The 280,703-nt window shown below is 36.1% G+C and overlaps 7 protein-coding genes and 1 pseudogene across 7 annotated transcripts; 5 read left to right on the top strand and 3 right to left on the bottom strand.

Annotated features, from left to right (window-relative positions):
- Positions 1-3,352: 3,352 nt before the first annotated feature.
- On the top strand, positions 3,353-23,774 carry LOC146733972 (von Willebrand factor D and EGF domain-containing protein-like; annotated as a pseudogene).
- Positions 23,775-29,227: 5,453 nt separating this feature from the next.
- On the top strand, positions 29,228-32,208 carry LOC144346260 (von Willebrand factor D and EGF domain-containing protein-like). Its single transcript, XM_085508303.1, has 6 exons — positions 29,228-29,325; positions 29,453-29,713; positions 29,811-29,925; positions 30,040-30,205; positions 30,287-30,407; positions 32,119-32,208. The coding sequence occupies exons 1-5, from the start codon at positions 29,239-29,241 to the stop codon at positions 30,402-30,404; spliced, it is 747 nt and encodes a 248-aa protein (XP_085364429.1). The 5' UTR covers positions 29,228-29,238; the 3' UTR covers positions 30,405-30,407; positions 32,119-32,208.
- Positions 32,209-58,475: 26,267 nt separating this feature from the next.
- LOC144346257 (von Willebrand factor D and EGF domain-containing protein-like) lies at positions 58,476-67,220 on the top strand. Its single transcript, XM_085508448.1, has 10 exons — positions 58,476-58,827; positions 60,553-60,918; positions 61,177-61,239; positions 61,872-62,164; positions 62,251-62,337; positions 62,738-63,046; positions 65,361-65,434; positions 65,691-65,769; positions 66,381-66,581; positions 67,002-67,220. Exons 1-10 carry the CDS (start codon positions 58,476-58,478, stop codon positions 67,218-67,220), a joined length of 2,043 nt encoding a protein of 680 aa, XP_085364574.1.
- A 15,165-nt stretch (positions 67,221-82,385) lies between these two features.
- Positions 82,386-94,240, top strand: LOC100371050 (kelch-like protein 9). The gene is made up of 2 exons (XM_085490481.1): positions 82,386-82,485; positions 90,774-94,240. Exon 2 carries the CDS (start codon positions 90,805-90,807, stop codon positions 92,773-92,775), a length of 1,971 nt encoding a protein of 656 aa, XP_085346607.1. The 5' UTR covers positions 82,386-82,485; positions 90,774-90,804; the 3' UTR covers positions 92,776-94,240.
- Positions 94,241-94,512: 272 nt separating this feature from the next.
- Positions 94,513-147,995, bottom strand: LOC100370895 (neuralized-like protein 4). The gene is made up of 28 exons (XM_085490480.1): positions 147,825-147,995; positions 144,995-145,343; positions 137,627-137,853; positions 136,651-136,762; positions 133,397-133,459; positions 132,428-132,516; positions 131,942-132,182; positions 129,631-129,727; positions 125,686-125,834; positions 125,173-125,291; positions 124,129-124,291; positions 123,416-123,700; positions 122,975-123,053; positions 121,939-122,108; positions 120,800-120,937; positions 120,078-120,217; positions 118,927-119,142; positions 118,438-118,536; positions 118,200-118,325; positions 117,416-117,589; positions 116,651-116,809; positions 115,590-115,769; positions 114,543-114,621; positions 105,008-105,115; positions 101,952-102,096; positions 101,198-101,313; positions 100,261-100,408; positions 94,513-99,729 (listed from the first exon to the last, which is right to left on the bottom strand). Exons 1-28 carry the CDS (start codon positions 147,993-147,995, stop codon positions 99,525-99,527), a joined length of 4,347 nt encoding a protein of 1,448 aa, XP_085346606.1. The 3' UTR covers positions 94,513-99,524.
- Positions 147,996-154,167: 6,172 nt separating this feature from the next.
- On the bottom strand, positions 154,168-170,556 carry LOC100370646 (inhibitor of growth protein 4-like). Its single transcript, XM_002732235.4, has 8 exons — positions 170,472-170,556; positions 168,108-168,179; positions 167,280-167,446; positions 165,246-165,369; positions 158,596-158,716; positions 157,060-157,210; positions 155,512-155,573; positions 154,168-154,219 (listed from the first exon to the last, which is right to left on the bottom strand). The coding sequence occupies exons 1-8, from the start codon at positions 170,506-170,508 to the stop codon at positions 154,180-154,182; spliced, it is 774 nt and encodes a 257-aa protein (XP_002732281.1). The 5' UTR covers positions 170,509-170,556; the 3' UTR covers positions 154,168-154,179.
- A 5,681-nt stretch (positions 170,557-176,237) lies between these two features.
- Positions 176,238-201,337, bottom strand: LOC102802941 (uncharacterized). Its single transcript, XM_006821911.3, has 10 exons — positions 201,223-201,337; positions 198,833-199,175; positions 198,080-198,233; positions 197,530-197,651; positions 197,000-197,173; positions 196,079-196,167; positions 191,791-192,013; positions 190,890-191,012; positions 180,522-180,684; positions 176,238-180,133 (listed from the first exon to the last, which is right to left on the bottom strand). The coding sequence occupies exons 1-10, from the start codon at positions 201,328-201,330 to the stop codon at positions 179,938-179,940; spliced, it is 1,695 nt and encodes a 564-aa protein (XP_006821974.1). The 5' UTR covers positions 201,331-201,337; the 3' UTR covers positions 176,238-179,937.
- A 200-nt stretch (positions 201,338-201,537) lies between these two features.
- On the top strand, positions 201,538-252,198 carry LOC100368435 (DNA-directed RNA polymerase, mitochondrial-like). The gene is made up of 29 exons (XM_085490479.1): positions 201,538-201,714; positions 202,253-202,345; positions 203,087-203,128; positions 203,310-203,992; positions 204,739-204,846; positions 211,367-211,467; positions 212,629-212,869; positions 213,954-214,121; positions 214,685-214,766; positions 215,372-215,568; positions 216,176-216,295; positions 218,478-218,516; positions 218,739-218,815; positions 218,903-218,969; positions 219,433-219,568; positions 226,015-226,148; positions 226,709-226,812; positions 227,437-227,554; positions 228,224-228,420; positions 228,934-229,012; positions 229,299-229,421; positions 229,846-229,968; positions 230,955-231,032; positions 237,173-237,361; positions 246,079-246,251; positions 247,349-247,447; positions 249,519-249,591; positions 250,965-251,056; positions 251,244-252,198. Exons 1-29 carry the CDS (start codon positions 201,567-201,569, stop codon positions 251,335-251,337), a joined length of 3,978 nt encoding a protein of 1,325 aa, XP_085346605.1. The 5' UTR covers positions 201,538-201,566; the 3' UTR covers positions 251,338-252,198.
- Positions 252,199-280,703: the final 28,505 nt, after the last annotated feature.

Here is a 280,703-nt window from a genome sequence, read left to right as displayed (position 1 = left end):
ATGAATAAATTACCGTTTGTTTTTATTCTACTCAAGATTTCTGTCGTTTTAATAAGTTCATCGAATAATCGATATGTACAGTTATTGGTATACTAGATGAGAATCTTCTGTGAAAAAATTTAACTGTTCCATTGATCCTGTGTCTGTCAGACGTCTATTAAAGTATTGCGCGTAGTGCCAAAATGAGAGGCTCGAAAACGGCAAATTTGCATAAAAGTAATTTCTTGTCTTTCTACTCGACTGGAAACCTATTTGAAACGATAATTTTTTTCATGGTAATTTGCTTGGATAATACTCGTATCTTTGACGTCCCGATCGACGAAAATAATCTTACAGCGACGGATATTTTTAGGGAAAAGTTTTGGAAACAACTCGGTAAAATGGCGTCACCTGTTTACTGAGCAAACATGGGAGGACAACAATTTAATCTTATCACAAAAATAAACGCAAAGTGTAATGAATACGTGGGATTAGGTCATAAGCAATTTTAGTCTTGTTAGCGTGATAAAAGAAATCCTAACAGAGCTCGATCCGGAAGGTCTATCTAGCCCTCGGTCCTGTCGCGTACGGTTGGTCGCGTCCGTTGAAAGTAAAAACAGTTGTTGTTGCCGCAGCACCACCCACGTAAGCTGTCTAAACTACGAATATATTACACAAAATGATTTGAACTCAGAAAAGACGTCGATTCGTGTAATATAATTTTCTTGGACGGCATTGCTGCTTCAAAACACAGTCCTTCAACAAAGAGTGTGGTCCAAAGCGTCATCGTGTCACTGATCAGCCCGGATCGTAGTCAGAATATGGTTGTAATATGAACAAGCATTAGATAATTTTCGGTCGAACTGTACCTCTGCATTCATGCGTGTTTTTGTTTTGTTTTTGTCGGACCAGGTTTTCTCTTCTTACGGGGAACTTGTTACGACATAAACGTGCTAGCACCGGCGGCAGCCATGTTGTTGATGTTATGACTGATTGGAGCATGCGCAGAACTTTCAACGAGTAGGAGGCAGTGATTTGCATAATCGTCTGTCAATCTATTTTAATTAGCCTCGTCGTTAAGCCCGTAGAAAAACAATGACACGCGTAGCTGTTTATCGTCGCATTATTATTAATATTTAGCACTTTTCTAAGTACAAAATTAACTATTTTGTTTTACTAGTGTGAAGACAACCTTGCAACATTTGAAAATATGCAAACAAAAAATGTCCAAAAATATGCCACAAACCAGGATCTCATCCTTAAGTAAACTTTATAGTTGTTATTCGTGTGCTAATTAGGGTTATTCATTAAACTATAAGGTTTTCTAATTTGAATATCTGTATAACTTTGAAGGTTAACTAGATTGCATACGAACAATAAGTGTTACAGAAATGAATGAACGTTTAAAACAATGGTGCACGAGACCATGTGTGGTATAAGAGTAATTATAACACAGTTTTTGTTGTGGTTGTTTTTGTTGTTGTTACAGATTGTAAACCGGCCACACCTTTATTTGCCAAGGATATTATTTTGTATTTACCAAGGGTAACTGTACATAACTGTAAACCGCTAAATCAGACCTTGTACCTTGGTTTCGGCTGCAGCTTTAGTCAAGGTGAAACTTCTCGAGTTAATAAGAAAATAGTTCTTCCTCAATTTCAAAAAAAAAGTTGGTCAAGGAGTTGGTTCGAGCTCATAGCGGAACCACAGCAGGTGGATCCTCTAAAGAACTAAGCTATTTAGTTTTCTGAAAGAAGTTTCAAGTTAAAAAGGTTATCTCAATGTCAAATGATATACTTTGAGCAAAATGACAAAGCGTAAAATAAATGTTTCGTATTTCTGTAACTTAAAATGTTATGCTCAGTGAAATGACAATTCAATTGATTGCTGAATATTTAAATGTTATCGTATTTTCGTGGTATAGATAAAAACACTCGCTCGAAAGTGTTACAAGTTAAAGCGCGCAATCTCATCGTACAGCCAGGGCATGAACAAGAGTGAAATACATATGTGAACAATGGAAACAAAATTAAAAAATACTACAACAGTTGAATTTGATTGACATGTGCCAACTACGCGGTTGACCTGTTAGATAATGCGTGCATCGTTCATATATGTGCACGTCCACTTGTCAGTTCATATCTGTACGTTTGCAATCGTTTGGACATTATTGGACACAAATAATGATGCGTGTACTGTAGCTCTTTCCAATCGACCAGCATGCTCCATTGTAGAAATATATGCACACACGAAATCTACGGTTTTTGATTCTGATTAAAATATTTTTGTTCTCATAAAATTGTGCTATGACATGTCACAAATGGTATAGTATGACTTACACATTTGTTCCGAAACGACGTTTACTTAGACAGGCAGATCAACAAGAAAACATAGACTATTTAAACCACTGAGATGAAAATAATAACCACGTTGTATATTGAGCTATCTTGAACGATCTGAATTGTTGATGGAACACACTTGATACCTTCAAATGTACATTAACTTTTTGCTACAAAATAAAAAAAAAAGTTTTTCCAGTGCTTCACCAACTGTGACTTCTAACGTATGTCACCATTATATATTACAAAGACAATGCCATTAGTAGAAGTATACACGCGTTCAGTAAATAACGATACTTGCTTTCTATTAAGACAAGGGAATGTGTGTATTCGATTAACACACATTGTACTGACACTACAATCATATGGGTATCCAAAAAAATTCTTTGTTATATAAAACCCTCATGGCATTAAGTGTAGGACACCATAATTACGGACACCATGATTGACAGCAATAACAATTAGAACAGTACGTTTTAAATAAAATTGCTAACTTCAGTGTTACAGTTCAAACATTTTCGCAGCAACAGATTAGCACGAACACAAAACAAACGTCTCTGGTGATCATTGTCAAAATCGGCTTTAAGATGAAGCGTAATTTTTGTCACCCTAATATAATTAAATAACTCAACAAATTCTAATTCGTGACTGCATAGATAGACTGGTGTTATATTACTCAGTTTATGGCGGCTAGGATCATACATACATTTTGTTTTGTTAGTGCTATAAATAATATCATGATCATTAGCATATAGCTTACATGTATATGAAAGTTTGCGTAGGCCTTTGATAGAGGGGCCAATGAGGCTTATGTCGTTTGCATAGCTTAAATTATTAACAGTTTTGGTACCAACCTGACAACCACATACAAGCTTATACAATTCACAACCTAAGTCATATACATAAAGGTTTAACAGAGCCGAGGACATAATTGACGAACTCCATTGGTAACCTCAAAGAACCGCGACAGGCTGTTTTCCCATTTAACACAGTATTGTTGGTGTTGGTGCTAGTTCACTAACACACCTTTAACAATGCAACGAATAATCATTTTTATATGGTATATTGCAGCTACAGATCCATGTGCTGACTATGTAGCCATAGACGAACCACAAAGAAGTACTGCATATGCTGCAGGACCAAACGACCCACTTATTTGCAATGACAACATCCCTTACCCAAGCACCGTATGGTATAGGTTTATTAGTGGAGCTGGTGGCGAATTAACAACGCGAAATGACTTACCAGAAGGCAGTTGTGGAACACACACACCGTTGTATATGATTGGTGACCACCCAGGACCGAACGAGACGGTAACACGTGACGTTTGCGGTGAATTGTGCTTCTACCAACTTTCTATCGATGTGAGAAACTGTGATGGATTTTATGTATATCGATTAGAACAAGTTGAACATTGTGATCTTGGATATTGCGCTGGTAATGTGTGTTTTTATCTGTCAAGAGTATCATTATGTATATGAATTATTGATCCTTATTGATAGAAGGATACTAATTGACTGTTCATGTTCAGTCAAGTAAGTGACATATTCGTACATGAGGTACCCATCATGATATTCAAGATGTAGAGTATTTAATTATATCTTCAGTGAGATATATTGATATGTTTTGCAAGGCAAACAACCCGTGCGAAAGAACCTATTTATTGCAGTGGTAAGATATCTTCAGATGTGATAACAATTCCTCGAATGGTATAATAACACTAATTTGAACTAATATCCACTGAATGTATATTTTACATCAATGATATCTGCGCATTTCTGTTAACCTTTGGCGGCCGTAAACGCACAAACGCGTCTGACGCATTTGGACATCATGGAGTTAGGTAAATGGTGAGCAAAATATTCCCAAAAAAACATAAAAGGGTCTGCACTTAAATGAGATATATAGAAAAATCATCTGATATTTAATATTTATATTTAAGCGTCAGTGATCACTGTAATATTCGGTAGGACAATTTATATACCGATATTGTGAAAAAAATATAAACATTAAATTTGTATATACAAATGTATTAATGAAAAATAAATTCTCAATTTTGAATGGTCAAGATTCAACCTGTTTGAAAAACAGATTCGTATGCGTTGTTTCTCTGTATAATGTATAGTTCTCTTACGAATACAATTCAAAAACATGTGCCAAAATTAAATTTAGCAGTGTCAACTTTAAGGTTAATGTTTACTTAATTGTTTATGTATAATTGAAGCAGAATACTATTTAACATTGTCTCAGGCTGACTTAATCTTGTGTTTGTAGGAACTGAACTGAGATGCCCCGAAGGAAATCATTCGCTAACTGGTTTCACGCCCGGATGTACTGGTAATAATATATGTTAATTTATTTGTATTTGTAATAATATAGGTCATTGTGTATATTTGTATTTTCAATATACTGCAGTTTATAATATAGTATGAAGTATCATTCAATATACACTAATTTCAAGGAATGACACTTTAGAATCGTTGAGTACCTGGCAAGAATTATAATGAATGAATGAATGTTTTATATGAATGAATGGTTACCTGTGATGGATTTCATTTAAAAATATTGTACATGTATTTATAGACAGTTATCCAAAATTTCTGGACGAACCTTCAATCCAATCAAGAATTGATGATGTATATTACCCAGAACTGGGTGAAACTCTGAAGACCCCCGTTATAGACTGTGACGTCAAAGTAACAGATGACGAAAACAACGAAGCATGGTTTGCGGTGACGTGGTTTGTAGACGATAGCGTTGTGAAAACTGAAAATATTCATGAAATTCATGAAGGCCTAGGGCTTTATAGGGCTACCCTGATTGAGTTTATCGACCCAAAAGAGAAAACAGATGGATTGTACTCCCTCGGTCAAACAGTAAGTATATATATATAGTTTTTGTATCGCGTGCAATTAGTGTATGTAGGAGATTTGAAAAAAATAATGTACCAATAATGCACTCAACTACTCTCCTCGACTGTCCCCAAGGCCGATAGATGAGCCCTTCAAAAATATGGCTGACCCACCTATTCACACCTCCTATCAACTCGATTTATTTCAGTTACTGCCTCAACATCCCCCTTCCTCATTTCCGCCTCATCTCACTTTTTTATCTACTTCAGATCCAATGTATGGTTGAATCGTATTTTGAAGGCAGTGATATCACCAGTCCTCCTCGCTATAGTGAAAAGTTCTTTGCAGGCATTCAGGTTAGTGAAATATACACATAAAGTCAGTATTGACACATCGTTAGAGGTAAACCTATAAGTTAAGGCACATGTTCTTACATCATTACGTTTGTGATGATTTGAATACATCAGGTGAAATAACATATAAATGACACACAAATGTGTATTCGTTTAACCTCATCAGAGTATTCATTTTCTTCAGTACATAAAGTCACTGCTTTTACTTATTGCCCGACACTTTCATTTATGTAGGTCGAACCTCAGGTTCTTTATGCAAATGAAGGTGGTGATATCAAATCAATACACTTCTACTCGACTATACCGATAGAATGTGGAAAAGACACCTCTAGATGTCTGTTCATCGGTCTTAAGTCTGAGAGAGGATTGAATATAAATGACTGTGAGGTGTATATTAATGATGTGTCTAAGACTGGCGAGCTCGATGTCATTGTGAATGCTGACTTTGTTGACAATGGTGATCGTACCTATGTTATTGATTTCGATGTCAATAAGGATACTTATTTGAGATACTTTCGCTCACATAATCCTTCTCAAGTGATTGTAAGTAAACAACTAGCACGTCCTTCAGATTGAGATAACTTGTAATTTGTGGATATGATAAACACTTTAAAAGTGTGAACACATTATACATGTCTGCCATAATGTGTTATTTTGACCACATTTCTGTGTCGGCAACAACATTTTACCTTAATTCTCAGATGAGGACGTTTTCGATTGAAATGGAGTGTGTCCCAGTGGTTGTGGATGTTGTGGGGTTAGTTAGTTAGTTAGTTAGTGCAGTATTTATGAATAGGTAGAGCCAAGAGCTGAATTATCACATTATTTTTAAAAATTGGTTTCATTCTCATTCTTATCAGTTATTCATGTAATTTCACAGATACAGGCAAAAGATACCACATCAAGGTCGTGCCGATCTACCGGGGATCCTCATTATTTGTCATTTTATAACAGGTAAATGTTCTGTAAAGTTTAACCAAGTGTGTTAAACACGCATACACCTGAGCCTTGATCGCAATTATTGAACTGAGTAAGCATGTATTAGAAACACAGCGGGAAAGTCTTGCTTTACTGATATAAGATGTGTTATTCAGAGTCGAGTAAATTGCACGATGGCACAAGTCCGCGCACGTTTTAATCTGGTCAAAACTGGGGTTTTCGGACTTATACAACGAAATAATGATAAAGATTCAACAATTGGTTTTATTGCCACAGCACAGCGCCGAAGTCAAGTTAATTTACATAAATACAAATAATGTATTGTACGTTTGGCATTTGTGCGTGAATAAGGTAATGCATAAAACCTTTATAATATAACCTTTATAATACTGTTTTTCCTTCGGACAACGCACTCAATATTCCAATAGCTCAGTAGTTAGAGAAGCGTCAGACAGGTGCTACGTCTGGAGTTGACGATGAGACAGAGTTCGTCATCAACTATTGTAAAAGGTTGGCCAAGGAAATGGTTGACTGAATGTAGACAGTCTGAGTGTGGGTTTATTTAGTTAAATCAAGAACCATTCGTTGACCATTGGGTGAGAGAGTCGACAGATCTTAGTCTTTTACTATCTCATTTAAGATGAACCACCTTTGAAGATCAAATCAAACATTATTTTGACAATTGGGATACATAAGTAATTTTCATTGTGTATTTATTGAATTGTGTGAAAAAATTGTGTACTGTGTTTGAATAATAGTAAACAGCAGGCAATGTCTGGCGTTAACACAGGACGCCAAAGCGCGTAAACTGCGGATTCCGAGCTATTACAAAATCTTTGTAATCATACTGTCAACACAGTTCTCTACCACCTTGTAAATATTCACTTACTATGTGTTCTGGTTGTGGCATGATATATTAACAAAGTTTTACACATATAACATATTGTTTCGCATATTTTGTTACGTATTTCTGTTTAGGTACTTTAATCTATATCAAACCGGGGATTACGTAATGGTGGAAGAGAAACAAGGCCAAGAGCTGCACAGATTTGCGGTAAGTTGTTAAATAATTGAAGCTGAGATAAGTTAAGCTTATCGAATTATAGGTTTTTGTGCGGTTAGATGTTCTTTAAACGTTTACCACATTTGTTTACTGATTTTAAATATTTAAATGTATAAAATATTTATATATAAATACGATTCACCACAATTTAAACTTGGTACATACTTTAGATGCTCTACGACAATACCTGTGCAGTTTCTGGTTAAAATTTGTGCATATTACTTATTTAATTTGCATAATATGGTATTTTTTGGCTTTCCAACTAGTATCGCAGATACTTATCATTGCATTTATATGAAACGTGGTACACATAGATGCTCTAGAACAATGATATTGTGACTTGACTATTTGATTTTGACTTTTTGAGCTAGACAAATCATCTTTGTTGTAAAATTGTGGTTACTTATTCATTGGTTTTTATGTGTAGTCCTGCTTTTCAAGTAGTTACTTTGTCATCTATAAAGAGTTTACTTGTAGTACATTATCTCACTTCTCCAGTGACAAATATGTTAGTCATGGTACTAGTTCCTAATTGAAAAAATAGAGCTATATTTGTCTGTATGTGTACTTAAGTCAGTAGGTTATGGTATATTGACAAATATATATATATATATGTTTGGTCTAACTTGATTTAACTTAATTGATTTGAATCAATATACGATGTAGGTTCACACCAGTCTCCAGAGGTGTATTTACCCAACGAGTGGCGTGACGTGTAACTGTGCTGTTGCTGTTCGTGAAGGAAATGATGTTGTTATTGTGTACAGCTGCAATGGGAATAGATTGCGATACTTCTATGCCCCTGACTCTGAATTATGTAATCCGGCATTTAAAGTGGTTGTATCAGCGGGTGGACTTACGCATACGGTGAGTTACTGTATCAGAAATGTTACAATATTACTCTATAATTTACTTTCCCTTTTCGTAAGTTAACTAACTACCTCCTTTCTTTTACAGAGCGTCTATTAAAAACAAGTGTGTGTCTATGGGGGAAGATATGGTTCAATTTATATGGATATAATTGTACCATACCTTACCCCCCTTTACTAAACCTAAGCTTCGCAGACATTTCCATGTCCAGTCACGGGATATTTAACTTTTATTTAATTAAACTTATTTAAAACGTAATTCTAAGTTGAATTGCATTGTAAGTAAGTTTAATTGAACTTCAATTAAAACGCAACCCTATATAGGAACGCGTTGTAATCGAGTTCTTATCGCAACTATATTAAAAGTTAATTCAGCCATATTAAAAGTTAATTCAGTTATATTAAAAGTTAATCCAATGTGTGTCGTTACAACGACGGTAAGACGTGTATGTGTGTGTGGGTGTGTTTGTATAGAAGTAGAAGTGGAGCCAGTGGTCCGGATACACACCAACAAGTTGGAACCTTTTGTACAAGTGGAGTCTCACACATGGGGAGTCACAATGATTCATAATTTATATTAATATTTAATCGAATTTAAGTCAAGTTTGCGAATCTTAGGTTTAGTAAAATGGGAAGGTATGGTTAAATTTATATTAAAATTAATATAATTGTACCATACCTTCCCCCGTTACTAAGCGTCGCAAAGATGTCAATGTTCAGTCAACTTCAACTTTTATTTAATTAGACTCCGATTAAAACGCAACCCTATAGAGGAAATCATTTTAATCGAGTTCACATCGCAACTATATTAAAACTTAATCCAATGTGTGGCGTTACAACTATGGTACGACCTGTATATATATATATATATATATATATATATATATATATATATATATATATGTGTGTGTGTGTGTGTGTGTGTGTGTGTTTGGAGAAGCAGTATGTTGTATTGATTACAAAGCAATAGTTTGGATTCAACTATTATGGGGTGAGAAATTAGCTGGGTGTAATTATTTAACACTATTCAGTTGTTTGGTATTTATTTGGAAACTTGTTTGGTTATTATTTGGTCATTATTCAGTTATTTGATCTTTTTGGATTTTATTTTGTGTCTATTCCATTATTTTGTTATTACTACTATTGTTTTATTATTTTAACTTTATTTCTTAATTATTTCATTATTGTGTAATTGCTACAATATTGTTTTGTCATTGTTTAATTATGTTACAATTGTTTCATTAATTAGGCATTAATTTCATTCTACTTTGCGTCTTAGTTTATAATCTTGACATTAATCGTCATAAGATTCAGTTATTTTCACGTCCAAATGTTTTGATCGCATGCGATTCGTTTGACTTGACAATTACCTAACATTCGAGTACATGACCTACATTAGCTGACCTCGATATAGATATAGTATTCAATCCATGATCCCGGGCTGTTCCGGGGTCTAGTCGCATTTATACCCGTACTTGTGATCAACCACTTCGAAAAACAACCACCCACAAGTGCTTCAGGGGATAATCATTTATTCCAAGCGGTGAATACTACAAACAGAAAATGACAATTTGTCAACAACAAAAGTAGCGTACAATGTACTATGACGAAATCACGTGTGAAAAGGATATTTCGAAAAATACATCAAAGATTCACAATTATCACTCAGAATCTCTTAAAACATAAACACTAAAAGATAAAACAGTTACAATGAAATTAACCTACTTCGTTGGGTCTATAATGTTCTCTCACAATCGTATTGAACGCCGAAAACCCGAAAAGTCAATCGCCGGTAATAATCCATAATAATCTCCAAGACGTCAATAAAGACGAAAGTACCATAGAGGGCGTCAACACGTAGCTCTATCTACGGGGGGGATACGAGCGGCACACTCCCCGCCTAAAAATATGTCATGAAATATATTTTTACATGAAATAATAGCTACTCAAAATTGTCTCTGTTACACTTTTCGATGAGAATAAGTTCTACAACGGGCCTCTGATAGATTCGGGTTGTGTCATCCCTGTGAACCATCACATCCACTTTACGCACTTGGTTGTCTTCACTTTTCTATGCCTTGATGACACGTGCAAGAGGCCAGTCATTTCGGGACTGATCTTTCTCACGGAGTAAGACAATATCTCCTTCATTGATAATGGGCTTGATCACATTCCACTCTTGTCGAGCTTGACGATGCTGGAGGAACTCTCTTTTCCATCGTACCCAGAACTGGTCGGCCAAGTACTGGACCCGACGCCATCGATTTCTGCTGTAAAGGTCTTGCTGGCCGAACTCACCTGGAGGTGGAGGTACTGGGCCTGTTTTCATAGTCACAATCATGTTTGGAGTCAACGCCACTGGATCTTTACTGTCTGAGGGTACAGTTGTGACAGGTCTACTGTTGACAATGGCAGAAACTTCAGCCATCAGTGTAGTTAGCAGGTCATGACTAAATTGCGGCTTACCTAGCTGCACATACATAGAGTTCAAAATTTGTCTTATGGTGCCGATCTGTCGCTACCAGATCCCGCCGAACTGAGAAGCATGAGGTGGGTTGAAGATCCACTCGCATGCCTGTTCCACCAAGAATTTTTGAATGTGACCATGGTTAAGTTCTTTCTTCGCAGTCTGGAGTTCATTTTTGGCACCCACGAAATTGGTACCGTTGTCGCACCTCAGCTCCCCTTATAGCGATAAATCTACGAAGCGCATTAATAAAGGCCGAGGTGTCCATAGAATCAATGACTTCTATATGAATAGCGGTGGTATATAAGCAAACAAATACGACTCCCCATCGCTTGGCTCCTACCACTCCACTCCTGGTTTTCCGCATAGCCACGTTCCAGGGTTCAAAAACATCTATGCCGACATTGGTGAATGGTGGAGTTGCTTCTAGCCTGTCTGTTGGCAAGTCGGCCATTATTTGTGTCAGGGGTTTTGCCCTTAATCTCTTGCACACTGTACATTGATTTATGACATTTCTTACCATGTTGTGTAGACCGGGCACCCAATACCCTTTGGATCTGACGGCACCCATTGTAAACTGACGTCCTTTGTGCTGTACTTGTTGATGAACATGCTCTACTATGAGTCTGGATACATGACTGTCCTTGGGTGACAGTATGGGATGTCGTTCACTGAAATCGAAGTTTGCTTGGCCAATTCTGCCACCAACACAAATGAGTCCATCTCTGTCTATAAATGGACTTAGTTCGTCAAAGTTCTGTTATTTGAGGAAGATAATATGCTGTACTCTTCTGTAAAATGTTCTTTCTGAAGGATACTCAGAATGACGTTTTCTGCTTGAATCAAAATGTCTGAGGTTACCTGATAGGGTGTGTGTTCTTTTCTCCACGCATGCCTCTCTTGTTAGCTATTGCTAAGTTTATAAGACTCGCTACGGCTCTCCTGAGTGAACTCCATTTGGAAAACCTACTAAATCTCTCAGAGCCCAAATGATCTTGTTCGTTTTGCATATCTTTTGCATATATGTGATTGTGACACTGAAAACTTTCTCTGGTACACTGGTTCGTGTTGTATGATGTCACATTGTAGCTTGCTGCCGTGCGAAGAACAGAAGCACGAATTGTGCCTCTAGTTGTTTCTAAACATAACTCACCCGATACAGTCTATCCTAAATCTGTGCGTTGAGCCCAAGGAGCACCAACAGGGCCATTTCTGTTCTCTCCCACCTTTAATATTTCAGGACAATTTCTGTCAACTAGGAGCTCTATACCTATATCTTCTCTAATATCTGGAACTTATTAGTGATCGGTTTGAGGTGATCAAATGTCCTGCATACATCAGGCCTTGGTATTTCACCTTTGTCGCTGGGAAGGTCATTGTTCTCTAGTACTACAGGGAGTGGGTATCTTTTCTGTTCATCACAGGATTCAATGATGATGTCAACACCACACCGTCCCTTCCTGTTCTCTCCTTTTGTGCTGCATGTGGAAAGTTCGTATTCTAGGTCAAGGCCGTGGATTCCCAATGAATTGAAGAGACTAGTAGTTCCAATACAAGCGTTAGACTGGTCGTCAAGGACCGCATATTTTTCTATGAATTCAGTCGGCCGACCCTTTCAGTACACTTTTGTTAAGATTATCTTGCTGCAGGAACCTTGGTACACCTGGTAGTAACTTCTTGATTTCTATCTGTTTTATTGGTCTTTGTGGCTTTTCTGCAGGTGATGAATGGAGACAGGTTATGTGTCTCTTGCTCTGGCAAGTTGTGCATATTATCTCAGCAGTACAGTCTTTGGCAAAATGTGTTTGTGTGCACTGGAAGCACAAACCCTTTTTTCTACATAGTTCTAGCCGTTCTCCTATTGGTTTTCTCATGTACTCTTTACACTCAGTCAGGTCATGGCCAGGAGACTCGTGGTAGGCACACTGTTTGGTATCACCTTTTGTGTTTGTGGAGAAAACCCGGGTTCTGTGCTGTTGACTTGCTTTACCTTTATCTGGTCTGATATGTGTATTATTAAAGCGGGGAACATCAGGATAGCTCTGTGTTTTTGCTACGGTTATAAGAAATTCTGTGAAGTATTGAAATGTTGGAAATTTCTTGTTGATCTGCTTGTAAGTCGCCACTCTCTCCCTCCATCTGTTCAGTACATATGATGGCAACTTCTCAACTACTGGATTCATTCCATGTGGAGTATCAAGTATAATCAAATGAGGTAGGTCCTTCATGCGTGCAATTCAACTGCGTCAACGCACAAGTCTGCAAGTTCAAGAAGTCGCTGGTTGTCATCAGCTTTGATTTTGCTGAATGTACTTAACTGTTTTCTGATGATTGAGGAAATGATGGCTGGGTTGCCAAATCTTGACTCCAGTTCTTCCCAGGCTATCTTTGTATGCTCTTTCTACGTTTTCTACGTTTCTCAGTCGATATCTGTCTACCAGTGTTTTTGTTACACCTGTGGTGTACTTGCCCAGAAAGGACAATTTCTCTGCAGTTGACACGCAAGCTGACTGCACCAGGGAGTCAAACGCTCTCTTCCACTGGCTTTGTGTTGCAGTCTGTCATCCCAAACTGTCTCTCAGGTGCTGTCATTTGTTTGTCGACTGGTTGCTCAGAAGTTTGTTCAGCTAGTAGTGTGGATGGGTGAATCGATATTCCATTCGACAGCGGGTTAGTAGTATGAGTTTCTTGCAGTTGTGAACTGTCAACATTGTTTGTTTTCGGATGTTTCTGTGAATTTTTAGCCAAAAATGTTTCCACATGATCATTTGATGACTGTTTTGGGTTTGTGGGGAACAGTCCATTCTCTTCGCCTACAGCCTGTTGTAAAACGGTTGTTGTTGCATGAGCAGCTGCAGGCTTTTTGTCGGCCTCAAGGACTCTAATTTTTGCTTTGCACTCCACTAACTCCGTTAATGCTTTCGCTATGGTTCTTTCAAATTCTGCTTCTTTCTTTGATGCCTCAGCCTTCGCCAAAGCATGTGTTTTCGCTACACTAAGTCTGGACGACGTCTTGGATACGTTTGAGCTTGAAACTGATTGTCCATATTTTGATGATTTTGTAGTGTGTATGCTATTTCTGGAAGATGAGCTCGAGACTGAGGGTTCGTATGGCTCTTTGTGATATGCAGTTTTTCTCATTTGTACTATCTTTGCTTCATTAATCTCTGTGTCAATGATTCGCTTGTTTCGAAGAAATATTTGTTTCATGTATTCTGCATCATCGTGAGAATCACCCCATTTGTTTTTCTCATACAGAGCTTCTAACTCCTCCCATGTCAAGGCATACTGCTGACTGAGCCACTCAATTTCTGAAATTATTTCACTGGGGTCTGTGACTTCGATACGTGATAACTTTTGCTTTGTTTGCTGCCATATGCCCTGTAGAATGTTCTCTGTTTCTATTATTTTGTTAGTAAGAGCTTTGGCTGAGAGTGTTCTCTGCCGTTGAGGGCGCTGTGTGATATCACGTTCAAATTTCTCATCTTCCTTATCTTCTAAAGGTTCAGATTTCGCATTACTCGCATTACCATATTTTAGCGATTTTCTATTTCACTTACGTGCTGTAGTCTTGATAATCAGTGCGGATATATGCATTCAACAACACTGCTGTTCACAGGTTTGATTTCTCTCCGTAGTGTAGACTAATTTTCACTGCAGATACAGACTTCGAATATTCACTGTTCCGGTGTCTAGTCGCATTTATACCCGTACATGTGATCAACCACTTCGAAAAACAACCACCCACAAGTGCTTCAGGGTATAATCATTTATTCCAAGCGGTGGATACTACAAACAGAAAATGACAATTTCTCAACAACAAAAGTAGCGTACAATGTACTATGACGAAATCACGTGTGAAAAGGATAGTTCGAAAAATACATCAAAGATTCACAATTATCACTCAGAATCTCTTAAAACATAAACACTAAAAGATAAAACAGTTACAATGAAATTAACCTACTTCGTTGGGTCTATAATGTTCTCTCACAAGCGTATTGAACGCCGAAAACCCGAAAAGTCAATCGCCGGTGTGGTCAACTAATACTCAACAGCCCATAATAATCTCCAAGACGTCAATAAAGACGAACGTACCATAGAGGGCGTCAACACGTAGCTCTATCTACGGGGGGGGATACGAGCGGCACACGGGCCGCCTCCCATAAAGCATTGCACAAGATGGCAAATGTTACTAGAGGGTCCGGGGCATGCTCCCCCTTAAAAATGTTTAAATCTAGACCCTCTGAAACTCTATTTCCTGCATTTTGAGGGGCAAATTTTTCTTTCACTTTGGTTTCAGCTTGATTTTGGAGGAGCGACGCCCCCCCCCCCTCAACATTTTTTTCGAGGGCCCCCTCTTCCACCCGTGCCGCCGCCACTGTTTTTGACAAACATATTCCTGTTATAGGCCTGAATTTTTACGTTCCTCCGTCAAATTCCTCATATATTGCTAGCCGACGGCTTGACAAAATGCTTACATTGCAGCTTACCGCACATAAGTTGAGGAAATCCAACTCTGTAGTTTACTAGAAATTTGCCATTTGGTAGATGGGGAATGCATGTCATCGGTTGCACCGGCATGGCCTAAGTCACTGTGAAATTTCGCTTGGTGTACAACTTTCTCGCTAGATGAAACACTGGTTATAAAAATGGGATGTTCAGTATATCATTACGCGATGTATTTACGTAATTTCCAGAAATATAAATATCAGTAGATAACACAGTAGACTGAGCTTGCGTGACCAGCAAACGAGAACTCAAGCCCAACTGCGTGATCAACGTTGTAAGGAGATGGCTTCCTAAGCCAGATAAAGTTCAATACGCGGGTCATGAATGGGAGTCAATTTATATCGTTTTCTAACGAAACCAAACCAAACGGCCCTTTTCAGGACTACCACATTACATAGTTGTATTATATTCACACAGCAGAAATAAACTGTCCCACATACTCGCCACGACTGATAAATTACTTTGATTTCCGTGTCCCAAAATCCTATGAACGAAATAAAAGAAAACGCCAATGCACACATGTCAGTGTTATAACTAAGAGCTAAAACTATATAGAATACTATAGTCTGAGCTGAGGTTTAGGAGTATTTTAGAGTCAATTAAAGAGTGGTAGTCGTAGCGCCACGCATGCTCAGGATATATGGGTCCCATATCAACAAAGATGGCGATTTTGACTGTTGCGCAGGTCAACGAGTACAAACTGGGACGTTACCAAACTTTAATGTTTAATGTTTATCAACACAAATGTCGCACATGCGCAGCGCGACGTCTGCCGCCTTTTAACTAATTTCGGGCTCAAATATAAAACCGATAAAAATGCACCGTTCACGCATTACTGTGTTTGACTAGACTGGCATACTTGGGACTCCTTTCAGTTTTGTCAAAAGAAAACAGTAACATGTATCCGCGAACAAAATCCTGATATTGACTGTATCACTGCTCTAGTTGTCTCTTATCTGATGGGCGTGAACGCCCCAAGCGAAGTTCAAAGTTACGCGGGAACGCGATCTTGTTATCACGTTGATACATTGTAACACAATCCCGCTATGATTGCCGGCAGCAGTTGCCTCTCGTTGTTCCTCAGCCGAGCCAACAAAAACAAAAACGAAAACAAAACATTACTGGCAATGGTAAAAACACAGCGAATATGTGAATCGAACCTATACATTACCGCACGATTAAAAATGTAGTACGACCCGGTGCCCTTTTCAAGCCGTAAGGTCACGGAAGATAGTAGAAGGTCAAGTCCGTGAACGGAACGGATGTGTTTCGTTTCACCTCGGCGGTCGCTTTGGGGATTCAAGCTTATCGACTTTCCAATCGTATTACAAGGAAAATCACTACAAATATTACTTGAATATACATGCAATCTCAGACAATTATTACAATTATCTTAGTTGTCTGAGATAGAAAGCAAGGCAGCCGAGAATGGACAGCAGCCGACCGTTCAGAGACCAAGTTTAGAGTTACAGTAGAATAAAATACAGCCGAGAAAATAATATATATTTACGCAACGTGGTTTATTTTTGTGAGTAAACGTATCGAACATTTCAGCATAGACCAATCAGCATAGACCAATCACTCTAGAAGAACTGTTGGTTCGGCGGCGCGAAATTTGGCATGGAGGGGGGGGGGTTCTTTCCAAACACCCGCGCGATACCGCCGCCACTGAACTGTGTATATATCCGAATTGAATTCGGATTCCAACGTGTTGCCTCATCACCAGAAACGAAATGTTTATTTCTCTTTTCACAGCTTAGATCATTACATATAAGCGTAGACGTCGAGTATTTGCGTATAAGGATGACAGGCCTCAGTTGGTGGAACGGCCTTCATTCCGAAATTCCCGCTATCTTTTACAAAGCCTACATTGCCATCTTGTGCAATGTTTTATGGGAGGCAGTCCGGGATCAAGAATATATATAGGGGTCAACTAATCAGGTCACGTAATGGAATGTTGTGGTATCAAGACATATGGACGTTAAAATAAGCCAATCTTATGACAACTGAATGTCAAGACAATGAGCTAAGACGAAATATAGATTCAAAAAATGTCTAAGTTATGAATCAATTGTAACCAAGATTTAGGGGAGGCGCGCCAGCCCCCCCCCCCTTCAGCCCGCAAAAAAATTTGACAAATCAATTGACAAACCCAGCCCACCGAAGGTCTACTACGGCCTCGTCAATAGTAGCGCGCGTCCTTACCGAATTTCTGGATCTGCCAGTGGTAACATAATATAACAATGACAAAATGGTATTGTACTAATTACACAATAATGAAATAATTAGAAAATATCCTTAACCTATGGCGATATAAGTGTGGATTCATTTAATGGGCTCGTGAATTTAAAGTTTATGGAGGTGTTCCTTGTGTATATTTTCGTATGTTTGGTAAAATGTGAACTGTTGTTTTTTAACAAGATGATTTATTACATACATAGGTACACACTCCTAGTGGTCAAAAAGTTGAGATACAAAGTTCCAATTATATTGCTTCATTTGGACACTATCACAACATCTATATCACTGTGAATGGTGTAATGGAAAATCGTCTACAAGGACTATGTAACCCACAGGGATGTAGTATAGATAACACAATTATTGACCGAAATTGTCACAGGTGAGTGGCATTACATTGATGCATATACTGTTGCCACAAATGTCACTTTTCTTACAATACATCCTAGAATACACACTGTCAAAGCAGATGCGATCATCAGAATATTAACATGCGTGATAGAAAAGGCATTACACAAGCATAAAAATAACGTTGATAAATAAATGCATCCAGATGTTAATATCCCAACAACAACATGTATCAAGAAATGTATGCAATATAATAAGTTCATTAATATTAGAAGCAGTGATCATCAAGATATGCCTTAGAATAATCATGCATTACAATTCCCTTACCTCTAAACTGAATGAAACAACACTCATAACTTGCACCCATAGGGCTTTGAGTTTAACCGCAGCATCATTTCCGCGATATACCTTTTTCCAGCCAGTAAATGACATTTAGTGTTGAAATTAAAATAGAATATTAAAATAATTCATTGATATTAATTGGTGAGTGACGTCACTATTTACTAATGAAAAGGATCTTTTAAAAGAATTAAACAGCAAGTTATAAAACTAAACGTTGAGATTTGTGTTCTTGACGAATTGACAACTTTAAGACCTTATATAAATTTCTAGATTTAGATTTAGTTGATTTCAACCAAAATCCTATCAGGTCAGGTCTAGATTTATTCCTATAAACCCATGTATATGTAAATAAGATTAGGGACAACGTCAAAAGATCGATGTCGGATGTCGGAAAAAAACTTAATTCATTTAGGTTATTTTTCAACCCCCCCCCCCCCATTTGACGCACATATTTACACTCGGACTAAACCATTTTCTTGTCTTGAATGTTTTTTTTTTTCACTTTCTGTTATTTTTTTCCATGATTGGATAGAAAAAAATGAACTACAGATACTCCAAGATTTTTTTGACTTCATTAAAAAATAAAATCGTTTTTGTAGAATGAAAACCTTTTGAGGTCAACCCCCCCCCACACACACACACACACACACACACACCCCAAACTAAAGCAAATAAGTTTTGTATCCGACATCGATCTTTTGACGTCGTCCCTTAGCAGTTATTGTTATAGTTAATATTATATACATTCATTTCATAATTGCATCTCAAAACTAAGTAACGGGAAAATAATTACTACAGTAGTCCCACCCTACAGAATTTGTAATGATTTACCTCTAACTAAAATAAGCGATCTCATGATTTAAATAGCCACACTATCTTAGTAGAGTGTCTTCCTCAAAACATGTTTTGATAATGTTTTATATAGTCGAAAATAGACTATTTGCCTAAATTTTTGAACAGAAGATATCATGACAAAATGAATGAATCAGACAAAACACCAGCCAAAACAATTGAGTTGGCAGATTTTGCCGCGTCTTTGTCACCATGAAATCCAAAATAACTTGTACATGCCGGTCGATATTATGGACAATGCCTCAGTAGTCGTGACAATAATACAAACCAGTAGTATATTCATTGGCGAACCATTTGAATATACAGCGAAAATCCATTAGCATTCTCTTTCATAAAAGATTTTGCTCAGTTGTGTATTCCCTTGTCATGATTCATTCACTGATGCTAATCTTATTTTTTAGATTAAACTTAGGCGAGAGTCTGTTCTACAATACCACGAATCATGATCCCAACTATTCATTTGCATATCCTAAATGCAAATGCCTGGAGGACTCCACAGCAGACAGTGAAGTGTCTATTCAATGTGGGGCTGATATAATTGATGGCACTCAACCAAACACTTGCAACCGCGACGATAACAAGCGTAGCGTTGATTCGTCATACAACGATTACGAAATATTTGACCCTGCACAATTTGAATTACCTACCGAGGAGAGCGATTTGCCACCAGTTGTGATTTCGTGGCCAACACCAAGTGGAATAACTGAGGAAGAGGCACGTCAGAGATGTTTGGGGCCATTTATGAGTCAAATATTGCAAAATATTGCGAGGAAATCGAGGAAATAAATGATTCTATTGAGCAATCTCTTGAAGACTGTGTCATAGATGTTCAGGTAACATATAATTATAATGATAATTTATTGATTATTTTTACAATATTAGCAGATCTAAAAATGTGAAAAGATATTCTAAGGGTAAACAAAATCACACACAAAAAGGCACTTATAGACATTTGTTTATTTATATTTAGATGTGATGCATTTTTTTCTAGAAAAATAACATTTTGTCCGTTAGTTTAAAATTGGGATGATGAAAGTCTCTGTGTGTTTGAAAAGAGTTGTAAATGTAGGTATGGCATAATCCAAATTGAAGTGTAACTAATTTTAGAGCTAAGGTATGTATCTACTTACATAATGATAACAATAATATTCACGTGATTTTGCTTGATTTTCCACAGTTAATGATTTGTTTGTTTTTTTGGTTTCGAATGATTCAACTTGAAATTTATAGTGTTCACTCGAATCAAATAATTTCCCAATAACTGCATGTAATGATTGTTCATGAATGGCACTGCTCAACAGAAAGCAATCTGACTCTTGACCTTAAACTCATATCTACATTATCAGGTCATACACTAACCCGCTTCTGCAGTTTTAATCATTTATTATGTTATCATCGTATAGTTAACGGATTCCTTTGACACTGTGGAGACTGCACGCTCATCAATGGAGAATGTTTGTCTTGTGACTGTCAACAGAAACATGTCTTTATGGGAAGAGAATGGGGGAGAGTTGGCACCCCCAAAATCAGTGATAAAAGCTATATGTCCGAGTCATTGCAGTGGAAATGGGAATTGCACAATGGAAGGAAAGTGCATCTGTAAGCATGGGTTCACATCTCCTGACTGCAGTATTGAATCAGGAAAGACTCCAGACATGTTTGGTTTTATTGGTAGCAGTATTTGCGATGTGGCGGGGATAATCGATAGCGATAACTTAACGTGCCATGTACAAGAAATGGAGGTAATAATTGATATTGCTGCTATTCCCTCATCTTTATAATATGAATTTACTATAAGTCGGAATAAGTGCCTATTTATGCCACCTTACAAAGTTATATAGCGACCATAAATATAAATTTTATTGTCAGTTTAAGGACGAAAAATGGAAAGAATTTGGGGAAAGTTTCAAGACACCCGGTGAATTCGCCGGTATACATACCATGTTTTGTTACCTGCCTGTATCACGAATACGCAGACAAGTGGTGTCACCAACTGATGAAGGGATCTCCATACATGCAATGAGAATATCCATTAGCAATGATGGAATAGTTGAAAGCAATGCTAACATATTCGTAACATATGATTCTCTTTGCCTGAATTGTTCTACATCTGGAGACTGTCAACAAAAGGTAAATATCACATCAATTATCACTGTGTCCTGTGTTTGTAATATTTATACTTCATGTTTACAAAATTAACATTATGCATATTTGTCTAATTACACAGGATAATACATGTTTGATCAGTGGTAAATGCTATAGCGCTGGTGAGAAAAGTGCCTTTGATGAATGTCTTGAATGTCAACCGATCAACTCTGGCGAAGATTGGACCAATGCTTTGGGTATTTGTCACGTTCTGCTTCTTGGAATTATGATACAAATGACAAATTATTTTGTGCATTCGCCTGTAAAAAATCCTTGTTCACTTTAACTGACATTGCTTTCGTTATTTTCAGATAGGTCGTGTGACACTTCTACTGGAGTCACCAGCACTACAGATATGGTGACATTACATCAAGTCAGATACAATACCAACAAAATGTGGCTATTGTTTCTTGGCCTTGGTTTAGGGCTGTTTATTGCAATTGTCGTCACATTGATTGTTGGTGTCATGATCAAAAAGTAAGTTTCTCATTGGAAATAATGACGATAGGTAATTGTCGCATGAGAACATGTCTAATGTGTTGCACAATTATTTTCAAGGCTCCTCGCAAAGAAAAAGAAGAAAAAGGCTACAGAATTATATCAATTGAATGAAACTCGTGATGATGACATAAAATCTGATGACAATATCGTGAAAGATGATGGCAAATACATATAACAGGTAATGTTTGATATATGTAAATAGAACCCTTATGTGATAAAAAACGTGTCTAGTAGTTCTTGTCCACTGCACCAGGATCTTCTATTTTGGCACCCTCTTTTAATGCAGTTGAATAGCAGCTGTTTATAACCAGGCTGACGATTCAGAGATCATTCATCTGTCAGTGTATATACATAGGTTGCACTAACCTCAGCCTGGCTCTCGAGTAACCAGGAGAGTTGCATGCAATTCACCATGCCTACCAACTTGTGTTAAATCACTGATCCCAAAATCTGAACAAAGCTTATGAATGGAGACCCATATCAGAGCTCCAGGAGATGGCAACCAATTGAGGCGGCGACATGAAATTCTGCATGGGGGGCGAAATGTGCTCACCCACCCACGCTGAAGGCGCGACCTTACAAGGGTGTCTGGAGCACGCTCCCCCTTAACAATTTTGAAATTTAAACCCTCTGAAACGCTATTTCCTGCATTTTGAGGAACAAATTTTGCTGACACAAAGGCTTTTTAGCTCAATTTTAGAGGGACAACGCCCCCCCCCCCGGTGCCGCCGCCACAGAATGTATCAATGTAGCTCCACAAATGTAACCTGCTCCTCAATAGCATTTTTAACCTCTCCAAATGCCTTAAGTATGACTTTTACCACAACCAAGCGAAGGCTCTATGTAAAGTGCATTGCAAGCTCATGCATAGAAACGCTGACAGCCACCATTTTGAGATCCAGCCTGAGGATGTCTACATGCCCTGACGCCATGACTTATATGAAACATCAGGCTGTCGATATAAGCACTTCCTGTGCAACAAAATAAATGAAAAATGTGGGGCAAGATGAAGATTTAGTTTCCTGTGTGTCCCTTCACTGTATATATTTACCTCAAAAAAGTCCCAAAATGTAAATAATCCTAAATACTGGTGAGGAAAACATCAGTAAATTGAATCAATCATGAGCATTATTAAAATATCCTCTGGGCAAAACATCCAATAAATAGCACAGACTTGTCAGCATTTGTGAGCAAGTGTCCGAACCAGTACACCCCGACAAACGAGATAAGATCAGTTACAATCTGACTGCCATGAAAATTAAGGTCAAGGACACCAACACCTCGGGCAGCTTTTGCTCTGCCAAACAGTGTGAGAGAGAGAGACCAGAAACAGTAGAGGAGAGCTGTTTTGCTTCTCTACTCAGGGCCACTGGATACACAATAAAAGAACCCCCCTCAAAACTATAGGAACACTTGGGAGAGTTGTAATACTTTTAAGGTCGTCACACAGAGTTCTTCAGATGTTCGAAATCCTCACAGACAGAAAACTCAATATGCTTGTTGTAATGATGGTTGACCTTCCATTAAAGTTGTACAGTGCTTATCATCAATCAAGCAAATCTTAGTACACTATAATTACACTGTCATTGTAATTAAAGAGGTTCAATCAGCTTATGGCTAGTTCGTTGTTTTAGAGACATCTGGATATGATGTAGTTACCATTCACCTGTGATATAAATAGGGTTCCTGGTGATGTGGTCAATAACCTTGAAATTGTTCTACTACCATATGTAGGGGCTTTTAAAATAGTGTATATACAACACCGAGTTTCATGTGGCACCCCATAATTCGATATAAGTGTTCATCATAAATAATTACAAAACTAATAAATGTACATCATGATGGTCTGATCTTATTAAATGACAATAGTTTTATATCTTTTATACAGGTATCTAGCCTTGAGTATGGTAATCAAGTCTATCATTTCATTGTCATGTTACCATATAATGTGTATGCAACATCATATATTTACAAGAACATATGGTTGTGATGATCAACTTTATTGTTACATCAGAGAAGACAGATTTCTTTCAACTTCAATATGAATCGTGAGAAATGACAGCGACTGAATTTAATGTTGGCAGCAGTATTGTCGTACGCTACATTGTTTTGAATGAACTACTCAGTACCCAGAAACACCTATAATATTTTATATTCAGGATCATATAAATACAAATGTGTTTTTTGCCAATTATTATATTGTGTTAGAAAGCTTATAATATTCAAGAATTACAAGACGGCAATCAAGATAACCAATCAAATTCCCTGTGCCCATTATGAAAAATAGATCAAGGAATTTAGCAGTATTGTCAATCGCGGAAGCAGTATAGTTACATTGTCTTGAGTGACTATTAGTAACCAGAAACACCTATAATGTTTTATCATATGTATTCAGGATTATATAAATACAAATGTGGTAATCATTGTTGAATGTGAGTTATTTTTTTTTTTTGGGGGGGGGGGGTATTTGCTAGTTATTACATTAAACAATGAAGCTTACTGTATTCAAGAACTTTGATTACAAAGTGGCAATCAAGACCCAATTAAATTGCATTTGCCCATTATGGTAAATATTATTACAAAGTGTTTTCTACAATTGTCATTGGTTGGAATCCAGGTCAAATTACATTTTTTTAATTTTATAGATGTGTTTAGGTCAATAACCGGTTTTAAAAGATCCTAGTGGTCAATCTTGCATTTGGTTTGTTGAAAACTCCCTCCAGAGATTTGTGATCTGTGGCAACAATAAACTAAGACTCAAATAAGTATAGACGAAAACGTTCACAGCTTCATATTATGGCGAGGGCCTCCTATTTATTTTGGATATACTGCTCCAAGGATACTGTGAGGCCATGGATTGCATATTCTATAACGTTACCTTGTCCATTAGCCGTTATCTGACCCTTGGGATTGGCATTCACTATTAATGCAGTCTTGATTTAAGTAGATCATTATTCTATGACTCAACATTCTACTCTTCAGCATCCCTTGTCCCTCTATCAATGACTGCATCATTCCCACAGTAGTGCCCTGCTGGTGTATGGTGTTACATTCAGCAACTTGAAGTTTGTTATGCCTACCACGAAACCTAATGTGCAATGTAACAGCTCGATTCTGAGTATCGTATCAATCTCTATGTTTACTACAAGATTGTTCCGCCTGATTGCAAGATTAAAAACTGCTAATGCTAGTCACTGGTCAACTGGTATACATTCATACAGCTTTCTGGACAGCAAGGTCCTAAATGCATCTATTAGAAAATCCCCTTTTTCCACACCTATATAACAAATAGTGTACTCGTGTACAGCAAGAAGAGGTTTACTGTTCACTTCTGGGGGGTCACACTAGTCCTCTGCTTTCTCAGTAAAACCATTGTCACGAGGTGTTTCAATCACATAACATAATGGTTATGTATTGTTAAAAGGACACAATTGTTATTATGCGCTCTATGCACAAGATGTTATTATGTATATATTAATTTATTGTCATAGTATAAATTGATAACAGCCCAGAGGTAGGTTTTATAGCCCAGTAGACGCATTTGACACTACACGAACAAAAAGTACGTATTGTTATGTGTCCTCGATGTCACTCTTGGACAAAACATGGAGTATCCGTGTGGTGAATGAACAGGTGTAGCTGGCCAATTAACGATTGACACAATTAGCTGTGTGACGTCATGGGATTTGAAAACAGTGTGGTACTGGCTTGTTGCTGCTCTATGCTTTGCCCGACCCAGAAGCTAGCGAGCAGTACTACCATATTCGAACCTGGCGTTTAACATCAGTCTGAAGTCCAACTTGGAAGGAGGCCCTGGCACTGCGGATGAGAAGTTAGAGTTTGACGCTTCAACTTGTTAACTTGCCGGCTTCTTAAAATTCAATTTCGTAACGCCCACCCCTTACCAATATGATAGTAGTGTTGGTGTGTGGTGAGGGTCGCGTTTAGTGCTGAAACTTTGCAGGGGCGGGCGATATACTGCTGGGGAGAACTATGTGTACCTATTAAACTGTGGTTTCACGTAATTCCTGTGTGGCGTCGTATGTGTAAGATTGGCTGGTGTGCATTATTGCTTCTTATTATATTTGCATATAATTATACTGAACTATACTTGAGCCCATCAGTCAAAATTATCCCTGTGTTACATGAATTGTGTAATTTTATATTGGTTAAGAACCCGCACATGAGGTGGTAAAAATATTGCCCCTGACCCATGACCTCGTAAAATTTGGTGTCAGAAGTGGGAAAGTGTAGGACTACATACATTATTATTGTATGCATTTTGAACCAGTGTGTAACATCAGTCACGTTCATATTTTCCCTGTGCTAATATTCGTTCCAGTAAACCAAAGTCAAAAATGGCTAAAGTGCCTGCATAAGGCAAGCATAAAATCCGGCAGTTGCCGATTTACAAATTCAAGGGAAACAAATTGGTTTTACCTGGGAAAAGTTGGAGGATTGGGTGGCTGCTGAATATACCTTGATACTTGAAGAAGAAAGAACTGAACGAGCGGAAAAGAATATGAGAGAACAAAACTTGTAAAGAAAATAATTGAACATCGTCTACAAGGACTATGTAACCCACAGGGATGTAGTATAGATAACACAATTATTGACCGAAATTGTCACAGGTGAGTGGCATTACATTGATGCATATACTGTTGCCACAAATGTCACTTTTCTTACAATACATCCTAGAATACACACTGTCAAAGCAGATGCGATCATCAGAATATTAACATGCGTGATAGAAAAGGCATTACACAAGCATAAAAATAACGTTGATAAATAAATGCATCCAGATGTTAATATCCCAACAACAACATGTATCAAGAAATGTATGCAATATAATAAGTTCATTAATATTAGAAGCAGTGATCATCAAGATATGCCTTAGAATAATCATGCATTACAATTCCCTTACCTCTAAACTGAATGAAACAACACTCATAACTTGCACCCATAGGGCTTTGAGTTTAACCGCAGCATCATTTCCGCGATATACCTTTTTCCAGCCAGTAAATGACATTTAGTGTTGAAATTAAAATAGAATATTAAAATAATTCATTGATATTAATTGGTGAGTGACGTCACTATTTACTAATGAAAAGGATCTTTTAAAAGAATTAAACAGCAAGTTATAAAACTAAACGTTGAGATTTGTGTTCTTGACGAATTGACAACTTTAAGACCTTATATAAATTTCTAGATTTAGATTTAGTTGATTTCAACCAAAATCCTATCAGGTCAGGTCTAGATTTATTCCTATAAACCCATGTATATGTAAATAAGATTAGGGACAACGTCAAAAGATCGATGTCGGATGTCGGAAAAAAACTTAATTCATTTAGGTTATTTTTCAACCCCCCCCCCCATTTGACGCACATATTTACACTCGGACTAAACCATTTTCTTGTCTTGAATGTTTTTTTTTTTCACTTTCTGTTATTTTTTTCCATGATTGGATAGAAAAAAATGAACTACAGATACTCCAAGATTTTTTTGACTTCATTAAAAAATAAAATCGTTTTTGTAGAATGAAAACCTTTTGAGGTCAACCCCCCCCCACACACACACACACACACACACACCCCAAACTAAAGCAAATAAGTTTTGTATCCGACATCGATCTTTTGACGTCGTCCCTTAGCAGTTATTGTTATAGTTAATATTATATACATTCATTTCATAATTGCATCTCAAAACTAAGTAACGGGAAAATAATTACTACAGTAGTCCCACCCTACAGAATTTGTAATGATTTACCTCTAACTAAAATAAGCGATCTCATGATTTAAATAGCCACACTATCTTAGTAGAGTGTCTTCCTCAAAACATGTTTTGATAATGTTTTATATAGTCGAAAATAGACTATTTGCCTAAATTTTTGAACAGAAGATATCATGACAAAATGAATGAATCAGACAAAACACCAGCCAAAACAATTGAGTTGGCAGATTTTGCCGCGTCTTTGTCACCATGAAATCCAAAATAACTTGTACATGCCGGTCGATATTATGGACAATGCCTCAGTAGTCGTGACAATAATACAAACCAGTAGTATATTCATTGGCGAACCATTTGAATATACAGCGAAAATCCATTAGCATTCTCTTTCATAAAAGATTTTGCTCAGTTGTGTATTCCCTTGTCATGATTCATTCACTGATGCTAATCTTATTTTTTAGATTAAACTTAGGCGAGAGTCTGTTCTACAATACCACGAATCATGATCCCAACTATTCATTTGCATATCCTAAATGCAAATGCCTGGAGGACTCCACAGCAGACAGTGAAGTGTCTATTCAATGTGGGGCTGATATAATTGATGGCACTCAACCAAACACTTGCAACCGCGACGATAACAAGCGTAGCGTTGATTCGTCATACAACGATTACGAAATATTTGACCCTGCACAATTTGAATTACCTACCGAGGAGAGCGATTTGCCACCAGTTGTGATTTCGTGGCCAACACCAAGTGGAATAACTGAGGAAGAGGCACGTCAGAGATGTTTGGGGCCATTTATGAGTCAAATATTGCAAAATATTGCGAGGAAATCGAGGAAATAAATGATTCTATTGAGCAATCTCTTGAAGACTGTGTCATAGATGTTCAGGTAACATATAATTATAATGATAATTTATTGATTATTTTTACAATATTAGCAGATCTAAAAATGTGAAAAGATATTCTAAGGGTAAACAAAATCACACACAAAAAGGCACTTATAGACATTTGTTTATTTATATTTAGATGTGATGCATTTTTTTCTAGAAAAATAACATTTTGTCCGTTAGTTTAAAATTGGGATGATGAAAGTCTCTGTGTGTTTGAAAAGAGTTGTAAATGTAGGTATGGCATAATCCAAATTGAAGTGTAACTAATTTTAGAGCTAAGGTATGTATCTACTTACATAATGATAACAATAATATTCACGTGATTTTGCTTGATTTTCCACAGTTAATGATTTGTTTGTTTTTTTGGTTTCGAATGATTCAACTTGAAATTTATAGTGTTCACTCGAATCAAATAATTTCCCAATAACTGCATGTAATGATTGTTCATGAATGGCACTGCTCAACAGAAAGCAATCTGACTCTTGACCTTAAACTCATATCTACATTATCAGGTCATACACTAACCCGCTTCTGCAGTTTTAATCATTTATTATGTTATCATCGTATAGTTAACGGATTCCTTTGACACTGTGGAGACTGCACGCTCATCAATGGAGAATGTTTGTCTTGTGACTGTCAACAGAAACATGTCTTTATGGGAAGAGAATGGGGGAGAGTTGGCACCCCCAAAATCAGTGATAAAAGCTATATGTCCGAGTCATTGCAGTGGAAATGGGAATTGCACAATGGAAGGAAAGTGCATCTGTAAGCATGGGTTCACATCTCCTGACTGCAGTATTGAATCAGGAAAGACTCCAGACATGTTTGGTTTTATTGGTAGCAGTATTTGCGATGTGGCGGGGATAATCGATAGCGATAACTTAACGTGCCATGTACAAGAAATGGAGGTAATAATTGATATTGCTGCTATTCCCTCATCTTTATAATATGAATTTACTATAAGTCGGAATAAGTGCCTATTTATGCCACCTTACAAAGTTATATAGCGACCATAAATATAAATTTTATTGTCAGTTTAAGGACGAAAAATGGAAAGAATTTGGGGAAAGTTTCAAGACACCCGGTGAATTCGCCGGTATACATACCATGTTTTGTTACCTGCCTGTATCACGAATACGCAGACAAGTGGTGTCACCAACTGATGAAGGGATCTCCATACATGCAATGAGAATATCCATTAGCAATGATGGAATAGTTGAAAGCAATGCTAACATATTCGTAACATATGATTCTCTTTGCCTGAATTGTTCTACATCTGGAGACTGTCAACAAAAGGTAAATATCACATCAATTATCACTGTGTCCTGTGTTTGTAATATTTATACTTCATGTTTACAAAATTAACATTATGCATATTTGTCTAATTACACAGGATAATACATGTTTGATCAGTGGTAAATGCTATAGCGCTGGTGAGAAAAGTGCCTTTGATGAATGTCTTGAATGTCAACCGATCAACTCTGGCGAAGATTGGACCAATGCTTTGGGTATTTGTCACGTTCTGCTTCTTGGAATTATGATACAAATGACAAATTATTTTGTGCATTCGCCTGTAAAAAATCCTTGTTCACTTTAACTGACATTGCTTTCGTTATTTTCAGATAGGTCGTGTGACACTTCTACTGGAGTCACCAGCACTACAGATATGGTGACATTACATCAAGTCAGATACAATACCAACAAAATGTGGCTATTGTTTCTTGGCCTTGGTTTAGGGCTGTTTATTGCAATTGTCGTCACATTGATTGTTGGTGTCATGATCAAAAAGTAAGTTTCTCATTGGAAATAATGACGATAGGTAATTGTCGCATGAGAACATGTCTAATGTGTTGCACAATTATTTTCAAGGCTCCTCGCAAAGAAAAAGAAGAAAAAGGCTACAGAATTATATCAATTGAATGAAACTCGTGATGATGACATAAAATCTGATGACAATATCGTGAAAGATGATGGCAAATACATATAACAGGTAATGTTTGATATATGTAAATAGAACCCTTATGTGATAAAAAACGTGTCTAGTAGTTCTTGTCCACTGCACCAGGATCTTCTATTTTGGCACCCTCTTTTAATGCAGTTGAATAGCAGCTGTTTATAACCAGGCTGACGATTCAGAGATCATTCATCTGTCAGTGTATATACATAGGTTGCACTAACCTCAGCCTGGCTCTCGAGTAACCAGGAGAGTTGCATGCAATTCACCATGCCTACCAACTTGTGTTAAATCACTGATCCCAAAATCTGAACAAAGCTTATGAATGGAGACCCATATCAGAGCTCCAGGAGATGGCAACCAATTGAGGCGGCGACATGAAATTCTGCATGGGGGGCGAAATGTGCTCACCCACCCACGCTGAAGGCGCGACCTTACAAGGGTGTCTGGAGCACGCTCCCCCTTAACAATTTTGAAATTTAAACCCTCTGAAACGCTATTTCCTGCATTTTGAGGAACAAATTTTGCTGACACAAAGGCTTTTTAGCTCAATTTTAGAGGGACAACGCCCCCCCCCCCCGGTGCCGCCGCCACAGAATGTATCAATGTAGCTCCACAAATGTAACCTGCTCCTCAATAGCATTTTTAACCTCTCCAAATGCCTTAAGTATGACTTTTACCACAACCAAGCGAAGGCTCTATGTAAAGTGCATTGCAAGCTCATGCATAGAAACGCTGACAGCCACCATTTTGAGATCCAGCCTGAGGATGTCTACATGCCCTGACGCCATGACTTATATGAAACATCAGGCTGTCGATATAAGCACTTCCTGTGCAACAAAATAAATGAAAAATGTGGGGCAAGATGAAGATTTAGTTTCCTGTGTGTCCCTTCACTGTATATATTTACCTCAAAAAAGTCCCAAAATGTAAATAATCCTAAATACTGGTGAGGAAAACATCAGTAAATTGAATCAATCATGAGCATTATTAAAATATCCTCTGGGCAAAACATCCAATAAATAGCACAGACTTGTCAGCATTTGTGAGCAAGTGTCCGAACCAGTACACCCCGACAAACGAGATAAGATCAGTTACAATCTGACTGCCATGAAAATTAAGGTCAAGGACACCAACACCTCGGGCAGCTTTTGCTCTGCCAAACAGTGTGAGAGAGAGAGACCAGAAACAGTAGAGGAGAGCTGTTTTGCTTCTCTACTCAGGGCCACTGGATACACAATAAAAGAACCCCCCTCAAAACTATAGGAACACTTGGGAGAGTTGTAATACTTTTAAGGTCGTCACACAGAGTTCTTCAGATGTTCGAAATCCTCACAGACAGAAAACTCAATATGCTTGTTGTAATGATGGTTGACCTTCCATTAAAGTTGTACAGTGCTTATCATCAATCAAGCAAATCTTAGTACACTATAATTACACTGTCATTGTAATTAAAGAGGTTCAATCAGCTTATGGCTAGTTCGTTGTTTTAGAGACATCTGGATATGATGTAGTTACCATTCACCTGTGATATAAATAGGGTTCCTGGTGATGTGGTCAATAACCTTGAAATTGTTCTACTACCATATGTAGGGGCTTTTAAAATAGTGTATATACAACACCGAGTTTCATGTGGCACCCCATAATTCGATATAAGTGTTCATCATAAATAATTACAAAACTAATAAATGTACATCATGATGGTCTGATCTTATTAAATGACAATAGTTTTATATCTTTTATACAGGTATCTAGCCTTGAGTATGGTAATCAAGTCTATCATTTCATTGTCATGTTACCATATAATGTGTATGCAACATCATATATTTACAAGAACATATGGTTGTGATGATCAACTTTATTGTTACATCAGAGAAGACAGATTTCTTTCAACTTCAATATGAATCGTGAGAAATGACAGCGACTGAATTTAATGTTGGCAGCAGTATTGTCGTACGCTACATTGTTTTGAATGAACTACTCAGTACCCAGAAACACCTATAATATTTTATATTCAGGATCATATAAATACAAATGTGTTTTTTGCCAATTATTATATTGTGTTAGAAAGCTTATAATATTCAAGAATTACAAGACGGCAATCAAGATAACCAATCAAATTCCCTGTGCCCATTATGAAAAATAGATCAAGGAATTTAGCAGTATTGTCAATCGCGGAAGCAGTATAGTTACATTGTCTTGAGTGACTATTAGTAACCAGAAACACCTATAATGTTTTATCATATGTATTCAGGATTATATAAATACAAATGTGGTAATCATTGTTGAATGTGAGTTATTTTTTTTTGGGGGGGGGGGGGGGTATTTGCTAGTTATTACATTAAACAATGAAGCTTACTGTATTCAAGAACTTTGATTACAAAGTGGCAATCAAGACCCAATTAAATTGCATTTGCCCATTATGGTAAATATTATTACAAAGTGTTTTCTACAATTGTCATTGGTTGGAATCCAGGTCAAATTACATTTTTTTAATTTTATAGATGTGTTTAGGTCAATAACCGGTTTTAAAAGATCCTAGTGGTCAATCTTGCATTTGGTTTGTTGAAAACTCCCTCCAGAGATTTGTGATCTGTGGCAACAATAAACTAAGACTCAAATAAGTATAGACGAAAACGTTCACAGCTTCATATTATGGCGAGGGCCTCCTATTTATTTTGGATATACTGCTCCAAGGATACTGTGAGGCCATGGATTGCATATTCTATAACGTTACCTTGTCCATTAGCCGTTATCTGACCCTTGGGATTGGCATTCACTATTAATGCAGTCTTGATTTAAGTAGATCATTATTCTATGACTCAACATTCTACTCTTCAGCATCCCTTGTCCCTCTATCAATGACTGCATCATTCCCACAGTAGTGCCCTGCTGGTGTATGGTGTTACATTCAGCAACTTGAAGTTTGTTATGCCTACCACGAAACCTAATGTGCAATGTAACAGCTCGATTCTGAGTATCGTATCAATCTCTATGTTTACTACAAGATTGTTCCGCCTGATTGCAAGATTAAAAACTGCTAATGCTAGTCACTGGTCAACTGGTATACATTCATACAGCTTTCTGGACAGCAAGGTCCTAAATGCATCTATTAGAAAATCCCCTTTTTCCACACCTATATAACAAATAGTGTACTCGTGTACAGCAAGAAGAGGTTTACTGTTCACTTCTGGGGGGTCACACTAGTCCTCTGCTTTCTCAGTAAAACCATTGTCACGAGGTGTTTCAATCACATAACATAATGGTTATGTATTGTTAAAAGGACACAATTGTTATTATGCGCTCTATGCACAAGATGTTATTATGTATATATTAATTTATTGTCATAGTATAAATTGATAACAGCCCAGAGGTAGGTTTTATAGCCCAGTAGACGCATTTGACACTACACGAACAAAAAGTACGTATTGTTATGTGTCCTCGATGTCACTCTTGGACAAAACATGGAGTATCCGTGTGGTGAATGAACAGGTGTAGCTGGCCAATTAACGATTGACACAATTAGCTGTGTGACGTCATGGGATTTGAAAACAGTGTGGTACTGGCTTGTTGCTGCTCTATGCTTTGCCCGACCCAGAAGCTAGCGAGCAGTACTACCATATTCGAACCTGGCGTTTAACATCAGTCTGAAGTCCAACTTGGAAGGAGGCCCTGGCACTGCGGATGAGAAGTTAGAGTTTGACGCTTCAACTTGTTAACTTGCCGGCTTCTTAAAATTCAATTTCGTAACGCCCACCCCTTACCAATATGATAGTAGTGTTGGTGTGTGGTGAGGGTCGCGTTTAGTGCTGAAACTTTGCAGGGGCGGGCGATATACTGCTGGGGAGAACTATGTGTACCTATTAAACTGTGGTTTCACGTAATTCCTGTGTGGCGTCGTATGTGTAAGATTGGCTGGTGTGCATTATTGCTTCTTATTATATTTGCATATAATTATACTGAACTATACTTGAGCCCATCAGTCAAAATTATCCCTGTGTTACATGAATTGTGTAATTTTATATTGGTTAAGAACCCGCACATGAGGTGGTAAAAATATTGCCCCTGACCCATGACCTCGTAAAATTTGGTGTCAGAAGTGGGAAAGTGTAGGACTACATACATTATTATTGTATGCATTTTGAACCAGTGTGTAACATCAGTCACGTTCATATTTTCCCTGTGCTAATATTCGTTCCAGTAAACCAAAGTCAAAAATGGCTAAAGTGCCTGCATAAGGCAAGCATAAAATCCGGCAGTTGCCGATTTACAAATTCAAGGGAAACAAATTGGTTTTACCTGGGAAAAGTTGGAGGATTGGGTGGCTGCTGAATATACCTTGATACTTGAAGAAGAAAGAACTGAACGAGCGGAAAAGAATATGAGAGAACAAAACTTGTAAAGAAAATAATTGAACAAGCTACAAAAGTTGAGCAGGAAAAAGCTAAAGCTGAGAGGGAAAGATAGAACAAGCTGCTAAAATTGAGCAAGACAAAGCTAAAGTTGAAAAGAAAGGTTAGAACAGGCAGTTAAGCTCGAGAGGGAAAAGGCTTCCTAAGCAGTTAAACTAGAGCAAGAAAAGGTTAAGCTTGAGAGGAAAAAAGCCGCGCAAGCTATAAAACTCGAACAAGAGAGGGCTAAACTTGAGCAAGAAAGGTTAGACCAAGGTCGTTAGTTTGTTGGTGATGTTTTGCAGGTGTAATAGAATACTGTCAATTAAACGGCTCATCGCGAATCTATATATGGCTTATGTGAACGTTTTAATGGCTTTCTTAAGTCCACGCTCAAACGCATGTGTAAAGAGCGACCCACTTGCTTGTGGTCCAGATAGAACTGATCAAGTCCAGTGATCGTTATAGGGTCAATTTTGACAAATGTACAAATCCCCGATCTGTTAACACAGGCGAGATGGCACTGCTGTTGCTTACTACAGCCCATGATAAGCTGAGGAATTACTATCATATAGAAAAGGATGGTATAGATAAACTGTACCATGCCAAACTATTGAAGAAGTACGTGGTAAGAGACTCTACTGATGATAATGCAAACATGAACACACACACTGGCTCTTCAACTGTGCCAAAGGGCACACTCGTGTGTGTGTCTTCTAGCTTGTTTGGTGTTCCATCTAGCGACCATGGCGTAGAGGGCCCAGAACACATTTACAGACATACCAGGAAAGTCAAACATCGGTTGCCATGACATACAACTGACACCAAATGACCCTATTCTTTTTTGGCCATACAGTACCCCTTTTGCATTACGTAATGCTGTGATTAAGGAAGTACGTGATGTGATATACTCACTCATTGTGCTTATTAAGAAGCCTGATCACAAAATTTGATGCTGAGCCAATGTCTAACCAAGAGCTATTGTTTACATAATTGGCTGATGGTAATTACCTGACAAAACTTGATCTCACGAAAGGCTACTGGCAAATATCTTTGGCCCCGGAAGCAAAAGCAAAAATTGCTTTTCTTACTCCGCTTGAACTTGTAAATAGCCCCAGTACGTTTAACCACACTATGCAAACAGTTCTGATAGGTACTGAAGGTCAGTTAGTTTAGTGGATGACATTTTGATATATAGCAAGACTTGGCAGGCCCCTCCGGAGAGATTGAGGGATGTATTGGGTCGCCTTCAGAGGGCGGGCTTAACGGCTAAACCGTCGAAATACTATATTGGTTTCACCCAGCTTGAAATTCTTGGCCATGTGGTCGGGCGAGGCCAATTGGGTCTCAGGAAAAGTATGTGCACTGCAGAATGTTCTGTGACCCCTGACAGTAACAAGTGTTTTAGATCATGTGTAGGGCTGGAGGATTATTATAAGTTTGTTCCAAATCTTGCTGCCATTGCTGTCAGCCATATTTATACCTCCGTGAATTTTGAATTGAGACTGATCACAAGCCTCTAGTCTATAGGAAAACTGCCAAATTTACTAATAGTCGAAATATGCGATGGGCCATATAATAATCTAAACATCAACTGTGTCATCCGTAGTGTAGAACCCAAGCTTCGGCACAGTTGTCTTCAAATGGGTTCCCATACTCCATAAATAACCTGAATCAAGGCTCGAGTTTGTTGAGCTGGTAGTCATTTGAGAAGCGAACAAACATGCGTTGTATGAGACGATTGTCACGTGACATTTGGTCATTATTATTTAATTTGATGTCAAAGGTCAATTATAGTTCCTTTCTTTCAACTAGTCGAAAATAACAATTTTAATTATGATTTTTTTTATAATGTACTTGTTAATATCTTGTTGCAAATGCCTGTTCCCGGGGAGCACCATACCTAAAAGTGTGACACTGAGCCTTCAAAAGCATGTGTATTTTTTATACCGATGTAAAGTCAAGATAACACTTTGTTGCTTGATTTGTTAAACTTGAAATCTGTTTCAGTTCTTTTTTAACCTACTCAGACAAGCATGTAGTTTTTTTTAAGGGAGTTGCGCCCTTTATTTTACTGTGTATATCAGCATGAGCTACATGAAAGAAGTTGCTGGGGGTATTCGGAACAATGTAACGGTATTTAAACGGAATCCGGGTGGGAATTCAGATCTTGCATATAGATCAATGTTCATGCAAAAAGGTACCCTGTACGGATCAAATATTTCAGATATTTATAACCTGAATTTATACCTATTTGGACAGAAAAAGGGGTCCAAATGTATACCTACAATCTTGAAAAACTTAACCTATTTCAATGGCACGTCCCCAATGGGTACTTTTTACATAGTGCCCTGGTGCCTGTTCACTTGGTTGAGACTGAGTTGTTATACATGCAAATAGTTTATTCCTTTCATTTTTATTGGAATTTGAGTGGGAAATGTATTTAAGCTGTTTGTTTTGTTTGTTTTTTAATAGTCATCGTGTGGAAATAATGGCTCAATCAGGGAGGGATAGAGGGAGAAAAGGAAGGAGTCAGCGTGTCATGACTTCTCACTCGTCCATACTTTATATTAAAAACACGATGAAACAGTGTTTGATGTCACGATTATTTTATGATATTTACGAACATTCTTATTACGAAATACTAAAAGAATCATGCTAACAGACTTGATAACTGTCTACTAGTTCACCAAATGGTTCAATTGTATTTTCTTAGCGATTTCTTTTATCGTGAAATCACTATTTACAGACACAGTGTATTCCCAACCTCATCTAAGTTGGTCGAGAACACTGAACTTTGGATTTATGTTGAAATTGTATAATTTAACTTATACAGTCAGATTTCCTAATCGTTAATTGGACCTCTTTATTGTGTATGGGTGAATATTGTGTAAAAAATAAACGGAAAGCTGTTACACTTGGTGTTTATGCTGTCTTATTTTTTTATATAATTTTATATTTAGTGGCCAATGATCTATACAAATATCCTTCATTAGTATCGACAGGTAAGAAAATGACATATTAAAACAACGTCATAAAACACGTTCAGATCATCAATGTGTTTTGGTAATCCTTGTACACACGGATAACGTCTGTACATTATCAACAACGTCGAGTTAGGCGATTTTACAATTCCTGGCACAATTGCTTTGGAACTAGTCGTCTACAGCGTTTGTAAGTAGACGCACGAGCACATTTACATTCGTGGGATTTAATTGTGAAATATGATTGGCAAGTTACCAAGTTGTCATGATGCACTTATTTATGTTCAGTTTGCGTAAAAATGTACATCATTAAAAGTTGAATAAAAGATTATTATGTTATCTGGTGCGTTATGACTTCTGGCGTAGTACTTGAACTCTGACCTGAGTTTTACGAGTTCATAATCACGTCATGTGACACATATACTAACCTGGCAGTGCTTGAGATTGCTACACAATACTGCGTATGTTTCGCCATGTATTGTGTTCGCTGTGTGATAGTTTTTGGATTATTATTGTCAGTAATCAACGACGCATTCTTAAGTCGTCGTCGTCGTTTACCACCACCATGCAACCCAATGAACTGTGTGGTCAGCGGTTGGTACGCTTGGGGAGCTTGCTCCGTCCCATGGGGGACGACAGGAACGCAAACAATTACCCGCATTGTGATAAACCCCGCTAGCTGTGGTGGTTCGTGTACATATCCACTTTCCAAATCACAGTCGTGTAACAACCCCGGGTGTCATGATCATGGCATTCCCTTGGCAGCAAGTTGTAGTTGTGTGGATGGGTGGTATGGTACAGTGCGTGAACTAACATTGCAATTAAAGTGATATTCACATAATCGATTTGTATTCGAATTAGTGTGAGCATTGATATCAAAACACGAAAGTTACTCTATCTTAACAACGTGACAAACCTTTGTTTTCTGCTATTATCAATCTCATAAGCGGGAATGTGTCATCTTTCCATACTTCATACGCCCCACATGATCCAACGACACATTGACACAAAACGCACAACATCGATTACAAATTGCTGCGGGACAAAAAAACCCAAGGCATTTCAAAGTAAACTCATAGTTGTCGTAATAAATACTTGAGTTGAATGCGTTGCTGTTGTTCGGAACTTAACTTTTAACTAATTATATTAGCCGTGGCTGTACCGTCTTGTTAGCATATTGTTAAGCTGGTAGTAATGTTGATGTTAAGCTTACGAATAGTTCCAGCATTTAAACTTTTAGAATCCAATTCTAGTCTGTACTAGGTATGTATGTAATGCAAAATTCATTATTTAAATTACATACTAAAGGAATCGGTGGACACTATAGAATAATAGCTATTCAGGTGTATGTCAATCACTACTTGATGCAAAATAAACTTTATTATATGACCCAAGCGTTAATTAAAAGAATCCATTAAAACACACGGGAGTGATGGACTTCCAGTTTCTTTAGAAGTTTGCTACAATGATGACGTTCTCTAACCGATTTAGTTGTAAACAATCAGGTTATGATGATTGCAATCATTGCTCTGTTCTTACTGCGATAAGAACATTGCTGTTTCTGTTTTTTCGTGGCGCATATTAATTTGCGTCTACATAGAAAAGATGTAGACATTTGTTCACGTTCACTTGTAAAGCGATTTAAGTCAGTTTATAAATGTCTACGGAGAGCGCTAATATTGTGTTTTGTAAATATTGGTATCACGTACTATATTTGTTTATGTTTTATAGTAGAGACATTAAATTATAGTCAGCTATGAAAAGTTCTAAAGTAATACTTACTGTTCACTGTATAATATATTCTCGGTACCTTAGCCATTCTAATAATGAGTGTACCTTTTTCTGATCTACCCGTGAACGTTTAGTAAAGAGAATTACACGAATTGAGTTTCGACGGGATTTATTATTGTAAACATAATAATTAATTACATTACTAGCTTCTGGTCAGTATAACTCGCGAAGGCTTAAACTTTCACATTCAAATTTTGGCCAAGTTACTCAAAATTGAAAAGTATATCAACTACCTTTTTCGGACAATACAACTACGAACAAATATTTAATTTTGGAAACAACAACGGTTTTACAGACTTTGGCAACCTATTGGTCATATTTCACATTTCATTATTGAGCTTAGCAAGTGGAATATTGTTTATCCTTCAGAAACGATAATATTATATGGCCATCCATAATCTCTTCTCAGATAATACATTGTAAACAATAACGATTAGATAATAAAACTAAATAACATGTTATGGTTGGAATATGTATAATAGAGAATATTTATGGCATATATATTGAAAATGTTAAATATAGGCTAACTCCGATATATTATATATTAGCGGAATGTTATCTCTCGGTGGGTTGCATACTACTCCACTATACAGTGACTAGTTACATAGAATTCATTTTCGTTTTACTGGTTTGCGCTGAAAGGCTTCGGATGTAAAGGCTTCAACAACGCAAATTAACGTATACTTAACACTTTAAAGCGTACGCCTACAACCGTCGACCATAAAGTAAATGATTTATGTTCAGACCCATAAAACCATTACAAATTATATTGAGTTAGTTTAGTACTGGATTTGTAACTATACTATTGGCACATATATTATGCATCTGAAAGACCTAGGCAGTGTCCTGACAACAAGTCCCTAGTTTCCCGCCCATCTGTACTTGAAGATCAAGGCATCATGGTATAGTCGTACAATACATCAGTGTCGATATAAGGCTATACGTTCAGATATTGCGTACTGTGTATAGCACGCACAAGTATGGTAAGTTATAAATTGTATGGTAATTACTAAAATATAATTATAGTCTAATGTTACTTAACGTGTGCGTCTTGTATATATTTAAAAAACTTAAGTTAACATGTGTTTGTAAAAGCATATGGTCATTGCCCTCTATGTCTCGACGCTAATGACTACTCCATACATTATAGATTGATATGCCGTGTGATGTAACTGCTATATAGATAATGGTTAAAAGTCATCTTAAATAGGTCGCGGTGATAATCCAGTTGTAAAATTAATCTTAAAATTAAGAACTGTTCTATAAAACCAATAAGCAGCTCACAACATCAGAGGTTAAGGACATATATTGCCTTTATATTTGTATCGCCAGAAAATTCTAAAAAATAATTAAATAATAACACTGGTTTTTAAACTAAAATTTACTTCTCTCCCCATCATGATAAACTGCTATATCTTTCATATTGAATTTATATTTCTGAGATTAATTGAAGACGTTAGTCCGTGTGGTAAATTTCTGTCTACGAGGGGATAGTTCGAGTGCCAATGTTGCTCCTTTCTGTCTATGAGGGAATATTATGTGTGCCAATGTGCTTCATTTCTATCTACGAGTGGATAATGTTATTTCTACGAGTGGGTAATGTTATTTGTTTCTATCTACAAAGGGATAGTCTATGTGCTAATGTTGCCCAATTCTAAGTAAGAAGGGATAGTCTGTGTGTTAATTTTGCTCCTTTCTATCAATGAGGGGATAGTCTAGGTGCTAATGTTATTCATTTCCATCTACGAGGGGATAGTTCGTGTGCTTATGTTATTCCTTTCTATTTACAAAGGGATAGTCTGTGTGCTAATGTTGCTCAATTCTATGTAAGAGGAGCAGTCCGTGTGCTAATGTTATTTCTTTCTATCTACAAGGGAATAGTCCGTGTGCTAATGTTATGCCTTTTTGTCTATGAGGGGAAAGTCTGTGTGCTAATGTTATTTCTTACTATCTACGAGGGGTGGTCCGTGTGCTAATGTTATTCCTTTCTGTCTATGAGGGGAAAGTCTATGTGCTAATGTTATTCCTCTCTGTCTACAAGGGGATAGTCCGTGTGCTAATGTGGCTCCTTTCTATCTACGAGGGGATAGTCCTGGTGCTAATTCTATTTCTCTCTATCTAGGAGGGTATAGTTCTTGTGCTAATGTTATAACTTTCTGTCTACAAGGAGATAGTCCGAGTGCTAATGATATTCCTTTCTTTCTATGAGGGCATAGTTCTTGTGCTAATATTATTTCTTCCTATCTACGAGGGGTGGTCCGTGTGCTATTGTGGTTCATTTCTATCTATGAGGGGATAGTCGGTGTGCTAATGTTATTCATTTCCATCTACGAGGGGATAGTCCTTGTGCTAATATTATAACTTTCTGTATATGAGGAGATAGTCCGTGTGCTTGTGTTATTCTTTTCTATTTACAAAGGGATAGTCTGTGTACTTATATGCTAATGTTATTCCTTTCTATCTACGAGGGGATAGTCCATGTGCTAATGTTATTCTTTCTATCTATAATGGGAAAGTCTGTGTGCTAATGTTTTTTTTTTCTATCTGCAACAGGATAGTCCGTGTGCTATTGTGGTTCTTTTCTATCTACAAGTGGATAGTCCATGTGCTAATATGGCTCCTTTCTATCTATGAGGGGATAGTCAGTGTGCTAATGTTGCTTTTTTGTATCTGTCAGCGTCCTTTATTCTATATTTTTGCAATATTACCTCATACCCTGCAAATAGAAGTGTGCATGGAATAATGGGAAGAAACGGTGTGTATTGCCGTGTTATAACTGTCATAAAGGTGATTGACAGGTCATACTTGTTTTCAACTCTGGAATGACAGTTGGAATCTACCAGCTGTGCTTGTGATTTACATAACAAAGGGTGTTTACAACTTTGGAAGGGAAATTGGAATCTACCGGGTGTGTTGCTATATGAATAACAAAATATGTTTATGATCTACTGACTTGCCTACGTGACATAGCTGCTAGCAAGATCACATTCTGATTGGCTCATGTGGAAACCCAGGTGGTGTCACTGAATCTGGGCCATTTATGCCTATAACTTGAGCTGACTGAGGACAGTTGTGGTCTACCATTTCTACTGTGTATCATGTGTGTAGCTGCTGCGATATTGTGAATCGAGTGATACAGGCTTCAACCATCATTCTGTGAGACTTGTATGAACTACTCTGCAAATAATAAGATTACATGATGCTTTTGATTTTGTGTGATATGGAAGTGTTGGATGAAAGAGAAATATTGAGAAAATCCTGGTGGTAACTTGCCATTGAACAAACAAAGAAATTTGCAAATCATTTTGTTTATAGATATCTATTAAATGGAACTGATTATGAAGTGAAGAAGTGTGTGAGAGGCGATCTGATGCTGTTAATATGTGTACAATTCTGTGTGAGATGTATGGGTTCCAGGAAAGTTCCCCCAAACTTCTAGTGCATAGGAAATATGTGGTAGGATGAAACATTTATATAATAGTAAAAGAGTAAATGATGGAATAATGTCCCTCAACTTGAAAAGAATACCCGCTTTACTACTCATTGTTTCCAGTCAAGCTTATTGTCCAATTCATCATCAATGTACCTAGTTGTTTCGACCTCATCTATTGTTACCCTTTTTATACTAATTGTACCCGTTGAATGTGTTGATGTCTGTTTACCTCTAAATATAATGTTTTCATTTTTGGGGGGATTTATTTGTATCGCACAAGTCTATAACATTGTTTAAATGAGCATTTATATCTGAAAGATCTATTGTGTTTTTTTAAAATGAAGGTATGAAATAGGCTGGTGACGTCTGCAAATAAACGGGTATCAAAATAATCTGTGGCGCAATATCATTTACGTAAATCAGAAAAAAGTGTCGGATCTAGCACAGAGCCCTGTGGAACTCCGCAAGTAACTTCTAAAGAGATTTGTAGGCATCCCCCGAAAACCGTGATTGTCTAGTTTGCTGTTTAGAATATCACGATTCACAGTGCCAAATGTTTTTTTAAGTCCAAAAATATACCAATCACCCCCATTACCCCATTATCAATTTCCTCAAGAATTTTCTGTGCTATGCCCGCAATTGCTACCTTAGTACTGTATCTCTCCCGGAACCCATATTGATGATCGTACAATAGATCAAAACTGTTAAGGTAGGATATCATTTTTTGTTAATTATTTTCTCAAATATTTTGCTAATATGTGGTCATACTGATACTGGTCTGTAATTGCTTGGATCATTTGAATTTGGGAATACAACTATTGAAAACTATTAATTATATGATTGGGAAGGCGGGAAATGTACTCCGCGGCATAAATTAACAGTTTTGGACTGATGTAGTCATACCCAACAGCCTTATTTTTATTAAGTGCTTTTAGTAGTTGAAATAATTCATGTTCAGAGTTTGCATGAAGGAAAAATGATTGTGGTAAGGATTTTGGTAAATAGCAATGATAGGATTTAGTGCAATGTCTTAAGTTATAAGCAAGTGTCTCCCCAACTGAGACAAACAACTGGTTAAACCCATTAACAATGTCATGCTGGTTAACAAGAGTGTTCTCTAAACCATTGTGTGCAGAATACATATAAAGTGTACTTGGCAAATTTACATTATTCCTGCCACCAAGAATATCCTCAATAATTTTATTATTATCTCCTTGGCAACATGTGATTTGATCAGCATAACAATTCTGCTTAGCTCTTTTCAAAATATTTGTAAGCATGTTCCGATAGTATTTATAGTTTGCCAGGTTATCTGAATGGTAGTTGCGATTTAATACTTTTTAATATAGCTTGAGTTTGCAATCAGTTAACTTTCTAATTCCTGCTGTTATCCAAGGTTTTCTCGTTTTTTCTTTTTTGGGTTAAAGTTTTAGTAACTAAGGGCGCATGCTTATTGCAAACACTTGTGTACAAATTAATCACATGCTACATTGACATCAACACTGTCAGAAACACGGTTCGTTCAAGTTTCCACTACAGAAGTCATCTTGACATGAGCTTACATTTAAATTGAAGTAGTTCCTGAAGGTCACATTTTTCGGTTCTTCAAAATAAATACAGAGATCGTCAAAGATGGCAAAAATAGCAAATAAACAGGAAGATCAACCGCCACTGTACCACAATTAACAAAAATAGTAAGTGTGTTTGTATAGACATGCTCAATAACCGTACGCGAGTGATTTGATATCCGTGTCGGCATGGTAATCATTTGAACTAAATTTCAGGCATATTATTAGTAGTACTGATTGTTTCATTCGCATGGACATGCTAAGTATTTATATTGAAGTTATTTTTACGATCAATATCAATTAACACTGATTCAAGGTGTTCAAGGAACTCGTCCACATTTGTGTTTGGTTTTCTATACTATGAGTGGGTTATTCCTGAACATATCAATTTTCAGCCATAGTGATTCAGAATGATTGACATTTGCTTCTATAGTTGTGACCTTTTAAGATGTATGAATATGCGCTACCCCATTCCCCCACTCCGCTGTCATTTATTTTCCAAATGATACCAATCTAAACAATGCAACTTTCTGTTTTGTATCTGCCAAATTTCAGATACCGCAATGACTTTGATCTTTGATTTTATAAGCGATTCATAGAATAATTTGAAATCTTGAAAATGTCGACTGAGTGACCGAATATTCTATGTGAAATTTAAAAGGCCTTAGGTGTGTTATCAATCAGATTAAAGAACTAAGAAGAAATATAGGATTTACAATTACTATAACAAGTGGTATTTACATTTTCATCCAACATTAAAATGTGTAAAAATATCTATGAACATATATCAGCAAAAAGATATGGAATACTACATGATCTTTGCAAGGTCATGCACATTTTTTATGTTAAGAGAAATTTATATCTAGTCCAGAGGAATTTATAATTTGCCTATTTACGCTTCGCGTTGGCCAGTTTCAAAAGCTTTCGTGCATTATGTGTTCGGTTCTCATTCATGTAGATCAGATTCCGGCCTGGAAATCCTAGGTTGCAGTTACAGTAATATTTGCGAGCTTCTTTTTATTCCGGCATATACTTTCTTGCTTCTTTCTCCCTGAAAATTTTACAATTATGGGTCGTGGAAAGGCTGATAGTTTTCACTTAGTTTCTTTCCTAAACGATGAGATACTTTAACATCCATTCCAGTAAGTTTAGGGTCAACACTTTAAGAGTAATTTCATCTGTGTTTTCTGGTTGTGATTTTCAGGGATACCATGAATATCGATATTCTCACGACGACTATATTGGTTCTGTTCATCTTTCCGATTCTACAACTCGTCTCTGAAGATCTCCATTGACACTTCTGATTTCTTTATTTTCTCCTCCAATGTGGTACACCTGGATTCCATTGAAGAATTCCAGTGAGGTGGCTAGTTTTCAGCTCATTAATACTTTCTAATATGGATGGTATGCATCTCACTTGATCACTGATTTCTGATAGTTGTTTTTCGATTTCTTCAGAATTTCCTCGTTGGCATAGTTTTGGGGATATAGGTGACTGTGTGGGGGAAACGCTTGGTTTTACAATTCCGGCACAGATGTAGATCGCCTTGGGTAAACGTCACTCCCCTCCCACAGTCATGACATTTTGGCATTTTGTTAATATTAATGAATAATGAAAGAGCACAGCAAACAATCTATTTGAGTTATGTAACAGAATGTGTCACTGTATAACAATAGGCATGAATGACAATAAACTTGAATATTAACAAAGTTTCATCAGATTTGAATTGTGACAATGAAAAAGTCTCTGTGATAATGTGGGAACCTTTCTATCTTCGAGTGGATAGTTCGTGTGCTAATGTTATATCTTTCTATCTATGAGTCAATAGCCAGTGTGATAATGTTATTTCTTTCTATCTATGAGGGGATAATCTGGCTGCTAATGTTGCTAAATTCTATCTAGAAGGTGATATTCCATGTGCTAATGTGGCTACTTTCTTTCTACGAGTGGATAGTCTGTACGCTAATGTTATTTGTTTCCATCTATGAGGGGATAGTCTGTGTGCTAATGTTACTTTTTTCTGTCTACAAGGGGATATTATGTGTGCTAATGTTGTTCAATCCTATCTAGAAGGGGATAGTCTGTGTGCTATTGTGACTTCTTTCTATCTACGAGGGGATAGTCTGTGTGCAAATGTTACTTCTTTCTGTCTACCAGGAGATAGTCCATGTGCTTATGTTATTCTTATTATGTTATGTTAGTCAGTGTGCTAATGTTATTCCTTTCTATCTATGAGGGGGCAGTGTAGCAGTGTATTAATGTTGCTCCTTTTTATCCACAACAGATAGTCCGTGTGCTAATGTTGCTTCTTTCTATCTGTAAGGGGATAGTCTGTGTATTAATGCTGCTCCTTTTTATCTACGACGGGATAGTCCATGTGCTAATGTTGCTTCTTTCTATCTGTGAAGGGATAGTCCATGTGCTAATGATATAGAGATATAGTTGTATGGCCAAAAAAGGGAATGGATGCCAGTCGACCATCTTTGATCCGATTGTGAAACTAATTGTCGTCGATGCATCCTAACATGTATAATTTCAGGAAAACATGTCAATGTCAATAAAACATTTAAAAAAACAATATGGCTGTCAGTCGGCCATGCAAACCATCATATTCGACTATTTCCATATGTATAATGTATGTACTTTGAATGAAAACTTTGAATGAAAATTGAATGAAAAGTATGTTTGATTAAATTATCAAATAAACTCACATAGACATGTATTTCAACATGTATTATTTATATGACAAATATGAAAATGGTTCATGGTCTTGGATATATAGTTGTAGTAACAAAGCTCAGTGCCGACTGATGACGCGCCATCCAATAATTAGGTGAGTGTTTTGGGCAAAAATGACAAATTCCAACACCACAGCCCAAACATCTAGTTGCAGCATGATTGAAGCTTTACACGACAACTGGACGTCAATGGACAAATTGCCATTTTAATATGATTTATTCAGGGACTTGCACTACATACACAGCAGTTTTCACATAGACTTGAAAGTCAAGACTCTACATAAACATAGTGGTGATGCTAAGCCTCAAAGGGACACTAGACCACATATTGAATGAGGTTCAGAACAAGATTGTCTGCTGCAACAATTCAATTGTTGTACTCTACATTACAAATCAGGACGAGATATTCGGTGCTAAGTCAGCTGGTGGAGGAAATGTTGATAAAAATTAAGATAGAAGCTCCAATTTCTTCAGAGGTAAAGAACAGCACTACTGATGCAACATGATAGAATCACCTGTCATAGTCCGATGATTAGCAAGTCACTAATGATTGATCAATCGTGATTTCGTAGGGGAAAAAATCAAAAAGCAAGATTCCACACATCTTTGTCAGTAAAGTAACCCAAGAGAAATTACTGCCTCGCCCAGTCAGAACCTTACACTGTATTGCTACATAACAAAGGAGAGTGATACCAACCAAATGCTTGGAAATCACGTAGTGGGGAAAGAAACAGGATTTTGACAATTATCAAATTGGTGAGACATTTACATAAATTATAGAATTGGCTTATTATATTGAACACAAGTGCATCTTAAATTGATTACATTTTAACACAGAGTACTGACAGACGCCAAATATTTACATCACCCTTTGCCGAACATACATGTCACAGAAAGCAGTAGGTCTGGGCAATCTGTGTTTGTTGGTAAGTAAGTTGGTGGTATGTGTGTTAAAATGTTTCCGAATGTGCTGAAAAGAGAAACGTCCAGCCAGCGTTCGTTGTGAATAGCTCGAAAACTTGTTCAGACGAAATTTCGAAATGGTATCTATAACTAGAGAACTAAGTCAAGAGGTTAGTTATGACCCACTTCACACTTCCAATGTGTACTTTTAATAACGAGCAAAACTAGTAAGTACTAGACTAGTTTATGGGCGTGTTTTTTTCAGTGTGGTATAAAAAAAAGTGTATTTGTGTGTTATAGATAGTCTTATAAAAGCACATGGGTAATCAATTACATCGCAATTCAACGAGCAAGTTTTATAAGCAGTAATATAAAACACGCTGGGGTAATGAAAAAGTTGTATGAGGAAATAACCTTGAAAACCTAATTTATGAATCAGGTGTTGGGTACAGAATCAACAAAATGATGTATACCTCTCCAGCCAAACACTTGTGATAACAGGCGGCATATATGTATTGGAAGGTCATTCGAATAAACCTACGCACTTTGTTGAAGGTCATTCGAATCTTTGTTTAACTTTTGTCAATTTTTGTGATTTTACACTGCTGGCTTAAGCAGACTAAGTGTATTATATGGACAAATATGCCACGAAATCTGGTATGCACTGATTGCCTCAATGATAACCCGGCTTATGAGGAAATGAAAATTGAAACAGAGCCTGTTCTTCAGTGTTTCGTAATAAGAACGTAATTACGAATATATTGTGTTCCATGCTAATATAGTTGTAATTTATCTATATGTTCATAAAATGCAAGTACATTTTACTGAATTGACAATTACAGTATTGTCATACAACAAACAACAAAATAAGTTATTGTGTAACGATCAATTGCTTGTGATAAACAGCATTAAAATGTGTTTTGTTTTTCTGTTCATGTCAACATTACTATGGTCATAACATAAGGCCCGTACATCAGTAAAGCAGGTGTAGGCTTGGACGCCACACCCAAAACCTTTTCCTTCAAATTACAATACATTACTGTAAGACAAAGATTGCACATCGCCACAGATGATGACGATTATGACATTACAAAATAGTGTGAATGGTTCATACATTCGTCTCGCTTTACAAGAAAATGTCCTTGATGTTTTAGTATCCCCCAGTATCCTGACAGCATGGAAATCTTAATTGCCACGTACATGTATCAAACTATTTTAATAGTCATTCACTTTCTGAGTTGTATTATCGCAGGTGCTACTTTGTGATTGGCTATACATACTGTGACCTGCCTCACAACACCATTGCTATAACAAACATTTGGATATGACATCGCTTTCAGTAAAAGAAGCACTACTGAAGAGTTATTATACGCTGTTCAGCTGAGAATGTTAGCCTTCACAACTCTATTGCTTCTTTACGTGGTTCATGTCCAGTTTGTGTTCAGTAAGTGTGCAAATAATGTTTCAATAGTATGTGTATTCTTTTGCTACTGGAAAAATGTTGATCCTCGTCAAATAGGCGTACTCGGGGGCTGAACACTGTCGTAACTAACGTTATTCTGATCGGACGCTATCCAGCGAAAAAAACAAGGTGTGGTCAACTGATAGTGACAAATACTATTAATTGTATTGGCTGTATGTCTGAATTTTATATTGAAACAAAGGTGCTTGTGTCATTAAGAATAGTGTTAAAATCTTTCGTAACAATCCAACTAGAGATAAATAATAGACATATTGTTTTCAAACTATTTTTACATTAACAAATTAAAGGAGAACATCAAATTATGATCATTATGATCTGTAATTTTGATAAATAGGGTTCGGAAAAAAATGGCTGTCAGTTGACCTCTTTGATCCGATTGTGAAAATAATTGTCATGTTTTGTTGGCCATGCAGACCAACACGGAAGTCTATTTCAACAGGTATAATGCATGTACTTTGAATTAAGACTGACAAAACATATCAGATCATGAAACAAACGCACATGGACAATGACATGTATTCCGACATGCATCCGAATTGAATCACAAAATCCGTATTGAATCAGATTAGATCAGGAGATATTCAAACTTCGTTGGAATAAAGACTAATAGACAGTATCTATTGAACTCTTTGGCGTGGCTAGACATTGACAACATTATGGGATAACATCGACATTATAATAGCCGTAACCGACATAAATATGAAGGTTCAAGGCACTGCAGTGTAAGGTAGCCTGGGCAGTCCCTTCCATCTCATGAATTAACAAGTGTTTTTGAAAAGCTAAATCTCCCTCAGTCTCGGAACTCAATGCACACTTTCGCCCAAATTACCAGGGTGCTTTCAGAAACTCCTGCTATCTCGTAGGTATGTGGTAGCCACCGGCTAGAACAGAGTTCAGTATCGAGTGGTGAATGTAATGTAATGTATAATGAGAGATACGATGTTGCTTGGTTGACTATTAGAACGGGAAGTGACTTTATTACATTACAACTGGAGAGAACGAAGTCAAGTACATGGGTGGTACATTTATGACACTGACTATTGATCTATCACATATGGTATTCAAGGCTTTGTGTATAATGATGTTCATATAAAAGATTGCTTAACTACATTCCATCCTTTAATTAAAAATGAATAGCACGTTTGAAATAAGTGGTACTATGAGTTCAGTCTAAGTGATGAATGTTCGATGATAAAAATATAAATTGTCGAATACTGGATAGGATGCGCCAAGCTATATCAAGTTTTCCTTTTACTGCGTTCTTCACCAGCTATGTGTCGCCTTCTTGAATAGGTGATGGTTTCGCATTGCGGCGATTATCAATGTAATTTCTCGGGGGTAGGGCATGAATCTGTTGAGCAATGAGGCGTATAACAAAGTTAGACTTCCGAGAATTCCGTATTCGGCAAATATTTTATCAAGCTGAGGAATAACTACCACCAAGGAGTATTGGGAGAAGTTGTCAATGACAACCATTAAATATTTCCAGGATGAAAGCGGCCCACAAAAATCTATTGCCAACTATTCACAGGCTTTGTCTGAGAGTGGTGTAATTTTTAGTGGTTCCCTGCTGGCTGAGTATGTTGCTGCTTGACATGTCGAGCAGTTGTAGACCAATTTATCGATGTTTGGAAGCCATACATTTTCTTTTAATAAACGCTCCATTCTAACTACTCCCTGGTGCCCCTCATGAGCGAGATTGATCTTTTGTTCTTGTGGTGGTTTGTGGGATTATTATTTGCGATCTGCGCCGAATGATATTATCAGTAGATGTCAGCGTTAACATGACTTTGATCTTTTGCAGAAAACGCACAAGCACACAATCAACTTCGTTATTCGACTGAGTGTTTTCATATCATTTCCATGTGTCAATGGCCATGGTTACTGCGTGCAACTTTGGATCAGCTTTAGTTTGATTTCATCGACTGTTAACGCCTTTGGTGTCGAGTTCGAGGTGATACAATTCAAGTACTCGTCAGTAATTTTCTATTCACGGTCGGTCTGTCTGGACTGTGAGTTAGGATATTAAATTGTAATGTAAGTGTCTATCGCTCTATCCTAGCCGCGGTTTGGAACTCGGACTGTTGTATATGCGTTCAAACGGTTTATGGTCGGTTGTCACAGTGAATTGTTTGCCGTACGCATGCAAGTGAAATCGTTCAGTTGCCCACACGACGGCTAACGCTGTTTAACAAGATTGAATGGCCTACGAGCATAACTTACAGCTCGCGGTGTTGCTGTGCCATATTTGTCGCAACGGTGATAGGGATCAGTTCAAAACGTTCACGTGAAACCTAATTCAAAACATCGCACCAAAAAACTTTCATAAATTCGACAATATGAAGCATGCATTACGGTACACAAACTGAACGTACAAACTTTTTTTAAAAAGGTTTATCGGCGTTGATTCAGGCATGTGCTTGCTATATTGAGAGCAATTGTTATACCGTTTACATCTGTAAAGCACTGTGTTCGTTAACGTATGCGGCGTATTTTTTTGCATAATATACTAATAATTTATTTTCCTCATTGTTTTTAATTGGCGTAACTTCTTTCATCTGCATTATTCTTTACAATGCGTCAGTTGAAAGATTTTTTTGTTGTGTTTCGCGTGGATATCATTGATCCAATTTCTTGTAGCGTGTTGTTTCTGATTTTGTCCGGTTGTATTCGATATTCATCCCTCTTGAGGTTTTCTAGAATCTTCATCTTGTCAACGTCTTGGCATCGCGTTGCTATTTGGGCAATTGTTTCTCCTGGATGTCATTAGCTCCGAGGTTAAAATAATTTGGGTCTCCATTTGTTTATTACGGATGTTCATCTTTATTCATCCAAACGGTCAGCTAATCCCTGGCTGACCACTTCTCTCGTTCCCCCCTTACAAAGTGTTTCAAACACTCTCCTAAAAATCTCTAAGGCGTGGCAGAGTAAACATGCGACTAGCCAATCGATGCAGTCGTTGGGGCGATCACGTGATTACAAGGTATGTGTCACACGGTTAAAGCCTTACAAAGTCGCCACTAGTATATACAATTGTGCAACAATACTTCTGTTTATATGCCAAACTAGTGTTCAAACGGTTACCCCCCCCCCCATCACCTGAAGTCTTGGGGTATTGGGAGAAGTTGTCAATGACAACCATTAAATATTCCCAGGATGAAAGCGGTCCACAAAAATCTATTGCCAACTCTTTACAGGCTTTGTCTGGGAGTGGTGTATTTTTTAGTGGTTCCCTGCTGGCTGAGTATGTTGCTGCTTGACATGTCGAGCAGTTGTAGACCAATTTATCGATGTTTGGAAGCCGTACATTTTCTTTTAATAAACGCTCCATTCTAACCACTCCCTGGTGCCCCTCATGAGCGAGATTGATCTTTTGTTCTTGTGGTGGTTTGTGGGATTATTATTTGCGATCTGCGCCGAATGATATCATCAGTAGATGTCAGCGTTAACATGACTTTGATCTTTTGCAGAGAACGAATAAGCACACAATCAACTTCGTTATTCGACTGAGTGTTTTCATATCATTTTCATGTGTTAATGGCCATGGTTACTGCGTGCAACGTTGGATCAGCTTTAGTTTGATTTCATCGACTGTTAACGCTTTTGGTGTCGCATTCGAGGTGATACAATTCAAGTACTCGTCAGCAATTTTCTATTCACGGTCGGTCTGTCTGGACTGTGAGTTAGGATGTTAAATTGTAATGTAAGTGTATATCGCTCTATCCTAGCCGCGGTTTGGAACTCGGACTGTTGTATATGCGTTCAAACGGTTTATGGTCGGTTGTCACAGTGAATTGTTTGCCGTACGCATGCAAGTGAAATCGTTCAGTTGCCCACACGACGGCTAACGCTGTTTAACAAGATTGAATGGCCTACGAGCATAACTTACAGCTCGCGGTGTTGCTGTGCCATATTTGTCGCAACGGTGATAGGGATCAGTTCAAAACGTTCACGTGAAACCTAATTCAAAACATCGCACCAAAAAACTTTAATAAATTCGACAATATGAAGCATGCATTACGGTACACAAACTGAACGTACTAACTTTTTTTTAAAAGGTTCATCGGCGTTGATTCAGGCATGTGCTTGCTATATCGAGAGCAATTGTTATACCGTTTACATCTGTAAAGCACTGTGTTCGTTAACGTATGCGGCGTTTTTTTTGCATAATATACTAATAATTTATTTTCCTCATTGTTTTTAATTGGCGTAACTTCTTTCATCTGCATCATTCTTTACAATGTGTCAGTTGAATAACTTTTTTGTTGTGTTTCGCATGGATATAATTGATCCAATTTCTAGTAGCGTGTTGTTTCTGATTTTGTCCGGTTGTATTCGATATTCATCCCTTTGAGGTTTTCTAGAATCTTCATCTTGTCAACGTCTTGGCATCGCGTTGCTATTTGGGCAATTGTTTCTCCTGGATGTCATTAGCTCCGAGGTTGAAGTAATTTGGGTCTCCATTTGTTCATTACGGATGTTCATCTTTATTTATCCAAACGGTCAGCTAATCCCTCGCTGACCACTTCTCTCGTTCCCCCCTTACAAAGTGTTACAAACACTCTCCTAAAATCTCTGAGGCGTGGCAGAGTAAACATGCGACTAGCCAATTGATGCAGTCGTTGGGGCGATCACGTGATTACAGGTATGTGTCGCACGGTTAAAGCCTTACAAAATCACCACTAGTAAATACAATTGTGCAACAATACTTCTGTTTATATGCCAAACTAGTGTTCAAACGGTTATCCCCCCCCCCATTACGCCATTACAAAACCAAATCGTGGATATGCGGGTAATTCAGCTTTCAAGACAATATCGGTCTGGCAAACCTGTCAGACAGTGGTTAGTATTGTATTAATTAATTAAAATACGGGTATGCGAAGCACACTCGTTTGGTGAAAATCATGGTCCGAGAGACCAAATTCTTTCACAACAAAACATAGTATAGTAATAGTATATTTAATTTGACTCGAAATCATTTGTATAGTACACAATTTATGGTCAAGTGAACATAACACAAGCATAATCATCATATACACTAGTTCATTATTATGATAAAAAGCCCCCCCCCCCCACTGTTCAAAAAAAAACTTCGCTCACCCGTTGGTGTATGTAATGCCTTTATTGAAATCATATCCTGCTCAGAATCTGGATTTTTAAATTACAATAAAGTTTCAGATACATACAAAATGGCAAGACAAAATACAAATGAAGACAAAATGAAAACATACTAAAATAAAACAGGGGAACAAGGAATGGTTAGAAAAACAAAACAGAAAAGGTATCTTAATGCGTTATATCAATTATAAAAATTATAAAACAGCTGGTTTGTTTTGTTGATGGGTGTCATTTCTTAAATTGAAGCACTCAAAAATATATTTTGCCAAATGAATAAGTGATTGTTTATCTTTTGGGTTTAGAATGTCTAAAGTGTTTTCAATATCAGATTTGTCAATTGTTGTAATGGCCTTTGTGGTATGGAGGAACTTATTTCTTAAATCGACATAGAGAGAACATTTTTATAGAAAATGGCTTTCATCTTCTATTTGTTTTTCCTGACAGTAGTGGCATTTTCTCTCTCCTACTGTTTGGTTGATGTATCTTCCTGCCTCAATCTGCAATGTGTGCGCACTGATCCTTAGCTTAGTTAGAGCCGATCTGTGCGATGGATTTTTAACATCTTCCAGGTATTTTTCAAAATCAAAATTATGTTTTATTATTCTATAAGTTCTCAACTTATTTTTGCGATTTTTACCTTTGTTATCGTTATATAGTGTCTCTTTAAAATAATTTTTGAACATAGATTTTAGATTGCTCTCAGGGGATGTAATAATTATTCAACATATGGTCCATGTTTGGAATGTAAAATATGTTTTTAGCGTGGGACACCCAATTTTATTATCCCCTTTGAATCCATATCTTTACCTAGTCTGAAGGCCTCATTGATTAAAGTTTTGCATGGTTTGTCAGAAATTCTGAGCCAATATTTGATTGTCTGTACAATGTTTGAGAAGGCAAGAGGATATCTTCCTTATTTCAGAAGGCAAGCTATATTTGATGCTTTGCAATTAACTTTTAACAGAAATTTGCAAAATTTATTGTGTAATTTTTCCAATGGTAAATTAAAGTTGAACAGATTTTTTGTATTAATACTTTCATTTGAGCATATTTCACAGCAGTATCAGGGGGAAATTCTTCTCTCTAGGGTTCTCCACACGTGTCAGGGGGAATCTCGTCTCGTCTCGCTATATCTCGACCCCTTGAGGTACGGGATCGGGAAAGTCACTTAAGCTTTACAGTCAAATAAGACACACACAGCGAAATACGTTTCAACTCTCGTCTTAGTCGATCAGTCGAGCACTCTATAAGACACAGCGCCCTGGGGAAAAATCCCCAAGACTATCACAAGGCTGACCCAAGACTCGCCCAAGACTCTCCAGGACTGGACTACGACTATCGTAGTGTACTCGCCAAGACCAACTAAAAACAACTTTATTCATTTTCAAAACTCTAACCAATTACAAAACAGTAAAAAGATTCTAGGGCGTAACCTTCTATCATAAAGCCAATCACACTAAGTACTGAATACGTCATATCTTTTGATTAATCGTTCACTACATTAATAACTACGGATACCAACTGTCAGAAATAATAGTCTGAATAGCTACGGTTATCTCGTAATTAGTTCCAAATCACTGAGCCAAGTTCCATCCAAAACTTCAAATAGGCCTAAACGATGACAGACATAACACAGCCATTCAGCTAATAATCAACTAATTAAGTCGATCAACAGATACGCGTAAACAAATTCATGACAGCAGTACGGCAACACTGGTTTAATTACAGAGTCAAACATTTTGAGATATATTTTAATTAGGATGTTTGTTTCGGAAAAAAGAACTTGAAACATGCTTTCATAGCTCTTTTTGTGAGATCTCCCGGTGCTTTGTAAAATTTACGTGAAGCACTCAGTTTGATGCCTAGGTATGGATATGTGTGGTGTTCCAATAGGGATCTCCAATTGCTGTGAAAATGGCAGGAGTCAATTTGCTGTCAAGAAAATAAAATCATTTATCGTATGGAACACTAAATTTAACACGAAAGGCACGAAATATTGAGAACGGCAGCAGGACTTAAAAGAAAGTTGAGACTTCTGTAGACGGAATGACGGAATACAAAGCGATAATTGTCAACATTATGGTAGTGGCCAAAGTCGATTTTGTCCTCAAAACTATTTGTATCTACCAGTTATTGTCTAGTTCTTGTGTCAAGCCTCGTCACTGGCGCCGAATTTGAACAGTTCAAAATAAACCATATCCCAAATCTAATTGAACAGTTCAATTTTGCCAACTCTCCCCGTTATCCATGACTCGAAATTGTTGGGAGAACTTCCGGACAATTTAAAACATAGTCTTGTTGCATAACTCACAAATCGTTACAAGGTGGATTGGTAAACATGATAAATGGATTAGGTTGAGTGATTTTACTTGAGTGTGCTCGAGTTGGGTTATCCAAGTAAAGATAAGGTCGAATGGTTTCTGACATATATGTAACTATTTGGTATATTATATCCGCTTGTTTTTGTTGTACCATCATCAGTTATGTTGTCTGAACGTGAATGAAATATAAATAGTTATAATTATATTTGTTTATATTCAATTATGAGAAATCAAGAGTTGCGTTTTGATATCTTATATGTCTAAATAACGTGCATATTACAACTCAGTTAGTGAAGTATAATCATAGCTCCAAACTTTGAAGATTAAGGTCACAGGTTTTAATTATCTTCTCAGAAAATTGAGCTGATTGAACATCTATTTTAACACTTGCAAAATATAATTTTAATTATCATTTTCGACATAGAAAACTATATTTAATATTTAGTCATTAAATAGAGCAATTTTTATTCTTACAAATATGAATTACAAAAGTTAATATTACTATGTGGTTTCGTTTGAAAATACTAAATATTGTCGCAGCCATACAAAACTGACACATTTCTTTTGAAATAACGTGATGGAACAAGCCATTTCGAGTTCATACGTTATAGTTTACGGAAAATAACATCATTAAGCCATGCGCCAGAAATTCGTTGTTTTTCTAAATAATGTATGGCAAGATTTGAAGTATAAATGCATACTTGCGTGCGATGTTCGTTAAAGTGATACATACAAATGGTTTGAACTTTTTTTTTCAAAATTGATTAATGGAGTGTATAGCAGTGTATATTTCTTAGTGTAGTATTGTTCACTACTGGAGTTGAAAGTGATATAATTGTGTAGGCTCTATTAAATTAAACAAATAAATAGGTAAAATATCGATATTATAAGAATTTATTTTATATTAATTCTTAACAACTCTGTTAAGACTGCTTTAAAAGTCAATTATCAAGCCAACCTCATCTTGAATGTTCCGGTGAAGTATATCATTAGGACTGTGTGACAATGCCCTCACAGTTTAGAATCAGTTTACCAACAGCCAATCATATTGCTTCTTTTTTCAACGCGCTTGGCCAAGCTCTCAAAATCTCCGAGGCGGAGCTAAGGCACAAAGACGCTCCACGTTGCTATTTAAGACGCGCACCAGCTGATGTGAAACACCAGTCGAAAATCCGGTGAAAATAGCTAAAATCGAGAAAACGACACAAACTTAAATTTGAAGTAATCCTAAACAACTAAATTTAAATATGTTGCATATGTAAGGCTAGTCTTGTTACACTTTTCAGAGGGTGTCAACAACCATCCCAAAATACCGTTTTCTGAGAATTTACTGGTCTTTGTTTTCACCATGATGGTTGCCGACCCGGGAATAAATGTCGCTGCGCACAGTGGAAGTTGTGTTGGTTTGGATGTCGAGGCAATACAGCGACGATATCCATACATCATGCAACTCACTGATATTCAGAACAAAGCTATTCAAAGCTATACTTAGTGCCGAGTCTGATATCTTCGTTTTTAGTCGGACTGGAAATGGTAAATCCTTTTGTTATTATGCTTATCGGCCTTGCGACCATCGAGCATGGGAAGTGTTGTCATTACTGTTGAGTAATATAGAAGAGTGGTTGTTATACCTCAAAGCTCATGATGTCACTGCAACATATATCGGCAGAAATGAAGCCGAAGACATCAGAAATGCAAAGCTACAAGCGCTTTCTGGCAGTCATTGTAACAAAGCTTTCTATTGGTCGGTAAACTTTCTATCGCGCAACCACATGACATATACAATTATGAATAGAATTACCATATGATGTTGTAAAAGGAGGAATGTCCGAACGGAACAGCACCGTGCATGCGGACTATGACCAACCTACATATTGCCAATCTTGTCACACATGACATTGTTAACATCAATATGCGTTAAGCATTGTGAATTGTAAATTTATGAACGATTCTCCTATCACTTTGGCGGAATGCTAAAAAATCTCTTTGGTTCTTCTTGCAATATGATGGGGATAGGGATGAGTTATCCGTTACAAACAGAATAAATGCAAACAAAGTATGCACATATTTGAATGCTGTTACCTTTTTCGTGATTCTTCGGTGGTCATGTACCTATTTCGCAACAGAGGAACAAAGCTTCACAATTCTATTAATTTTTTGTTGTTATTTAGATGAGATACAAATTATGTTACATATTCATGCATTGACATTGCTGAGAATAATAACAAAGGAGTATAGCAATTTATGTGGGGTTATACACAAACATGTGTGTTCAAAAAGGTACATAACAATGGCTAGCATTCATTATTTCTACTGATATTTTCTTATTTTTTACCATGAATTACATTTACACTGTATGCAGAAAGAGTAATTTTTGCTCAACGAACCGTATTTATTTATTTATTTATTTATTTATTTATTTATTTATTTATTTATTTATTTATTTATTTATTTATTTATTTATTTATTCTTCACCAGGCATTTAGATATATTCTGGTGATCTTGGGATTTTGATTTCATAATTAAGATTAACAACCCTGAATACATTTTACCAATAGTATATTTTACAAGTGTGTTTCGACAGATATAGTCTCAATGCTGGTGAAAAGAGCTTGCATTGACAAACCCTCCCTCCTTTTGGAAATGTTTCACCCATCAATATTTGATAAAATTCGCATTATCTAACAACCAGAATGTTTCATCATATTTTCATCTTCTTTTATAACAAAACTAAAGTCAGTCGACAGCAGTGTATGATTGTGTCGTACATCACTGGTTATAAAATCCTCAAAAGTATGTATGGTCATAACATCTTGTGTTACAAGTCTATTTCATCAATGATCATCAATGCTTTGGCAGTAGCATGCAGTTCTCCAAACAAAAGCACGCACTTTCCCTTGAACTTGGTTCAACCCAACATGAAAAACTGAGCCACATCTAACAAATCGCTACATAAATATTTCATGAACCGCTCATATGATTTCAATTGAATTCGGTACATTTGTGCTCAGGGCTAATCAACAGACATTATTAGTTTTGTAGTATAATGTCCGCGATTTATTTACCTATTATCATTTTTGCACAGATATCTGTAGTGTAATTTGATGGAATAGTCATTAAAGATGTGGGCGCCTTAAATCTTTAATTTTGCTTTGTTTTGGAGAAAAAAAGTAAGTCTAGAATGGTTTTAACCAGTATGGTACACATCAGTCAAATTACTTTCAATCACATGATAGGCTAATAATTGTAATTTAACTAACTTTGTAATCGCAACGCCGCTGTGGTTGCACTGTCATGCACGTTTATCAAGATAGAACAACTTCGATCTGAATTTATAGCCGGTAAACGCGATTACATTTTATTAGGTTATTACGCACCCGACTCGTTGTTCCTACGCACACTAATATATATTACAACATTAATCGTATGCATGTTTATGATACGTTTTAGCTACAAATCCATGCATTGACTATGTCGAAATTGACGAACCACGAAGAAGTACTGCATATGTGGCGGAAGCAGGAGAACCTCTAATTTGCGATGACGACTTCCCCTACCCAAGCACTGTTTGGTATAGGTTTATCAGTGGAGCTGGCGGTAAACTAACAACCCAAGATGACCTACCGGAAGGCAGTTGCGGAACTCGTACACCGTTGTATATGATTGGTGGCCACCCTGGACCGAACGAGACGGTAACACGAGAAGTTTGTGGAGACTACTGCTATTACAGTTTTTCTGTCAATGTAACAAACTGTGGTGGTTTTTTTGTATATCTGTTAGAGCAAGTGGATGATTGTTACATGGGATATTGCGCTGGTAAATACGTGTTTGAATATCTACCATTAACTACTACCAGAATATACCCTTGCCAAAGTGATCGATAAATGATGTTATCTTTTTATAAATTATTACAGCATACAAAAACGATATCTCTGCATATTTAGATGATCAAGTTATTTTCGTTTGCAACATGACACAAATTGAGCATGTTAATTCAGCCTTCTTGTTTATTATTCTAGTAAAAAAATAGTACAGACAAAATTACTGACTAAATGTCACAATCTGTTTGTACAGGAACTGAATCAAGATGCCCTGACGGAACTAATTCCCCGACTGGTTTCACGCCTGGATGTACTGGTAATATTACAATGTATATCATTATTGTTTTATGAGATAACTAATAAGGATATCTTGACCATAACCATGATATAAACAATCTAGCGGTACTGAGTGAAATGTATTTGGAATGAACTGGTAAAAATTAGGTGGTAATCGTATACGTTATTTTCTCACATTTGTGTTTTGTATTAAGCCAATATAAATGCCATATTCGTAATTATTCTTTATTAAGTATTCTTTAAATCATGATTCTAATCCCTTAAATCACATATTCTGCAATATCAGGCTGAAACATTGACCATGGTCCCACCTCCAAAAACATAGTTCATATTTGACCTCTAGCTGACCTCGTTTCAGTCTATAATTAAATTTCTGATATATTATATGTTTGATCAGTGGCTAGTTTAACGGAATACTGCTTGCCTAGTTTTGTGAGTGGTGAAGTCAACAACATTGACTCGGAGTACACTGCAGCAGTTTGGTAATATTTCAGAGGTTGAAATATAGACGAGTATCCAAACATTCCGAACGATGGTGTTGTGGTCTGCATAGAGTCAACATTGTTTCAGAGGTTTGGTATCTAGAGATTGAAATGGGTGCAGACTGAGCGTGTGGAGTGACGGGTTTAAAGCTATTTTTATATTTTGTAGACGAGCTTCCTAACATTCGGAACGATCCTACAATCAAAGCCAGAATTGATGATATATATTACGAGGAGCTGAGTGAATATCTAACGATACCTGTTATAGACTGCGACATTGAAACCAACGATGACGGAAATCTCAAAAAGTGGTTTCGAGTAACGTGGTTTGTTGACACATTTCTAACAAAAACTGAAGATATTGAAGACGATGAAGGATTGTACAGGGCTACATTAACTGAGTTTGTCTACCAAATCAGGCCAGGAGAAAAAACCAATGGATTATATTCCCTGGGTCAAACAGTAAGTACACGTATTGATATTGTACAGAATAAAAGAACAAATTTTTAATTTCATTATCGACCAACCTCCTATTCACTCATTTTCAGGTCCAGTGCATGATTGAAGCGTATTTTGATGGTAGTTCTATCACCAGCCCACCTCGTTATAGTAACATTTTCTATGCAGGTATTCAGGTAAGCATATGTGCAAATGCTTTGTGTGTAAATTGTTAGTCCGCCGACTGGCCATATATTTAAGGAAATGTCTCACATTCAAACTGTACGCATTTCATGATCTGATTCAAGATTGCGGCCATTTTATTGTATAAAATTTAATAAAATAAAGCATTTCTGCCGCTCCGGAACTATACTTTGTTCGTGTACCGATGGATTTCGTTCAAACTTAATACATACATTGGACACTATTGGACCTTGATGCACATCATTTTGCAAAATCATGTCAATAATTTGTACACTGAAAATAAACAAACATATATTACTCACGGGATTCAAACTAAACGATCACTGCAATCAGCACGACACTGTATTATATCATTTTCATATTAACCCAAAATTTAATTTTGTTTCATTTTAGGTCGAACCTCGGGCTATAAACGTCACAGAAGGCGATGTCCACACACTACGTATCTTTTCGACTATACCAATTGAATTCAAAATAGTCACTGACAATGATTTGTGTTTATCTGTTGGTGTTTCCAGTGCGAAAAGACTGGATTTAAATGACTGTCGAGTGTATCTTGAAAACAATGTGACTGGTGAATTAAACGTTGTCTCCCCGCCCGATATTGCTGAAAATGATTTGCAGAAATATCTCATAGAACTAGATGTTAAAGCGTGTTCTCTTATACAATACTTTAGAGGACACAAACCTCTTTCTGTCGTTGTAAGTATTTTATACCAGTATGTAAATATATTGATAAAATGTACTCAATGAAATTTTGAACTCAAAAACTGAAGATGAAAACATTGTTTGTATACATAATGTCACCCAGGTTTAATTATGACCAAGTATCTCAGCAAGCTAATGGTAATTAGTTATAATTGTTTGGTTTTAGGGAATGATGTTTAGAACAATAAGATAACAAACGGTTTAGAAATTTTACTGCAGGCAGGTTTATTAACTGAACAATGAATCCGTTGTAAATGACAAGTGTCACAATGCACAACACAATCGTACTCATAAATATGTGCCCCTATATTCAGACTAGTGTAACGACAGCATGTTGCAATTAATATGGCAGAATCCTGTTCAATTTTCTTTACAAAGCTACTGCTGGTTATATTTCAAGAAGAACCAAAGCCTATCTTTTACTACATTACGTCTCCTAAATTCATAGTTGTTGCAGTAACCATGAAAGTTTAGTTTGAAAACAAAACCAATGTATATTAATTAATGCGCGTACATGATACTAGCTGCCTTCATATATACCGACGTCCATAACCTCAATGACACTGCATGGTGGCAGCAAGTCCGCCGTGCTAAAACTAATAGTTATTTGATGTATTAAATGATGCACAGACGTTCGACCAAATGAGCTACTACAGGTAGACCTATAAAAACCGAAAGAACATATATATATATATATAAGTCTTTGGTGTTTATTTTTTTTACAAATGTTTGCAGCACATGTCAATTCAGTCGCGTATCCAATATTTAGAGCGGTCAAAGTTCACTTAACAATATAAATTGTGAAATTATTGGTTACATTATTTTATATATTTCTGTGTATGAGCATAATTACTCTACTAGACACATTTGAGCAATTTTTAGAATGCAATATAAACCGTTTGAGTAAATATAGAGCATACTTATTTTTTTTTATCTAGAATGGCTTATAATTATGATATGCAAATAGGTTGACAATTCATTAAAGTGTGACGATTTACTAACTAAATAAACTAATTTCTTTATATGTCCCCCTATATGTCTGTTTTTGTAAATACTGTTGTATCTAATAAATTAAATAACATATCCAGTTTGATACTGTCGTGAAATTCTGTTCACCATGCCACCTAAATACATGGCAAATTAAGAAGCATGATTGACAAAATTAATTCTACTAAGATGTAACAGTTCAACACTCAAAGGAAATAAACTAACTAAGTTGTCAATTGTGGTTCGTCCGCTACTGTAAGATTGAATAAGTTTTAATATCGAAAGATTCTAATTTTACAAGTCTATTGTCTTCTTGTGGTATCGCATAAAGTAATCAGTTACTGGCCACTTGACCTTATACATTCTCTGAATCAACATATATTTACAGACTGCTTGCATTGAATGACTTCAAATCATCAAAAATATAACAAAGTAACAAAGCTAGTTATAAAGGAATTCGACTATATTTAATACAAATTTCGCTTTGAGTGTTTCACCGCAAAATTATTATAGTCTACAAATCTTACAGTAATCCTTGAATTACTGATATATCTCGACGCGAAAACTTTAAAGACCAGTATCATTCATATTAGTCCGGTATTTTACTTGTCTGAGTTTAATTTGGTAAATAAGTTTCTTTCTCATCGTATACAGTGACTGTTTATTTTTGCTCATTCTTCACAATATCAATTCTGAGAAAATTGCGCAGTCTTAATTGAAACATGGTAATTTGCTGATATCAATTCCCAAGGGAGAACTTTAAAAAATTAGCTGTTTTGTGTTATAACACTATCTGTTTGCCTGAGTCAGCTGTAAATGTGGAGACGTCAAACTACATGTGTAATACATCATACAGACTAATGATTGACTTTTTTCTTCATTACATTTAAAATATACAAAAAAATACTATACCATGGTTCATGTATGTGTAGTCATATGCTACGTGTTATTTGCCATTTGATAGAATTGAGTTATACCTTTCCTTCTAGTCTTTTTCAGGGCAATGGGATTGGCTTGCTCTAATTGCATGTTCTAATATGAGATGTAATATGTTATGTTATATAGCTTTTAATTTACCTATAATTAAATTAGTTTTTATGATTAAGAATCCTGTTTTCGTGTTGTTGCTCGCTTGAACAAAAATTAGAAAATGATTTAGGTGATAATAGTTATAGGCTATTGAGAGACAAAGAATAATTTATAGAAATAGTGGTGTAATCCCCTTCTATGAACTATACGTAATAACCTGGCCCTGTAAGTTATACGAGTTTCTTAACAAAAGCAATTTCAAATATGAGTAATTAAATATGGTAATTTACAGATGCAGGTTCAAGATAAAAAGTTTCAATACTGCAGCGCTGTCACGGATCCTCATTATCACACGTTTAACAACAGGTACCTTAGATAATTAAACGAAATGAACATCAATCAAATGATATGACAAATAACTTATTCTTAGCTATAGCTCGAGGACCAAGTTTCAGTTTTATAAATTGTTATCACACACTCAGTACGTAAAACCATATTGCAGCTTTTTACACTTTCACATGTTATGAGTGAATTTTAAATATCAGAAAAATAGAGTGTTATGTGAATGGAAACCTTTCGGTTCAGTTATACTTAATGGAATATGTTATCACCTTTCATTTAGATATTTCGATTTATATCAAACCGGAGATTATGTGTTGGTGGAAGAGAAACCTGACCAACTAAATTTGACCAGATTTGCGGTAAGTTATAATTTTTGATTACATGCAAAACGGAAATCCATATATTACACAGGCTTTTTGTCACTGCCCTAAAAGTGTTATGAGCAAGGTCCTACTGTGACTTGACTCCTAGCCCCTAGCAAAAGTCAGGTACACCACGAGATAAAGTCTAACTAAAATGTAGCATAAATTGTTACATGCCGTAGCCTAAATTAGCTTGTCTTCATATGTTATTTTATTGATTGATTTGATGCTGTCCTAATAAACCTTTCAAATATCGCTTGCTGAACTTACAACACCATGTGCATCACAAGATCGCACAGGCAAGGCGATTTTGCTGCAGCTGTGCCCTCGCTCGGGAAATTTTTTGGAACGCGCGTAATCATTCCCTATTTGGAATTCACATTTCCTTATATGGTAGGAGGAAAATGCCCCGTAAAATACAGCAAAATTACGGCACGCTGTAATTTTGTTACGGTGACAGGTGTACAATAATGCTTGTTATTGCACAATCCGAATCTCGCACATAGACATATACTTGCGGATAAATATAACCCATATCATTCATTTTTAACCCATTAAAATTACAAATGAAATGCTTACAACAAAATGGAGAAATGTTACACTTTCAGGTACACACCAGACTTCAGAAAGGATTACGAAAAACTAGTTACCCATCTTGGAACTGTGCTGTTGCTGTTCGTGAAGGAAACGACGTTGTTATTGTGTACAGCTGCAATGGGCGTAAATTGCGGTACTACTATGCCCCTAACTCTGAATTATGTAATCCTGCATTCAACGTGATAGTATCAGAAGACGGATTTACACACACAGTAAGTAGATGCATTGGACATATTACATTGTGGAATTGAAGCATTTCTATCTTAAAATATGTTATTTCAGTACGCTATCTAAGTCACTCTTCAAGTTGATTGATTGCGCTACTGCCAATATTTTTCTATTGGTTAAACATTATCTATATTTCGGTTAATAAAAGTGACACTGGACCAGAAGAGAATATTGCTTAGCATCCATCTTGCTTTTGACCCAATAGGCGTGATAAATTTTTAGGTGAAAGTGTTAACCAGTCTGTACATTCTCCTGTACAGTATTTGTAATTGTGTCCTGCAAATTACTGTGTATATGTATAGAGTTATATTTCTGAACATATATCAAAGATTGTACGTTTGCAAGATAAGGCGTGTTCACGAAGTTTATCGAATATAGTTATCTGCACAAGTATATTTGTACAGGTGTATACTCCGAGTGGTCAGAAAGTTGAAATCAAAAGTTCAAGTCATTATCCTGGGTTTGGACACTACCACAACGTGTATATCACTGTGAATAGCGTAATGTCATCTCGTCTACAAGGACTATGTGATCCACAAGGATGTAGTATGGAAAAATGTCCCAAATGCCGGAACGAAATTGAACGAGATTGCCACAGGTCGGTTGACTATAATGTTATATAACTTGACGCATGAAGCCGGGAATAGCCATTGGTGGCACTGTATACAATCGAAACCTATTTAGGATTGCCAACGCTCACGCCGGCGAACAGTATAAAAACGCAAACACTTGTTACATTTGGTGACCAGTTTAGTATGATAGAAAGCGTGTACGAATAACCACAATAGACATAGTAGGGGTCAAGACCAAATATATGTGTTTCATAATAAATGCTTTCTATTAATAATTGCAGTTTAAGATAATATTCATAAGATACTATTATGTCCACATCATAACCTCGTTAAGCCAAATCTCGTTCAAATTCTATACTTACATCATGTCACACAAATATTTGTTTGACGATAGGTTCAAGATGGCCGACTGACGGCCATTTGAATGTTAAAATTCAAACATTTCTGACATTCCGGAGCCGGACTGTGTTTAGATGAGCTTCGTTCAAACTTGGTACATACGTGAAGCTAGTGATTTTGTTTTTCAAATTGTATTCAAAATGCTGGCAATGTTTGTTTTTTTCAAACAAATGCGGTTCCGGGGCCATATCTTTTACATGTCTTGTCCAATCATGTTCAAACTGTATAGATACATCATGTTGCATACACATATATTTGTTTACAATCAGATTTAAAATGGTCGAATGTTGGTTAAAAATCAAGCATTTCTTCTATTCCGAGCCCACATTTTTGTTCAGATCGGTTTTAAAATGAATTAAATAACATGCTGTTTTAGATCCATGTCTCTGACATACATTGACTAATCTCCACCAAACTTCAAAACTACATTATACACCATATAATTTTTTTGATGTTGAAAATGGATGGCTCATTTCAGTTTTGTTTGATATTTAACGGCAAACCATAATATGCAGAATTCACGTAATGAAGCAATACCATACTCACAACACTTTAGATAACCCTATCATGAAAATGTACATAGGGGAATAATGTATTCACGGCAAATGGGACCGATCTGTAATACTGTAAACTCCATCACCATCGTGTAATTTTAAAATGGCGGACTTTGGGAAGCTCTGCGTGAATCAACCGGTGCATGTTAGGCAGATTGACAATACAAATTAAAGGCGATATATTCGAACCTATATGTCTTCCATTTTGCAAAAAGTATGAAAGAATCTTTTTCATTGCGTTATTGGAAGTCAAAATACTAAGTCAGAATTCGTGATCAAAAATGGCAATAAAATAATTGTATTCAGGGAAAAAAACGCCCAGTAGAACATGCAACTAAAATGGCATAAGTTGCATTGTCGATAGTTAAAACGATAATAGTTGTGTACCAACTAAACAACTGGGCGGGCGATGCAAATTGTATTTCCCATGACGCACTGGTGCAATTCCGAGATTTTCGGGGTCGTGTTTTAATTTTTACACTTGTCACCACACTGTTCAACAATTAATTTAAGAATTTATTCCTGTGGCAAAGTAGTCACTTGGATATTTCGTTACCTGTGTTATTATCATATAATCGCTTCATGCCAGTCTTATGTTCGTAGCTTTTTGTTTTACCTCTACATGAGTGTTTTTTTAGCGCATATTTCTGGTCCTGTATTTTCCCTGTAACATATTTGTGTCCGGTTATTTTTGTTACTTTCGTATTATTCGTCTGTTTGTGAACAGTTTGAAGTTGAAGTGACTGCACCGACTTTCCCTCGAACGTACCATACCTTCTTTATGCAGCGATCTCTGAGCATCAGCGTGGCACGTGTAAGATGCAACGTTCCAGTGGCGGCTTCACCGTTCATATTTGTTTCATATTAAGAATATCCTAAACATCAAAGCGGCGTATCTTAATACGTACATTCGCTGCCTGGTTAGAATAGCTAACGTTCTTTCAAAGAATAACAAATTGCCGCTCACTGCACTATCGCTGTCTCGGTCATTGTTGAGTTCAGGGTTGTTTTCATGGTTTTGCAATAAACGACAATTTGTTATGCGCAGTACTGTTGAGCAGTAGTTTCAATGACGTCATTCATTTGACACACCTTGTACTATCCACTGGGCGGGCAATATGTGACCTATCACAGCATGCTTAACAACAGTGAAATGTGATAATCAATGTTATCATTATATTAACCAGTGTTCTGCATATTTCTACTTGTGATGTCATGGACATTCAACAAATTATAGCCACGGATCAAATAACCCTCTCATTCAGATAATGAAATTCAAATATTACTACCCTATGGTGTGCTCGTTGTCTGTGATAAAAGCAATGGGTCCATACAGTAAAAAGGTCTTATCACGATTATCGATTGGGGTGGAAGATTGACGAACATCTCACCGAGTGATGGCAGTATTGCATTAGCTAACTAAATACGGATGTATTATCCCGTGTTAAATATTTCAGGTGTGATCCCGATATAGGTAAACACGGAAACAATATTAGAATACGAAACTGAGTACGAAGAAAGCCTATGTCGATTACAGCACTCAAATTGGGTCGTAAATGGACCATTCACTTGTGTGGTGGCGCTGTTTCGGATTCTTTGTTGAACCCTAAATCAGTCACTAAAAACAGGAATTGACCGAATCGTTCGAGTTATTTAGCTTTCAGAATGTTAGACGTTATATAATGGATTGAAATTGAAATTCTCTGAGACGAGTATCAATTGTAGTACGAAGGAGGAACTGGTAGATTGGCAACCAAGACATCAAGTGAGAAATATTCAATACAGTAAAATAGGTCTCAGATCTAGGCGAGATAAATTTGTAGTTCACAATACCCTTAACCACAGTTCTTGTAGTACAATTTTGTAAATCAACCGATGTACTGCCGTGTTTAAGTCTAATTGGTTTATCCAAAGGGCTAACGCACTATATCAGACCACATCATTTTAGAAAGCATGACCAATGTACTCCTTCACTCTGAATCTCCTCCCATGCCCGTAGTTTCCCAGTTTCCCCATACGTTTGTTTAACAAACAAAATTCCAGCATCAACAAAATCCTGAATGACGACCGATTTCCCTCCCAGAAGAATCTGTTTGTTATTCCAAATTATTTGCTCATGAAATGCATTTTCGTTTGCTGTCCGAATTCAGTCTTACGCAAGTTTGTAATAAGTTTAAAAGGAACAGTGGTAACCTCACTGGCAGGACTTTAGGGTCAAAGTTACAATTCAATAAAACTGAAAGTCAACCAATTGGATTCAATCTGTCTAAAATGATTGTTTTCCATGGATGTAACACTTTATTGTCACGCAATCGTCGCAACCAGTTAATTCATTGGGCTGTATAATAAATGGCATGGATGTCTGGCATTGACAACCCACCATCATTTATAACTGTATTCCTTGCATTCTTATCTGGGCCCCTTCACAGAAATTTAAAAAACATTGCGTTCATTTGTTTCAGATATTTGTTTGGTATGTCCACTAGGTTAATAATGTAATGAAGTCTTGAAATTGCCATAGTTTTAATAATTTGGATCTTACCCATGAGTGTAAGGTTTCTAAATTTCCATAAATTGAGCCTTTTCTTTAAATTTCCCTTTACATTCGCCAGATTTAATTTCAATGAAGCACTTGAGTTGTATGAGAAGAACACACCAACAATTTTAATTATGTCATTTGGCCATACAATACCCAACGGTTTAGATTTATCATGCTCAAATGTACCTAACCACATGCTTTCACCTTTTTCCGTATTAATTTTAAAGCCTGAAATTTGAGTGAATGTATTAATAGAAGTGGATATCTTTAACAAAACATGTCAGGTCATCAGCAAATGCTGTATATTTCACTTCAATGTCGCCAATTTTAATCCCTTTTACATTGTCATTGGAACACAGGGAGACAAGACGAATTTCTAGAGCTAGTATCACGGGGAAATTCTTCTCCTCTGGGGTTCTCCAATACGTATCAGGGGGGAATATCGTCTGTCTCTATATCTCGTCTGCTTGAGGTACGGGATCGGGAACGTCACTTAAAATCTACAGTCAAATAGACACACACAACGAAGTACGTATCAACTCTCGTCTTTAGTCGATCAGTCGAGTACACTATAAGACACAGCGCCCCGGGGAAAAGTCCCCAAGACTATCGCAAGGCTGACCCAAGACTGCGTACCTTGGGGTGTTCTCGCCAAGACCAACTAAAACTCGTTTATTCACTTTCAAAACCTTAACCAATTACAAAGCAGTTTAAGACTCTAAGGCGTGGCCTTCAGTCATTCAACTTGCACATAGCCAATCAAACTAAGTACTGGACACGTCATATCTTTTGATTAATCGTTCACTATATTACTAACTGCGAATACCCAACTGTCAGAAATAGCGGTCCAGATAGCGTCGGTTATATCGTAATTAGTTCCAAATCACTGAGTCAAGTTCCGTCCAGGACCTCGCATGAGCCTAAACGATGACAGACATAACACAGCCATTCACTAATAATCAGCTAAATAAGTCAGTCAACAGATACGCGAAAACTAATTCATGACACTAGGATGAACAACATTGGTGAAACACACCCTGCCTTACCCCCCCCCCCCGGATGCAAAGCGAAATATCCAGTACTGAAGCTCTTGTTCATAACACAGCTAGTAATGTTTGTATAGTGTTTTAATCCAGTTTAGAAAGTTTACCCATAAAGTTGAATGCCTCCAGTGCCCTGTATAAGGAATTCAACTCCAAGGATTCAAATGCCTTTTCAAAGGCGGTCATCAGTAAAATGCCGGTCAAATTTAGTTTTTCTGTGGATTCCATCACACATTCTATCAATCTTACTACGTCTCCGATGTTCCTGTTTTTCACAAAGGTCGACTGGCTATCGTTAATAATAGATTGTAACACCCTTTCCATACGCTTGGCAAGACTTTTTGTCCCAATTTTATAGTCAATATTGAGTAAACATATTGGCCTCCAGTTTTTAATAAATCTTCTATATTTGCCTTTTTTCTGTAACAGGGTTATTATCCCTTGCCTCTGAGATGTTGAAAATTTGCCATTCTCGAAAGCATAGTTTATAGAGTTTACTACGTGGGTACCGACAGTTGGCCAAAACAATTTGTAAGAATCAGCTTTGTAATATTTGGATTGTCAAATTTTCCGCATTGCTGTTAGTTTCTTTCACTTTTGTTGAATATAAATTCTCATAGAAAATTTTAATTTCACGATTGACCTCTGTGGGTCTACTGACATTCCCACTGGCGTTAATAATTTTGTTTATTTGAGATAGTTTGCAATTAAATTTTTCTGGCTGCAAAAAATATTTATTGTTTTTTGCACCGAGTTCATACCAATTACTGTGTGACCTGATAAAGTTTCAATCGGTTACATATTTATATTCGTGTTCTATTATTTCTGTTATTTCTTCAATTTATTGTGCTTCAGCTGTTGTTTGGTTTACAGCAATTTCATTATTTTTGTTCTAACTGAGCAGTTTTTGCTTTGAGTTTTTTTGCTTTTTGCTTACTGAACTTAATTGATTCTTCTTTAATTTTGCATTTCACCCAGTCCCACTTCAGGCCAATATCGTTCAACTCGCCCCCTCAGCTAGCCAAGTTGTAAAATGTTCATGAATTAATTTAACACAATTTGGGTCTTTAAGCAAGCTGTTATTCAATTTCCAGTATGATGGCTCCCTTTTTGTGTCGTACTAGGGTAATTCTAATACAATAGCGGAATGATCAGTGAAGGCACATGGTACAATGTTAGTATTTTGAGTATCCACTTGCAATGAATAACTGGTAAGGAAGAAATCTATTCTACTAGGGATAATTTCAGGACGAAAATATCTCCATGTAAAGTCCCGCTTATCTAGGTTCATAACCCGTCAGATGTCAATCAACTCAAGTGATTCCATTGTTTCTTTAAGAATGTTTAATAAGGCTTAGGATTGCCCCTCTTCTATCTAATTCTAAGTTTAATGCAACATTATGGTCTCCGCCCCACACAATTTGTTCTATTGTTTTAATTATGTCTTTCAGAAAAGACACATGTTTCGTCTGCATATTTGGGGCATAGGAATTAACTAGAATAAGATGTTTATTGGCTACCTGTGCGTCAATAATTAGAAATCTCCCCTTTTCATCTCGGTAAACATTGTTAATGTCAAAGTCAACACTTCAAAAAATTGTAAGAACCCCTCTGCTATTATTTTGCCCATGTGAAAAAATCATGTCCCCTTTCATTTGCCTCTCCCAATATTTACTATTTTTTGGCTACTATGAGTTTCCTGGATCATAATGACATTAGCATTCGTATTAGCTAGCAATCTAAAAGCAGTTTTTCTTTTTTTTTTAGTTACCCAGCCCCCTTACATTCAAAGATAAGATTTTTAGGTTAGATATAGTTTGCATGATAATATTGTATAGTTTTCATTATCTAATAACAAGACCCAGGTTTTCATTTTAATTTGCACTCCAGTTTTGTATGAATGAAGATAACACAAATACAGAAAAAAAATCATGAAAACAACTCATATTTAGAGACTGACCGCAGGGGGCCTGTATCCAAAAAGAGGATGGCGAAAGTCAACAGAGTCGCTCGAATGCGGTAAACCATGTTGACAGGGTCACGAGACTACACCTGGCCGAAAAGTTTAAAGGTCGTCCAAACGAAACACTAAGCGTAATTGATGGTGCCACCCCCGAACATAGATTCACCTACAATTGAAAAGTGAAGTAAAGTGTCGCAACAGAAGTGCTTTGTAGTATCATAAAGCATCGTTGTACACTTCGTTACCTAGGTGAAGACAGTCTTGAATGTCACAAATACAACGTTCGACAGGTCGTTACTTGAATGAAAAAAACACTGATCAAACGCAAACCCGCCAGTAAAATATCGAAAAGCAGGTCGACCGACCACTCGGTGAAAGAACTTTCAATCACACGTTTCAAAGTTTCAATCATTCGTTTCACTGTGGGTTTTCTATTGATATACAATGTTTTGTTTTGAAATCTTGTTTTTTTTCCTCGTGATACGTCTTTTCCATAATCGGTAACATTTTACGCCGTTTCTCATAGTCGTGCTGACAGGATCTTCTTTAATATAGATATGCGTACTCATCACCAATTTCCTCGCTGAAACCAGGATATTTCTTCTTGTCTGGCGGTATAGAAACTTGGCAATCTCTGGTCGGGGTCTTTTCTGTTTATCAACTTGCGCGGCCATGCTGGAGTACGATGGGCGTTTTCCGCTGAGTGCGGGTCCACACCATTTTTCCCAAACAAGCTCACGCATCGTATCTAACTCTTTGCCCTCTCCGTCTTCTGGGATTCCGTAAAATCGGAGGTTCAAACCATGTGAATATCTTAACATCTTGATATTTTCATTTTGGATTTTGCTATAATCCCCACGAAGCAGCTGTAATTCGTCCTTCAGTGTATCGACTTCCCGCGAAATTTCTTGAACGTCTGCACTGTTTTGAATAACAGCCTCGTCCAGATCCCGCTGTTTTTGTTCAACGGTTTCCAATCTCTGTACTACTTTGGCCACATCTCTGAATCCCTCCTCTATGGTTTCTTTTAGAACATTCTCGAAATCCATCTTGCACAATCTTTGTCAGATTTTCTATGGGTCGCACATTACTTTCAAACATTGCGTCATCGATCGAATTATCACTTGCCTCGTGGTTGGAGTCGCCATGATCCCCTGGCCCGTCATCTGTAGTGAAGCTTGTAATCTTCTTTTGATCGGTACTTTTCTTTACTCTGTCACGCTTTTTCCCTCCACCTGCCATATTCAGTCCATGTATATTTAGCAATATTTTGATAAGATTATTTACTCATACCACAGTGGGTAATCCCAAATTTTGAAGTTCTGGGAGCAGCGAAAGGTCGCTCGGTTCACATTGCTGCCATCACGTGACCTCTCGTGATAAATCATTTTTAATGAATTGTTGGCGAAGTATAATCACAATTATGATTGTTACATGCAAAATGAAGAAAAGTAACATGAAAATAGTTGCTTAATAGGGGCAAAGATTATTGGTTTGATCGATAGTACCACAGAGGCCACTAAATATTGACAAGTGTTATTCATTGACATGCATTCATCGTATCTTAATCTCTTTCAGATTAATCAAAGGCCAGAGCCTGTTCGATAATGCTTGGGATTATGATACCAAATATTCGTTTTTATATCCTAAATGCAAATGTCTTAAAGACCCCTTAGTAGACACCGAAGTGTCTATTCAATGCGAACACAAAAGCGTAAAGGGTAATCAACCAATTGCTTGCAGTCTCGATGATAACAAAAGAAGCGTTGATTCAGCATACAATGATTACGAATTATTTGACCCTGAACAATTTGAGTTGCCTGAGGAAGAAGACGACTTGGTCCCAGTCGTAATTGCGTGGCCGACACCAAGTAATATAACTGAGGAAGAGGCACGTCAGAAGTGTTTGTTGGTGATTTATGAATCCAATATTGCCAACTACTGTGAGGAACTTGAGGAGCTTAGAGATACCATAGACCAGACACTTCAAGACTGTGTCGCAGATATTCAGGTACCTTTGCTAACCTCTTCTTTATACGTTACCCTGTGGCCATATAACTATTTGTTCAATATTCACTATAACATAATGGTCTATACGATGTTGTTTTGCATACTCAAGTTCAAAAGTTGTCATCATCATAGCGATATATATTTTGAAATAAAATGATAACGTTATAGGTGTTTATTAGTCCCCATTCGGACGAAGTCCGAAAACGGGGACTTATAATTCGGTCTCCGTCCGTGCGTCCGTGCGTCTGTGCATCCGTGCGTCCGTCCAGAGTCATATCTCAGAATCCCTTGGACCGATTCCGTTCATTCTTTGCATGTGCCTAGTACTTTATGTGAGACATATGCACATGCAGTGGTTTAGCGATTCGATTCAAAATGGCCGACTGGCAGCCATCTTGTTTTTTGAAAATTTTGTATTTTGGACATGCTTTGTCAGTTTTCGTTCAAATTTAGTACATAGATCATACATGTTAGGATGTCCCCGACCGTCCGTGAGTTCTTGAGTCTGTCTGTCTGTCCGTCCGTCCGTCCGTGTGTCCGTCCGTCAGTCTGTCCAGAGTCATATTTCAGAATCCTGTGGACAGATTCCGTTCATTCTTTGCATGTGCCTAGTACCTTATTTGGGACATATACACGTGCAGTGGTTTAGCGATTCGATTCAAAATGGCCGACTGGCAGCCATCTTGTTTTTTGAAAATGTATTTTGGACATGCTTTGTCAGTTGTCATTCAAACTTGGTACATAGATTATACATGTTAGGATACATGTCCATGACGATTTATTTCGCAATTGGATCAAAGATGGTCGACTGGCAGGCATCTTGTTTTTTTATGCGGTATCTTGGATGTGCTCTGTATGTTTTCATTCACATTTGGCACATACATGTACTTTATACATGTTAGAATGCATGTCCATGACAATTTGTTTCAAAATATGGTCAAAGATGGCCGATTGACAGCCATCTGACTTTTTGGCCTTACTACTATATTTCCACAATTTATGTACCATTTTCATTCGTATTTGGCATACATCATACATATCAGTGTGTTTCATAATCAGATCAAAGATGGCCAAATAACGGCTGTTTTTATTTTTGGCCACGGAACACGTGTCAAACAATCTGTTGTATACGCCACTTGGAACTCAAGTTTCAAGGACACGCTCGCGACAACCCCTCCGCTTTAATATGACGAGCTCAAAGAGAACTTTCAAAAATTTAACGGGGACTGTGTCATTTTCAATGACTTGTATTTAGACATTGCGTTTTATTTCATTTCTGTAATCTGACCCTGCATAAACTTTTAACCTTAAATTCCATTACGAAAACCATGCAATATTTTTTGTCATGCTGGAGGTATTAAATATTATGAAAAAAACAACAATATTTTGAATACACTACTGTTAACAGTTACTACATTTTGACTAGTGTGTAATCTGCATGTTGTTGAGTAGCGTTCTTTGCTACGCACAAATTGGGTTCTTACCGAAAATAAACCAGAATAGGCAGTATAATTACAGGTATGTATTCATAATAACAATAATGATTTCAATTTAAAGTTAGCAGATAGTTTCTTTGCTGTGGATTCAGCTCGTACCACTATGGAGAATGCTTGCCAGGTTACTGTGAGCAAAAACACGTCTTTGTGGGAAGAGAATGAGGAAGGAGAGTTGGCACCCCCGGCATCAGTAATGACAGCTGTATGTCCAAGTCATTGTAGTGGAAATGGGAATTGCACTATGGAAGGAAAGTGTATATGTAAGCATGGGTTTACTGGTCCTGGCTGCAGTATTGAGACGGGAAAGCCACCAGAAATGTTTGGTTTTGTTGGAAGCAGTATATGCGATGTGCGCAAACGACCATGTGAAAGGATATCAGTCGATGTGGCGGGGATAATCAACAGCGATAACTTAACCTGCCACGTACGAGAAATGCAGGTAATAAGAATCCGCGACCATTCGCGGCCATCGCATAAGAACCGGGAATATTCAATATTACATATTTACAGTTTTTACCCTTTTAAGTATTCTTGTTCTTACTCAAGCAAACATAATAACGCCCCGTTGTCTTTTTTTCACTTTTGGCGAATAGAATTATTTTGTGGCAAATGTTAACCACGCGTACTCAATATTGCATATCACGTGAAACTCTTCAACCATTTGGATGTTGTAGGGTTCATCAAAAACGCGCCCATTCACCAGTTTAACATTCCGGCCTTTAAAGCGTTTATTATCCAAAGAGGTATTGGTGTTAGATTCGAAACTGAAATCGTGAAACGGAGTCAATTTAGTGGGAAGGTAATCCTTTCGATAAGGGTGAACCATGTGCATCCAGGGGAGGGCATGGGATGCGAGAGAGTTTTAATCCGATTATTACATTTGTTTTAGTTTAAAAGTGTCGATATAGTAAAGATATGATATATAGAAGATAATATTTGGTCACACTTTTCTTTGGGATACGAATGTTAGCGTTTTTTTCACAATGAACACGTGTACTAACTACAACAAAATCGAAATATTGTCCGCTCCTATTAGCTATGCGACGATTGAGGGGGAAGCTGAAGGAGTTTGGAAGGGCGGGAGTCGTGTGTTAACTAGTCAACTTATTCGCAGACATTTTTCCGTTTCCAAAAAAAATGTAAAACAATACGATTTGTTAAGGGGCCGAATGTTAACACCCCTAAAACACCACTGGTTACATATGCTGTTCTCATCGTCCTATTTTATTTATGTATTGACATGGGTGGTATAGTGTGTTATATTTTCATTTTGATTCTTCTCGACTCGATAGGTCAAGGATGATGACCTAATCGGTATATTGCTTTTGTTACCTTGTGTATAATACTCGAGTTTGTCTACTGCTTCCAAGGATTGGTGCCTATTTCGGTGTATTACAGTTACGTTACAGTGATATATATATAGTGAAAATAGTTATATATTTAATTCAGTTTACGAACGGAAAATGGATAGAAACTGGAGAAAGTTTCAAGGCCATTGGAGTATATGCGGGTGCATATACCTTGTTTTGTTACCTGCCAGTGTCACGAGTACGGAGACAAGTGGTTTCTCCAGTCGATGAGGGGTCTTCCACGCATGGAATGAGAATATCAGTTAGCAACGATGGGACCGTGGAAAGCAATGGTACATTATTTGTAACATATGATTCTCTTTGCCTGAACTGTTCTACATCTGAAGACTGTCAACAAAAGGTAAGTATCACGTCAATTATAATTGGGTCATGTGTTTGTGATATTTATATTTCATACGTTACAAAATTACCTGATAACACTATTCACGTTTCTATTATTATGCAGGATAATACGTGTTTGATCAGTGGTAAATGCTATGTCTCTGGTGAAAAAAAGTCCATTCGACGAATGTCTAGAATGTCAACCGATGAACACAGGCGATGAATGGTCCGAAGTTTTAGGTGTTTATAATTTACTGTTTCTTGGGAGTATGAAAAAATTGAGAAAGCATCTTGAGAATTATACTTGTTTACTTAAACCGCTACTGTCCTTGATATTTCAGACAGCTCGTGTGACACTTCTGAAGTTGAACTTACTACAAGCGATGTCGCAATACACCCTGATGAAAGCGATACCAACAATATCTGGCTATTACCTCTTTCTATTGGGTTGTTCATTGCTATTGCCGCCGTAGTGACTGTAGGTGTTCTGTTGAAAAAGTAAGTTACCTGACAACAATGTCCAAGATGAGTAAATGCCATACTGAAAACATAACTAATTAATTAATTTATTTATTTTTGAAGGTACATTGTAAAGAAGAAGAAGAATACTAGCGTATATCCATTGCATGAAACTTGCGGTGAGAGCAACGACATGAAGGCAGACCCTGATGTCTTGGTAGGCGGTGGTAAACGCAAATAACAGGTATAGTATGTATACATATACAGACAAAACTTGTATTTGTGAATAACAATATATTTATTGATTTTATGAGTTATATTGTCTATTTAACGGATATATTAGCGAAATATGATATTCTAACATTTGCGTGTTGATATATACATATATTTCAAAATTGAAATGTATGTAAATTACATAACATGCAATATATATATTGTCCTTAGTTTCGTGTGGTGTGATTTTGTTGTACGATCTGTATGTATCTTTACATTCTCACTTGATCTACATTTTTTATCACTGTAAAATCGGCGTAATGCAATGGCATCTTCATTTCAAAAACATTGCTATGACCGTGTATAGCAATGCGTAATATATTCTCTAAATATCGGCAGTTTTCAAAAACTTGCAATTGACGATTTTCTTTGAGAAGTGTTTCGTCATGATTTAACTGCAATAAATAATAATATTCATAAATCATTTGTACAGGTACCAAGAGTATTCGAGTATGATACACAAGCCTGTCGTTGGATTACGTATCACGTTACCGTATAATATGTGTGCAACAATACGATATATTTACACAAGAGTCCGTCCAAGACGTCAACTATTAAACAGTACGCTCTGGTGATTTATCTGTTTTCTATTTAGCGAATCATTTTTTTTAAATATGTTTACAAACCACGCAGCTTAATCCTGCTGAAAACATGTACTTTCAGTTCCATTAGCAATAACACATGAATATGTTTGATATTTTAAAAATCTAAGACAAATGTAATTTTGAATAACATGTTCGTAGGACATAGTTTATTATTATAATGTATGATATTTCTTATTCCAGATTCATTTGTTTACACGACTACCGCTCTTTAACTGTTCATATAACTTCGTTACTCATGAGAAATGTACAAATATGGTTTACAATGAAATTATTCAGGTAATAATCATGCCTCGCCATGCTTTGTTATCTTATAGGAAATTGTTTTCTGACTTTTGTACTGCGACGAAATGAATTTGTTAAATGTAATTTTGAATAACATGTTCGTAGGACGTAGTTTATTATTATAATGTGTGATATTTCTTATTCCAGATTCATTCGTTTACACGAGTATGATTATTTTTTTCGATAAATTCATTGTTACATCTAACAACAACAAATTATATCCGATGAGTACTGTAAGAAGGACTTAGAATAATTGTTATCGAACTGTATTTCGAAGCCATACACACCTATAATGTATTCAAGATTGTATAAATAAAAATGTAGTAATTTTATTAAAATGTTGGGTTTCTTTGTCTTACTAACTACATTTACTTTTCATGATATTGAACGATAAACGCGTTTCTTTTATTTTTGATACGAAGAACTACTTGTTAAATTAAACGGATCCCTTGTCAGTGTTTTGCTTTCTGTATCAATTTTACGTCTTGTTGGCTTGTCATTACTGGCGACACAAAGAAACCCACCATAAACTGGCATAGTTTCGCACATATCTCAACAGGTCAGGGCCGGGGCAGCAAATGTATTTTTTTAAGTTGCGTATAAATGTATAAAGGCGTAGGGGTGTGCAGTTGCGCCATAAGTTAATGGCTAGGGGGGGGGGTATATCTATCTATTTTTAACAATAAAATCATCTTGATATATTTTATGAATATATACAAAACATGGGATATTACAGTATAAACTTTAATACCTGAAACACTTTTGTTATATCTTCATATATAAGCAACATTAATGTACAGGACTGATTAATACAATTGATAGTTGTACAATACACAGTTTATGTTTACAACTTTGGCGATAGCATATAAATTTATCTCCAGTTACTCATAAGAAATGCATAAACATAGTTTACAATGAAATTATTCAGGTGATAACCATGCCTCGCCAAGCCTTGTTTTCTTATAGGAAATCGTTTTTCGACTTTTGTTCTGCGACGAAATGAATTTATAGAAGATGTTTATGCTAATATGCAGGACACTATAAGTTATGGGCCGGGTGTTGTAAACCCAAAATATTATACGATAATGAGCAAATCACGTGACAGATGCAAAATAGCACTTATGAAGTGTAGGCACATAGAGACCATTGCAAGTGTCGACATTTTTGCTTCTTCACCATCGCGTCACGGTAATAAGTTTCGGTCTAAAGTCGGGTCTATGAACAAGGAAAATACCCCGATTCCAGTGAAAGATAGTGACGCATTAGAGATAGGAAATATCGCTAATTCTTGAGAAGTCACTTCCAGGACCTTTCCATACATTTTACAAATTGTCATCGTAAAGCAATTCCGACTAGCTGGATCTCCGATCATGCTAACTTGCCTGACGTCTTTAATGGGGCGGTTCGTTAAGTCAATAAATATATCAGGCAGACGACAGAGGGCGCGCAATAGGCAACTCGATGTGATTATTCGGCTTTAACCGTATGTGCCACCTCAATGGGTTACTATTCAAGAAAAACATGTTACTTTAATAGTATCATGTTGATAAATAAATTACCACTTCATCTCACTTACGCAAAAGTATATCCTAAATTAATTTTCACCTTTTCAAGAGCCCAATACGTATTTAGCACCGCTAAAGAAATCCCGACTGGACTGGGATTTCTTTCGCCGTCACGCTAGTTTTCGCGATCACGCTAAAAATTAGTTATATTTTTTTTTGTAAAACAAAAACCAAGTCCCGATTTTGCAAGTCCAGTCTGTGCCCTGAATTGTTATTCCATCGTGAAAATCTGCCAGACTTTTCTGTGAACTGAAATAAGTTCACGATGCCCGGAAGTAAATAATCAACCAATCAAGCCGCGCTAATAACATCATGTGACCAAGTCGGGGCTAGACCTCTATTGTTAGCACTTTCACTGTTAGCGTGTGGTTGTTGTCTTCCTTTTGTTGTGGAGGGGATTACAGATCGGATCACTGATTAACCCATCACCTTTCCAGGTAATTGAACAGCCTACTGTCAATGATGCATTTTGTTCGCTTTAATGAAGCGCGGGAAAATTAATATTTCGTCCTAAATCGAAGAGACGCGTCCATTTTCCTACAATGACTTCATAGTGCTGGGCGAATCGGATCACTTTCGTATGGTGATCGCCATCCGAGTCGACTGTGCCCGGCCGACTGCGTTTCGCAGCTAGCCCAGGAAACTCGTATTTTATATTCAGCGCATTGTGTTATGAGTTGTAATTTACATTACACAAACACGACTCGAAAAGCAGTTCTGATTTTAACGACTTTAATAGCAAACTTCACACACACCCTGACTCGGCCCGAGTGACACCAACCACCTGTAGATTTTAACGAATTAATTCAACCACAAAATCCCCATTTAACCCTGAACGTGAGCTTTGACTAGACAGATCACATTGAATTTGTCATATCAAAACTAGTACAAATGTATAATACTATAGTAGAAAGTGAAACTAGCAAAAAACGCTGCCTTATGTAGAGATCAATTGAGTCATGGCCTGTTAGTTGAAGTAATGGTATTACTGTTACTGTGTAACGGGCCGTGAGTGTAACCCGATTCGCCTCTACTCCGGCACCTAAAACTTTCAAAACAACAAAATACAAATTCCGGCAGTTTGACAGAGCATGCATGGTTACCACTAGCGTTGACTGAATTCCTGCTGGTTACCTTTGTAGACAACAACTTTGTGGAGGTCAAAAACAGACTGCACACTTGACACAAGTAAATCACTGTACATAATTACAGGTGGGTTAGTCTGAAACAATATTATCAGATTTTACTTTTGATTTGGAACAGAAAAAAATTTCAGGTCCTGAGATATTAACACATCACCAATTGACGTTGTTTTATACCATTCTTAGCAGCCATGGCTATCTGTTAACAATTCTCTTGCTGATTTTCTTGCATTTTACCAATATTCTTGGGGGGAAATGCATGTGTTGCGCACTGATGGAAACAAATCTTTTTGTGTTCTTGACGTCAGACATTTTTAGTGCTAATCCTAGATCCATGTTCAATATTTACCGCACGATTCAATAGTTTTTTTTATAGTTTTGTGTTTATCCCACTGTTCCTGGCTTTTGAAGGATTTTTAATACACTCCCATAATATTTTATTTTATTGAAAAAACATCAAAAAATTGACAAGAGACTGTATGCACGTCTATAGTTTTCTTTTTCCTTGTAGGCTTGAATAATTTGCAGTACAGTAGCATATCCTAATACGTTTTCTAAACTTCATGAGATCCAGCATTATGCATGAAATCAAACAAAAAGTTACATCAAAATATCACATGGAATTTGTATTTTTTCAGGTATTTTCAGTCTCGAAGAATGTTTCCATGTTTTTCTCTAAAAGATTGGTATTTTGGCATGTGAAGGCATGTATTAGTATTATTAGTTGATTGTTGGTCAACTTATTTTGTGGATTTTTGTTTTTTAAAAGAATCACTCCTTCCTTTTCTTCAAAAACCATCAACATGCTTTACAAATTACCAAAGGTACTTATTTTTTTAAACAAAATGTTCACATAGATCTTTGTGGTTGCAAACTTCTGTCTCTTGTTTCTTATCTTGAAAAAACAATTATATAATGAAGTGTTTTATTAATTGAAACTTTTGAAAAAAAAATTCTTGTAAATTACAATAAAATTAATGCTGATTATATTCCAGCTCTCATCTGATGTTGTCACATTTCTCAAAATAGATATTCAAAATTCATGTTATTTTCCCATAAACTGAAGCAGTGACAAGATTTCTCACTGTGATCTACAATTAAAAAGGAAATTAATTACAAAAATTGCATATACTTTTGTTATTATGCTCACATTTATATGATTTATTGCAATGAAAGTCACTGCATGTGTTCCTATCAGAAATTACTTCTGAATTTTCAGATGTACATGTCATCTCAGTTTTTTTTTTTAATTTTTGCCAATATTTGAACCAAACAAAAGCACATATTAATAATGACAGTTTTAGAGAGAAAAATATTTAGCAGAATATTGTCAGTTTTACAAATCTGAATCTTAGGCCAACTTTGGAATCATTGTTTATTTATAGTCGCTAAAAGCGTAAAGACTCAAACCAGCTGACAATTAACAGTGCTCTGTGTGAATAATTATGTATATGTCTGACCTATGAACTACGCTCAATACATTGTAGCATTTCAAGTACAGGTGAGCTGGTGTTGCTATTGTTGTCATAGACTGATTGCCAACATTTACCTTTGTTGTAATTGCAGTCACTTAAATATGTAATCTGTAGATTTCTTAGTGAAAATTAGTTGTATTATAATGACCAAAAAAAGAATAAATTCTGTTTTTGATTTTGAAATATGTGCATTCATAAAATGTGTGAAAATTTTGAAAGATGCATTCATAAAATAGTGTCCTGATAACAAGGTATAATTGTTTTTTAGACATTGTCTTAGAATAGAAAATGCAATTCTGGAAACACAAGCATACATGTAAATCATTATACGTAATGTAATGTAGCCTTGAATCCAGTCATTCCGAGTACATTCAAGAATAGTCTAGTGAGTATATGTAACTATATAGTTGCCACAGAATTGTGTGTTATCACTGATTGGCTGTCTGAGTGGGAACTTGCATGTGTAGACTGACCCGTACATTTGTCCCGCCCACAACACCAGGCAGATTCACTAGTCTATTATTTTTTTTAAATCTTACAAGCATAGATGTCATGTAGAATAAATGTGATGTTTAATACAAGTTGTTCAAAATATCACACACATTTGCATATATACGAGTACTTTAATTAATTTGATCACAAAATGTGTGACAATTAACTGTGCTGTAATGCTAACATATCGGGTATAGCAGATTCTGAAATTGGAAACCTAGATATAATTTACCAGGCTACCAAACAAAAAACTTAATTTAAAACACTTTCTAGGGACCCTAAACTAGGAATATAATCTAGATAGTATAATAGTTTTCTATTTCTCTCATTGTATACCTCAGTAAGGTCATTAAACAGGTTAACCATAGTGCTCACCAGGTGTCCAACGGTAAAGTAATACTTTGCCCAGCGGTAATTTGATATATTTAGTGCCTGATCCTGACTATTTTCTGTCATCGATAATTTTCTCCAAAAAAACGTTTTTTAAATGTTGATCAAAATCTGTTTATTAAAACTATCAGCAATTTAGATTTAAGGAATTAGAAAATAAGCTTGATAATTTTAATGAGAAACTGCATTTTGTAGTGATGAAGAAAAAAGTAACTTCTTTTTGTTGAGTTTTGTGATAGAACAATCAAATACATTTTGTTGTTATCTTGTTCTCAAATCAGAAATTGATTAGTGAATTGGTCAATCAAAATTAATGGTTTTTCACTCATCGAAGAAAAAGGTATCAAAAAATGGGGAAAAAAAAGAAATTCATTTATTTTTGTTTGTGTAGCTTAAACACGACATAAAATACAACACTTACCATTAAATAGGTTTAACGTCAATAAAGTCCAATTAAGTTGTTCACTACTGAATTGTAAATTCACAATTTAATTATTTCTATGAGAGAACACTAAAAATCAGTAAAGTGCTTTATTGTGAATATTAATCATTTATTTATCAATGTCAATCTTTATTTGAATACAGCACACACCCTGAATGCACATTGTAATTCCTTTGTTGATAGCAAGTATGTAAATGCTGATACATTATTATATACTGTAAAATGACTAATTTTTACTGGATTTAAATTTCACTGATTTAGCATTTCAGGCATATTCAGTGGGTTTTAAATTCATGGTTTCATCATTTAGCTGCTTCTCGCATGCACAGGTGACAAATCTTATGAATCATATTGATACCTAATGTCAGTGAAGTCATTTTAAAATACCATGTATGATATTTTGTATAGCAGGGCTATATAGTACCTCTCGGAAACCATGGAGGTGATTGTCTAAATGTCTCAGCACCGTACCACAAAATGTCATAATTAATGCCCTTCAATATTACACCAAAAACTTTGGTAAGCCTATAGCAAATCTTTTGAAGTTTTGATATTAAAAAATTAGGTTAGATATGCACTCAGAATAAAGTTCATGCTGTGCTGAGCTGTGTTTTACTATCTATGAATGTACGGCTTTAACTTCATGGAGGCATTGATGCCCTCCAAAAAAAAAAACATTTTGTCTTAATAATTTTATAATCAAGCCCCCCCCCCCCTAAAATGATGTACATTAAGGTCCCATAAACCATAATGTTCAGTCTATAAAGTTTGAATAAAATTCGTAAACAAAGATTCCTGTATTCAGTAATATGACAGAACCCCACACCCTCCCCATGGCTTTCGTGCCGTATGGAAGTTATTTTCACGAGTGATGCGGTGTATCCTGTGGCGTACTTTCACGAGCAAAGCGAGTGAAAGTACAGCAGAATACACCGCATCTCGAGTGAAAATAACTTACATACGCAACGAAAGCCACAGGGAGGGTGTGGGGTTCTGTTATTATTACATATGTTCCATACTTGATTATTTCGTATTAAAGAAAGAACGTGCAAACCGGGATGGAATTTAGGTCGGGGAACCCCATTGCCCATTAATATGTTCCAATATAAGTGTTACGCCCTAGCAGCGCGTGTCAGTGTAGAACGCGCCCGGAGAACGCGTGTCACTGTTTGTTTGAAATTAAAATAATCAGACGTCTAATCTGAGTCACTGTCCGAATAAATAACTCGTTGACGTTTAGTTGGGACCATGGCAGAACCAGAACTTGAACTGGACGACTATGATACACAGTTTATGTTGAAGTTAAAAGTTCCGCCACAGAATTGTGCATTGGCAAACATGCCGTGCAACTGCGGTACTCCACAGACGGGATGACTTTCGTCGACAGCGGTTGTCGCTTAGCTGCACCACAGTCCTTCGTTGATGGACTGTGGCTGCACGCTACACCTTCGTGTGTGATGTTGCTTGCTGGTCGTGGATTGACTGAGTCTTGATTACCGGTTAAAATGTTGCTCTTTTGGCGTTGGTAATTTTTATTTGGAACTGAGTAACGCCGCAAAGTCGCCAGCAGAAACCTGGTATCTCGATGCTGATGGTTGCGGCTGCATAGTAATCGCTGATTTTATGCTGGTGGATCTTCTGAGAGCCCTTCAAGGTTTATAAAACTCCGTTTCCAGGTGATCAACATACATTAAGTTCTCCCAATCGTAGTATTCCATGTGATGTACACCTGACATGCCAAAAATGTTGTTGAACGATTTGAACTGGATAAAAATAGCAGACGAAAATGTGTTTACAAAATAAAAATAGTTCGGTAGCCAATGAAAATACCATGTTCATTTGCATATCGACCGTGAAAATACCGAAAACATTATTGCATGGGTGATATGCAAATTAGTTTGGGCCAAAATAAGTGACTGCCTAAAAGTACCATTACTCTTGTTCAAATTTCATGTCACTCGGCAAGTATATTCATGTACCCCAAGGGGAAAATATCGTACTTCTAAATATTGTTTATTCCGAAAAACTGTACTCCTGAAAGGACTACTTTGTTTGCTCTAGGACCTCATTTGCATATGGGTTGTGGAAATACCGATTTTGATTTCAGGGACGAATCAAAATAAACTGCAGTACATATGTAATAATTAACCTTATTTAAGGGAAACAGGTGCTGATATTCGACTGGGCCTTGGTTAATTGAGAAAACAGGATAGAGCATTATGTGGTCAAGTCAATCAAGGCAAAGTACTAAAAAGATTAGGGTTAAATTTTGTTGTTGAGTATATCCTCATTGTGTTGATCCTTTAAATGTCAGCTTTTGTCACCAACAAAAAAACCTGCATATTGCATATCAATTTCCAAATAGGACTTTTCTAGTGTGAAACAATAATATATTTACATTTGTATACTAACATGTAATCGTAATACACATGTTGTATATATTACTTAATTACAATTGTGTGAAATCTATTTATAGGTTCAGGAACCAGCTGATGTTATCGATAAATCCTTGAATGCTTGGTTTTGTATAGGGTTTATACAAGTGATAAAAATACTAAACACAGTACGTGAAATCCATACATTCATGTGAATTCTGGATTAATGACTGGCACCAACGAATGAGTAGAAAGTTTTGAGTATTTTTTAATCATTGAATCTGTACCTAGCATTTATATTGGCTTAAATTTCCTACATGCATGGTGCATCAAGTTTCAGTGTAATGTGTATATGTCAACACTCTTGTTGACATAAGATATTTGTGTGGTTAGAGGTGAATTTAGTATTCTATTTTAGTGGTTTTATACAAGGCTGTTGACTATTGGTTATTAACAGCTTTCCTGGCCAATCTGTGACAGTGTTACAAAATGTAGTATTTAGTTTCAAGTGAACCATTTCAAGTGTGCCATTTGAGGCAAAATATAGTTATGTGTGTCAAACATCAAATTTCTTCAAAGTGTTCAAATGAGAAGGTGAATGAGTCAGGCATTATATAGATGTGACTTTGATGGAATCTTGGTTTTACTAGGTCAGTGTGTGCTGGCTGGTTGACACTGAGGTATCACATTGAATGTCTGTGATGTCATATGATATGTTATCGCCAAACTGTGTACTACTAAACATTGCTATAATTGCATTCTTTGACAAAATACACCGTATGTATGGTTTTTAAGTTGATCGGTAATTGCACTTTGTATGATTGTGAGGAGAGAAAAAATATCTTATTACATCTGATTTTATTATAGATTCTAGGAATACATCTATAATTATGGTTAGTATAATAATGATTGTCAAAAACAGTTACAGTTGAATTCAAATTTTGTACATCGGAGCATATGTTATTACTGCACATACATGCTATGCATTATGGGAGATAACCCCATTTATATAATGGAAAAACTTAATAAATTATTTTTCAACTACAACATGCAAAATTCATATTGATTATAGCATATGGTCTTTTCATTCCATATGTCAACATTTTGAGATATGAAGAAATAATCTCGCCTTAGAAACTATGTAAAAATGCAAATTTTGAATATTTTCCATGATATTTTGGATTTATGTATCTCAAAAAATTGTCCACTGACCCCATTTGGTTTTCTCATTTCCTGTATCCTGATGGCATAAACTTATATTAATGAAAATATAAGAAACATGACATATGACCTCAAGGGTTTTTCTAGAAACAAACTGCAAGAGGGAGCACTGCAATTCAGCAGAGCCACCAAGTGGGGGAGATAGGGTTCTCCCTACCAAAGTGTGGAGTTTTTGATAATTCTAAGTTAAAATGGAGCATTCTATGGATTTCTTAGGGCCAAAATTACTATCAGACAGGTCACAGTTGAAGACTGTGGCTACATGTGATCCCTGGTCAATCAGAATTTTATGGTTGCCAAAGGATTCGCTCCTCTTGTTTAAAAAAAATCCCTGTTACCTTCAGCTTGAAGCCTTTAAAGGATAAGTCAAGGCTAACATAATGCTCCCAGATGAAAGAGCTCCATAAATGTAGGAGAATGCAATTTATAGTATTTTGATGTCCCTTTTCATACTCAAGATATTCAAGTTTTCATCAGTATTATGTAGTCCACCCCCTTCTTGACTATCCAGCAAAGGATTGTGGGTATCATAAGTGTGACATCATATTATTATGAATTGAGAAAATGCTTTCCTCTATAACATGAGAAATACTGATGCCAATTAGTTCAAATTTGCAGGGTGCATATTACACATGTATATGATTATAGTAATGGAAATTAGAATGTTTTAAATACATCAAAACTAAAGATAATGCCAAAAACGTAAAATAATTAAAAATCATTATTTTGGTCGTTCAAAATAGAATTGCACGTTTTTTGTCCCCTTTTTATGGTCAACAGATTATATTTCATCTGCATAACCTATTTGCATCGATAAATTGTATATAATTAAATAAAATTAATTGTATAAAATTAAATTTTTTTAGTTTTCATGCTTGCTCATCACATGTTGATTCACTCATGTCAGAAGCCAAGGTGAATTTCACTGTCCGATGTACAAATGCAGAAGATGTAGGTTTTTGGTAACAGCTGCATAACCTTTTAAATTGGTGCATTTCACTAGATTTACTTTACTTTGTATTTTAAGTGATATATATTGTGAGTGGTATACTAGTAAAGTATAGATGTCAAGTCAAGTAGTAACTGCGTCATTGTAATCCTCCAGCTGTTGCCGTCAATGCAACGAATCCCAGAAATAATTGAAAGAACTTTGTGTACTTACTGCTTATTTTTATTTATTTTTTTCAGAACAATGAATTAAATTAACTGACTGGTAACCATGGCAACATCGTCTCTGCACAACAGTATGAATTCTCTACAGAACTCTCCAAGATCAATGAACTCTAGTCCAAGATTACCTTGTGATAGCATTCGGACGAATCAATACCCGCTTCCGAGTAAAACGTTTGTCTCTCAGGAACATTCGGAAAATGTGTTGAAATCGCTGAACTTGCTAAGGACTGAGAAGCTGCTCTGCGATGGAACAATCATTGCTAATGGGCGACACTACATGGTGCACCGGTCAGTGCTGGCCTCTTGCAGCGAATACTTTAAAACAATTTTCACAACAGGGAATCGTATCCATGAAATCCAGCTCCAGGAGGTGTCCTCGGAAGGCCTGGAAGCAATTTTAGAATACTGTTACACGTCTGAGATTACTCTAACTTTAGACAATGTTGAGACCATCCTCCATGCCACAATTCATTTAAATATGAAACCAGTTACAGAGCTGTGCGTGCAGTATCTACAAATGGCTATCACCACTGAAAATGCAATTGACATTCTCTTGCTTGCGGACGCAATCAAGTTTAAAAGTTTACTTAAATTTGCTCAGGAATATGTAATTGATAACTTTGTTAGTGTTGCCGAGAGCAAGCAGTTTGATGCGCTGACAGCTGAGCAAGTTACATGGTTTCTCTCACAAGACCGTTTAGCCGTTCAATCTGAGTTGCAACTATTCAAAATTGCTGCACGGTGGATTCAAAATGATGAGAAAGCGAGATATAGATATTCAGCTAAGATAATGAGAAATGTTCGTTTCCCTCTTATCACATCTGGAGATCTCGTAGATCATGTGCAGTCACACAATTTCATGATGTCTGATCCAGATTGTCATAAATATCTTATTGAGGCCCTGAACTATCACCTTGTTCCTCATCGCCAGCACTCCATGCAGTCTTCGCGCACAAAACTACGCTCCACAAATGATGTCATTCTTGCAGTTGGTGGTGAGCGAGGAAACCACCAGGTAAGCAACTTAATTTTGATCTTTGACGAATATCACCGACTATGGAAGCGTTTATCAATGATGCCACTGAAACGTGTCGACCACTGTATAGCGGTTTTGAACCATTTCCTGTATATTATAGGCGGTCAAGTGAGCTTAAACTCAAATGGAAAAGACAGTATCGGTACAGTGCATCGATATGACCCACGATTCAATACATGGCTACAGATCTGCCCAATGCAACAGAGAAGAGCTTTCTTTGTCCTTGAAGCCGCAGGTGGATCATTGTTTGCAATCGGTGGAAAGAATGAACATGGACCACTCGCATCTGTGGAGTATTACAGACCCGAGATTAATGAATGGAGATATGTTGCTCCATTAGAAAGTGCGAACTATGCCCTTGCTGGCTGTGTTCATGACCAGAAGGTGTATATAACCGGTGGATTTACGAACCGTATGTTTTCCAATCAATTACAAGTGTTTGATAAAGATGAAAATCAGTGGGATGTGCTAAGTCCGATGCAAGTGCCACGTGGTTTCCACATGATGGTGTCTATCAGAAGCCAGTTATATGTGATGGGAGGTAATCACGTTAATGCATACGGTGATCGCGTTGATGTAATGAGCGTTGAGAGTTACAATCCCGAATCAAATAACTGGACTAGCTTGTCGCCAATGTTAACAGGGCTTAGTATGTCTGGTGTCTCGGTACTCGATAATAAATTGTACGTCATTGGTGGGTACAATGGCCTGAGTCGACAACGTGAACGAGACATCCAGTGCTACAACTGTGATGACGATGAATGGGACGTTGTTGGTGAGCTTCCTGAACCTCTTCTACGTACCGCCTGCTGTACGTTAACCTTGCCGCATCACGTCTTCATGGGACAGAAAGATTCCAATTCTGTCATGCCAAGACATAATTTGGGCTCGCATCGGTCAATACAATCGCGGCCAAGTATCAGTGGACAAAGCATTACAACCAATATGTCAAGACAGAGTAGCAAAAGCAGCAAAAGATAACAGTCCCGATAATCAGGAAGGTCATTTTAAATGTCATTCCCAAAAACAGTGATTATCAGGCTATTAGGTAGGAATTTGCAACGGCCAGTCCGAAACAATTCAACTTCATGAAATATGCTAACACCCTGGTGATTATCCACTTTCAAGAAAAGTGTAAACTGATCCTCTGTCTTTAGGACCCCCATGAATTTTCGCTGCTACAAATTTCACACGAAAACTTGCAAAATTGAAGTGTGTGACGAAATGTGTATAAATTATAATATTATATATATTACAAAAATTATGATGCAACATGGATAAATGTTATATTTGCCGTTAATTGACCCATAATTAATTATTTTGTATTTATGAATTTTCAGTGAATATTTAGTTTTTTAATAATAAAATTGATATGCAATTTGAATACACAAGATCAGTTGGAACGTACCAGTACATTCCAATTTTGATTCTTCCAGATTCCTTTTTGAGAATATATTCAATCATAGATCTACAAATTCCAGGAACAACAGGGATTAAGAAAATTAAAAACTTCTTTAAAAATCTCCTATTGTGGCCGTTGAAAAGTGGAAGTTTCTTCACATACGCAGGAGTTAAATCATCTGCTTCCAGACCAAATATCTGACATGAAACTGTTTCAACTTGACAACTGACATTGACATGTTCACTAATTTGTTTTTAAATATTATATAACTAATATTCTGTTCAGCATGCTTTTAATCTTCATGTTTTGTTGACATTGAATATCAATCATTTTGGCAATATCATGGTCATGAAATAAGTCCTTTTTTTGGATATTCTGCATTTCAACAAAACTATTTTATTCTAATGCAGTGACCAGATATTTCCTCAATATTTTCATTCAAGGCATCAAAATGTGTCCGGAAATTTTGAACACACCTTGGAAGGAATTTACAAGTGTTAAGATAAACAATCTCGCCATGTTTGCTTTAAGTACAGAGTAAATATTGAGAACGCTTAAACCTCAAGTAACGAGAATAAAGGATGCCGTGTTTTGCAAGTTCGTGATGCAATGGAGATTTGGAAAAATTGCTAAATTATATTTTATGTATATATTGTAAAACCATGACTTTTTTTTTGCTGTGAAACTATTATTTTTTTTTTATTTTCCAGTGCAGAATGCAATTTTTTATTATATATTCTTTGTTTAATATAAAGTTGTTCTCGAAGTCTACCAGAGATTTATCAGTTGACTGTTTAAAGATGTCATTCAATAATGTTTTTCTCTGAAAACAGAAACCACTTCCAATCTAGGAAACAAATTGGTGTCTCAATTGTGATTTAGAAAAGCTTAGCAACAAATTCTGTGGTCATTTTCAGGGTGGTTTTACCAATATTTTAAAACAAGCAGCCTGTCAGCTGAGATGGCTCCGCTGTTAGCAATGCATATTGCAATTAAAGAACTGAAGATATCATTAGAAAATAAATATGTATAGTATGAAAGCAATCGGACTTGCTGTTTTCAACAAGAAGTCGAAAATATCACTTTTCATCAAAAATGACAAAAATATTCATCAAAATTGGATAATTGAAGATATCATCACGAAATGTACAAATCTGAGAGAGATCCACATGTAGTACCTATATATGTAATATCAAAGCAATCAGACTTTTAGTTTTCAAGAAGTCGAAAAAGTAAAACATTGACACTGACGGACAATCATATGATAAGCTCGAGTCGATAGCGGAGCTAAAAAAAAATGAGACGTACTACCCAAGTAGTCTTCAGTTGTCACTTTATGTATTGTACACACTTGGCTGCTGAATAACATATATACAAAAAAACTGTACATTACAGAATGCTTCAAATAATACAAAAATTCAACAAATATAGGACCATCTTAAACTGAAAAATAACGCACCACCGAATGCACAGAACTGGTACATGCACTGTTTGAAATAAAATTTCACCTGGACAGTTTACCCAAATGAACACAAAAGAAAAGCACCATGCAATTCTGAAATTTTTTGGTTGACCCGATAAGTTTCATTCTTTTCTTAGTTTCAAAAACAAAAAACAAAATAGTGAAATTACCGGTACTTAAAAATTACCTGAAAATTTTCATAAAATTTCACATTTCTTGAAAATGAGCTTACAAGTCTCAGTTACTCACTGAAAAAGTGCTTCATAGAAACATGCATGTACCTACAATAACTTTAATTTAAACAGTTAGCTAGGGGGCTTTATTAAATATTCAGTAAACATAAAATACATACAACTGTTTGGTATGAAATATAAAGCTATCCCTTGGGTAGATCTGAATTTAGTGGCAATACACAGACTAACACAAAGTTGGTACATCTCTAAAATTGACATAACTACTGATTATGGAACTGCATTTTCCCAATAGAAGAATTTTGATGCAAACAATGTGTGCTCCAAAGTGAAGTTTCATGCTTATAAAACAGTACATACTGATAATACTGTGAAATACTTTATTTTAGCTGGAATCAATTTTTGCTGAAATAACTTTATGGGCGTTTTGTATGGAATTTTGATGAGTTGAATGTAAAATATAGGGAAAAAAGTATATTAACTGGATTTTATTTTCACTGAATCATTCCTTCAACAAAAATAGCGAAAATTAATTCCAAGCCAAAAAAATTAAGTATTTTACAGTATCCTGTTGTCAACCACTAAGTACTAGTGACGTTGGTATCCATGGTGATTAATATCTACAACACTAAGATTGTAAATGATTTAAATTGTAAATAATTACATATTTTGGAAATTCTATAAATAAATTGACAAATTAGCTTGAATCTATAACTCACCAAATGCTTCAAGATTAGAAGGGAAAAACCTAACAGGAAGTGATTTATTGGGGGGGGGTTAACTGTTGTAGGTTGTGTACTGTAGAATAACTTATTTTTTCAAAAAGAATTTCAGTGCATTGCTACTTCACCAATTTTTAAATAAGAGCTGTTTAAATACAATGAAAAACAGTTTTGTATCACATGCACTGTTAGAGGCAACATGATTGGACGAAGGTAAGGGGACATAACAATTTGAGGAAATCAAAACCCATCATTTGATACAAGTGTCAGAGGTCTCCACTACTCACCAGGACAGAAATACTACATAATTCTATACCTTTCGATGTTAAAGTGAAATTTTGTCAGCTTGCACAAAATAGCCCTATTGATAAAAACTTGTTTTCAATGGGAAACAATGTGTACTGGTATTTGGTTTTAAAGTAAATGAATTATAAACGAAAGATAAGACCAACGTGGGAGTGATATGTGATAGGTAAAATAAATGTTATCAATAAAAAATATTGAATGGGACTTCTATTGGAAGATGAACACTTCAAATATTGGTGATCTATATTATTGGACAGAGATGGAAAGATCAGTTTACAAATCATAGTGCTTGTCTCATGATAACAGACAAAAGGAGTCAATGCAGACTTTGATACATCAAAAACAAGATTAAGTTAAGTGGTTCCTATAGTTACAATATATTTACATGTTATATTTACATTTATCATGCAAGAAGAGGTGGGTTAAATGTGCTTCACCCCTATATAATATAATGGTATAACCTATTCTCTATGTAGTAGCATGCTACATACACCTTTAAAATAACATATTTCCAATTCTATCAATGAGTCTAAAATCCATTATTTTGTGGTTCTCGCATACGTTTTAACATCCAGGCAAATTTCCATTTATGGGTAGATGTTTTCCTGTGTGGGGTGGTGGTAGTTTTGCATTCATACTTCATCCCTTTTAGAGTAGTAGGTGTTTTCCTGTGTGGGGTGGTGGTAGATTTGCATTCATACTTCATCCCTTTTAGAGTAGTAGGTGTTTTCCTGTGTGGGGTGGTGGTAGATTTGCATTCATACTTCATCCCTTTTAGAGTAGTAGGTGTTTTCCTGTGTGGGGTGGTGGTAGATTTGCATTCATACTTCATCCCTTTTAGAGTAGTAGGTGTTTTCCTGTGGGGGTGGGGGTAGCTCTGCATTCATACTTCGTCCCTTTTAGAGTAGTAGGTGTTTTCCTGTGTGGGGTGGGGGTAGCTCTGCATTCATACTTCATCCCTTTTTAGAGTAGTAGGTGTTTTCCTGTGTGGGGGTGGTGGTAGATTTGCATTCATACTTCATCCCTTTTAGAGTAGTAGATGTTTTCCTGTGTGGGGTGGTGGTAGATTTGCATTCATACTTCATCCCTTTTAGAGTAGTAGGTGTTTTCCTGTGTGGGGTGGGGGTAGCTTTGTATTCATACTTCATCCCTTTAGAGTAGTAGGTGTTTTCCTGTGTGGAGTGGGGGTAGCTCTGCATTCATACTTCATCCCCTTTAGAGTAGTAGGTGTTTTCCTGTGTGGGGTGGGGGTAGCTCTGCATTCATACTTCATCCCTTTTAGAGTAGTAGGTGTTTTCCTGTGTGGAGTGGGGGTAGCTCTGCATTCATACTTCATCCCCTTTAGAGTAGTAGGTGTTTTCCTGTGTGGGGTGGGGGTAGCTCTGCATTCATACTTCATCCCTTTTAGAGTAGTAGGTGTTTTCCTGTGTGGGGTGGGGGTAGCTCTGCATTCATACTTCATCCCCTTTAGAGTACCGGTATTTATTATCACAAAATACACACAAGATCAAAAGAGATCAAAGAAAGCTATTGGAGACACATTAAAATTAATTCAAAATTTAAGATTAGCCTTTCAAACGAGAAGCTTGGCAACTAATATTTTTCTGCTATTTTAGATGAAAACTATGTGATCCACATTATCCAAATTTATAATAATTACAGAAAATGCATTTGATTTTACATCTGTGGTTTTCAGCCTAATTCCAGACTAATTAGATTGTCACATTGTCTTAGAGTATATATGTACCAAGATTCATTTAAATAAGACGTTAAGTACATGAGATATTTATGGAAAAGCCGAAAACTGGCTAATTATTATGCAAATAAGGGACCAATTTTAACATATTAAGGTCTTCTATTATTTGAGTTTATTGGAGTCCTGGGACTGATATGAAATGCATGATGGTCTGAGTGTGAGAAAATATAGGTATGTGTACTAAATATTACACTTTTTTTTTTAGCACTTGCTATTTGATTGTGCATTCAAAAGTTTGAATACTGTTACTAGTCTGGCAATATGTGGTCCCGTTCATGCTGCATATTTCGACTTGCTTAATGATGATAGTGTCTGGTCAGAATGTGGTAAAAATGACAGGTGTAACTCAATGCAATGGCAAGTAGTACTTTGATGCAGGAGGATTAATTAAGATTGCTTCTGTTCCGAATTATTGCAAGATATTTTTATGGATAGTTTTAAATATTTTCCACAATTCAAGCATATTCATACTGTCAAAAATTTTACATAAATCTGCCAAGACTCCGATGAAGTTTCAAAAAAGATCTCATAGCGCAACTTGAAGACTGAGTAACGTCCACAACATTTTGTTCTAATGAATTCCCTCACACTGTCAAAGTGTGAATATTCAAAATGGCAAGAATGACTATAATTAATAGGATCCAACCAAAGTTTGAAAAAAAATTCAATTTTCATCATGTCAGTGTCAGTTTGAAACCTGTGTGTCACACAATTTTTCGTCCCGGTAAAATGCGCATTTAATAAACAAATATTTAACATACATCTTCTTGTTGTGGTATTGAATAAACTTAATTCCCCCTAAAAAATTTAAATCGCATCAATTTTCCCTACATCGAGAAGCAAAACATTTTTTTTGGGTGTGATTTGAGAATGTTAATTCAAGTTGATGACAGAGTGAACCTGTCTAAGCTGAACACCATTAAGACTGAGTACAATGTGCCAGTACATTGTTCAGTATACAGAGTTTAAGAAGATATTTTATTTAAGCAAGTCCATTGAGAAGGGACGAGAAAAATTGTTTGGTTTAGAGAAGAATTATTATCAACCTGAAGTTGGAAATTTTTAGGTGTTGATATTATTTAAAAAAAAAAAACTTGACCTGAGAGTGTGGGAACCATGTAAAACCAATTCTTTCTCCCCCTTCACATAATGGAACAAACCTAATTGCAGCCACTAATGGGTTGTACCATTTATAGATAGGGGTTAATAAGTTAATTACATCTAGTAGCACAAGTAGATACAGATAAGACATACTTCAATGGTGCGAGTTACAGTCACTCAAACATGCAAAGCTTAATTGGAGTTGAAAATTACATGCAGTTAAGTAGTTTTGAATATCATGTATTGATACAATGTTGCTGCGGTATATCATTTGGATGCACCAACTACAACTTGATATGATGCACAGTGTACAGACTTGTCAAGAAAGATGCTTGTTTTGTGTTACTATGGTGATATGATCTGTATCATCAAAGCAGTATTCAAAACTGTCTACTGATGTTGCAATTTTCTGCTTCAAGTTGAGTGTTTGATATTAGGACAGAATTACTGTTCATTCCCTCAGTACTTGACTGAATATCCTCTTACAACTATACTATACTGAATTGAAATAAAAAATGGAAGCTTGCATATATGCTGGCCATCTAAATCAACATCTTAACTACGACATGAGGATGCACTGAATCGTTACTGTCTCATTTACATGTTTTAACGAGAACAAATTAAGTTGAAAGCTCTCAAAACAAATGTAATGTGTTTTTTAAAAAAAAAATTAAATAACAAAATGTGCTTCAATTGAAACCTGGTAAAACTTTACAAAATAAATGTACAATTCTTTAGTGAGCACTGAGGGCGCTGTTTAGCGATCTGTAAATAAAGCTGTCGGTTACCTTCAGTCTATTTTGACTAACAATGATTGGAGAATGATTGCTCCTTTCTCCTTTGAATACCACTCTATCTCATTGTTACTGAACTGAGGATCAATTGGTTCATTCGCTCCTACACTAGGGGGTCCACACTTGTAACTCCCTGGCTTGACACATATTTGAAACACCACACGTGCAACTTGCCAAGAATGGCTTTTAGGGTCTTTGTATCTGTGAAAAAAAATTAGAGAACAAATCATGTAGAACTAGAAATAATGATTTCCATAGTTTATTTGGTCCAAGTGCAAAGCTGGCTGATTTTATACGTTCAAGAATGGCCAAACTCAAATTAATAATCTCTGCTTTTGCAAATTCTGGTTCTTTTGCATGTTCTTCCCTCCATGTCATAACATCCTGCTGTTTTCATCTGATCCACATGGAATAAAAAGTACACATGCCTCTAACCATTCTTGGTTTTGTGCCAAGTTTAAATCAGCGGTTAAAAAAAAGCGTCAAAAGATTGCACTGGGCGGGCAATGTTTTGAAAGATGGGTCATATTTTGTGACGTGTGCTGGCTCAAAAACATCGCCAGGACAATCTTTTGCCGTATTTTTTATAATCGTTTTTGAAAAAACATTGCCATCACTTGGAGTCCAGTGAAATGTTCACTATGACTCCCTGTCTAAAAGATCGCATTAAAATGTGCTCCGAATGTCAGAACCCCCCCCCCCCCCAGAATAAAGAACATAAACAAAACTTACACATATGGCTGGGCAAAACTCTCTTGTCCTGCATACTTAATAGTGGGTGATAAAAAAATCTGAGTATTGTCACAATTTTTATTCCTCCTGTTGTCATGGATATCACTCCGATCTGAGCTATCCCCTCCAATCATCATGTTCTCACCACCTGACAAGAAGAAAGAAGTTTGTTTTAAAAAAAAATACAGTAATATTTAATGTATATTAATATTTAATTAATATAATTGTACCATACCTTCCCCTTTTACCAAACCTAAGCTTCGCATCATTTGTTCAGTCATGGGATATTCAACTTTTATTTAATTAAACTTAATTAAAATGCAATTCTATAGACACAATTAGTTTAAGGTAGAAAAACCATGCTTGGTGATTATTCATATCTAATTAACCCATTATTGATATCACAAAAAAATCAGATTTAAATTTAACTTGTAGTAAAGATGCTTTGAAATAAATTAGACTGCGAACCACAGATATACAATCAAATTTATTTTCTGTGAGTATTATTATTATATTAGTATCACATTGTTTTCATGCCGTGCAACTCAAATAGCAGACCAATATTAGGCGTCAAGCTTCTTATTTGAAAGACTAATCATAAATTTTGAAATAATTTTAAATATTACTTTCTAAGCTTTCTTTGATGTTATGCTCGGGAGTGAGTTTACCACTATAATGTTTTAGGATATCATTTTTATGTCACAAGGTCGAAGGCCTTTGCTTTAAAATACAGGGGACACCTGTTATGCCAATTTCACAGCAAATTTACTTCCTTGGTTGAAGTCACAAAAGAAAACAAAAGACAGACACTGTAAAACATAAACAATTGTATCCCATAATTCCCTGGTGCAATTCCAATAATTGACGGCCCAAATATACATTAAGCTGAACAATCAAACAATTTTAACATCTGACTTTCAAAAAATAATTTATTTACCTGGTAAAACTAACTCTCCTTTGTCCAGTACCTTCCTTATGTGGCCTACTTTAGTGCCGTGATACGCTATATGCCATTCTTTGAAGGCATTCAGTAACTGTGCCCTTGGCATCACCCTGAATGCAAAAGCAATCAACACAAACATGAATATACAATTCAAAACTTTATCCATCATTTACAGATATAGTAAATACTGTGGACATATTGTAAACCCTGGTGAAGTTTCAAGAATTTTTTGAGTCAGTAAAGATAAAAAAAAATGTAGGCAGTAAAAGCTTCACTGAGGTTCAAGGGGTCATAGTGACTGTCACAAAAGTTTGTTCTTATTAATACTAATAAATCATCAAATCACGTACATTTCTAACAGCAAAAATTACTATACTTTTAATAAAATAAAGTCTGCAAAGATAGGCGCAGACTGATGCAGATTATAACCAATATCTACTGTCATCATATCAAGTTAAACTAAAATCAGTTCAGTCATCTCTGAGAAATAGTTTTGAACAAATTCAAAGATAGCCTGAAAACTAGCAATCTAAGTACACCCAGAACAGTCTGGTGAATCTGTATGTAACTATTTAATCAAGAAAGAAATCTGTGTCATCACTGTTAGCTGTCTCCATAGTTTCATTCAGTACATACTATGGAAACATACATGCGTTCATAACACTGATCCACTAGTTTATTATTCGGAAAATTGTCTCACACTCATAGACAACATCTAACCCAGTTCTAAGATTACAATAAATCTTACCTGAGTGCAAATTTACACCAGCCAAACGGCAACGCATAATCTTTCGGAGGCTGTCCTTTCTTATAATATGGTTCATCTCCACGTATTTTATGGCACGTTTCACAGTAACAAATACTCATTTTAGGGTCACTTTCAAAATAACCATCTGTCACAGTGAAAAAAAGGTCATAATCCAGTAAATTGATAGTTTGCAGTATTTTTGTTTGTCTAACAATTTAATTAAATCACCAACATACTTGTCAGAGCTAGGATATAGTGACAAGAAATATACCAGAAATTGGTACGATATGCTTATATTTTAACAAAGCAACAAACATTGGGATGTTTTGCCACCTTCCACACAGCACTTCCATTCTATATCTCTTCTATCTGTGAAACACAATTTCAACATTATTGAATAAATCCAGTAAGCACTATCAAATTATGAGTTTTTAATTCACCAAAAAAATGAGAAACCAAGTGCTCTCAAATTTTGGCAAAGAAATTCTTACAGATCATTCCATTATTTAGTGGTAGGGAAGAGTCTTACATAGTTATCCAATAGTAGTTTTATGCCTATTCCATTATTTAGTGGTAGGGAAGAGTCTTACATAGTTATCCAATAGTAGTTTTATGCCTATTCCATTATTTAGTGGTAGGGAAGAGTCTTACATAGCAATCCAATAGTAGCTTTACACCTATTCCATTATTTAGTAGGTAAGGACGAGTTTTACTTAGTAATGCAATAGAAGCTTTACGTCTATTCCATTATTTAGTGGGTAAGGAAGAGTCTGACTTAGTTATCCAATAGTAGTTTTATGCCTATTCCATTATTTAGTGGTAGGGAAGAGTCTTACATAGTTATCCAATAGTAGTTTTATGCCTATTCCATTATTTAGTGGTAGGGAAGAGTCTTACATAGCAATCCAATAGTAGCTTTACACCTATTCCATTATTTAGTAGGTAAGGACGAGTTTTACTTAGTAATGCAATAGAAGCTTTACGTCTATTCCATTATTTAGTGGGTAAGGAAGAGTCTGACTTAGTTATCCAATAGTAGTTTTATGCCTATTCCATTACAGTACTCATTCCGCCCAACCTCCCGCTTTTATCGCTTTTTTTCCAGACCGCTTATCGCTTAATTTCCGACCGCTCGCTGCTTTCCGACCGGAAACCGACTGCTTTTTTTCCGCTCGCTCGCGTTCGCTTTTGTTCGCTCGCTCACTTTTGTTCGCTCGCTCGCTCCTGCTATGGCTGGCTCCTGCTATGGCTGAATTTCTACAAATCAATTGGACTTAAACTACTAGTATAATGACTGTGACGATTAATCGCTTGTCTGAGTACATGCGACGACGAATTATTGGATTGGCAGCAGCCGGACGAAAAATGAAAGAGATCTCGGAACAGTTAATTTGTTGAGGAAAACAAAACAAACGCAGCCAGTGATACATTTTCAAAACAAAAATACAAAATAAACCCAATCAGAGGCGCCGATCACCTCTGTTGGGGTGAACATTTGTATTATTATACTGAATAAATCTTAGAACAGAAATGGTGGCACTCAATCATGGCAATCTTCCAGGTCATCGTTAGAAAGATTTTCGGAGGCAAATTTAATCTTGAAGGATTGCAGGAAATTGACCCTTACCAATTCATATTTATGAATTAATCGGGATTCAGGTACCATAGTGTTTGTAACAGGAAAAAAAACGCTTTCGCGTGGGATTTTTCATGCAAACATTGTGAATGGCTCCCCAACACTGATTCCTTTTTAACTTTCAATTTTTCCAAGACGCGGCAAACCCTGCTCATGACCGGAGACGTCGTTGAGATGCAGGTGCGATTCCTCTTAGCAACGCGTTCTATTTATTTCCAAAGTGTGTGGTCGGCGCCTTTGATTGCGTTTATTTTGTTCTTTTATTCACGTAATCTATCACTGGCAGCGTTTGTTTTGTCGCGTCTCACAACTTAATGTCCAAGCTGACTTTGTTTTGGCTGTAAGTGAACTACGTACAGCTCATGAAAGTATTTCGCCCAGAGTTCGCAAAAATCGGAATACCCTGCAAAATTTGAATCCTATATTCTATAACGAGACATTGGGCGCAAAAATAAAAACCATAATTGTAATTTAACAAGTTTATGTAACGTGTTAGTCCACTTGCCAGCTGCCTAGTTAAAAAACGCGATCTCCATAGATGTCGGCTTCGACAACTTCGGACAAGTACGATGGGCGCTGGCCGACATTACATTTGCAAGTATTGTATTTGTTTGACAAATTGTACACTACGGTCATTCTATAACAATCGATCAGTCGTTTTTTTTTCACAGTCTTACTATTCCTGCAGATATTCTTCAATTGTTATAGGTGCCACGGATTTTAACATAACTACAACTTGACCCGTGTTAAACCCAAACCATGCGTGCATGACAACCGTCACCCTACACACGGTTACTCAACGAATACCGTACTCTACAGTAGACATTTTTCGCTCTCCACCAAAAATAGAATGGTTTTATTTCATAATAGTTGTGTCAGTGTCGTATTTGATTTCACATGTTTGGTTCGATCTTGTTTGTGGTAGACATTATTACTACGCGTATGTATTATTACCAAGTTTATATGGCCTTGTGATCCACCGTATTTTTTCAACGGTCGTTCTATAAATTTCTGATTGTATTTATTCTTATTTTAACATCATAAAAACAAAAATGATACACTTGTACATGAAACAGTAGGTAATGAACTGTAAATGCGGGCGGTTGTGCTGTCAGGCGAGCGAGCGAGCAAGCGATTGCGCGAGCGGATACTTCCGGTTTTGCGCGGTCGAAAAAAAAGCGGAAATTGCGCGGTCGAATTGAACAAAGCGAGCGAAAAAAAAGCGATCGAAATCCGGAAGCGGGCGGGAGGTTGGGCGAAATGAGTACTGTATTTAGTGGTAGGGAAGAGTCTTACATAGCAATCCAATAGTAGCTTTACACCTATTCCATTATTTAGTGGGTAAGGAAGAGTCTTACTTAGCAGTCCAATAGGAGCTTTATGCCTATTCCATTATTTAAAGGGTAGGAAAGAGACTTACCTGGCAATCCAATAGTAGATTTAAACCTTATACACCTATTCTGATATTCACAGTTCCTAATAACATTATCTGTGAGTGGTGGAGTCGGACATACGCTTTCTTTCAAACCTAGAAACACAGACATAACCTTTTAAATTGCTCCCTCTAATGGTGAAATGATTTTGTGACATATAAGAGACGCATTAATACTTTTTTATCTTTAGGCAATCAAAGCAAATGTTTTTGAAAGATTTACTACTGTAAGATAATATTCTAAATGACGTAAGACTACACAAAGTGTCAATTTGAATGACATTACTTTCACAGTTATAGAAGCACTTAATCTTTTCAACACCAGTTCCCTCTTTTCATCACAAATTCACAAAGTAGTTCCATTTATAGTCTGCACTTTCCTTCAAAAAATTAGGACAAAAATTGTAAATTGACTAAAATGTTGGCTGTTGGTTCCAAAAATTAGGACAACAATTGTAATTTGACTAAAATGTTGGCTGTTGGTTCCAAAAATTAGGACAAAAATTGTAAATTGACTAAAATGTTGGCTGTTGGTTCCAAAAATTAGGACAAAAATTGTAAATTGACTAAAATGTTGGCTGTTGGCTCCAAAAATTAGGACAAAAATTGTAAATTGACTAAAATGTTGGCTGTTGGCTCCAAAAATTAGGACAAAAATTGTAAATTGACTAAAATGTTGGCTGTTGGTTCCAAAAATTAGGGTTTATTTCCAGAAGAATATGAGAAAAAAGTGAAGAAAAATTTGGGTGAGTGGTGAAAAGATTAATCACGAGAGACTTGTGTGAATATTGGAAAAAAAGTATTCATACAAACAGATCACAATAATTTCTCTATTGGAAACACAACTTTAATATAGAAGGAAAGCACATACACTAACAATATGAGGTTATTATGAGGATACTGTATAGTATGCACGACAGAGGGAGTATCGACTGACACACAGTGAAGGTTGATGCAACTGTGTACTGTCCGAGTACATACTTTGCAGTATCCTCGAACCAGGTAATAACGTATAATTATAATTATTATACATCTTTTCCCTCTAAAGATACATCATAGAAATGCTGCAATTTATGGCGTTACAGTGACAGATGTATTATAATAATTGCATATATTGTATGATGGGTTATCAAAATATGACTTATTTTAATAATAGATATACCTGTTATATACATAGAAGAATGTGCTAATAAAGCAACTACAGCCACTTCAGTTGAAATTAATTGAGAACACATGACCCATTACCATCCCTGCTATTCCAGTGGAGCCTACCACCCCTGCTATTCCAGTGGAGCCTACCACCCCTGCTATTCCAGTGGGACCTACCACCCCTGCTATTGCAGTGGAACCTACCACCCCTGTTATTCCAGGGGAACCTATCACCCTTTCTATTCCAGTGGGACCTACCACGCCTGCTATTGCAGTGGAACCAACCACCCCTGCTATTCCAGTGGAACATATCACCCTTTCTATTCCAGTGGGACCTACTACCCCTGCTATTCCAGTGAGACTTACCACCCCTGCTATTTCAGTGAGAGCTACCACCCCTGCTATTCCAGTGGGACCTACCACCCCTACTATTCCAGTGGAACCTACCACCCCTGTTATTCCAGGGGAACCTATCACCCTTTCTATTCCAGTGGGACCTACCACCCCTGCTATTGCAGTGGAACCTACCACCCCTGTTATTCCAGGGGAACCTATCACCCTTTCTATTCCAGTGGGACCTACCACGCCTGCTATTGCAGTGGAACCAACCACCCCTGCTATTCCAGTGGAACATATCACCCTTTCTATTCCAGTGGGACCTACTACCCCTGCTATTTCAGTGAGACCTACCACCCCTGCTATTTCAGTGAGAGCTACCACCCCTGCTATTCCAGTGGGACCTACCACCCCTACTATTCCAGTGGGACCTACCACGCCTGCTATTGCAGTGGAACCAACCACCCCTGCTATTCCAGTGGAACATATCACCCCTTCTATTCCAGTGGGACCTACCACGCCTGCTATTGCAGTGGAACCAACCACCCCTGCTATTCCAGTGGAACATATCACCCTTTCTATTCCAGTGGGACCTACTACCCCTGCTATTTCAGTGAGACCTACCACCCCTGCTATTTCAGTGAGAGCTACCACCCCTGCTATTCCAGTGGGACCTACCACCCCTACTATTCCAGTGGGACCTACCACCCCTGCTATTGCAGTGGAACCTACCAACCCTGTGATTCCAGTGAAACCTATCACCCTTTCTATTCCAGTGGGACCTACCACCCCTGCTATTCCAGTGGAACATATCACCCTTTCTATTCCAGTGGGACCTACTACCTCTGCTATTTCAGTGGGACCTACACCCCTGCTATAACCCTGCTGGACCTACACCCCTGCTATAACCCTGCTTGACCTACATCCCTGCTATAACCCTGCTGGACCTACACCCCTGCTATAACCCTGCTGGACCTACACCCCTGCTATAACCCTGCTTGACCTACACCCCTGCTATAACCCTGCTTGACCTACACCCCTGCTATAACCCTGCTGGACCTACACCCCTGCTATAACCCTGCTGGACCTACACCCCTGCTATAACCCTGCTGGACCTACACCCCTGCTATAACCCTGCTGGACCTACACCCCTGCTATAACCCTGCTGGACCTACACCCCTGCTATAACCCTGCTTGACCTACACCCCTGCTATAACCCTGCTGGACCTACACCCCTGCTATAACCCTGCTGGACCTACACCCCTGCTATAACCCTGCTTGACCTACACCCCTGCTATAACCCTGCTGGACCTACACCCCTGCTATAACCCTGCTGGACCTACACCCCTGCTATAACCCTGCTGGACCTACACCCCTGCTATAACCCTGTTTGACCTACACCCCTGCTATAACCCTGCTTGACCTACACCCCTGCTATAACCCTGCTGGATCTACACCCCTGCTATAACCCTGCTGGACCCACACCCCTGCTATAACCCTGCTGGACCTACACCCCTGCTATAACCCTGCTGGACCTACACCCCTGCTATAACCCTGCTGGACCTACACCCCTGCTATAACCCTGTTTGACCTACACCCCTGCTATAACCCTGCTTGACCTACACCCCTGCTATAACCCTGCTGGACCTACACCCCTGCTATAACCCTGCTGGACCCACACCCCTGCTATAACCCTGCTGGACCTACACCCCTGCTATAACCCTGCTGGACCTACACCCCTGATATAACCCTGCTGGACCTACACCCCAGCTATAACCCTGCTTGACCTACACCCCTGCTATAACCCTGCTTGACCTACAACCCTGCTATAACCCTGCTTGACCTACACCCCTGCTATAACCCTGCTTGACCTACACCCCTGCTATAACCCTGCTTGACCTTCACCCCTGCTATAAACCTGCTGGACCTACACCCCTGCTATAAACCTGCTGGACCTACACCCCTGCTATAACCCTGCTGGACCTACACCCCTGCTATAACCCTGCTTGACCTACACCCCTGCTATAACCCTGCTGGACCTACACCCCTGCTATAACCCTGCTGGACCTACACCCCTGCTATAACCCTGCTGGACCTACACCCCTGCTATAACCCTGCTGGACCTACACCCCTGCTATAACCCTGCTGGACCTACACCCCTGCTATAACCCTGCTGGACCTACACCACTGCTATAACCCTGCTTGACCTACACCACTGCTATAACCCTGCTGGACCTACACCCCTGCTATAACCCTGCTGGACCTACACCCCTGCTATAACCCTGCTGGACCTACACCCCTGCTATAACCCTGCTGGACCTACACCCCTGCTATAACCCTGCTGGACCTACACCCCTGCTATAACCCTGCTGGACCTACACCCCTGCTATAACCCTGCTGGACCTACACCCCTGCTATAACCCTGCTGGACCTACACCCCTGCTATAACCCTGCTGGACCTACACCCCTGCTATAACCCTGCTGGACCTACACCCCTGCTATAACCCTGCTGGACCTACACCCCTGCTATAACCCTGCTGGACCTACACCCCTGCTATAACCCTGCTGGACCTACACCCCTGCTATAACCCTGCTGGACCTACACCCCAGCTATAACCCTGCTGGACCTACACCCCAGCTATAACCCTGCTTGACCTACAACCCTGCTATAACCCTGCTTGACCTACAACCCTGCTATAACCCTGCTTGACCTACACCCCTGCTATAAACCTGCTGGACCTACACCCCTGCTATAACCCTGCTTGACCTACACCCCTGCTATAACCCTGCTTGACCTACACCCCTGCTATAACCCTGCTGGACCTACACCCCTGCTATAACCCTGCTGGACCTACACCCCTGCTATAACCCTGCTGGACCTACACCCCTGCTATAACCCTGCTGGACCTACACCCCTGCTATAACCCTGCTTGACCTACACCCCTGCTATAACCCTGCTGGACCTACACCCCTGCTATAACCCTGCTGGACCTACACCCCTGCTATAACCCTGCTGGACCTACACCCCTGCTATAACCCTGCTGGACCTACACCCCTGCTATAACCCTGCTGGACCTACACCCCTGCTATAACCCTGCTGGACCTACACCCCTGCTATAACCCTGCTTGACCTACACCCCTGCTATAACCCTGCTGGACCTACACCCCTGCTATAACCCTGCTGGACCTACACCCCTGCTATAACCCTGCTGGACCTACACCCCTGCTATAACCCTGCTGGACCTACACCCCTGCTATAACCCTGCTTGACCTACACCCCTGCTATAACCCTGCTGGACCTACACCCCTGCTATAACCCTGCTGGACCTACACCCCTGCTATAACCCTGTTTGACCTACACCCCTGCTATAACCCTGCTTGACCTACACCCCTGCTATAACTCTGCTGGACCTACACCCCTGCTATAACCCTGCTGGACCCACACCCCTGCTATAACCCTGCTGGACCTACACCCCTGCTATAACCCTGCTGGACCTACACCCCTGATATAACCCTGCTGGACCTACACCCCAGCTATAACCCTGCTTGACCTACACCCCTGCTTGACCTACACCCCTGCTATTACCCTGCTTGACCTACAACCCTGCTATAACCCTGCTTGACCTCCACCCCTGCTATAACCCTGCTTGACCTCCACCCCTGCTATAAACCTGCTGGACCTACACCCCTGATATAACCCTGCTGGACCTACACCCCTGCTATAACCCTGCTTGACCTACACCCCTGCTATAACCCTGCTGGACCTACACCCCTGCTATAACCCTGCTGGTCCTACACCCCTGCTATAACCCTGCTGGACCTACACCCCTGCTATAACCCTGCTGGACCTACACCCCTGCTATAACCCTGCTTGACCTACACCCCTGCTATAACCCTGCTGGACCTACACCCCTGCTATAACCCTGCTGGACCTACACCCCTGCTATAACCCTGCTGGACCTACACCCCTGCTATAACCCTGCTGGACCTACACCCCTGCTATAACCCTGCTTGACCTACACCCCTGCTATAACCCTGCTGGACCTACACCCCTGCTATAACCCTGCTGGACCTACACCCCTGCTATAACCCTGCTGGACCTACACCCCTGCTATAACCCTGCTGGACCTACACCCCTGCTATAACCCTGCTTGACCTACACCCCTGCTATAACCCTGCTGGACCTACACCCCTGCTATAACCCTGCTGGACCTACACCCCTGCTATAACCCTGCTGGACCTACACCCCTGCTATAACCCTGCTGGACCTACACCCCTGCTATAACCCTGCTGGACCTACACCCCTGCTATAACCCTGCTGGACCTACACCCCTGCTATAACCCTGCTTGACCTACACCCCTGCTATAACCCTGCTGGACCTACACCCCTGCTATAACCCTGCTGGACCTACACCCCTGCTATAACCCTGCTGGACCTACACCCCTGCTATAACCCTGCTTGACCTACACCCCTGCTATAACCCTGCTGGACCTACACCCCTGCTATAACCCTGCTGGACCTACACCCCTGCTATAACCCTGCTGGACCTACACCCCTGCTATAACCCTGTTTGACCTACACCCCTGCTATAACCCTGCTTGACCTACACCCCTGCTATAACTCTGCTGGACCTACACCCCTGCTATAACCCTGCTGGACCCACACCCCTGCTATAACCCTGCTGGACCTACACCCGTGCTATAACCCTGCTGGACCTACACCCCTGATATAACCCTGCTGGACCTACACCCCAGCTATAACCCTGCTTGACCTACACCCCTGCTTGACCTACACCCCTGCTATAACCCTGCTTGACCTACAACCCTGCTATAACCCTGGTTGACCTACACCCCTGCTATAACCCTGCTTGACCTTCACCCCTGCTATAAACCTGCTGGACCTACACCCCTGATATAACCCTGCTGGACCTACACCCCTGCTATAACCCTGCTTGACCTACACCCCTGCTATAACCCTGCTGGACCTACACCCCTGCTATAACCCTGCTGGACCTACACCCCTGCTATAACCCTGCTGGACCTACACCCCTGCTATAACCCTGCTGGACCTACACCCTTGCTATAACCCTGCTTGACCTACACCCCTGCTATAACCCTGCTGGACCTACACCCCTGCTATAACCCTGCTGGACCTACACCCCTGCTATAACCCTGCTGGACCTACACCCCTGCTATAACCCTGCTGGACCTACACCCCTGCTATAACCCTGCTTGACCTACACCCCTGCTATAACCCTGCTGGACCTACACCCCTGCTATAACCCTGCTGGACCTACACCCCTGCTATAACCCTGCTGGACCTACACCCCCTGCTGGACCTACACCCCTGTTATAACCCTGCTGGACCTACACCCCTGCTATAACCCTGCTGGACCTACACCCCTGCTATAACCCTGTTGGACCTACAACCCTGCTATAAGCCTGCTTGACCTACAGCCCTGCTGCTCAAATGAGACAGACCTCCAGGCAGGATACCAGTTTTTCCACAATATTGCCATTGACCCTTGAGGCGTCAGGGACGGGCAGCATTTCATACTGTGTGTATTTTGACTCTATTGAAAGAGTCAATTTGCTCCAATGAAATGAAATAAAATGTATCTTAAAGAATACTAATCTACCGTAGTAATGTCCCATTACCTCATTTCAAACATGCATTAGGTGTACTACTGTAAAATACTTTATTTTAGCTGGAATTAATTTTCGCTGAAAAGATTTTTTGTGTGTTTTGTATGGAATTTATTTTCACTGATTCCTGATGATTTCAGTGCAAAATACAAGAAAAATTTTTTATTCGCTGGATTTTATTTTCACTGAATTATCCCTTCAGCGAAAATATAGAAAATAAATTCCAAGCGAAAATAAAGTAATTTACAGTATTATAGGAATACCCATTCATGAAATGTTGCAATATTCAGTTAGCAGACAGTGTTAACCAAAATACATGCAGTTGATTAAAGGGGAACTGATACTATAAATAAGGGTCAAGATGGTCACCGTATTAGTATGCTAATCCGAACCAAGCCGCTAACATTGTGGCAGGAGCTCCGTGAAATGTGCCATTTACGATGTTTGGAGATCAAGCTGTGGTTCCAAATACATATCCACGGGGGCATGAATATGTACGCTAGCGATTAAACTCGTCTGATTGGACTTTTGATGTATAAATGTTGTTATTTTCAGTCGAAACATGTCGCGACCAATGAAAATCACGAGTTTAAAATGGTGGCTAATGTATGCAAAATTCCTGTCAATCACAGTTTGAGTAAACTGAAATGTAAATCCCCTAGATGTTTGTTCAATCTACAAAGCTTGTTGGTTTACAAACAGCATTATCATTACGTAGTTTGTCTATGTCTAACCATCGGTAACACTGGGACATGACGATGTAAGACAGTAAACAATGTCAATAACGTTAGGTGCAATAAATTAAATGTAGAAGTAGAAATCCTTCGCATGGTTTTAATTTCGGACCCACAATCTTACGAATTTTACCGTAGTCATTGACGCCTATTCAAGACTACGATGTTTATTGTGGTTAGCGTGAATGGGTAAAGCTTCGCTTCGACAATTAGCTGTTATCACCGTAAAAATGTTAAATTAGTCTTCAAATGGCAAATCTCCTCCGTTATGGTAATTTGAACACGTTGGCATCACCGAGTATTACTTTTTGTACTTTATTAAAAATCACTATCGAGTTATAATAATAATTTTGAAATGTAGCATGGTCGGATTGCGCTACCGTGATTATTTGCTACTAAGCAATGCAGTGTTTGTTTTTTAAAAACTTTTTTTAGGAACTCCAGAACGATGTTGGTTACTACTATGTGGACATTTTTCTTTTGATCGTACGACAAAGACTTGTGTTTTCTAAGGGATGAAACTTTTTGTATAACTTTTTGGACAGTCTGGAAAAAGGAAGGAGTACAGTGAATAAGTGTCTGTCTGCAATGAGCTGCAAATGGTAGTTGAGTAATACTGGTAGGTGTGCAGGAAATAACCGTTCTGTTAGAGCATGGTTAGAGGTTCCAAGTTTCGGATATCAACAAGACATTGGCCTGACTGCTTCGTATGGTGTTACCCTTTGTTTTATTTTTCGCGAAATACTTCGACAGCTCAAAGCCACAAAATCAAATGTTTCCACAGCACACACCACATAGTACAAGAAGTAAATACGCCATGCTTGAAAAGCATGAACAACCAGGTCTTGGCATAAGAAAATAAATCAGTTTTTGTTTCTGTATTTGACTGTCGGACGAAACAGCACCCAAACAACACGTCACAGGCAGTTCCAATTCATATCTTTTACAATAGATCGTTTTCGTTCATGCGTAGCATATACATACGAGATACAAGCCGGTATCACCCGTGTACATTTTGATTTTCCACACGAGTGTCGTAAACAGGTTACAAGATAAGCCTGTGATGTCGCAGCGACTTTTCTTCACTAATGATTTTGATAACCTGTACTTATAATATACAGTTTTCAGACTTGTTATATTAGCAGTCTGGAGGAGCAGTATGTATACAGAATATGCACAGGAAGTTTTGTTCTCAGGTTTACTGTATACGAGATCAGTACCGTCAATAGACCAACGCAACGGAAACAGACAAATAAACTTGTCGGCGGATTTTCTTTGCGACCGTTTAGCAACAATCTGGTCGTGTGTATCCGGTGGACTGCCGCCTTTTCTTGTTGGTCATCATCAACTTGAATTAGTTCCGCGTCATATTTTTCCGACGATGTATAAATTACCAAGCACGTGATGTTTCAAATCATGGCACATGAAGACTGCTCTGTATTTGTTTGAAATTCAATTGCTATGTTAAACAACCAAATTGTAATCTGTTCTTAGGATGTTTATATCAGTTGTTGTTTTGTGGGATTAGCGGTACAGGGGGAAAGATAAGCATTCATTTACTCAGTGGACAGAGGCAGAGTTAATTTCCCATGAGCACTTGGTGCAATCCAAGGAATTGAGCGGTTCCCCTTTAAGGAAGCATTTATAAAGATCCTTACCATCCTCCATGTCCTGTTTTTCCCTCCCTTCAACTGGTAGACTTGCAGCCATTGACGAGTCATCAGCCACAATGGTCACCTGTAAAATTACACACAGTATTCACACCCATACATGTACATACTAATTTTACTCCATACATTCGTAAAGGGCAAATCCACGCAAACAACACAATGCTTCCAGATAAAAGAACTCTTCAAATGTAGGAGAATGCAATTTACAGATGAAATTTAATTCATAGATGAAATCATTTTTTAAAATAGCAGCTATGGTTTCATAAATTACCCACAATGCTTTGCTTGAGAATCAAGATGGTGGACAACATAACACTTATGAATAGTTGAATGAATACCCAGGGAATGAAAAAGTAAACTATAAATTGCATTTTTCTACATTTATGAAGGTTTTTCATCTCAGAGTATTGTTTTTTGCCAGACTTTTCCGGTTGTAACGTCAGCAAAATTTTCTTTGAAACATTTGACATGTTAATATGTGTAATAAATGCAGCTACTGTATTGAAAAAATTTTCCATCATGTCTTCAAATGTCACACAGAATGTTTAATGATTGAATTTAGGTCATCATACAAAATCAATACTCTATGTGAAGCAGTTTTCATTAACTTAAGAGAATAAGTTGTTTCCTATATGATCCATTAGATCCCTCCTTTTTTGAATTTACAGGACTTGCTAAAACTAATGTTACCACAAAATACTCAAAATAAGTTACATAAAATATTAATTTTGGCAATGTTTGACATTAAAAAAAAAACTTGCTCAGACAATGTTATTGCACAACATAGTAATGTCTCCAATTCAGTTACGGACAAATATAGACAGGCTTGTTATAATGGAAAATGCGCTAAATGAAATGAAAACCCAGTGAATATGTAAAATTGAGCATAGAACACATTATCTAAATGATAAAACCGTGAATTTAAAACCCACTAAATATGCCTGAAATGGTAAATCAGCGAAATTTAAACCCAGTGATAATTAGTCATTTTACAATATGTGACAAGCTGATAGATGACTAGTAAATTTCAAATACCTGTTCACACTGTCCGTAGAGATCCACCACAGCAAAGGAACCAAAAGGGATATTTTTGGCAGCCATACCCTGATCAACGTCATTCACATAATAATGTAATGAGTGGTCATTGTCCAGCATAATACCAACTTTATGACCTATCTGTAAAGTATCTAAATTTGGACCAAACTTCTCTTTCACCTGTGAGATACCGGTAAATAAACTATTTATAGTATGACACATTATTGTACATCGAATACTGAAAATAATAGAATTTAATTTTACAATGAAATGTAATACCAAGCAGCCTCTCGGCTAAGATAGCTCCGCTGTTAGCAATGCACATTTCAATTACAGAACTGAAGATATCATTAGGAAATGAACAAATCAGAGAGAGGTCTAGAGGTACCTATTTGTATATTATCAAAGCAATTGGACTTGCGGTTTTTAACAAGAAGTCGAAAATGTCACTTTTAAAAATATTCATCAAAATTAGGGAATTGAAGATACCATCACAAAATGAACAAATCTGAGACATGTCCTCTCTAAAGTGCATGCATATAAACCAAATTTACATTTGTTGTATGGTGAATCATTCAAATATTACTTAAAAATGAGGACAAAATAGGTACATGTATAATACGGTAATCACGTTATTAAGAGAATACTAAAAAGTATGCATTCAGGCAGCACAGAGTCGCCACGCATCAGTCAATATGATCACCATACTACCTTTGTACAAACTTTGCAATATCTTCGTAATAACCCTTATATCTAACTCCAGCATCAGTAGAAATTAGCTTCCAATGAAAACCTGTACAGATGTCGTCCTTATTTAGAAAACGTGTGTCACTTTAAAATAGTTTTGAAGATGAGGCAAGACATTGTTTTTTATAAAAACAGCAATCTCTGACAACCGCAACAACTCAATTCAATCTCTAATATTGTTATCAATGAGAAATGGCAGCACCAAAAATGTGACCTTGCTTTGATTTATTTGACATTAAAATACAAATAATAATGGTTGATGATGTATGATTTTTGAAAACAAAAATACAAATTATCGTTTGTCGTAACGCTACCTTGACACCATTGTGGAAGACTGAGTCACTCTGGACAACCCAACAACATCGCTTTATAGTACTGGCAGTGGGTGGAAAATTGAGTTTCTCTGGTGAGAAGCCAAGAACTCCAATCTGTAGTGATGATGTCCACCTGGAGTTCAAACGATCAATTCTGATCTGAAAAATAGAAATATAATGGCTGGATGGTTATCCATTCACATCAGGTAGCCAATGAGAGACAATCTTGTTTAACTCACTCAGCAAGCACACAAAGACTTAACAACATATCCAACTTAAAACTGATCAGATCAAAATTGTTTTAGTTACTGTCAGCTGATAGAGATTTGCTGTAGAGTTGAAAATAGCATTTTGCACCAAAAATATACACTGAAATTAGAAAATTAAACTTGTTATGAAACGAATATATCTGTTTGAGGTGCACCCAAGGCGTCTGCATATAAAATATCAAAGCAATTAATTGGGCTAGCCATTTTAGAAAAGTCGAAAATAGCATATTTCACCAAAAATGACAAAAATATTCATTAAAAATAGGGAATTGAAGGCATTGTCACAAAATGAACAAATCTGACCAAGATCACTCAAAATATAATATCAATTTGAAAGCCAAGTTGACATAAAAGCTAAAAAATTGTGTTTACAATGGGAACAACAAAAATTCCTACATTTTCCCCATTATTTACCTTTCCTTTCATTCACATTACAGCCAAGGTAAATACAGTGACACTCAGTGTCTAGGACCTAAATAGAGTAATATTGACAAACCTGAAATCGTTGCATTATTGGTAGAGGTTTACTGCTAACAACCACACCTTGGTTATAACTAGCAGTACGACATGCTGTTAGGTTACCATTGCATAATTGAATATTCTTGCCATGGTTCTCTTGAAATTCTATACATACAGGTTCCTGTACACTCTCCATGTGACCATTTATTTCCTATAACACAATGACATGTTTATTCATGATTGCATACACAAGTTAACTAGACCTTATAAGCTCTGTGTTTAAACATAAAATATTGTTATAACTATGTGTGTATGTGGTGGGGGTCCCACCCTACAATAATACCGGTATATCCATAGCAACCAACTTTAAATGGTTGCTATACTACTGATACATCTTAAATACCAAAAACAACATATGAAATGGGTCAAGAGTAAAACTATTCAGGCAGCACTAATTTCCTGCCTACCTCTGCCTAAACAGATGGTCTACCCAGACTTGCTGGTTTCGACAAGCGATGACACCCAATCTGAAAAATCCACACTTGCAGTAAAGATGGACATGTAATGCTACTCAATCGTATTGAATCTCTAAAACCATAATATATTACACAATCTTGACTTTAGTAAAAATTTTAATAGCGATAAAAATTGTAATTGCAAGAAAATACTTGATGGGCACAACAACTTTACCTCAATCTAGGAAAGAAAGATAAATTGTAACCACTGAGCATCAAAAATTCATTGAACAATTTAAATCAACTGACTTCACTAAAACAGATGGACTCATCTTTATATGAAAGACAACATAACTTTATTTGTACCTCTATTTCGTCTGATAAATCGGAAGCTATTGAGGGTGCTCTTGATGAATCTGGATATTCAACCGCTGAGCTTGTGATCGTAACACCTTCTGTTGTACCGTATAGATCTATTATAGCATAGGAACCCTGAAAACAAAATATACACAATATACAACTGATGGAGATTCGGATTTCTCTGAAAATAATCAATATGCACAATATCATATGAATGGCTGCAGTACATTTCATTGATTCTTACCTTTGGTATGTTAGAAGCTGCAATACCTTTATCTTCACCATTGATAACAACATGCATGGTGTCATCAGAGCAACGTTTGACACCAACAGTATTACCGATCTATGGAAGAAAGGTAGACAACAAAAAATGTCAGAATACAATAACAATAACAATACAATGTATTAAGCTGATTCCACTGTCACTATATAAAATGAGTTGAAGATGTATGTCATATCAGTGGTTTGTAATGATGACATAAACCAATATGCATTTTATGATGGTTAACAGGATCTAACTAACCTTTTCACCACCAGTTCCCTCAATTCATCACAAATCCATAAAATAGTCCCGTTTTTAGTCTGCACTATCCTTCAGAAAATTGGGACAAAAATAGCTGAATTTATCAAAATTTTGTCTGTTGGCTCCAAAATTGAAAAATACAAAAAAAAAGTGCAGACAAATTTGGGCGCGAAAGTCTGGTGGTGAAAAGGTTGACCCATATTAACTAACCTCCAGCCTATCCAAGGTAGTTGCATAATTCTCTTTCAATGAGACACCATTTTCTAGTACTTCAGATCCTTGCATGAGCCATGTATTCCTATTGGTCCTCAGTTCACTGGCTGCAGGAGGTAGACTGTTCACTGGAAGTGCTTCTGATGGTACAAATGTTGTGAGGCCAATCTGTAGTGACCCAGACCATCTCTTACTTACTTGTTCAACTTTAACCTGAAATGAAATATAATACCTTATCACAAGAGAATGTAAGGCAGCCATATTGGAAACACAGTAAGCATGTCTAAGCCGAAACATGTAAACTACAATCCTGTCTAAACCTAACTCTTTGTAAACCTAACCCTGTGCAATGAGCAAAATGGATACCTGTCTAAACCCAACAATGAGCAAACTGGAAACCTGTCTAAACCTAACTCTGTGCAAACTGAAAACCTGCCTAAACCCAACAATGAGCAAACTGGAAACCTGTCTAAACCCAACCCTGTGTAAATTGAGAACCTGACTAAATCTAACCCTCTGTAAACTAGAAACCTGTCTAAACTTAACCCTATGTAAAATGGAAACCTTCCTAAACCAAACCCTGTGTAAATTGAGAACCTGTCTAAATCTAACCCTCTGTAAACTGGAAACCTGTCTAAACTCAACCCTATGTAAACTGGAAACCTGTCTAAACTCAACCCTGTGTAAACTGGAAACCTGTCTAAACCTTACCCTGTGTAAACTGGGAACCTATCTAAACCCAACCCTATGCAAACTGGAAACCTGTCTAAACCCAACCCTGTGTAAACTGGAAACCTGTCTAAACCTAACCCTGTGTAAACTGGGAACCTGTCTAAACCCAACCCTATGCAAACTGGAAACCTGTCTGAACACTTTGTATAAAACAAATAAGAAATGGCATCAGAAGACAATAGATCAACATCCTACCACATGGAGAAAAGTGTCATCAAACAGGAAGTGACAACACAATGTCATTTGTCAACATCTCAGATGAGTTGAATCACATACAAGGCAGAATTTAATATGTGGAAAAAACTGTCAACAGAAAAACTGCTCTCTGATTGGTCTGACTGGTGGGTATAGCGATTGGGTAGCCAATCAGACAAAATCTTGTACGTGGTTTGGCATTGACCTAACATCTCACCTACCTCAAATAATTCTCCTGTTTTCAATGGTCTTGAGCTGAATATAATACCATGATTAAAACTACGTATTCTATATGCTGAGCATCCGCTGCTACGAATGGAAATATTTTTACCACAATACTGATGGAACTTGTGGAGAATTCCTACAAAATATATGTGAATTGAAGATAAATATAATAATTAAAGCAGATTATTAGACATCATCGAAAATGATTTATCATATGTAATCTTTGAATATGATCAGCAAGGCATGTCTGATATAGAGGTGGGAACTTGCATGGAGGTCAATCCATAAGTCATTTCTGGACGCAGTCTGAACGGGGAATAACAATTTCAGGTAGCATTTTTGGCTATTAATGTCTCAATAAATTACCACATGCAGGCAAAAGATACACAACATGCATGCAGCATTCGGAGTAAAAAATGTATTACAGTATTAACAACAAATTCATTGTTAGTTTGTCTGAACTTGCATGTTGTGATACTCTTTACTGCATCCACATGAATAGCTTTCCTTATGATAATGAGAACTTACATACGGTGAAAAATGGTCATCGCACAGTGAATGTTTGAATTTCGTCACTGTCGTGTAACAAAACATTGTATGTTACATGCGTTGTATATATTGCTATGGATTCCATATCAAATACAAGGCTGGGCCAAGATCATTCAACAGAAGATTACTCTAGATGTGACACAAAGATGAGAAAATGTTGATTACTCACCCGATGAGACACTTGGTATTGGATGTTCTATTAACAGTGCATTGCTACTGTTGGAGAGAGTGTGATTGTCTCTAATTGTTGACTGGACAATAGTTGCTTGAGAACATTGTCCGTACAGATCAATAACAGCATACACATCTAGAAATAAACAAATAAACACCCACCAAGTAAGTCAAGGATGGGTCTTGTACATTGTCATATTATACTGTAAAACCATTTTTTTTCCACTGGCATTTAATTTCACTATTTTGATATTCATTGGGTTTAAAGGGTGGTGGTCGACGCGCAGCACGTGTTCGAATTTCTTGTAAACAAACAATGTATTTTACAGGCGTTGTGTATATATCGAGTCCCATATCGAACAGAACATGGTGTGATGACCACCGGACTTTATTTAGCAGATTTCACTTATCAGCAAAAAGAGAGAAATTAAAACAGTACTTCGTGCATATTTGTAAATATGAACCTTTTTCATTTATGTCCACTTTTTGTTTGTCCAAAATCAACCACAATTATTTACAAGGCATAACATTCACAGAGAGCATTGTCTAGACTATTGACTTGAATGTCTAGATACTCTTCAAAAAATCAAATATTTCTTTCATAATTTCAAGGACAAGTCTTGGATTATAAGATGCACTATGAGAGGTTGACCTTTTTACCATCTGACATCCTTGTCCAATTTTTTCTGCACTTTTTCTTATATTCTACAATATATTTGGAAATGACCCCTAATATTTTCAGTTTTTACGAAAACAATTTGGCTATTTTTGTCCCAATCTTCTGAAGAAAAGTGTCGACTATAAACAGGACTATTTTGTGAATTTGTGATAAAAAGAGGGAACTGGTGAAAAGGTTAAATTGACTTGTTCCTACTGTTCTTAATCACAATTCAAAAGAATTTTTATTCCAGGGTATGTTTTCAGGTACATGTAACGTGTACATTTTACTTTCCCAGTAAATTCTTGGTTGTAGCAAAGAATAATCAGTTTATTCATCAGCGCGAATATAAATGTAACATTTTAATGGTTACTGATAATTAAAATGTCACAGTTTTATTTTTCTTGCTACAGCAACCTTGATTTCTGAAATTCAAACATGTGAAAATGAACATTGCCAATCCATGTATGATTTCTTACTTTCTGCGATATCCGTACAAGCTACTCCCATGTCTACACCATCCACAAAGTAGTGTAATGATCCATCCAGTGCTCTCATCATACCGATACGGGAATTTACACTAATGGTGTCCAAATCCAGTAAGTATCCATTCTTTACAGTAGTGCCATCTTGCATCACAGCTGAGCCACTGCCAATGCAATACAACAGGTGTTAAAATAAATATGTTTTTGAAATCATGAAAATTGAGAAATGTGACACAACATTGATGATATTGGTAATGTGAAATCCTGCGGTTCAAAATATGTGAAGACAGAGATACAAAAAAACAATATTTTCCCTCTAAGCTTCAGTTGCACACAGCTTGCTTTATAGTGACCTCTTTAAATTGTGTAGCAAAATGTCATCATCTGAGCAACTTTTTTTCAGTTACTGACCGTGAAATCTTATTTAAAGCGGGGGTAGGTGTCACATGCGCATGCGTCAGATGGCCATAGTGTGTCATTGTTTACAAACAAGCATCTACCCATGAGCCTTTGCGTTTTTAGCGTGTGTTGTTATCGTCGCTTGAGACTCAATTCCCGTGCGTGCGCAGGTGAGGACCCTCCTGCTTTAACTTGACTTTATCAGTGACAAATTTACTAATTACTGTGCACATGTGACCACTGCTTGAGTTATTAATTAGTTTTTAATTGAACAAAACCAGACAAGTAATTCAAAAGTCATGCGAACCCACACACACAAACTAAAATGAGTCAAATTACTAGTCCTAATTTTCAGTTTCTGAGATTAACCTTTTCACCACCAGTTCCCTCTTTGCATCACAAATTCACAAAATAGTACCGTTTATAGTCTGCACTTTCCTTTAGAAGAACAAAAATAGCCAAATATTTTGAGTAAAAAATGAAAATTCACTTAAATTTTGTCTGTTGGCTCCAAAATTACGATTCATTTCCAAAAATATTGAAGAATATGAGAAAAATGTGCAGAAAAAATTCGGGCAAGAAAGTCTGGTGGTGAAAAGGTTAAATCTCAAATCAGTTGGTTCAGACTCACCTTAGCATCCATGTGTTGTAATCAATGTCTGTCATTGTACTCGGGAAATCTAAGTCTGTTGGATGAATCGCTGTTACACCTAAACACGAAACAACAAAGTCAAATGTTATTGCAGCAACACTGAGGTCGAAGGTGAGAGGTCAAATGCGACTGCAGTTAGATAAAAGGATACAGTACTGATAGAGTTCAAATACCATACAAGTAGGGGGCCTCCTCTGCAGTGCAAACAACCACAAAGTAACATCCCATAATTGCCACTGTTTATCTTGTTTCGTGCGAATAATTCAAGCAAAATATTGATGGACTCATAACATATTTAATACTGTTAATATAGTTAACAGTAAGTTTATTGATGCTTTTGCCAAGGAGACATTTGCAACATTGATTTAGACTAAACCATACATAGGGGTGGAAGGAACACAATAAGGGTGAAGTCATCACCTGCTTCAATTGACCCTGACCATCTATCCACCATTTTTTCAATGACTACTTCAAACAGTTCCCCTGTGCGTAGTGTTCTGTTGCTCATCACAATGGCATCATTGAATTCCCCCGTAGCATTTGGCCGACACGCAGTCAGGCCATTGTTCGTTATCATAGCATTAGCACCGTGTAAGTGATGGAAGCGTAAATCGTTCGTCTGTTCATCTTGGGTCAATGTAATGTTACTGGTTCTCCTCATGCTTCGAACAGAATTGGGATTGTTGTCCATTTGTTGTACAGGATCTAGCAAGAGAACATAGAACAACATGCTTTTTATGAAAAGAAACAAAAACAAGATATACAGGACTCAACATTAACAGCAGCCAAAGACGGAATAACTACAACTCTTCTCCTTGGGTTACCATTTACCAAAATCAGTGGTCAAAATAAACTATGAGAAATTCACAAAATACAAGTACTTTTTTTTCTAAAATAAGCCAATTTGTCTTCAAATTATGGATGTTGAACACAAATAAGGCCAAATGACATAGATATATTTCTATTGACTTTTTTTCTGCATAGCTGTAAGTACCTACTAAACCTGATAGACCCAATGTTAATATGGAACTTCAAGCTCTCAAGACAAGTACCGTAGCCCAGCAAACTTCCAAAATTATAATTTTAATTCTAAGCCCAAACATATTTGGAGAAATATAATAATTTCTACATACCGCTAGAATCAATAATAGATGCTTCAGCAGCTTGTCCATAAAGATCTATGACTGCATAGAGTACATCGGGTATGTTGTAAGCCGCAGTTCCTTGATCAATACCATTGACGTAGAAATGTAACGTGCCATTCTCTTTTCTCATTACCCCAACACAATCTCCAACCTATCACAATAAACCATATGACATGTTAGTATATTGTAGTCTTCTTTTACAAAATATATCATATATTTTTTAAGACTTGTAGGCAATGGAAAATTATGTTCATTTGATCCAAAGTTAAGAAGGAATACATAAAATTGTGTAAAATCTTGCATCACAACTTTGGTGGAGAAAATTATGATGTAGAAATATCAATCTGGTGAGGGGGTTTCTGTCGCATACGACTTATTTACTACTTCCGTGTCACTGAGAATGTTCTAGAACCGTACTGTGTCTGGGTGGAATATTCTAGATTTTTTTTTAGAGAATGGTTGAATAGGTAATAGAACACTGTAGGAGGCAATAGAAGGTAATGGAACATTCTAGAAATTGGTAGTAAATTCCAGACTCATTATGTATGCTGATGTAATGGTCTATTTATAGACAGTGTGGGTATATATAGGGGAGTTGTTGAGCACTGAGTTCAGATCGGAGATCTCGTTGAATTGTATTGGAGTTTAAGTATCTAGTTATTGGAGGTTTGGAGTTTTACCGCATTATTGTACTTGATGTTTGCAGAGTATAATAATACCACTACCAGTTGAAACCTCATCTGTCGGTTCCGTGTTCGTATTTTATCATCGCTGCCAGGGAAGTCTTTCTGTTACTGTTGCCATTTTGGTATTTGAACCATCACACCTGTACTATACCAATTACGGTAATATTACGTTGCGTGTGACAGTTTAAAAAAATGGTCAGAAACTTGTGAGATGATTGTATTAAAATTGGTTTAATTTAATGCAAATACCAAATGAGATAACATGAAGAGTTGAAAAAATGTTTTAGAATGTCGTCATTTCTTCAAACTAGTAACGATGTGTTAAAGTTGGTAATTTTGTACTTACACCAAGTCTATCCAAGTTTTGTCCATATTCATCTATGACTGTTGTACCATTATGCATTATACCATTACCTGTCATCATCCAGGTACCACTACGTATGTTTGTCATTGTAGACGGAAACTCTAAGAAATACAGGAATGTACAATGATGTTGAAGTATAGAGGACTTTCTACATGTAATAACAAGTTTGTGGATTAGGAATTGGGTTAACATGGGTAAACATAGATAATGGGTTCACAGGTATTCGATTAAAGTAAGTATTGTTAATTTAATATAGGTGTTGGGTTAACATAGGTATTGGGTTAACAAACATGTTGGGTTAATGTACATGTATGGTTAATGTAGGTTTAAGATAATGTAGGTATCCAGTTAACCAATTCGTTAAATTCAAGTAAGGGTCGGATTAATGTGGGTATTGTATTAACAAGTGTTATTGCGTTAACGAAGGTGTTGGGTTAATGTAGGTGTCAAGCTAACAGCGGTGCTGGGATAACAGAGGTGTTGGGTATATATTACCTATTTCCCTCGGTGAGTGTGTAGTAACACCGATTTCGATAGACCCCGCCCATTTGTCAACAATTTCATCCAGACGCACTTCAAATACTTCATTATTTCTCAATGGTCTATTGGTAAGTATGACACCATTGTTGAAATCATCCATTGCACTGATAAGAAAAATACAAAAACATTTCTGGTCAGAAAATATTTCTAATTTAATACACATTGGAAGCCATACAAATGTTACAGGCAGTATACATTGTACTAGCTCTATGGAACCTACCCGTTATTATTATTATTATTATTATTATTATTATTATTATTATTATTATTATTATTATTATAATAATAATAATAAGGCCACACTGATTTAATTTTATTGATTTTTAGACATCCTCTGGAGACTCCAAAACTAATGCGAGAGAGAGAAAAAAAAAAATCCTGCCAAAAAAAAAAAAATCCTGCTAAATCCACAGGACTCTCCCTGGCCGATGTCAATTGCGTACCAGTCAACAACAATCCCCCAGTTTTTAATCTGAACTTTTATGCTCACGTATTTTGGTGGCGTAGTCGCCATGTTGGAATTCCCGGCAACGCAATACGTATGTGCAGAAGATCATTTACAACAAAATTGGCACGTTTGGAGGTAGTCCAAAACAAGTTTTACAACAAGCCAGCGCTTTGCGACAATATGAGTCGGCAAGTTCCGGACAGAAAACAGATCTGTGGAGAGTCGTCGTTGGAGATTTTTTTTTTTTTTGGAAAACAGGCGAAAACTAATGCGCGCACGGATGTCATCCATAACCTTTATTATAACCGTAAAGAAGTTACAATTCTTTTTTGGTTTGTAAATAATAAAGTATTTTTTTTTTTTTTTATATAGTGTATATAAACATCAACTTAACTACTAGTTAGTGCTAGTCTTTTAGTAAAAGCATTGTTTAAAGGGGAACTAAATAGAGCCTATTTTGGTGTTTGTATTTATCAAGTTATGTATATTGATTATAAATTTGAAAAAAAAAATAAAAAAAATGATTATCTTCAGAGTTATGATGATTTAAATATGAGAAACCATAAACCTGCGAAGGACTTCCGTTTGCGCCATCTTGCCATAAAACAACGCCCTCATGAGGTATAAACAGGTAAGGCAACAAAGCATGATGACGAAATAGTATCCGATTAAATATAAGCAACTTAGGGAGCCATAGCTGGCTAGACTGGTGAATTGACTTCTAGTCTAGGTTGTTTCGACTTTTACGTTAATGTTATTCACAAGCGTATCAACATACAAACATTATAGATGTCTCGATTGATCGAGACAGGCATTTTGTTTTGTTTTTTGTCTAACTGTCTAATAAATGCTGTTTCCAGTACTGCACTGTTCGGCGTGCAAATTATTCAAAGTATGGATGCTGGAGTATGCAATCTTGAGTTCGTAGGGTGGTGGTGGAAACATTTTCGTCCATGTATTCATGGGGCTGCACTGGCAGTGTCACAGGAACACCAAGCAGATTGTTCACAGACTTCTGTGCAATCGGGAAAATAATACTTATTTTTGAAAAAATATGCGTCATTGATTTGAACGATACTTACAATGAAGAAACAAACATGTTCATAAAAAACACACACATTTTATTACATTACGATTTACATACCGTCTGAATTCACGGTGAAATAATGGGTAGGGTCTGTGAGGAAACAGTGGACGAAGGCATTTATCATTATTTTCGTTTTGGTATGTTTTCGATCGTACGCAAACTCTCGACGCAAAACAATTTTCCACCATGAGGTTTTTCAGCACGATTTGACCTGGAACAACTTCCTTTGACATAACAGGTCATGTCTTTCATTAACCAATCAAAATGATGTGTCGTAATGATGAAATTTTCCGATTATTGACGATGATTTTTTAGCGCAATGCGGAAGTGAATTACCGCAATGTTAAAATGCGATCTGTAGCACTGATTGCAACGAAAAAACGATGATTTTTTTCCCTAAAAACTGGCAATTCGCAATTTCCGAAATATAAACGACGGTTAATAGTAACCGTGGGTAAACTGAGTGTGGAGGAAGAATTTAAACACCTTTCTCGGTCGCCAACATGTCTCATCGTTCAAACCCTAGGCCTTTCATGTTAGTCTCAAAGTAAACCATCCCCAAAAACCAGGTACACGCCTTGACGATCACATTTTTGGCTTTTTGAAGGCTACTACTCAAAGAAATATGGATTATTCCAGAATTGCAACATCGATGTTCATCCTGAGTAAATGCAGAATAGAAACGATGCGAATCACGTTGTGTGCGTTCGCCATGCACTCTGAACTTGAAATTAATGCGAGTTTTCTCCCCAGGGTTTTCTCATAAAACTAATAGCATGAACCAAACTAACATGCCAATCACGATTATTATGAAATGAAACACACCTTTTACACGCATATTTTAAAGAATATCGTCGACGCCCAGTAAAAACACACTGGGCTTATAATTGTGAATGCCCTCAACTCGATAAATACCAAGTAAAAACCGAGGGATGGGCTTCATACCCGGGGAAGTACGGTACTTTAACGCAATTGGGCTTTCACTCTCAGAATACTGTGGTTCAAACGCATAAGGCTCTAACCCAAGTTTTAAAAAGCACATTGTGCATATAAAAGTTGAGTTTATACTAATAGTACTCAATGCTTGGCAGCATGAACGGCTATGTACAATGGCGTATACGAATGCGATCAGATACTAAAACGTCATAGCTTTAAAAAGTACCCGGATGTTAAATATGTTCGTTCCTTAATTATTCCCCTCCATGAATGGCCTCCATGGCAAGCACTTCAAATGCCTATCCAAGCTACAGTTATAATTAAAACAAAATTAAACCACTGCAATATTATTTCGAATACAGTTTAGAATATACACAACTATAAATTAAGGCCGCATTTAGGTTCGCTTTAAGTATCTGATAACATGTCTACGCAGAGATGGCTCTGTCGTGTTTAACATCATTTTGAATTTGTCTATGTAATTCTGTGTTGAGAAATTATTGTACATTCTGATAAATTGTTCACAAATTCCCTATCTTTCATTTGTATTTATTTGACAGTGTATTATGAAATGTATTTTGTCTTCTGTTGTTTTACATATTTTGCAAATTCTTTCATCAGCTGATGTTTTAGGACGTGTATGTCTCTCAACTTCAATTTCTAGGCTATGGCAGCTTAATCTTAGTTAGACTAGTGTTTTAATATCTTGATATGTTTATGTAGGGTGGACATTTAATTGTATATACTAATTTACTCTCGACTATTTTCTGTTCCCAAACAAAATGCACACAAACTGCAAATTTTTGTATGAGCATACACTTGATATATTTCTATAGGCATGTGCAAAAACAGCAGGATACATAGAACAAATAATGGTATCCCATATTGACTGCCACATTATAAGTGTGCTCTCCAAAAACAAATCACAGAAAAGAATGAAACATCCTTAATGTATATTTTACCATGCTGTCAACAATGCAGATAGCCTATCATCCACAAGATTTGTCTCTTAACAATCCCAGAAATTGACCAGTCCCTCTTTAACAAACATGTCAGATCCATGAAACCAAGATTTGTTCATGTTTAGCATGGTGACCAGCCACTGCCCACCATCAGCTACCAATCCCTATCAAACCACCCACTCTATGTAGATGAATTACCCTCACCATGAAGCATAGCATATGTGAACTAAATCTAAATGTTTATTGAAGACTCAAGGATGCTTACTGCGGCCATGAATACGTTAATACCTGTGGCTAGTAATATGGTCAGCTGATTGGTTGACCTAAACAGCTGTGTTGCATGCTATTTTGCTTTCAGGAAGTCAGTAAGATCATTATCTTCTCCAAAAAAAATTCCCAGCTACAGTAACACTTGAGATGAAGACTGGCACACTAGCATACAATAGATGGTAATAAACAATACATACTGTGGTCGGAGTGCTGTTTTCCCATTGTTGATAACCATAGCGTGTGCACCACAGTTACTATGAAATAAAATTCTCTCATTTTGCTCTCCATTAGCATCTTGAAAAAAAAAAGAGAAAAAAATCAGACAAGTCATTGAAAATGAAACAGTCCCCGTTAAATTTTTGAAAGTTCTCTTTGTGCTCGTCATATTAAAGCGAAGGGGTTGTTGCGAACGTGTCCTTGAAACTTGAGTTCCAAGTGGCGTATACAACAGATTGCTTATTTACATCAAAACACGTGTTCTGTGTAGTAGTAATATGGCCAAAAATAAAATAAACGTTATTCGTCCATCTTTGATCTGATTATGAAACACACTGATATGTATGATGCATGTGCCAAATACGAATGAAAATGGTACATAAATTGTGGAAATATAGTAGTAAGGCCAAAAAGTCAGATGGCTGTCAATCAGCCATCCTTGACCAGATTTTGAAACAAATTGTCATGGACATGCATCCTAACATGTATAAAGTACATGTATGTGCCAAATTTGAATGAAAACTGACAGAGCACGTCCAAAATACCACATAAAAAACAAAAACAAGATGCCAGCCAGTCGACCATCTTTTATCCAATTGCGAAATAAATCGTCATGGACATGTATCCTAACATGTATCATTTATGTACCAAGTTTGAATGACAACTGACAAAGCTTGTCCAAAATACAACATTTTCGAAAAACAAGATGGCTGCCAGTCGGCCAATTTGAATCGAATCGCTAAACCACTGCATTGGCATATGTCCCACATAAGGTTCTAGGCACATGCAAAGAATGAACGGAATCGGTCCACAGGATTCTGAAATATGACTCTGGACAGACTGACAGACGAACGGAAGGACAGACGGACAGACTCAGGAACTCACGGACGGTCGGGGACATGTATCCTAACATGTATGATCTATGTACTAAATTTGAATGAAAACTGACAAAGCATGTCCAAAATACAACATTTTCGAAAAACAAGATGGCTGCCAGTCGGCCATCTTTGATCCAATTGTGAAATAAATCGTCATGGCCATGTATACTAACATGTATAATCTATGTACCAAGTTTGAATGAAAACTGACAAAGCATGTCCAAAATACAACATTTTCAAAAAACAAGATGGCTGCCAGTCGGCCATTTTGAATCAAATCGCTAAACCACTGCATGTGCATATGTCCCACATAAAGTACTAGGCACATGCAAAGAATGAACAAAATCGGTCAAGGGATTCTGAGATATGACTCCGGACGGACGCACGAACACACAGACGCACAGACGCACGGACACACAGACGCACCGACGGACGGAGATCGAATTATAAGTCCCTGTTTTCGAACTTCGTCCGAACGGGGACTAAAAACTGATAATTTACTTTAAGATTTACTTTACTCTGACTGAACCAGTATTTTCAGATCACCAGTATCAGTAAGAAACCTTCCATACACAATTTCTCACTGAATACAGATATCTGTAAGAATCAACAACCCTTTTATGCAGTACAGTAGTGCTAGTACTGTCTAAGTTATTTAGGAATTCAAGTCTATGACTTTTCAGTCATTTCTCTCTTGCAGTCTAAATGCAAATAACTAGACTTGACTAAATCTACAAACGTTCTCAGGCAGGCAAAATGGTGGACGAGATCTCACTGAGAGTGAATGAGCCACAAGACTTGTTTTTGCCGCTCAAATGAATGTTCCATTCTCTCTGGTCATCACATCCACCCTTCCATATACCATGGTTAGATAAGATCAGGAGAATAGGGGACGCAATGGACAGAGAATGGAAAACTATTTGGAGTTTACGTTGAAGGTCAGAACAGGTCAATTTTGGCATCAAGTAATTACAATGATTCTAATTATACAGTCCAAATTATGTACATAAGAAAATGCCCATCTATTATTGATAGTAGCACCATAGACATTAGGCAAAATGTATCAAAATTTTGAGTACACAAACATAAGTTAAAGTCACATGGTAACCAAAACAAAACATGATATGGTGTGACAACTGTATCCAGTGCTCTCCCTGAACCTTTTTTTTGCAACATTTTACAGTAAAATTAGACAATCTGAAAAACATTCAATTTATTTTTATGCATTCTGTTTTCAATTCCATGTGATCCAAGGAGTTTTTTGTAGATGCAATCTCAATATTTCACAGTGGCAAAGTTGCTGATGAGAACACTGAATGTTTCACTTAAAAAAAACATTCTGATGTAACCAAATAAAGAACTCAGACACTCCTACTAAGATCTGAAGTGTAGGAAGTACCGGTGGATAGCTCACCTTCATTGTACTCAGAATTCCCAGAATTCAAACCAAAAAATGATCTCCTCTCAAGTCTTTCATAGATCGGTGAAAGTGTGTCTCTATCTGTAATTGTAACTTTTACTGTCATCCCGTACAAATCAACCACACCATATACAGTCTGTGGTGTTCGTGACGACGCCACGCCTTGGTCTAGACCGTTAATGTAGTAGTGTAACGTGCCGTTGGCTTTCCTGACAAGACCAACGTAATCTCCTTCCTGTGCATGCGGAGAGAAATATACCAAAAATATGCTCAGTTAGTTTAAATCCATATAATGGAAAGGTCAGATGACAGTCACTTGAAGAAGATTGTTGGAAATTATACATCCACTATCAATAAATGTTTTTTCATTGTCCCAGGCTCTTGAAAACAGACATACCTATCACAGAAATTAACAACAGAGAACAAGAAAATAACATTCATCTTCATTTAAAACTCCATAAATATAAACACAAGTCATACCGTCAATTCATCCAAGTTGAATTCACCGTACTCTCTTCTCGTTCCCTTCCCATTGGTCAGAATCCCACATCCACTCATCATAATTGTACCTGAAAATATCACAAATTGATGAAATCATTGCAACTACGCACCAGCCAATGTAAGCACGACAGGAAGAATTTCCCCACTATAGTAAAAGCAGAGGAAGGGGAGATGCAATATATACAAAGTTCAAGTACCCCATATTAATGCCTTGATCATGAAATATGAATAGTTTTGTCAGCTTTAAAAATTCATGTAACAATTGTGATTCTATTTCCCTGATACCTAAGTAATAATATATTGATTTGAGATGTGGGCAATACTATTGAAGACAGGAATTGTGGAGGGTTGGGTAAGGCTCACATTGACTGATACATACCATGAAGACGAACAATGTTCCCAAAAACTATACTTGATCCAATAAATATATTTTGAGTACAGCTAGAGTAAGTCTAGTTTAAGAATAGTTGACAACAGATACCCCCAAAAAGGAGGTGTGACACTGTTTACTTATTTCTCTTCTAGGTAAAAGATGGGATACAAAGAATTGATCAAATCACAAACAGGAAAACAAAATGTCATAAAACTTGTGGATTGAAATAATTAATAATATGCAAATTTAAATATAGTGAGTCAAGAACACAGCATGTCGAGTTCTCTGGAACATGATTTAGATGATACCATTAAAAATGGGGTAAAGACTGCTTCAACAACATGATTTAGATGATACCATTAAAGATGGGGTAAAGGCTGCTTCAACAACATGTTCAAGAGTGCACCAGTATTTCAGAGTTAGCACTGCAATGATCATTCGGAACTACAGTATCTAATAGAAATTTCGATTAGCACAAAGAAATCATAAATTGCCACCACTCTGTGGTATAATGGTATCACCCACTTCACCTTCCAGAAACCAAAACAGGATCCATGACGAATAACGCTAGTCACCTTTGAGCACTTGGTCTGACGAGTGCGTGTTGGGATATTTCAATACAGTGCCTGCCACGTTCTCTTCATGAATCAAAAGCAAAAGAAATAAATGAAAATCAGTGACATGGAAAACATAGTACATGCACTTTAATAGGCTCACCTTAACCCATATGGCAACTACACTGTTAATTAACCCAATCAGGTGCAGATTAACAAAGGTTATTTATAAATGTCACACACAATCCAATTGGTTATTTTTTGTTATTGAATCTATGATAACCAATCAGGATAAGTGTTACATGTAGTATCCTAAGTTATACTAAATGTACATAGTTATAAACTATTATGCAATGTCTACTAGTATGAGATCAAATTATTTTATTCAAAGAAAAAATTATGTACTGTAAAATACTTTATTTTCGCTTAGAATTAATTTTTGCTATTTTCGCTGAAGGAATGATTCAGTTAAAATAAATTCCAGTGAATATACTTTTTTTCTATATTTTACATTCAACTCATCAACAATCAGTGAAAATAAATTCCATACAAAACACCCAAAAATTAATTCCAGCTAAAATAAATATTTTACAATATTTGTCACAGTATATGCAGAACAGATTATTATCTAATCAACCATTCTAACAATAAATTCATTATTCTGGAAAGGTCAGAATCAAAGGTGGATAAAGATGTAAGAGTTTACAATTGCGGTAATATGTAATAAAGATCTCAAAATGGGTACATGATGAGATGGCTGTGTTTTCTAGTTTCCGAGAATGATGGCAAAAAAATTGGGAGCACAACGCTAATCAGCGTCTGTATATTTTTTTAAACAAGCCTTGCATGACACAGTCCCCGTTAGTTATCGAATTTAAGATATATAGTTTTGTTTATAGTAATATAGCTGGAATATAAACATGTCAGGAATATGATTATGATGATTGTTTAACATTTAAATAATTGACATTTGTATCTGATCGTCAAACAAGTATTGAGAGATATTGCTCTGGAACAGCATTAATTAAAACAAAATCAGCCGCAAATCGGCCATTTTGAATGTTATCTGAAAAACAAAATGGTGTGCATCAAGGTCCTATAATGTCCAAGGTATATATCAAGTTTGAGCAAAATCCATCTGTAAACAGCTGAGAAATGCTTGATTTTGATGATTTTTAGAATAAAAATGGCCACCATTAAATTCACTGTTTTGTCATTTAGATAATGCGTTCTATGCTCAATTTTACATATTCACTGGGTTTTAATTTAGCGCATTTTCCAGTCAGCAAAATAAGCAAAATGTATAATGTATAATTAACCCCTGTATATATGGCTAGTTTTTTTCATATTTAATTGAACAATTATTGCTTCCAAAACAACAATTTTAATTTACAGTAAAGCAGTCTATTGTTTCATTTTACAACACCAAAAAAGATACAGCAGATAATACAGTGATAATAGATAATCTTCACATCCTCCAGGTTGCTAGGTTACCATATGTGAGTTAATTATGTCATACAGATTTAGAAGCAGATGGATTAATTTATCATGTGATCTGTACAGTGCTAAATTCACTCCAAAACTATCACCTTCTATTAAAAGCACATCTGCTACTTATTAAATATTTATTATAATAAAAATCAGAATCTTACATATATGAAGAACTGGAGATGTGCTTCTAATACAAAATAATATTATTTTCAAGAAATATTTTCGATTCATTTAAAGATATTATTTGTTTAATATTAATAATAAAATGTCATCCATAAATTTTACCACTATGTTTTACAAGCATCATTTTGAGGCATTCAAATGCATTGTGTTTACCAAATAAGTACAAATTAAATCTGGTTTCAATTATCAAATTATTACAGCAATTCCAGGCACTGATTTGACGCTAAGTAGTGCTAAATATAGAAAACATTCTACAATAGGTTAGGGGCGACGTCAAAAGATCGATGTCGGATAAAAAACTTAATTCCTTTAGTTTTTTTCCAAACCCCCCTACCCCCACTGAAACTTAATTGATAAATATATTGGTCATGGCGTCAGACTACATTCACCATTGAATACAAAATGATAATCGGACAGTAGTATTGCATAGCAGTTGGTTGTCGGGTGGGTGTAAAAAGATTTTACAAATGCACCTAAATTGACGCACAGATTTACACTCGAAACAAACCATTTTTCTGTGTTTTTTTTCCTTTTTCGGTTATTTCTATCCATGATTGGATTGAAAAAAACGAACTACAAATACTGCAAGATTATTTTAACTTCATTAAAAAATAAAGTCGTTTTTGTAGGATGGAAACTTTTTGAGGTCAAAACCCCCCACCCCCAAACTAAAGGAAATAAGTTTTTTATCAGACATCGATCTTTTGACGTCGTCCCTTACACACTTTGTTTTCACATATACATAAGTTGTAACTAGAAATATAAACATCCGTTGCAAATTAGAGGAATGATTGACAGATATTGCCCACAATGTTTTCTATTTTTGCTACAAAGTAAGGTACATCTAGACTTTGAGTTGTGTCTGTCTTTTAGTCACTTTTGGTCAGTCGTCGTGTTGATTGCGTGTCTACAAATCGGCATTTCTCCAAACACCACGAGAGAGAAGCAAGGAGTCAAAAAAAACAGTTGAGGTGAGAACAAGAGTTGTCGATATGTATTTTTGTGCTGAGATTGGAGATTGAAGTGGTGTTTCAAAGCAGACAACTTATAATACCGTCAAACGGTTTGTTACCACCGAGAGTATCCTGCCAGGAAAGCGCAAGAGCGACCAATCCGTGACTAAAAAACTGACAACGTTATAGACTGTGTCGAATATTATAAAACGTTGAGATCGAGCATTTACGGACGGGAAATTAGACAAAACTACTCGAAGACGGTGTATGTACGGCGGCACCACTTTATGCGCCCCTCTCACTAAAATAACACGTGACGCAAATTGAAGTTGGAAACTAAGTTGAAAGCCTCGGTCGTTTATTGGAGGAGAAATTCAAAACTAATGTACCGCCACTTTTAGGGGCAAAGCTTCCTTCTGGTGAGCTTCAAATTGCAGACATGCTGCCGTCTGCATTATTTGTAACAACTTCTGTAATTGTGAAAACAAAGTGTGTAACCTATTGTAGTAAGTTATCAACATCTAGCACTAATTCGGCGTCAAATCAGTGTCTGGAATTGCTGTAATATTCTTCTCATGTATCGTGATGATGAACTTTGGAGTGAGTTTACTGAACACACCTTGTCGTCAATTTTAAAGCATCACTTACCAGTCCTCATGTTGGTCATGGTCGCCGGGAAATCCAGCAAACCAGGATTATGTGTTGTGATTCCCATTTCTATTGATCCAGACCATTTATCTACTAATCTATCAATTCGAATCTTGGGAGAGAAAAGTAAAAACATAGTGAAACTATTAAAGCCTTACATACGATTTTCAACTATAAGGTATGCATTATAAGTAAGGGGTAAAATTTCATTCAGAGTGACAGAAATTAAAGCAACAATCATTCTGAAATTAGCAAAATATTATCATCAAAAAAGATTGTTTGTTTTTTTCAAATCATTTTTGATATTTCCTTGGTGAGAAAGACTAAATATCTCTGACAGTGAAATTGAAAATATTCTTTTTAGAGCCTTGTGTTGTAGCACTATGACATCTTCAATACGGTTCGCATAAGATGCATTTTATGCAATGCATGTGAAATAAATCTAGTTTACTTCAAACAAGCGATGCAGAGATCTCATTACTTTATGTTCATAGAATATACACAATTCAAGTCAGTTATTGAAATGAAATAACATTACTCTGGGCTTATCAAAATAAATATGAAGCAAACTGTTATTGCAGAATCTTGAACACATATGCTAACAATTGTCTATATAGTTGTCATTCTTTACAACTATTTGGATCGTTTTATGGTTATTGTGAAGGTAATTTTTTTCAAACAATCATTGTAATTCGAAATGTAAATTTCATGAAAAGTAATTGCAACTCGCTGTCTGAAGAACCCCAGTGTGACTGTGACTGCTACAAAACTGTCTCTGATTTAGCTTGCACAAAATAATGCATTTTTCTTTTTTTTAAATTTTCAACAAGAATGTTATCAAGACATGTAGCAAATAGAAAATTATGTTCATCTTATTCAAAATTATCGAAGTTCATTTTAGAAAAATATGATATGGCCACCAGTCAGCCATTTTTGATTTGATGATGACAAAATGCATGTGCTTTTTATTTCTTACCTCGAACAATTCATTATCCCGGAGGGGTCTATTAGTCATGACAACACCATTGTTAAACTCTTCTAGCGGGCGTCTTCGTTCAGCCGTTCGGTTATTGTTACTCAATTTAATAAGACTACCACAACGTTCATGAAATCTTAACACTTCATTTGATGCACTCCGCTGAAATGTACTTGGTATTCTGGCCAAAATATCTTCTTCAAGTCCATTCACAGGTAATACCACTGCTGAAGAAAAATTCATGAAACTTCAGATCTGATCAATATAGAATACTGCTTGGTATATCTAATAGAAATGTTTTGAATTGTACAAAGTGTTATTTTAAGATACACTGTGAAAATCTGACTTATGTGTGACCCCTCAGAAGTACAGATTCACTATTAGTACATATATATTCACAAATAATTCTTTCTTTAAGGTGTGAATCTATAAATGCTTGAATAATTTCCACATGATGCTTAAGTTGACCTTAGCTTCAGATTCAAATTCGGATTTGAATTCGTTTTGGGGATTCTGATTTGAGCAAATGACAGTATTACATGTACCGTAAAATCTGTATTAGAAGCTGCATTCTTAATAGAAGTCGCACCCATTCTTGAATAACTGAGAACCAAAAATTCATCATTTCACATATGTGTAGATGCTCTAATAGACACCGCATCCCCTCTATTGCATTGTACCATTTTAATAGAAGCCGCGGATTTTACAATACTATACTTTCAGAGTATGATCACATGATTGGCTTTAATATTTCTGTGTTTCTGCTTTCTACATGTAGAATGTCTTTGGAAGAAAAAAAACGCTTTAGGAAACAGAATATTTGCCAAAAAGAGAAACATTTACAAATGTATTAAACTTATCAATTGTAAAAGTTCAGAACAATTTGGTGTTTTCTTAGAGACAAATATAATGTTTTTAAACTAAGGGAACTGATCATTACCACCAAACCAGTTTCCTGTGAATCTCCTGCGGCATGCGTTTCTTTACCGTACCGGCCGGTTCTTCACCGCTCAGGCCGGTTCTTTACCGTACCCGAAGGTCAATAGCCGTACCGGCAAGGCCGTTACGTACTGGCAGGAGGCAATTCACACTTCTGACAAGTTAATTTATGCATTGATTTTCCGGTTTACCGGTAAAATACCGACCTGTTTAAATTTCAGTTTTATGCACAGGATCGCCAGAGAAAGCAAAACTGTAGAATTAATTTCAGTAGAATTTGTTTAGTTTGTAGTTATAATCTGTTTATAAATCATTTTGTTCATGTTAGCTATGCTGTAGCTTTCGAGGTCAAATACACCACCAGGTCAATTTGTTGCGTCTTTTTATTTGTCAGAGATTAAACTTTACCATTATTATTGCATAATATTTACATTCAAGTTGCGCGTGATAATGCTACACATGATTTTTGTGCGACCATGGAGCTCCCAGTACATCCATGGTGAAAATGAGAGCTTCACCAAGGCGTCCTGTCGTTGTCAACTCAACTTTGGAACAATCAAATGTTGGATATGACTACAGACGGAACTGTGTCTTTATTTTATACAATATTTTTATTTTTTTTAAATTGGGATCAGTGCACTCAAATCAACTGAGCCGACAAAGTGGATTACAAAAATAACAGTTCCATGAAAGTGGCTATATTTGCGTATGATGAATCCTGAGTCGGTAGTTTTGGCATGTAACCTAATGGTTTTGGTTATTGTTACAAATGCACAGTGCAGACGTAATTTTGTTTTCATTTTTTCACTTTATCTGGCGCCAGTGCACGTGTGCTTGGATGTTTTTTTTATTCAGTAATTGGGCTTAATATTTGACGACGTTGCCAACGTATTCAACATACGAAAATAGCATGTGTGTGCGTTTGCGTGAATGATAGATGCAGACGAGATTTCTCGTCGCAACGCGTTTTATTAGTTTATTTCCAACGCGCGTGGTTGGCGCCTTTGATTGCGTTTAGTTTGTTCTTTCATTTGCAAAATCTATCGCTGGCACCGTTTATTTTGTTATGTCTCACAACTGAATGTCCAAGCTGACTTTGTATTGGCTGTAATTATATTTTTTTTGTAAAACAAAAAAAAGTACTGACCTTTCCAGTCTAAATCGTATTCTGCCCCAAACCAAACAGCCCTTTTCAGGGCCAATCACATGTTCCAAAAGGAGATATACCGGCACACTTGCACACTCTGTTTTGTTATAATAAAGTTACATTGGGGATTGTTGGAAGGGATGTGTAAATATGTTTGGTCAATTCCATAAGCAAAATCACAAAATGAGGTCGAAAAGCAATAGAAAAATGTTGACCTAGAGCAAGGTCAAATTCCGTTTTACGCACTTGAATTTTATCTGGACTACGTGCACGCGTTGCGCGTGTTATTGTCAACAAAGTATCAAAACAGATTTTCGAACGCCCAAGCCCGAATTTAAATACATGTGAGCTCGGCCACGCGAGTCACGCTGACACATTATGCAAGTATCATCGAATTCATGCGACAAGTTGAGACGTTTTATTCAACGTCGTTGGTAAGCTATGATGTAGGACTGTCGTTTTATAACATATATTGAAAAAAACACATGCGAAGAATTTCAGAAAGACTTTTTTATTTAATTTATTTATTTGTATTTCGACGGTTGTCCGACTTTCTTTCCACTGTGTGAGCTACTGACAAATATAAACAAATAATTAATCCATCAAGTCCTCTAGTCGACTAGGACGTAACACTCTGTTGTACAAGTCATGTCTTTTTCAAATTATTCACTTTCAATGGGTAAAAAAAAATTCTTATTGTTTGCAAAATGCCCAATTAATTTATGCATGACTCACGGTTACCGGCAGGGCGCCGATCAGTTACCGGGGCTTTGTTTACCATGCATTCATTAATCGAAGGTGATAAATAGTCGGTATTGGTCCTATCAGTACGGTAATTGTCCAGCCGGTACAGTGAAGCACCGGCCGCTACGGTAACGCAACGGTCGGTACGGTAAAGCAACGGTCGGTACAGTAAAGCAACGACCGGTACGGTAAACCGAGTCAAACTCACAGGAAACCGGCTGGGTGGTAATGATCAGTTCCCTGATGGCACATTTTATGAAAACTAAATTATGTGCAATATTTAGCAAACAAATTAAAGATGAAACTACAATAGTGTGTTTTGTATTGTTTTTTGAAAAATTGAAATTTTTGAAAAACACAATAAGGTACATGTAAACACTTTCAGTGAATCAAACCTCAAATCCGTGGCCAGCTTCAGCATCGTCATTCGAGTGGTGACCCATATATTTGAGTTGCTTTGCTTTGCTTTAATAAATCAAAATGTTCAAAAAATAAGGCTCCTCATGTCATAATGCGAAGCAATTTTATAAAGCAGGGGTAATAGCCAGAGATTGTGTTTTGATGAAGTCATAGTCCACTGGTCTGTCGATTGGGTTGAATATACTTCAGAGTAGACAATCTCTCTGATGCATGGTGGACACATCAAAGTAAATAGCTATTAGAAACAGTATGATTTACTTATGCCTGCTGAAGCGAAACCTTTGCCATTATCGTAAAAATACAGTGAAACCTCTCCTTGAACTTGAATCACATATGCTTAAACAAATTTATGTCTTGCATATGAAGCAGCACTGTCAAAGCGACACTCACAACTGTGGATGTGTCTAGAGAGGGTGAGGAAAACAATGATTGAAAGAAGCAAGTTTTCCAAATCTGCAAAAAGCCAGCTGCACATTTACAATCAAGCTAGTAAATTTAAACAATTATCAGAATTATGTGCTGTGCTTGACCGTAGTTAGGTTTTTTGTGATGATAAAGCAGTTACAACAGCGAGCAATGTCTATGGCATTACAATGAACCACGTATAAGACATTGTATCTATTTATATTGTATTGTAATTGTGTTGTGTACGGATATATTTATTGCTTTTTACCAAAAGAAATATTGTAATTTCTAAGGATGCAATAAAATTTGATTATTATTATTATTATTGTAAGTAAAAAGACAAACCAGAGTACAGAAGCAAAAAATAATAAAAGGATAGAATGCACATATGCTCAGTCTTGAAGACAGTGTTGCTTACACATACACATGTATACATGTAAATAATCCAAAATCTAACTGCCATAATGCAAGATAGGAAGATGCTCACACAGTCCTGTTATAAAAACCTAAACATAGAACATACAATATAATTTCTGTGGCAAAGTATAAATATACATATAAACACCACCTGCCCATAGTGACCACCTTTAGACAGTCTCAATGTAATTTACATGTAAAGTAACCTGTATATAAAAACCAGCCGTCTAATGTGACCATTTTGGCACAAGTTGGGGAAACCTGTGTTAGTAACCACCATTACATATAAATACCACCTGCCCATAGTGACCACCTTTAGACAGTCTCAATGTAATTTACATGTAAAGTAACCTGTATATAAAAACCAGCCGTCTAATGTGACCATTTTGGCACCAGTTGAGGAAACCTGTGAATGAAGGCCAAAACAATGGTACCACATTTTCACTATTAGAAGTGCTTCTCTAATAGAAGCTCATGTAAACAAAAACAAAATCACATTAACTGTATACTGCTGCATTAAAATATTACTTAATTAGACCATAGAAAAATCAGTGTAATTTACAGTATGTAAGCACATGGGTAGTGTTTTATATTTAGTTTCTGCACTGACATTTATTATTTTAAATGATAAATTACTCCCTAAACTGAGAAATTATTTTTATTCACTAATTAATTAATTAATCCATATCTAATCTGTATATTATCCCAGAGCACAAATTCCAAAGAAATTCAACAAACAACTCTTGAGAAATTACTAACCACAGATAAAATAGTTCACTATTCTGCTAACATTCAATAAACAGGAAATACACTGTTGTTCCATTACCTTATCTGCTGTAATAGAAGTGCATCTCCAATAGAGACCCACATGAACCAAAAATTGCATTTATTGTATTCTGGATAATTAAAATGTGACTTATTTTGACCAGAGACACACCTCTCTTGTTCACAGTGCAAATACTGTATACATTGTCATTCATAACTGAATCCAGTAGAATTGGTCTGTCTATGTCTGAGCATTCAATTTTGCATTTTTCAGATCATACGTCTAGTACACTTGAATCTTATTTTAATATGAAGAAAACAAGCTAGATCTACAGATGATGTAACCCTTCAAATACCAACATCACCTTCCGTCACCAGTCACAAAATAAATCCACATAAATATGTTCTTATTTGATCAAACCCAATGAAATAGAAGAAATGAGCACCACCATTTTGGCGAGAAAAATTACAGGTATGTGTTTGTTAATGAGTTAAACTAGCATGCAAAGTCCTAGCTAAAGACAATGAATCAAAGATTCATGATCAATCAATTACTAAAAGGAAATTGTCATGACATTACATACAAAGTACATGTAAACAACATACAGTAGTAAGACAAGTTCACCTGAAGGCCAAAAGGAACACATCAGAACCTGTCCAACTAATAGAGTTATTATTTTATTATCCAATAAGGTAATAGTGGTTAATAAATTAAATATGTTATCAATTATAAACATTATTATTAAAGTTAGTGGTTAATGAATGATTAAATCCAGTAAACGCAAATTCAACTTACCCTTTCACAATATTCGACACCAGAAATTTGGTGGAACATTTAGATGTACTTTTCTACAATTTTTTTTTTAATTTTAGTCCAAGTGACAATAATCTGGATGAAACAGGGTGTCCTCTCAAGTTCATGCTCTGTAAATTTTCTGTGAGAATTTTTTAGAATCTGAAGATTCACTTTTATGTCTCTGTCGTGCTTTATATCTCACCTAATTGACCACCTAATTACTGCCTGAGTGCATATTTTGCTGCATCCTGCTTGTAATAATGACTTAGTGAGAGATAACAGCCAGAAATGGGAACAAAAAACACTTTGCGCTGTGCAAAAGTTTGTGTTTAGTACCATTCTATTTCTGTCACATGTTATATCGTTACTGTGTCCGAGGTTAACAAAAGTAAGTTTTTAAATGTGAAATAAAAGTGATGCACATCTTCAAAATAAGAAAGATATTCAAAAATGTCTGACATTTTTTAACATGTTCGTACAGCATTATACGGACAAATGAAATCCATTGTTTACAGTGTCAAATGTATAATAATGTATTTCACATAATCGTAAAGAGTTATAAGCTAAGCATTGTGGGAAATAGTATTTTACTGGACTCTATGACAACACATGGCCAGATATTGCACATGTTAACTCGAGTTTAGAGACATACATGAATGAGACAAGTAGATCAACCACACCATAGCAAATATGACTGTATTGAGAGTTATTGCTAAATGTAAGATTAATATTTCAATGTTTACTCTGTATATTGATGAAACAACAAAACCATGTCTGAGTCTATATAATGTATAAAACTATATTTATATGACTAACAAAGCAATGCAGTCTGCAAAGACATATAACAAAACTCACACGCACACTAGCTGTTAAAACATAATAATGTTATCAGGTCATAGTTCAGTTACAACATAACCTTCTTACAATTAATCAATATCTTGGGCTTAAACCAATTCTAGTAATGGATTATTATTAAAGTTACAATCAGCTGATCTACATACATTTGTAACATTCAGGTTTTTCATTTCTTTTCCCTAAAATTGAGTGCTCTCAAAAAACCCAAATTCATGCCCTGATACATGTATATACTGTATTCGCTCTGTTAGAAGCACGTCTCTAATAGAAGCACAAATAAACCAAAAATTACATTTATTGTATACTGAATCATTCAAATATTAATTATTTTTTTGTTTTTGATCTATTAGAAGCACATGCACTTATGCACTTTTTATGGTCAAAATATGGAATAGTTTAATGATTCAATATGAAATAAATGCAATTTTTGATTTACATGAATTGTACATCTAATAGAGGATACCAGTATACAGTATTTAGCATGATGATAGTAATATGAGGTTTGTGAGTAGTATGCACAAAGACAGTACAGCGGCAGTATCGACCGGCGCGCAGAGGAGGTCGATGCGCAGCGTACTGTCTGAGTGCATACTTTGAGGTATCCTTGTAATAACCTTATTATTATACATCTTTGCCTTCCAAGAATATATCATGGGAATGCCGAAATGCAAAAAGTTTAGAACAGAATTAGCAAACTTCTTTGGTCAAACCCTGGTGTTTTTATTATTAGAGGATGTTTCCACGTGTGATCATTCTATATTTGGAATTCCCATTTCCTTATATGATAGAATGAAAATACCCTGTAAAATATCACAAAAATATGGCATGCTGTAACTTACGGCGTTTCGGTGTCAGATGTATAAAAATTACATGTACTTACATCTTCGGTCATGGTTTACAATAGAGACTTGAATACACTTTCCGTACATATCAACAACAGCATACACAGACGCCGGTAAACCTTTTGCCGCACAGCCTTGGTCTACACCTTTAATGTAAATGTGTAATTCACCGTTTAATGTCCTTTGTACTCCAACACGATCACCCTGATTCAGTTGGTCTAAATCACGACCATACTCGTCCATTACGGATCGCCCATCGCGCAGAATGGAACATCCGGACATTATCCAGGCTCCTTCCCGTAGACTGGTAGCACTGGTTGGGAAATCCAGATGAGCTGGATCTTGTGTTGACACGCCGATTTCTATTGAGCCACTCCATGAGTTCACCTGAAAAACAGTTAACAAGCTCAAACAATGGACTAAAAGATACATGTTTGTGACAGCTAGCAGGTGGATAAAGTGGCTGAATATATCCAAAATGAAAGGTATAGCCCCATATTTTCCCAAAATCTGTGTGTAACAAGACAATTTGATGACTTTTTTTGTATTTAAACCCTCACTGAATATTCTGGGAACCCTTGCAACATGGTAAATAATCAGATTTATTGTGATCATAATCTGAGCGTCAGTGAGCGTACCATAAACTGCTTTAATTTTGCAAAGCCTAGGTGACAAAGAGTGTCAGTATCTTTCATAAAATTTTGTTTTCACAAAAACAATAAAATCCTGAAGTCACACAAATTTTTGGCAGTATAAATTAAAGACTATACAGTATGTTGCTGTGATGTGACACCTCCAGTTATCCAATGTGTTTTAATACCCTGGAAACCACACAATTTCTGAATACAGGCCAATACCTAGCTAATGTATGATATACAGTATACCAACAAGGAATTGAAAAGTTTCCTCTCTACAAGTTGGTACCTGTAAAATAGCAATACCAAAGTTGGGCATTTTGTTCACAAGTGTGAATCAAATAAAGCGAACCTTGTTATACTAAAAATGTATTTATGTTATCATTCAAACAAGGTCACACTAAAATGTCATTTTTAGATTACAGGTATTATACAGACATGATATTTATCCAGCTGTATGAACTTATTCATTCATGTCCATCACAGAGAAGTCAGAAATAGCAAAAACAGCAGTAAACAACCGCAATAAGCACGACTAGAAATTACATGAAAGTGACGTTGACCTTTGTCATGTACACATATTTCAACGTTCAAATCTGATTTAAGCGTGAGCCCACCAGACATGGAAAATCCACCATCCATCATTACTCCCACCGTCATTAAACACCAGCATTGCCATCTACATGTAAGTTGCTGATTGGTTTGCTATGCATGTCTTGAGATCAATAGAAGTCAATAGAACTGGTTAGGTGCATCGTTCTGCTAAACGCAAGTATTACTAACATAATGCCCTGCAGGAAACACACCAGTGGCTGTGTTCTAACATTTATGATGGCATCAGTAAATACCTTGTGTTTGAATAACTTTGCCTTTTATCATATAGCGATTAATACCACACAACAGCAAACCAGTCAGTAACCTCGCTGGTTTGGAACAATACGAGTCATGAAACCACTGCTAATATATTACACCTTGACCATGACTTTTTCCTTTGCCATGAAATTTTATGTGACTAATGTTTTGACGTCCACTGATATCTAAATGATTGGTAAATGTAAGCATCTAAAATTATTTTACACTCGACTGTCTGATTTATTAATTATTCAAATTACATGTGAATATGCAAATTTAGTCATCACAACAATGCAGGTTTTTACTTTTGACCACAGTTTTAAGCATATTCCATTTATGGTAGAGCTCTAACATTTTCATGGAATAATTAGTTATATTTATTGATTCTGTAAAATATAAAAACTTTCATTTGGTTAATACATGTATGTGTCTAAAAAACTACATCCTTAACATTGTTTACATTACCAAATCTAAGTCCTTTTGTGACGTTTTCACAAATATGACCAAACAAATTTAGGGTCAGGCAGTAAAAATAGGTTGGGTTACTGTGGAATACTTTATTTTCGCTGGAATTAATTTTCGCTGAAAAGGCTTTTTTGGCGTTTTGTATGGAATTTATTTTCACTGATTTTTGATGAGTTTAATGTGAAATATAGAAAAAAAAAGTATATTCGCTGGATTTTATTTTCACGGAATCATTCTTTCAGCGAAAATAGCGAAAATAAATTCCAAGCGAAAATAAAGTATTCTACAGTATATTATAAGAACCATATATTTTTTTTTCTCTTGACTATACTCTGAGAATGTGAAGGTCTATTTCCCAAACTTAATTTCACAACAGACATCGCAACATCACCAACACCCTTCCCTTACGACCCTTGACACTCATTGCCGGTGATATGCACTTGAACAGAACAAAACTAAGATTGCTGCAAAGCGCTTATTCCACCCACAGTCCGTCTATAGAGGGACTGTGTTCCACCACACCAATACTGTTGATGGGAGTGGATCAAACACTCATTGCATAATTTCGATATTAAAAATCTCCATTGTCTTCACTATCCGTGGTTACCAGGGACGGATGAGAAAAATATTTGTGCGATGAATATTAATCAGCTGATTCGTGTTCCAGAGTTGTGCTTCGTCTTGGCGAATGTCACCAATCTACAACAACGCAGCAACGACTTGACGTCGCTGTGCTACGAAAAAAATCGAATCATATAAACAGAAATCACGTAAATAAACAGTTTACATCAATGACCGTTTGACGCTTCTTACTGACGATAAATATCACTCTGTATTCGGCAGCTGATGCATAAACATAATACAGGCTTCACGAATAAATATAATTTCGGGAATACATTTTTGGCAACTGGCTCACCTTTTTGTCAATAATTACTTCGAATATTTCATTGTCACGAAGTGGGTCTTTGCTGATGACGATACCGTTATTGAATTCTTGTGTCGGGTGATTTCTCTGCGCTGTGCGATTACCGTTGCTGAGCGTGACGAGAGACCCCGTCCGACTATGAAAAGCCTGAGACGCGGCCATTTTTTATCTCTAATTTATTAGTTACCTCCGCCGCTTTACGGCACAAGTACGACATTATATTGTTTTCAATCAATAACTTTCAAATGTGCATCATACTGGTTTAGTGGAAACATATGAGATATTTTACATTCGTAATTGCAGGTTCGTGACAAATTTGAAATCCTATTTCAACAAATAGCAATCAAAAATATGTCACCGCAAAAGAGTAATATTTTTTTCAAGAAATATTGTCGTAGAGGGCGCCAATCTATGATAATTAAGTTTTTGTTTCGTCTGACCATCTTAGTACATCCATGGTTGGTCATACAAGTTTATGTACTAGTATGTAGCTGGGAATCTTCAACCTGTAGGGTATCGCGGGATAACGTATCATTACTTTGTGATTCATATTCATTTTCAAGTTATTTACCAGCGGCTTATTGCTCTAGTGGTATGATTAATACTGTTTTGGGTGCATGAGAGGTGCAAACTTTTACTAAGCCATTAACTGCTTTCCGTGTTACCAATATATTCAACTATATGCCTGATACGAGGTTGGGTAAATAAGTTAAGGAATCCTCTAAAGGATGAGCAAAGTCCCTCTTGAAACAAATTAAGGGGTGGACCATCCAGAATCATGGGGGTGGCTGGCTGGAAGTTTGAATTTTACTAAGCCATTAACTGCTTTCCGTGTTACTAGTACCAATATATTCAACTGTATGCGTGATACGAGGTTGGGTAAATAAGTTAAGGAATCCTCTAAAGGATGAGCAAAGTCCCTCTTGAAACAGATTAAGGGGTCGACCATCCAGAATCATGGGGGTGGCTGGCTGGAAGTTTGAATTTTACTAAGCGATTAACTGCTTTCCGTGTTACCAATATATTCAACTGTATGCCTGATACGAGGTTGGGTAAATAAGTTAAGGAATCCTCTAAAGAATGAGCAAAGTCCCTCTTGAAACAGATTAAGGGGTCGACCATCCAGAATCATGGGGGTGGCTGGCTGGAGTTTGAATTTCACAAAGCCATTAACTGCTTTCCGTGTTAACAATATATTCAACTGTATGCCTGATACAAGGTTGGGTAAATAAGTTAAGGAATCCTCTAAAGGATGAGCAAAGTCCCTCTTGAAACAGAATAAGGGGTCGACCATCCAGAATCATGGGGGTGGCCTGCTGGAAGTTTGAATTTCACTAAGCCATTAACTGCTTTCCGTGTTACCAATATATTCAACTGTATGCCTGATACGAGGTTGGGTAAATAAGTTAAGGAATCCTTTAAAGGATGAGCAAAGTCCCTCTTGAAACAGATTAAGGGGTCGACCAATCTGATTAAAATAAGATCTAGGTTGGCTTATTTTTTTTTTTTTTTTTTTTTTTATATATTTACTATAATTATTATTTATTATAATTATTTTTTAACGTTACAGTTATTTTGCTGCAAGAATGGTTTTGTTCGTGAACGCCACTTTCAAAAAAAATTGCAAGCAAGGTGTTGCAGGGAAAGAAAGGATAAAAATATACAGACGACAACACGAAAAAAAATTGCACTGATCCGACTCTTCCGCCCCCAAATGATTTCATATGGTTGTCCCCTGAAGGATTGACCATTGGAATTAAGGAAGAAATCTTTTCATGCACACTTGTATCCACTACTTTTAGGTTGTACTTTTTTTGTATAAATATTGGAGCATACAAGTTCATACATATGAAAATGTCAAATTTGCCAGAATGGAGAGATTGAGGATGAAAAACATTTCCTCCTAACATGTTCACACTATGATGCATTAAGACAAGACAGCCTAAACAAGTTTTTAGCAACACCGACCAATCGAAACAAAGAAGAAAAACTAGTAAATATACTTAAAACGAAAAACAAAAACATGTTAATTAATTTAGCCAAATTTGTATACCAAGGATTCTTAATGAGAGAAAACTACATTAAATCTAAATTACCTGCTGCCTCATAAAAATAATGCTTTTGCTTTGTTTTGTGTTTTTTTCTCTAATTTTTTTATTTATTTTTTTTTATATTTTTCTATTTTTACCTTACAACATTTAACTTTATTGTATCATGAACAATATTTCAATTAAGGATACGTTTATCAATAAAGATTATTATTATTATTACCTACACTGTTTTAAAGAACTGACTATTTTTTTACCAATCCAATTTAGTCGCAGACTCAAATCTGTTCTCATTGGTTCTGATACATACATATGAATTAAGACTCCTTGCTTTGAAATTCATGCAACAATTAGCAATATTTCAAAAGTGTACATACCTTTAGATATTATTTGTATAGATCGCACAAGTTAGAGTGTGCAGTGTCAATCTCTTTTTCCCAGTTGCGTTATTCTATAAGACACTTGTTCAGGGATTTACCCATGGTGCAATGTTTATTTTTGTGAAAAAGCTATTCCTTAGCTTTAAAGTCACTCTTAGTGATAGTAATCTGTTTTCTAATTTTGGTCAACACTAATTCAGGTTTCCACCAAACTATGTCCCATACATGGACTTCTAATCCATTACACCAAACTGGCAAGTTTAATGCGCTCTTTAGGATCAGCTCGTTTAAGTTTAGTTGAGCCACACTGATGGCCCGAATCTCTGGCAGATCGATCACCGTAGGTATTATTTGTACTCTCCCGTCTAGTCTATCCAATGCTAGATTTTAAATTAATTAAGTATGTCTGATCATTGTAAAATGCACAAATTGCTCGCATAGACTGGAATTTTGCATGGTGATGTCACACTTGCCCTTACCCCCACCTGTAACAATCTCCTGCAGATTCCTCAGTGATGTGAAACATGGATAGGAACACTGGACCCCTTTGGGTAACCAATTTTACTGGCACCAGGAAGTGCTTAATTTTTTACAGGGGGGGCTGCACACAAATAAGCTCCTCTAGTCTATCCTATGCTAGACATTTTGGTAAAGTACATCTTCATTGTAAAATTGCAAATTATCTGCAGGGGAATTTGTGTATATTAGTTTAAATGCACTTAAAGGCACAATAATCCTAGTGTTTTCTTTCCATCTACAACATTAGTCATTTCTACTTTGAAAAAATATTTTGCTAAATCCAAATAAAACAAAATCCTAGTTTCATTTTTTTTTTTAAATATGTATTTTTTCATATTTGTTTGATAGTTCTAAAAAGTGTTAGTGCTTGCGAAAGCCATAAATCAAGGATTTCTATAATGGATAACCATTGTACTCATACACTATATAATGGAAACTAGTTATTTTATTGCAACAATGCTTAAACAGTTCATTCAATAAAACACAAAATATATCACAATAAAGTCAATTTTAGAGCATATAATACAGTTGACAGCAATCTTGTTGGTTTTAGAAAACAGGTGGTTGCTACTTGTCCCATGACTTATGGAGAGTGCTACATAACCTTGCAGTAAGACGTAATAACATTAATAAGATACAGCCTGTCCCATATATACAGTAAAAGTGGTTAAATGAAAATCCAGCCTAAAATGGGAAACCGTCTAGTCATTTCTTCAGAGGATTAGATGCAACAAACCAAAAAATACTATTTTATCAGTCCCTTTGATGACAGCATATATGTACAACCACTATTCATGTTAGTAAGGCTGACAATACTAGAGCATGATATTAATCATGAACAAGTAGTTCTGGGGGGTGTTTTTTTGGTGGTATTTCTCAGTAGCCTTTAGCCTAATCAGCACACTCGTACCTGTCATGTGTATGAACATGCTCGTATCCGTCGTGTGTCTGGACAGACTCGAAAGATACAAGTTACACGCTCTGTCCCACAAATATTTAACCAACATCTTCAGCTACACAGCTGTACAAAGCATTTACTTTAAATGTGAAAACAAGACAAATCAACATAAATGACTTTGCTAAAAAAAAAAAAAGTTTTACAATAAAAATTGGACAAGATACCAGTCCATTTACAGTCATTTAATAAATACTGACATAGTTTTTCAAAATAAAAACTTTTGTAATTCTACTCTATTTTCAACACAGAGGCATACGATTAATATATTAATTACAAAAGATAGATTGTTACACTCGGGTCTGATCGCAATACATCACTCATTCGTGTAAAATGCATACTGATACCGTACACAAATTTACTTTCTCAAAATTTTCTTGAATATAGTGTGTGCACCTTTTCAAAACATTCAGTCTTCGAATTTTGAACCTTAATTTTTCAATACTTTCCCAACATTTTTTCTGCAAATTTTTACAAAAATGGAACTTCCTACTGATAACAGATCACTTAAGCAAGATTATTTTGAGACATTAGCATTCAAAGTTGTGAATAATTTACTGTATAGAGTAAACAAAAAACAAAGCAATTAATGCCCATTCAAATCAAATTTAGACTCAAGTGTACATGTTGAATACTATGAGCAATGGACAGGAATCACAACAGATCTATTATAATTTATCAGGTTTACTCTGATTCCTTTTTGTCCAAGGAAGATTTTTGAAAAGTTTTTTTTTCTTCTCTAAATGATTATAAAAACTGTCAAAGTAAATGATACGCTTTGAAGCACAAAATAGGATAAAAGATCTTTGTAAATGCACAATGAAATCAAGTGGTTTTACTCCACCAATTGGTTATGTGACACAGTTCAAATAAATTATGATTAACACCACAGAAGTAACCTTTTTTTTGTACATGGTTTAATTAAAAACAAGATTTTTAACACGTCCATTGACAACTTCAATTGACGGAGATGTGCTTTTTGTAGGAGGTAGAAGTATTTTTTGCCCTCAGAGCCCATATAATACTGTAGAATGCTTTATTTTAGCTGGAATTAATTTTCGCTGAAAGGCTTTATGAGTGTTTTGTTTGGAATATATTTTCACTGATTTTTGATGAGTTGAATGTGAAATATAGGAAAAAAAGTATATTCGCTGGATTTTATTTTCACTGAAGCAAAAATAAATTTCAAGCGAAAATAAAGTATTCTACAGTAACACACTTTTGCCAACATTTTCTTTAATGAAAAAGTCTCCCAGTGTCTAACAAATTTAAAATTCTTTAAAAGGTTTTAAGACATAAATGTACGTACATGACCAAAAAGATATCAATCTGTTTTGCTCACTGAATGTGTGCAGTTTTAAGATTGCAACAGATTTGTTTTGTTGACAAGGCCAAGGGTTGATTCGCCAAGCAAAAGTGACAATGGGATTTAATCACACAGATAGCCAGGTGCCTGTTTCAATTGTCATTGCAGTGATTTGGTGAAGTATCAAATAGTCTTTGCTAACTATAAAATATCTGTTGGTGAGACTGAGCTGCAAACAATAATAGCAGCGACTTGTGGATAACATTCCGATATCAAAGAGTACCAGTGCATTAACCCTTCGATTGCCAGATATTTTTTCTCGCCAAAACTTCAGTTCAAATATTTTCACAATCTGAACAAAGAACTAAAAGCACCCCTGCCTCTCCAATCTCCAATAATGTGTTCTATTATCCGCGACATTCTTAATTATTCCCACTGACCTTTTTAGTACAACTCATCGACCCATTTAATGTCATCCCCATATTACAGCCTTTCTCCCATAAAAGCTTTAATATTTTGGTATGATCATGAGATTTTTATATTTGCAAAATGTCAATGCTAAAATTTGGGAGGGGAGTTATAACTGACCAAAGTGTCATTTTTGTATGAGCTCACAGTAGGAATACTTGTCATGTATTGCCCCAAAGGTGCTGCAATGTCTAATCAACAGTGGTTGTTGACTCCTTGCATGTTGTACAACAGAAAATTTTTTATACCTTGCTTGTTGCAGTGGTGAACTGTATTTTGAAGGATAAATTGAGAAATTCCCACTAATAGTCCCTCTCAGAATAACCGAAATGGGAGACCTTTCTGGGTCAAACATAATGCCTACTACTCCACAGTGGGTGGTGCCAGGATGTGTGACCTTTGTGGGTAGAAACAAATGTCAGGATAGCACATAATGTTGATAGGTGAATACATATCACAACAGAGCTCGTAAAACCCGAGCATAACTTGCTATTTACAGGTGTACTTGTGATTTTCAACAGGAATGATATTTCAAAGTTGTCATATCTGTGTAAATCAACTATAAAAATAGATTCTTAGGAGATAAAATTCCTGTTAGGGGAATGCCTTCTAAAATGTAAAATCTTTTCTCTTTAATAGGGGTAATAAAATATCCAAGTTTCTTCTAATGCTATTTCTTCTTTCGTTCTTGTGTGCACTTTGGACAATACCTAAAAAGCAATTAAAAAAAAAACATTTTTAAAACAAAGGCACTGAAACAGCAAAGTGCTAGGCAGTAGAGTTGGAGAGTTATATACAAGATATATTCTGTTGGGGTTGGGTCGTCAATAGAAAAACGCCTAGTAAGTTACAGAGGTGTTTCTACGGTCAAAGTAAATCATATTTTAATGATTTTAATCATAGTCGACAAATCCAATTTTTGGCTTGTATGCATTTCTAATAGAGCAAATATGGTATGTGATCTATGTGATGGTCCTAATTAGTACAAATACTGGGAAATACGTAATAACAAATTCAACAATTTTCAGAGCATTCAAACACTGTTTCAGCTTCCTATATTTTTGTGTGTGTGAAATTATATTTATTTTAAAGTGGGGGGAGTCATCACCTGCGCATGCGTCAGATGGCCATAGCGTGTTATTGTTTACAAACAAGCGTCTACCCATGAGCCTTTGCATTTTTAGTGTGTGTTGTTATTGTCGCTTGGGACTCAACTCCTGTGATTGCGCAGGTGACGACCCTCCCACTTTAAAAAAAGACACACTTCTGTTCTGAATAATCCCAACAATTCTTGTATACATGTAAATATTTGATCAAATATTTCACACAAGTCCTTAAGGTAGAAGCCTACTCATAAATTAAAAAACCCAGAATTTATTCATTTTGCAATAAATTGTACTCCATTGCAGTATAAGGATATTGACCTTAAAAAAGTTGGGGGTCACCAGCAATTTTTTTCGAGAAATTGATGGTTGTATTTAAGTGGAAAGTCGCCATTTTGACACTATTATAACACTTTTACTACAGGTTCATATGGCAGTGATATTATGCAATATCTCAAAATCTAGCCTGGTGACATAGGCTGAAAAAATCATATATTGTTAATGATGGAGTACATTTTGTTGTTCTGAATTACTTAAAAAATCTCGGTTTTAAAAAGTGTCAAAAAATGCAATTTTTTTTTAACATTGTGTTCTATGGAATTGTTCTAAAAATAGCAATTTTCAGGAAATATTAGGACACGTTTCTCAAAAAGCATAACTGTAACACACAAAATAATGCTATTTCATTGTACCATGAGACATTAGCTTCATGATTGTACATAATAAACTAATGAACATTGTTATGCGATTTATGACCAATTTTGTCGAAATTATGTCTAGGCTTAAACCAAAAATGAAGCTGTATAAATGATGTCAAAAACCCAACAAGAACATTCATATGCATTATAATTTATTATAATTTTCTAAAAATGCTACTATAATGTTGCACTTTCACTTACCATTTTCCTTTAGGTTTACTTGTAAGTCCAACACATGCAAAATGAAACCACTCAATCGGACACTGAAGAAAGAAAGAAATAAAGAAGAGTGTTTATTTATTGTCTCAATTCGCAAGGAGAGACACTGAAAATCTAGACACAGAGAGGGCAGTTGCACAATTGAAAACATTCATTTTTTTTTTTTACTTGAATAAGCTATATTGCAAATCAATTTTACGTAAATCACACCATGACTTTTAAAAATGACTGGCTATCGATTAAAAACTGTTCAAAATAGTCTTGATTGCAAAATTGATAAGTAGCAAAAGTGACAGGCGAATGAAGTGACCACTCTACTCAAATGGCATACCCTGGGAAATTAGCATGATGGCGTTCCCATGATCAGTCCAGCTCCAAATGCAGCATTCGTTAAAAACAAAATGGCCATCAGTCAGACATTTTGAATCAAATCTGGGAAGATCCATCATGTTTAATGAATCTACCAAGTTTAAATGAAATATATCCATGTACGACTTAAATCCAGTTCCGGAATGGCAGAAACGCTTCATGAATATTTTAGCAATAAAACTTGAATTGGATTATGAAATAAATGCATCAGCAGTGTTCTCCACTGAAAAATATAGAATATCAGCTAATTACATAACAATAGAATATGTTTATAATTTAGATTGCATCCATTGTTATGCTAAAGTGACCAGGGGAGAACCTTAGCATGTGAATATGTATGATACGATGTGTGCAAAAAGTTTTAATGAAATCGGTCCAGGCACAACACAAACCAGTTTATTATTCATAGATTTTTCAAAATTTTACCAATTCATTGATGGAATCTAGTGTAATGAAGTTATTGCACACTTTGCTAATTGATTTGCTGCCATCATTTTTTGTGTCAATGCATCAAAAAGAAACTTGTATATAGTCGCTTCTCACAAAATAAGAAATAATGACATTCTCAAACTTCTATGGACCCCACCAAAACGATGCTATCTGAATTTCTAATTGCAGTTTTATCCACTACTGCTAGAGGGTGAATCCACACACAAACGCATGCACAGAGGTGAGATTACAAGTTCCTGTTTTCTTACTATATCAACGGGGACTAAAAACAAAATATTAAATTCGAGTAATCTTGCACCTTGAAACATTTCTAATTGTGGTATGAAACCTATAATTTTACCTTTGTGGTGAGATGGTATATACACAATTATAGTTATTATCAAGTACTTAAAGGGCGGTGGTCATCATGCTGCACATGTGCGACATTTGTGTTGATAAACATTGATTTTCCCATAATTCAATGCGCTCTTCTAATGGAAATTACATCTATGAGGTTTGACCTGGGCGCGACTTGCACTAATTACCACCGGTGACTTCTTCGACACCTTCCAAGAACCTAAAAAATACCTAATTAAAGCTTAGTGACGTCTCAGTTTGTACTCGTCGATCTGCGCAACAGTCAAAGTCACCGCCTTTGTTCATATGAAACCCATATATCTCGCACATGCGTGGCGCGACGACTACCGCTCTTTAAAAGACATTGGTACTCACATCAGGGTTATCACAGCCTATCATTTCACCGTATGATACTTGATGACACAGACAGTACGTGGGTTCATTAGGATCAACAGGCATATCTAGTACATCTGATGGGGCATGGATGACAGACGGCAACATCAATATCGGCGTTACTGTCTCTGTTCTGTAACAAAAGGGACATATATCACTCATTGTTAGCTTATAATAGCAATAGGTCAGTAGGGCGAGTCAATGATTATTTTACACATCAGAATAAGGGACGACGTCAAAAGATCGATGTCGGATAAAAAACTTATTTCCTTTAGTTTGGTGGGGGGGGGGTTGACCTCAAAAAGTTTCCATCCTACAAAAACGATTTTATTTTTTAATGAAGTCAAAAAAATCTTGGAGTATTTGTAGTTCGTTTTTTTCTATCCAATCATGAACAGAAATAACCGAAAAGAGAAAAAAAACAGAAAAATGGTTTGGTTCGAGTGTAAATTTGTGCATCAAATGAGGTGCATTTGTAAAATCTTTTTACACCCACCCGACAACCAACTGCTATGCAATACTACTGTCCGATTATCAATTTGTATTTAATGGTGAATGTAGTCTGACGCCATGACCAATATTTATCAATTAAGTTTCAGTGGGGGGTAGGGGGGTTTGGATAAAAACTAAAGGAATTAAGTTTTTTATCCGACATCGATCTTTTGACGTCGTCCCTAAAGTTACTGGTCATGTACATGTACATGTATTTTGGCCTTGTTTAAACAATGACATGAAGTATATGCCTTAGTTATCATGGTTTAAAACATTCACTGACACGATAGAACTATCATAAATTACAGAGCATGCAGTGCAGTTATATATTTGCCATCTCGTTCGAAAAATTAGGGGGCAAAGAATAGCTCAGATGAAAGGTCAGGTGAACAATGTACTGATTCCTAAAAAGAGCAGGACAAAACTTATGTAAATTAGCTGCAATGTTAAAATTTCTTGTAGGGGAGAGCAGCTTTATCAGACACATATTACCAATGTGACGGGTAATCATACATGATGAACATTTCAATTTATTCAACAAATTCATTTGTGGAAGACCAACATGCTACATAAACAGGCCTGGGCTAGGTCTATTATTCAAATTAAGTCGCCCTCACCCATAGCAATAACAATGAATAAAAGCGCAACAAAAACACAAGAAACAGTGATTCATTGTATGATATTTTCTATTTCTCGGACGTAAATAGCACCATTAATGTTCGAGGAAGGCATAAATAAAATTTTACAGCACGACCATTTACTTTTGCCAATAAAATGCATTACAAGAACGTTTGAATTTGAGGGCACCATGTATGCTCCGCTCACCTAATTTTGAAAATGTCTACTTTGTATAAGAGGTGAAATAAACACCAGTTGTCACTCATGTGTTGTTTGTTGCATTACAATCGGTAAACACCGATTGACAGTTGATGTCGTTAAATAATTAGTCAAATTAGAATACTAAGCGCCGCCCATACCCGGGACGTAAATAATTTAATATCAGCCTTTAACAGTGGAAATACTTACTGTACAGTTGACTTCATCTTTTTCCGCGATGATTTTGGTGTTTCGTCATCTGATGATTTCCTTTTGTTTTTCCTTCCTGATTGTGATTTGTCTTTGCCACCCTTTTTACTTGACCTGGATTCTGTGAAAACAAAGCATTTTTGAAATGAATATGCTAAGAAGAAAACTAAATGTATCAAACCATGCATATTCTGAAAAATGCTTTATCTTTGAGAGACAATTTTTCATGATATTCATGAGTCAGGAAAACACTGAAATTTTGATTCAGTGAACATTTCACTAGGAATCTTGAATCACAGAAACTATTATGAAATTTAACTCTAAGCATACATGTATATACAAGGCAGAATTGGAAAAAAAAAATTTTCAAGGAACAAGCTGCTCTCTGATTGGTCTGTTTGATGTAAGGGCAGGCACAATTTGTTGCAGGCGTAATTTGTTGCAGTAACAATTTAGCATGCAATCGAAATGAAATCATGTCATTCAATTCCAACAATACAATAGGCATCATAAAACCATTTTTTGCTGGCAGGAAAAAATAATAAGATTATCATTATTATTATCAAAAACACAAATAACTGTAAAAAGTCTAAGAATTAAGAGCATTCGCAAAGACATATTTTTAGAAAGCCACGACTTAATGTTTTAATGACCCCAGTCAGAAATTTAATAATTTTTCCTGACCCACGAAAACTTTCTGTAAATAAATTCTGTATTTCCGGTAACAATACCTACCCATATTTTGAGGGAACATGAGAAGTTTATTTTATGTACTTAAGGTAGAGATGCAGTTCATTTGTGAATTTCAATCAAAAATAGTTTTTTTCGTTTTTTATATAGATTTTTATCTAAAGAACATTCTGTGAAAATTTGACCAATGAATTCTTATTGGAACACCCTTAAAATTGCTGTTTATTTTCTGGTTAAAAATAAAAAACACTCACACGTGGCAATGTTTATGTCCAATTGCCTAATTTGCATGAGTAACCAAATAACAAGACCTTTGATTGACAATTTGCAAATCGAGATTGTACGGGTCATAGTTCATTCAATTCACGCGCATGTGCAATTATTCTCAAATCAGTTCTCGCTCGCTAGCAAACCAAACATTATATTTCCTCAGTGTTTTTTTCCTAATTTTTATCATTACATTATGCGTGGTGTGAAAAAGAGGCAAAAGCTACACTGAAGGCATCAGCCCACCGAACGAAAAACAAAATTGATGTGAGCGTCCAAACATGACTTTCCCTGAAGGCATGAATCCGAGTTTCTGATTGACTGAGAGATTTTATTTTTAAATAATTGTTCTCAAAAAATAAACTGAGCATGTGAAGAATAATTTAACATTGTTTACAGTGATAACTGCTCATTGTCGAAACGAAGCTTACCCATTCACGCTAGTCACAATAAACATCATACTCTTGAATAGGCGTCAATGACTACGATAAAACTTAGACTCTATTTTAGGCATCAGGAATGATTGAAATATCCGAAAATGACGCCAAAATACACCTTAAAAGTCCCATTTTATTTTTTTTCTAAATCCCATCCCGAATTTACGGCAGAATCTGGTCCCTCAAATAAAGAACACGTGAGCTTTGATTATATATATATAAACCGGATATATTGCACTGGGTCGGGGAGATACAAACTTTTGTGTATCTTTTGTCCAATGGATACCTCTACTACGATCATTCGCAAGTTTTGCTAGGTGGTGCGAGACAGCTTTGTTTGCAACCGGACGAACTCCGTTTAATTCAATGAAGCAAACAACTGACAATGCTAAAATAAATTGCAGAGGTACGCTAAAATTAATTGAAAACAACCAAATAATTTCAATGAAAAATAAATCACAGAGAGAGATAACTTGATACATTACGGTAACAACTCTTTTGACGCGCTGACCGCTTCTCCGCATCTGATGTTTTGTTTTCCTTGTCATAATACTTACTGATTGATGATTTTGTTTTGATTTTTGAGTTTTTTAGCCTGCAACACGGCCACGACCTTTGCTTTTTCCGCGAAAAATGGGGAAGTTTACGTAAATTTGACGGACATTCCATTTTTTTTAAACTAACGAAGCACACTGTTTAGCACTCCTATTTTTTTCATTTGCCGATTTCTATTCAGAAAAATTCGACCGCTCGAAAATGCACCTTAATTTTGCACTCTTAAAACATGTCAGATTTCCAACATTAATTATTTAAAACCGGTCGAAATTTTAAAACTTTTACGTTAGGAGCTGGAGCTCTCTTTCTTGCAGGCGACCGTTGCCGGTAGTACAACAGCATGTTTTGTACGTACATCCGTGCGCTGATTGTCTGCGACTGTCTTAGAATATCCCTGAATAAGGCGTTGCCAAAATCGGAAAAATAAAAAAATGCCTCCTTAAAAAACAAACATAATTCAAATATTTCTTTTAACAAATATGTTGGAGTGGGAAAAATGGGATTGGAAACGATGAACAAAATTTCTAAGCCTCGCGTTTCGATTCTAGGATTACGCGATTATTCATTATTGTGCGTTCGCTTCCTGGAGTTGGTTCTCAATACTACATAAAAATCATCAAGGATAAATAATTTAATATCCCACTTTGTACTCTTCACGGTAAACCATAGGCTCTGAAATACTCGTAGATTTTTTATTGAAAATACATCGAAGAGAAGCCATGATGTTTTGATCGTGATAAAAGGTCATTCATGAGATGACATCATATTTACTGGGCATTGCCACGTGTTTTTACCGACCCCATCAAAACACTGGTATGAATGACGTGTTTCTGATTTATATATTCAAGAGCAGTTGTTCTGGTTCAACGATTTTACATAAAATGTCTATGTCTATACGTCAACTTTCAATTTCAATAGTCTAGAAAGTATGACAAAGTATGACAAAGCAGTAATTCCCGGTTTAACGCGCAAATATGCAAATTAGCCTTTTTCTCGTCTTCTATTTTTGGTGAATTCTTGGGTTTTAAATTAAAATAGCTGATAGACGCTTTGGCCATTTGCCTCGAAATTTTCGCACATTATTGACAAGGTGTTCCCCCTTCAAAATGCGTCCGGACAGTTTATTACGGCGAGTGGAACAAAAATAACAAGTCCGCAATTAACATGGATATATAAATTACGCAAAAATAGGAAAGAGTGAACTTTGAGGTCATGCTGTGCAACTTTGAAAGTCGTTAGAGAGATGAGTGGACACATTTGAATTAGTAGTATACCAAGGTATCCAGTGATGTAATTTTACCCACAAATGGACTTGAAGTTTTTAAGCTAATTTTTTTTAAACCACTTTTGTCCAAAAAAGCATATTTTTGACCCAAAATCAAAAACGCATTCTGGATATTTAAAACAAGTCATTGTCAATGACACGTCCCCGTTCCGTTCATATTTGAGTGACATATACATTCAAAGCAGATCATGACCGAAATGCACCTGCATATGTACAACACATTGTGCTAAATCTGAACAAAATCCATCCATGCACGACTGAGATCCGGTTCTGGAATTGTGAAAATATGTGATTTTGATGCATTTTCGGCCTTAAAATGGCCATCATTCCTCTATTGTTAAGCAGATCATGAAACAAATGCACATATCTATTTGTGACATGATGTACCATGTGTGTGTGAAGTTTGAACTTGATCAATCCAGACATGTCTTGGATACGGATCCAGAACTGAATTCTTTAAAACAAAATGGCCGCCAGTCGGCTATTTCGAACTTGATCCGAAAAAAAAATGACGTGCATCAAGGTCCTATTATGTTTAATGTATGTACCAAATTTGAACAAAATCCATCCATGCATAACTGAGATACGGGTCCGGAATGGTGAAAATGTGCGATTTCAATGCATTTTCGGCCTTAAAGCGGCCCCCATTTGGCTATCGTTAATGAGATCATGAAACAAATGCACATACATATTTGTGACATGATGTACCTTGTGTGTGTGAAGTTTGAACTTGATCAATCCAGACATGTCTCGGATACGGATCCAGAACTGAATTCTTTAAAACAAAATGGCCGCCAGTCGGCTATTTCGAACTTGATCCGAAAAAAAAATGACGTGCATCAAGGTCCTATTATGTTTAATGTATGTACCAAATTTGAATGAAATCCGTCCATGCATAACTGAGATCCGGGTCCGGAATGGTGAAAATGTGCGATTTCAATGCATTTTCGGCCTTAAAGCGGCCGCCATTTGGCTATCGTTAATGAGATCATGAAACAAATGCACATACATATTAGTGACATGATGTACCTTGTGTGTGTGAAGTTTGAACTCGATCAATCCAAGCATGTCTCAGATACGGATCCAGAACAGAATTTTTTAAAACAAAATGGCCGCCAGTCGACCATTTCGAACCCGATCCAAAAAAAAAAAAATGACGTGCATCAAGGTCCTATTATGTTTAATGTATGTACCAAATTTGAACAAAATCCGTCCATGCATAACTGAGATCCGGGTCCGGAAGGGTGAAAATGTGCGATTTTGATGCATTTTCGGCCTTAAAGCGGCCGCCATTTGGCTATCGTTAATGAGATCACGAAACAAATGCACATACATATTTGTGACATGATGTACCTTGTGTGTGTGAAGTTTGAACTTGATCAATCCAGACATGTCTCGGATACGGATCCAGAACTGAATTCTTTAAAACAAAATGGCCGCCAGTCGGCTATTTCGAACTTGATCCGAAAAAAAAATGACGTGCATCAAGGTCCTATTATGTTTAATGTATGTACCAAATTTGAATGAAATCCGTCCATGCATAACTGAGATCCGGGTCCGGAATGGTGAAAATGTGCGATTTCAATGCATTTTCGGCCTTAAAGCGGCCGCCATTTGGCTATCGTTAATGAGATCATGAAACAAATGCACATACATATTTGTGACATGATGTACCTTGTTTGTGTGAAGTTTGAACTCGATCAATCCAAGCATGTCTCAGATACGGATCCAGAACAGAATTTTTTAAAACAAAATGGCCGCCAGTCGACCATTTCGAACCCGATCCAAAAAAAAAAAAATGACGTGCATCAAGGTCCTATTATGTTTAATGTATGTACCAAATTTGAACAAAATCCGTCCATGCATAACTGAGATCCGGGTCCGGAAGGGTGAAAATGTGCGATTTTGATGCATTTTCGGCCTTAAAGCGGCCGCCATTTGGCTATCGTTAATGAGATCACGAAACAAATGCACATACATATTTGTGACATGATGTACCTTGTGTGTGTGAAGTTTGAACTTGATCAATCCAGACATGTCTCGGATACGGATCCAGAACTGAATTCTTTAAAACAAAATGGCCGCCAGTCGGCTATTTCGAACTTGATCCGAAAAAAAAATGACGTGCATCAAGGTCCTATTATGTTTAATGTATGTACCAAATTTGAATGAAATCCGTCCATGCATAACTGAGATCCGGGTCCGGAATGGTGAAAATGTGCGATTTCAATGCATTTTCGGCCTTAAAGCGGCCGCCATTTGGCTATCGTTAATGAGATCATGAAACAAATGCACATACATATTTGTGACATGATGTACCTTGTTTGTGTGAAGTTTGAACTCGATCAATCCAAGCATGTCTCAGATACGGATCCAGAACTGAATTCTTTAAAACAAAATGGCCGCCAGTCGGCCATTTCGAACCCGATCCAAAAAAAAAAATGACGTGCATCAAGGTCCTATTATGTTTAATGTATGTACCAAATTTGAACAAAATCCGTCCATGCATAACTGAGATCCGGGTTCGGAAGGGTGAAAATGTGCGATTTTGATGCATTTTCGGCCTTAAAATGGCCGCTATTCGGCTATCGTTAATCGGATCATGAAAAAAATGCATGTGCATATGTCCCATATAAGGTGTGATGTATGAGTGAAGTTTGAACTTAATCGGTCCATGCATGTTCGAGATACAGGTGATCACGGACGTACGGACGGACAGACGGACGGACGCACACAGGGCAAAACACAAGTCCCCGTTTTCGGACTGCGTTCGAACGGGGACTAATAAAGACAAGTTTTACAAAGTTTGTATAATAAGCTTTCAGAAAATATATAACATGTTGGATATATAATACCATCTTCATTGTCTAATTACTCAATTAAAAAGCAAGCCAAATAAACTGCATCTCTACCTTAAATAAACAGTTATAAATTTTTCACAATAACGCAAGAGTACAAGCTTATTGAAAAACATATATAGGGAATCAAACTTGCTACAAAAGTTTTGAAATTTGGATCAAAGTGAAGCTTTACCAGGAACAAATGTAGCTATTTAGAAATATACCTTTGTGAAATTAATACATTCTAATACAAACACAACCTACTCAATCACGGAACATACCTTTGTGAAATTAATACATTCTAATACAAATACAACCTACTCAATCACGGAACATTTACAAATATTGTTAACTGCTTTAATTTCAAGTAAAATTTTAGTGTATTTTGAGAATTTTAGTCAATGGTCAATGAAAATTGCTTTTGTAGCAGTGGCAATTTTTCTGGGTACTAGTATCATACAACACAGAGCATCAGAGACTTCCGCACCACAAAATCATTAAATCACAAAATATTAAACAGTTTTAAATATTCTTTAATAATAAACTATGATGTTGGTTTGATGTATTATTACTTACTTTTGTCTCTTGATGATGCTCCACCACTGTCATAGTCACTGTTTTTCTGTTCTAAATTTTTTTCTTTCAGTTCCTGTTCAAACCTAGCCAAATCTGCATCCAGTCTTCGTATGTGTTTGTCAACCTACAACAAAGTATTAGAACTATAAAATCCACTTTCGTTTTCATTTTCAAGTTTACTGAAGGTGAAACAGTTGACAACGGTTTAATATGAAAACATGACATGACTGATAATTTGCACATCTCCAATACAGGTGCATGTAAAACAATAGTTGCATGTATAGTATAATGAATTATCAGAATATGACTTATTTTGATTATAGACAAGAGCTTGTGTGTGTACACCCAGAGTAGAGCAAATATGGTATGCTAATTAGACTTCCTATAAGTCTTTGTCATCAGATGGAAGTGAAAGTCTCAGTGACTCTTTCAATCCCTTGAGTACTACCGTCGTACCAGTATATTTTTTTCTGGTAAAATGTTGGTGAACAAAACTTTATTTTTCCATAAACTTGTTGTTAATTTTGGACCAAAGTGATATACACATCCCAATGAGTACAAGTCCTTAGAACAAATTTTAAGGGAAATAGCACAGGTTTATTTTGTGGAAAGTAATAAAAGTTGACTTTGTCTTGAAGAGCATAAACACTCTTGTAATGCTAGACTTGTAATAATAAATTATCACACTATCTGCTGACGCGGTTTTCCCCCATTTATTTTGAATATCCGTGAAGGTTCACAGCTGGCGATGTGTGAAGCAATTCTCTGAGACAGACCCGAACAGGAAGTCAGAAGAAGACAGATTTTTATGTTAGCGTAGAGTAAAACTTGCGAGTAAAGGGGATAATCTGAAAAAGCAAAGTACTGAATATGGTCACACTAGATTTTTAGCAATTCATGCACAGTGAACAAGCAGAAACAACTTATCTGAAGCTACTCACTCAGTGCTGTGGACAATGAGTTACCCAGAGATCCAGCTTTCTTTTTTACAATTTTATTTAATTGAAAATAAGAAATCAAAATTGTTTTGAATATTCAAATAGTATCATGTGGTGAAATGTCAAGTTTTTGTAAGGTTAATCTACTTTGAATGGCACTATAAACATCAATAGATAGCAAGATAGCAAACACACTAAAATTGTTGTGTATCTAAGGAAGCTCAACACAATTTGGTCAGTATCTGTGAAGAATACAAATCATGTGTGCATATATGTAGTTAGATATACACAGCCATTTCTCTGGTAAATAAATTTGAACTAATCTCTATAGCAAGGCTGACACTTGTATGATTCTGTGGCACGCATTGGCATGACTTGAGTCACACCAGTGCGCAAACTAGTCTTAAACTGGCGTGAAGTGTGCATAAACCTGTCGTGACTGCGGGCCATATCCTTTCTCCAACCTAAATACTCCCGGAACTATACAAACCAATTCTGATTGCAGGTAATGCAATAAAATTGCTCGACTATTAAGCACCCCTATTCAACCCCAATATTTGAATTTTGATCATGGCAGCATCACAAAAATGCCCTAATAGTATCAATGTAGTAAACACTTGCAGCAAATTTATCTAAAAAATTATCCATACTTTTAAAGGAATTTGCTAGTGATTTGATAGCTACTTCTCAACTAAGAAAAAGTGGGGGGAAAAAAACCTTGTAATAATAATATACATTCAGACAACAACAAATCCCTGGGGTTTGAACGTAACTATTATAATGACATCTCATGCAAATGCAGTACCATGAACCTTATAACAGTAGTTTGAAGTTATACAGATATACACAATACAGTGTACAGATCCTCGCACTGGGACGTCATTTTTTTACATTTCTGCCAACCAGCATGTGAATTACTGACAACAACTTTGGCTCACTGATTTGTTGTTTTATTAATAGACACAAACATTGTGTATTTAATAACAGTGAACAGTGCCATTATTTTATCTCTGAGTGAACACTGGTCCATGCCGAACCACTCACTGCAAGCGTGTAACAAGTGCAAGGGTTACATGTATGTCATTCATATACGTACCATTTCATAGGTCTGCATTGCAAGCTGTACTTTATCATCTCCGAATTCTCGACTTTTATTAAATAAATTCTGGATGTTCCTGAGGTGATCCGCCCGCTTCTCCCTTGGCATGTCCCGAACATTCTTTATATATTCATCTGCTAGATTATCTATTTGTTTTAATATATCTAAGTAAAAAGGAAATGAACATAGTTAAATCAGGAAAAAATTTAGATCATTATTTATCTTTATTCATCATGACATAAATCAGTATATGCATAAGAATTATGTATGGAAAATAAACAAAGTGTAAAGATCTAAAGGTCACACATCCCGGCATTTTTGGGGGTAATGTTGCAGAAAAACAATTTACAATCTGGGTAGAATAACTCAACTGAATTTGTTGCTACATTGAACTGTACTTTGTTTGAGAATAAGAAAGTAATATTTTTCTTAGAGTCTGGCAGATTACATTCAAATACAATCAAAATGCCAATTTCCTTTGATAGATAACATTTTCTGGTGATTTAGCAAGTACACAAATATGTTTAAGCAAACAAGACAAGTAACCTGATTGTGATCCATGATTGCTATGTTACTGAGCATGCTCACAACAGAAAGAAGGGTTAAGCAGAAAACACAAACTGATCATATTGCATCGTTCAATGACAATGAATTAACACATTTTCTGAATAAAGTGTATAAACAATATTGGTACATATTACACCAAGCTTGATGCGAGTAATTCTGAAAACCAACTCTACGTGCCAGAATTTTTTTTATGTCAATCCATAAGAACACCACAAGGTGGTGGATCAATTGATGACATCACAATTCAAATTTATTTACCTTGTGTTCTTTGGTCTAGATCTCTCATCAATGTGAAATTTCTCTGTAACTCATAAGGTAGATTTTCCAGACCTAGAAAAAAAAAATTCAGAATTTGAGCAGGGGATGGTTGCAAAAAGAATTATACTGGAAGCTTTTGTGGTTAACTGAAACATTAAAAGTAAATGGAGTTGTCAACTGAATGATATTGTTAAATATTGTTTGATAACGATGTTACTTCTAGATACGTTATAAATTAACCTCGGCACAAATGAAACAAATTGATTTGGGCATCAAGGAGTTACGTTACTCCTAACAAGATGGAAAGGTGAGGTTTATAATGATAACCGCACCAAAGCAAATGAAAAAAACAAACTGAGAACATATCAGCTAATCAAATCAGATTTAAACCTTGAGCCATATTCAGTCAAGCTAAAAAACTTTGAACTGCATAGTATGCTTACCAAATTTCGTCTTAGTGACCATAGTCTCAAAATTGAAATGGGTCGTCATACAAAGATTCCCTTAAACAACAGGGTTTGTGACATGTGTAACAAAGAAAGGTCTAATTGAGGATGAAATGCATTTTCTGATGGATGCAACAAATATAATGAGTTGCGTACCAAACTGTTCAATAAAGCTAAGGATTTGAAAATGAACCTGCAGAGAAAAACTTTATGGAATTGTTACAGAATAAAAACATTATTATACCAGTAGCACAGTTCATAAGTAAAAGCTTTGAAGTCAGGAAGCAGGGTCTTACTTGACATTTTAATGCCTGCTGTCAATTTAGTAATCTCATATTATTTAGTATTTTAGTGATTTTGTTTTATTTAGTAATTGTATTTTGTTATTTAGTATATTGTTTTTATATTTGTTTTCCTTGTACTTTGTGACCATTTTTTGTCCTTCCGGGGATTGTGTAAGAGACAGTAAGTAAATAAATATACTGAGTTTACTGCACACAGAAGAAAATTACTTAAGATAGAAGCCTAGTCATAATTATTGACAAAAATTGGTCATAAATCGCATGACAATGTTCATTAGTTTATTATGTACAATCATGAAGCTAATATCCCATGGTACAATGAAATAGCATTATTTTGTGTATTACAGTTATGCGTTTTGAGAAACGTGTCCTAATATTTCTTGAAAATTGCTATTTTTAGAACAATTCCGTAGAACACTGTGTTAAAGAAAAGTTGCATTTTTTGACACTTTTTAAAACCCAGATTTTTTTAAATAATTCAGAACAACAAAAAGTACTCTGTCATTAACAATATATGATTTTTTGAGCCTATGTCACCAGGCTAGATTTTGAGATATTGCATAATATCTCTGCCATAGGAACTTGTGGTAAAATGTTATAATAGTGTCAAAATGGCGACTTTCCACTAAAATGCAACCATCAATTTCTTGAAAAAAAGGCTTGTGACCCACATCTTTTTTTAGGTCAATATCCTTATATTGCCTTGGAGTACAATTTAGTGCAAAATGAATAAATTCAGGGTTTCTTAATTTATGAGTAGACTTCTACCTTAAATAAAGTAAATAACATTGGTCAAACTAACACTTTTTAGAGTCCACAGTAGTCAGGTAGTATCCAGGGCAGAGAAACCACAAATAGCAGTGGTTTTACAAACTTGATTCACCACAACCACTTTTGACAGGAAACGGTGTTTATTTACTGTTCCATTCTTTGCCACGAGTATGTAAAACCATCACCACAAAGAAACAAATATTTAACCTTTGACATAGAATGAATAGGATGCAGTTCAAAGGTCACGTCACGTCAATCCATAAACATACCGATAGACAGGCGATCGCGTTGTTTCGAAATTGTTGTACAACGTAATTTGGCAAGACGATTAATGTAAATAATAAAATAACCTATTAAGACTGTCTATAACGAGAGTTACACAAGTAATACTGAATCACATTTTACGGATCCAATTCCTATTTAAAATTGAGACGGACGCTATCATCAGTGCTCATTTTAAGTGTTTTACAGAATGCCGCATTTCCTCGGGAGAAAATATTTAGAAAATACCATTCATGAAAAATAAACTATAACACTGTCAACATTCACTAGCAACAGATCTTTTATATCAACCGCGTCATCTGGAAAGTATTAAAAATGTGTGACGCCGTGCGCGATGAGCCGGTAGATATGCTGTGTTTACGAGTCGACCACTGTCGAGTAAAGCGCAGTGGCTCCGAACCGAGAAAATACCTCGGTACCGGTCCACGCGATTATAACGAAAACAGTAACATGCAGAGCGATAAAAACGACAGAAAAATTGCACCAACATACTACCGAAGTCAACATTTCGAAATATCATACACATATTAGCAAGCGTGGAACAGAAAAAGCCGTTAACTTACTGTCAAGATACTGTTCTAAATACAGTGCCGTCGCCATATTGGTTCTTCCCGCCTAATACAAATACGTCATTGACTATTGTTGCATTGTGGGTAAATAGGTTGTTTTTGAATGCGGACCACCGAAATCGGAGTGATTCGAACTGAATTAAGAAACATACACTTAGCAATTACAACCAATATATTCAGAAATTATGAAATTGAGATTTTTTTTATTTTTTTTTTACATTTCGTTTCGTTTTGCTACAAATCTCTATTGTTTCACAAGCCCGCGGTGGAATTAAATATTTAAAAGATGTTCGTAAAAACCTACGAAATACTGATTGAACAAAAAATATATGTTTTATTTTTCGCGGAATTATTCTATAATCGAAAAAGTAGATATTTGACAATGAAATTATGGCAATATGACTGTGGTATTTCATCGCCGTTACAAATTATTCAATTCATGGTTTTTTTTTTATTTCAATTATAATACTTTATTTTAAAAACTATAATTAAAATTTTTCAAATTTTCGCCTCAAGCGTTCTCGTCTGTGTCTTTTCTAAGCTCTTTTTCTTTATTTATTGGAATCCAAAAATAAAATGCATCAAACCGAATTATTTGAACCAAAAACTGAACAATTCTGGATGAAAATGAGACATTTCTCATACATCTATCAAAATACACAAAAAAACTGTGAAATGTTATTTGTGTATCATTTGTACAGTCTAGCCCCGTGTCTTCATCTCGTGTTCTGCAAACAAAACGCGCACCGTTAAATCGTGCGAGCGGCAGCATGTTTTACACTAGTCTTTGTTCTTCGTGAGTATTAATCCATGTTGACATCATTTCGCGCCAGTGCACACAACAGAAGCACCGCCAACTACTTTAATACTACCTCAGATTTTTTTCACCCCAGCTAGTTAGTTTTCGTTTTTTTTAAATTGAAATTATTTTTATTTATTACGCAGAATTATATAAGAACTACACATATGAATAGGCGATCTACGTCACCTAGGAACAAATCTGTTAATTATACTAAAAGGATGGTCACGTGACTCCCCAGGGACCATGAGTACATATTACATGATTATAACTGTACCCAGCACTAGGCTGTAATTTAGATAACTTCAATGACCACCACGTAGACAAAGAACAAGTATATTCATTTGAAGAACAAAGAAAAAAAAAACATACATATGTCCCCTCCAGTATTATAGCACTGTGAAACGTTAAAGGGCGGCAGTCGTCGTGCTGCGTCCTGTTCGACATGGGACTCATAGCGACGCATGTAAAATACATTGTTTATTTACATGAAATTCGAACAGGCGCTGTGCGACGACCACCGCGCTTTAAACACCTGCAATTACCTTTGCATGAAATCGGTATCCAGGATTTGTAATCTAACCCGGTTTTCAGCACAAAAAAAAAAAAACGATCCGCAACCTGGAAGCTCATTTCTAAACAACTCCATTATTCCTAGGACAGCTGAAGAGAACAACAACGTATGTGAAGGATATATTACATATTTCATTTTTGCCCTTCATTTATCCAGTGTATCAAGTCTTTATACCAATATTTCGAGTTGTGTCACAAACATAGATACAATCACCGGTTATTTATCTATCGCCTGGGTTGTGAGAGACAAGCTGATACAATCTCTCCACTGCTATTTATAATCATGACATGGAAATCTTCCTTGTCTCAATGCACTGATTTTTTTTTATAGTGAAGTCATTTCGGCAGAATTTTATAATCTGTTAGGGGAAACTTCCAAAAATCCATTGACTGTACTTTATTTGCAGAAATAGTGTTGTTGGGTGACTCGTTGTTGTCTGATCTAATGAATTTCTTGCTTCTGACTGCGACACATTATATTTATTTTTGTAGATGAAATGAGAAACGACTATCTTTTGCTAAGTACAAGTCTTTTGTAATGAGTCACATACAACATAAGTTGAACTGTTCATTGCCACCAGAAAAGGAACACTGGGGGGAAATACCATCGTCCGATTCCCCGTAGTAGATGTACAAATGAAATTATGACACCTCAACGAATTCAAAGATAAACAATTGCTTACATGTTAGGTAATTTTTTGCGTGCAAAATGAACTGTGAATAATTCCTAATATTCTAAAGCCAAGATCACATTTTGACTCTGTAATGTCAACCGGGGAGGGGGGGTAAGGTGCAATATTATACATTTTACCGTCACCGGATATTATATTTTAGCAATATTAACACGGATAAAAATCGGTCATAAATCAAATGGTTCATATAAGATGTAATATTCACAATATTATTAGAGTCATCTTTTAAGTGAGCATTGACGAATAGATCCAATAGAAACCATTGGATTTATTCTCGATTTTTATTGGATACTATCGGAGAATAACTACCATAGGTGACCTGTAAGATACCAATGATATTGACAAATGGACACGATTTATCAGACAAATACTAGTAATTCCCAATAAATCTAATAAACATCTAAATTTGAGTGTGCCGTCAAACTCCGGTTTTAGAAAAGCTACATGTAATGCTTCCTTAGATCTGATGGACACTCCCATTAATGTTTACCATTAAAATGTTTTTGTATGTCTTGCTATTCAAGCCTTAAACAATGACTAACACAAATTTACGTTGGTTACACAGGTACTAGAGCTATAAACATTTCAGAAAATAATCAAATAGACGCAAGGATTTGAAATTTGTAATCAACAAAACCATATAAATACATTTTTAAACGCATCAAAACGTCTGTCGCCCCCGGCTGTCGCCTTGTGTTGTGAATAGCGCCCTCGGTGTTGAATTTGTAACGATCGCAAGAGGGCGCAACTTCAAACAACTTACCTTGACGGCAGGCAACCACATCGCCTCGAGGTATATCCCTATCTTATATGTAGATGGAAAATAAAAGCAATGGTTACTGAAAACGCTTGAACGTTTAGTTGCAGCTTTAACTTATACATTCGAGTAAGACCAGAGCCATCCAAAAAAACATTTTTTTGACAAAATGCACAAGAAATTCCAAGCATTACTGTATCTAAATTACATCATAAAATGACAAAATACAGGTGCTTGACTCTATAAACTGAGATAACATATTTCGGTGCAAAAGCACTACAACCATTACATTTTAGTAGAATGTCATCTGTGACAACCCCTCTCACTCCTACTTTAGTCTTAACTCAATAATATGGGTAGGAAATGTTTGTGATATGGAATTTTCACATAAAAGTTTTACATAAACAGGTTTATTATGGCCTCTTATGTGTACCCAACTACCCCCTTCCCCCTTTATTACAATGATACATTATTGGCAGTAGCATAATTTGAGGATTACGCTGTATCTTGTTTGTTTTTTTTTAATTCACTAATTTTCTCTTTGGTTATGTTTAGTGTGCAGAGGTAATAAAGAAGTACCTACTCTGCTGAGAAGTGGAAATATTTCAGCAGGCTTGAAAAAGAGTATTGTATTATTGTAAACAAAACAGTAAACTATTTTGAAATGTTGTCCTTCAAGGTAGAGTAAATGCATGTGACCATGCTAATTTACAAGTACTCATTATTTCATTTGAAGTCCACAAATTTAAAACCAAGTAAGTATCAAAATAGTGACATCAAAGGACAAATTTTGTGTAAACAAACAAAGTACTAGTACTGTCAAATACAAGCCCCCTCCGGGACTTTGTCCGGGCGGGGGCTTGTAGTTTCGCCTTCGTCAGTCCATCAGTCCGTCCGGAGTGGTTTCTAGGTGCTGGACCATTTTCATTTTTTTAAACAAAGACATAGTGGTCAACCATACATGTGCACGTCAATTTAATTTCCGATTCGATAAAATATGGCCGACTGGCGGCCATTTTTAATGCCAAAATTCAGTCAAATTCGGTCTCTGTGTGTCCATCGTCATTTCTCGGAGATGGCTTGTCCGATTTTGTTGAGACTTGTTACAAAGACAAAGCGACCACTCATACAGATGTACGTTGTTTTACTTTTTTGAAATGGTCAAATATGGAAGCCATTTTGATGGTTAATCATGGCATTTGTCTGTCCATTGATATTTATCAGAGATGCCTTGACTGATTTCAATGATACTAGGTACAAAGACACAGTGAAGAGGTATACATATTCACATGGATTTATTTCCTGAATTGATCAAATATGGCTGCCTGCCGGCCATTTGAATGTCAAAATCCTGTAAAATCCAGTTTTTTGGGTGTGCTCATCATCATTTCGCAGAGATGCCTGGACCGATTTTGCCGAGAATTGGTACAAAGACAGAGTGACCACTGGTACAGATGCACATTGAATTATTTTTTCAAGGAATCAATTAATGAGCTCATTTGCATATTTAATTATTAATTTAAATTCTTGTTAATATCTTGTGAACTAATAGTCCAAATCAGACCAAACTTGGTAGAGACTTGATTTGTCAATATAAGATATATGCCATGCAATATTGATTTTCTATTTAATTAACGAGCTCATTTGCATATTTAATGATTTTTTGTTGATATATTGTGAATTGTCCAATTAAGACCAAACTTGTTATAGACTTACTTTATTTGTCAATATAAGATATGTGCTATGCAATACTGACTTTCAACTTAATTAATGAGCTAATTTGAATATTCAATTAATTTTGAATTTTTGTTAATATCTTGTGAATTAATAGTCCAAATAAGACTAAACTTGTTATAGACTTACTTTATCTGTCAATATAAGATATGTGCTTCAACTTAAGTATCGAGTTTCAACTTAATTATAATGGACTCATTTGCATTTTTATTTAATTTTTGTTAATATCTTGTGAAGTATTAGTCCAAATAAGACCATACTTGGTATAGACTTGATATGTAATTTTGATTTTCAACTTAATCTTCCTACCCGATTTTATACATATACATTCAAACTTTATAATTCATAGCCAACTATAATAACATCTAACAAGTGGGGGCCGTGTCAGGTGACTTCTTTTAGCTGGAATCAATTTTCGCTGAATAGAATTTTTGGCTGTTTTGTATGGATTTTATTTCCACTGATTTTTTTATGAGTTGAATGTGAAATATAGGTAAAACAGTATATTCGCTGGATTTTATTTTCATCGAATTCAATCCTTCAGTGGAAATAGCGAAATGTAATTTCAAACAAAAATAAAGTATTCTACAGTATTTATATGTACTGTGTACATGGCTATCAGTCCTTTCGGGACAACATCAAAAGTTCAATGTAGGATAAAAAACTTAATTTCTTCAGTCCCCCCCCCCATTGAAACTTTATTGACAAATATTGATCATGGCGTCAGACTACATTCACCATTAAATACAAATTGATAATTGGACAGTAGTATGGCATAGCAGTTGGTTGTAATAATGAAGGGGAATATACCCATGTGCAAACTACTTTTCTGGGTTCTGCGCATGCTCTAGGTCCATACCCTGAAATTGACCTCATTTGACGCACATATTTACACTCGGACGAAACCATTTTCTCATTTTGGATGGGTTTTTTTTCATTTTCTGTTATTTTATGATTGGATAGAAAAACACCTACTACAAATACTCCACGTTTGTTTTGACTTCATTAAAAAATAAAATTGTTTTTGAAGGATGAAAACTTTCTGAGGTCACCCCCCCCCAAATTTAAACTGGATGTAATGCAACAAACACTGTCCTTTGAATATATCAGTGCTAATTTGTACCATTACATTCACTTTGACAAACAGAGAATTCATTTGGACCAATCACCTGAGAGTTATTGATAAATAAATGATTGTGAACACATTTTACGAGAAATACTTTTCAATGTTTATTATTATCCAATAGATTCATAAACAGTTCATAAATACACACAGATGAAAGCATATGTATACAATACATAATTTGTAGTAAATAGATGCACTTTTATTACATGGTAGTCAGTGATTGTAATGTCACGACGTGAAGGTCATTGAACCCTGGATATACAATTGAAGAAAAACAAATTAAGCTATTGTTAATTATTAAGAACGTTCTACTCCCATCATGCACCTTACTTATAAACCAATTCCCTGTTGAGAAAGACAAATACTAGTACATGTAGTTTGAAATCTGAATATTTTGTTTTCAACTTTACTTTCACTATTGTATTTTCATGATGCACTCATCAATGACATTTCTGTTAAATGTGAGCTAGGGAGTCATTACCTATGCACACGTCAGGTGGCTATAGCATGTCATTGTTTACTAACAAGCGTATACCTATGAGTCTTTCTTAGCATGTGTTGTTATCATCGCTTGAATACAATGTCTTGAGAAAAAACAAAATATCGAAAAATATTGCTAACAACACATGATAAATTAACAGTTCATTATTTTATATGTAACACAACATTTACCTTACACCTAGTGAAAAAATGGGTTTCAATGTAAATAAAATAAGTTACTAAAATCTGAAATACAATGCTATGGGAAGTACACATCAAATAAACTGAATATCATGACACACATTTAAAAACCACAATTGTGTACAGTTTAATATGTAATGAAAGAAAAGTTTCCAACAAATGGCAGTGTTATAAATTCATAATTGACACATTATACAATAAACAATTAATAATAAGAGTTTTGTTGTATAGTAATTTAGAATATATAAAATGTTTTCAAACAATTTCTTTCTTTCTTTATTTATTTATTTATTTATGTGAATACACATCCAAATAATGCTGATGTTTCATTCATTTATCTATGCGATTTCATTATGGACGATGAAGATGAAATGTATCCAAACTTATCACACTGGGTACCAAGATAAACTGATCACAAAAAACTTTTCCCTGATCTCTCTTAAAACTTTTCTTGGAACATTGCATTATCTTTTGGAAGATTCTCAGCAATGTTTGTTACGACTTTGAAAATTTGCATATTGAAATTCCCACTATATTTCATGGATTAGTTTGAATTTGAAAATAAATTGCATTCTTGTAATCATATAATAATTCAAACAACAAAAAAATTCACCATTTTAATATTTTTTACACAATTTTTTCATTCAAAATCTGATTAGAAACAATTTTTACAGTGAAACATCGCTGACAAAATCAACCATTCACAGAGCACCATCTGTAACATGATTAAAAATATCAATAAATAGGGTTAATCCACAGATGTTATTTAAATATAGATGACAATATGTAATGTTATTCACCTATATTTACACCTATAAATTGAATTTACATAGCGTATACCAGGCGCGATACATGGGTTAAAGAGGATATGATTTTTACCATCCAGCACCCCTGGTGAAAATGTTTATGTTGTGTCGGTTGATGGCACTAAAAGTGCAAAAGTCAAAACAAACACTACTATAAAGAGTGTATTACTAGCATCATACCTAGGCATATAGTGAAGAGAATGCTGCTTAGATGTCTATGACCTTTTTTAGTGTATAATGTTTGCATAAATCTGAAAAGGTAATAAGATATTACCAGCACTGTACCTAGGCATATAGGTAGTGGAATGTCACATAGATGTATATGACATCCCATAGTGTGTAATGTTTGCATAAATCTGAATGAGTAATGAGATATTACTAACATAAAGCTAGTTATATTATGCATAAAACTGATTATATTATAAGATAAAAACAACAATGACAGAAAGCTGAATAAATGAGCTCAATATTTTTTCCCATATAAACAATAAGTAATGACATAGCAATACAAAATATAAGATTGACAGACAAAACCATTACCATCATGTTTCAAATTTAGGAAGACTCACTCTGTATCTCGATAGCTATCTAAAAAAAACCTTGGTCTATAAAAATAGAATATTGGAAAATAATCAAGATACAGAAGAAAATATTTATATTGAAATTGAATTTATTGCACATGTGATTATAAAGCAAGGTGGTAAATGACTGGTGTCAATTTAAACATATTTATGCAATGTAACTTTACTTATTGAAAGGGTAAAGGTCACTTCACTAAACTGTAGATTCCTTAACGTTTAGAAAGCCATATAACATAATATCCTAATGGCTGCAGGTCTTTATCAAAATTGAGAGGGAGGGGGGGGGGGTGGAGAGAAAAAAAACAGTACTGGCCTTAAAATATTCCAACACATGGAGACATTGGTGTTGTGACAATCAATGTGTCAAGTGACAAATTAGCATCTTAAGAAATTTCGGTGGCTACAAAATAATGACTGAAATTACAATTTTCCTGTGTGATAAACTGATTCAATAAAATACCATATACATTGATAAAATATTATAAGCCCATCTCACCTTTTTATCTTTGTTTAAAAAAAGTGTTTGCAATGCATTGTATTTCAAACTGTTTTATCTAATTTGATACCAGAATAAGCAAGTCTTAATTTTGTGAGTTGAATTACGGTGAAAACCAGCTGGTTCTACAATAGCAAACTGTAGGTCGCATGTATTTAGAGAGAACGGCCATCTTGGGTCAACTTTTCTAATATTGCCAATATTTTTAGAATATGTGTGGTTGAATTAGCGTAATTTTTGAGATTTGACACTGTGATAATGCTGTTAACAATTTAATTTAAAAAACTAAACAAATCACTACTTTTGGTTTTGTAAAATTTAGGATGCTAGACTTATTGGGTCTACCGTATTTGGTCTATTAGTAGCACATGCTATGGTCAAAATAAGTAATATTTGAATGACTCAGTATACAACAAATGTGGCTTTTGGTTATCTCTGCTTCTATTGGAGATGTGCTTCTAATAGAACAAGTACAGTATGTGTAAAATAGCACTGCTTTTCAAGTTATTACATTGTCGACTATGAAAACATTAATTGTAGTATGAAACATTTAACTTACAGCAGCCATTTTGGCCATAGAATATGCATTTGAAATTTCAATAAAAAAGTTGGATGAGTTTCCTTTCAGCACAATTTCACATACAATTTATATAAAGAAAAATAAAATCACCTGAATCATGACAAAAAGCTACACACCTGCATCAAATAAAACATTCAGTATTAAATTCTAATTACAATGTTCAAGCGCGGTGGTTGTTGAGCAGTGCGTGTTCGAATTTCATGTAAATGTATTTTACACGCGTTGTATACGTCGCTATGAGTCCCATATCGAACAGGACGCAGCGCGACGACTGCCGCCCTTTCAGTAAAAAGACAAGTTCATATATCATTTTACAATACACTAAGTAATTTCTCAAAATAATTCGTAGTTGGTAAATTGTCCTAGCCATTTGTGAAAATGATGAAATCAAACTGTAATTCGTCAACTGCGACTAGGGAAGGGTTAGTGGAAATGCAGAGCACCCCACACCAAACAGTCTAATGCAAAATACAGAGTTTTGTTACTATTAATTCCATCCAAACGACTTGAAGATGCGTATTCATGACTTACCAGAGTCATAGTTTCAAAAGACAATTGATAAATGTCACTCAAGAAGAAACAGAAGCAATTTCAATTGCAAAGTGGTTGATAAACCAAGCCATCAGAAACTGCGGTCAAACCAGAGAACACCAGGACCATAATCCTCCACTTTCTTTGGGTTCATGACTCAACCCACCCGACGATCGTCTTCTAGATCTTGGTCTGTTGATTTCATCTTCTTCACTGAAATCAGCATCACTTTCAGACTCAGAGTCAGTAGGTTTTATCGTGTACGACCAGTTGAAGTCAATGCCATAACTGCCCTTGGGTCTAACACAATGAAAAAAACACAGATAAGTAATTATAAGTAAACCCTTTGGTAATTCGACAGAAAGAAAGATGTGTAAAAGTTTTCATTTGCAGGGCAACATGACTTTATTTAGATCAACACATAACCAGCCCAATAACAAATCAGGAACACTATGACAAGTAAGAGAAATGAGCCAATCATCCAGAGGTAATCTGCAGTCATCCCCTGCAATGATGATACATTGGTTCATGCACTGAGAATGGGAATTGGATACTGAGTGAACAATCAGGGAGGACAAAACCCACCAACTCATTAACACTAACACTGTACCACACCTAGGTTTAATGATAATGAGCGATTCCTTATTTGGCATTGTATGAAATGCTAATACAATGAAGTACAACTTACATCTTTGAATTTTGGTGTATCTGATCCCATAGTTTCAGTTCATTCCCACCAGTTATTATTCTGTAAGTTCCAATCTTGGTTTTTGTTGAAGAAATAGCGTAAATATGACTGGTAGATTTGTCATTTAAAGTTCCCAAGTAATGCTCTCCTGGTATGGTCCATACTACAATGAAACACAGTGAAACAATTTAGACCTTGCCATGCACCCACCTTCTGGTAAGGTTCACACTACAATGAACATAGTGAAACTATTCAGGCCTTGCCATGCACCCACCTTCTGGTATGGTCCACACTAAAATGAACATAGTGAAACTATTTCGACCTTGCACCTAGCTTCTGGTACAATACACACTACAATGAACATAGTGAAACTATTTAGGCCTTGCCATGCATCTAGCTTCTGGTAAGGTCCACACTACAATGAACATAGTGAAACTATTTCGGCCTTGCACCTAGCTTCTGGTACAATACACACTACAATGATCATAGTGAAACTATTTCGGCCTTGCCATGCATCTAGCTTCTGGTATGGTCCACACTACAATGATCATAGTGAAACTATTTCGGCCTTGCCATGCATCTAGCTTCTGGTAAGGTCCACACTACAATGAACATAGTGAAACTATTTCGGCCTTGCACCTAGCTTCTGGTACAATACACACTACAATGATCATAGTGAAACTATTTCGGCCTTGCACCTAGCTTCTGGTACAATACACACTACAATGATCATAGTGAAACTATTTCGGCCTTGCCATGCATCTAGCTTCTGGTATGGTCCACACTATAATGATCATAGTGAAACTATTTCGGCCTTGCCATGCATCTAGCTTCTGGTAAGGTCCACACTACAATGAACATAGTGAAACTATTTCGGCCTTGCACCTAGCTTCTGGTACAATACACACTACAATGAACATAGTGAAACTATTTCGCCCTTGCACCTAGCTTCTGGTACAATACACACTACAATGATCATAGTGAAACTATTTCGCCCTTGCCATGCATCTAGCTTCTGGTATGGTCCACACTACAATGATCATAGTGAAACTATTTCGGCCTTGCCATGCATCTAGCTTCTGGTAAGGTCCACACTACAATGAACATAGTGAAACTATTTCGGCCTTGCACCTAGCTTCTGGTACAATACACACTACAATGATCATAGTGAAACTATTTCGGCCTTGCCATGCATCTAGCTTCTGGTATGGTCCACACTACAATGATCATAGTGAAACTATTTCGGCCTTGCCATGCATCTAGCTTCTGGTAAGGTCCACACTACAATGAACATAGTGAAACTATTTCGGCCTTGCACCTAGCTTCTGGTACAATACACACTACAATGATCATAGTGAAACTATTTCGCCCTTGCCATGCACCTAGCTTCTGGTACGATACACACTACAATGAACATAGTAAAACTATTTCAGCCTTGCTATGTACCTAGCTTCTGATAAGGTCCACACTAAAATTAACATAGTGAAACTATTTCGGCCTTGCCATGCACCTAGCTTTTGGTAAGGTCCACACTAAAATAAACATAGTGAAACTATTTAGGCCTTGCCATGTATCTAGCTTCTGTTTAAATAATTGTTTTTGATTGCATCATCGTTAATAATGTTGGTTCCGGCGGACCAGAATAAAAACAAAATAACGCCAACTTTTGCCCTAAACCACTCAGAGCATTCTTGGGTTGATTTTGTTTAAACATGGTAAGGATATATATTTGGGTTTCTATGTTTGCCATTTAGTTATGCGTTTTGGTTAAAAATCAATGTTTAGATTTGTTTTTAAAGTATTCTCATGCCTATTTTCCAGACACTCAATGATAATCAAGTATACACACAAAATAGTGAAATTTTTGTATTGTTGGGACACAGAAATAGGGGACAGCATGCAATATCACCAGATTTCACAATACAGGTCAGCTGGTATCGTAACCAAAGAACTCTATGTAAACATTATATTGTGTCATATCAAATTAGCCACTTGGGTTATTTGATTCCAAATTATATTGCAAAACAAGTCTTCATAATTTATAGAATGTTCCTATTTTACTTATGTATCCAGACAAGAAGTTTCTGGGTTATTTTATTAAGGAATAACAGGATTAACTGAATGAAGACAATAAAAATTTAGTTAATACACAACAAAATAGGTCAGGTTGCGATCAGAATAATTTGTGGAAAAGATTTGTGGTTTGGTTCAAAAACACTAAATAACACTCAAAAAACATTATAATGAATGCAATCCATACCAACAAAAATACTATCACAATGTACATGTTTTACTTTTTTACTAAATAGTTTATTTTGACTGAAGCAATGGAATTATATACAATTTATATTAAATGGTTAGCAGTATATTATGTACACAATTAGTGTACGATATAGGCAATATAGTATTTCATGTAGATGCTGTGCAAGTTTTAAATACAGATTCTCGATTCGATTTCAGGGATCTTTGGTAAACATGTTTTTTCTTTGTATATTTTTGCCTTAAATAGCATACGTATTCTGGGCAACCGCTCTGAGGCCAAATAAATACAGTCTGTGGGAGGTGTGTGAGATCTTTTGAGGGCAAGGCCTTTAATGACCTCACGCCTTGCCATAGGTCCTTGTGTGCACATTGCACTGTATATCAAAGGTCACAAGAATATTTTCACTTCACAATACCTCAAGAATTAAACGGCATTCCTAAGTGCCTGGACATTGGATTGAAACACACTAAACATTACCAGCAGGTAGGAGCCTAGAATTTCACAATCAAATTTATGAGCATTGTAGAGACATCAGTGCTGGATTTTATTTTTTAAATTAATTTAAATTGGTCTCTTTCTTAAGATGTAGATTTATCAGTATCGTAGTCTGTTCACGGCCAAATATACAGCACATAGAAAACACCCGTTACATGTACATACTTAAGGTAGCATACTTGTTTTCATCTTCTAATTGTGACTAAATGCCTACAAAAAGTGTATATTCTTGGAATCAATAAGTATACGTTATTTTTTTGTTGAAGACCTCGCATTTTGAAAAACATAAACTCCTAGAAAACGTCCATGAAGTCACAGCAACGACTTTCAAGCTTGTTTATCGGGGCAACCATTTTGTTTTCACATCAAGGTCTGTTTTAACATTATGTGTAGGAGCATCCAAATGAAGCTATTGGAAACCAAAAAAATAATCGAATGGGATAGCTATAATTTGTTAAATTCGGTAGATGAGAACACCAAAATCAATGATTTTTAAAATGGATGCATGACCTTGTGTCTGACACATTGATATGTAAATGACTAATCTGTGAAACAAACAGGGGCGGAGACCGACCAGTCAAGTGTTTGTAAACACTCATTGCATGTCAGATAGCTAATGATAACACATCCTAACATTACGGATTACACAAGATGGCGAATGAGTGCAAGATCCCAAAATGCAGACGGGCAGCAGTTAATTCTAAGGCCATGAAACAATCAAGCAGTCGGCAACGTGAAACCAAGGTGCAAACAGTCACAGAATACAAATATCAACATAAAGAATATGATGGCGAATAAACATTGCTTCCCTTCAGAAAATCTACAATCTAACCAACTTACATTTGAAAGTTTATAGTGCATTTCATCAATTAATAAATAAATGTGAAAATCATAATTTTCAACACAAATAATAGTCTTGCTACCTTAAACCCTTCTCCTTAATGCTATCTAAGACAATATGCAATAATAAGTCTTGTGTTTGAAGATGTGGCATCTAGTTTGAAGAGACTGCTGCAAGTAGAATATATTTCGAGTATGCAAGAATCTACTTCCTGTTCTTTTTTTTTTTAATTAATATGGCATTATTGACAAGCTAATTCCACAATAAATTAAATTAACACAGACAGAAATATGGGAAATGTGAATTTTTAACTGAAACACCAGTAGTTAAATATGCAAAACCAACCAGCATACTTTCAAAAAACAACTATGAAGTCACCTGAAATGACAAAATACAATACAAACTGATGACAATGGAGCTTGTAATTAGTACCTAATTACCTGTAAGGGGTCATTTAGCCTCTTCTTAATATTTTCAACAAGTTGGTATAATCCACAACTTATTTACCTGCATCAAGGTTCAATTCATGTAATATACCTAGACATCCAAAATTCAATGTAATATCTCTAAATCAGGAAAAGAGTTTCAATCCCTTGTTGAATGCCAACCTTACAATATAATTACAATTGTCAGTACAACAACTCGTCAATCCAAACACTATTCAAAACTTGGCAAAATTTGAGTATCTCATTTAACAGACGCAATGCAATTATCACATAGCACATTATTGTACATATTATCATCAATATTTATTGCTACTATTATTACTATGTACAGTTAACTTTATTGGTATTTTCAAAGGCACATAAAGCCAATGGCCTACAGTCTGTTGTAAATAAAGAATTAGAGTATTTAAATATATATTATTAAAAAACAGAACATAATTTAAGTTTTTTTGCAAAAAAGGAAACCAAAATGGCAACAAGAAAAAAGGATGAAAACTTGAGTACAGAATCTATAGAAGATGAAGATCTTGATAATGATACAGATAAATTTTCTACATTTATTGAGGAAATTAGTGCTGAAATAAACGATGGTAAGTTTTTGATTTTGAAGTCAATTGCAGCCCATTGACATGCAGATCGCCGCAAACCAACCGATCTGACACATACCGCACGTGGAACTATGGGAAAAGTGGTCGGAACTATTTCCACTTTGTGTCAACACAGGTGGCGCTATTCGGTTGGTTTGCAGCGATCTGCGTGTCAATGCAATATTGAGGAAAATTAGACCTTTGACCTCCCAATTTACATGCATTTTAATGTTAATAAAATAAGATATACTGATGAGTTTTGTGTGTTATTTTAATTGATCAACTCATTAAAGATTAAATCTTGCTAAAAATCGGGGGAGGATGTGTTCAAAACAAGAAAAATACTTTTATATAGTTCCACGGCAGAAACGCTGAGAAAAATGGTGGCAGATGGATATTTAGCCTTCAGAGGCTAGTTATGCGTCATAAGACACAGGTCTGTGCTGAATAGCGCCACCTGTGTTAACACAATGATTGCAGCCACTTTTAAAAAAAAAGAGCGTAAACAGTGTGATGTATTGGGTATTCCGATTGGTGGAGAAGTTATGCACATTGTATGAATAATTAATGATGTCACTTCAAATACGATTGTCACTTTATTTTTATCATAGATACACCTCTGTCATTTTTATAAATGCATTTACTACTAATAGAGCAAATATGGTAGGCATAACAAAAATGATTTGAAAAAAAAAATGATTGTGTTTCTGATAACTATACCTAGACATATTTTTGGTAAAACTCAAACTTTTATTTAATGTAAATTAGCCATGTTCTTCCCACAAAATGTGTTTGTTCATTTAATTTTTTAATGTAGTGGATGACGAGAAATAACTAATAAGTATCGTATCAATTGATGATCTTTTTTCAATCTTAAATTCGTATTAAATGCATATTGAGATTAGACCAATTAAAAAAAAAAAAATTAGAATAATGCATAATTGCATTTTAATTTTTTTTAAGAAATATATATACCCACTTGTTAATAATGTAAAATTCATTTACATGCAGAAGTATTCAACAGCCTGAAACGACAAAGTAAACCAAAACTAGAAGAGAGAAGGATTGCAGCATTGAAACATCCAGCTGACCTGATCCATGCACTCAATGATGCAAATGTAATTTCTGAAAACAACATGTCCTATCTCTCAGAAATTCTTGAAGTAGCGAAGGTGAAAAAACTTGCAGTAAAAGTGGAAAAGTATGTTAAAAGTGCAAGTAAGAATAAAATAATCACTTGGGTGTGGTGCAGTGGTTAGGGTGTTTTCCTCGCATCAAGCAGAATGTGGGTGCGATCCCATCACCAGAAACCTTCCTATAACAAGTTTAAACACAAGAACTTTTTGACAAAACTACCAAACACATGGTACCCAGTTTGTGAGAAGGAGTCTTGCGGGATGGGGACGCAAAACATGTCAGTCAATCAGAGTCAAAAAAGTATTGTCACAGTCAGCAGCGAATTTTCCATAAGATGACGGAATATTCTCTAGTAGAGTCTGTAAATGGGACTAGCTCTAATGGTCTTCTAAATAAATAAATGTGAATACATGTGATACGTTTGAATTTATGATTTCTTATCAGGTAAAAAAAGAAATGAGGCAGCTTCAGATGGAGACACATCTGTATCAGCAGCGAAACAAGGTAAGCAATGTCCACTCATGTCAGCAAGTTTTTATCCAATTTTGCAATGGGAAAACTTTCTGAGCAGTTCGTTAAAAAACAAAATATCTATATGTGACACACCAGGAAAAGAACCCCTATGAAATTTCCGTCCTTGATGCTTCATGGAACTCCATTTTACTTGTTACATCATGCAAGTTTAATTGGAAGAGTATCTATCAAAGGGTGGATACGGTGGTCAGTATATGGCTTTGATAAATACTGTGGGATTTTCTTTTCCCTGCATAATCATGTTTTTATGTTTATTTGTTTACCAGTCCCTCAATTGATGCAACCATCTATAACCCAAGGAAGACCATTTGAACTAGTACCATTAGCTTCGAAAAGGTATGGTGGACCAAGTGGGATTACTCTTAATCATGAGAAAGATATAGTTGTAGCAAATAATATCTCAAATTGTGTAACAATTATGGATTGGAAATGCAATATACAATTTTCAATAAGTTCAATCACTGACAAAGGTTATCCTCAACCAAATATGAAACCATATGATGTTGCTGCATCAACTGATGGAAAGTATTATATCACCGATAAAATAAGTAAGAAAATAATAGTATGTAATCAGAATAGTAAACTGATTACCACATTCCCAAAGGAAGAATTTGTCAACCCTACAGCCATTACACTGACCAATGATGGTAACCATGTAATAATAACATGTAATGGTGATACGAGTGTAAAGAAGTACACCACAGACGGTGACTTCATTACACAATATCAACCAAAGGAAGATAAGAAATTTAAAGGGTGTCTGTACTTAACTGTCAACAGTCGGGACTGTGTGATTGTATCTGACACAGGGATGGATACTGTCAATGATGCATGTATTCATATACTCTACCCAGATTTGAAACTTAAAGAATACTTTTATCCCACAGATAAAAGAGGAGAATTATATCCACCCTATGGTGTAGGAATTGATGGAAATGATAATATGTATATTTGTAATAATAAGCGTTCTTGTGACGCTGAGGGTAGAATTGTGATTTACAATGCTCAGTGTAAATTTATTACTCAGAAGTCTCTTGACAACATCAGACCATTGAATATTGTTGTAAGTAAAGACAGATCATCCAAGGTACGTGTAGCACTGACAAGTTCACATAATGTTTATACATTCAATTGTATACAGAATCTATAACATAGTAATGAGTGTAGTATAGGTTTATTATAAAGATATCAAAACAAGCAAGTTACACACAAAAAACGTAAGGACATAAGAAAAACAAATCTGAGATAAGCCTTAATCATCACCCGGTTCAATGTTACCAAAGAGCTTTTTTGGTAACATTGAACTTAGAGCAATATTTAAAATGGAGGGACTTTATTACAAATGTAACAACATTATTTAGGTAAGGTAATAGTGTTGAATTCAATATAAAAGATAAAAGATACCATACATATATAGAATCAGATTTGAATTTGTTAATTTGAGATCAGTAAATCAGACTAGGTGAGAGTAATTGACAGTAGCACACTCAAGTTCACACTTTAGCATTTTTGCATTGTGATTTATGCTGAAGCTAAGACAAGGTTTCCGAATGATTCCTTTTCTAACATACATGTTGTTTTAATTTTAAAGTTATTTTCTGATCCTCTTTATTTTAATTATCATCGAGTATCAATTGTTTTTCTTTTTTCTGACAAAACACCTTAAAAAAGAGGTACACATTTTTAGTTGATGGGCAAGGTGACCAGCAAAACAAATAGTTTTTTTTCTGATCCTAAAGTGAAGAAATTTACAATATCACACAGTCCCAGACCAATTGTGACAATATGTATCAATATAAACAGAGATTAGAAACACACCATTTGTAAATCTTAAGATTAAATTCATTGCACCAACTACTTTTATGTTAGAAATATTATGGTTCTTGTTTTAACTTTGAAAGAGGTGTACCGGTACACCTCATACTTATGTTCTAAATAATCTCTGCAACATTTGCTCCATTTTTAATATACAATTTACTTAAATATACAGTACATATTTAAGATATATATTTCACTAAAATATATACCTTAAGGTAGAAGCCTACTCATAAATTAAAAAACCCAGACTTTATTCATTTTGCAATAAATTGTACTCCAAGGCAATATAAGGATATTGATCTAAAAAAGTTTGGGGTCACCAGCCTTTTTTTCGAGAAATTGATGGTTGTATTTTAGTGGAAAGTCGCTGTTTTGACACTATTATCACTTTTACCACAGGTTCCTATGGCAGAGATATTATGCAATATCTAGCCTGGTGACATAGACTGAAAAAATCATATATTGTTAAGGATGGAGTACTTTTTGTTGTTCTGAATTATTTAAAAAATCTGGGTTTTAAAAAGTGTCAAAAAATGCAATTTTTCTTTAACATTGGCTTCTATGGAATTGTTCTAAAAATAGCAATTTTCAAGAAATATTAGGACACGTTTCTCAAAAAGCATAACTGTAACACACAAAATAATGCTATTTCATTATACCATGAGACATTAGCTTCATTATTGTACATACCGGTAATAAACTAATCAACATTGTCATGCGATTTATGACCAATTTTGTCAAAAATTATGACTAGGTTTCTACCTAAAGTTTACGTAGAACATTTTCTTTCTATAAATACTGTAAGAATATTGTGAGCTCATTAGAAGTTAAGTTTTTGTTAAATAAGACAATTTCAAATTGTAGCTTTGTGATCCTCAATTCAAAGCCCTGTGGCTGGCATCCAATAGTTGAACCAATGTTGACATGCAGGTTATCTGATAACACATTTTCTGTATTTAGTATTTATCATGAACATGTGCAACTTGATACTACTTATAGATTTTGATTTAAAAAGTTTTATAACTTTGATGTCGAAGGAAGTAACATTTTATTCAGATAATTTAAAATAATGTGCAAGGCTCATTCAGTGTCTTAGTACAATGTATACAAGTATCAAAATAAAGTTCTTGCTTACGTAAAATTGCCATAAGGTACAACTTTGACACAAAAGGTGTTAACTTGTATACATATAATATAAATATTAAATTAATTAATATACCATATTCTTCTGTTTGACTCAATATTCAAACCTCCCAAAGCCAGAACTTACCAAAATATCCTAGGACCTATTAATATGGAGTCAAAATCCTCAACCGCTATACAATCACTTTTAACCACAAATAGATGAAAATATTGAACTGAAATGAAGATGTCGAACACATATTGCAGTATACACACATTTAAACCAAACTCTGCACTCATCAGCTACACCAAAATCTCATCGCCCAGTTTCGCTAAAGCCGGCCATTCATAACCGGTCCACGAACCCGTGCGTGATCGTGTTAGGAAAAGCTGTATTTCACTGCAGTTAAATTGAGTCATTTGATTGGACGTGCAAAGAAGCTGGCGCTACCAATCAGTGTTGCTGTATCATAAATGTGAAGATCCGGGGGTCATCACAGATTAAAACAATGGCGACTTGTCGGACTTGCGCTGATTCAACGGGGGTCAGGAACAGAATATTGAAAATTGTTTGTGGACAAGTAAATGAAGACTATGGAATGTTTAAATATTTGTGCAAACTGTGTTTTAGTAAACTGACAAAACTGTTCAAACAAATAACATATCGTTTTTTACAATCCGTTCTTCGTTGCAACTAACACATCATTTCCCTTAGATACAGCAGTAAGTTTTTTTTTTAATGGTCAGTAAGCTCTTTCACAGAGAAAAAGCTAGCAACACATTAATTTCTTTTTATTCTACCGAGTTGGCGCCATGATTTTACCAAGTTATATATCGTTCTAAAGTGAGTTCTGATTGGGTAAGGCAAATGAATCTTATAATTGTACGGCATTCAGAAAGAAATCTGCCAAGGATTAATGTTGAGGCTTCGGCCGAATAAATGGTCTTTGGCTGGTGAAGATGCCAAATATTGAAAGCTTGAAATATTGTCCATCATACAGTACAAACAACTTGTGAACTAATAAAATGTGGCCGTTTCAATAAAAGTCCATCGTGTCATGCTAATGTAAATTGGTATTTAAGAAGAAGGAACTCCAAAACAGTGAAGTTTTAATGTATACATACCATTGATATAGCCATGTCCATGATCCAAGTCAAATCCAGAACATACCATGACATCATTCTGAATATACATAGCATCTGTACTGCCAAAGTCATCGAGATGATTTCTTAATTTATGTAAATTAGCTGTAAATGAAAAAGAAAACACTTATAAAGCACTCACAAAAACATTGATGCTGATAGAACTCACCATTATTGACTGTCCAGAATGAAAATACACTATAAGCAGTGAGACCTCTGAGCTGTTATGACACGTCAGTAATTTATATATTATAAACAACTCAAGTCACCACAGATGATACAGGGACTGTGAATTCACATAGATGAATACAGGGACTGTGAATTCACATAGATGAATACAAAGGCTGTGAATTCACATAGATGAATACAGGGGCTGTGAATTCACATAGATGAATACAGGGGCTGTGAATTCACATAGATGAATACAGGGGCTGTGAATTCACATAGATGAATACAGGGGCTGTGAATTCACATAGATGAATACAGGGGCTGTGAATTCACATAGATGAATACAGGGGCTGTGAATTCACATAGATGAATACAGAGACTGTGAATTCACATAGATGAATAGAGGAACTGTGAATTCACATACAACAGAACATTTGATCTTTAAAAAGTGCACTCTGGTGGTAATATGCAGTTATCTAATTGATAAATTTATCAGATTTCTTACGAAAAAGTAGTAAAAAATTGAAGAGTTTGTCTCAATCTTGAAAGTACAAAAAGCATTTTTTTAAAAAGCACATTAACCATCCAACAATTTGTACTCAATGTACAAGCCTAAAGTCACATTTGGTATATACATGTAGCCAGTACTTTAAAGCCATGACAGCAGAATGGACAAGATTTTCAATTTATTCCCAATAATGCTCGACATACTGACCTGTTTTCCATTGAAGTACTTTTACATTGACACCATTGTCCCCATAGAATATTACATCTTGGTGTGCAGCAAGGCAGTGGATCTTACGTAATGTGATTATAGAACTAGTAGAGGAAGACACATCTTCTGAGACGAAGACCAAACTGAGTTGGTAACCACGTAATTGCCATACTTTGAGTAAGCCATCAGCCGATGAACTTACAATACAGTTTTTACTGCAAAGCTAAATAATAATGTAATTTTAAGTACTGTATTTTCAACTATGCTCATTATGTCTAACAGAAATACATACAACTGTGTTTTTTCGTGCATTGTGTCACAGAAAAAAAACATCAGAAAATATGTTTGCATCTAACAAAACCTACAGCAAACTTGTATCAAAGTCGATCACAAGCACCATCAGCAGGGTCAAAGCGGAAATGGGTTATTGTATTGCTTGATAATGTCTATGTGGATGGTATGCATTTAAGGTCAAGTGACAGAAATTTATCTGTTGTACATTTCAATCAATAAGCCATCATTACTTGCAGTTATTGTGAAGCTATTACATTTAGGCAGACACTATTCATTTTGGTAATTTCTGCCAAAAATTAAAAATGCCATTGACTGTTCAGCTTGTTTCATTTTTCTCAAATTAAGTATTGGCATACTACATGCAAATTTTCCATTTGATCTGTTAGAGCACTCATTAGAAACAAATGCCTAAAAGGAAGGAAAAGAAACAATTTTTCTTGGTGGAAAATCGCCATGAAAAAAAATGATATCTATGATATGGAAAGAAATGATATCTATGATATGAAAAGAAATATATCCATGATATGAAAAGAAATGATATCCATGATATGAAAAGAAATATATCCATGATATGAAAAGAAATGATATCTATGATATGGAAAGCATGATATCCATGATATGAAAAGAAATATATCCATGATATGAAAAGAAATGATATCCATGATATGAAAAGAAATGATATCCATGATATGAAAAGAAATGATATCCATGATATGAAAAGAAATGATATCCATGATATGAAAAGAAATATATCCATGATATGAAAAGAAATATATCCATGATATGAAAAGAAATGATATTCATGATATGAAAAGCATGATATCCATGATATGGAAAGCATGATATCCATGATATGGAAAGCATGATATCCATGATATGAAAAGCATGATATCTATGATATGAAAAGAAATGATATCTATGATATGAAAAGAAATGATATCCATGATATGGAAAGCATGATATCCATGATATGGAAAGCATGATATCCATGATATGAAAAGAAATGATATCTATGATATGAAAAGAAATGATATCTATGATATGAAAAGAAATGATATCCATGATATGGAAAGCATGATATCCATGATATGAAAAGAAATATATCCATGATATGAAAAGAAATATATCCATGATATGAAAAGAAATGATATTCATGATATGAAAAGCATGATATCCATGATATGGAAAGCATGATATCCATGATATGGAAAGCATGATATCCATGATATGAAAAGCATGATATCTATGATATGAAAAGAAATGATATCTATGATATGAAAAGAAATGATATCCATGATATGGAAAGCATGATATCCATGATATGGAAAGCATGATATCCATGATATGAAAAGAAATGATATCTATGATATGGAAAGAAATGATATATATGATATGAAAAGAAATGATATCCATGATATGGAAAGCATGATATCCATGATATGGAAAGCATGATATCCATGATATGAAAAGAAATGATATCTATGATATGGAAAGAAATGATATCCATGATATGAAAAGAAATGATATCCATGATATGAAAAGCATGATATCCATGATATGAAAAGAAATGATATCTATGATATGGAAAGAAATGATATCTATGATATGAAAAGAAATGATATCTATGATATGGAAAGAAATGATATCTATGATATGAAAAGAAATGATATCTATGATATGGAAAGAAATGATATCCATGATATGGAAAGAAATGATATCCATGATATGAAAAGAAATGATATCTATGATATGAAAAGAAATGATATCTATGATATGGAAAGAAATGATATTCATGATATGAAAAGAAATGATATCCATGATATGAAAAGAAATGATATCCATGATATGAAAAGAAATGATATCCACGATATGAAAAGAAATGATATCCACGATATGAAAAGAAATGATATCCACGATATGAAAAGAAATGATATCCACGATATGAAAAGAAATGATAACCACGATATGAAAAGAAATGATATCCATGATATGAAAAGAAATGATATCTATGATATGAAAAGAAATGATATCTATGATATGAAAAGAAATGATATCCACGATATGAAAAGAAATGATATCCACGATATGAAAAGAAATGATATCCATGATATGAAAAGAAATGATATCCATGATATGAAAAGAAATGCTATCCATGATATAAAAAAGAAATGATATCCATGATATGAAAAGAAATGATATCCACGATATGAAAAAAATGATATCCATGATATGAAAAAAAAATGATATCCATGATATGAAAAAAAAAAGATATCCATATGAAAAATGATATCCATCCATATGTGCTTTCAATGCCATTTAATATTTTAGTATTTATTTATTTATTTATTTATTTATTTATTCATTCATTCATTCATGCTGAATGACTTGCAATTACTAATACAACAATTTGTAATGTTTGTAAACTAAATTGGCCCCATGACAAACACACAGAATACAGGTGGTTACTTTCATGTAAATGTGGTATGAAGGGTATATTATGTCTCCAGGGCGTAAATATGGAATGACAAGATTTCATGTAAATATGGAATGACAAGATTTCATGTAAATGTGGAATGACAAGATTTCATGTAAATATGGAATGACAAGATTTCATGTAAATATGGAATGACAAGATTTCATGTAAATGTGGAATGACAAGATTTCATGTAAACATGGAATGACAAGATTTCATGTAAATATGGAATGACAAGATTTCATGTAAATGTGGAATGACAAGATTTCATGTAAATATGGAATGACAAGATTTCATGTAAATGTGGAATGACAAGATTTCATGTAAATATGGAATGACAAGATTTCATGTAAATATGGAATGACAAGATTTCATGTAAATGTGGTATGACAAGATTTCATGTAAATATGGAATGACAAGATTTCATGTAAATATGGAATGACAAGATTTCATGTAAATGTGGTATGACAAGATTTCATGTAAATATGGAATGACAAGATTTCATGTAAATATGGAATGACAAGATTTCATGTAAATATGGAATGACAAGATTTCATGTAAATATGGAATGACAAGATTTCATGTAAATATGGAATGACAAGATTTCATGTAAATATGGAATGACAAGATTTCATGTAAATATGGAATGACAAGATTTCATGTAAATATGGAATGACAAGATTTCATGTAAATATGGAATGACAAGATTTCATGTAAATATGGAATGACAAGATTTCATGTAAATATGGAATGACAAGATTTCATGTAAATATGGAATGACAAGATTTCATGTAAATGTGGAATGACAAGATTTCATGTAAATATGGAATGACAAGATTTCATGTAAATATGGAATGACAAGATTTCATGTAAATATGGAATGACAAGATTTCATGTAAATATGGAATGACAAGATTTCATGTAAATATGGAATGACAAGATTTCATGTAAATATGGAATGACAAGATTTCATGTAAATGTGGTATGACAAGATTTCATGTAAATATGGAATGACAAGATTTCATGTAAATATGGAATGACAAGTTTTCATGTAAATGTGGAATGACAAGATTTCATGTAAATATGGAATGACAAGATTTCATGTAAATATGGAATGACAAGATTTCATGTAAATATGGAATGACAAGATTTCATGTAAATATGGAATGACAAGATTTCATGTAAATATGGAATGACAAGATTTCATGTAAATATGGAATGACAAGATTTCATGTAAATGTGGTATGACAAGATTTCATGTAAATATAGAATGACAAGATTTCATGTAAATGTGGTATGACAAGATTTCATGTAAATATGGAATGACAAGATTTCATGTAAATATGGAATGACAAGATTTCATGTAAATATGGAATGACAAGATTTCATGTAAATGTGGTATGACAAGATTTCATGTAAATATGGAATGACAAGATTTCATGTAAATGTGGTATGACAAGATTTCATGTAAATATGGAATGACAAGATTTCATGTAAATATGGAATGACAAGATAGGATACCTGCATATCAGTAACTTCAGCATCATATGCTATCTCTGAATGCAGACTAGTACCATCAATAATATTCCAAAGTTCAATTTTACCACCATCTAGCAAATCAAAAATATCATTCAATTCAATAATATTTAGAGTTCTCACCAAACATGGATTAATTTTTTGTCATGGGTTTTTTACTGTCAAGAAACAAATTGTCTCACAAAGAATGCGATATAATAATACACTCTATTATTAGAGGAACAAAATACTTCATACGTGAGTCTCAAGACACCCATGGATGGGTAATTGTCTTGTACTTTCTAAACTGATGGAACAATTGTGCACATGTCTTTATTCCCCGATAAGAACATTGAATATTCTTATTAATGTACATCTGAAATTTCATCTCATCAATCAATGTGTGTTCTTTGCATTTTTTCATGAGTGAAATTTGTTATTTTCTTCTGTCAAACAGCACATGCTCAAATTTTTGTAAGCAACTAATGTATTTTACATGTGTTGTACACATCGTGTGAGATCATATTGAATTGTGGTGTTGAATATGTGACTTTTTTCTAGTCTGGTAAAATAAATCATTAACATGAACTTATATTTTCATGGTAAGAACACATGAATGGTATTAGCAATACATGTATATCTACAGTACATGCATACTGAGACAAATTAAGATAGGACATACATTTGTACCTAGACAATAAAATCATGTTTTGCACCATCAGATCCAAGCATTTAAATGTAGCATACGTTTCCAATCTCAATATTTTATATTAATGTACAATTGTCTTGAATATTAATTAAGAATGTCAAAGTCTACAAGCCCAAACAATAAATAATGAAAGGACTGCTATAAAAGTTTATTTAAACTTCTAAACATCCCCAATTTTTCAATTTCAAGCAAACATTAAGATCCAAAACAAAACTTACCTGAACCAGATGCAATCAAGTAATCTTCTGGTAAATATGAAATACACAACAATGGGTTGAATGTATAGATGGATTTTATCATCTCTCCAGTTGTCAAATTCCACAGTTTGATGGAGCAGTCTAGTGAACAGCTGATGGCAATCTGGTGAGTTTTATCGACTTCTAGTCGTGGAGCTGACAAGAGAACATATTAAATGCAAGTCAGTTCGCACTTCAATGACTTCAAACACAATTTAGATATTCGGTAGTCATTTTTTAGTAGATATTTGTTAATCGCAATTGTTTATGTTTTACGAGTATGCGCAGTTACGACCGGTACTAGTAGTTGATAATACAATGGCATTTTTCACTGCAGTTGGTATTAAATATACATGTACGTATTCATGTTAATAAAACAATTTATGGACAATGTATCCACAGTAGATCGTGAGCTAGTGTTGGTCACTGAGTAACATTTATTAAAATGATGTCATAGTTCGATGGCCTATGGCAGCCTCGCCACTGCCAAATCTAAAACTATTGACACTCACCCAATCTTCCACTTTCATCTTGTTTCAATAAACGCACACCAGTGACCGTACCAGTATGTCCTCCAAGACTTCGAAGTTCACAACCGATATCCCCATCCCAGATTTTTACCATAGTATCCCGACTAGATGTGAAACACAAGAAGTTAGAACCAGAGAAGGCAAATTTTTTTAAATTAATAACCTAATGTACATGTACAATAAGGAGGAAAAAAATCATTGGATGCAAGATAAACACTAGCATTTTGATTAAAATAAGAGAACATTTCCTGGTGAATTACACTTGTTATTATGTCCTGGGTGCAAATTTATTTATTTTTTTTTTGGCAGGACAGAAACACAGAATGTGTTTTTCCAGACCCTAGTGCTTGTTTTTGTTACAAATAAATTGTCAAATCTGTACCTACATGTAAAAACCTCAGATTTTGCAGAAACTAAATATATTTGTCCAACTCAATGACGATGTTTTGCAGGAAAGTGATTCCGAAAATGCAGCGATGATAATAGTTTGGTTAGAGTAGGAAAATATAAGTGTGAACATAGCTAGCTTTACCTTCCTGTTACAATGACTGATTCATCACAATCCACTGCACATATGAGGTCATTATGGCCTTCAAGTTGACGAACGGTAAATTTACTACTTCTCCACACTTTCTGTGCTTCTAACATTTGGCTTTGTCTACTGACAGTTTGTGTTTTCTTTTTGCCTGAAATAATAGTGTATTACCAGTAAGTTAGAATGATTTGAAATTTCACAAAAAAATCAGATTTATATTCAACTTATATAAAATAAAAATTATATTTTAAAACAGCAAAACAATTAGGGGTTACAAATATTTTTGTTTGTTAGAGTGTCTCAAGATCCAGGTGTGCGTTCAGTCGCAGAAAAGGCAGAAAACATTTTTCAACCCTTCAGCCATTTATGTATGCCAGTGTGTCAACTATGATATACAAGTGGAGTTTAAAAGAATGTCAGATACGGAATCTCAACTGCATTCCTTGAAACAATTTGTTTGAACTCAACCTGAAAAACTAAATGATGTGTAACAAGTTCAATGTATGTACAAAGTTTAAACGAAAACCATCAACACGACTGAGATCCTGTTCTGGAAAACATTTGGCTATCTTGAATTGGATCATGCATGTGCATTTTGATATGTCTGATGTATGTGTGCATTTTGAGCTTTATTGGTCCAAGCATGTGTGAAATATGGCTGGATACGAACGAACACAAGAAGGTCAATCCATAAATCTTTATTTTCGAACTGTATTCGATTGGGCAATAAATACGATGAAATGTAAGCACCTTTAATTTCTTCGTTTTGACTGTCACCACGATTTGAAGGCTGCAGTTCCTTTTTTGAAATTTTGGCTGGGTGTGGTTCTACTGGTACATGACTGTCATCAATAACCGCACTAGGTATTTCTTCAATTGACTCTTCATCATTAAGTTTCCGTTTTATAATGCGTTCGTCGTGGCTGAATGTGGAGTCTTGGGACAAGCTATGTGAAGTGTTTTCAAGCATGCTTTCTGTGCCAGAAAGCTGTTCCAAGCTGTCGGTACTGGAATTCTGATGATCATCTTCAGATTCTGTGAACTGTGCAAGTATTTCCTGTAGTGTAATTCTAATGCTGTCTTTCTTGGCAACCTGCAAACAATTTATTATTAAGAGTGAAACATAGTCACTTGAGGAATACAAAACTAAATAATTTGATCAGTACTATTTATTAATAATATTTTGCTGATTTTCCATATTACTAAAATAAACAAAAAATTGGGAAATAAGGCTGCTGTAAAATCAATGTATGGTTGATTTTATCTAACTTTTTATCAGCTTAAAATGTAAAGTAAAAATGCTGTAAATTTCATAGACTTGCAAAGTCAGGACTTCTTTTTTGTTTTACAAAAAGAAATAGCGTGATCGCGAAAACTAATCTGACCGCTAAAGAAATCCCAACTGGACGCAACTGCAGATGACCTCCTGCGTTGGAGTGAAAACCAGAGCGGAATCACTCCGGGAGATTATGCTAATTAAAAGTTATTGACTAGAATTGACAATGAATCAGAGTGCAGTTATATACTACATACATGTATCCTAATTATCTATGTTAATGTACATGTATGTGATGTTGAACTTCTGAGGTACCAACGATTTTGAAAGACTACTTATATACATTGGACATTTCAATCAACATGTTTTTGCGCTCGTTTTGAGCAGTTGCTTTCCAGTTGTTTATGAGTTAACATCTGTATTACGTTGTTGTTGAAGAATAAACGAGATTGAGCTCTAGCTTACATGATGTGTCCGTTTCAGTCTTCACTTCCGTGACTGAGAAGATCCGAACCTTCCCTTCCCCCACACAGTTAAAGGAGAATGAGGCACTCATAAATAGCTCACATTACTAATTACAATAGACAGGCTTACTCGATTACCAGACCTTATACACATTGGCCATAGCGATTTATGTTGGATTTTCACAAGGTCACAATGTCTAATAATTACTACAAACCTTTGTTGTAATTGGATTTTGGAAAATCCCACATTGACTAGCAATTATCCAAATTATACATGTACATGTAGTCTACAGGGTACATGTAATAATGAAATAAGGCACTCTCGCAAGAATACTATCGACCCAATATTGTTTATGCAGCGGTAATGTTAATTTAATATTCACTTCTATATACCAGATCAACCCATTACTGTATACATTGTGTACAAGTATGCACATGTAGCTTCAAGTGGTTACAACCAAGTGTAGCAATCTAGATTTCCCTAGACCTGGTAAGATCTAAACAGTGACTTGTTCTGAGTATACAAATGTACATGTAAATTGAATTTAGCTCAGCACAGCCTTTCTAAAACTGGTACTGTACATACTCTGTATAGAATTTACGGTAATCACTGTAGCAAGGAAATGTCTCATACATGTACCATGGTCGTTGATTTAATTTTTACTAATAGGGACGACACTATTAGGCTGAGGCAAAATTGCTGCTCAACTGACGAAAAACGATGGATTTACATACACCAAACCAATAGTCGCAACCTTGCTTTAGTTCTGTAGATAAATTTACCGGCGAATCATGATTAACGTTGAATGTTAACCTGAGGTTTAATAGTCTAACTTGTGATTGGTTAATTATAATTATGCTGATAATGATATCATAGTCTTGTGAGTTATTATGATCGATTGCACCACAGTTACTAGAACCGTGACTGCACTCGCTATTACTTCTTTAGGCCATACACACACCACTAACATTTACGTAAATGTACGCATTACTAATGAACCAAATATGGTATACTGAATTAATTATTTTGACCACAGTACGTAAGAAAAACCTTGGTACAACCACAGGGTGTTGAGGGACTGTGGTATAAACTAAGGTAAGCACATGCATGCATAAAATGGAGTAAATACACTACACTAATTTATCTAAGTTGATTTGTTTAAAAAGCATGCACACATTATATATAGTTCTGTAATCATTGAGAGAGATGTTTAGATATCAGCACATATCTGTGTGTGTACACCTGACGCGACAAAAGGAAGTTTTAAATGCCTCTTCAAAATATTGGATTCAACCGTTGGTGGCGCAAACAAAAAAAGACAGAGTATGCCATAATATTTCATTCGTTGAAAATCGTCTACGTTAAATATAAATTTAGTGGTTGGTGCAGTTTCACTTACTTTTCCTAATTCTTCGTCGTTCAATTCACGATCAGCGTGCTCTAAACTCTCAATCTGTCGAAGTTTCTTCCTGAGTTTACGAATTTCGCGTTCCGTGGTGGCCGCCATGTTGGCACACTTTGAATCATGGGAAATGAAAAAAAAAACAATTCTTCCACGTTTTCTTACATAAAAAATAAAATTATGTAATCTAAAAGCTTAAATGTGGAAAAACATTTACTTTCCATATTAATTCATTGATTTTATTTTTTAAATTGCTGAAAAAGTAGTTGACCTTTCAACTTTGACTGCCAATGCTGTGTTTTTTCAGCTCTGCTACGCAAAGGAAGTGTACCACGTGCGGAATGTCGCAGGTGTTGAGACTTGCGATTTTACGACAGTTTCAGGCGTCGTTGTGGAGACAGAGGACCTCCCTTCGTATCTGCGATGATCCGCGATTTACTTCGTGCAAGAATTGCAGTTTGCTTCGTGGGAAGCACTTCGAAAAAACAGGTGAAAATCTTAGGAATTGAACTCGCGCAGTACTTGCAGGGGTTGGACATTTCGAAACTTGGAGGGGCTGGAAGAAAATTGGTACACAACCCCCCTCCCCATATTTTTAAATTCGTCTAGTGATTGTTCCGTTTTGTGGGGTGGGCATGCTCTATTTTTCATTACAAAGTCATTTTTTCTTGCCCCTTCCCACAGTTTTAAATGAGTAACCCTTAACCAATGGCGTAGTATTAGCCATGTGTTTCCAACATGTGTACCATTTCAACTTTTTGTCACCAATGTGTCCTCTTCGACGTAGCATGCATGGAGCCCAGGAAAAGCGTGATACAGCAGTGCGATTGTTGTACTAGTGTCTAGATAGAAAATGTCAGTAATAAAATATTCGTATAAAGTACTGGTGATACTGGTCTGCTAATCAGGAGTGAAATCGGATACCACAGATCAAATCATTGACAATGATTGCAACAACTTTACTTCATCTGATTGGTCGGGGAATGAAATTGGTTTTATTAATGCAGTAATTGATTCACTTTTTCAGTTGCACGGTCATACCACAAGACATCAGCAGGAAATACAAAAGTATCATCACGTCTACTGAATTCCGATGCTGAAAAACTCAAATTGTTGCAAGGTATTCCTATTCGTCTGTACATGCTATATTCCCTAACTTCTGCACCAATACAAGTATCGATATTAAGCTCTGAATTGAACTTGCTACACAACTTGAACTAAATGCCTGACCAGGCTGGACAGTTTTCAACATCTGAAATTTGCTCTACCTGTAGCACATGTGCTTAGAATGATTACACAAATTTTTTTATGAGCAAGTTAAGTAATACTAGTATTTTAATGATTTAGTATACAGCAATGTGATTTTATTAGTATTATGTAACAGAGCAAATAACGTCAGAGTATGGACAGGACTTGAACTTCAGGGGCATTGAAGGCCTCTGCCCTGATGCCCAATGAGGTTGCCCTGGAGATCTTTGATATTCTGTTGTTCCTTCAATGTATGTGCTAAGCCCTGCCAGGGTATACACATTTTGTGTTCTATGCTTGTTACACAATGTAAAGTTTTCTATGTTTTGTTGAAAAGGAATTGCAAAAATGTAGAAAAAATTAAACTTCATGTAAAGTGTATCAGATTGTATTAAACAAAGAAATATGGCATGAATTACATTTTGTTTTGTTTGGGTAAATGCTCGTTTTCCCATGATGCAATGTACAAAATGTATTCACCATACATTGCCTGCTGCAAAATACATGTACATGTCAATGGGGAAAAAGAAGTCAGCAATATGCGTTAATCACAGAATACATCACTGTAAATTAATACATAGCAAAACTAGTAATAGTTGTTAATCAATTTCAGCTTTAGAAGACAGATTACTACAGCTGCAATCTAAACCACCAGGTAACTTAATTGTTACTCTAAATCTATCGACTAAAATTCAAATAACAATTACTGGATATAGATGTGATTAATTTTGTATCATTTTTCAAGTTAGATAAAACGTAGTTTTTTATTTTGGAACTCAAGTATTGTATTTATTTAAAGCAACTAATTTATTTTCTCAAACTATTTTTCATTGTAGCTGAATACAACAGAGCTGTCTTTGCTGGTAGTCATGGAAACCACATAATTCAGACTAGAGACAATTGTAGTGATACTAATCGAACATTTGCCCCCGATAAAACAAAAACTACATCACTTTCTGATAAAGATCTGCCGACACCAAATTCATCACATTTACACTCAAATGAAACGTTACAAAGGGAAGTTGTGTCATTTACATCTGAAAGTGATTCTTTGGAGTTTAATGAGAATGCTTCAGAACAGTCTCCAGTCGGTGTAATATTACATGGAGAAAATGAAATATCGGAATCACCTCTCCAGTTCAATGTAGAAACAATGCAAGATGGTGGTGTAGTAGTCGCGGGAAGGTCGGACGATTTGCCAACAAAAAAACCCAAAAGGAAACTGAAAACATCAAAAACCAAAAATGTTCAAGAAGAGACAGCAAATCAGAATGTTGATCCTGATAAACCTGAAACTAAAAAACCTGCTAAACGGAAGCGGAAATCCAAGAAGACCAAGAAAATTGAGGATGAAGAACAGTTAACAGAATTGCAAAAAGATAAGAAGAAATCTGGGAAAAAGTCAAAATCAAGTATTGTGGGCGACGGGACAATTGATCAAGTTGATGCTGACACAACTTTATCTACAGAGCATCAGTTTTTGATGGGTTTTCTTGACGTCTCAAATGCAGCAGACATGGTGAGTGGTAGGGTTCACTTTGCATTCATATAATATGCACCATAGAGTATTACAGATAGATATTTTCAATTATTCAAAATTATTATGCAAGCTTGTAAATTTGTATGCACTTAAAGAACCATACATGTATGACGAATATTGTGAAAGAGTTCTTTAATATCCCTATATAAACTATACATGTCCTGAAGAGTGGCATAAACAGTAAAATGGTGAATGAGTACTTGAACAGAGTTAGGATTGGAGTTATGGGTGAGAGGGCCCTAAGTAACTTTAGCCTTTGAGCGTGTTCAAATTGATCAATTATCCATACGCATTTATCAGCCATGTGAATTGTGTCAGTGATTTAATGACCAGTTAATTGTGATCAGGTTTTGCATCAAATTGTTACTGATTTTGTGCATTGTTGCTACTTTGAACCAATTTAGTATAACCAAGGATATAGAATGTTGAAGATATAGCTTATGCAGGTGCTGTGATATGTATAATCTTGTGTGAATTAAAAAGTGTGATCACTGAATTGCAAGGCATAATACACTTCTTTCATTCCTAGAAATATTAATGCTAATGAGCAACTCTGTGGGGGGAAAAAAATGGTTAGTTACTCTTGAGCTGTATTTACTAATGTCTCTACTTACTCAAAACATGTATTACATCTATTTTGAATCCGTTCTCTTCTGTTTATGTAATTGATAATTTTTAAGAACTGCATTTAATCATTGGTTAAACTTTTTGTTTGACATGCGCAGGTGGAACTGACGGACTTGACTGTGAGACTTTTTAGTGATAAATATGCTGCAACATTGAAGCCATCTATTGATATGTATAATCTTCAACTGCAAGGCTGGGCTAAAAAAGTAAGTGAATTCTTGTGATTTTTACAACCTGAAATGATCTATTATGTCTTGGAGCCTGAACCCCCTTGAAATTGTGAACCAGTCCTTTTGGTTAAAGGGGCACTTCCGGTTAAGCCTAATCTCCATGTATGTAAATGTGTCGAAATGGGCGTAGTGCGAGTGGTTAGTGCTAGTAGCACTAATCCGAAAAAAGTACTAGATCTAGTGCTAAAATGGCACTAGATCTAGTGCTAAAATGGCACTAGATCTAGCGCAAAAATGGCACTAGATCTAGTGCTAAAATGTGCACAGTGCGAGTGGCATTGTTAGCGCATTGTCAACAACGTCGAATAATAGGAGGGGCATCAACAACCACTTTCATATGCAAACTGCAAACAGTATAAAACATTGGCAATATGCGTGAGATGTCCATAATAATACTTTCTTTATATAATACCGGATTCTGCCGTAAATTCGCCCATCCGAAAAATCGCCCTGGGGATTTCACGGCTGATGTGTGCTTATTTGGGGTTCAAAAATTAAAAAAATAATTATCAAATATTTTGGGGGGACATTTTCATTGTATCCAACTACACAGACTTTCTACGCCGTGAGTTGGGCCACCCAAGACGAAAGAAACTATTGCAGAATTAACAATAATTAATAATTATTGCTGAATTAAAAAGTAGACCACCTGAAATGTCATTAAAGTGTCGCCCAGTGTCATTTTTCAAATACATTTGTTTTTGACTCCCATGTGCGAAGCACAAAATGGGAGTCTTTGCAGTTAGTGTGTCTGTATGTGTGTATGTGTGTATGTGTGTCCGACTGTTCCACTGCTATCTCAAGAACCATACATCGGTTTTTGATGAAACTTGGTGCATAGATGCTCTGGGCCAATGCGCAGATTTGATTAGGTTTTGGTAAAAATCCATGCTCGTTAATTACCTAATTTGCATGATAATTAGCTAATTTTTAGCTGTTCTATGACTGTTCCACTGATATCTAAAGAACCACTCATTGGATTTTGATGAAACTTGGTACATAGATGCTCTGAACATATGCGCAGATTTGATTAATTTTTGGTTAAAATCCGTGCATATTAATTACCTAATTTGCATGATAATTAGCTATTTTTTAGTGGTTCCATGACTGTTCCACTGATATCTAAACAACCACTCATTGGATTTTGATGAAACTTGGTACATAGATGCTCTGAACTAATGCTAGGTTTTGATTAGTTTTTGGTAATAATCCGTGGATACTAATTACCTAATTTGCATAATGATTAGTCAATTTTCGGTTTTTCCACTGATATCTCAAGTACTAATCATCACATTTCAATGAAACTTGGTACATAGATGTCATACGACACTGCACAGACCTGATAGTTTTTATGGTAATATCAGTACATATTAATTACCTAATTTGCATAATTAATTAATTTTCAGCATTTGATATAAGTAGTTAGCATTACATTTCAATGAAACTTGGTACTTACATACTCAAGGACTATGCAGAGATTGATTGTTTTCGATAAATATTTGTGCATATTAATCACCTAATTTGCATAATTAGTTAATTTTCAGCTTTTCCACATGTATCTCAAGTACTAATCATCGCATTTCAATGAAACTTGGTACATAGATCCTTTAGGACTATGCAGAGACCTGATTAGTTTTAGGGTAAATAATTGTGCATATTAATTACCTAATTTGCATAATTAATTTTCAGCTTTTCTACTGATATCTAAAGTACTAATCATCATATTTCAATGAATCTAGAATTATGCAAACCCAATTAGTTTCCGGTAAATATTTGTGCATATTAATCACCTAATTTGCATAATTAACCAACTTTCACACTGATATCTCAGGTACTATACATCACATATCAATGAATGTACATGGATGCTGTAGGACAATAGACAGACCTGAATAATTGTGGGTTAAAATCTGTACATATTAATTACCTAATTTGCGTAATTAACCAATTTTAATCTTTCACACTGATATCTAAAGTACCGTAAAAACTCCAAAATTTCGACTGGTTTTAAATAATTTGTGTTAGAAATGTGACGTGTTTTTAGAGTCAAAATTAAGGTGCATTTTCGGACGGTCGAATTTTTCAGAATAGAAATCAGCAAAAAAAAATGGGGATGATAGACAGTGTGCTTCATTAGTTTTTAAAAAATGCTATGTCCGTCAATTGACGTAAACTTCCTCATGTTTCACAGTAAAAGCAAAGGTCGTGGCCGAGTTGTAACTCAAAATCTAAACAAAGTCATCAATCAGTGAGTATTATGACAAGCAAAACAAAACATCAAGACGCGGAGAAGAGGTCAGCACAAAACTAATAGGTCAAAAGACAAAGCTGTCTCGCACTACCTAGGAAAACTTGCGAATGTTCGAAGTACAGGTACCCATTGGACAAAAGATACATGGAAGTTTAGCAAACGATCTCCCCGACCCAGTGCAATGTATCCGGTTAGAATCAAAGCTCACGTGTCCCTTATTTGAGCACCGTACCGGTGATTTGAGGGACCAAATTCTGCCGTAAATTTGCCCTTGGATTAAAAAATATAATGGGATTTAAGAAAATAAAATGGGACTTTTAAGGTGTATTTTGGCGTCATTTTTCGGACATTTCAATCAATCCTGCCGGCTAAAATAGAGTCTAAGTTTTACCGTAGTCATTGACGTTTGTCTATTCAAGAGTACACGTGTATGATTTTTATCGTGACTAGCGTGAGCGGGTAAGCTTCCTTTCGAGAATGAGCTGTTATCACTGTGAACAATGTTAAATTATTCTTCAGATGACCAGTTTATTTTTTAAAAACAACTAATTTTTTTATTTAAAAAAAATCATGCCGTTTTCGCATCATCCAGCTTTTTGATTGGTTAATTAGCGATTTGACCTATTTGACCTAAGAGAACATGGCGGATATCCTACAGCATCAAACGTTTATACGAGATCGGAATCATTCGCTTACGATGAAACTAAGTTGACTTTTATTTGTATTTCATAACCATTCAACAAATTTATTTTGTGTACATTATTATAATCACTACTGAGTACAGTAATAATCAACAATTCAGAAACGCAGCATGCCGAGATTTTTGTGTTCGTTTTTATTTGAAACTTCGTTTATTTAGAATATATTTTCGTTACCAATAAAATAAAAATCTCTCAGTCAATCAGAAACCCGGATTCATGCCTTTGAGGAAGGTCCCGTTTGAACGCTCACATCGTTTTTTTTTTCGTTTGGGGGAAAACTAAAACTGGTCGCAATTTTCGAATAAGAATGAGTCGGCAATTTTTAGTGGAGTCGAAAATTTGGAGGTGAATAAAACACCGAAACCCGGCAAATAAATAGGCGGTCAAATTTTTAGAGGGGTCGAAATTTTGGAGTTTTCACGGTGCTAATTATTCCATTTCAATGAAACTTAGTACAAAGATGCTCTAGGACAATGTACAAACCTAATTAGTTTGGGGTAAAAATCTGTTCATATTAATTCCCTAATAAGCATAATAATTCATAATTTTTTGGTTCTAATCACATTTCAATTAAACTTGGAGACATAGATTTTCTGTTACATTGCGCAGACCTCATTAGTTTTACACTCAAATCTGGTCATATTAATTTTCTGATTTGCATAATTAGTTTTCAGCTAAGTAATTTCGAATTATATTTAATGTGTCTCCAATACTCTCAGCACATGGGAGTTCTTTCTAAGCTTTCTTTGATTATTTTATTGGTAACAAAAGTATATTTTAAACGACGTTTCTAATAAAAACGAACACAACTGCATTAACAATCCCGGCAAGCGATCACAGATGCTCAATCCGGACATGCTACGTTTCACAAACGTTGATTATTAGTCAGTAGTGATTATAATAACGCACAAAAAAATAAATTCGATAATTTTTATGAAATTCAAATAAAATTCAACTTAGTTTCATCGTAAGCAAATGATATAAACGCTCGATGCGGTAGGGTATCCGCCATGCGCTTCTCTTGCATGAGTTGAGCTAATAGGTCAAATCGCAAATTAACCAATCAAAATGCTGGATGATGCCAACTTGTTCAAATCACCATAGCTCATTTAAATATGTTAATGTTATTGAACGCAACGCGGAAGAGATTTGACGATGTTGTAGTACGCTCTTTTGGCTTGGATTTTGATGGGAAAATGGCATGATATTTTTTAAAATAAAAAAATAGTTGTTTTCAAAGATGAACTTAGCATAAGAATAATAATTTTACATTGTTTACAGTGATAACAGCTCTTTGTCCAAACGGAGCTTACGCTAGTCAAAATAAACACGCTCTTGAATAAAAACTTAAATAGACTCATTTAGGCGTCAGGAACGATTGAAATGTCCGATAAATTACGACAAAATATTTTAAAAAATAAATTTAAAAATCTGCCGAAAAATCGCCCTGGACGATTTCTTGGTCCCATTTTTTTTAACGCGACCATACACTGGGTTTGTTTAGCTGTGAGGGTTAAAATACGTATTTCACAACCGGAAATTCAACAGACGAACTTGTTACTTCACATGTTTTAATTATTAGCAACTGTAACAAGAACAAGATTTCGAGAGTCTACAACAAAAAATCCTAAGGGCTCCTAAAAAATATTATTGCAGAGAAAGTGTCTAGACATACATAATATGATCACGTTAAAAAATTAAAAAATCGGTGAGGTTACATCATATTCCGTTAGTTCCTCCATGATACAATGTAACAACAGGATTGCGTGAAAATCGCAGTACACACACAACCCACCGAGCTTTACAGGGACCCGGGACTTCCCCACAATACCATTTCATACAGTATATCTATTCACAATTTGTAAAAATTGCAACGTTCGACCTGCAGTTTCACTGTTTCAGCTAGTTTCCCGGCCGATCACGTTGTTCCAAAGGTCTATTAGTATTACGACAAACGTGGACAATGACATTCTCAATTTTCCCACTGTAGCACATTTCCAATGAATGAAAGATACAACAATTTTACGTAAATATTAATTTATTTTCAGAGAATCACGGGATGTCTTGACGTCGTTGACAACGCAATATCAATGCCACTCGCACTATGTACATTTTAGCACTAGATCTAGTGCCGTTTTTGCACTAGATCTAGTGCCATTTTAGCACTAGATCTAGTGCCATTTTAGCACTAGATCTAGTAGTTTTTCGGATTAGTTCTACTAGCACTAACCACTCGCACTATGTCCATTTCGACACATTTACATACCTCTAATCTCACAACAAATTTACTTTCTGGATTAAAATCACAATGGATAACAAATGATAGATTAACTTTGTAAACAACATTAACAATAGTGTCCCATGATTCTTTGGTGCAATCCCTGGGCTTGGAAGTTTCCCCTTTAAGGTTGCCTAATGCAGTTTCACCAATGTTGTAGGTAGCCATTTGAAGTTATAAGTTTGAAGTGGAGATACAGGTGTTTTCTTGTGAGAACACATTCTATCATGTTAAATCACTGAAACTGCTTATCTTCAAAAACAGGTTCTCTCCGTCCCCTTTTTGATCACCCAAAAGTGTCAGTCATATCAGGAGCACTATTGCAACATTCACATTGTTGTATTGAAGGCATTGCACACTAGATCTGATCTACAATTTCCTTCCCCACTGAGTTCCTGTTTTAACTCCATAGTCACCATTAACAGTAATGTCACGGTTATCTAAAAATATTCGGTCTCTGGTCCCCATTTATTTTTTCAAATTATCCATATCGCAAATAATACTTTCATAGACCAACTTTCATTGATCAACTTTAATCTGTAACCGACATGTAGGTAGCATACACAATGTGATTTTCTCTTCGCTGCAAGATCTCAGATATTGCATGAAAGGCGTGAATCAAACGTCTGTCTCTAAAAATCTAACGATTGAATTTTTTATAGGTCAATATCGAATTGCTGAGTTGTTTGGGGGTTATTTTAATGCTTAATTGATATTGTGCTACACACTTTTAATGATCAATTTTTATGAAGTAAGGGTATCCCAAAATAGATTCACATTCACAAATCCCATGTGGTGTTTTGACACCGTCGGACACTTACGGCCTTTGTCTCTCCTATGGAACGAAATATACCGTAAAATCTGTATTAGAAGCTGCATCCCTAATTATTAAATTAATAGAAGTCGCACCCATTTTTTTTTGAACAATTGAGAACCGAAAATTCACCATTTCTCATATGCGTAGATGCTCTAATAGAAGCCACGTCCCCCTGTTGCATTGTACCATTTTAATAGAAGCCGCAGCTTCTAATACATATTTTACAGTACTACCCACTCGACTCTTTCTTCCCAGGGACAAAACTGACCCGAGATTGTAATTGTTCCTGAGCACGGAACTCGCTTGGCAATTCTGTACCTTCACAAATTATGCAATGCCAAATTTGATACATTCTTATTGATGTTACCATGCTTGGTTGTCTACTTACGATAGTAATTACTATTAAATTAGTGGTTGTCTTGATTTCATGATCTCTTCATTATTTTCAGAGCAATATGGAAATGGTTGATAAGGTGGTTGATACAATAAAATCAAATGGTATTAAACTAAGTTACCAATCTTATGCTGCTATACTAGAGTGCCTTGGAAGGTTAGTATTTGAGATGAAATCACTAATATTTCTTTTCCTTGACCCATGTGGGAGCCATCTGTGATAGCATGTCTGAATAAAGACTAATGTAATCTGACGAGAAAACAAATTGCCCCAAAATCTTGTGTTGATAGAGATATAGAGGATTCTCTTTCCTTTAATATTGTTGGGGTATGGCACCTCCAACTACATGACCAACTTCCTATGCAATCATATTCATGCAGCTTTTCGCTGATTATCAACCAATTAACCAACTTGTAAGCTGTTGATATATTGGTTGATATACTGCAGGATCTCAACCTGACAACTAGAATAGATCTTACACGCAATATCTTGCTGAGAGTGAAAGACCACAAGACTTGTTTTTGCTTTGTGTTTTATTTTGTTCTGATGTTACAAGAAGAGAATGGAACACTACTTGAGACAAAATCAAGTCCTGTCGCTACCTAATACCTAAGCTGCAGTACCATGGTCACATTTTTAGTCCTCATTCGAACCCAGTCCGAAAACGTGGACTGATGGATTGACCTATGTGCGTGCGTTCGTCATTTTGTTTTTCAGATCTGATTTATAATTGTCAACAGGTGGCCATTTTGTTTTAATGAGTGCAATTTTAGGGCCATATTTCTGACCTTCTTTAACTGATTATATTAACATTTTATATATTCATTATACATCATGTAAGAGATATACAGATGTATTTAAAATGGCCTACCGATGGCCATTTTGTTTTTATTAATGCTTTTCCAGAGCAATATCTCTCAATATGGACATGTACTCCTTTGACGATCAGATACAAGATGACTGAATGTCAATCATTTTAATGTTAAAAAATCACCAAAATCAAACATCAGCTTCTGGATCCATATCTCTGACATGTTTATGTTCCAACTATGTTACAATAAACAAAACTATTATATTTTAAATTTCATGGCTAACAGGGACTATGCCATGCATCAATTGTGTATCAATTAGTACAGTTGGGCAAAAAAACTTGGATTACGTCTTCATGTACACATAACTTCAAAATGGATTACTCACATGTTTCATTTTGTAAATTTGATGAAAAAAGAGAGAGAGAGAAATATAAAATGAAAGGGAAAATTTTTTTTCTTCATTATACTATTGCAATAACTTTTACCTCACTTGTCTGTTTTTTAGAAAACAATCTGTTAAGATTGGTAGAGTTTGTGGAGTACTTGATGAGATGAAGGAATCTAAATTTGAGATAGAGAAGCTATTCCAGCATATCACATTTAGTTCATCACAAAGAGAGAGTATTATGAGAGCAATTGTTGCTGTGAACCCAGACTATAAACCTGAAGGAAATCAACTCACAAGTATTTGTAATGTACCACTCTTAGAAAATATTTACCGCAGCAAAGAGAGCTTGGAAGAGGAGGTCAGTAGAAATTGAAGATGTTGTATTTTGCTAAATATGTTTTCATATTTTGAGTTTGTTTTGTATCAACGGCCGTGGTCGTCACGCAGTGTGTATTTTATTTTACACAGAGACGTTGACGCAAAATGACGACCACTGCCCTTTAACCTTTTCACCACCAGTTCCATCTTTTCATCACAAATTCATAAAATAGTCCCGTTTATAGTCTGTACTTTTCTTCAGAAGATTGGAACAAAAAAAAAAATGTTTGAGTTAAAACTTAAAGTTGGATCAACGATTAGGGTTCTTTTCCAGAAATATTGAAGAATATGAGAAAAAAGGGCAGAAAAATTTGGGCGAGAAAGTCAGTTGATGAAAAGGTTAAGAAATATTGTGTGATTACCAACATGCACGGGATGTGTGCAAATAATCATAATTGACAAGTAGTAGGTTGTTTAAGAATGATATTATTCACACCCTGTTGTGCAGCAATGGTCATTGTGAGGTGTTTTGATGACAATGCTGAGAGTAATACATAAATCCATTTTGTATGACATATATGTTGTCATGAGTGCATATCCAATAGCAGCACATATAAACCAAAAGATGTGTTATATTGTATACTGTATCAACCATAAATGTATATGTTATTTACATAAGTATTTGATAATACATGTCCAGGGATTTTTTTAAACAAGGGAACAGGGGCGCAGCGCCCTCATGCCATGGCCATGTGCCCCCTTACCCTGGGGAGCAGATCCTCTGGCAACCATAAAATTCTGATTGACCAGGGATCATGTGTGGCCAGTCTTCAACTCTGACCTGTCTGATAGTAATTTTGGTCCCAAGGAAGCCATAGAATGCTTCATTTTAACTTAGAATTATCCCTGGTAGGGAGAACTCATCTCCCCCACTTGGTGGCGCCGCTGAATTGCTGTGCTCCCTCTTGCAGTTTTTTTCTAGAAAAAATCCCTGATGTCTGTAAATAATAAGTTGACAATTTGTTATAGAGCTTGGTAATATATATTCATGAACGTTTTCATTGACTTATTGCTCATTTTATTACATGCATAATAAAATGTATTTAAACATTTGTATTCCCCAGGTGGAGAAGGATGCTTCCAGGAACAACAGGAGTGGATATCATTGTTTGTTTGATTCACAACAATTACAGAAAGCTGTAAGACGACAGATAAATATAGAACTAGGTGGTGGTATGAAAGTCAAATCAATTGAATCGCCAGAAATTCTATCCAATGATTCTGTTAAAAAGGTATGTTGAAATTTGCCATAGCTCTGACCCCATGTTAGCTGACAGAAAGGGCAGTTATGGGTGACTGTACTGTATTCACAGGGTCCATAGCATTGGGAAAATCTTTTGTAAGTCTGGATTTTTTGAGATTTGGGAAGTTTTTGGGTTGTCTTTAAATTACAGGAAAAATAAAATAATTTCTTCAAAGTTATTAATTCATTTTAGAAAGGCCAGTTTTCTCCATAAAACTACCATATCTTCAGAATTTTGATGGCTTTGGTGATGATGTTGGCCTGAATTAGGGGTCAAAATGTCATGGAAAATGCAAGAAAGTTTGAGAAAAGGTGTGGAAAAGTCAAGGAAATAATTTGGCTCTTGGTGCTATGGACCCAGATTCAACAATGAAAAACTCCTTATTTTTAATGAATGTTTTTTTGATTATCACTCTGATTAAACTCAGCTGTTTATTCAAGTGAGAATAAGCCAACTGTTTTGCAAGCCATTTTCAAAATTAGCATAGCAAAATAGCAAAATTAGACTTGTCATTTCTTGTGATGAACTTTTTAAAATGATCTGGTTTTCAGGGTAGAATACTTGAAGAACACGTTGAAATGTGGAGACAAGTGTTGAAGTCATCATTCATGTCATTCAGAACTAAAAAGACAGGTAAGACTTTCCCTTGTTACTGTACATGTTTTTAACCATCAAATCTGTGATTCAATTCCCAAATAAAATGTCTTCAAATTTGTATTTAATCTTTTATGTTTTGTTTCAAAACTTTTACAGGTCCCAGTTCGAGCACATTCTATTCATCTGAAAATGGAGGGGGGGGGGCTGATAATTTTACCGCTGTATGTGTGCGTGTGTTCGTGTGCATCCATGCGTTGACTTTTGTATCTTTGACATGCCTGGACTGGTCACATTCAAACTTATCAAATACATTTTATTAGTCTCTGTTTAAGATGTCAGAAACCGAGACTATTAATTAATTTGGATGATGTCTGTCCATTCCGTCCGTATATTCAAAAACCATTTCTTACACATGCATGCTTTGACCAATCACATTATGACTTAACACAGACCATGTAGGATGACTTAAATATGCACATCAATATTTGATTAATTATAGCTGATTTGTGGCCATTTTAGTCTTCAAAATTGCTGAATTTTGATGCTCAAATGTGTCCGTGACACCTTCAAAATTATCAAATTAATATACACGATTTACCGATTTTGAGACAATAAAGTTTTGACTAATATTTATATTGTAGGGCACAAGTGGAAGATGGATCCATTTTATTTCGTTCTTCAGCCTGACGAATACATTGAAGTGTTATTGAATTACATCCCCCAGATAGCGTCGAGTACAGAGGGTGAATCGTTACTGTCAGCATCCAATGAAATAGGATCCCGACTTTTCAAAAAATATGATTTACAGCATAAACAGAAGAGTGGCTTAGCGGATAAGGTGAGGATATTATGCTGTGTACATGCTTCTATAGATAGCTGAAAAACAAACTGGAATGAACATTAGCCATTTTATTCTCAGACTTGCTAATTTGCAATTGCAATATTATGTAATATTTTGTGTTCATCACTCAGATAATTTTGACAATTGTTTGAATTGACATGGTCGTTTCTAAATATGCAACTTGCTTTTAGCTTATCTCTAGTAACTTGCTATTATTAATATGTCAACATTCATACTTTTGTGTATGAAAAAATAGACAACTTTCGAGTTCTGTCAAAACTTGTGCTACTCTAGTGTAGTGTAAAAATATTAAAATTTTGCAACCATTAAATTAATATTGCTAGAAATGTTCATGATTTTAGAATAACATGGTGTTCATGACAATTAAATTTCGCAAAAATCTCTAACACTATATCGTAGGTCCCAGAGAAATTTTCGCTGCTTCAAAATTTCACACTTTTTACTGACTGGCGAGATTTGCTGAAATTTGTCATGAAATTAAAGCTTCTTATAGTAGTATCAGATCACGTACATGAATATTACTGAGGGTTAAAATGTAGTGATTGACGATAGTTGACTTTAGGTTAATTCTTAATTTTTGTAGATCAGTGATATGTACAAGGACTACGTGGCTGCAACATTGGATGATGATTTGATGACAAAATATCAATACCGTGAATACTGGCAGAAACTTGACAATGAAGGCTCATGGGGGCCAAGCTTGGTAAGTTCTTTGATGCAAGTTTGAGTGTTGCTCGAGTCAGAAACAAATAATAAATGTGCCTGAGGGCATCACGGCTAAACTGGAAATGGAGTCAGCAGGAATAGATGTCCTACCAGTTTGCCTTGGTATGCTTTGAAAAGTACTGATTTTTCTTAGGTTATTCTTGTACAATTTAGCCAAATTCAAATTTTGCACTGAGCATGTTACTTGCACATGTATGTGTATAAATGTAAAACTATTTTCACCCAGGAACTTGCTGAATTATACTGAAGTCAGTTAGTTGAAATGCATTTACAGTCAAACCTGTGTTAACGACCACCTGTGCAGAGCGGCCACCTGCTCATAGCGACCACCTTAGTACAGTCCCTTCGCAATTTACACGTTAAAGACACTGGATATAGCGACCACCTGTCCAACGCGACCAGCGACCACCCTATTGTAGACCTATTCACACTTTAACCTTTGTATAACGACCACCAACATTTCCATCAGACTGTCTCAGCAAAAAGACAATAGCTACTTGCGAATCGCTAACAGGAAAGTGGCCATATGTTATGTTCAGATTACAGAGTACGCAATCTTTAGGGCTAATAGACAGGGGTACCATCGCAACTTGGTTTGTGAAGTTGCGAAAAAGTAAAAAAAAAAAAATTGAATATCATCTGAATGTAACGTCTAGAGACTGGAAAGATTTTAACAACAAATTAAAACAGTTTCATTCAAAATTTGAAATGAAAAACTAGCTTGTTTCCGATCGATACTACCCCCGGTATACTATCGATCCCCAGCCGGCCAGCGACACTTCTGTGCACTGTCTCGCACATGAAGAGCAAATTCTCCCAGTCTCGAAAACAAAAAAAAATGAACCAGTTTTAGTAAATGAGAGATGTTTTATTTACCTTGTCGACATGAAATATCCAAACAAAATAATAAAACATTTGTTTATTTCGTTTTCATCGCGGGATTGCAAAATCCGACCTATTTTGGCCGCCATGTTGTTTGTTGTTGATCGTTATAAATTATGCTAATGAAGCTAGCGCATGGGCAAAACGTATTGTTACTGAGGGGTCATCTCGGGGTTATTCTCAACGAAAGATGTTTTCTATTTTGATCCTCTTTTTTTATAAACGGTAATATCAATATTTGGCAATCGAGAAAATTCGTTTGGGCAGTTTTGACACGTCGAAGCTTGCAGCAAATAACTGTAAAATTGCGTGTACGATCACCGTGTTTCATTTCCGGTTCGTTTGACTTTCTGATTCAACACTGAGAGTTGTAGCAATCGTTATGAGTTTGGTCAATTTTGTTTATTACCAATGCTTCTTAATTGTTAATGCTTGTTTGTTTTTTCAATCACGGCAACTTTGTCTGTGCATTTTGTCACAGTGTACAATCGACAATACTAACGATGGGACTGATTACCGCCTGTGATGGAATATGTGTAAGAGACTGGGGAATAAGACTGCTTGGCGAGAGTGTGAAAGTCCGAGCTGAAACGCCAATGCGACCGATCGTTGACAATTGTTCTTATGCATTAAATACACCAATGAATCCATAGGCAGAATCACTTGGTTTCAGTGAATTTACATGATATAATTTGTAGTAAAAAAGTAAAGCTGTAATTATCCAGATGAAAATGAGTGACTTTTATTGTAAAAGATATATTCATTGTACAATGTGTAGGTTTGTTTTTATGTATTGCTTATGATCTACCTTAAAATTCCGGTCCTAATTAATATTCATGATTAAATGAATAAATTAGGCCACCTCCATATAAAGACCACCTGTCTATAAAGGACAGTTTGGCTCAGTCCACTGACTGTCCTTTATAGACAGGTTTGACTGTATTTGAAAAAATATTAGTAACTTTTCCATCCTATGTCACCAAGCAAAATTGAATGAAGAAATCTCACCATGGAAACCAGGGTAAAAATGTTCTTGCATCATTTCAGGATTTTGAGGGTTCTATGAACTCTTAATGAAGGAAGTATGATGAACACGACTTATAATTTATAGGTGATTTTTGTCAAATTTGGCCTGAAACAGAGTGCCCAGCTTCATGCTTTATAATAGTTAGCTCCCTAGTAAAACATAGTAGAACATTTCTAATTGGTGCCTTCCTCTCACACATGTATCAATGTAAATTTCTTGTAAAGAGTAAACTGTTATTGCTTGTTTACAGGACTATGAAGCCTTACCATGGGGTAGAGGTTTAATTATCGTAAGTGTTATTTACGTTTTAGTCTTTTAATTCCTTCTTTTCTTTCATCGTTTTTTTGGATTTCCTAATATATTTAAGGTTACTTAAATTATCTTATCACGATGAGTTATAGCTGTCAACACTGAATTGAAGTTTTCAAAAATGTTGATAAGAACTTGAGTGGGAAGTTTTCCCAGGTTGGATATTTGCATCATAAACATACATGTACGTCTTTCATTTCAGCTTGGTATAAAGCTAACAGAGCTGCTGTTGAAAGAAATCAAAATAGATGTCGGCAAGATAACAGGCAAAAAAGAAAAGTGAGTATAATTTGTAAAAATAATTGGGTTAAAATTTCATTTAAAAAATATAGATATAAAGGTTGTGTATGTGTGTTTTGTCAACAGGAAAATGATACCAGCTTTTTATCACATGTATGCATACCGTAATATCAAACAGGTTGGATTTTTGAAGGTAAATATAATCTTTTCAACCCTGCTATGGGTGCCATGTTGGTGATGAATATATTTTGCAAATTACTATCTATTGTCACCTGATGGATTTTTTGTTTATGGAGCACTGTGTGTGTTAGTTACACATGTAAAGGTCATGAACACATCATATAGACAGACATGACATGATTGTGCCACATCTGATTTGATTGTATGTGTTTGTTTCTCTTAGAACATTCAATTTTCGCTACTGGAAATTTCCTTTAATTGAAATTTTAAGCCATTTTTGAAGAAAAAAATCGCTGCCGTTCTGTTATTGCAACAAAGTCTTGTAATTTATGGTATCTCTTGCCTATATTATATTATAATGTATTGCATCTCAATATATATTTTATTATAGTCTTTTAATTATGATATTTTGCCTATGAGCAAGGTCTCATTAGTTTTGCTGTGTTTATTGAATATGTGTAATGATTTTATTTCAGCCACATCCAATGTTAGTTGATCTAATCAAAGAGGTAGACCAATCGGATTTATGGTTTGATAGTGAGGTCTTACCAATGTTATCACCGCCGTTGCCATGGAATTCGATCAAACATGGCGGCTATTTGCTAACGTCTAGTAAGTATCCGATTATGATATTGCTTTATTTGTCTAGTCCGTTTGACTGTGACCTAATATATTAAAATATGAAGGGGAGTATGAATTGTTTGGTTGACATGTTTATTTAGGTATTAGGGGTAATTTTTGATTACTGTCAGACTCTATGTAATTCTATTTGCGCATACGTAATCTACCAAGCAATGGGCGAGGGTAGGACAAAAATATAAAAAATCAAAATAACACCAAAAGACATGCAACCCGGAAGAAGTATTTTTTTTAAAGATAGCAGGGTGTGGGTGGGTACAAACGAGGGCAGCTAGAATAACTACTTAACCCTTTGCGCCCCAATGCGGCCATATACGGCCGCTTATTTCTGACCAAAGATAACCCATTTCGGCCGTAAAAGGCCACCCGTTAATGCACTGTCAAAATCCCAATGCGGCCGTAAACGGCCGGTATTTCATAGATTGAAACAGAAGTAGATTCTGATCTCCCCTGATCTTTGCATGAACAAATAAATTGTTAATGAAAATAATTCGAAATACAGGTACGTCCAGACTGAAAGTTATATACGAATTGTCCTCGTACTTTTCTTGTACAACAGGTTTTTCGGATGGTATCTGTGAAGAGCTGTGAAGATTTGCATAAATAACAAACACAGCGGCATGTTTGGTGAAAGTTCATTTATTCTACCACAGTTTTTATCCAAAATAAACGCATAATACATATAAAATTTATATTCATCTGAACTGAAAACATTATTTAAATAAATTACCTATATAAAATGTTGTTTTTCCTTGTCGGCGAGTTTAATGTCGAAAAATCAGACTGTCATCGCAATCAGTCTTGCGTGCCAGCAGAGGTCAACACGTGAAAATTGCCGTAGTCGCTGGTTCTGTAAAAAAGGCAATCCCAGTTTTGTTGCTATTTTTCACTGCAAGTCCTTATTTCGCCTCTGTTGTATTTCCACTGGATATCCATGTATTTTTTTCATTCACAGTGTCCAAATATCGCTTTAAAATGGGGGTTTTAAACGGGAATATCCAATGACCTCTGTAGGCCAAACGACAGTTTGAATATTTAAACACGATCACTGTGTCGTTGCCCCGGTAATTCCCGCCCTACTGTTCCATATGTATATTCCTAATAAAGAATCCTGCCAAATAAGGAATACTTCTTCCGAATATATGAATAAATTACACACTAATTTGACTGTGGCGGGAATATGCAAGGTTTCTCAGTGGTTGTCAGACACGATCATTCAGTTGACCTCCACTGCGTATTTGTATTTGTTTGTAAACACAGCTGACTTGTAATCGAACGAATTAAATTCCTGTCGAGTATTTTCGGATTTTTTATGCAATTATTCACAACTATTTGTGTGATACGTTTTAAGTTTTAACTCAGTGATGAATTTCCAAACTGTGAGCGAACAACAGACTGCGGGCCCCAGTACCGGGATGCCACAACAACCGGCCGACTCAGAGCTGTCATCGCAAACTGATCGTGACGCAATTCTGAGATTTTTCGATGAGTCTGATTCAGACACTGAGTTTGAAGGCTTTACAGTGGAAGAAATAGACGAAGAGAGATTGAGATGTGAATTGCTATGCCAAAATACCAACTGTGGCAGTGACATCGATCCTAATGAACTGTTAGACTTGCTGAATGCCGATGCCGACAGTGACTCGGACTCTGATGCCGATGACATCGCCGATACACCAAACATCTGGTCAAATGAAAGGACCGACGTGAACATTCCAGCACATGACGACCAGTTTTCAGGACCAAGACATGGTGTTGGTTTCGACAGGGAACCACTGGATTTTTTTAAATTATATTTTACGGACGATTTTTTGGATTTGTTGGTTGGGGAAACAAATAAATACGCTAGACATAGACAGGAAGTTACCGGGCGCGTAGACCGGCATTGGTATGAAATGGACAGATGAAATGAGTGCCTATTTCGGTTGTTGTACCTGGTATGCTGACAACAAATTGTTCACCAGGTGGGAGAGATGTCACCAGGGGTGGGAAAACATTTTTTTACTCCTTTTTCTGTTTTGCAATATAATCAGTACATGGGTGGTGTCGATCTGAGTGACCAGTTGGCATCTTACTATTCCATTAGTAAAAAGTATATGAAATATTGGAAGTATCTTTTTTTCTTCTTTATCCAACGAATGATTGTTAATTCTTTTATTTTATATTCAATTGCTCACTCCCCTAATCCAAGAAGAAGGTATAGGCAACTAGATTTTCGTCTTGATTTATCAAGTCAGCTCATTGCTGGGTACTGTAGTCATAAAAAACGTGGGCCACAACCACAGTCACTTGGTGTTGAAAACAGCTTGAGTTACGCCAACCTCCCTACTCATAACTTGTGTGAAATGATGCAACCAAATTCCAAGTGAAAGAAACGTTCTTGTAAATATTGTTCTAGAATTCGTAAGAAAACTCCTAAGGGTTATTCTGTGGAGACTTCATTTGGGTGCAAGTTTTGTAATGTATTTCTGTGTAAAGATGACTGCTTTATCAGGTACCATGCCTGTATGCTACAGCATTGAGTAATATTTTTTTATAATAAATTAGAAACCAAGTGAATTGTAAATAAAATGTGATTTTGACTCCCATGTGCGAAGCACAAAATGTGTATGTATGTGTGTGTGTGTGTATGTGTGTCCGACTGTTCCACTGCTATCTCAAGAACCATACATCGGTTTTTGATGAAACTTGGTACATAGATGCTCTGGGCCAATGCGCAGATTTGATTAGGTTTTGGTAAAAATTCATGCTCGTTAATTACCTAATTTGCATGATAATTAGCTAATTTTTAGCTGTTCTATGACTGTTCCACTGATATCTAAAGAACCACTCATTGGATTTTGATGAAACTTGGTACATAGATGCTCTGAACATATGCGCAGATTTGATTAATTTTTGGTAAAAATCCGTGCATATTAATTACCTAATTTGCATGATAATTAGCTATTTTTTAGTGGTTCCATGACTGTTCCACTGATATCTAAACAACCACTCATTGGATTTTGATGAAACTTGGTACATAGATGCTCTGAACTAATGCTAGGTTTTGATTAGTTTTTGGTAATAATCCGTGGATACTAATTACCTAATTTGCATAATGATTAGTCAATTTTCGGTTTTTCCACTGATATCTCAAGTACTAATCATCACATTTCAATGAAACTTGGTACATAGATGTCATACGACACTGCACAGACCTGATAGTTTTTATGGTAATATCAGTACATATTAATTACCTAATTTGCATAATTAATTAATTTTCAGCATTTGATATAAGTAGTTAGCATTACATTTCAATGAAACTTGGTACTTACATACTCAAGGACTATGCAGAGATTGATTGTTTTCGATAAATATTTGTGCATATTAATCACCTAATTTGCATAATTAGTTAATTTTCAGCTTTTCCATGGGTATCTCAAGTACTAATCATCGCATTTCAATGAAACTTGGTACATAGATCCTTTAGGACTATGCAGAGACCTGATTAGTTTTAGGGTAAATAATTGTGCACATTAATTACCTAATTTGCATAATTAATTTTCAGCTTTTTTACTGATATCTAAAGTACTAATCATCACATTTCAATGAATCTAGAATTATGCAGACCCAATTAGTTTCCGGTAAATATTTGTGCATATTAATAACCTAATTTGCATAATTAACCAACTTTCACACTGATATCTCAGGTACGAAACATCACATATCAATGAATGTACATGGATGCTGTAGGACAATAGACAGACCTGAATAATTGTGGGTTAAAATCTGTACATATTAATTACCTAATTTGCATAATTAACCAATTTTAAGCTTTCACACTGATATCTAAAGTACCGTAAAAACTCCAAAATTTCGACCGGTTTTAAATAATTGGTGTTAGATATGTGACGTGTTTTTAGAGTCAAAATTAAGGTGCATTTTCGGACGGTCGAATTTTTCAGAATAGAAATCAGCAAATGAAAAAATGGGGATGATAGACAGTGTGCTTCATTAGTTTTTAAAAAATGCAATGTCCGTCAATTGACGTAAACTTCCTCATGTTTCACGGTAAAAGCAAAGGTCGTGGCCGAGTTGTAACTCAAAATCTAAACAAAGTCATCAATCAGTGAGTATTATGACAAGCAAAACAAAACATCAAGACGCGGAGAAGAGGTCAGCACAAAACTAATAGGTCAAAAGACAAAGCTGTCTCGCACTACCTAGAAAAACTTGCGAATGTTCGAAGTACAGGTACCCATTGGACAAAAGATGCATGGAAGTTTAGCAAACTATCTCCCCGACCCAGTGCAATGTATCCGGTTAGAATCAAAGCTCACGTGTCCCTTATTTGAGGGACCAAATTCTGCCGTAAATTCGCCCTTGGAGTAAAAAATAAAATGGGATTTAAGAAAAGAAAATGGGACTTTTAAGGTGTATTTTGGCGTAATTTTTCGGACATTTCAATCAATCCTGCCGGCTAAAATAGTCTAAGTTTTACCGTAGTCATTGACGTTTGTCTATTCAAGAGTACACGTGTATGATTTTTATCGTGACTAGCGTGGGCGGGTAAGCTTCCTTTCGAGAATGAGCTGTTATCACTGTGAACAATGTTAAATTATTCTTCAGATGACCAGTTTATTTTTTAAAAACAACTAATTTTTTTATTTAAAAAAAAATCATGCCGTTTTCGCATCAAAATCCAAGCCAAAATATCATACTACAACATCAATCTCTTCCGCATTGCGTTCAATAACATTAACATATTTAAATAAGCTATGGTAATTTGAACACGTTGGCATCATCCAGCTTTTTGATTGGTTAATTAGTGATTTGACCTATTTGACCTAAGAGAACATGGCGGATATCCTACAGCATCAAACGTTTATACGAGACCGGAATCATTGGCTTACGATGAAACTAAGTTGACTTTTATTTGTATTTCATAACCATTCAACAAATTTATTTTGTGTACATTATTATAATCACTACTGAGTACAGTAATAATCAACAATTCAGAAACGCAGCATGCCGAGATTTTTGTGTTCGTTTTTATTTGAAACTTCGTTTATTTAGAATATATTTTCGTTACCAATAAAATAAAAATCTCTCAGTCAATCAGAAACCCGGATTCATGCCTTCGAGGAAGGTCCCGTTTGAACGCTCACATCGTTTTTTTTTTTCGTTTGGGGGAAAACTAAAACTGGTGGCAATTTTCGAATAAGAATGAGTCGGCAATTTTTAGTGGAGTCGAAAATTTGGAGGTAAATAAAACACCGAAACCCGGCAAATAAATAGGCGTTCGAATTTTTAGAGGGGTCGAAATTTTGGAGTTTTCACGGCACTAATTATTCCATTTCAATGAAACTTAGTACAAAGATGCTCTAGGACAATGTACAAACCTAATTAGTTTGGGGTAAAAATCTGTTCATATTAATTCCCTAATAAGCATAATAATTCATAATTTTTTGGTTCTAATCACATTTCAATTAAACTTGGAGACATAGATTTTCTGTTACATTGCGCAGACCTCGTTAGTTTTACACTCAAATCTGGTCATATTAATTTTCTGATTTGCATAATTAGTTTTCAGCTAAGTAATTTCGAATTATATTTAATGTGTCTCCAATACTCTCAGCACATGGGAGTTCTTTCTAAGCTTTCTTTGATTTTTAAATGAAATGAAACTACAATGTCCTAGTCTTCTTTTCCCTGTGTACATGTCAACCTACCTGGCTCACACTGAATTGGTAAAGACGTTTTGGGTAATGGGAGTGCAAATATGCAAATTAGTAATGGGCCCTGCAACATTGTTGCAACAAAGTATCTATGGTGTGCAAAGGGTTAAGACAGCTGAGAAAACATGGCTTTTCATTGAAAAGATAATTTTCAGAGCAAATCAACTGAATTAGAGATGGTGCATGCGTGTTTCGCTGAGTAAATAAAACTCAAAAATAGTATTAGTTTCAAAAAAATGTTAAAATATTACGCTATAGCCAAAGATGATTTAGTCGAACTTAGTCTAGTGGAGCTAATCATACTACTGAAGTCAATTGTCACTTACACTCGCTGTCACTTACTTTTTATGGTATCTGCATCAGCTTTTAAGATTCTCGACTTATTCCTGAAAAAGTACAAGTCTGGTGTACTTGCTGGAATATTGATTTATTTCATGATGATATCCTCAAATTTTCGTTTTGATGAATATTTTTGTCATTTTTGCTAGTAAAGTGATATTTTCTACTTTTTTAAAACCACAAGTATGATTGCGTTGATATTTAGTAGATAGCTACATGTACCACTAACAATGGAGCTATATATTGTTTGTTGCAATTGTGCTTAACTGTTAAGGTATTTTTTGGTGGCAGTCGCTTTAATTTTGTGAGACTTATTTTCTAGGAGTGGTTTACAGTAAATAATTCATCTCATTTTCATTACAGCCAAAGTAATGAGAAGTCGGGACGGTGCTTTACAGCATGAAGTAATGCTAGAAAAGACGCACCCTGGCAACTTGTATCCTGTCTATGACTCGCTCAATCAACTTGGAGCTGTACCATGGCAAATCAACCAGAGAGTAAGTGCCCTGAACTCTTAGTGTAACATTTACCTTAAAAACATTCAACCTTGTCCAAGTAATGAGAACAGTTTGGCATACTTTTGGTGTGCTGGCAATAGGATTTGCATAAACAAGTTTTGTAAAAATTTATTTAGTATTTGGCATAGACCATGTTGTTATTAACATACTCTTAACTTACGACAACTTCATCCTGTTTACTTTTAATGCATGCTGGTTGGAACCACTCAGTAATACAGTAATGGCTGCCATACATCATCTATTTGAACACTTCATCCTGTTCTATTTACTTTTAATGCATGCTGGTTGGAACCACTCAGTAATACAGTAATGGCTGCCATACATCATCTATTTGAAAGCTGACTCTCGCCCTCTGTGAGCTGTCCGGTATCCTGATGATGTATATTACAACAAATAAATAAATTTCTGCATAGTTGGTACATATTGCCATTCATGTGGTGGAACTTTTTTTTTTTTAAAGAGTTGCACTGGTTGCTGATAAGGACGATTTGCATGTGTGTGTATGTCTGTGTAATTTCTATTCCATTTAATTTTTCCAGATGTTAGACTTGATAATACAAGTATTTCGTGACAAGGGAAGTGAAGAACTCGATGTTCCACAACCAGTATCAGAATGTCCAGAACCACCTAAGCTTTCAGAAAAGTAAGACTGATTGATTGAGATATATATATATAGATATATAGATATAGATATAGATAGATAGATATATAGATATAGATATAGATATATATAGATATAGATATATATAGATACATATATACATACATATACATATATACATACATATACATATATACATACATATACATATATACATACATATACATATATACATATATACATACATATACATACACATACATGCATACATACATACATACATACACATACATGCATACATACATACATATACATGCATACATACATACATATACATACATATACATGCATACATACATATACATACATATACATACATATACATATATACATACATACATACATATATACATATATACATATATATATATATATATACATACACACAGATAAAACGTGCGTGGACCACTACAGCTCGAGACAGTCGGATGTGTATTACATTTCACCCGAACCACATATCCGTGAACCACTACAAGTTATTTAAAAGTGACACTAAAACATGCATGAACCACCCAAAAATGTACAAAATCAGTGTCATTGACTGGTTGTTCAATTTGCTATTTTCTATGTTTTTGCATATTTTTAATTGTGTTTTTATCGTTTTAGTCTTGAGATTGAAGAATTAACCAGTATCCGCAAAGAAAGAATGGCCTTAAGAAGACAGAAAGCTGAAATGCACAGTTTAAGAATGGATTTTCTTTACAAATTATCTATTGCTAATAAGGTAATGAACCATTAGTTTTTGCACAATTTGTGATTGTGATAGACATAGTCCCAGAAGTTATTGACTTGTGCATTTCGGTAACATTATTCAAAATACCACCCCCTACTTCAAAGATTCATGGTGAAATTGCGCTAGTTTTTCTGACCATTGTAACTCACCAGAATATTTGTCTTTCTCAATAATATGAAATGACCAATGTTGATAAATGAACAAAAGACTTCCAGGCTAACCGATTCTGAAAACTATATTCAGAGAGAGATTCAAGTAAAGTTTTCACAAATACAGTGTCCATAGCACCAAGAGCCAAATGATATTCAAGACTTTCCAGACCTTTTCCCAACCTTTCTTGCATTTTTCCCCAAGATATTTTTGACCCTTAATTTGGGCGTGGGGATAGCAAACACTGCCGACACTTGTCGGAACTGGGGTAGAAAACAGAAAGCGGGCCTTTCTAAAATGAATTACTTGTAATAACTATGAAGAAATTTAAAGACTTTTTATTTTTCCTGTAATTTAAAGACAACTCAAGGACTTTCCAGACCTCAAAAAATCAAATGATTTTCCCAACTCTATGGACCCTGAAATAGTTACGTCAAAAATGGCTGTTTGTTGGCCATTTGGAATAAAACACTGACATATATCAGCAATGTGTATTGATATTGTTTTCAGTTTCGTGATGAAACTTTCTGGTTTCCACACAATATGGATTTTCGTGGTCGAGTTTATCCATGCCCTCCCCACTTCAACCATCTTGGAAACGATCCTATGAGAAGTATATTACTGTTTGCTAGAGGGCGTGCTCTAGGGGAAGATGGATTAAAATGGCTGAAAATACATCTTGTTAATTTGACAGGGTTTAAAAAAAGGTGAGTACAATCTTGCTAAATTTTCTTTGAAAAAATGTTATGGCCATTGTTGCTCCCCAGGGTAAGGAGGCGCATAGCCAAGGTATAAGAGCGCTGTGCCCCTGTTCCCTTGTTTAAAAAAATCCCTGGGTTTAAAAGACAGTCACATTGGCTTTCACAAAATTGTATCCTCTTCACCCCCATTAAATATCTACTGTAGCCACGAATTTGTTTCTTACTCCTAACCATTATTATTGTCAGCTAATTGGTTGACAATACAGCTGTTTTGTAAGCAATGTTGCCTCCATCTTACTGGCTTCTTGAAAGCAACATTGCAGTGTACATGTAGCTGAAACGTCTGGCAATATGCTGACAATACTGCTGGTTAAGTATCTGAAACAAATTCACGACCACGGTAAAATCGCTATACATCACTACTGCAAGAATTAAATAGTTTACACTAAATTCATGGTGCAATCACCTACACAGTGTTTACTTCCTCTTGTAATTTATTTGCTTTTCTATTTTCACTAGGAACTCTTTACAAGAAAGATTAGAATACGCTGACACAATCATGGATGATATATTGGACTCTGCTGACAACCCTACCACGGTGAGTATGGACTTTCTCTATCTCATAACAATCCAATGTAAAATGAGGATCTTTTTACTTACAATTTCACTCACCTGAAGAGGTCATATCAAAATAATTCTGATCACAATGAAAATCACATGCATGTTTTGTATGATCACAAACAATCAACACATCCATTGCAGACCATTGTCCAGTGAGATGCCCTGTGATTGGTTGATTCTAATACATTCATAGAAGAACTGCCTGCAAACAAATTCATATAGGTACCTGTAGTCTGATGCATTTTGTCAATTTATTAATGCAGGGCAATAAGTGGTGGCAAACGGCAGATGAACCGTGGCAAACTCTGTCATGCTGTATGGAAGTGGCAAAAGCTGTCAGGTCACCGGATCCCACAAAGTTCATCAGTCATTTACCAGTACATCAGGTATTGTATCATCATCCTGTTGCATATTGTTGTTTACAAGTCTATAGGCCATGTCATATTCTGTCTGTCTTGTGCAAAATAACATTGTATTAGTGAAAATCACATCTGCTTGCACCAAAAGTTAGTGGGGAAAATCAGGCACTTAGACCTGCTTGTGTTAAAGAGATTCGGTTGCTAAGGCAACCCTTGTAAGTTGCCATACTTCACAACCCATTCCTATAAGAATTTCTTCTGGCAGCGGTTGTGAAGCAAGGTAAAAAAACAGGTCTTGGAGGCTTACTTTCAATAGATTACAGTGAATATCCAGGTTTAGAATAAAAATTTTTGACATAATCTCACATTGATGGACTATGAAATAGACAATTTCGTTGCAAACCTGATGAATTGTTTTATTACTACTTATATTTGTGATATTCTATTACAGGATGGTTCATGCAATGGGTTGCAGCATTATGCTGCTCTTGGTCGTGATGTCATCGGAGCACAGCAAGTTAATTTACATCCATTTGACGTCCCACAAGATGTATATTCCGGTGTTGCACAAAAGGTACAAAACATTGTTTCCTACAATTTTTAATGATGTTCAACAATTGGATGATGATAGTTGATATTTATTTTCAAAACAGTAATATAAGGCCTTGGGGTCTCTTCCATACAAATAATATAAAATCAAAAAATACATGTAACATCAATTCATTCGGAATAAAAAAAGTATCAACTGTTAGGAGAATATAGTTGTGATGTGTTTGCTTCTCAGCTCCCATTTGATAGTAATGGAGGCTGGATACCTCAAAGAGATTTTCTCCAACTTGTTACTGGCCAATGCAATGATGGCAAATGAATAAGACGTACACATTGAAGTTAACTCAACAAAGAAGTCAATCTGTACATCACTCTTATACATGTATGACCTGGCATGAAATCCCCTTAGGTTGGGTTTCAGGTTGAAGTGTTGTGTGACCAGGCTGGATTACACTGTTTTGTTTTGGTTGGATTTCCCTGGCATGGAATGCTATAGGTTGGTTCCAGGTTGGGATGGGGTATAACCGGGCTGGATTACGCTGTTCGGGATCCCCTTAGGTTGGGTTTCAGTTTCGGGTGGGGTGTGACCGGGCTGGATTACGCTGTTCAGGATCCCCATTGGGTTGGGTGTCAGGTTGGGGTGGGGTGTGACCGGGCTGGATTACGCTGTTCAGGATCCCCATTGGGTTGGGTTTCAGGTTCGGGTGCGGTGGGGTGGGATGGGATGGGGTGTGACAGGATTGGAATCCCCTGGCATGGAATCCCATTAGGTTGGGTTTCAGGTTCGGGTTGTATGTGAGGGATTAGATTAGTATATTCAGGTGGTGATTGTAATAGTGTTTATAATTCTATCTTCTGAAAGTCTATAAAGGTTGACAATATATATATATATACACACATACACAAGTTCACTTGCTGCAAGTTTTGACAAAAACATTAAGCCAATTTGACATTTGGCTGATATAATTTTTGACGAAGGCATTCAGAGAATGTGTTTTTCTGTTCCTTTAGGTTGAAGAAGCCAGAGCCATTGATGCTGCCAATGGTTTGAAAATAGCCATAGAGTTAGAGGGCTTTGTTAATAGAAAGGTTAGTATCTGAATTGTACAAATATGGCTTGCACAGAATTATAGAATCACAATGCTTTGTCCATAATGGCACTGTTCAGTTATGTTCCACATGTTAAACCAACTGGAACATCTCATAAAAACTGTTTTTTTCTAAATAACATTATATAAATTAATATTAAGAGACATACTCGAATGAGCCTTAAATTATTGCACTTACTAAGCCGGCTGGTTGCCATTGGATGCCTTGGTAACTAGTGGTCACATGGTGCATACATTAAATGCAAGATGTGTGTAATATCCTGGTATCACTGTTGCCATGGAAATAAGAAATTCTTGCCACATTGTTATTGTAAAGTTCATGTTGTCTGTGAATGAGGGTTGATTACATGCGATGTGATTACATGTACACAATTTATGCGACTGTCATTTAGTTGATGTTGTGATAATTGACTCCCAAGCACACAATGGGAGTCTGCAGTGAGCTTGTCTGTATGTATGTGTGTCCGTCTGTTCCACTGCTATCTCAAGAACCATACATCGGGTTTTGATGAAACTTGGTACATAGATGCTCTGAACTTGTGCTCAGATTTACTAAGTTTTTGGTGACAATCTGTGCATATTAATTACCTAATTTGCATAACAATTAGTCCATTTCAGTTTTTTCCACTGATAACTCAAGTACTAATCATCACATTTCAATGAAACTTTGTACATAGATGTCATAGGACACTGCGCAGCCCTGATTAGTTTCAGGGTAAATAATTGTGTATATTAATTACCTAATTTGCATAATTAATTAATTTTCAAGTTTTCCACTGACATCTCCAGTAATCATCACATTTCAATGAATCTAAAACTATGCAGGGACCCAATTAGTTTTCGGTAAATATTTATGCATATTAATCACCTCATTTTCAACTTTCACACTGATATCTCAAGTACTAATCATCACACTTCAATGAAACTTTGTACATGGATGCTGTAGGACAATAGACCGACCTGGTTAATTGTGGGTTAAAATCTTCTCATAATTAAGGTAGCAGAATAGTTTTTTTTGGCACTTTTCACATTTTTTTTTGAAAATCACACGAATAGCTCCCTAAGGCATGCTACATGCATTGGTGTATTTATTTTATTGGAAAAAAAATATCTTGTACAAGTAAACTGGTTTTTTCTTGTTTGCAAACAAATTGCCAAGTTTTTGTTTATCCAGTGTACACCCAACTAGTGCATCTCAATAATATGCATGGTTTACAAACATAACTGAACTGAGGGTAAATAGTTTTAAGTTGGGCTACTTTCTTTATTTGCTATTTACAAACAACTGATAAGATATCTGTTTGTAGTTCACACACAGCTGATAAGTTGTGTGCACTGCTGCTTTTCTAGATGAGGAAGTATAGCAAAGACAAAACAATCGCTTTTGAAACACAACAAATTTTGAATAAACAAAAAAAGTACATGAATGTACCACTTCAATGTAATTATGTGTTAACAGAATAAAAACTTACAATAAATTTCTGTAATATTTTTTCTTGGCTTTGTCATTGAAAGGTGTCTGACCACGGGGTTACTTTCTTACTGTCCAGAAGTAATGCAGTTACATGAGGGGGGGGGGGGCTCCCTTTGCATTGCATGAAAATTCTGATAACAGGCCACAAACTACATGTAAAGGTTGATCAATGATAAGAATATGCTTGGACCTGGTTTATATGATCCCCATGTCAGAGGAGTTTTCACCAAGTAGGCATACTTTGGTTTTTCTAAATTCCTAAATTATGTTACATGTAATAAATCTATCTGATAAATACTTGGTTGTTTTATCTAATGTACTCATGCGAACAAAAAGCACGGCAACGAAATAGTAGCGTGCCCCCCCCCCCCCAGGCCGACGTCTTGACATCGGATATGGGCCAGTGTTTCATGCAAGGTAAGAGTTGACTTTTTCGTACGACTTTGGTAAAAAATAGAAGTATCATCTAAAATCTAGGTAGTTTTTATAGATGATAACAGTGAGTCCGGTTACAATTAAATTTTGAAGAGATTCATCTACAAGTATAAGCCCCAAGGTTACTGACGGTAAAACTCTTGTTTTGCGGTATTTAATTGTTAATAGCACAGGAAATGCTACATGCCGGCATACAACACTGGGTCACATTTTACAATTATTTCATTCACACCAATTAAAAAGCAGGGCAGCTTCCTTCATTAATGTGCAAAATATGCAAAGAAGGAGAGGGTCATCAGTATTCTTTAGTTTAGTTTAGTTGTCATTCACTAATTATGGACGAGATAGTAAGCACGCAAAAATTTCCCCCCAAAAAAAGAAAGCGAGGATTGAAAGAAGAAAAACGTCAAAAGAATGATCACTCCTGTCAAAAAGATGTTGAAAGAGACGATGCTGGGTTCGTACAGAACGGATTTCCCCGTCGAAACTAGTGTCAGCCATGAAGTGGGCGAAGAATGTTTTACCATGAATCAGACTTCGATATAGTGGGTGATACTCCTGTTCAAAACGTTCGAGAGATGTCTGTATCTCGCAGGAAAATATTGTTACCTTCCGACGTAGAAGAAGAAAACGAGAGTGAATGTCACGACCGATCATTTGAAGACGGAGAGATTCGACTCGTTGACATGGCACTGATGAATGGCGCCCTAGAAAAAGCGATTTGTCAATTTTGCAAAGTGGGCAATATCTCAATAGTGGAGCGCAGGCGTCACGGTCTGGGCAGTCTGCTTGAAATCCTTTGCACGCAAGGCGATTGTATTCGATCGAAACTGAGCCCGCCTAGCTTCCAGTCATCCTGAAAGAAGGGAGCAGTTTTCGAAATAAATAGAAAGGCTGCCATTGGAATGCGAGCAATTACCCCACAGCCGCCATTTCATTTGCTATCGTATGCCGCGCAAGTTGGTGTCGGAAGGTGTTCTTCTGCCTCCAGGAGACTTTGAAACTTGTGGCATGCTTGAACTAATAAGTTTACAAACACAACGGCCCAAAAATAAATACACTGTATTTGCAAACACTTCAACTGCCAAGTGTAGTGTCTGTATTGTTTGTTACTCGCAAACAGAACAGCCCACTTTGCATAATCCAAGCTTTAATGAATGACGTCACTGTTCGTTATAAGAACAGACCGTCACAAAACTCCATAGCGTGAAAGAAAACGGCCGAAAAACAAAGTGTTTCACAGATATAAATTTCGGTTCATGATTTTTCTCGAAAACAACTTTCAAAGTATTTCATTTACAATTAGCCCATGTAAATTTTGCTGCTAAAACAGGAGTTAACGTTGATTGAAGTTTGAAATCATAAAAGTGCCGATTTCTCGGTGTTCGGTTTCTGACAATTACCGTTGACCTAATTTTAAATAGCGTTTCAGTGAGTAGCGCTACGATATCGCAGTTTGGTTTTTCTTACTCTTGGATATGTTGGCTTCATATCCGTATTTACATTTTTGCGAAATTCTATTTTGTTTTTTCACAAACCTCGCGCAAACCATCTATACACAAACTTTAACACCAAAAAATGTGCTTGAAATTTGTGATTTTCGGAAAGGAAAAAAAATACTTAATGCAAAAAATAGAAATACGGATTTAAACTTCATGACCTTTGCTTCAAAACAGTGTAAAGTTTTTGATCGCATGAATGACTGTAGAGATGACAATTAAAATTTTATTCACGTTAGTTAAATTATCAGCCCCGCTGATTTTCAGAATCATGTGACGCTAAAACAAACACAATGTTCACAAAATATTAATAATAGAAAAATACAAGTCAAGAGCTTTCCAAACATAAATAGATTGTATGATTTCTTGTGAAATTTATTCCGATTATAGGTGTTGACATTTTTCATGCAAAAAAACTATCCTGCTACCTTAACCAATTCTAGGCTTTCACACTAATATCTAAAGTACTAATTATTCCCATTTCAATGAAACTTAGTACAAAGATGCTCTAGGACAATGTACAAACCTGATTAGTTTGGGGTTAAAATATGGTTATATTAATTCCCTAATTAGCATAATAATTCATAATTGACTCCCGTGTGCGAAGCACAAAAGGGAGTCTTTGCAGTTACCCTGTCTGTATGTCTGTATGTATGTATGTATGTATGTCACTTTTTTGTTCCACCGTTATCTCAAGAACCACTAATCAAATTTTGGTGAAACTTTGTAAATAGATACTCTGGGATAATGCGCAGAGTTGATTAGGTTTTGGTAAAAATTTATGAATATTAATTACCTAATTTGCATGATAATTAGCTGATTTTTAGCTGTTTCAAGACTGTTCCACTGATATCTGAAGAACCATTAATTGGATTTTGATGAAATTTGGCACATGGATGCTCTGAACTAGTGCACAGATTTGATTAGTTTTGGGTAAAAATCTATGAATATTAATTACCTAATTTGCATGATAATTAACTGATTTTAAGCTGTTCTATGACTGTTCCACTGATTTTTGAAGAACCACTCATTGGATTTCAATGAAACTTGGCACATGGATGCTCTGAACTAATGCGCAGATTTGATTAGTTTGGGGTAAAAATCTGTTAATATTATTAATTACCTAATTTACATAACGATTAATCAATTTTCGGTTTTTCCACTGATATCTCAAGTACTAATCATAACAATAAAACTTGGTACATAGGTGTCATATGACACTGCACAGACCTGATAGTTTTTAGGGTAATATCAGTACATATTAGTTACCTAATTTGCATAATTAATGAATTTTCAGCTTTTGATATTTCGAGTAGTAATGATCACGTTTCAATGAAACTTGGTACATAGTTACTTGAGGACTGTGCAGAGACCTAATTAGTTTTTGGGTAAAATATTTGTGCATATTAATCACCTTATTAGCATAATTAGTTAATTTTCAGCTTTTCACTTGATATCTCAAGTACTAATCATCACATTTCAATGAGAATTGCGACATTTTTTCTAGGACTATGCAGAGACCTGATTAATTTTGGGATAAATAATTGTGCCTATTAATTACCTAATTTGCATAATTAGTTAATTTTTTGCTGTTCTATGGCTGTTGCACTGATGTCTAAAAACCACTCATTGGATTTCAATGAAACTTTTAAAGAGTACCCATCACATTTCAATGAACCTCAGACTATGCACCATATTAGTTTTTGGTAAATATTTATGCTTCTTAATCACCTAATTAACATAATTAATTAATACTGATATCTCAAGTATTGATCATCGCATTTGAATAAAACTTGGTACATAAATGCTCTAGGACAATAGACAGCCTGATTAATTTTCGGTTAAAATCTGTTCATATTAATTCTCTAATTAGCATAATAATTAATATTTTTTTGGTTCTAATCACATTTCAATGAAACTTGGTACATTGTGCAGACCTTATTAGTTTTACACTTAAATCTGTTCATATTAGTTACCTTATTTGCATAATTAGTTTTCAGCTATTCCATCAATATCTCAAGTATAAGTAATTTTGAATTAATTTTTAATGTGTCTCCAAAACTCTCAGCACACGGGAGTTCTTTCTAAGCTTTCTTTGATTTTTTGGTTCTAATCACATTTCAATAAAACTTGGTATATAGATGGTCTGTTACTTTGCGCAGACCTCATTTGTTTTACTCTCAAATCTGTTCATATTAATTTTCTGATTTGCATAATTAGTTTTCAGCTTTTCCATCAATATCTCAAGTACAAGTAATTTTGAATTATTTTTAATGTGTCTCCAATACTCTCAGCACATGGGAGTTCTTTCTAAGCTTTCTTTGATTTTCTAGTATAATGTCTTTTAAGCTTTCTTCTAATCAGTTTTAATAGATTTAATAATGTTATTAGTGTTCAAATATCAGAGTGCAATCTCTGTGTTAAGTTATTGCACAGACATGCTGTGATAAAGTCTAAAATATGAAAGTTGACTTTGGCTCTCGAAGGGTTAATGATATGCAAATTACCTAATTAATATGCACAGATGGTATATGGAACTTTGGCTCTCAGAGAGTTAATTTGTGTTAGTCAGCAAAATTGTGAGCAAGTTTGTTAGCTTGCTGCCCAGATACTCATAAAACTAACTGTACGCGATCTGGACATTTCTGGGGTCCCAAATTTGACTGTATATTCCTGATGTAACTGTAGTTTATTGCACAACTTTATTTTCAGATTGTGAAGCAGACTGTAATGACTGTAGTTTATGGTGTCACTAAATATGGTGGGCATCGACAGATTGTAAAACAGTTGAAAGACCTGCCGGATTTTCCTGGCAATCGTGTATGGGCTGCTGGTGGATACCTTGTCACTAAAGTCTTCCAAAGTCTTGGAGAAATGTTTACAAAGACAAGAGAAATACAGGTCAGAATTTTAAGATGAAAATTTAGTAAAGAAAGCTAGAACAGTTTGATTTACGTGAACTTTATTGCAACATGTGTAAACATCTGTTGGTCATAATGTCAGTGTTTATTACAGAGTATTGCATACTAACCCCTTTGGTTAATGAAATTTTAATTTCATAAACAAATGGGATAATTGCCAATTATCATATAATACTGGTTAAATAAAATCGAAATAACAGTGGATAGCTCCCGTAGGGGGCGTCCTTCCCCTGTCATCTGATTTGCATACTTCCATTTTTAACCACGAGATTGATTCACGGTTGAAATTTGGGCTTGCCAAAATATCATTGTTTTTGCGGTGGAAATACATTGTTACCACCCATCAACACAGCCACCGAACTATTAGTGTGTCAGGAAGCTCTTGTGGACGTCAAGAACTTCGTACTTAGTCACCTTGAGTAAAAAATTGTAGTTTTAGTAACGAAACTCAAAAGCCCGCCTTCAGTTTCAAGATGGCGGAAAATATGGATACCGGAGAGTTGAACACCGTTCATCCCAGCACTTCGGATTCAAACACTTTCGGACGAAAGTGTGAAGAGTGCCATATATCGATGCTCACTTACGATGATCACCGTATTTGCATTCCATGTGGCAGAAAATGTAATGGGCACATCAACTGCGGTGTTTGCCTCGCCTGGCCGATAGAAACTTGGAACTGGGATTCCCGCCTACGCAAGTCAACGGGAAAATCAGGAAAGAAGAAATCCAAAAAACGTCATTTGGAGGAGTCTTCGGTTTCATCGGTACCTACCAACGCTGAGGACGAACTATTGGCAGACGAACCCAGCCAAAAACGTCCAAAGGAGACTGACAATGAGCAAAGTGTTATAGCTCATTTACAGAACAAGGTGGATCTACTGACCAGAAAAATTAAAGTTTTGGAAAACCCAGTAGACGAAGAGGTACCACCAAAAGCATGGAGTGTCAGCGCTCTCCAGGCGGAAAAGAAAAAATCCTACACAACAGTGGTGCGAGAAAATGTTGAAGACGCACTGGCTGAGGCAGGCGTGATTTTTTCTACTGAAGATGCTACAAGCAACGCGGGGGAGGCCGGCTCGTCGAAAACCACAACAGCGAGTGGTACCGACAAGGAGGACCCCGAATTCAAAATCCGCTCCGATGCTATCACGAAAGGTGCGGTTATGGTCAAGAAAATCTTACCTCTACCGATTCCACCGATGGCGGACGCCCCACGTTTCTCGATCGGTTTGTCTACACTGCCGAAAAAGGACACTTTTGCGACTTCAGCAATGCTACCATGGTCTCCCCGACTGACACAGGGCGCTGCTATAACACAACGCGTGATCGGAGGAGGCAAATGGGATCGTGAAGTTACCGAGAAAACCGCTACAGCCACCAAGGACGACTTCTTGGGGACTAACCGGGACGATTGGAGCAGACGCTACCAAAAAGTCATACCGCCCGCTGATGAGTGGAAAACACCGGTCGGTACCGACGCCAGCCTGCACGAACGACCTCTCGGCGTACAACCACCAGAACTGGAGCCATGCGTCCGGGAAATGGTCGCCGAAGGAAGTATAACGAAACATCCACTCGGCAAACCACAAGTTTACATCCCGTATTGCCTGTCCCAGTCAACGCTATGTAGATTGGAAAACAACGTTTGGGACACTTCTCTTGCATTAAGCCATAGAGAATTTTTCACTACTACTACACAAATTCAGTTAGCGAAATTCAAAACAGGCAACATCACCAAGGATGAACTGTTTAGCACATTAGAGCCGCTGTTGGTCGCGACTGACGTCGTCGACGCTGACATAATACAGAGTCACCTCCAGTTACGAGCGACTATTCAACACTCTCGCCGTGCAGCTATGCTAAAGACAGCCGCCAACGCTGAAATCAAGAACGAATTGGCGACGATCGATTTCAGAGGGACCAAATTATTCGACGGAAAACTCAGCGCTGTGAATTCTAAGTTGAATGAGAAAGCAGCGGCAAAAGTTAACCGTGTGATGATCGAAGGCGCCTTTAAAGCCAAGCAAGCCGCTAATAACAAACAGAGCATCGCGACCAAGGCGAAGCCAGTTAACCAAGCTACTACGGGTCAGCCCAAGGGAAACGCAAAGGCAAACCCGAATCAGGCAAAAGGAAAAAGTGAAAACCAGCAGCGACAGAATAAACAATTCTCGAAACAGACTGGTAACACTAAAAAGTCTTCCTGACTATACGTCAGCAAATATGGTAATGTATCAAAACAAGGTGCGATTAAACATGTCAAATATTACTCAAGTCTCCGAGTATTTTTGTCAAACAAATCAAACCACAGATCCCCTTACACATATACCACTTGCATTAAACGATTCGGTTCAGTGCCCAGGTCGGCGGGAACCAAGTCGTGCAAAACATCGTGCATTAAGCGATTTTGTTCAGTGCCCAGGATGGCGGGAACTCAATCGTGCACAACAAAAACACGGTCGGCCGCACCTCAGGTCGGTGGGCGATCGTATAAACAAACAACCGGCCGAATGCGTGGACCTAGGGAGAATGACGCATCGACCGGTGAAAAAACAGAAACCCGTAAGGCAGAGTCCCTACTCCCCTCCAGGTTGGAAAAAAAGGGGGGGAAGGACGTTAAACGGGGATATAACGCCGCATTCACTCCAGGGGGAAATGGAGAAATCGGCGATGTCAATGTATACCGCCACAAGCGACCGAGGGTTGGTGAGTCCCTCGACGCCGGTGGCACTGCGTCTGCAGAAATGTATTCCCCGGTGGAAAGAAACTATAAACGATCCGTATGTGATATTGATAATAACACACGGGTATCGAATACCGTTGATAAAAGAACCGAAATGCAAAAAAAGAACATGTATTTCGGGGAAACCGGGCTCTACTCAGTCAACAATACTGAAAGAAAGCGTGGAAATACTACTCGAAAAAAAGGTAATTCAGCGGGTACAAAACCCGAAAAATTCTTTCATCTCGAGGTTATTTCCCGTCAAGAAATCCAACGGTGGGTACAGGCTGGTGCTGGATTTAAAGGAGTTGAACAAATTTGTGAAGAAAGAAACGTTCAAAATGTTAACTCCGGCACTAGTGCGAGCGTCAATTCAAAAAGGGGACTGGATGACGTCCCTTGACTTGACCGACGCTTACCTGCACATACCAATACACACAGAAAGCAGGCGCTTGTTACGATTCGTGGTGAACGGTGTAACGTATCAGTACACCGTCCTACCTTTCGGCCTGACGTCAGCCCCACTTCTGTTTACAAAAGTTCTACGCACATTGGTGGCGTTACTGCACAAGAACGCAGCAGACGTCAACCCCTACTTAGACGACTGGCTGATAAAAAGTCAAAATCGGAACCTGATTTGTCAATCAACCGAGCGGACTGTCAGTCTACTGTTAAAGCTAGGTTTTCTGATAAATATGGAAAAATCAGAATTAATACCGACGCAGAAAATAGTCTTTCTGGGCATGGAACTGGATGCGGAGAAAGGCATGATCCGACCAGCCCAGCACAGAATCGACAATGTACAAAAAATGATACAATCATTTCTAAAACAAAAACAAGCCACACTACGCCAGGTAATGCGACTAGTGGGGATGTTAACTTCGATGAGGGGCTTAGTACCGAGAGCGGCGCTACAGTCCAGACCGATCCAACGGTCCAGTTAAAAATGCGACTATCAAAGGACGGGATAAAATACGAAAAACCGGTACTGTTCACACCGGCCTTTCTGGAATCACTTCTGTGGTGGGGCAACCTCAAGAACCTCACGGCGGGAATTCCCATGGACAAGGCGAAACCGACAGTAACGTTGGTGACGGATGCATCCATGACGGGCTGGGGAGGGCACTGCATGGACGGGATTGCACACGGTCAGTGGAACGAAAAACAAAGGAAATTTCACATAAACCGACTGGAAATGCTAGCGGTGCAGTTCTCCCTGCAATCCTTCAAAAAAGCGGTAAAAAACCGGGCCGTGTTAATAAGATCCGACAATCAGACTGTAGTAGCTTACCTCAACAAGGAAGGGGGAACGAAATCACAGTCGTTAAACGACCATGCTGTAGCAGTGCTAAAGTGGTGTGCACAAAACAAAGTCGAGCTGATGTGCAAACATATACCGGGAGTCCAAAACGGTGTAGCGGACTCGCTATCCCGGGGGAAACCCTACGACGACACAGAATGGGAGCTGTCACAGACGGCAGTAAACCTAGTGTTCGACATGTGGGGGGAACCCCAGGTAGATCTGTTTGCAACACCGGAAAACAAAAAACGTCCCGTTTTTGTGACGCGTTATCCGGACAAACAGTCACTGACGTGGGACGCACTTCAGATGGAGTGGGGCGGAATGTTCAGTTACGCATTCCCACCATTTCCATTGATCCACCGAACGTTACAAAAACTGGAACAATCGGAGAACTCGCACATGATTCTAGTGGCACCGAACTGGCCGTCTCAGACTTGGTTTCCGTTACTGCTGTCTCTGCTAACGGACCATCCGAGAAGCCTGCCACAAGAAATCACGTTGACACAACCCGGCGGTTATACACCAACCAACCCGGAGCTGTACCAACTTCACGTGTGGAAACTATCCAGCAATTTAGAATTGCGCAAGGGTTTTCAAGCCAAGTGTCGCAAACAACGACGGCCGGGCTTAGGGATTCCTCAAATGGATTGTATCAATACCACTGGGAAAAATTTCGTAATTGGTGTCTTGCAGGGGATATACATCCACTCTATCCCTCTTTGCCCCAAATAGCGGAGTTTTTTTCTTATTTGATCAACGAAAAAAAGTTGAAACCGGGGACAGTAGAAAACTATAAATCGGCGATCAACTCTGTACTCAAACTAAGCCTAGACAAAAACATTTCGGATGACCCGACAATCTCCGATCTGTTCAAGGGCTTTATTACACAGGCGGGCCCCATTGAGAGGTACAAAGCGCCTGCATGGAGCTTGTCAGTAGTCCTTGAAGCGCTACGACAATTCCCATACGAACCGAAGGAATTGGCGTCACTACAGGACTGGACGAAAAAGACTGTTTTTCTACTAGCACTCGCTTCAGGGAGGCGAGTTAGCGAAATACACGCTCTGTCATTTGAAGACAATTTTACGGTGTTTTATCCCGATAAAGCGATTTTAATGACATCAGTAAAATTCAGAGGAAAAAATCAGAAACTGCACGAGACGGCGACTCCGATCGTTATCCCGGCACTGAGCAATATTTCCAATGAAAAACAAGACAGAATTCTTTGTCCGGTACGTGCGCTAGCTTATTATAAGAAACGTACTTCCGGGGTCAGAAGGGGTCAAAGGTCGATGTTCGTTTGTTACCAAAAAGGTAAACAAAGCTCAGCGGCGTCGAAATTCACGTTAGCGAGATGGGTAAAAGAGACAGTTTACCACGCTTATAGTGATAAGTATTTGAGCACAGAGGCAGGCAAAGTCACTGCCAAGATGCATGACTTAAAGTGTAACTGAATTGGGACAATTGACTTTTTTTGTGTGCAAAATTTATTTATAAACAACATTATGAAAAAACATCAAGTGAAAAGGGTATATAAATTGGGTAAACAGTCAATGATATTCCGAAATCGCGCCACGCCCCCCTCTCCCATCACCTTCGAGTTTTTTCGGCATTACGAGTGTAACCGAAATGGCGCCACCAACGGGAGCATAAAGCATGAGCTAGCTAGCAGACAGGATTGTTTATCATTTTCCATACGCACGCGTTTCGTAAACATATACAACGAGTTACCAAGATCGAGAATTCTTACGAGTTACCATCATATACAACGAGTTACCACGATCGTTTTCATGGGGAAACGCTGTGTTGTTGGCAGGTGTAGTAACACACACGGCGATCGCGTAAGTCTTTATGGGTTCCCAAAAGATTCGAATTTATGACATCAGTGGACCAAAGCCGTCAAGAACACCAGGAAACATTGGGATGGACCTTCTCCATATACCGTTATTTGCAGTGTCCATTTTACGCCCAAATCATTTGTTGATCCACCATCTGGATTCGTTATGAATTATTTGGGTTTCGGGAATAACTGTGTGAATAACCAGAAGAATAATATTTTCCATGTAGAATATGAATATTAATTTGCTTGAAAAGTTTAGAATGTATTCATGTTATTATGCCAGAGTCGAAATAACTAGATCGATCGTGGAACAACAACAACAAAACACAAAATGGCGATTGGAAAATGTAAGCACTGGACGCATTCACCGTTCACGTACTTTGTGTCTTTACATGATTTCTTCAGAAGATCAAGAAACTGAAAATTGCACACTGATATGTGTTTAGAATTTGGATGAACAAAAGACAGAAACTGGAAACCAAGCCGGTCACGATGTTCAAACTCTGTGTCACGGTCATTTTGGGAAGGTACACGATCACCCACATCGCGTACTTTTCTTGCAGGTTCAAACCTGTATGGGCCAATTTGTCCCTGGCACTCTAAAACAAAATCGTGACATCTCTCATTGTCATCATACTCTTCGATTTCATAACTCTCGTCAGACGATAACATAGATTCCGTGTCGCTTTCCGAGCACTGCATACGTATAGCGGCCATTGTGAGACGATGACAAGTTCCCCCCGTGACGTCACAAAGTACCCTTGTATGCTAATTAGGTACTCTAGTTGGAGCCTCGCTCAGAGTCGACCAAGAAACTGAACGTGGGCGTGTCCTTATCCAGAACATTATTATTGATCGTTTACTTAATTTATGTACATTTTTCACTTGATTTTTTTTCATAATGTTTTTATAAATAAATTTTGCACACAAAAAAAGTCAATTGTCCCAATTCAGTTACACTTTAAGAGGCATAGGTAATACACTGGCATTTGCTAGCGGAGCTTCTTTAGCCCAGGTGCTAGCAGCCGGGTCCTGGAAAACTAGCAACACTTTTCTCTCTTATTACCTGAAAGACCTAGCGGCCGAGTCACAGGGCCTACACTCGTTAGGCTACCTAGTGACAGGCCAAGTTGTAACGAAACAATAGGGCATGTAACTTTCCGCAACTGCAAGAATTATTCAGTTAGCGGGAGTTATACAGTTGGGGGGATGGAATTTTTTCAATTCCATAATCAGGTGGGGTAGTATATTAGTTTTTATGTTTATATAAGAGATTGCATACTTACCTTCCCACCCAAAACCACCCCAGATAAATAGCTACGAATCAATATCGTGGTCAAAAAGATCTGGAAGTATGCAAATCAGATGACAGGGGAAGGACGCCCCCTACGGGAGCTATCCACTGTTATTTCGATTTTATTTAACCAGTATTATATGATAATTGGCAATTATCCCATTTGTTTATGAAATTAAAATTTCATTAACCAAAGGTAAGTATGCAATCTCTTATATAAACATAAAAACTAATATGCGCCTTCGGCGCTAGTTTTAAAAAATTATATTACTGTCATTAAATAAAATGGCCGCCACTATTTTTGCCTTCAACATACATAGCCATTGGATGATATTAGTCTCCATGAGCCAAATTCCTGTGAAATTTGCAAATAATATAATTTAAATAATTTAGTTTTTCTGTCTAGAAATGTTATTCAAAATCTAGAAATTCTGATGAAAAATCCTTAACTTTTAATATAGACTTGCATCTTGTGTAAGATATGACTTAGTCTCAAATTTTGGTGTAAAATATGCTTTAAATAATTTGCACTTACTAAGCCGGCTGGTTGCCATTGGTTGCCTTGGTAACTAGTGGTCACATGGTGCATATAGTAATGATAGATGTGTGTAATATCTTGGTGTCTTTGTTGCCAAGGTGATAAGTAATTCTATCAACATTTGCTTCTTTAGATGTTGCGTAAGCAGTCTTAGAGAAGCATTACACTAGTTTTTGAAATACTATTGTTAAACATCATATGGCCACCATGGATGTTTGCAAGGATTATGTTTATAAGGACAGCTTTTGAGTGATTTGTAATGGATGTTTTCTTCCTTTTTAACATTTAAGCAAAATTATTTCAATTGCAGTTGTTACTGCTCTCATTGTTTACTCAAATCAAATCTTGTCATTAATAATTCATCAGATTATATTACTTTCGTTGTTCATCAACAGTATTATTCTTAAATTAATATTGCCATAAGAGGTCTCGTACATGACTCTAAAGGTCTTGCATCCTGGTACTGGTACAGGTATCTGTTTCCCTGGAATAGTTTGTTTTTAATGTATGTCAGCTTTTGCCAGTCATTTTTTTAGGGGATATATTTGAGAAATTCTCTTTGATAGTGAATTGGTACCCCAGAAAAGTACCAGGATGTGCGATCTTTTGAGAGAAAATATTGAAATTTTTATTGATAGCGAATCTGGTACCCCAGAAATGTACCAGGATGTGCGATCTTTTGAGAGAAAATATTGAAATTCTCATTGATAGCGAATTGGTACCCCAGAAATGTACCAGGATGTGCGACCTTTCGAGAAATTCTCAATGATAGTGAATTGGTACCCCAGAAAAGTACAAGGATGTGCGATCTTTTGAGAAAAAATATTGAAAGTCTCATTGATAGCGAATTGGTACCCCAGAAAAGTACCAGGATGTGCGACCTTTTGAGAGAAAATATTTGAGAAATTCTCATTGATAGCAAATTGGTACCCCAGAAAAGTACCAGGATGTGTGACCTTTTTGGGGTCATGCATATTGTAAGTGTTTCTATGACTTTTAGGATTGGTTTAATGAGTCATGTAAAATGATATCCAGAGCTGGAAGACCGATGGAATGGGTGACACCACTTGGTCTGCCAATCATACAACCTTATCATAAAAAGAAACAGTACAGTCTTGCACGTTTTGGGACTTTGCACTCACTGGTCTCTACGTCAGCCATAGATGTTCAGCAGTAAGTAGTTCAGATTTAGTTTAAAAAAAGCAAAGTTATACATACATGTACATGCGTTGGCAACTAAACAGCTATTTTGCTTTATTCTAATTGACTCTTCATACTATGTTACTGACTAGATATAACTAATCCCAATTTTGCTTGATAAATAAAATCATTATTTTGTAAATTTTGGTTTGTAGTCATTAAATATTAGTGGCCATTTTGAACTGAAAAATCTGGATTAAGTATCCATTTAAAACCAAAACTACTGTAGGATCCTTGTATTTCATCCTAGATTTTCAAAAATCCATCAATTATGAATGACTTGTCAGTGATTTCTGTGTTAAAGTGTCTTGGAGTTGGCCAATTATGAATGACTTGTCAGTGATTTCTGTGTTAAAGTGTCTTGGAGTTGGCCAATTATGAATGAATTGTCAGTGATTTCTGTGTTAAAGTGTCTTGGAGTTGGCCAATTATGAATGACTTGTCAGTGATTTCTGTGTTAAAGTGTCTTGGAGTTGGCCAATTATGAATGACTTGTCAGTGATTTCTGTGATAAAGTGTCTTGGAGTTGGCCAATTGTTTTTTTGTTCTCTTGGTTTAACTTTATTATTGCACTTACTAAGCCGGCTGGTTGCCATTGGTTGCCTTGGTAACTAGTGGTCACATGGTGCATAAATTAAATGCTAGATGTGTGTAATATCCTGGTATCTTTGTTGCCATGGAGATAAGAAATTCTAGCAACAAACTTTGTACTACTTGGCTCTTACCGAACCTCTAGGGTGTCTGTGTTGTCAGGGAATAAAATAATTAGTTTGGTTGAATTATACTGGTGTACTTGCAAAAAACTTATAATAATACTAACTTATAATAATAATACTAACATTACATGTATGTGCAAGGGTGGTATCTATTTCTTTCTTTTGACATAACGAAAATCTACTTTTATTGGCTGACATTTGCTATAGCTTGTTTGCTTCTCTGCAGAAAAACCAAAGGATAGATGGAGAATTGATTTGTAGTTTTTTGGTCAACATTTCCATTTTTCCTCTTATTTGAAAACAAATCGACATCATTGATGACATTGGATGACTATAGTTTATTTCTATTCACAGAAAACCAGATGTCAAGAAACAAGTCAATGCATTCGCACCCAATTTCATTCATTCTCTGGATTCATCTCATATGATGCTGACCTCATTACACTGTCAAAGGTAAGTTATTTCTTATTTTTTAACATTCCTTATTCTCCATGTTTTTGTTTGTCCTCACCTGTCAATACATCTCATTTGTCACTTGTCAATATATCTCATTTGTCCATATTTCTCATTTGTGAAGATTTGATTCATTTACCAAATATTTAAACTCATTGGAGATAAAATATTGATTGCACTTACTAAGCCGGCTGGCTGCCATTGGTTGCCTTGGTAACTAGTGGTCACATGGTGCATATATTAAATGCTAGATGTGTGTAATATCCTGGTATCTTTGTTGCCATGGAGATAAGAAATTCTTGCCACATTATGCAAAGTCGAACCTTTCACAAAATTACCCACATACTTCTGTCTAAGAAAAAAGCAATAGTTTATATTTCAAGTATATATGATAAATATACATACATAATCAAAGCTTAGAAAGAAGTCCTGTGTACTGAGAATATTCAAGTACAAATAGGTATTATTGTATTTACTATATTAGTAGATCTCAATACAATACACAAGCGAAAATTGTGTTGCTTACATGCAAAATCATTGAAGTATGTCTTATTTTGACCATACACTTGTTTTTGTCATTTACAATTATGTAATTTAAATATATACCTGCAAACACTGATCAGGGTGGTTTTACATGGCTATGGTTTAAACACTTTGAGATATTGAATGAAATCACAACCATACAGTATATGATTTGATATTTTGGTCATGTATCTTGTCTGACAATGCAATAATACTAGTTGCATGCCACTATCTGCAGCAGTGCTCAATACATTAGATAATGTATGCATATTAATCAGGTCACATGACCATAGATGGTAATCTGATGTTAGTCACATTTTTTTTTCGATGCCTTCAATAGGTCAACAGTTAATACATTAATTAAATTATTAGGTCACATGAACTCATTTATACAGAGTAGCTAATTAATATGCATGGATTTCAACCCTGAATAATTGAAATCTGTGGGTTTATCCAAAAGCACTTAGGTACCAGTTTCATTGAAATTTGATAAGTGGTAATCAAGATTTCTGGTTAGTTAATATGAAAAATGAAGTAATTCATATGCACAGATTGCAAACAAAAATTAACCAAGTCTGCATATTGTCCCAGTCCATCTATGTATCAAGTTTCATTGAAATCTGTCAGGCAGTTCTTGAGAAAAAAGTTAGGTGGCTTAAAATTGGTTGATTAATATGGAGATAAGATAATTATACAGGTAATGTGCACTCTGCTCAACCAAAAACTAATCAGGTGTGGGCATTATCCCAGAGTATCTATGTACCAAGTTTCATTGGAATCTGAGATTTGGTTCTTAAAATCACACACACTTGCATACATGTGTACATACATGTGTACATACATGTGTACATACATGTGTACATACATGTGTACATACATGTGTACATACATGTGTACATACATGTGTACATACATACGCACGCACGCACACACAGGTACACGCACACGCACACACAGGCACACGCACACACAGGCACACACAGGCACACACAGGCACACACACACGCCACACGCACACATGCCACACGCACACACGCCACACGCACACACGCCACACGCACACACGCCACACACGCCACACACACCACACGCCACACACACCACACACCACACACACACCACACACACGCCACACACACACACCACACACACCACACACACACATCACACACACGCCACACACACACCACACACACCACACACCACACACACACACACACCACACACACACACACCACACACACACACACACCACACACACACACACACACACACACACCACACACACACAGCAAAGACTCCCACTGTGTGCTAGATTTGTATAGAATCAAAAGATGACTGACCCAAAATGCCAATTTTTTTGATGTCATTTTAATGATGCAGCATGTTATGACATTTTTGTGGGTTGCATCAAATGGAAATTTGACATTGGCAACTGGTCAGACAAATTTATTGTGTGGAATGTGAAAAAAAAAATTTACTTTGGTGTTAATATTTAACAGAAATGTATGCTAATACTTGACTCTAGTCTTGTGTCTTGTCTTATCAGAGCTGGTATTACATTTGTATCTGTACATGACTGTTATTGGACACATGCATCTACGGTGGACATCATGAATAGGGTAAGATTTCCAATTACACATTTGCAGACAATCTTAGAAGCTTTAGATTTACGTGCAGTAAAAAAACATAGAAGTCAGTCATTAGTTTGATAATTCAGACTGCTTCTTTAGTGTCAACTCTTTAACCTTTGAGCACTTATTATTTTTAAAAATTTCGGACCAAAGACAATAATTTCTTATTGGCTGCAGGTTTTGATAAAAAGTTCTGAAAAAATTGTTTATAATTTGTTTATGGTAACAGCAAAAGGTTAAAGGGAGTTGTGAATTTTCGTAGCTTGTTTGCTTTAGATAATTTTCAGACGACAGTTTTCTCGCGTGTCTCATGCTTTCAGATTACTGTGGGGTATTTTGTTATTGCACTTACTAAGCCGGCTGGTTGCCATTGGTTGCCTTTGTAACTAGTGGTCACATGGTGCATATATTAAATGCTAGATGTGTGTAATATCCTGGGATCTTTGTTCCCATGGAGATAAGAAATTCAAATCTTACTTTTTATTCAGTCGAAAAAAGTTTGACAGCTTAGCTGTTTTACCTTCCTAATAAATAATTTGTTTTTAGCTTAGACTTTTATTTACAGATTGAAATGTTTTGTAAAAAATGCATGCAACATACCAAATAGTTTGACTTTTAATTGAAATGTGCGGAGCTATCTCAGCCGACAGGCTACTTGTGTTGGCTTACATTTGCTATAGCTATTTTGCACTGTAATTGTTTTTAATAATTTCGAACCAAAGAAAGTAATTTCTTATTGGCTGCAGGTCTTGATAGAAAGTTATGAAGAAATTGTTTAAAATTTGTATATCGTGACAACAAAAGGTTAAAGGGAGTTGTAACGTTTCTTTTGCTTGACATGACCGAACTTCCCCATTTTAGATATTATACTGCAATTTCCTTTTTAGTAGCATAACCATTAGCAGTAATAGCCTCATTTTCATTTTATTCATCTTTCTGGAGAAAATGCAGTACCCACAACTGGAATTTTTAATATTTTGCAGAGTAAAAGGTTCTATCAAACAAATAAACTTAAAAGAAAATATTACCAGTACTTGTTTCCATGGAAACGGTGACAATATGGTTTGAGGCCATTTTGAATTGAAAAATTGTCAGAATACTAAGAGTTGAGGTTTATAATTGATAAATCTTTGGTTGAAAGTGTTAGCTGTGTCCATCTTTAAACTAATACTACTGATTAAATGTTATTGCCCGAAATATAAATTCTGAGATTTTTATAGATGATAGAGATCATCTATAGATACTGGTACAAATTCACTGTCAATAGGACTTTTCAATTTGTTTTATAAATAAATTAACCAGTTGTCAACTCGTGTCCATATTCTCATCAATGTAAAATTTGTTTCAACTTTTTGTAACAGATATGCAGAGAACAGTTTGTTTCGCTTCATCGAACACCAATTTTAGAGAATCTATCTGGCTTTATGGTGGACAAGTATTCACACCTAGACGAGTAAGTATGGCATTAAACATAAACAGAATTGATTGCTGCATTTCTCTCTTGACATAATCAATTGTCTTGTTTGTAGTCATTCCCAATCAGGTCTTTCGTCCTCTTCACTGTTATTTCATATAGAATATACATGTATATGTCTTTGTGTGAATAATTTGCATTACATATGACATTGTTTATTTTGTAGCCATGGTGATTTGACTGAACTGCTTCGAAATGTGCCTGGTAAAGGGGAGTTTGATCTGAATAATGTGATTCAGTCTACATATTTCTTCAGCTGATATTGTACAGTGGCCACATGAACATTATGATTGGTATTCGTTTCCAAGAAAATATGTTGGTCAGTTCCTGATTGGTTGCCAAGTGAGCAGTTTCTGATTGGTTGCCATGTGAGCAGTTTCTGATTGGTTGCCATGTGAGCAGTTCCTGATTGGTTGCCATGTTTATTTACAATGTTGTAACAAATTATTTCTTGTCATATTCATGTCATGTATTTAGCACAATGCTAGTCATTTGGCAAGCATATGGAATATTCCATAGGAACCGCTTAAACTGCAGATGTGTGTGGGGGTGTATATTATATCAATCTTACAAAATTACTAATCAACAAGAATTATACACAAGACACAAATAGAGGCCAAGATCTTGAGAGTGAGAGAACCAATTGGAACTTGATTCTTGCTAACAATTACATCTCTGTCCTATGTAACCCTAAGAGAATGGATCAATATTTTAGGAGTGAAAACAAGTTTTGTGGCACACTCCACAAAATGTTACCAGTCATTGTCTACAATCTATTGCAATTAAAAATATGCCTTCAGATTTTCAAGTTTTTTAAGCGAGCTGTGTCATTTAAAATTCTTCTATGTGGTTAATTTATTTTGGGGAATAAATCCAAATCACTGTCACCATTAGTCACATGGTAAAACGTGATGCATTATTTTTATTATGTACAGAAAATGTTCATGAACAATTCTTGTTCCTGCTGAATGCGTTTTGATACATTTTATGTAGTAGCAACACTTGTAAATACATGTAGATTAATAATGTAGATCTATTATTACATATTGTATTAAGCATATATGTGTATGTACTTTAATTTTCTTTTCTCTGGTGAATAAATCAATGGTATTCACTGTAAATTAGATTTTGTTCTTGTGTTATAATAATCATCATTCCTGCCCACCTTCTCACCATTCAATTTACCTTCAATTACATATTTTCTATATGTATTTCAGACATGCCTTGACCCAATCGCATTTCTACATCTTGAAATGCTTTGCGCATCATTCGTTTTATGAACAGTTGTCAGCCACTTTAATGTTACTGCTTCAAAATAAAGCATTTCTGTCCTTTTTTCTATATTTAAGAAACGTTGTTTACTCCTGGTTGGTGGAATTACAGATCAAGCGAACTTTAAACATGCGTTTTGTTCAAAAAAGAACTTCTATAGGAGCTATATTCAGACCAAATAAAAATAATGAATCTTATTTCCAACTAGTGTTCTATTTCAGAGTACAGTCAGAGCACAACATTTAAGCAGCAATATTTTCAGTCTTGTGATGCTGTGTTCTTGATCTGGTTGTAATCACGCAAACTTAGTCACAGAATGTACATTATGTCCATTTGCACCATGAATATTTTTAGTTTTTATGTTTTGACCTCTGTGTGTCCATGTGTGCGTACGGACCTGTATCTTAGAAATGCTTGGACTAATCACAATCAAACTTCACACATGCACATCAATGCGTTTCACGATCTGATTCAAGATGGCCGAATGGTGGCCATTTTTGTGCTAAAAATCATCAAAATCAAGCATTTTTCAGCTGTTACAGATGGATTTCGTTCAAACCTTGTATGTATACATTAGACATTATAGGACCTTGATGCAAATAATTTTTTTTCAGATAACATTTTGTTTTAATGATTGGGCTTCTAGAGCCATATCTCATAAATGCTTTGACTGGTTATACATGTTCTCTCAGGTTCAGATCTCCAAATAAGGAGTTGCAACTTTAGCTATACACTTGTGTACCTTCGGCACACTTCCCGTCTCCACATTACACAGATAGTTATAGCTACTGGGCGATACTATTCAAACGGAAGCGTACCTCGTACTCTCCCAATGTGGCAACAACTTGCAAACATTAATTATTAGGAAAAGCCCGTTACACCTCAGTTTATCACAAGTAAATACTGTGGGTGTGACACAATCTTCCTCCAAAGTTCCTGGCAAGATTTGTCTTTGAATGTCGAATACCATGAGCAACATCAACAACTCCTCATAGACAATTATCTTTGTCTTCATCTAGTCTTGTTGATTATTTCCATCTTCGCCATTGAGCTATGTAAAAATATTAATATCTGACTAAAATAGACTAGCACAAGCCAATCTGCATATCACAAAAGTGCTCTAGATAATTAGTCTCTGTTCGAACGAAAACGGGGACTTATAATTCAGTCTCAGTCTGTGTGTCCGTCTGACAGATTCCATTCATTCTTTGCATGTGCCTAGTACTTTATGTGGGATATGTGCACATGCAGTGGTTTAGCGATTCGATTCAAAATGGCCGACTGGCAGCTATCTTGTTTTTTTAAAATGTTGTATTTTGGACATGCTTTGTCAGTTTTCATCAAAATTGGTACTTAGATTATACATGTTAGGATACATGTCCATGACAATTTCTTTTGCAATTTGGTTGAAGATGGCCGACTGGCAGGCATCTTGTTTTTTTTTAATGTGGTGTCTTGGACATGCTTTGTCAGTTTTCATTCAAATTTGGCACATACTTTATACATGTTAGGATACATGTTCATGACTATTTGTTTCAAAATCCGACCAAGGATAGCCAATTGACAGCCATCTGACTTTTTGGCTTTACTACTATATTTCCAAGATTTATGTACCATTTGGCACATACATCATACATGTCACTTTGTTTCATAATCAGATCAAAGATGGCCGAATAATGGCTGTTTTTATTTTTGGCCATGTATCATTTTCATTGATATTTAGCATTTTCAATGACTTGTTTGTTTTCCCATCTAGATATAAAATTAAACTTGAACCCTCTCTTCATATTCATAAACAAGACAACATGGCAATCAAGATGACTGGACTATAAGCATCAGCAAACACTTTTCTCCACAATCACTGACTCGACTGTATTCTTTTCTTCCTGGCTCAATGAAGTAGTTTAGAAGTACAGCACAATAAGATATATCAGTGTCCCACATAAGAATGGAACAAAAACGCGCGCACATGCACACGTCTTGCCATCGTCATGACGCTCATTGGATTAAATTTTAATATAATTGCATTCTAGTTGTATTAAAACGTGACTCAATTGGAGTTTAATTAAACTCAACATAAAAATGTTTGCAAAGCTCATGTTTAGTAAAGAGGGTAGGTACGGTACAATTATATTGATATAAATTGTACCTTACCTCCCCCTTTACTAAAACCAAGCTACACAAATTGGACAGCTCAATGTGTAGTGACTTCATTGACTAACGTATGACAATATTCTAGGACAAGGTCTGAGCACTGGTGCATGGCACACTGGATTCAATCACATCTGTGACCACATCTTCCATGTTGGTCTCACAATATGCCTTCAGTTCAGCCATCAAACATCTTACAACTTGCTTCTTGTAGTCCTCCGATTCACTTTTTATCCAAGCATACTGCTCTATCTTGGACAGCTTTGGTACACCATCACACTGCTGTGTACTGTCTATAAACGCATAAAGCCACACATATGGTCTATGCTAACTCTAGGATCTCCCCCACACCCTAATCCACAGATGTTGCATCACTGGCAATTGAATCGCTCCATTCATCTGAAGGTTCTTGTCATAGGCAAGGTATCCTATGTAATTAGCACTTCAAGTGCAGAACCACATAATCGCTCTGGAAAAATAAAAGTAAACCACTTGCTCATCAACATCTTTTTTCCCCGTCTGTGGAGCACACCATTTTTCAAGCATAGCGTTCCTAACTTCTTGAAGGTAGTCTTACATCAGTAGCTGCGCGTTGATCGATACTCTCGTCTTCCTGCATACTTTGCTGTATCCTCGTAATATTCTCATATGTTGAATTATATGTTGTAAATCACAGTATTCCAATGTTAGCATTATTTTCCTTGTTCATAAGAAGTAATTGACAATGTGTTTAAAAGAACTATGAGGTTCAAAATTTCCCCCACCATAGTCATATTCACCAAGACAATTACAAAAGTGGAATAATGCTGAAAATTTGTTGTCATAGCTATGCCACTAAGCTACCACCTAAAATGTTTATCTCTAAATGTTCTGAGCATTCCAGAATAGTGTGATAGCACCTACGAACACAGCAATTGGTGCCAACAACCTCTCTTACTTGGGACTTATTTTTTGAAACAATATTTGTGCTGCCAATTTGATATTTTGGTTAATTTCTTTCACTAATTGTTTTCTGTCTAGGAATAAAATTAGAAGGACAATTCCATTAGGTCAACAAAAAAGCCATGAGGATACAACCTCAGCCAATAAATAAATTGGTGATTATATTGGTGTAAATTTTAACAGGTTTTGCGCATTTTCCATAAGATCAAATAGTGCAAATAATAGTTCAAGATCGCAATTAATCTATATAGGAATAATCTTAAAAATCAAATTTTTATATCAGCTTTCAAGGCAAGTAAATTGCATATAATTAACAAAAAAGAATATTATCTGTAAACCAAATAATGCACAAATATAAATGGGATTGTAAGCCATGTTCACAGTATCCATATGAATTAATGAGTTCATTCAAACCAAATCTCCATCAAATAGTTGGCGTTTATATTTCTTTGTGTATAAAAGTGAACACACAACCTGGAAGGAATACATGAACCAATGTCCCCATATGTCCTGCATTTAAACTCATAAATGCAGATGTGTCAGTCTATTTAATGCTACTGTTGTGAATGTGTACCCATGTGAAATTAATTTGTTTAATGCGTGATTCAACTGGCAGTAAGGGAAAAAAAGAAAGTATAACAGATGGACCCGGTGTCACCAGTTAGTTTTTGTTTTTTAGTCCCCGTTTGGACGCAGTCCGAAAACGGGAACTTATATTTTGACCTCCGTGCGTCCGTTTGTGCGTGCGTCCTGACCTGTGCCTGGAACAATCACAATCAAACTTCACACATACATCATCCATGACATTATACATATGTCAATTACATCAATTTGTTTCACGATCTGATTCAAGATGGCCGAATGGCAAGCATTTTGTACTGAATAATCATCAACATTAAGCATTCCTCAGCTGTTTACAGATGGATTTTTTTCAAACTTGGTATTTACATTGTACATTATGGGACCTTGATGCACATCATTTTGTTTTTCAGATAATAAATGGGCTTCTAGAGCCATATCTCTGACATGCTTTGACTGATTATGTTCAAATTGTATATATTCATTATACATCATGTTATAGATATATACATGTATTCAAAATGGCTGATTTTGTTTTAATTAATACTGTTCCAAAGCAAAATCTCTCAATGTGGACAAGTACTCGTTTGACGATCAGATACAAATGGCAATCATTTTATTGTTAAACAATCATCATAATCATATTCCTGACAGGGTTATATTCCAGCTATATTACTATAAACAAAACTATATATCTTAAATTCGATAACTAACGGGGACTGTGCCATGCATGGCTTGTTTTAAATGTTTTTGTACTAGGCGACAATTCCGAACTGTTACCAGTTAGTTTATTACAGTTCATCCTTCTCATAACATTTGTTTCTCTATCACCTGTGACCACAACAAGTACCATTGAGCTATGTAAAAATAATAATATCTATCTGACTAAAAAAGATTAGCACAAATCAATCTGCATATCACAAAAGTGCTCTAGATGATTTAATTTTATAGCTAGATGAGAAAAGGAACTGGAACCATCTCTTCACCTTGCATCTCCGAAGTTCCAGTTCCATCTGCTTGCAGGACATTTCTTATACTCTCCTCTCAGGCACCACATCTTGCCAATACCACAGACTGGAAGTCCCAAATTAGGAACATAAACCACAGAACAATGTCCACCAAAGTACATATTATAGTACCACATATCCCATCGAATGTCATATGCACAAACAAGACACAACACGGCAATCGAGATGACTGGACTATAAGCATCAGCAACCCCGCTCCTCACAATCACAGTCGACTGTATTCTTCTCTTCCTGGCTCAATGAAATACAGTAGTTTAGAAGTACAGCACAATAAGATATATCAATGTCGGTGTCCCACATAAGAATGCAACAAAAACGCGTACACATCTTGCCATCGTCATGACGACGCTTATTGGATTACATTTTAATATAGTTGAATTACCTTTTAATATAATTGCGTTCTAGTTTGAATTAAAACGCGACTCTTAATTTGAGTTTAATTAAACTCAATTACATTCCAATTACTGTGATTTAACATAGAAATGTTTTCAAACCTTATGTTTATTAAAGAGGGTAGGTACGGTACAATTATATTAATATAAATCGTACACTACCTTCCCCTTTACTAAACCTAAGCTACACAAATTGGACTTAAATTCGATGAAATATTAATATAAATTATAAAAATAGTGAGGGTCTTCACTTGGTAAGTGTAGTTAAATGAAAGTCGTCACAACATTGATACCACACACGCTCACACACACACACAATACCCCAATAATATGACAGAACCAAATGGCCAACAACATTACAAGCTGACTCAAAACAGATAGTTCTCAGCTCAATGTGTAGTGACTCCATTGACTAACTTATGACAATACACTTCTAGGACTAGGTCTGTACACTGGTGCATGGCACACTGGATCCAGTCACATCTGTGACCACATCTTCCATGTTTGTCTCACAATATGCCTTCAGTTCAGCCATCAAACATCTTACAACTTGCTTCTTGTTGTCCTCCAATTCACTTTTTATCCAAGCATACTGCTCTGTCTTAGACAGCTTTAGTACACCATCACACTGCTGTGCACTGTCTATAAACTTATAAAGCCTTGCATATGGTCTATGTTAACTCTAGGATCTCCCCACACCCTAATCCACAGATGTTGCATCACTGGCAATTGAAGCTCTCAATTCAGCTGAAGGTTCTTGTCATAGGCAAGGTATCCTATGTAATTAGTACTTCAAGTGCAGAACCACATAATCGCTCTGGAAAAATAAAAGTAAACCACTTGCTCATCAACATCTTTCTTTCCCCGTCTGTGGAGCACACCATTTTTCAAGCACAGCATTCCTAACTTCTTGAAGGTAGTCTCACATCAGTAGTTGCGCGTTGGTCGATACTCTCGTTGTACTGTCTTCGTGCATACTTTGCAGTATCCTCGTAATAACCTCATAATATGTTGCAAATTACAGTATCCCACATAATCCAATGTTAGCATCATTTTTTTCTTGTTCATAAGAATTGACAATGTGTTTAAAAGAACTATGAAGTTCAAAATTTCCCCCACCATAGTCATATTCACCCAGACAATTACAAAAGTGGCAAAATGCTGAAAATTGGTTGTCATAGCTATGCCACTAAGCTACCACTTAAAATGTCTATCTCTAAGTGTTCTGAATATTCCAAAATAGTGTGATAGCACCTACGAATACAGCAATTGGTGCCAACAACCTCTCTGACTGGTGACTTAATTTTTGAAACAATATTTGTGCTGCCAAATTTGATATTTTGGTTAATTGCTCTCACTAATTGTTTTCTGTCTAGGGATAAAATTAGGACATTTTCAACTATAATTCCATTAGGTCAGCAAAAAAGCCATGAGGATACAACCTCAGCCAATACATAAATTGGTGATTATATTGGTGTAAATTTAACAGGTTTTGCGCATTTTCCATAAGATCAAATAGTGCAAATAATAGTTTAAGATCGCAATTAATCTGTATAGGAATAATCTTAAAAATCAAATTTTTATATGAGCTTTCAAGGCAAGTAAATTGCATATAATTAACAAAAAAGATTATTTCTGTAAACCAAATAATGCACAAATATAAATGGGATTGTAAGCCGTGTTCACAATATCCAAATGAATTAATGGGTTCATTCAAACCAAATCTCCATCAAATAGTTGGCGTTTATATTTCTCTGTGTATGAAAGTGAACACAACACTGGAAAGAATACATGAACCAATGTCCTCGTATGTCCTGCATTTAAACTCATAAACTCAGATGTGTCAGTCTATTTAATGCTACTGTTGTGAATGTGTACCCATGTGAAATTATTTTGCTTAGTGCGTGATTCAACTGACAGTAAGGAAACAAAAGAAAGCACAACAGATGGACCTGAAGTCACCAGTTAGTTTTTGTTTTTTTAAATGTTTTTGTGCCAGGCGACAGTTCCGGACTGCGACCAGTTAGTTTATTGCAGTTCACCCTCCTCATAACATTTATTTCTCTATCACCAGTGACCACAACAGGTATCATTGAGCTATGTAAATATAATAACATCTATCTGACTAAAAAAACCAATACCACAGACTGGAAGTCCTACATCAGGAACACACACCACAAAACAATGTCCACCAAAGTACATATCATAGTACCACATATCCCATCGAGGCAACAAAAATGTCATATGCACAAACAAGACACATCACGGCAATCAAGATGACTGGACTATAAGCATCAGCAACCCCCCCCCCCCTCCTACGATCACTGAATTAACTGTATGGCTTGTAATCCATTATAAATTGTACGCTAACCCTTTTACTAAACCTCAGCTACACAAATTGGACTTAAATTCGATGAAATATTAATATAAATTATAAAAATAATGAGGGTTGTCACTTGGTAAGTGTAGTTAAATGAAAGTCGTCACACCATTGATAACACACACGCTCGCACACACAATGCCCCAATAATATGACAGATACCAAAACAAGGCAAAATGGAAAGGTCAAATGGCCAACAATATCACAAGCTGACTCAAAACAGATAGTTCTCAGCTCAATGTGTAGTGACTGCATTGACTAACTTATGACAATACACTTCTAGGGCAATGTCTGAACACTGGTGCATGGCACACTGGATCCAGCCACATCTGTGACCACATCTTCCATATTGGTCTCACAGTGTTCCTTCAGTTCAGCTATCGAAGGTCTTACAACTTTCTTCTTGTAGTCCTCCAATTCACTTTTTATCCAAGCACACTGCTCTGTCTTAGACAGCTTTGGTACACCATCACACTGATGTGCACTGTCTATAAACTCATAAAGCTTGCATATGGTCTATGTTAACTCTAGGATCTCCCCCACACCCTGATCCACAGATCACCGGCAATTGCTCTCCATTCAGCTGAAGGTTCTTGTCCTAGGCAAGTCAGCAAAAAAGCCATGAGGTTACAACCTTATTCATTAAACAAATTGATGGTTGTATTTGAAAATTGTCCATCTATGTATTGGTGTAAATTTTAACAGGTTTTGCGCATTTTCCATAATATCAAATAGTGCATATAATAGTTCAAGATAGCAATTAATCTATATGAATAATCTTGAAATCAATTTTTATAGGAGCTTTCAAGGTATGTGAATTGCATATAATTAACAAAAAAGAATATTGTCTGTAAACCAATTAATACACAAATATAAATGGTATTTTATGCCGCGTTCAAACAAGTTCACAGTTTCCAAATGAATTAATGAGTTCATTCAAACCAAATCTCCATCAAATAGTTGGCGTTTATATTTCTGGCGTGTGGAATGTGAAAAAAAATTACTTCGGTGTTAATATTTAACAGAAATTTATGCTAATACTTGACTCTAGTCTTGTGTTTTGTCTTATCAGAGCTGGTATTACATTTGTATCTGTACATGATTGTTATTGGACACATGCATCTACAGTGGACATCATGAATAGGGTAAGATTTCCAATTACACATTTGCAGACAATCTTAGAAGCTTTAGATTTACGTGAAGTAAAAAACTTATAAGTCAGTCATTAGTTTGATAATTCAGACTGCTTCTTTAGTGTCAACTCTTTAACCTTTGAGCACTTATTATTTTTAATAATTTCGGACCAAAGACAATAATTTCTTATTGGCTGCAGGTTTTGATAAAAAGTTCTGAAAAAATTGTTTATAATTTGTTTATGGTGACAGCAAAAAATTTCAAGGGAGTTGTGAATTTTCGTAGCTTGTTTGCTTCAGATAATTTTCAGACGACTGTTTTCTCGCGTGTCTCATGCTTTCAGATTACTGTGGGGTATTTTGTTATTGCACTTACTAAGCCGGCTGGTTGCCATTGGTTGCCTTGGTAACTAGTGGTCACATGGTGCATATATTAAATGCTAGATGTGTGTAATATCCTGGGATCTTTGTTCCCATGGAGATAAGAAATTCAAATCTTACTTTTTATTCAGTCGAAAAAAGTTTGACAGCTTAGCTGTTTTACCTTCCTAATAAATAATTTGTTTTTAGCTTAGACTTTTATTTACAGATTGAAATGTTTTGTAAAAAATGCATGCAACATACCAAATAGTTTGACTTTTAATTGAAATGTGCGGAGCTATCTCAGCCGACAGGCTACTTGTGTTGGCTTACATTTGCTATAGCTATTTTGCACTGTAATTGTTTTTAATAATTTCGAACCAAAGAAAGTAATTTCTTATTGGCTGCAGGTCTTGATAGAAAGTTATGAAGAAATTGTTTAAAATTTGTATATCGTGACAACAAAAGGTTAAAGGGAGTTGTAACGTTTCTTTTGCTTGACATGACCGAACTTCCCCATTTTAGATATTATACTGCAATTTCCTTTTTAGTAGCATAACCATTAGCAGTAATAGCCTCATTTTCATTTTATTCATCTTTCTGGAGAAAATGCAGTACCCACAACTGGAATTTTTAATATTTTGCAGAGTAAAAGGTTCTATCAAACAAATAAACTTAAAAGAAAATATTACCAGTACTTGTTTCCATGGAAACGGTGACAATATGGTTTGAGGCCATTTTGAATTGAAAAATTGTCAGAATACTAAGAGTTGAGGTTTATAATTGATAAATCTTTGGTTGAAAGTGTTAGCTGTGTCCATCTTTAAACTAATACTACTGATTAAATGTTATTGCCCGAAATATAAATTCTGAGATTTTTATAGATGATAGAGATCATCTATAGATACTGGTACAAATTCACTGTCAATAGGACTTTTCAATTTGTTTTATAAATAAATTAACCAGTTGTCAACTCGTGTCCATATTCTCATCAATGTAAAATTTGTTTCAACTTTTTGTAACAGATATGCAGAGAACAGTTTGTTTCGCTTCATCGAACACCAATTTTAGAGAATCTATCTGGCTTTATGGTGGACAAGTATTCACACCTAGACGAGTAAGTATGGCATTAAACATAAACAGAATTGATTGCTGCATTTCTCTCTTGACATAATCAATTGTCTTGTTTGTAGTCATTCCCAATCAGGTCTTTCGTCCTCTTCACTGTTATTTCATATAGAATATACATGTATATGTCTTTGTGTGAATAATTTGCATTACATATGACATTGTTTATTTTGTAGCCATGGTGATTTGACTGAACTGCTTCGAAATGTGCCTGGTAAAGGGGAGTTTGATCTGAATAATGTGATTCAGTCTACATATTTCTTCAGCTGATATTGTACAGTGGCCACATGAACATTATGATTGGTATTCGTTTCCAAGAAAATATGTTGGTCAGTTCCTGATTGGTTGCCAAGTGAGCAGTTTCTGATTGGTTGCCATGTGAGCAGTTTCTGATTGGTTGCCATGTGAGCAGTTCCTGATTGGTTGCCATGTTTATTTACAATGTTGTAACAAATTATTTCTTGTCATATTCATGTCATGTATTTAGCACAATGCTAGTCATTTGGCAAGCATATGGAATATTCCATAGGAACCGCTTAAACTGCAGATGTGTGTGGGGGTGTATATTATATCAATCTTACAAAATTACTAATCAACAAGAATTATACACAAGACACAAATAGAGGCCAAGATCTTGAGAGTGAGAGAACCAATTGGAACTTGATTCTTGCTAACAATTACATCTCTGTCCTATGTAACCCTAAGAGAATGGATCAATATTTTAGGAGTGAAAACAAGTTTTGTGGCACACTCCACAAAATGTTACCAGTCATTGTCTACAATCTATTGCAATTAAAAATATGCCTTCAGATTTTCAAGTTTTTTAAGCGAGCTGTGTCATTTAAAATTCTTCTATGTGGTTAATTTATTTTGGGGAATAAATCCAAATCACTGTCACCATTAGTCACATGGTAAAACGTGATGCATTATTTTTATTATGTACAGAAAATGTTCATGAACAATTCTTGTTCCTGCTGAATGCGTTTTGATACATTTTATGTAGTAGCAACACTTGTAAATACATGTAGATTAATAATGTAGATCTATTATTACATATTGTATTAAGCATATATGTGTATGTACTTTAATTTTCTTTTCTCTGGTGAATAAATCAATGGTATTCACTGTAAATTAGATTTTGTTCTTGTGTTATAATAATCATCATTCCTGCCCACCTTCTCACCATTCAATTTACCTTCAATTACATATTTTCTATATGTATTTCAGACATGCCTTGACCCAATCGCATTTCTACATCTTGAAATGCTTTGCGCATCATTCGTTTTATGAACAGTTGTCAGCCACTTTAATGTTACTGCTTCAAAATAAAGCATTTCTGTCCTTTTTTCTATATTTAAGAAACGTTGTTTACTCCTGGTTGGTGGAATTACAGATGAAGCGAACTTTAAACATGCGTTTTGTTCAAAAAAGAACTTCTATAGGAGCTATATTCAGACCAAATAAAAATAATGAATCTTATTTCCAACTAGTGTTCTATTTCAGAGTACAGTCAGAGCACAACATTTAAGCAGCAATATTTTCAGTCTTGTGATGCTGTGTTCTTGATCTGGTTGTAATCACGCAAACTTAGTCACAGAATGTACATTATGTCCATTTGCACCATGAATATTTTTAGTTTTTATGTTTTGACCTCTGTGTGTCCATGTGTGCGTACGGACCTGTATCTTAGAAATGCTTGGACTAATCACAATCAAACTTCACACATGCACATCAATGCGTTTCACGATCTGATTCAAGATGGCCGAATGGTGGCCATTTTTGTGCTAAAAATCATCAAAATCAAGCATTTTTCAGCTGTTACAGATGGATTTCGTTCAAACCTTGTATGTATACATTAGACATTATAGGACCTTGATGCAAATAATTTTTTTTCAGATAACATTTTGTTTTAATGATTGGGCTTCTAGAGCCATATCTCATAAATGCTTTGACTGGTTATACATGTTCTCTCAGGTTCAGATCTCCAAATAAGGAGTTGCAACTTTAGCTATACACTTGTGTACCTTCGGCACACTTCCCGTCTCCACATTACACAGATAGTTATAGCTACTGGGCGATACTATTCAAACGGAAGCGTACCTCGTACTCTCCCAATGTGGCAACAACTTGCAAACATTAATTATTAGGAAAAGCCCGTTACACCTCAGTTTATCACAAGTAAATACTGTGGGTGTGACACAATCTTCCTCCAAAGTTCCTGGCAAGATTTGTCTTTGAATGTCGAATACCATGAGCAACATCAACAACTCCTCATAGACAATTATCTTTGTCTTCATCTAGTCTTGTTGATTATTTCCATCTTCGCCATTGAGCTATGTAAAAATATTAATATCTGACTAAAATAGACTAGCACAAGCCAATCTGCATATCACAAAAGTGCTCTAGATAATTAGTCTCTGTTCGAACGAAAACGGGGACTTATAATTCAGTCTCAGTCTGTGTGTCCGTCGGGAGTCGTATTTCAGAATCCGTCTGACAGATTCCATTCATTCTTTGCATGTGTCTAGTACTTTATGTGGGACATGTGCACATGCAGTGGTTTAGCGATTCGATTCAAAATGGCCGACTGGCAGCTATCTTGTTTTTTTGAAAATGTTGTATTTTGGACATGCTTTGTCAGTTTTCATTCAAAATTGGTACATAGATTATACGTGTTGGGATACATGTCCATGACAATTTCTTTTGCAATTGGGTTGAAGATGGCCGACTGGCAGGCATCTTGTTTTTTTTTAATGTGGTGTCTTGGACATGCTTTGTCAGTTTTCATTCAAATTTGGCACATACTTTATACATGTTAGGATACATGTTCATGACTATTTGTTTCAAAATCCGATCAAGGATGGCCGATTGACAGCCATCTGACTTTTTGGCTTTACTACTATATTTCCAAGATTTATGTACCATTTGGCACATACATCATACATGTCACTTTGTTTCATAATCAGATCAAAGATGGCCGAATAATGGCTGTTTTTATTTTTGGCCATATTACTATATCTCTGTCACCCATGTATCATTTTCATTGATATTTAGCATTTTCAATGACTTGTTTAATTTTATATTTAGATGGGAAAACAAACTTGAACCCTCTCTTCATATTCACAAACAAGACAACACGGCAATCAAGATGACTGGACTATAAGCATCAGCAAACACTTTTCTCCACAATCACTGACTCGACTGTATTCTTTTCTACCTGGCTCAATGAAGTAGTTTAGAAGTACAGCACAATAAGATATATCAATGTCAGTGTCCCACATAAGAATGGAACAAAAACGCGCGCACATGCACACGTCTTGCCATCGTCATGACGCTCATTGGATTAAATTTTAATATAATTGCATTCTAGTTGTATTAAAACGTGACTCAATTGGAGTTTAATTAAACTCAACATAGAAATGTTTGCAAAGCTCATGTTTAGTAAAGAGGGTAGGTACGGTACAATTATACTGATATAAATTGTACCTTACCTCCCCCTTTACTAAAACCAAGCTACACAAATTGGACAGCTCAATGTGTAGTGACTTCATTGACTAACGTATGACAATATTCTAGGACAAGGTCTGAGCACTGGTGCATGGCACACTGGATTCAGTCACATCTGTGACCACATCTTCCATGTTGGTCTCACAATATGCTTTCAGTTCAGCCATCAAACATCTTACAACTTGCTTCTTGGAGTCCTCCAATTCACTTTTTATCCAAGCATACTGCTCTGTCTTAGACAGCTTTGGTACATCATCACACTGCTGTGTACTGTCTATAAACGCATAAAGCCACACATATGGTCTATGTTAACTCTAGGATCTCCCCCACACCCTAATCCACAGATGTTGCATCACTGGCAATTGAATCGCTCCATTCATCTGAAGGTTCTTGTCATAGGCAAGGTATCCTATGTAATTAGCACTTCAAGTGCAGAACCACATAATCGCTCTGGAAAAATAAAAGTAAACCACTTGCTCATCAATATCTTTTTTCCCCGTCTGTGGAGCACACCATTTTTCAAGCACAGCGTTCCTAACTTCTTGAAGGTAGTCTTACATCAGTAGCTGCACGTTGGTCGATACTCTCGTCTTCCTGCATACTTTGCTGTATCCTCGTAATATTCTCATATGTTGAATTATATGTTGTAAATCACAGTATTCTAATGTTAGCATTATTTTCCTTGTTCATAAGAAGTAATTGACAATGTGTTTAAAAGAACTATGAGGTTCAAAATTTCCCCCACCATAGTCATATTCACCAAGACAATTACAAAAGTGGAATAATGCTGAAAATTTGTTGTCATAGCTATGCCACTAAGCTACCACCTAAAATGTTTATCTCTAAATGTTCTGAGCATTCCAGAATAGTGTGATAGCACCTACGAACACAGCAATTGGTGCCAACAACCTCTCTTACTTGGGACTTAATTTTTGAAACAATATTTGTGCTGCCAATTTGATATTTTGGTTAATTTCTTTCACTAATTGTTTTCTGTCTAGGAATAAAATTAGAAGGACAATTCCATTAGGTCAACAAAAAAGCCATGAGGATACAACCTCAGACAATACATAAATTGGTGATTATATTGGTGTAAATTTTAACAGGTTTTGCGCATTTTCCATAAGATCAAATAGTGCAAATAATAGTTTAAGATCGCAATTAATCTATACAGGAATAATCTTAAAAATCAAATTTTTATATGAGCTTTCAAGGCAAGTAAATTGCATATAATTAACAAAAAAGAATATTATCTGTAAACCAAATAATGCACAAATATAAATGGGATTGTAAGCCGTGTTCACAGTATCCAAATGAATTAATGAGTTCATGCAAACCAAATCTCCATCAAATAGTTGGCGTTTATATTTCTTTGTGTATAAAAGTGAACACACAACCTGGAAGGAATACATGAACCAATGTCCCCATATGTCCTGCATTTAAACTCATAAATGCAGATGTGTCAGTCTATTTAATGCTACTGTTGTGAATGTGTACCCATGTGAAATTAATTTGTTTAATGCGTGATTCAACTGACAGTAAGGGAAAAAAAGAAAGTATAACAGATGGACCCGGTGTCACCAGTTAGTTTTTGTTTTTTAGTCCCCGTTTGGACGCAGTCCGAAAACGGGAACTTATATTTTGACCTCCGTGCGTCCGTGTGTGCGTGCGTCCTGACCTGTGCCTGGAACAATCACAATCAAACTTCACACATACATCATCCATGACATTATACATATGTCAATTACATCAATTTGTTTCACGATCTGATTCAAGATGGCCGAATGGCAAGCATTTTGTACTGAATAATCATCAACATTAAGCATACCTCAGCTGTTTACAGATGGATTTTTTTCAAACTTGGTATTTACATTGTACATTATGGGACCTTGATGCACATCATTTTGTTTTTCAGATAATAAATGGGCTTCTAGAGCCATATCTCTGACATGCTTTGACTGATTATGTTCAAATTGTATATATTCACTATACATCATGTTATAGATATATACATGTATTCAAAATGGCTGATTTTATTTTAATTAATACTGTTCCAAAGCAAAATCTCTCAATGTGGACAAGTACTCGTTTGACGATCAGATACAAATGGCAATCATTTTATTGTTAAACAATCATCATAATCATATTCCTGACAGGGTTATATTCCAGCTATATTACTATAAACAAAACTATATATCTTAAATTCGATAACTAACGGGGACTGTGCCATGCATGGCTTGTTTTAAATGTTTTTGTACTAGGCGACAATTCCGAACTGTCACCAGTTAGTTTATTACAGTTCATCCTTCTCATAACATTTGTTTCTCTATCACCTGTGACCACAGCAAGTACCATTGAGCTATGTAAAAATAATAATATCTATCTGACTAAAAAAAAGATTAGCACAAATCAATCTGCATATCACAAAAGTGCTCTAGATAATTTAATTTTATCGCTAGATGAGAAAAGGAACTGGAACCATCTCTTCACCTTGCATCTCCGAAGTTCCAGTTCCATCTGCTTGCAGGACATTTCCTATACTCTCCTCTCAGGCACCACATCTTGCCAATACCACAGACTGGAAGTCCCAAATTAGGAACATAAACCACAGAACAATGTCCACCAAAGTACATATTATAGTACCACATATCCCATCGAATGTCATATGCACAAACAAGACACAACACGGCAATCGAGATGACTGGACTATAAACATCAGCAACCCCGCTCCTCACAATCACAGTCGACTGTATTCTTCTCTTCCTGGCTCAATGAAATACAGTAGTTTAGAAGTACAGCACAATAAGATATATCAATGTCAGTGTCCCACATAAGAATGCAACAAAAACGCGTACACATCTTGCCATCGTCATGACGACGCTTATTGGATTACATTTTAATATAGTTGAATTACCTTTTAATATAATTGCGTTCTAGTTTGAATTAAAACGCGACTCTTAATTTGAGTTTAATTAAACTCAATTACATTCCAATTACTGTGATTTAACATAGAAATGTTTTCAAAGCTTATGTTTATTAAAGAGGGTAGGTACGGTACAATTATATTAATATAAATCGTACACTACCTTCCCCTTTACTAAACCTAAGCTACACAAATTGGACTTAAATTCGATGAAATATTAATATAAATTATAAAAATAGTGAGGGTCTTCACTTGGTAAGTGTAGTTAAATGAAAGTCGTCACAACATTGATACCACACACGCTCACACACACACACACACACAATACCCCAATAATATGACAGAACCAAATGGCCAACAACATTACAAGCTGACTCAAAACAGATAGTTCTCAGCTCAATGTGTAGTGACTCCATTGACTAACTTATGACAATACACTTCTAGGACTAGGTCTGTACACTGGTGCATGGCACACTGGATCCAGTCACATCTGTGACCACATCGTCCATGTTTGTCTCACAATATGCCTTCAGTTCAGCCATCAAACATCTTACAACTTGCTTCTTGTTGTCCTCCAATTCACTTTTATCCAAGCATACTGCTCTGTCTTAGACAGCTTTAGTACACCATCACACTGCTGTGCACTGTCTATAAACTTATAAAGCCTTGCATATGGTCTATGTTAACTCTAGGATCTCCCCACACCCTAATCCACAGATGTTGCATCACTGGCAATTGAAGCTCTCAATTCAGCTGAAGGTTCTTGTCATAGGCAAGGTATCCTATGTAATTAGTACTTCAAGTGCAGAACCACATAATCGCTCTGGAAAAATAAAAGTAAACCACTTGCTCATCAACATCTTTCTTTCCCCGTCTGTGGAGCACACCATTTTTCAAGCACAGCATTCCTAACTTCTTGAAGGTAGTCTCACATCAGTAGTTGCGCGTTGGTCGATACTCTCGTTGTACTGTCTTCGTGCATACTTTGCAGTATCCTCGTAATAACCTCATAATATGTTGCAAATTACAGTATCCCACATAATCCAATGTTAGCATCATTTTTTTCTTGTTCATAAGAATTGACAATGTGTTTAAAAGAACTATGAAGTTCAAAATTTCCCCCACCATAGTCATATTCACCCAGACAATTACAAAAGTGGCAAAATGCTGAAAATTGGTTGTCATAGCTATGCCACTAAGTTACCACTTAAAATGTCTATCTCTAAGTGTTCTGAATATTCCAAAATAGTGTGATAGCACCTACGAATACAGCAATTGGTGCCAACAACCTCTCTGACTGGTGACTTAATTTTTGAAACAATATTTGTGCTGCCAAATTTTATATTTTGGTTAATTGCTCTCACTAATTGTTTTCTGTCTAGGGATAAAATTAGTAGGACATTTTCAACTATAATTCCATTAGGTCAACAAAAAAGCCATGAGAATACAACCTCAGCCAATACATAAATTGGTGATTATATTGTTGTAAATTTTAACAGGTTTTGCGCATTTTCCATAAGATCAAATAGTGCAAATAATAGTTTAAGATCGCAATTAATCTGTATAGGAATAATCTTAAAAATCAAATTTTTATATGCGCTTTCAAGGCAAGTAAATTGCATATAATTAACAAAAAAGATTATTTCTGTAAACCAAATAATGCACAAATATAAATGGGATTGTAAGCCGTGTTCACAATATCCAAATGAATTAATGGGTTCATTCAAACCAAATCTCCATCAAATAGTTGGCGTTTATATTTCTCTGTGTATGAAAGTGAACACAACACTGGAAAGAATACATGAACCAATGTCCTCGTATGTCCTGCATTTAAACTCATAAACTCAGATGTGTCAGTCTATTTAATGCTACTGTTGTGAATGTGTACCCATGTGAAATTATTTTGCTTACTGCGTGATTCAACTGACAGTAAGGAAACAAAAGAAAGCACAACAGATGGACCTGATGTCACCAGTTAGTTTTTGTTTTTTTAAATGTTTTTGTGCCAGGCGACAGTTCCGGACTGCGACCAGTTAGTTTATTGCAGTTCACCCTCCTCATAACATTTATTTCTCTATCACCAGTGACCACAGCAGGTATCATTGAGCTATGTAAATATAATAACATCTATCTGACTAAAAAAAACAATACCACAGACTGGAAGTCCTACATCAGGAACACACACCACAGAACAATGTCCACCAAAGTACATATCATAGTACTACATATCCCATCGAGGCAACAAAAATGTCATATGCACAAACAAGACACATCACGGCAATCAAGATGACTGGACTATAAGCATCAGCAACCCCCCCCCTCCTACGATCACTGAATCAACTGTATGGCTTGTAATCCATTATAAATTGTACGCTAACCCTTTTACTAAACCTCAGCTACACAAATTGGACTTAAATTCGATGAAATATTAATATAAATTATAAAAATAATGAGGGTTGTCACTTGGTAAGTGTAGTTAAATGAAAGTCGTCACACCATTGATAACACACACGCTCGCACACACAATGCCCCAATAATATGACAGATACCAAAACAAGGCAAAATGGAAAGGTCAAATGGCCAACAATATCACAAGCTGACTCAAAACAGATAGTTCTCAGCTCAATGTGTAGTGACTGCATTGACTAACTTATGACAATACACTTCTAGGGCAATGTCTGAACACTGGTGCATGGCACACTGGATCCAGCCACATCTGTGACCACATCTTTCATATTGGTCTCACAGTGTTCCTTCAGTTCAGCTATCGAATGTCTTACAACTTTCTTCTTGTAGTCCTCCAATTCACTTTTTATCCAAGCATACTGCTCTGTCTTAGACAGCTTTGGTACATCATCACACTGCTGTGCACTGTCTATAAACTCATAAAGCTTGCATATGGTCTATGTTAACTCTAGGATCTCCCCCACACCCTGATCCACAGATCACTGGCAATTGCTCTCCATTCAGCTGAAGGTTCTTGTCCTAGGCAAGTCAGCAAAAAAGCCATGAGGTTACAACCTTACTCATTAAACAAATTGATGGTTGTATTTGAAAATTGTCCATCTATGTATTGGTGTAAATTTTAACAGGTTTTGCGCATTTTCCATAATATCAAATAGTGCATATAATAGTTCAAGATAGCAATTAATCTATATGAATAATCTTGAAATCAATTTTTATATGAGCTTTCAAGGTATGTGAATTGCATATAATTAACAAAAAAGAATATTGTCTGTAAACCAATTAATACACAAATATAAATGGTATTTTATGCCGCGTTCAAACAAGTTCACAGTTTCCAAATGAATTAATGAGTTCATTCAAACCAAATTTCCATCAAATAGTTGGCGTTTATATTTCTGGCGTGTGGAATGTGAAAAAAAAATTACTTCGGTGTTAATATTTAACAGAAATTTATGCTAATACTTGACTCTAGTCTTGTGTTTTGTCTTATCAGAGCTGGTATTACATTTGTATCTGTACATGATTGTTATTGGACACATGCATCTACGGTGGACATCATGAATAGGGTAAGATTTCCAATTACACATTTGCAGACAATCTTAGAAGCTTTAGATTTACGTGCAGTAAAAGAACTTAGAAGTCAATCATTAGTTTGATACCTCAGACTGCTTCTTTAGTGTCAACTCTTTAACCTTTGAGCACTTATTATTTTTAATAATTTCGGACCAAAGACAATAATTTCTTATTGGCTGCAGGTTTTGATAAAAAGTTCTGAAAAAATTGTTTATAATTTGTTTATGGTGACAGCAAAAAGAACAAGGGAGTTGTGAATTTTCGTAGCTTGTTTGCTTCAGATAATTTTCAGACGACTGTTTTCTCGCGTGTCTCATGCTTTCAGATCACTGTGGGGTATTTTGTTATTGCACTTACTAAGCCGGCTGGTTGCCATTGGTTGCCTTGGTAACTAGTGGTCACATGGTGCATATATTAAATGCTAGATGTGTGTAATATCCTGGGATCTTTGTTCCCATGGAGATAAGAAATTCAAATCTTACTTTTTATTCAGTCGAAAAAAGTTTGACAGCTTAGCTGTTTTACCTTCCTAATAAATAATTTGTTTTTAGCTTAGACTTTTATTTACAGATTGAAATGTTTTGTAAAAATGCATGCAACATATCAAATAGTTTGACTTTTAATTGAAACGTGCGGAGCTATCTCAGCCGACAGGCTACTTGTGTTGGCTTACATTTGCTATAGCTATTTTGCACTGTAATTATTTTTAATAATTTCGAACCAAAGAAAGTAATTTCTTATTGGCTGCAGGTCTTGATAGAAAGTTATGAAGAAATTGTTTAAAATTTGTATATCGTGACAACAAAAGGTTAAAGGGAGTTGTAACTTTTCTTTTGCTTGACATGACCGAACTTCCCCATTTTAGATATTATACTGCAATTTCCTTTTTAGTAGCATAACCATTAGCAGTAATAGCCTCATTTTCATTTTATTCATCTTTCTGGAGAAAATGCAGTACCCACAACTGGAATTTTTAATATTTTGAAGAGTAAAAGGTTCTATCAAACAAATAAAATTAAAAGAAAATGTTACCAGTACTTGTTTCCATGGAAACGGTGACAATATGGTTTGAGGCCATTTTGAATTGAAAAATTGTCAGAATACTAAGAGTTGAGGTTTATAATTGATAAATCTTTGGTTGAAAGTGTTAGCTGTGTCCATCTTTAAACTAATACTACTGATTAAATGTTATTGCCCGAAATATAAATTCTGAGATTTTTATAGATGATAGAGATCATCTATAGATACTGGTACAAATTCACTGTCAATAGGACTTTTCAATTTGTTTTATAAATAAATTAACAAGTTGTCAACTCGTGTCCATATTCTCATCAACGTAAAATTTGTTTCAACTTTTTGTAACAGATATGCAGAGAACAGTTTGTTTCGCTTCATCGAACACCAATTTTAGAGAATCTATCTGGCTTTATGGTGGACAAGTATTCACACCTAGACGAGTAAGTATGGCATTAAACATAAACAGAATTGATTGCTGCATTTCTCTCTTGACATAATCAATTGTCTTGTTTGTAGTCATTCCCAATCAGGTCTTTCGTCCTCTTCACTGTTATTTCATATAGAATATACATGTGTATGTCTTTGTGTGAATAATTTGCATTACATATGATATTGTTTATTTTGTAGCCATGGTGATTTGACTGAACTGCATCGAAATGTGCCTGGTAAAGGGGAGTTTGATCTGAATAATGTGATTCAGTCTACATATTTCTTCAGCTGATATTGTACAGTGGCCACATGAACATTATGATTGGTATTCGTTTCCATGAAAATATGTTGGTCAGTTCCTGATTGGTTGCCATGTGAGCAGTTTCTGATTGGTTGCCATGTGAGCAGTTTCTGATTGGTTGCCATGTGAGCAGTTCCTGATTGGTTGCCATGTCTATTTACAATGTTGTAACAAATTATTTCTTGTCATGTATTTAGCACAATGCAAGTCATTTGGCAAGCAGATGGAATATTCCATAGGAACCGCTTAAACTGCAGATGTGGGGGGGGGGTGTATATTATATCAATCTTACAAAATTACTAATCAACAAGAATTATACACAAGACACAAATAGAGGCCAAGATCTTGAGAGTGAGAGAACCAATTGGAACTTGATTCTTGCTAACAATTACATCTCTGTCCTATGTAACCCTAAGAGAATGGATCAATATTTTAGGAGTGAAAACAAGTGTTGTGGCACACTCCACAAAATGTTACCAGTCATTGTCTACAATCTATTGCAATTAAAAATATCCCTTCAGATTTTCAAGTTTTTTAAGCGAGCTGTGTCATTTAAAATTCTTCTATGTGGTTAATTTATTTTGGTGAATAAATCCAAATCACTGTCACCATTAGTCACATGGTAAAACGTGATGCATTATTTTTATTATGTACAGAAAATGTTCATGAACAATTCTTGTTCCTGCTGAATGCGTTTTGATACATTTTATGTAGTAGCAACACTTGTAAATACATGTAGATTAATAATGTAGATCTATTATTACATGTTGTATTAAGCATATATGTGTATGTACTTTAATTTTCTTTTCTCTGGTGAATAAATCAATGGTATTCACTGTAAATTAGATTTTGTTCTTGTGTTATTATAATAATCATCATTCCTGCCCACCTTCTCACCATTCAATTTACCTTCAATTACATATTTTCTATATGTATTTCAGACATGCCTTGACCCAATCGCATTTCTACATCTTGAAATGCTTTGCGCATCATTCGTTTTATGAACAGTTGTCAGCCACTTTAATGTTACTGCTTCAAAATAAAGCATTTCTGTCCTTTTTTCTATATTTAAGAAACGTTGTTTACTCCTGGTTGGTGGAATTACAGATCAAGCGAACTTTAAACATGTGTTTTGTTCAAAAAAGTACTTCTATAGGAGCTATATTCAGACCAAATAGAAATAATGAATCTTATTTCCAACTAGTGTTCTATTTCAGAGTACAGTCAGAGCACAACATTTAAGCAGCAATATTTTCAGTCTTGCGATGCTGTGTTCTTGATCTGGTTGTAATCACGCAAACTTAGTCACAGAATGTACATTGTGTCCATTTGCACCATGAATATTTTTAGTTTTTATGTTTTGACCTCTGTGTGTCCATGTGTGCGTACGGACCTGTATCTTAGAAATGCTTGGACTAATCACAATCAAACTTCACACATGCACATCAATGCGTTTCACGATCTGATTCAAGATGGCCGAATGGTGGCCATTTTTGTGCTAAAAATCATCAAAATCAAGCATTTTTCAGCTGTTACAGATGGATTTTGTTCAAACCTTGTATGTATACATTAGACATTATAGGACCTTGATGCAAATAATTTTTTTTTCAGATAACATTTTGTTTTAATGATTGGGCTTCTAGAGCCATATCTCATAAATGCTTTGACTGGTTATATATGTTCTCTCAGGTTCAGATCTCCAAATAAGGAGTTGCAACTTTAGCTATACACTTGTGTGTACCTTCAGCACACTTCCCGTCTCCACATTACACAGATATTTATAGCTACTGGGCGATACTATTCAAACGGAAGCGTACCTCGTACTCCCCAATGTGGCAACAACTTGCAAACATTAATTATTAGGAAGAGCCCGTTACACCTCAGTTTATCACAAGTAAATACTGTGGGTGTGACACAATCTTCCTCCAAAGTTTCTGGCAAGATTTGTCTTTGAATGTCGAATACCATGAGCAACGTCAACAACTCCTCATAGACAATCATCTTTGTCTTCATCTAGTCTTGTTGATTATTTCCATCTTCGCCATTGAGCTATGTAAAAATATTAATATCTGACTAAAATAGACTAGCACAAGCCAATCTGCATATCACAAAAGTGCTCAAGATAATTAGTCTCTGTTCGAACGAAAACGGGGACTTATAATTCAGTCTCAGTCTGTGCGTCCGTCTGACAGATTCCATTCATTCTTTGCATGTGCCTAGTACTTTATGTGGGATATGTGCACATGCAGTGGTTTAGCGATTCGATTCAAAATGGCCGACTGGCAGCTATCTTGTTTTTTTAAAATGTTGTATTTTGGAGATGCTTTGTCAGTTTTCATCAAAATTGGTACTTAGATTATACATGTTAGGATACATGTCCATGACAATTTCTTTTGCAATTTGGTTGAAGATGGCCGACTGGCAGGCATCTTGTTTTTTTTTAATGTGGTGTCTTGGACATGCTTTGTCAGTTTTCATTCAAATTTGGCACATACTTTATACATGTTAGGATACATGTTCATGACTATTTGTTTCAAAATCCGACCAAGGATAGCCAATTGACAGCCATCTGACTTTTTGGCTTTACTACTATATTTCCAAGATTTATGTACCATTTGGCACATACATCATACATGTCACTTTGTTTCATAATCAGATCAAAGATGGCCGAATAATGGCTGTTTTTATTTTTGGCCATGTATCATTTTCATTGATATTTAGCATTTTCAATGACTTGTTTGTTTTCCCATCTAGATATAAAATTAAACTTGAACCCTCTCTTCATATTCATAAACAAGACAACATGGCAATCAAGATGACTGGACTATAAGCATCAGCAAACACTTTTCTCCACAATCACTGACTCGACTGTATTCTTTTCTTCCTGGCTCAATGAAGTAGTTTAGAAGTACAGCACAATAAGATATATCAGTGTCCCACATAAGAATGGAACAAAAACGCGCGCACATGCACACGTCTTGCCATCGTCATGACGCTCATTGGATTAAATTTTAATATAATTGCATTCTAGTTGTATTAAAACGTGACTCAATTGGAGTTTAATTAAACTCAACATAAAAATGTTTGCAAAGCTCATGTTTAGTAAAGAGGGTAGGTACGGTACAATTATATTGATATAAATTGTACCTTACCTCCCCCTTTACTAAAACCAAGCTACACAAATTGGACAGCTCAATGTGTAGTGACTTCATTGACTAACGTATGACAATATTCTAGGACAAGGTCTGAGCACTGGTGCATGGCACACTGGATTCAATCACATCTGTGACCACATCTTCCATGTTGGTCTCACAATATGCCTTCAGTTCAGCCATCAAACATCTTACAACTTGCTTCTTGTAGTCCTCCGATTCACTTTTTATCCAAGCATACTGCTCTGTCTTGGACAGCTTTGGTACACCATCACACTGCTGTGTACTGTCTATAAACGCATAAAGCCACACATATGGTCTATGTTAACTCTAGGATCTCCCCCACACCCTAATCCACAGATGTTGCATCACTGGCAATTGAATCGCTCCATTCATCTGAAGGTTCTTGTCATAGGCAAGGTATCCTATGTAATTAGCACTTCAAGTGCAGAACCACATAATCGCTCTGGAAAAATAAAAGTAAACCACTTGCTCATCAATATCTTTTTTCCCCGTCTGTGGAGCACACCATTTTTCAAGCACAGCGTTCCCAACTTCTTGAAGGTAGTCTTATATCAGTAGCTGCACGTTGGTCGATACTTTCGTCTTCCTGCATACTTTGCTGTATCCTCGTAATATTCTCATATGTTGAATTATATGTTGTAAATCACAGTATTCCAATGTTAGCATTATTTTCCTTGTTCATAAGAAGTAATTGACAATGTGTTTAAAAGAACTATGAGGTTCAAAATTTCCCCCACCATAGTCATATTCACCAAGACAATTACAAAAGTGGAATAATGCTGAAAATTTGTTGTCATAGCTATGCCACTAAGCTACCACCTAAAATGTTTATCTCTAAATGTTCTGAGCATTCCAGAATAGTGTGATAGCACCTACGAACACAGCAATTGGTGCCAACAACCTCTCTTACTTGGGACTTATTTTTTGAAACAATATTTGTGCTGCCAATTTGATATTTTGGTTAATTTCTTTCACTAATTGTTTTCTGTCTAGGAATAAAATTAGAAGGACAATTCCATTAGGTCAACAAAAAAGCCATGAGGATACAACCTCAGCCAATAAATAAATTGGTGATTATATTGGTGTAAATTTTAACAGGTTTTGCGCATTTTCCATAAGATCAAATAGTGCAAATAATAGTTCAAGATCGCAATTAATCTATATAGGAATAATCTTAAAAATCAAATTTTTATATCAGCTTTCAAGGCAAGTAAATTGCATATAATTAACAAAAAAGAATATTATCTGTAAACCAAATAATGCACAAATATAAATGGGATTGTAAGCCATGTTCACAGTATCCATATGAATTAATGAGTTCATTCAAACCAAATCTCCATCAAATAGTTGGCGTTTATATTTCTTTGTGTATAAAAGTGAACACACAACCTGGAAGGAATACATGAACCAATGTCCCCATATGTCCTGCATTTAAACTCATAAATGCAGATGTGTCAGTCTATTTAATGCTACTGTTGTGAATGTGTACCCATGTGAAATTAATTTGTTTAATGCGTGATTCAACTGACAGTAAGGGGAAAAAAGAAAGTATAACAGATGGACCCGGTGTCACCAGTTAGTTTTTGTTTTTTAGTCCCCGTTTGGACGCAGTCCGAAAACGGGAACTTATATTTTGACCTCCGTGCGTCCGTGTGTGCGTGCGTCCTGACCTGTGCCTGGAACAATCACAATCAAACTTCACACATACATCATCCATGACATTATACATATGTCAATTACATCAATTTGTTTCACGATCTGATTCAAGATGGCCGAATGGCAAGCATTTTGTACTGAATAATCATCAACATTAAGCATTCCTCAGCTGTTTACAGATGGATTTTTTTCAAACTTGGTATTTACATTGTACATTATGGGACCTTGATGCACATCATTTTGTTTTTCAGATAATAAATGGGCTTCTAGAGCCATATCTCTGACATGCTTTGACTGATTATGTTCAATTTTTTAATATTCATTATACATCATGTCATATATATATACAGATATATTGGTTTGACGATTCTATACAAAATGGCCGAATGGTGGCCAATTTTGTGCTACAAAAACCATCAAATATCAAGCATTTCTGGCATGTATAGATGGATTTTCTTCAAACTTGATAGATACGTTGGACATTACGAGTTCCTGATGCATGTCATTTTATTTTTCAGATCCGATTCAAAATGACTGACTGGTGGCCTTTTTGTTAAGGAATGGGCTTCTAGAGCCATATCTCTGACATGCTTTGACTGATTATGTTCAAATTGTATATGTTCATTATACATCATGTTATAGATATATACATGTATTCAAAATGGCTGATTTTGTTTTAATTAATACTGTTCCAAAGCAAAATCTCTCAATGTGGACAAGTACTCGTTTGACGATCAGATACAAATGGCAATCATTTTATTGTTAAACAATCATCATAATCATATTCCTGACAGGGTTATATTCCAGCTATATTACTATAAAGAAAACTATATATCTTAAATTCGATAACTAACGGGGACTGTGCCATGCATGGCTTGTTTTAAATGTTTTTGTACTAGGCGACAATTCCGAACTGTTACCAGTTAGTTTATTACAGTTCACCCTTCTCATAACATTTGTTTCTCTGTCACCTGTGACCACAGCAAGTACCATTGAGCTATGTAAAAATAATAATATCTATCTGACTAAAAAAGATTAGCACAAATCAATCTGCATATCACAAAAGTGCTCTAGATAATTTAATTTTATAGCTCGATGAGAAAAGGAACTGGAACCATCTCTTCACCTTGCATCTCCGAAGTTCCAGTTCCATTTGCTTGCAGGACATTTCTTATACTCTCTTCTCAGGCACCACATCTTGCCAATACCACAGACTGGAAGTCCCAAATTAGGAACATAAACCACAGAACAATGTCCACCAAAGTACATATTATAGTACCACATATCCCATCGAATGTCATATGCACAAACAAGACACAACACGGCAATCGAGATGACTGGACTATAAGCATCAGCAACCCCGCTCCTCACAATCACAGTCGACTGTATTCTTCTCTTCCTGGCTCAATGAAATACAGTAGTTTAGAAGTACAGCACAATAAGATATATCAATGTCAGTGTCCCACATAAGAATGCAACAAAAACGCGTACACATCTTGCCATCGTCATGACGACGCTTATTGGATTACATTTTAATATAGTTGAATTACCTTTTAATATAATTGCGTTCTAGATTGAATTAAAACGCGACTCTTAATTTGAGTTTAATTAAACTCAATTACATTCCAATTACTGTGATTTAACATAGAAATGTTTTCAAACCTTATGTTTATTAAAGAGGGTAGGTACGGTACAATTATATTAATATGAAT

This window comes from Saccoglossus kowalevskii, chromosome 15 (genome assembly GCF_978046115.1).
Source record: "Saccoglossus kowalevskii chromosome 15, keSacKowa6.1, whole genome shotgun sequence".
NCBI lineage: Eukaryota > Metazoa > Hemichordata > Enteropneusta > Harrimaniidae > Saccoglossus > Saccoglossus kowalevskii.
The sequence above is the reverse complement of the archived record's forward strand: the minus strand, read 5'-3'. Positions and strand labels throughout refer to the sequence as shown.

What these genes read in the sequence shown, in the direction of transcription:
- LOC144346260 (XM_085508303.1), top strand. Translation starts at nt 29,239, where the DNA reads ATGTTTGGTTTTATTGGTAGCAGTATTTGCGATGTGGCGGGGATAATC. An exon ending in GCCATGTACAAGAAATGGAG is followed by an intron (nt 29,326 to 29,452) that starts GTAATAATTGAT and finishes TTTTATTGTCAG; the next exon opens with TTTAAGGACGAAAAATGGAA. An exon ending in AGATTGGACCAATGCTTTGG is followed by an intron (nt 29,926 to 30,039) that starts GTATTTGTCACG and finishes CGTTATTTTCAG; the next exon opens with ATAGGTCGTGTGACACTTCT.
- LOC144346257 (XM_085508448.1), top strand. Translation starts at nt 58,476, where the DNA reads ATGTCGCTGCGCACAGTGGAAGTTGTGTTGGTTTGGATGTCGAGGCAA. An exon ending in TAAATTTGACCAGATTTGCG is followed by an intron (nt 65,770 to 66,380) that starts GTAAGTTATAAT and finishes TTACACTTTCAG; the next exon opens with GTACACACCAGACTTCAGAA. An exon ending in AAGACGGATTTACACACACA is followed by an intron (nt 66,582 to 67,001) that starts GTAAGTAGATGC and finishes ATATTTGTACAG; the next exon opens with GTGTATACTCCGAGTGGTCA.
- LOC100371050 (XM_085490481.1), top strand. Translation starts at nt 90,805, where the DNA reads ATGGCAACATCGTCTCTGCACAACAGTATGAATTCTCTACAGAACTCT.
- LOC100370895 (XM_085490480.1), bottom strand. Translation starts at nt 147,995, where the DNA reads ATGGCCGCGTCTCAGGCTTTTCATAGTCGGACGGGGTCTCTCGTCACG. An exon ending in GTCAGACCAAGTGCTCAAAG is followed by an intron (nt 132,517 to 133,396) that starts GTGACTAGCGTT and finishes TGATATTTTCAG; the next exon opens with GTACAATTATGATGAGTGGA. An exon ending in AAACAGGAGAATTATTTGAG is followed by an intron (nt 119,143 to 120,077) that starts GTAGGTGAGATG and finishes ATTTCATTTCAG; the next exon opens with GTTAAAGTTGAACAAGTAAG.
- LOC100370646 (XM_002732235.4), bottom strand. Translation starts at nt 170,508, where the DNA reads ATGGCGACGGCACTGTATTTAGAACAGTATCTTGACA. An exon ending in TCTAGACCAAAGAACACAAG is followed by an intron (nt 167,447 to 168,107) that starts GTAAATAAATTT and finishes CTTTTTACTTAG; the next exon opens with ATATATTAAAACAAATAGAT. An exon ending in CAATGCAGACCTATGAAATG is followed by an intron (nt 165,370 to 167,279) that starts GTACGTATATGA and finishes ACTTTGTTGTAG; the next exon opens with GTTGACAAACACATACGAAG.
- LOC102802941 (XM_006821911.3), bottom strand. Translation starts at nt 201,330, where the DNA reads ATGGCGGCCACCACGGAACGCGAAATTCGTAAACTCAGGAAGAAACTT. An exon ending in ACGACGAAGAATTAGGAAAA is followed by an intron (nt 199,176 to 201,222) that starts GTAAGTGAAACT and finishes AATTGTTTGCAG; the next exon opens with GTTGCCAAGAAAGACAGCAT. An exon ending in ATACACCAAAATTCAAAGAT is followed by an intron (nt 180,134 to 180,521) that starts GTAAGTTGTACT and finishes TCATTGTGTTAG; the next exon opens with ACCCAAGGGCAGTTATGGCA.
- LOC100368435 (XM_085490479.1), top strand. Translation starts at nt 201,567, where the DNA reads ATGTCGCAGGTGTTGAGACTTGCGATTTTACGACAGTTTCAGGCGTCG. An exon ending in AAAACTCAAATTGTTGCAAG is followed by an intron (nt 202,346 to 203,086) that starts GTATTCCTATTC and finishes AATCAATTTCAG; the next exon opens with CTTTAGAAGACAGATTACTA. An exon ending in ACCTCATTACACTGTCAAAG is followed by an intron (nt 247,448 to 249,518) that starts GTAAGTTATTTC and finishes TTGTCTTATCAG; the next exon opens with AGCTGGTATTACATTTGTAT.